This window comes from Barbus barbus, assembly GCF_936440315.1.
Source record: "Barbus barbus genome assembly, chromosome: 25".
Lineage (NCBI taxonomy): Eukaryota > Metazoa > Chordata > Actinopteri > Cypriniformes > Cyprinidae > Barbus > Barbus barbus.
Window position 1 is genome coordinate 25,320,333 of NC_136753.1, and position 288,358 is coordinate 25,608,690.

A 288,358-nucleotide genomic window follows, 5' to 3' on the forward strand; every position below is an offset into this window, starting at 1 on the left:
TGACGGTTAATCCTGCGTTATAGAGCCATGGAAAAATTTAATAACCTCGCAGCATCAGCCCAGCTTCAGTCAAAATCAGCTGAATGGAAACGGTGACGTTTCGTCGTAGCATCACATACTATATTGTTCTGCTTTCTTAAACATCGTCTTTGGAACAGTCAGCAGTTCTAATCAGTTTCTGAACAAATGAAGATGCTGTCTATACAAGAGCAGGAAACAAAACCCTCCAGGTTCTGCATTTAATTTTACATGTGTAGATTTCACATGCACATGCATGTCTATTTCAGTTGCTTTGTTTTCGTTGAAATAGCAGATGCAGTACTGTACAGTCAAACCATTGGTTGAGAGAATGAATTAAAAGAATAAATTCAACCAAAAATGACAATTCTGTTATAATTTACTCACCCTCATGATGTTCCAGACCTGTATGACTTACTTTCTTCCATGGAACAAGGAGAAGAGACTCTGAAGATGGTGCTGGTTGCTGGTTTCCATGCAATTCCTGAGGATTTCAGCCTTAAAAAGGACACAAAGCGTGTTAAAAAGTGTCACAAAAGCAGTCAATACAACTTCATATGACAACATTCATTTCTGAATGAACTAAATGCTTGAATTAAGCTTTCTTGACAAAAATAAATAAATACCAATAATCATATCAATAAATAAATAATAGTTGGCCAATCTATGATTAAAGCAGCCAATAAAGAATGTGAAAAGCTGTTCAGAGAAAGTGTGGCTACAAAAAGTTATTTTATTATAAATATTTTATTTTTGTCACTATATAATTCAATACTTTCATCAATAGTTTTGATGACTTAAGTTTAAATTTTGGTATAAAAGCAATATCTTAAATCTCATATATTTGCAAAATGGATGCACAACCATCTTTCATTGTTGTACACAAAGGTTGTCTAAGGCCACAGTCACACTTCTGAAAGTGAAAATGAGAACGCGAGAACAAAGGATGTAGAAATGCAAAACTTATAACCACCACAGGGGAAATGTGCAGCATGGTGTGTAATACAGTTGGTGTTAGACTACGCTGGCACTAACCGCCTGCTACTAGTGAAAGGTAGAATCACCTGCTGACAAATAACATTCACACTAGTAAGGGGAGGATTGGGTTTCCCTTTCAAGCACACAAACACACATCCAAAAACAAACTCAAAGCTCACTGAATGTCTGCAAGACGTCACATTCAGATCAGCGGCCAAGCAACTGAACAAAAAAGACCCAAAGAAGGCTTTGACAGCATTCAGTGAGTGTTAGTATTTGCTTACTGGTCCTTGCAGAAGCTTAGCGAGCGTGCCGTGAATGCTTTAATACTTTAATCGATCCCACTGTAACTGTGGAAACTGCATAGCCAGACAAACTCATCATCGGCCAGTTCATATTACATAAGTTTAGTCTCACTCTTTGTTTAGTAACACACCGTTTGCTTGTTTGTCAGTGGGTAAAATGTTGCAAAATCTGTTCTGTGGACTAACTGGCTCCACAGGTACAGCGGGATCTTTTTCTCACTAATGTCTGCCAGGTACTTTATTTATTCTCCATTTAGTAATTCAATTTGACTTTAAAAGTCAGGAAATCTTTTACTAAGTGTCACATAACAATAGTAAATCATTCAACAGAAATACAATTTTAAAACATTTAAATAAAAATAAAGCATTTCTCTCAAAATAAACTGCAGGATCTCATATAAAAAAAAAACATCTGCTGTAGGGATCAACACAAAAGGTCGGAATGTGGTTCAATGATCAATAATTTTCCTAGGAAATTTAAAAAAAAAAGTTCATTAGACTTTTTACATTTAAGAATAATACATAAATATAATGTAGCATAATAACTATTATTCTCAGGTCTAGTTTAAAAATAGATAAGATAATGTTGTTTTGGTCACTTTGTGTGATTGCTTTTGGTCAGTCTGCACTTGAAATAAACTTCTCATTGTGCCAGTAAGGCAGACACATCCATCTCTCATCCACGTGAACACCAAATCCCACGTGGAAACAGTCCTTCTAAGTCACCATCCAAAGAATCAAATAGGCTCTTTGAAGATCATTCAAGGGTCTTCACCGTCTTCTCACATCAGACTAAATATCCTGACTGCAAAGGTCACAAGTCAGTCACGTAACTAGACAAATAAACAAGTAACAATGAGAGAGGAATACTGACAACTACTATGTAAATATACAAGCTCAGTGACTAATCCAAATCAAAGCACCAGCCACACTTCCTTTGAGAGAGACATGTCTGAGAGAACGGAAGGAAAAATGATCTGAAATGCAATATTATATTATATGTGTTCAAGTGTAAATTAACTTTTACTGTAATTCTGGAACTAACTGCTGTATTTGAGATATGCATATGTTTTATATATAAAACATATGCATTTGTATGCACACACACACACAAATATGTACATGTCTATATATATATATATATATATATCTTCTTTACAGGGTTCATCTCAGTCGGCAGGAAGTGGTTAAGTCACTGACCTTAGATGAAAAGAAGGGGAGCGTTTCTTTTCAATTTGTGGTTAAATGTGACATTTTAAAGTGTTGCTCTGTTACATAGCGCACCTAGGCAGCAACACATGCACACAGATTGTCTTATTTTTTGCTGTTTTCATTTGTGTTCCATTAATGTTTGATTGTTTTACATTATTGTATAAATATTGTACACTATACTATCTAAAAATGCTATTGGTAAAAAGCAACAATATAAAAAAGATTAACTGGAATAGAGTTATAGCGTTATGCACAGCAATTGACAAAAGATCAAATGTTACCGAGTTTTTTTTTTTTCAGGCAATATTCAATTGCTTTTTTTGTAATATAGATGGTCAAGGTACAAACCGACTCAGAATTAAACTCGACCTGGGAAATATTCACTATCCACCACTATTATATCAGTTTTCTCTGCACAAAATGCTTACAGTTGATTTTCAGCATATTTCAGTTACTCTATGAAGTCTTGGTTGAGCATAAGAACTGAAAAGCACCCATGCAAGCTCCCTTGTGGAAGAATTAGTTTTTATTCCTTTTTAAACTATGCCTTATTCTGATGAACAGATGTCCCGATAAAAGGTTCAGATCTTCAGATTCTCACAAGCTCATGAGCCAGCTGCCTATTCATTTCTGACCCATGTCCTCACTAACCTCACATCTTTCCTCTGTTGTAGGTCTGGTATTTCGCACCAGACCATTAGAGGGCACAGGTGTGCCACAACCATCCCACAATTTTTTTACAGAAAACACATGCCCTGTATCAGAGACCTGTCACATGCAAGAATGGGAGAGAACCACATTTATCAATTAAAAATGTGTTTTAAAAAGGAAAACAAATGGTGCCCTGTACTATATGTAATATGGATCAAGTGAATCAGGTTAGTGGATTGTAAAAATATTGGTTGGGATGAATGCATGTCCAATCGAGACAGCAAAGCACAGTGGTTAAATTCACAAAGAGGGATGACAGGTGGCTACTAAACCACACTAAATCAATTACATAACTAACAGTCTGCCATGAATGCATTCAATCTGACTGAAATCAGCATTTGTCCTTGGTGATGAAGTCGATGGGATAATAAAGAATAGCTTTCACAATAACCACAAAAAAATCAAATGCTACTATTTTTCTTCCTTCCTTGTTTGAAAATATTACAATATACTATACAATATTTATAATCATTATACTGTTTAAAAAAAAAAAAAAAAAGCAGGCATATCAATATTCCAGCTAGCATTCTTATGACAAAAGTTCAAAATTCAAAATGTAAAACTAATTATGACCACTAGATGGCAGCCATAACATAGTTTAAGTGTTTCCTTACGCTGACCTACTTTTGATATCACACCAATCCACACGCCTCCATCCTTAATCAACATAAAGAAAAACCATACAAATTGAAAATAGCCTACCCTGTGGAAAAACTTTATGCTAAATAAATCGGCCTTTCATTCAAGATTATGAATGGCAGAACACTTCTGCTAGCTGGGATCTCATTTAATGGTACATTTCCTCTTTGCTTTGAGGTCAAATAAGGTGATAACATACCAACCTAATATTGAGAACACTTTATAGACCCTGCTTGCAAAGGTTCAACCAAACAGTATAAAATTACTCACTAATTTGGTTAACAAATTAAACCCTCAGTTCTCAATTAAAAGCCTATTGTTTTCCACACACGATCATACTGCGTAAAATACTCAGGGGACATCAGAGGAACCACTGCAGGTATTTCTCAGTGCTACAACAGGACATCAGCGGCACAGAGGGACTCCACATACATATTTCATCTTCTCGCTCATGAATTATGCATATTCTATTACACGCCCACATAATATGATGCTCATGTCAATTTGGAGGTCCATTGCTCTACAGGGTGACGGCTATGAAATCCACCTCTCAGGTGAAATGTGATATACTGCCGGATGCCTCTGCTTCTCCACAGTGGGGCTTATGGGAATTACTGTTTTACTGGAAAACAGGTTAAGGCAGTGGGTCACTGTGTCTGGAAGCGGAGTATCAGGGGAGCTGTTGGGGACCAGATAAATAAGTACCGGTCAAACCAGATAAGTCATATCGCAGATTAATTATTTAAGAATAATCTTTATGATGCATACAGAGATTTATGAATATCAGACATCTGATGCTAGATAGGGAGGTGTGTGAAATTAAAATACAGTGTAAAACATGATCTGTACCTAGCAATCATATTGCTGTGATATATAATACTGATTTGCAAGAGCATGATAAAAAGACCAGGCATGTAATACACAAACTCTTCACATTAGCTACAATCAATTCAATTTTATGTGAAATAAAATCTGCTCTGCCTTATGATAAATCATAACTGTTGAAAAATAAACAAGACTTCCAAATTTTCTTAAGAACATATAAACAGTGATTGTTGGTCCAAAACTCAACACCTTAAGGTACTAGGGTAGCAGTTGCTAAGGTTCAAAGCGGTTCTGATTTTTCTAGAAAAAAATAGAGTTAACAAACATATCAGGGTACACAAATGTATATTTTTTGGTTATAAAATATTGCAGCCTTGCATTTACAAATACATGGACATGCTAGACATATTCCAGCGGCTTCCACCTCCCCCCATGATGAGAAACAAACACATGACCACTGACATGAAGGCCAATCACCCTCTGGACCAATCAACGCACTCGGAATTCGCCTTTCAACCAATCAGCTTAACCCCAGGGCCTTGAGGACTGTGTTTTACTGTGATCTTAGTGCCCCATTATTTGAATATATTAGCATATATTGCAACCCCATTGCCTACACAGAATCCAGAAGCCCATAGGATGTTAGCATTGTCTCAAAACTGAGATAGAGGTTGAAGAAAATTACTTAAGATGATTCAATATCAAACATGGGATAAATGAAAAAGATTTTATTAACCCTTTAAAAAAAAGGTTCAATTTGTTAATAATAGATCATGCATTACGTACAAAGAACAGCTATTTTTTACAGTATTTATTAATCTTCTAAATAAATATTTATTAAATATTAATATTATTATGCATTATGTTCATTCATTATACACTAGCTTAGCTTATTTTACATAACTCAAAATGTTAATGCATTAGTATATACAAAATTAATATTAACCAAGAATAATAAATGCTTAAAATGTAACCAAACTGAATTATTATAAAGTGTAACCCTTATTTTTACATAGAAGTCAACAGCTACATTATATATTTGACAAATGGCTATGCTTTCACAGGTCAAACATTTAAACAATTAATGTGTAACAGATCATCATTGAAGGCATTAGTAAACTTTTCAGCATGCATTTCAAGCAAGCCGCCATGAAATCCGAAAGAGGAATTAAAGCCCTTTGTGTTGCCATGGTGCTGGTAGACTGACAGAACAAGAAGGAGGGGAGGGATTTAGGAAGAAGGGGGAGGGTCATGAAAGCATGCTGTCCTGTGATTGGCTGAGGCTGTCACATGTGACCTTTGGAATGCTATTCCAAAGCTTCTCCCCCTACTTTCTCTCTCTGCTCTGCGGTAAAGCTTACAGTACAAACACAACCCAGAAATGGTGTAGGATAGCAGGAAAGCAGAACATAATCCAATCCTAGGAAGGAAAGGCAAAGCAAAAGCGTAAGGTAGGCATTATTTATGTGCATGTTGTGAAATTCCTTCCTTCTGGTGGTTCTTAAACGAGGTGGAAGGATTTAGGCAGAGGGAATGTGTTTGTTTTCTTACTTCATGCTTCCAGACCTGTTTCAAAGCCAGTCAGCCCAGTTCTGACAGCTCGAGGGACAACAATGTGGATGTGAGGGCACTGGCCCGTGGTTGGCAAACCTGTATAGACAAAACACACTTTTAGTAAGACAATCCTATTTTGTATCACAAAACCTGCCATTCTTGTGTATAACGATAAGCTTGAATGCATAACACATTACTTACTTTAGATTCCTTCATGCCAAGTACAGTATACGCATGTGCATCTGAAAGAGTCGAGTCTGGGGTCAGGGCTGGGTCATTGTGCCCTTGGCATTCCATGTGACCCACATTAGGCCAGATTATATAGAATGGATACCATGTGAATGAGTGCTCCAGACCACAGTGCAATTGGATGATTGCGTGCATGTGCGCGTACGTTTAAACTGCTCTTCTCTTTAGTACTTCCAAGTTGGTGATTCAGCCAAATAACACAGCTGGATTAAAACGAGAGGCACAAATTGCTCCAAACCAGATCCTGTGACAAAAAAACTTCTGCATCGTATTAAATCCAAAACGTTCTGATCTGCAGATTCCCAAACATGCAAAATTCCATTCAGCCTCATGGACTTATAATGCTGCCACTTGGTTCAGGTTGATTGCCTTTATAATAAACACTCACATTATTTTGATTACCTTGTTGATAACTTATGGTAGGTGTGTTTGGGCCGTTTTGTTGTCGCAGTAAATGAACCAGTTTCACATGGTGCAAAGCAACTGCCTCAGCGTTTCCATCAATCTCTGACGGGACAGTTTTATTTAAGATGTAATTAGTTGTTGAGCCTAAAATCAGTGAGCGAGATTATAAAATCACATATACAGATTCAAAGCAACAATGAGACTTCAAAATACAACATCTTTTAGGCTAATATGACTTGAGTCATCTCATGAGTATACATCAATTATATGAAGACAAAGACAGTAAATTACTCCGTGCACCTATAATTTAAATGCTGAGGTGTTTATTAAGGAGATGATTAAACAAAGTAGGCTAGCCATATGACAGAATAAATCAATGACAACATCTCTATTCTGTTTTAACAATCCTTACAAGGTTTGCGGTTCCAGAGGACAGTGTTGTTTAATTTCTGACTGGTTGTTCTAAAGTGAATAAAATCACACTTACAGATTCAAAGCAATGAAATTAAACTAGCTATAGATTTTCGGAAGAAAAAAAAAAAGTGAGAGCTGATTTGCCATGCAAAACTCACCACTTTGTTGCTAGCGTGTTCTGGACTTTCACTAGGTGCATTTAAACTAGTTTTGCGATATTCCATGATATTCTAGTCTCTACATATGGCTCAAGTCCCTCTTTTAATGATTTTTCCACCCATTTTTTTTTTTGTCTGACAGATGTAAATCTTTAGTCTGACTGTTTAGGAAATAAATAGCAAACCTCTACTCAACAAGACACATGATTTGACATATCATTCACGTTCATAACACAACTACTATGAGTAATAATAGCTATGCTTGTCTAAGCAAATACAGTCTGTGTGAATGAATCTGTCTGTCTGCCCATCCACCCATACTTTAATCCAGAAGCTTTTTCTCAAGCTGTCTGTTAAAGTGCTTTTATTAAATAAACCATCTTCCCTCCTTTGTGCAGTGACCCAGAATTCTTGCGAGTGGGACTGAAGGTTAATTGCACTGGGAGCCTGATTGTGTGCGCTTACTCTAACGTGCCGATTACTTGAAGGAATTAGAGCTTTGAGTGTCTCAGTTTTAACCCAGAGTCAAAGATGGATCCCTCAGTGTGCATACAAACGTGCGTTTACCCGGCTTAAATTGTGGGTTTGCACAGTCCATGCTGTCCCCGTAGATATGATCGCCCAGCTTAATTAAAGGAGTCCTAATGTAACTTATGTGCTCTCGGATTCACTGACAAGACTAAGTGTCCACATGATGTTCAGCGTGTGCTGCGTCACTGACAGCGCAGTGCTGATGTCTACATTCTCCTGGATAGCCATAGAGGTGTTCTGCTTTGTAGCACTGTGACACTGAAGGCAATAATATTAAACAGAAAGAACATGAGCTGATTTTTCAAATACTTGCCCAAAATCTTTGAAAAAAAAAAAAAGTTTTTCCACAAACTACTTTTTTGGCAGGACGTTTTGAATTCAAAGGTATGAATATTGGCATGTAAAGTAGGACTTTTAAAAAGAGCTGCCTGGAGCAACATTTATTTATTTTTATAACTAAAAGTCAAATTTCTTACCATTGAAACTTGCATGTTCATGCAACATCAGGCAAAAGCAAAAATGTTCATTTACTATAGAAAGCCATTGCACAAATGTGCTATTTGCATGCACCATAATTAATTTACTAATAAAATGTCCAATACCAGGGAGTCACTAAGACAAAGTTAGTAGTATTCAGCTACTCATTTGATCTTATGTTGGTTCTCATGAGACTGAAAAATACAATAACATTTAATAAGCTAATATGACTGGAATCGTCCTCTAATGAGAGTATATATTATTTTAAACAAATGAGAAATATTTATGCAAAATTACTCAAGTGCACATATAATTAATTAATTACACTAGCTATATAAAAGAATAAATCAATGAATGCCTAACAACCAAGGCCAACATCATTATTCTTTTTTTTTTTTTTTTACAATCATAATAAGGTTTGTGGTTCCAGAGGTGCTCATTACTGACATTCATATCCTCCTTCCCATTAATAAGTATGAGGGGCCCCCTCTGTAGCCCATCTTAGTGGTCATCATCAGTGTACTATATTCACAGCCTTCTTAGGGAGAGTTAATCCATCTCCGCTGCATTGATGCTGCGGCTCTGCAGAGGGAAACAGAGTCACTTGGGAATGTATGTCTGGGGCCAGAGCGGCTCTACTGCCACAGAATGGGGTACTGAAGGGACACCAATTAACTGAGTCTCAGAGGAGAAAGAAAAGAGAGCTGGATGGAAAGAAGGTGAAAAAGGGTTATGGTTAGACTTTTCACTGTCGTGCGCTGCCATTAGTCAAGCGAAGCCCACCGGCAAGTGTTCTACGGCTGTGATTTGTTGTTCAGGCCATATAGTATGGCGTGCATATCTCAACTGCTTAATTGCTTGTATTACTGCATGCAAAATATATTCTAATCTGTTAAATGCGACTGTGTCATGGGTATGGATACGGGTAAATGGATATGTGTCACGGTGCACACAGCAAGGATGATACAGGAACACGCAGACGAGGAGTAAACTCAAAATAACAGTCTTTAATCAAATCCAAACAAGGCAGGGCAAGACAAGGCAAGGTAGCCACAGTCAGGAACACCGGGGAGTAACGAGTAGACCAGACGAAATCAAACTGAAGACAGAGACAGGACTATAAATACACAGGATAATCATAGATAATTAAAACAAACACAGCTGGACAAGAATTAACTAATAATCACATAAAACAAGGACAGGAAACAAACCAAAAGCAAATAAGGACACATGAGGAGGGAACACATGACGCACACGACAGAGGACTGACAATACTTTGTTTGTACTTTGTATATTTATTATGTAAACAAAAACTTTTATTTTGGATGCAATTAATCGCAATTTTGACAGCACAAATATAAATACAATAAAAATAAAACTATTATAAAATATAATAAAAATAAGCATACATGTAAAATATAAAAACAATAAAATATTAAAATAGTATAAAATAAAAATATACAAAAATATTTCTAAAATAAAAATCTAAAATTGAATACAATATAAAAATAAATTTAACAAAAAAAAACATTACCAAATGAGTAGAAAAATTAAAAACAAAAATAAAAAAAATCTGCAACGGTCAATGAACTCACTAATCAACACACAGGCTGATAAAACCCTTTAAGGGACAAAATAGGAAGAAAAAAAAAAAAAAAAGGAAGAGATGAGATGCACTGTTACCCACCTAACCAGACTAGTTACCACTGACAGACTGAGGTTTACTATGATTTTTACTGCAGTCGATTACAATGCGCTAAATGAGTCCAAATTTAGTGATGTGAGAGACCGTGAAATCAGCATTACTCCATCTCTTAAAGCTCTCGCATCTGTCCTCGCCCCCTCCACCGCTCCCGGTGGCTGCCCACCCCCGCCTCATTTCCCTGCCCCCCATTCATTTCATGCTGAGTGGATGAACGAGTAACTAATATGGATCAGACCCAGACCAGACAGACAGCAGCACCCCCATCCCATCTCATCCCATCCCAGTTTACTGCCTCTTCCTCATCTGTCCATCTTGATTTTCCTGTCTATATCTTTGCCTGTCTCATCACATATTCCCAGTTTATCTTTTTCTCTGTTCACTCTCATTCTTTCTATCCTCTGTCTTCTGAATGGATGAAGCACATGTGAAAATGACAGTGAAACAAGAGGGAGGTGTTGGACAACATAAAGAGAAGGAAAGCATTGAACAATCGTGCCAAAAAAAACAAAAAACAATGGAAATACAAATATATATTATTCACTGAAGTAATTATTTTTCTTTACTTATATCCCTTGTATATATAAAACAAAAGCAGAATCTTCCCATCTTGTTGTTTGCAGTCACCTTGCTCTGTCCGTTCCTTCTCTTCATGCAGTTTCCACCTTGCCTACCTTCTTTCATCCTCCTCATTCCTTCTCTAACCTTCCTTCTTCCACCTTAATTTATCCAGCCCCACCAGAAGCTAATCTATATGCTAATAAGCAGATGGCAATCAATGACGTCCATGCCCTTCTGTGTGCATTTAATATATTATATGAGAGAGTACATTTCAGAATAACACAGCCCAGAGGTGTTACACAATAAGTGCCTCAATTTACTTTTCAGGACAGTGTCGTTTTTATCTCCTCCTCCAAGGTCAGAAAGGCCCCCTTGTATGTATATTTTCAATTTAGTAGGTCCTCTTCAGAATGACCAGAATGGTCTTTTGTTGTGCCCTGATTTAAGCGGGTCCAAAAACCCTATTCATTTTCTGTAGCACACACAATCTGAATAACACATTGGCCGCATGCGGTCTGTTTTTCATGAGTGTGTGGTTTGATTGTGATTGTCACAGCGGTTGGGGGTTTATACCCTTTGCTAAGTGATGCTCTAATCACTGATTATTAGGAGGCAGCCTCATCAGCACAACGCTTCTTCAACCAACACTGTGAACTGCAGTCTTTTCTGACTCCACTGTGTCTGTGCTTGGTGTCTCTTCTTTGTCTTTGTTTTTAGCACTGCCATTAAAGGTGTATGTAATTTTTTGACTGTGCTAAAGCATAAAAATACCATAGTATGTTTGCAAATATTTAGGAAACAAGAAAGTTCACATATGCGTTTCTCTGAAAAACAATGCTACAGCCAGTTATTCTGTTTTGATACGTGTGTTCCGTGTCAGAATGTCTGTTTTTATTTTGGTCTGTTTGACTCCGCCCACTGCCCACAGGTTGCCAGCTGTCAGAAAACACAGCATATTGCTGCCATGGAAGCAAGCAAACAAACTGCACCAGAGATCGCAGATTGTACCAAGCATTCATCTAAAAAGAGCTGTGACCAGAGGTGCATTAAAACTATGTCATTGATTTATTCTTTCATATGGCATTAAAATTAATTTAACTCATCAACTTAGAGTGTTAAGCCCGTCGCCTTCTATTGTCAACTGCAATCATTCCTGTTGCATATCCTCAATCTGGCAACCCACGTGAGTGACGAGTCTGAGGGGGAGGGGCAGGAGAAACAACACCCTCCAATATTTCAAATATGGACTGCAGAACCCATTTCAACCACTAGCTGTCCATATTACATACTGCACCTTTAATTACGACTTATCTTTACTATATAGTAATATTAATAATATTACATTTGCTCAAAAAAAAAAAAAAGGAGTTGCTTCAGCAAAACTTGCTGCCGCAATGCCAGGGTGTTGCTAAATCAATAAGCCAAAATAAACTTATAAGGATGCTGGTGTGTTTTAGCATTGGATCTGATTGGATTTGAGATGCCAAATTTTAATACTCAGAATTGAGGTTTATTGAAGTATTATCAAAACCGCATTTCTAAGTACATTTTTTACAACACTAAATATAAATATGACTTCCATCAAAATCTCATTATCCGCGACAGGCCTTTTCCTCTGTTTTGGCAGGATGAGCATCACCAGTGAATATTCTGAAAGGGGGAGCCGGTGGTGCTTATAGAGGGGGATAAAAAATCATTACCATCATCCTCATTAGAGAAGAACCAATTGTCCAATCAGCACACAGCTCTGCAATAGGGCTCCAAAAGGCACCCCAGTTGGCTGTCGCTAGGAAACCACAGAACCGGGGGGGGGGGGGGGGGGGGGGGGGGCTTGTATGCATGTGTTAGATGGAGAGAAACAGGGAGAGAGAGAGAGAGTGTGTCTGTGCCTGGCGACTGGGACGGTGGATGCTAGCGGTGATCTGGCAGGATTGGGGTGCAGAACGCACACTAGACAAAGAAGCATTAGGGTCCTGAGGCATGGGGCTCACCACTGGGCCAAACGGTGCTCGTGCTGCCCCTCAGAAAAGGTAGGAGCTGGGTTTTTGTCTGGGAGGTGGGCCCTTGGCTAACCTGGATGTCTGTGAAATCTCTCAGTGCATGCATATTGATGCACGTCTGTCTTCCATTTCCATCCTCATCCTTCCATTTTACCTAACGTCCTTGTAACTTTTTTGGCTTTTTGGATTAACGGATTGTTAGTTTGTTCTGTGTTTTGGAATTACTGACAGACTTATTTTTAGCTCTACTAAAGGTGACAGTGCATTTAATAGTTGTTTAAACTGTATGCTGTAGAGAGCCTCTTATTGGCTGGATGCATATGGTTGGTTGGACCGGAAGCTTAGAGGGGCCCGGGACTTGGACTCAACATAAGAGCTTCCCTCTCATTAGCAGGCCCACTCAAGTGCTAAATATGAACCAAGCAGGCTTTAATCATGAGTGTATGGCATTTCATGATGCATTTCCACCATAGCACATTCTAGTGTTTACTAAGGAACACAGCTGGTAACATCTAAAAAGATTGTGATGGAGTACTACCATAGTACTGTGCGTACTATTTCTGAAGTATATAGTATGCATACTAAGTATGCAGTAAACTCTGAAAATGCATGATATACCTACATTCTTTCCAAAATTTCCCAATTTCACTTTCCAGTTCCAAATGATGAATTCACCAACATTTAACACATTATGTATGTGTATACTATATATGTATACTAATATATATATATATATATATATATATATATATATATATATATATATATATATATATATATATATATATATATATATATATATACACACACACACATATATACACATACAAAATTTAAAACGTAGGGTGGCCATGTGACATTTAGCATACTGTTTGAATCCTTTATTTTACTGTATACTTATATGAGCACAGTATGCAGTAAGGAGCATGCTAGTATGCCACTGCGAACACACTAAAGTAAACTTGTGCAAAACCCAGTGTCTTCGCGTTTGACCAATGTTTAATAATATTCTAATTCTGTAACCATGTTCCCAGATATCCCTATGGCCCTTCCATTAATGCATATTAATGAGGCTCAGGACTTATATTTAGATTATCTAATTACAATGCCCAACTCCATTAGTTCTTTAGAGCGCAGGAAATGGTTTAGGGGGAGGGCTCATTGATGTTACACCATTTCTTGGTGTAATAACAGACCTAGAAAGGGGGGAGGCATAATGGTTTGTTGTGGGTAAAGAGGGGGTGATTCGGGGTAGATCGGGAGGGGGTGAAGAGTGTGTGGGGTTAGTGGCTCTCAACCATGTGCGTGTGAGTAATTAAATGAGTATAATTGAAACCATGCCACACTTCCCCTCTAAAGTCTCCCCCCCACCCTGTCCCTGCACTCGTTCTCTTTCTGTCCCCCATCTCAATCCCATTACCACTTTCTGTCCCTGAATAACAAACCCCAGAAGACAGAGAGACAGAAAGGAAAGGAGAGAAGTCATTTAAACATTAGTGCCTATGGCGATTCTGGTGATGAGATTTAGATGGGTGAGCCCTCAGCCCAGACACCAATTTTTCATTCATTAGCCCAGATTACATGCTTCATGTTTATATGATGGGATGAACCGACATATGACTCTCTTGTGATACTTGTATCTATGTCTATGTCTGGTTTAAAGAATGATTCAGATTCAAAACAGAATCTGTGCAATTCTCTTGGCCCAATCAATAAGTGCATTAATGTAAATAGAATTAAAAGTTGAAATTGTGGTAATCAAGAGCATGCTGAAAAAGCTTGACCAATATAATTTATTTAATCCCTCTGTATAAAAGCAGACTGAACCAAAAGACCATGTTTTGTTGATGCAAGTATTGTTTGACAACCTTTAGCGTGGTTCTGTATCGCATATTGACATGGGAAACTGTTCTGACTGGATGTGTAATCTATCTTCCATGGCCGTTCATGTGCTGGTAACTGGAGACTGCTGAGAAAAAAGGTTTACTGAAACATAACACTCAAATTCAGTGTCCGGGATGAGCTCAAATGCAATTATAATGTCATTTCCAGAAAAGTATAGTATGCGAATGAAGTGATGTTTACATCATAGGCTAACAGCTCGGACCTTTATTTTGTATATTACTTGAAAAAAAAACTTAAAGTACTGTGATGGTATCAAATGGTAATACCATGATACTGAATGACAGCTGTATTTATAGATCATGATATTTACGAGACTTCAAAATATTTCAAAGAACACTCTTGTACTACCATTAGGGTTGTACGAGAAATTTAAATAAAACAGAAACCCTGATATGGACTATTGTGATTTTCAATGCCTTGATTTAATAATAAATTATCATTATATCATATTATCATTTTTACTATAGTAAAAAATAGTTATAATTTTTTACTATTATTATTAATTTTATAGCCATATTGATATATAACAACACAATTCTGGCATTTTCATTGCATTTTCAATTTCTATTGAATTTTTAAATCAACTTTTTTTTTTTTCCCAAATCATGCAGCCATAAGTGCCATGGTATATATCAAAAACATGGTATTACCTTGCCACTGTGTAAATAACATGATAGTACTATGGAACTCTTTTTGTTAACACATCAAATTTCATAACTACCGGCTAGAAAGTGTCTCAACGATCTCAACAATTTTAGTATTCTCTGTCTGTCTCAGCTTGCGTCGAGTGTGGCAGCGGGGCGGTCGTGGTTCAAAGGTGAGGCATCGGGGCGGCACAATGGAGGGCGAGCAGAGCACTCCTGCCTCCAGCACCAGCAGCAGTACAGGCACCAGTACCTCCATCACAAACTCCACAGGCACCACCAGTACCTCCACTGCCAACACTGTCAGCTCCAGCAGCAGCAGCAGCGTGAGCAGCGGAAGAGCAGCTGTGCCACAGATATCTGTATACAGCGGCATACCTGACCGACAGACTGTACAGGTGCGCCACACTCACCCTAAAACATTACCATCACTTCAAATATAGACAACTGAGCTCAGAAATGCATAGTAATTGTGTTGATAATATCTGCGTGCATGTTTGCGATTCATCACATCTCTGCTTGTCAAACTTTGTATAATCACTCACTGCATTGCACCACACATCACTTTTTTTTCCTTGCTTAGATGTTTAATTATTGGACTTTTAATCCATGCTGCCATCTGCTGGTGTGTTTATTACTGCAGTCAGAAGGGGAAAGAATGATTTCCATGCTTCATATTCCAATTTTTTCCTCGGTTGTGGAGTATTATTGTTTATTATTGACTCAAGGGTTGACCTTTGACCTCTCCCTAATAATAAATGAAGAGGCTGGGAATTAAAAACACGGTTGCTAGATTTCAGCCGAATGTAATATTAATAATCCTATTTAAACAGTAATAGTAGTACATTTATGAGTAATTCAATGATTTTTTTTCTTTTTTAAATAACAATAATATCAATATGAAGGGTCCTATACATTGTTGTTGTTGTTATTATTATATGTTGTTATATTAATATTGTTATGTAAAATGCTGCTCAAAGTGATTCCCATGACATGAGTTAATGGCATAAATGGCAACATCCAATCAATCCAAAGTAGTTAAATTATTTAAACTGCACTCCCCTATGTTCACTTAATTGTGTAACGAAACCTAACTTCACTTAATTGTGTAACGAAACCTAACTACATTTTTATCTTTAAAAATTGTGATACATACAGTATGACAGTGACATTAAAATATACTGGAAACAGGTAAGACCCAGCTGCTTCATTCAGCGTATTCTCAGATCTGTGCACGATCAGACACAAGCAGCACTGCTCATTAAACTCAGTTCAGGCTGCACTTTACTCACACCAAGACCAGGGGTCAGGATGCCTGTTGCCTAGCAACTGTGCTGTTGTGGGCAGTTCAGTGAGGACATAAAGGAACATATTATAGCTGGGAGAAAAAGATAGGAAGGTATCATTAGTGAAGAGAGCGATGCACTTATCTACACTGTCATCATATACAGAACATGTTTTCGGAACGTCTGCCTTGTTCAGGTATTTCGACATCTTGTTTTGATTGTGTTCTGAATGTTTTTGTCTTATTATGGGATGCTAGCTCAGGATCAGTACAGTAGTACAGAACAACTATTAATCTAGGAAGGTTCTCATTCATTGTCCACATGGTTTGCAATCTTTATTAAGTAACATCATTATTAGAGTATGACAATACAAAATATTTTTTTATATTGGATGTTTAAGTATCTATTTGGCTGTCATTAAACATAAATATCACAAATGTAACTGTTATCCTATACAATGTCAATGCGTTATTGTTGTTATTATTCGTTATTAGACTTGCTGTGGCATGTGCGCATAAAGAAGCCTTGTAATACAATGGCCAAAACAAAACCTTAGAATCTGGAGACTTCAGCTAAAGTCTCCATTTTCACTCCAACTAATCCCATTGCTCTCTATGTGACGCAATTAAGATATTATTGAGATCGAATCTGGTTTCTTACTCTTTCTCCATCTCATTTGAATGGTAGGTGATCCAGCAGGCTCTGCATAGGCAGCCCAACACAGCGGCGCAGTACCTGCAGCAGATGTATGCAGCTCAACAGCAGCATCTGATGCTGCAAACGGCAGCTCTACAGCAGCAGCACCTCAGCACAGCGCAGCTCCAGAGCCTCGCAGCAGTGCAGCAGGTCAGTTAGCATCCATGGTCTCATACAGCAAGCATAATACTCCCAAATACACTCTTACACTCTCTGTCATGGCTTCTCCCTCTCAGGCCAGTTTAGCAGCTGGCAGACAGACTTCAAACCAGAATGGGACCTCATCTACGCAAAGCGGGCCATCACAGACCACAGTAAGCTTTTGTTTGGATGCAGCCACTTAAAACAAGCACATTACAAGCACGTCAATATCTTTGTTTGCATGTGACATAACATTCAGGCTGCTCATGTCACAACTCTGTCTCTCAGATTAATTTAACCACTTCCCCTGCCACTGCTCATCTGATCAGTCGTGCCCAGAGTGTAAACTCCGCCCCCTCTGGCATCTCCCAGCAAGCTGTGTTGCTAGGCAACGCCTCAAGCTCCACCCTGACAGCCAGCCAAGCTCAAATGTACCTGCGAGCACAGATGGTGAGCACACCTGTATAGCCACAAACACAAGTCTTTCATGTTTGTGAGGTTGCTTTCCATAATTTATGTATATTTAAGGAGTGAAATGCTCATTTTAATCAGTCATTGCTTTTTTGCTAAATATCAGAAATAAGTAGGATGAATTCAGCTAAATTAGGCCACTGATAATTGGTGTGAACATCATTTTACTGTGTTTTTAAAATAACGTTAAATCTACTGTCTAGATAACTACTCCAAACTTGTTCAATGTACACAATAAAACAGTCTAAAATGAAAATACATTTGCAACTATTTTACATTTATTTCATAAATATAATGGCGTAAACAACAATAGTTGTGAAAATTATATGCATAATGCATGTTTTTACTGTTGTAGTCTAATGAACATAGTTATTACAGTGTCAAAAGGAAGAAATGATGCAACAATTAGAAATGGTTCTGCATATTGGTTAATCAAACATAACATTTGTATTACATCAGTCATAAAAAGACCATATCAGTCAATCTAGTGGCACTATTTAGTTGAATTCATCCAACTAAGAGGTTAAAATCAGGGGACAATAGCACTCCATATACCTTCTAACTGAACTATAATAATTTTGCTTTACTTAAAGCCTTTATGTTTAATGCATCATAAGAATAGAGAGATTTAATGTATTTATTATGCATTGTAATGCACCTTATAATGCATTGTATGATCTTAAAAATAATTATAATCACAGTTATAATACATTATAATCTATTAACTATTACACCTGTAGAAAGTATAATACATTAAAACTCATGTCAAACAAACCTTCAAACATTATAATGCGTTTTACCTTTGGTTGCTATTATTTTTATAAAGATATAATGCATTAAAATGTACATTATGAATACCTTTATAATGTGTTATACATAAAGGCTTTAAGTAAAGTGGTACCACAATTTTTCTAGGGATAAGCTGTTTGATCACTAATAATTATTCCAAATATTTTATGTTATAGCCAGTAACTGATGCTGGCCTATCAATTTATGCATCCAAATGTACTACAGAAAAGGGCTGATATTTAATACTTTGGTATTTTATTTCTTCTCGTATAATAGTTAATTTTTTTAAACTGGAAAAAGAATCCTAATATGCTTTGCTTTTATTATTAACCAGCAGATCCTGATAATTAAAACGGCTATACTTATGATGTTTGATGCTGCATGAGCATTCGTTGGCTCCTGTTAACACTCTCTATCATTCTAGATCAACCTGAATATGATGGAGAGTTTCCTGAGGACGTGGTGTTAATGAGTATCTTTATGTGTGAATATTTTAGGCTCAGCAGAGTAATCTTGTGCATGTAGCCAGGAGTCTGGGCCGAGCCGTCCCTCTGTCCTCTCAGCTGATTCTGGCTCCTACAGCTACAGTAACTGCTCTACAGTCTGACACTAATACACCCAATAACACACAGTCTGCCTCTGCACAGGTATACACACACACACACACATGCTGATATACACTACTGTAATACATGCACATTCAAACGTACCCACGATTTTACAAATATTTCTTATTCGCATTCATGAATATGCTGTGCTTAAAACAATTATCCTCATGAAACATTCATAAAATTGTGGATGTCTTGAATCACAGAAATCCTTAGGAACATTTACAGAATTACTAGGTATTTCAATTATAATATACTATAGATATATATCTATAGTACATGTACTGATTCAGCAGACTCTTTTATCCAGAAATACTAAAAGGAATTTTACACATTACCAATATAGCGACATTTTATGTTTGATCTTTTAGTTTGTCTCAGTAGGATGCTTCATCTGGGACATCAGAAGGAAGCCTGTAGCGCCCCTCTGTGGTGTCCAATGCAATACTCTTAATAATATTACTAATTACTAATAACACTAATTAAAAATAATGCCATAAATATTCTGCTATTTAAAAAAAAAAAAAAAAATTGTAATAATTTTAAAAATCAAGTTTATGCAGTAGGATCATAGTTCATTCATTAAAGATTCTTCTCTGATTACGACTGGCTCCGAATTATAATAACAATTCCAACAGCAATATTGTGCATATTACTTTAGGATATTTAGCCTAGGTGATTCTGCGCAAAATATAACTTTAAATACTACAGTTCAAATCTTTTGTTATATTTGTATTTAAAGATTTATTGACTGATTTATGACTGTCACAGGTGCAGAACCTTGCCCTGCGCAACCAGCAGGGGGCGTCTTCCACCTCTCAGTCCTCAGGTCTCCAGGCACTGAGTTTAAAGCAGACACCCGTCTCCATTCAGCCCACCCCACTCATCAAGACATCCAGCCAGAGTGCATCCAGCTCAGAAACTGGGAAAAGCAACATGAACGCTGCTTCCTCGGATGGAGTGAAGAAGGGAGAGGAAGGGCAAACAGAGCTGAAAGCAGTTAACATGAGTCGTAACGTGTCCTCGTCACATCCCTTAATCGCACCAGGTAAACTCAGACCTATATGGCCTATAGTGCTGCTAAAAATATAAATAGTAATAGTACACTATTCCACTTTGCTGAGGCATTTTTTGCAATGATTTTTAGTGGATTTAAGAAGTTAGAGTAACATCTCTCACTTTGGTTGACATTTGAGCCAGTAATGTTGCCATCAAGCACCTTTTGTCAGAAGTGGTCCACAAATTGTAGTGTGTGTGTGCACACATTTGGTCTTTAAACAAACTGAAAGGTTCAATTCACTTCAACAGAAATGCTTTCTGACATGTGCACTCTAATAAGATCCAGCTTCACTTGTCTATCCATCACATCACACACTAAGTACCAAAGAAAGGAGAAATGCACCCAAGGCTACATTTGTTCTACATGGCTTATGCTCAAGCGCATTAATGCATATGTGGCCTTTGAAGGACACACACTTTCTCAAATAAGTCTATCAGTGCCCGTCAACATCTGACATACACGCCATCCATCATTCCACTGGTCTCTAATCATAACAGCTCACACAGTGCAATTATCCTGCACATTTAGAAGCAGGTACTTGGGCATGTCGAGGCCGGTAGAGACTTTTCTATGTGTTTAGTTGTGCTTTTGGTCGAAGAATTAAAAAAGGCTTCAGATTTTTGTTTACAAAAAATAAAAGTATCTTTGGGTAGCTCCAGGGTCCGTTATTAGCATAAAGTGCCAAAAGAAGTAAAAATAGACTCTAGTGTGACCAAATTAAATCCAGGCCATAAAATTACTAATGCAAAATACATATTCACATCAGTTCCCAGAAAAAAAAGAGGGAAAGAAAAAAAAAAAAAAGCTTTCGCATTACAGAAAGAAAAATTCTGGAATCAAATTATTCATAAATATTGATGATTGATGGCTGTCACTAATGACTACTGTGGCTATTTAAAAGAGGTTCATATGTAATGAAACTGTGCTTGTCTTTACTGCAGCTACATTTGTGCATTTACATCAACTTTTCTCATTAGAGAGCTGCATTTCTTTCACATTATACTATGTCAGTGATCATTTGCAGGTGTAAGGTTTATGCCACTGTTTATGTATTAAAATAACCAGAATGAATGAAGATTAAACACGCTTCAACTTGACTGAACAAGTGTGTTTGAGAGGATCCAAGTGAGCCTCAGTGGAGAGGAAGGGTAAAAACCTGACGTGTGTTGGGATGTAGTTTCCATAGCAGTGTGCTCCAGAGAGTTGATGTGATGCATGGTTTTCCCCTTGTGCATTAACAATATTCACAGAAACTCATCCTGGATTATTCTCTTAGATGAATCGTTCAGTTTGCTCTCAAGAAATGTCCAAATGTTATAAAAATCTGAATATTAGATTAAAAAATCATGCGAATGTTGATACTGGAAAGAGACTGTCTGACTAATTGCTTATACATCTCTTGAGAATATGATTCCCATCTGACTGTCAGATTTCACTCCTCGCTTTTGTTTTGTAGGAACTGGCAAAGTCAAAACCAGTAAAAATAGCTTGTTTTGAAGTCGACTATTTTGATACTTTTGTTTGTATCAAATAAATGAAACTCTTCTATTGAATACAACCACGGGCTTGCTAAAAGAAAGTAGGAAAGAAAAGAGCCACAGATATTAACATACCGAATACTGTACTGCAATCAAACTACTAAAATGAAAATGACATTACTTATTGTAGAGAAAAATGCACCCACATAGGAAAATCTTGTTCAAAAATTGCTTCTCATGGCTTAGGAAACTAAGCACAATTTGAGACACTGATCTCTTCGTAAACCCTAGAGGAGACGCAGGTCTTTTATCTCAGGTCTTCATCCGGGATCTTTATCTCAGGAAAAGTGTGTCTCTATTCACAAGAAACATATGATGATATTTGGCCCAACATGTGAGAAAAATAGATATTGTGTGTCTTCAAGCATATGTGTCATTGTTTTAATGTGTTATGTGTTGTGGCTTTGCATAGCTGAACATTCGACAGGAAATTTCGGGGTTTTCCAGGGTTGCGCTCTGCAGGGAATAACTCAACTCCTTATTCTGAACATCCGGGAGAAAGAAAGAGTGAGAGAAAGTGAGCACAGAGGATTGAGTCATCAACACACCATCCCACACCATTCACATTAGACAGAAGAACATTCCCACACTGAACCTTTTCTGTTTGCTATTAAGAGTTTTAAAGAAAGACTGTATTTGTTCCTGACGTTTGCTTCACATATCCGGTGTGCATTTCATGTGACAGAACACACGTGACAGAACATACTGTATATATATAAACATAAAAACCACATGCTAGCTAACTTTCCAGCCAGCTGGAGTTCTTCAGATTCTTTTACCGCTCATAAACTTTTGAGGTTGTGATCTCAATGTGCCCAACTCTTAAGGTTTTGTGTTTGAATGTTCTCCTGCTGAGTTAATATTAAATTTGAACACTTTCCTGCAAGTGCTCCAGTCAAACACCTAATCATAGTTTTAAAACTCATCCAGTTTCCAATGTCGTAGTCCTGGATACAGAATTTGTACTGAAATACCCAAACACAGAGACGAATGTTATTAGATACAGCAAAAAGGACAAACTGAACAACTAAATAAAATAAACATAAAATTACATTTATTGAGATGTAATCAAGGTTCCCACACATTGGGCTCAAGGAATTGCGGTGACTTTTCCATGTACTTTCCAGATGTTTATGATTTGCTGGATAACTATTTTAAAGAATCATTTATATTCAGACTGATTCACTACTGAATCAATTGGATGGATTTGTGAACTGGTTCGAAATGGATTCATTGACTAAATGAATTTGCTTACCAATCAGAATTCACTAACGGCTTGCAAGTCAGTTTAACAAGCGCATTATTTAATTAAAAAACAAAACTGTAGAGCAGAGCATACTGATATAAAATTCCCATGACTGAGGGAAACCTGTGCAGTTCAGGAGCTTACCTTTGCCATCTTTAAAAAAAAAAACATTGTCCAAATGTATGAAATTCCATGTAAACCTTACTGTCATTTACAATTGGAACTGTCAATTTAATGTGTAATCATGTGAAACAGTGTGTGTGTAATAGTGAGTGTTTGTCTGTGGTTTCTCCTTCCAGCGTATGCCCAAATCCAGCCGCAGGCCCTGATTAAGCAGCAACCGCAACGGTTTGTCATTCAACCCCAAGCCCCACCCACCTCAAGAACCCAGCCTCAGTTACTGCAGACCGCCTCGGTCCAGCCCCACCAACAGACAGCCTCACTGGCCATCCAGAGCTCCGCCCAGACCTCATCGGTAGCAGGGATCATTCCGGTTTTGCCTAAACCAGCACTTCACAACCATGGATCGGCTCAAAATCAACAGGCAACCATCTTCCATTCAACCGTAAGCCACCATGCACTCAACCATCACGGCTCACACACAGGCCTGGCCCATGCTAAAGCTCAACCAGTCCAACTGACAGCCATCAATCTCCAAATCCAACCAGCACAAAGCCAGGTAAGGGACTCACTTACTAGAGCTGGATAATGGGCCTCATTCATGAAACAAGAGCAGAACAAATTGTGTAAATCATTCTGAAAGCCGCTCTGACATAAAATTTTGAATTCATGAAAATGTCTGTATTTTCAAAATGTTAGTTGGTACGAAAGAAATGTACACCTGCTACCTATGATGTGTAAATGGTGCGTGAAGCATTATGTGGTCATTTTAGCAAACTAATGACACTACATTGCTGTATTTTGATGCACCACCCTAATAATATTTCACAAGTTCATTTTTTTGTAGCTGAGAGTTGAAAACATAGCGCTCGTCACAGTCGTTTTTTACATAGCCGTCCAATCAATGTCGGAGGGGCGGGACAAACACTTCACCAACCAACGATCCTACTTGTACAACAACGACTGAACAATGCTGGTTACTGCATTTTTATATTCAGTAATATTCTTCAAAATTAGATCTTAGTAATACGTTACTGCTGTGGATATTCCAAATCATAGCAACCAAAGCAACTGGAAAAATGCTGCACCACCAAAGCGTTCTCAAACACCACCAACTGGCCATTTTCAGAAGAGCGCCAGGCTACAAATGTTTTAGGTGGACACATGTTAATTTAATATTTATTGTTAGGCATGTGGCCTATTAATCTTTTGTGAATTTATGCAATGTACAGGATCCAAACCTGAGAAGGGAGTCTCGAATATTCCACTGCATTCCTGGACATGTAATTTACATAGTTGTAATTCATAGGCGGGGATTATGCCATTGTGAATGAGTTTGCACGTGCGCCCTATTTACGAATGATTGGCACGTTTAGGGGAAAGGGAAGTGGTGTGTGGTGACCCATACTCGGAATTTGTGCTCTGCATTTAACCCATCCAAGTGTGCACACAGTAGTGAACAAACGATCAAATCTGACGTTTATGAATTTGGAGAATAGTTTTCAGGAAGGTCTGTTTTAAGGGCAAATTACTCCAAATTTACTCATATATTTACACCATGAATGAGGCCCAATGTATACACTTCAGAAGCAACTAACTTCTATAATATTTAGGCTTCAAGACTTGCTCAGGATGACAAGGAGAAGCCCACGTCTTTGGTGGTAAGAGAGATTTGTCCGCCAGTACAAATGCAGCCAACCACTACGACCCAAGGCACCGACCCCCCTGAACAATCCAAAATCAACACTGTTAATGCTACATCTCAAACTCAAGGTACAGTGACCAAAAAGAGTCTAAATATGCAAGTTTACAAGTATAGTTTAATAATCAAACAATGCAGTCATCAAGAATTTAAGATACAGAGATGATGATTAATTTGATGATTAATTAATAACGCTTAATTAATTTAGACTTCCGTGCTCATTACAAATGTACCCTACAAATATTTTTTATTATAATGTATATTTGAGCGATCAATAAAGACTGAGTGTAATGCACTAACCAGTAAAACAAAATACAGTTGGATTAAAAATGTATACATTTCAATGCATCAGATCAAGCAGCGTTTTGCTTGAAATGTGTGCGTGTGCTGCTATTTGACTTCAAACTGACTTTAGTGTGTTTTGTATTTTCTTATCTAATGCAATGACATTCATACATTGTGTGTATAACTTAAGTGTCCAAATATTTTCTGAGGGCACTGTATCAAGTACCAAGCAGCTTGCAGGCGTTTGAGGAATTAAAGAATCACAGCTGCGTTAAAATACAAAGCTTTCAACACCCACACGGTGAACCAGAATTGCCAAAAGAGAAGGCAGTAGGATGAGGGGTGGCATGCAATTCCCACGTACAGTAAAATGGACCAGAATTGACTCTGGGCCAGTCACGTGACTTCCTTGCCTGGCAAAAGGCACTAGCAGCCTTGCTGCCTAATCTGTCAGCAATTTAACAGACAAACTGGTTTTGGACCAGGGTGCTTTTGTACCTTCAGATAATGCCCAGTATAACCTGCCCAGCATAGACACATCTGCTGCCACCAGCCAGTGAAAGATTCACTGAACCTCTACAGAGTCATGTGACCTGCCGCTTGAGGCTGCTGCTGCCATCCAGGGAAGGAGTGAACCGCCTCTCTGGCAGAATGTGCATTGCTTGTGCGTGGGAGTGGAGCACTAGAAAAGGAGCAGCGCACACTGTATGTTGCGTAGTCTGGATATTCTGTCATTAATATAATCACAACAGGCGTGTGGGAATGAGGCTCCCCCCGTGTTTTGAGACGGAATTGAAGAGCGCCCCTGAGGAAAATGACTTTTTATTGCGCTTTGTCGGTAAGCTACAGTATGTCTTGTGTTTGGGAGCCAGTAGTTTTAGTTAGTGGGCTTAAAAGAAAAACGCAGAGGTCTAGAGGCGCGTTTCTTTGAACTGTGTAATTAGACTTGACGCTTTTAAAACGCGACGCAACTGACGCCAGTTTATATTCTATTTAAACAGCGCAGTAAACAAACACAGCGGGGGAGATGTATTCTCATTTCAGTGATTTTTAGAAGTTTTAGACGCCTAATGATAATGCAATGTTCATAAGATGAAATCATGTACTCACCCTCGTATCGTTCCAGCCTTATTTCCTTTCTTCGGTGAACTTCAGGAAGGTTATGCCATTTGACATCTTGATCTTGTCCATACAGTGACAGCGGATGGCATTACAAACCCTTCAAATAAGTAGTCCATACTTTGATATTTTAAGCATTCTGATGTTATATGATAGTTTTTGTGTGAGGAACGGAAAATTTTTGTCGTTATTGGCTGATAATCTTCCCCTCAGATTTGCTCAAATATCTTTGCGTCAAGATTAAAAATGGCGCGCCGCTCTAATTGGACGTCATTGAGCGTCACTTGATTAATTTTGACGCGATTTACGTTGTACTCTAGTACTGGCTGGTGAAAGAGATATTATTTTCCAAAAGCTTTATAAGTGCATTGTTTGAGTCTTATTTCCAGCAGCTGTTGATGTTTGTGCTGCTGATGTTGTTGTGGTTGCTATGGTGATGAGGCGACGCTTTGTTTCTGTGCCGCCAGGCTGTGTGGAGACAGCGCGAGACCCCACGGGAGCACCGGTGACACCGACCATGACCTCTGCAGCCCCAAGCGAGCCGCCTCCGGCAGCTGGGACGGGAAATGTGGCACAAAACGGCGAGAACAAGCCACCCCAAGCTATTGTGAAACCACACGTCCTCACGCATGTCATCGAGGGTTTTGTCATTCAGGAGGGCGCTGAGCCATTCCCTGTGAGTTGTAATAAAATTACTACTACTACCACCACTAATAATAATCATTTTAGAACAGTGGACAATTTTAGAATAATTTATAATAGTCATTTTAAGATAATAATAACAACAATAATAATAATTATTAATTCAGTTAATTATAGTTTAATTTGATCTAATAATAATACAATGTCAATGATGATAATTTATTATTATCATTTAATAATAAATTTAACATTTATTTTTTATAATAATAATAATTCGTTACATTTATATAGCGCTTTTCAAGGCACTCAAAGCGCTTTACATACAAGGGAGAATCTCCTCAACCACCACCTGGATGATGCGACAGCAGCCATAGTGCACCAGAACGCCCTCCACACACCAGCTTATTGGTGGAGAGGAGACAGAGTGATGAAGCCAATCAGTGTATGGGGATGATTAGATGGTCAGAGGCCAATGGGCAAATTTGGCCAGGATGCCGGAGTAACACCCCTACTCTTTTTCGAAGGACATCCTGGGAGAGTCCACAGAGAGTCAGGACCTCGGTTTAACGTCTCATCCGAAGGATTAATTAAGAAATTAATTATAAATGCTAATATAAATTTAAACAGGGAAATTCACTCAATAATAATAATACCTGGTATTATTGTTAATACAAATTATTGTTGCTGTTCTAAAATGATCATTATTCATAATCATTTTAATAATGCAACACAACAACAATAAAACTTGTATTATTATTCTTTCAAAGAATTTACAAATTTAAACAGAAAATTAATTCAGTGGTAATAATAACAATTGTTATTGTTGTTAATAATTATTGTTGTAGTTCCAAAATTGTTATTATTATTCACAATAATTTAATGCTACAAAATAATTATCTTCATCATTGTATTATTATTATTATTATTCATTTATTTATTAATTAATGACTTTATTTTATTTGTTTTGTACATCATGTATTTGATTGTATGTTAGTGAGTTGACATGATTTGCTACACTGAACATCAGACTAATCTGTAGAAAAAATATTGTCTGTTGATCTGCTTATTCCAACCTAACACAAGGCTCTGCAGTTTTCCAGTGATCAGCCTGACATCATTACATTTGCACACTGTATTGTCAGGTGGAGAGACCTCCGGTGCAGGCAGACAGCCCCAAGAAACCAGACACGCAGCTTCCCTCAGATCCAGAGAAAACGGCCAGCAGTAATTCCCTCAGTGCCACAAACTCAGACATGGAGGAGGCTGGACAACAAGGTAGACATTTCATTTAGCGGATTCAAACAAATACTGTTTTTCTAAGATGCATGACTTTTTTAAGTGTCAGGGTTTTTAGTTTGAAAGTTTGGATTATTTATAATAAATAAATAATACAATATTTAGCGGTTTTTAGTTTGGAAAGTTTGGAAACCTGCATTGTTTTGAACGAGGGAGCGTCAATTATGCATTAGTGATAAGACATGATAAGATATGGAATTTCCTGTTTGTGAACTTAACCATTGAAACTTTGTGTAATCAAGGTGCAGCACAATGCCTCACCATTCCAACGATTACACACAAACACTGTTTCAGCTAGTCATAAATAAAACGTAACTTCATATTTTACTGAATACTTAATATTTTATCATTTTTCATCAGACACAAGGACTCAGGAGGAACCGGAGGAGCCCAAGCTCACATGTGAGCTCTGTGGATGGGTCGATTTTGCCTACAAGTTCAAACGTTCAAAACGCTTCTGTTCCTTGGTCTGTGCTAAAAGGTTAGAGATTCCAAAACATTTTACAAATGAACATATCTAGAAATGAATGATTAAACAAAGCTGTGTGTGTGTATGTGTGTGTGTGTATGTGTATATATATATATATAATTTATTTATTTTTTTGTGACGTGCAATATTTTGTCTGTATGGTAATGTATAACACTCTTGAACAGATACAGTGTAAGTTGCACGAAGCGGGTTGGTCTGTTCCACCCCGACAGAACTAAAAAAAACAATCAGATAAATCAGTGGAGAAGGAGGTCTCATAGTCCCAGGGGCAGGGAGGCCAAAAAGCAGGTGAACAGCTACTTTAATACAATGTAGTAGTGGTTCATCCCACAATGTTTTTGTATAAATACAGTACATAAAGTAAATTATCTTTATATAATCTCTTGTTTTATCCCACAGCGGCTCTCTGTGTCTCAGCAATCTCAGGGAGAATCTATATCCTCACCGCTCCAATCTCAGCCTAGTCAAGGAGAGTCCAGCCCCTGCTCGGATATCTCCAGCTATGAGGAAGCAACTTCCCCGCTCTCTGCCACCAGTTCTGGCCCAATCGTTTCTCAAGGTGTGGTCGCTGCTAATGATCCCGAAGAGCTTCCTCTCCTCAGTCAGCACTTCCTGCCAATTGACCCCACCAAATGGAATGTGCAGGAGGTGTTTGAGTTCATTCACTCTTTGCCAGGTAAGTTGCTCGTATCATTTGGGTATATGTATATTTTGTACAGGGATACATTCAATTTATCAAAAGTGACAGTAAAAAAAGAAAATTTGTTTCAAATAAATGCTGATGTTTGGGTTTTTCATCAAAGAAAAAATGAAAAAAAAAAAGTGTCATAGTTTCCGTAAAAATATTAAGCAGCACAACTGTTTTCAACATTGATAATGATAGGAAATGTTTCTTGAGCAGCAAATCAGCATATTAGAATGATTTCTGAAGGATCATGTGACACTGAAGACTGGAGTAGTGATGCTATAAATTCAGCTTTGCATCACAGAAATAAATTACAATTTAAAATATATTAAAACAGAAAATAGTTATTTTAAACTGTAATAATATTTCATAATATTGGTGTTTTTACGGTATTTTTAATCAGATAAATGCAGCCCTGATGAGCATGAGAAACTCCTTATAAAAACTTATTATTTTTTAAAATCTTTGGAACAGTAGTGTATATACACATGCACGGACATGCACTTGATATGATATTCTGTCATTAAATATTACAATATAATATGGAGGGAAAAAAAAGAAATGGAAAGTTATGATGAAAATCAGGTGTTCTACAACAATAGATGACTTCAAATTTATTTAAAAGTATGCTGTTTAATGGTGCAAATTTTTGTGACACAATTAGGTTGCCAGGAGATTGCAGATGAGTTTCGTGCTCAGGAGATTGATGGACAGGCCATGCTGCTACTGAAGGAAGATCACCTAATGAGTGCCATGAATATTAAATTAGGACCCGCCCTCAAGATCTTCGCTCGCATAAACATGCTGAAAGATTCCAAGCCTTGAAAAGGCAGCAAGTGTGTGTGTGTGTGTGTGTCCTTTGATGTCACTGACCTTGACCTAGTGACTACAGCACCCCAACTGCACTACAACATTTAAAAAAATAATTAATATCTTTAAAAACTTATTGGGGCTAAAGCCCAAAACTGCACCTCCTCAAGAAAAGAACTGAAATAAATTCAGCTGGAACAGAAAATTACCCGACTACCTATGAAAAATCGCACAATAGTGACTTATACCAAATGGAAGGCATTATGAATCAGTGATTATGAATTCTGACTAGGACTCACAGATCACTGGATTTAACTAGTAGTATCGGTGCTCAGAAGAAATCTTTGGATAATGTACGTATCACAACAGTGCTGTCTAAACAGAACTAATATTTTCGTGTGGTTGTACAGTCCCACGTCTTGGCCCAGATGTCTCTGGATTGTACATTAGTTGTTTTCAGGATTATGATTTTGTCTTATTGTACATGTCAGATGCTTTTGTACAGTACAAATGTTTAAGTAAATTATTCTTAAATTTGTGTGTGAGAGAGTTGAATCACAACAAACTGGTGCTATTTCACTGTCATATTTACTTTGAGAAGACTTGAATAACAAAAGCACAGTAACAGAACATTCAACTTTAAACCTGAAAACCGATACAACCTGTAAGAAGGGATCCAGTATGAAAAATTCCTGTCAACAGCGCCTTATTCAATGTGTGTCCATACAGGTTTTAAGATGCACATTAAATTGTATTTGTCTTGGATATTGGGAATGACGCTATGTTTGGTTTTAATTGTGCCTAGGTTTGTCATTGTATGTTGCTAATCTAGTGTTTTTTGTACAATGCTTTGTGAAATGCCTGTATTTATCAGATGAATGAAATTTGTAATATAACATTTTTAATGAAGGATTTCAGCTTGTTTCATTTGTTGACCCTATATCACATTTTCCTCGCACAGCTTAATTTATTATTTTATTTATTCCACACTTAATTTTCCAATTACATCGATTAAATACCCAACCAAGCCTTTAAATAAATATATTGTTTTGCCATTTATAACCTAACACACTTATTTTTGTGAAACGTTCTGCTTTATTTTTCTTTAAATAAAATGCCACCCAGTTTGATATTTTGTTAAAGACATTTATCTATTTTAAACTCTGACATGATGAATGTTCAAATACGTTTTGGGGCTGCTCTTTTGTCTCCTTAGAATTACAATAGGACACCACTAGGTGGCACACGTGCATTTCGTCAAATTTAACTCACCCGTCTACATATTTTCAACATTTAGGATGAGTTTTAGAGTGCTTATCTATCTAACTCGACCTTGATAGCATAAAAACTTTGTTTTCAGAGAAACCCGTCCAAATATGTCGTGATTAAGACGTGTTGGGAGCTCATTACCGAAGAGTGCTTTATAGTGCCACCGATGCACAAAGAATCCCATTTTATAAACTTTTCCTGTTACGTCCCGCCTCCTGTCCCTGCGTCTCGTCTCTAATTGGTCTACTGAGCTAAAACGCTTACACCCCATTGGCTGTGTAAGATGTCTGCGTTCCTTCACACAGACGAACTTAAGTGAAGCCGATCTTCAACATCGGTGCTGCTCGATGAGCGATACTGGAAACTGATCAAACCCGGCATGGCACCCACAACGGTGAGAACATTATCTTTATTACATATCGCTTAATACTTTTAAAGAATAAGTGTGAAGAAAATGAGCACGAGAGCAGAAAAAGTTATTTTTCTTTCTAGGATTGTATGAATAGTTTGAATACTTAATGCTAATTAGTTTTAAATAGCCAACAGTTTTGACAGCAACTTAAGCCAGTACACAAGTCCTTCCTACACGGAGTTTGTTATATGAGAAGTATATGTAAAAAAAAAAAAAAAAAAAAACATCGAATTTTGCTTGTGAGGTCTGCATAAATGTAAAATTTTACCAGATAGCCAGATGTTGTGTCTCGAAACGTAGTGTGCTGCCTACCTAGATGGCATTTTTGCATCAATAGGCGTTCATCAAAAATACTGCACGGATATGATGCCCAGAACTGCAGTAACATTAGGTTTGGATGCATAACATCACAGAAAGTCAACGAAAAAAAAGAACTTTTCATTATATATTGTATTATATAATGTTATACTATATTATAACTAAATTAGGTCTCAGAAAATGGTCTCGTAATTTAATTTATTTCTTTGAACCTGAACATTTTTTGAAATATGCACAACTATACAACAAAATCTATTAGAATATTATTTTTAACTGCTTAAAGTATATTCCACTCTATGAAGTCTGTACAGCTGATCACATCAACAGGCAGTTGACATTGGGCCATCTGTTTTGTAGCTCACAAGCAGCTTGAGGATTAAATTAATTACCCTCTGACATGTCGGGTGAGCTTGGACTCAAACACTGACTGCTTCAGTCTAGCTCCAGGGAGAAATGCTGGGTAATTTAAGAAGCATTCAGGCCGATGTTGAATAGTGTAGCACCCTTTAATTCAGAAAGGCATGGGCACCATTAAAATGCCAAATTAGTCAACCATGAAGAACACTATCGGCTAATCCTCAAGTGCACATGAAAGAAAGGTTTTGTAGATGTATAATGATCTCTAAGAATGTTTCACTCTTTTTATAACCTTTTCCTATAATGTTTCATTCTAAATCACTTAGTAAAGAGACTCTTGCTTGCTAAAAAAGCAAGTATTTTTCACATGTGATCTATATAACTATTAGATAGTTGAAAGCACTTACTGATGCATGATATAATTTTCTTTGGGTTTTATAAAAGGCAAAGTGAAGTTGTGAAATTAGCGCGTCTATAAAGTATGGCTTTGCTTAGGAACACGCTTCAAATTAGCACTGTTTGAATGGTTAAACCACAACCCATGAAAGCTTTCTTGCATACTCACGGCCTCAGATCTAGTACGCCGTTCCCATCAGTGCACAATACATCAAAAGACACGTGACGGCTATTTACAAGCACAAATTCAACTAAAGGTTGCACAACACAGATGAAAAGGAGAATTTGTATTCATGCACTGCAAAGTACAGTATGCGATTTATGGCAGCTTTGACGTGGAAGTCAAGCTTCCAAATTTCAGCTGGAGCACAGTAGCTGGACGTCTTCCGTCTCTGGCATATTATGTAACACTCTGAGACTCCTTCGTGACTTCATGATGTGGAAACTGGCTAACCACACAAATCTCGACATGAAGCACCATTAAAAGCAAAGTGGGGTCAGAAGGAAGAAATCTAGACTGAGTTTCATAAGATTATTTCAGTTGAAGCTTGCAGCACAGGGTCAAAGCATTTATGGTGTGCGCAGCTATATGGGAAAGTGAAATTCGATACTTTGAAGGTTATTCATGCGCAATTACTGAGTATTTAGAAGCGAGAGCTCAGGAAGGAATTTCAGTCTTCCAACAAGAAGTTTCTTTCTCTAGCTTTCTATCAATAGAAAAGTCGTGGAATGCTGCTTTAGCTTTGATGTGTGACAGATGCTTTGACTCATAAGAGTAAAATGGAAAAAATTACCTGTTTTTTTCTTTTCCTGTGAACTGCACCGAAAGAAACACAACATGGGAATGGAAGTTTTTCGGAGATCACAGCTGTGATCTATAGCCATTATGTTCTTGGACAAGCTTGTTAACCCCTTGATTACTCCAGGAGGACTGGCTTAAAATAAATTGCTTTTGATGAAGCATAATGGCTGCTAACAAACTGCTCAAAGATAAAGAGACTGAAAATTGTGATGGGTTTAATTCAGTCTGTCCATTTAGTGCACTTAGTTATGAAAGAATAAAGCAAAAATGCATTTAATCATGGCCCGACTTGTATGTAATTTTTCATCTCTTGCAAGATATTCTTTTTTCAGTTTTTTCACAGAATTGCATGAAATGAAGTCAGAATTGCAAGATAAAAACACACAATTCTGACTTTTTTCTCACAAAAGTTTATACCTCGCAGCTCTGACACACTGTGTGTGTGTGTGTGTGTGTGTGTGTGTGAGTGTGAGTGTGAATGAAATATGCCTGCAAGTGGTATTGTTGTTTAATTGCATTGGAAAACATTTACATGCTGCATCCATACTGGAAACCTAAAGAAAAATTATATAGTTAATCTATTTACTGTGGGTTTGTATTGTTTATTTTAATATACCATGCACTGAATAAGCAGCACACTGTATAATAAAGACAAGCACATGGAGAAAACAACAGACTGCAGTCATTTGGTCTGCAGATGGAAAGGAAGGGAGAAGATTTGTAGACATGGAGATTGTTGCCTGACTGCATGTTTTCCAAACAATTTAGCATAGACTTTGTCCTAATGTAGTGTAGCGTTTTCTGAAAACAGTCGTTAGAATCTCTGATTGCATTTGAGTTATATTTCGTATTTAGTCACCCACTCATTTGCTCTGTTTTGTTGTCATTTAAGGAGTCGAGGCTGAAAGTGGAGGCTCTGAGTAAGAGAGATGTGCTGCTGCTCTTCAGTGTTCTTGAGGGAGAGCTGGAGGCCAGAGACTTTGTCATACAGGCACTCAAGGTTAGTCCAGACCTGTCAATGGATAAGAATGTTTTTATAGTTTCTTTTAAACCGCAGTCTATGACAATACGGGCAAATCGCGCTGCTCTTGGCTCTTAAAAGAACAGTTCACCAAAATGAAGGTTCTGTCATTATTTACACCGCCACATGTCATTCCAAACTCATATGGTGTTATTTTTTTCTGTGGAAGTTTTGGAGAATCTTCATACAGCCCTTAATTTGGATCAAAAACACTATAAATGAACCCTAAAAGTGCACTACAAATATCCTGTGCACTACATATCTAAGTCTTCTCAAGCTATATGGCCATGGTGGGCCAGTAGTGAACTTGACAAAAAAGAAAATCATTCCTGTGTCATGTACAATTTATTCAGGAGCATCTGGGCTAATTTATTCATTCAAGATGTGTAGATGTGCAGCTATGTACAGCACTGTTGCTGCATGTTTATCCGAGCAGCTGCGACCCAAGTCATACATCAATTTACACCATTAGGGAGGCAACTCTCTCTGTGATTGGCGGCTCTTATTATCTTGTGGTGTGTATTTTTTGGTATTCCTTGGAGATTCCTATCAGTCAAATATATAAACAAGCCCCGATTGTCCTGAATAAATTTTATAACATCCTAGATAGTTGAGATTGATAAAGTCACATTAGCTGATGAAAACTAATCTGCAATCAATTAGTATTGTTGTATTTAGTCCCTTTTTTTTTACAGAGTTTGATGTGTGTGTGTGTATATATATATATATATATATATATATATATATATCCCCTATTTAAAATATTAATTCATTCTATTCAATTGTAATTATTCTAATATTAATATAATTGATTTAAATCAATTTAATTTTCTGTCCATCTCTGGTTCTCATGATGGTTTTACTGGTGAGGTTTTGCTTGTTTATGAGAAATTATATCAATACAAAAAAAGTCAATACTTCAATTATAGTATACCTCAGTAATTGTGTATTGAAAGTCAGTAGTTTGCTAACACATTTTTGGAATAGCTGCCAAGAACCTACACTTAACTAAATACCAATGAAAAAACTTGGTTTGTTGTACTTCCTGTATTTTGCTATTTTCTATGTTCCCAGCTCAACTGCATTCTCGCGTTATTTTCAACAGCATTCATCAGGGTTAGGAGTTGATTGGATCTCATTTACTTTGCTTTTTCATCAAACTCTTTTCTGCTTAATTTTTATTTATTTATTTTTTCTGCGAGTCTCGTCTCCTACTACATTCCAGTGCTGTTGCTGGGCCTCATCCCACACTTCTGGTGGACACTAGGCTTCCAAACGCAGCCTCAGATCCAGCAGGCTGAACTAAACTCAGGATGATCAATCAAATCTTTTTTTTTTTTAAAGCACTTTAGTGAGTGAGAATAGTGAGTGAAGTGACGTACTGCCAAGTATGGTGACCCATACTCGGAATTCGTGCTCTGCATTTAACCCATCCAACGTGCACACACACAGCAGTGAACACACACACACACCGTGAACACACACCCGGAGCAGTGGGCAGCCATTTATGCTGCGGCGCCCGGGGAGCAGTTGGGGGTTCGGTGCCTTGCTCAAGGGCACCTCAGTCGTGGGAATTGAGGGTGGAGAGAGCGCTGGACATTCACTCCCCCCACCGACAATCCCTGCCGGCCCAAGACTCGAACCCGCAACCTTTGGATTACGAGTCCGACTCTCTAACCATTAGGCCACGACTCCCCCCCCCCCTTTAGAGTACTATGTAAACATATATCAATCATTCAGCACCATTATAATGGTGCAGTTCACAAAAAATCCTGTATATTTGAGTTTTCTTTCAATTTATATATAATTGCAGTTACTGAGATACTGATTTGGCAATGTAGGAATGACTCAGAATCAGCCAGACAGTGAGCAAGACAACTTCCCTTTTTGAGCATATGATTTGCGTCCGTACAGACACCAGTACTCTGGGCCCCTGATCAAGCCTTTGAATGTTGTTTGTTCTCTGCAAAGCCACACACAAACATGTCAAACATTATAATGCACATTTCCTTTTGTCTAGTATCAGCTTTAAACTTTATTGCAGTGCCGTCTGTTCATCTGATCATGTTAGCATGGTAATAAAATTCAGCATCTGTGCTCTCAGATCATGTTTTTTTGTGGTAAATCTCTATGGAAGGCTGAACAGATATTATCTGCTGCATTCCTGTTCTTGAAAGCATTGGACTGAGGCTATGTGAGCATCACAAACAGTACATTTGGGGTATTAACCATTCTTCTGAATCACTTTTAAGCAACTTCTTAAGCAGACAGCATATATTTAACACAACTGCATATTTCTTCTAAAACTCTCTGTGGTTTTTAGGGGCAATGTTCTGGCATGCTGGGATTACAATCTCTGTCACTCATTGCCTGCTTTGAATGAGGTCATTAAGGCATGACTTCTTTGCTTTGACTCTTTCACACACATACACATTACAAATTACCCTTATGCATTTGCTCAAACGTAAAGGGGAAAATCAACAAGGGGGCAGATGTCACATCACAACAGCTCCTAATCTCTGTATAACTTCATTAGCCATACTAATCGTACATACAAACACTATTCATTATTTGCTTGTGGTGCTTTCTCTGAAAAAAGAGGGGAACTAAATGGTATTTTGCTCAAATAATCATTCCCATGCTTATTTCTGCCCCTTAGCAGCTGTTGACTTTTGCGGGAAAACTTGAAAACATTTCATGACTAACAAGTAAATAGACTTTGAGTTCCAGGAAGAATGTCTTCCAGGTGTTCAGCGAGTAAATATATTATCAAAAATAGCTTTATATATTTTACTGTCAAATCCTAGTATGATTTTGAGAGTGCAGGTAGCAGATAACAACAGTATTTTATCCCTGGTCTCGCTAATGTTCTCAGTGAAGATACTCTTTATGGTATCTTTATCTCTCAGACAGACTAACACACACACACACACACATAGAGAGATTGTTTGAAGGCACCAGACTGGCTGACTTATCTTAAGTCATTAGTAAGGTTAATCTTCTCAAGGCCCCCATAATTGCTCAAGCTATTAGCCTAAACACACACACACACACACACACACACACAATTGAAAGCATCATAAATATAGAATGGAAAGCAGGCATCCATTAACTTGATAAACAAAAGGTTTTACATACAGTACATACAGCTGTTGTTTATTTGGGCTATTTGGAGCTTAAATGACAAAGTAATTAGCTTGAACACAACATTTTTAAGTCCTTTTCATTTAGTTTACATTTTGTGCCAAATGGAGAATGGAATAATATTAATTAGTAAACAATTACAAAAAATAACTGATATATTTATTATTTATTACATTTGATATAATATTACATCATTAAATCATTACATAATTACATTTTTAATCCTGTAGAAATATAATGCAGAAATGCAATAATGTGTATGTGTGTGTGTAATATATATATATACACACACACACACACACACACACACAGTGCCCTCCACTAATATTGGCACCATTGGTAAATATGAGCAAAGGCAGCTGTGAAAATAAATCTGCATTGTTTATCCTTTTGATCTTTCACTCAAATAATTCACAAAATTCGAACCTATTATTGAAGTCAAACAATTGAAAGTGGGGAGAAAATCTCATGATGAAATTAATATCTCCAGTGAATGTTGGCCACAATTATTGGCACCCCTAGAAATTCTTATGGGTAAAAGTATTTTCCCAGTAGCACACCAGGGTGACTAGGAGCATGAAATTGTCCAGCCATGACTTCCTGTTCCACAGGATTATAAATATGAGGAGCACAAAGGCCAGATTCCCTTAATCATCCATCACAAGGAGTAAGACCTAAGAATATAGTTCTGCAGAACAAGATTGTTGAGCATCACAAAACAGAAAGTGGCTGTAAGAAAAGAGTTAAAGCATTGAAAATACCCATTTCCATCATTCCAGTCAACTAAAGATGTTAAAAATCTGCCTGGAAGAGGACGTGTGTCTGTATCATCCTAATGCATGGCGAGGAGGAGAGTTTGAGTGGCCAAAGACTCTCCAAGGACCACAGCTGGAGAATTGTAGAGATTAGTTGAGTCTTGGGGACAGAAACCTAAAAAAAAATATCAAACATCCCCTACATCACCACATTGTTCGGGAGGGTTTCAAGGAAAATTCTCCTTACTCATCCAAAAACAAACTCCAGCAAATTCAGTTGTCAGACAAGACTGGAACTTCAAATGGCACTGGCTTCTATGGTCAGATGAAACTGAAAAAATAGCTTTTTGGCAGCAAACCCACCAGATGAGTTTAGTACAAACGGGGATAAAAAAAAGTACCCCATGTCCACAGTTAAACACACTGCTGGATCTTTAATGTTGTGGGCCTGTTTTCGGTCATGAACATGTTCTTCAGATGCATGGCATAATGGATTCTATCAAATACCAACAGATAAAAAATCTAAACCTGACTGCCTCTGTTAGAAATCTTATAATCGGCCATGTTTGGATCTTCCACCAGGACAACAATCCAAAACAAACATCAAAATAAACAAAAAATGGGTCACTGAGCACAAAATGAATCTTTTACCATGGCTGTCCCTGTTTTCTGACCTAAACCCTACAGAAAATGAGTGGGGTGAACTGAAGAGAAGAAGTACTAACATGGAGCTGTGAATCTGAAGGATTCGAATGAAGAAAATGGTCTCTGTCTCTGATCTCTTATCAGATGTTCTCCAAACTCTTCAGGCATTATAGGAGAAAACTCATAGCTGTTACCCTGGGAAAAGGACGTGCCAATAATTGTGGCCAACATGAACTAGAGAAAGCATTTATTTCACAATGAGACCCCCCCCCCCCCACCCCCCCCCCCCACCCACACACACACACACAACTTTCTATTGTTTTATTTCAATGATAGGTTTGAATTTTGTTAATTTTTTGAATGAAAGATAAAAAGGATAAACAATGCAGATTTATTTTCACAGCCACCTTTGCTCATATTTACCAAGGGTGCCGATATTAGTGGTGGGCACTATATATATATATATATATATATATATATATATAGTCTGACCTACCATGTTGTAACCCTATTTTACCCTTCTGTCCCCCACTTTTCTTTTCTGACTTAGTATAAATATAAATCAAAGAAGTTATATCATATAAAAAAGATTTTACTCAATATGTAACAGCTTCTAGATGCCTATCTTAAAGATGTATACTTCAGAAGTGCCTTACCCTAAATTTATATTTTTTTCCCATTGATATTTACCCCTTTTTTTTCGACATAATTCACAGGATGTTTCCCAGAACAAGGAATTTACCCAGTGAATGCTTATTTATGTTTATTTATTTCCAGTTTGTCATTGGATACATACCTTAGTGACAACTATGAAATCCCACAAATCCCAAGACATGCCTTTTTGTTACAGGTTGCATGCAACAACTTACATTCGTCTTTAAAGCTGCTGTGTGTCATTTTTACATTGTTTTTGAAAGCGCAAGCTTTCATTAAAGTGCTGGTGGTAATGTCACCCACCATCAACCTCAGATTCTTGTTAAGCACCTCCAGCAGGAGTTTACTCAAAAACACAGCTTTTACCCTCTTTCTTTCTCACCCCTTCTGCTTCAGAGACTATAAAACATTCATTCATTGTGTCACGTCTGCACAGAACGTATATCTGCTCGAGCATCAGTGCCACAGAGGTTCACAAACAGTCAAAGTGTACTGACTTACACTCATGTACCATATTCATTATGGCTAGTTCCTGGAGAAGCAGAGTCTTAGATCTACCTCAAATGGCAAGGTTTTATGTTGCTGAATAGAGTAATCCATTAAACAGCAAATACTCTCACACACAGTTACCAGATGGACATGCATGTTCCAACTTGAATCCGTCACTCTAAAGAGAACATGATCTGAGTGATTTGACAATGCAGTGGAGAACCTGTGGTGTATCAGTCATTCTATCAGGCATCTGTATTTAATTTAGAGCCATCTCTCTATTCTATCCACGTTTCTTTGACTTTTTCATTTCAACATAGTATATGTACATGGTATAAACTAGGGCTGCAGGATTTTGACACAAATTTCACGATTCAATTCAGACTCACAAGCTTGCGATTCGATTTCCAATTTGATTCGATTTTGATTATTTTGGATATTTATCAGGTACAGTATATGCCAAATTTTCTAAAGGAAAAAAAAATCTCTCAACTAATGTTGTAAAATAAACATGAGAGCCAGTTAGTACATTACTATTCTATTGAAGTTAAAATTAACTGATTTGTATACAAGCGCTTGAATTACACTCAATTAAGTTTTTATGATAATAAAGTTAAATAACAAAGTAAAAAAAAAAAAAAAAACATAGTAACAGCTCAAAGCTTAGTGCGATTTATCGAGTGGGAGGCACGCTACAATGTTCCGATCATTAACTGAAAACACTTACATTGTTTCTTAAAAATTATAATTAAAATGAGAGATCAATATTTTTTTTACCCAGCCCTAGTATATACTCGCGTTTTTGGGAGTTGTCTTAACAACATCAATGTGTATAGGGTAATATACAGTTTTGTGGCTGCTAATGATTATTTATGGTCAATACATTTTCATCCTCTATTGACAGGTGTGGCAAATGTTAATTTTGGCATGTGTTTTGATGTATGTCCATCTGTGTGTCTTTATCCTCCTCCTGACATTCATTTTCATACCTCTATTCCCTGTAGACTTCTAGTCATTTTTCAGAAGCTTAGTCTTACAGCTTTCAGCTGGACTCATAAAACCTGCCATCTCATTCCAAACAACCCTGTATGAGGTGGAGTGTTTCATCACGCTTTTCTCTTTAAGTTTAAGCTTCAACCTTTTTTGTTGCAACCAAGTACATTTGTTAGTTTAAGTAACCACCCACAACTCACACTGCTCAGAACACCCTAGTAACTCCTTAGCAACCACCCAGAATACCTTATGCAGCCATAACCTGGCAACCTGTGTGTGTAAAACTCTCTTTAGCTATCAGCTACTCTCTCTTCACTGTTCTACAGTTCCGTTTGGTTCCTTATCCTTGTGGGGTTTTTTTCTGGGTCAAATGAGCTCTTTTAGTTCAGTCATTTCAGGAGGTATTAAATTACTCCAGCTGGAACTTTTTTGGTGTCCCGTTCGCTGCATTGACCCTACCTGAACTGTAGCGATTGTTTCATCCCTATTTTATGCACCCCTTGCTTGACCTCTTACTTAAAACAACAAACACCGGGAGCTGAACGCACACACACACACACACAGACCCTAAGAGAATGGTTTATGTTGCTTTTGGCAGGGTCATATGCTCTGTATCATCTCATTTCCTGTTTAGAAAGCAAGTATGTACTGAGTGTGTCTGTGTGAAAGAGAAAAGCGGAGGCTGCTCTACAAGGCTTGCAGAGTTGTTTTGAATAGAAGCTACAAAAATGAGTAGCAAACTAACAAGACAACAAATCTTGGATAGCTGTTTCATATCAAAAGTAGTGCTGTCAATTGATAAAAAAAAAAAACTAATCACACATTTTTTTCTAAAATTAATCACGATTAATCACAGTTAATCCCAACTAACATTAATGTTTTTAAATATACTTTTATATTGCAATAATTTCACATTCAATCTTCAAATAAATGTAGAAACAACATAAAGACAGTATATGTTTAATGGCATTAAACGTTTTTATGACTGAAGGCCAGTATCACTGATACCAATACTACTGATGTCTCTAGGAAATTGTTCTTTTTTCCCCTAATATTTAACCATTGACTATAGCCATTCAACGTTACAGTATAGTTGTGAGCTATCAGTTTAAAAAATAATTAGACTTTAAAAAATAACTTCTCATTTAAGTGAATTTAAAACAATCTTCACATAAACCCATTATAATAAATGTCATATTTACCTTTGCCCTTCAGCAAGTAGGAAATATACAGAAATTGAATAAACTTTTTCAAACACTAAATTCTAAATTAAATATAGATGAATCCTTAAAGCTACAAAAGTTATTGATTTCCTCTTTTTTTTTTTCTGTGATTTACAGACATCACAGCAGCTGGTTATTAGCTTATTTGGCTGCTATTACTTTAAGAGCTGCCGCTGCTGAATGTGACGCATATCTGACACGCATGCCCGTATAATTTCACTCGCGCTTTAATATGAAATGATACAGGCTACAGTGAGCGCTGTCATTTAACTAGCGCCTGGCGCTGAGCCGAAGTGCGCGTCTGAAAAGAGGGAATTCTTGTCAAGAAAAAAGAGACAGAAGCAGCAGTTGTGAGTGGGGTGGCCAACCCTAGCTCCGTCCCTGGGTTAACGCACTCAAAATCAAAAGATTATAGAAAACTGGATTTTAAACACTAAATGTTTAAACTGAAATGTGTAGAAATCTATCTAAAATAATCCAATAAATCCCTATCTGTCTGTCTTGCTACAGGCCCAGCGTAGAGATTCCTACATGGGGGAGCGATATGGCAAATACAACCTGAGCGACCCATTCCTGGCCCTGCAGAGAGACAGTGAGGTCCTCCAGAGCTCCGGCCAGACGAGGGGTGACGGAGGAAGTTCCTCCCTGAGACGAGAGGGGGTCTGTGGGGCCACGGCTCGCTCGGATCCTTTGACGGTGCTGAAGCTGGTGGTTGGACACTGCAGAAGGATGCAGGAGAAGATGCTGAAACAGCTGGCAGATGCTGAGAACAGACACAGGACGGTGAGTTTATACTGCATAACGGCTGAAAGCCACTGACATCGATACTGATGTGAGCATCATATCATTTAAATTGGATTTACCAGGTCAAGGACAGCTTGGATTGGTTTATAGGCTAATCTTTATCTCATTCTGTCGCCCCTCTGTGGTGGTTTCAGGTCATTGCTGATTTGGAGGAGGAGAAGAGGAAGCATGCTGAGGATACTGCAGAAGGAGATGATGTCACTTATATTCTGGAGAAGGAGAGAGAGCGCCTCCTACAGCAGGTACAAAGAACTGAAAATATTATACTCTGGGGTACTACAGGGGAATGGGCTACAATTTTTATTATCTTAATCAAAATGAGTTTTTGCTCTGTTATTTTAACAAAGTAAACACTTATTTTGATTAGGATGAAAATTGTAGCCTGTTCCCCTACAGTACCTCAAATACATGAAAACTAATTTTACAAATTTAAATATGCAAATATAGACATCATCCTAAATATGCAAATTTTTGCATACTACAAAAAAAGTGATATACAGTTGATCCCACAGAAAATGTCACTGGTTAAAGTGTGTTTTATTTGACATTTAAATATTTAATAAAACATGCTCTTTAACATAAACATAACATAACATTAACATAAAATATCAAGGAAAAATATAAATATTTTCTAAAATCTTTCTGACAACTAGCAGTAATATAATTTAAGAAGAAAAAGTCTCAACCTGCATAAAACATAAGATAACAATTTTGAAAGTGACACTTTTGTGCAAAATTTTCACTTCATGAGCTTTGACCGATGCTAATATGAAAGGTTTATAACTGTTAAATATATTAAAACTGAAACAGGTATTTTAAATTGTAATAATATTTCACAATGTTACTATTTTACTCTATTGTTGAACAAATAAATGCATCCTTTGTGAACATAAAATTAAAGAACAACTCCAAACTTCCAAACCAAACATTTTAGAAATAAATTATCTAACAAAATTTATTTTTGCAAAACTATGAATCTATCATTGTATTTTCTACTAATTTGTGTATTTTATATACATGTGCTTAGTTGGAGTTTGAGAAGGCAAAGACGTCCCGAATGGAGAGGGAGAACAAACGACTGCATGATCAGTTAGAAGACCAGCGAGTCCAGCATAAACAGCTCATGACGGCGCTGAGTCGGGAATGCAAACGCTCCGGCACACGTGCACACGAGGAGTCCCAGCGTGCCAGCGAACTCAGCCATCGCCTCGATCGTGAACGAGTGGTCAATCAGGCTCTGAGAGCGGAGATCGAGGAGGAAAAGAAGCGGGCTATGCAAATGGAAGCGAGGCGAGAGGAGCTGCTGGCCGAGTTTGACACTGAACGGGAGCAGCTTGGGCTGAGATTACGAAAGGAGGAAGCGCGTTGTAGAGCATTACAGGAAGAACTAGAGAAACTGAGGAGAGAGATGAACAATGCAGAGGAGAACTCAAACAAGACCCGAATGAACGGACACCATGTTCCTGCAGAGGAAGATGGGAATGTTGAGAAGCAAGACATGTTAACCAATGGGAGTTCTCAGACCAATCCACAAGCTCACAGCCCTGTAAACAGCAATCATTCACTTGACATGCCCAGTATACAAGCGACATACCAGGCTGGCATCATCCAGCGCTTCCATGCAGCCCGTCACAAGTTCCAAGGCACCTTTGATCAAGATTCTCAGACCGTCTCTTCCCCTCCAAATTCTCCATGTGACCTCTCACCCTGTGCAGCCCATGTGGCTCTACCAGACAGCGTTTCTTCTAAACAAGTGGCCCGCAGCACTGTCACACAAGCCCTGAATCGCCTCAGCTCTCCGCAAAGTCCCAGCAAACCAACATCCCCCAACAGTTCCCCTTTCGGCACAGATTACCGCACACTGACCCACTCTGGGATGCTGTCTCCCACTATCAGGTCTCCAACTATTCCCAGAGTTGACAGAGGGAACCCACCTCCCATCCCACCCAAGAAACCAGGCCTCGCCGACACGCCGCCTTCACCGGCCACGCTCCGAGCTGCACGCTTGGCTCAAACGGTGGCCGGTTGCGGACGCAGCAGCAACTCAGACAACAGCAAAGAACCAGACCTGGTGCTGTCGTCTAGCGGCTAGCAATCACAAATAATGAACTTCATCGTGTCAAACACTGTTGATTTTTTTGAGAGGGACATTTCAGGTTTTTAAAATCATTTTAGAAGATCTGAAACAAATATTTGTAATTTAACAATGTTACCATATCTCGGTCAGATGCATGTTGATTGTGTGCATGAATACAATATGCATTCTGTATTTTACCATGAGAAAAATCACTTTTATCACTGACAATCACCAGCTTCTATAAATAGTTTTATATATTGTTATTCAGACAAATATAACATTTATATAAAAAGTACCATTCAAAAGTTTGGGGTCAGTACAGTTTTTTAAAATAAATTAATACTTTCAAATAGAATTCAGTTATTTTAAATTGTAAAAATATTTTACAATATTGCTGTTTTACTGTATTGTTGATAATATAATAAATGCAGCCATGGTGAGCATAAAAGACTTCTTTCAAAAACATTGAAAAAAATCGTACCAACCCCAAACTTTTGAACAATAGTGCACATGATTGTGTATCTGAACATTTTACCCTGTCATCTAGTTTTTACACTGAATTATATATTTAACAGATTGCATATGCAAACAATCCTTTGCTTTCTCACATAGCAGTTTGTTTTGTACATCTAAAGGTATTTGATATTTAGCCTAATATTTACATCTCGCTCAGAATCATGTTACAGATGTTTGCATCACATTATAATGTTTTGTTTATTTTTTAAGTTTGTATTCTTTTTGTGATCTGATATGAACGTTGTTTTTATAACCAATGTAATTTTTACATTTTTGTTTTTTACACTTGTATACATGGGTTGGAGCAAAAGATTTTAGATTTGTGCATTTGTACTGCCTAAATCTAGCCAGCAGAGGGCACAGTATCACCCATCCTCAGCCATTCATAGGCTATATTTGGAAAGGAATACTAGTACACTAGCTTACTGCACAGTATACTCTATATACTGCCTTCTGTATTTTAAAAATAGTATGTGAAATAAAGTTTTTCTGAGATTTAATCCATTTTGTTTATAAATGTGGTAGTCTTGTGATAGTCTGCTCAAATAATGGTGGTGATGTAAAAAAAATTGCAGATGATACCGATTTATTTGTCACACAAAAAATTGCATTATTGCATTGCAGTATTCATTTTAACATTAAACTGACCAATCAGAATCAAGTCTTCCAGAGAGCTGTCTAATAAGGAAAGTTATTATAAAGTTGTATCCTTTAGTGAACCGATAACATTAAACACTCACTACAAGCTCAAAACCACAGAAATGAGTCAACGTATGATTCTCATTTTGATGTTACAATGAAAGCACAACCGACCCTTAGATCTTAAAGCATCTGCTGTCTCAAACTCGGGGCAAAGCGTCTGAAAAATGTCTGAGCATCACAAGCATCCATGTGAGACTAACAGGAGCGGGGATCACAGTTTAACCAGCCAGGAGCCTCTCCCTAAATCTAAAATCCCCTCGTTATGTGTGTGTATATGTGTGTGGCCCGGGAAACAGAGAGGCAAACACGCATGAAGTATGTGCCACTCTGCCCCCCGGTCACAATGGTCTTACCAGGTTCCAATCAAGCGCAAACTCACAGCTTTTACAGTCTATAGCTGGGCTTAAGTTGAAAAATCGAATTAGAATCTATTAAAAATTTTATAATATAAATTAAATTAAAATAATATAACATTAAAAAACCAATTTAAATTAAAAATATATTTTTTACGTTTTTATAAAATAGAAAAAAATAAAATTCTGTGATTATTTACATGTACTGGAAAATCACAGCAAAGTATGATACAACAAAGGTAAATAAATTATATTTATTAACTTATAATAATATATTCATTAACTTAATTTTATTATTTATATATAATAATTATGTATTGTGTTATGTTTTGTGAACTACTCATTTAATGTCCCCTAAAATATCAGTGCTGCTATTTCTGCTGACTACACTGGTTTATCTGTAGATGTCCTGTGTGTCAGTGGATGGTCACCCCCTCTGGTGGATGCTGCTAATTAACATTCCTGTTTGGGACAGTAGGTCGAGGTTGCGAGGCCGACAGGGACGCATGCCTGGCCTGGTGAAATCTGTCTCCCACACACTGCTATAATCACCAGCTCCTCTAGATCAGGGGAGGGTAGGGCACTGACCTCTCAGTACAGAAAGGACACGTCACTAATTATTGGTGCACATCCTGAGTCCCAATGGGTTAAGTATTCTAGTCACTCACTGTTTAGAGACAACAAAAAGGTGATGCTCTCTTCTGTATGAGCCCAGTGGTGGATTTGGCATTTAATCGTATTTAGTAGTGGTTGCTAAGGCAAGCATCACTATTACTATAGGTCACACTTTATGCCAGTGTTAGTGATCTGAACTAACTTGTAAACCTATGTATTTGAAATATTAAGGCATAGAGAGAGAGAGAGAGGGGTAACACTTTAGTATAGGGACCAATTCTCACTATTAACTACTTGCTTACAAATTCTTACAAAACACATTCTGTTTGACCATATTCTACATCCCTAATCCTACCCAATGCCTAAATTTAACAACTACCTTACTAACTATTAATAAACATATTAATAAGCAGCATATTAGGAGTTTATTGTGGCAAAAGTCATAATGTATATATTTATTTTAATATATTAAGTATATATATTTAAGTGTCTATTTCCAAGACTTCAAATACATATTTATGTTCTTTCAATATGAGTAAACAAATGGCATGCAGACAAAGTGGATTCTACACCAACTTATCTCCTAATGCGCGTATTTCCTCCTTTAATGATCTTTGGCAGGAAGCTAAAGGACAGCGTGTGAGTCAAAGTGACCAGAAGCATTCTTTCTGGAGCTCTTTGTTGTTTACTTTGTATTAATGTGTGTAAAGCAGTCCCCCCTCCGTCTAATACCAGTGGTCTATTTTATGAGCAAGCTGGGGTGATTATGTACATTGACAATGTCACGTCCCAAAATATATGAGCAATGGCTACTATCTTTGTTTAGAAGGTATTCATTGAGTTATATATAGACTAGCATACCCCAGTCTGGCATGTTGATACCTAAACAAACACTGGACGTCTGGTCTGATGATAGATAGATAGATAGATAGATAGATAGATAGATAGATAGATAGATAGATAGATAGATAGATAGTTAGATAGATAGATAGATAGATAGATAGATAGATAGATAGATAGATAGATAGATACTTCTTGCCTCCATTTTAGCCTAGTATATCGTTTTATCATTTAAAACCTATCAAACTATCAATGTTTTACTTCAAAATTGTACTTGTGCTGTCTTTAAAATAAATGAAACCTAGTTTGATATTTGTTGTGAACGCAAAACTATTCAGACATTTTTAAAAATGTAACGTAAGTTAGCCTGTCGGAGGTAACGTTAACTTATAAACCACTGAATACCACGGTACAGCACTGTTACCTCATTAAAATAGACATTAAATTATATATATGTTTGATGTTAATCCAAGGTACTATAATAAACATGGTATTACCATCGTGGTAGTGTCCAAAAACGATGGTCTGCTTCTTTGTAATTAGTCAGAGAAACTCATCTAAACAGTGTGTTTAGAACAACAACATCTCGCGCTCCGCTCATTCATCTCCTCGTGCAGATATCAGCCAATGAGCGCGCAGACTCCCCACCAATCAGAGACCTGCCTCTGGATCTGATTCTGCGGGACAGATACTGTACCTCACTCACTGGACTATTAACAACCAGATTCAGATTCGACTCAAAGGAACTCAATTTGGATACGAATGAATGCTCAGTATATGGATGTTTCTGTTTTCATTCTGAGTAATTTGATCGATTATATCGTGGAAAGATACATTATTTGAATTATTAAGTGTAAAATATCTCAAGTGCTGTTATGAACCTCTGATTTTTTTTTGTTTGTTTGTTTTTGGATTTTTTTTATTTATTATTTTTTATTTGGAAGCATTTACAAACTGACTGTAAATCATGCGAGAGTTTGCTGGAGTTCCGAGCGGCTCCGCTCACAGGATTGACCTGCCCTTCATCTTACTGCTGCTCGTGTTCACTCCCACTGTGGACTCGTCTTGGTGGTAGGTGATCCTGGGTTTATTTAAAGTGGCACAAGAGCCACTCATTGGCACATATTCATATTCTTTTGGAAATCTATCGCTGTAAGGTACATACAGACCTAAATAAAACTAACAGAACTGTTTCCAATAACAAGGCTACGCACATTGAATGTATGTTACAATCTGGGACAAATAATAACAATAAATAGCCTAATCTGGAATCAAATAAAAACACACACACAAAAAAAAAAAAAAAAAAAATCCCAGGAATGGTTCCAAATTATGATAGAAATTACAAGATTAGTGCAAGGAAGCAGAACTGAAATGAAAATAAATTGCAATTCAGAGAAATTCTTATATGACTGTAAGAATTTAACTAGAAAAGCAATGTTTATCGGGACGAAACTATTGTAAAAAGAGTGTTTAAATTTGATTAAGTTTATATTTACATCATATTTAATGCATTCACTTTTGTACAAGGTGGGAAATACGTATTTTTCCTTTATGCAGTAACAGGCTGAATTCAGTAAACTAATTTCAACTTCTGTCCATCACTAGATATGACTCAGGTACCCTTAAATTATGTGATTATGATCATCTTTTTTATGATTCACCTGCCAGAAAAAAAATCACACATTTGAGCACCTAATTAGAGTACAAAATAAAAAAAAAAAGCATTTCAGATTACAGTAGAGAAATAATGGATTTAAAGTTTGAAAAAAGCCTATGTCCAAATAATAACATCATAAGTAATTTTGAGCGAATGTAAATATATATTTGAGAGTCTAAATTGACTTTAACATTATGGAAAAACTATATAACACACACACACACATATGCATATATATATATATATATATATATATATAAAACATTTATTTATATTATTATATTAACACTATTATATAAATCAGTCCTCTTTAAATTATTTTTTTTTTTCAGTCTAGACCGATTTGATCCAGAGCATGATAACAAAAGGAAGAGCTAATTTACAGTTAGTGATATATGTATGACACAAATGAAAAGTACTAAATTAGCAAATAAATAGTAATAAATAGCAAAAAGCTAAGTATAATCACACTAACATAAGTGAAAAAATTAGACAATCAGAAAAAAGAAATAGCTCTAGATGGCAGGTGATGGCAGAAATGCATATAGTACTGTGTTTAATCATTTCTCAGGGCAGTTGTTAGTAAAGAAAGAGGAGTCTGATGTCTTAAAGTGACATTGATCAACACATTCCAGACTGTACAATGACAGGTCTTGGCTGGATCAGCAGACCTACTTGTGGCTGAACGCTCCAGATAAACACACTTGCTAGGGTGATAGAGATTTGAAGTGACTTAGTTCTGAAGTTATTGCTTTTCATCTCCATTTCTTCACTGTATAACACCAGACACGATGACACAATGGCAGACTTCACCTTTAAAAACGTCTCTAATTGCAGCATTCATAAGTTCCCCATCATGTCTCAGAGGTAGCAATATCAACATAGTCAGCGCACTGCCTAGTGCCCCACAGCTGAGTAAACAACATAATCTCAGTCCATGCTATTTTTTGATACTTTCAATTAAAATGAATGCTGGGTTTCTCTCACGATAGACAATAATACCGTATTTCATGAATGGGAAAAGAAGGGTTATCGTTTGTATCATCTATGTTGAAATAACTATACGGATGGCCCCTTTTGCCCTCCATAAGGCAGCAGGGATTCGACGGCGTGAGTCCACAAGACAGCCGTGGCAGTGTGCCCAAAACCGTGTGAGCCAGTGGTGATAAATATCTCTCAGTTCCTACGGTAATTTATACAGTTATGGGGATTGTTGTCATCGTTGCAATCAATTCACGCGTAGCGGTTTTCTGGCTCACGTGCAGTGGCCTTTCCCAATCCCAGCCGCATACAGCTGATAAGTGTTCTGGAACAGAGACGGGGAGCGAGATTGTGTTTCTGTGTGTCAAGGATCAACAGGGCAACCGTGCAAAGCCGGCAACAGCAGGCCCTCCCATGGATGCTATAGCGAGAGGAATAAGTCTTTCGCTGGGCTGTATGTTTGCGCTAGTATGTCAGTGTGTGTGTGAGAGAGAGAGAGCAATAGAGACAGCCATAAGAGGAGTGGAAATTGTTCAGTAGGTTTGTACGGAGTGCTGTCGCACAAACCCAGACACGACTGACTGGATAATGAGATCCGGGAAGGAGACAAGGGCTTGTGAGCACAGCGTAAACCTCGCCGAGGGTGTCTGTGTGGTGTGCTTGAACAGACAGGGTCCATCAGGTATTTGTCAGGCTGTTTAACAAGAAACCTGCAACATAATGACAAATATTAATGCAAGATTGTCAATTGTTGCTGCACTCTTGCAGAGATTTGTCAACAGAGAAGCATGGGATATAATTGGGGTGTATCTAAATTATGGAGAAAGAAGTAGCTCTTAAAAGAATAGTTTGTCTCAAAATGAAAATTATGTCATCATTTACTCCCTTTCATAGTGTTCTAAGCCTGTCTGACTTTTTATTCATTTCTGGAACACAAAAACAACATTGGACCCCATTGACTTTCATTGCACGGAGAAAAAAAAAACACTCTTTTGAAAAATAATTTTTTCAAAATATCTTCTTTTGTGTTCTACAGCAGAAAGCAAGTCACACAGGTTTTGAACGGCCTGAGTTTGTGATGACAGAATTTTCCAATGCAATATCATGGAAAGTATTTTATGTTTGATAAATTTGTATAAACTGTTCATTCACATGTTTTTGCTCCACTGACAGTTTAATGAAATGGGGTTGGGGTGGAACTTGGTCTAAAAATCGTACACTTCTGCATGAATCATATCATACAAATTCATATGAAATGGCCATCTTGTAAAATTTTTAAGTTTTCTCATGAGATTGGGTTGGAAGTTTCATTTTTGTGTGAACTATGTATTTAAGACTCTGTGAACAGACAATTTTACGTTTTTGCAGACACAGTAAAGTATGATAGGGGTATCATTATTGCAAAAAATCTTAAATAAAGGGAGATGAAATATTGATTTAAGTTGAAATTATTTTATTATGTGTGAAGAAACAGACTGAAACATGAAAATTGCACAGCTATAGGAAATCAATTGGCTGGGAAAATGGGCAATTATTCAGTTTAGTGGTCATTATGAAAAAAATATTTGACCACAGAATTCCTTAAAACTGTGTATTAAAGTGTGGCTAACATGAACTTTGAAGGTTCAGTCTCTAAAAGAGATGGACCCAGAACAGCAGGCTGACTGAAACAACAATCCCAACTATAAAGCGGGTTTCTCATGTTCAGCGTGATTGATTCAATAATTATTAATTAAATTGATTTATATTGGGCAACTACTGCAATAGTAGCGTATATTTATACATTACATTTATTCATTTAGCAGATGCTAGGTCAACTAATGTGTTTCTTTGTCTCTACAGGTACATTGGTGCGTTAGGTGCACGGGTCATATGTGACAACATTCCAGGGCTGGTGAACAAGCAGAGGCAGCTCTGCCAAAGACACCCAGATCTCATGCAATCCATCGGAGAAGGAGCCAAAGAGTGGATCCGTGAATGCCAGCATCAGTTCCGACACCATCGCTGGAACTGCAGCACGTTGGAGCGAGACCATACTGTTTTCGGCCGGGTCATGTTGCGCAGTCAGTGTTTGTGTTACACTTTATTCCTAACAATGGCTGAGATCAGAGTCATACAGTAATAAGACACGACGTACATAAACCATGCAACCTTGTATCATGTATAAAAGCATCATATTCCATAAAGCATCAAGCTGAGATGCGAGTCTTACCAAACCTAGTATGTCAGAACCACCCCAAAATCAAAAGAAAGACACGAAAAGTATATATTTCACAAGGAAAAAGCCAATTTAAGGACAGCATTGCAACATAATTTTCATTTAAGCACATTTTTCCATTATGTAACTCTGTAATTACAACTATGTAATAATGTAATGCAAAACACTTAATTACCTAATTATACCTATTTTATATATATATATACAGTGGTGTGAAAAAGTGTTGGCCCCCTTCCTGATTTTTTTTTTTTTTGCATGTTTGTCACGCTTTAATGTTTTAGATCATCAAACAAATTTAAATATTAATCAGAGATAACACAAGTAAACACAACATGCAGTTTTTGAAAGAAGTTTTTTATTATGAAGGGAAAACAAAATCCAAACCCACATGGCCCTGTGTGAAAAAGTGCTTGCCCCCTAAACCTAATAACTTGTTGGGCCACCCTTAGCAGCAACAACTGCAATCAAGTGTTTGCGATAACTTGCAATGAGTCTGTTACAGCGCTGTGGAGGAATTTTGGCCCACTCATCTTGGCAGAATTGTTGTAATTCAAGCACATTGGAGGGTTTTCAAGCATGAACCGCCTTTTTAAGGTCATGCCACAGCATCTCAATAGGATTCAGGTCAGGACTTTGACTAGGCCACTCCAAAGTCTTCATTTTGTTTTTCTTCAGCCATTCAGAGGTGGATTTACTGGTGTGTTTTGGATCATTGTCCTGCTGCAGAACCCGAGTTCGCTTCAGTTTGAGGTCACGAACAGATGGCCAGACATTGTCCTTCAGGATTTTTTGGTGGACAGCTGAATTCATGGTTCCATTTATCACAGCAAGTCTTCCAGGTCCTGAAGCAGCAAAACAGCCCCAGACCATCACACTACCACCACCATATTTTACTGCTGGTATGATGTTCTTTTTCTGAAATGGTGTGTTACTTTTACGCCAGAAGTAATGGGACACACACCTTCCAAAAAGTTAAACTTTTGTCTCATCAGTCTCAACGTTTGTCTCGTTGTCTCGTCAAGTCTTGGGGATCGTCAAGATGTTTTCTAGCAAAACTGAGACGAGCCTTTGTTCTTTTTGCTCAGCAGCGGTTTTTGTGAAAACACTTTTTTCACACAGGGCCATGTGGGTTTGGATTTTGTTTTCCCTTCATAAAAAAAACCCTTCATTTAAAAACTGCATGTTGTGTTTACTTGTGTTATCTTTGATTAATATTTAAATTTGTTTGATGATCTGAAACATTAAAGTGTGACAAACATGCAAAAAAAATAAAAAATCAGGAAGGCGGCCAACACTTTTTCACACCACTGTATATATATATATAAACATTTTATAAATAATATAAAATGTTATATCATTAAATTATTGTATACATATATAATATTATACTAAAATTATATGAAATATATTATTTAAATTGTAAAATATTTTTACACTAGTACTGGAATGGTGAATATTGGTTGTTATGCAATGTTTTAAATATAAAAATATTTTATTGAAGTAATTTTTAAATGGGAATCCAAAGTGAACTACAATTGAGAATAATGGAAATTACGAAAAACAAAACAATCAAACAAACAAAATCTTAAAAGTAAAAAATAAATTATCTGAATTTTGACCTAAAATGTCCTAAAATAGCCTTTTTTATTCATGTGTTCACCCATGCATATTTGCCCATAAGCTTATGCTTTAGTCAATCAGCTTGAGGTGTCGGCATATAACTGTACAGTTAATGGAGCAACATTACAGTTTTACTTGCTCCAAGATGAAAATCTGTGTAAAGCATGAAGTCAAGACAACAATCCCATCAATGTGTCTGTTGGATAGATGTCGGGAAATAGGGCTTTAAAATCTCCACTTCCCAAGAATGGGCGAAAGTCTGACAGAGAGTGGATATTCTCCAAATACAAGTGGCTAGTCAGAGGGGGTTCTCTACAAGCTGATGTATAAACAGTAATAGGAGATGTAAATATTTGTGCAGATGACTCTGGCAGACAGACAAAGCTGCTCTTTTTGACATACCCTCTGTTCTGGCTCAGTGCGCGAGCTGGAGGAGGAATATGAGCAAAATAGGGGTCATTTTGCGCTACTTTGGCAAAAAAACACACCTCGAGGCTATGAGTGCAATCGACCAAAGAAACTAAAGGTGAAGGAGTGTCAGCCTGAATCAGTCGAATGTCTGAAAGCTCTAGGGTGGCCTCCCACACTTAGGCCAGCCAAGGGGCTTAAATCTAGGGATGATGTTAGAGAGTTGATATAACAAAAGCACAGTGGATTTAACACCATAGTAAGAGCCTTATGCCTCATCAACTTGCTTGGCTCTATTAAACTACTAAAAAGCGATGTTTTTAAAGTTAAAACACTTTCTGACAACTGTAAGTAAGCCATTCGTTGGCTGACACTAAAGTCAACATAAAATGCTGTGCGTAACCCAGAAATAATACACTAAACATATTCTTTTTGAAGATTACAGTAGAACTGTGCTGTATTTTTAACATGCTATTATGAGAAATCTCTCACTTTTCTTTCATCAGGTAGCCGTGAAGCAGCATTCGTTTATGCGATCTCCTCTGCCGGTGTGGTTTATGCCATCACCAGAGCATGCAGTCAAGGAGAGCTGAAGATCTGTGGCTGCGACACCAACAGGAGAGGCCGGGCGAGCGATGAAGGCGGCGACTTTGACTGGGGTGGCTGTAGCGACAACATCAACTACGGTATCAAGTTTGCCAAAGCTTTTGTGGACGCCAGAGAGAGGATGGTCAAAGATGCCAGAGCACTTATGAATCTGCACAACAACCGCTGTGGGAGAATGGTAAGGGTCAAGATGATCACATTTGATTGATTATCGTTGCAAAAAAAACAATACTTAAGCAGGTTATGATCCTGAAGGGGTTTATATAACATGTCCTAACATTAGAAAAGCTAATATAAAAACTCAAGCTTGTCTTTTAATCTGGGTCATTGAGTTCATAGGTCATGGGTTGAGTTCTGTTTTCTTTAGGCAGTAAAGCGTTTTATGAAGACTGAATGCAAGTGTCATGGAGTCAGTGGGTCATGTGCTCTCAGGACATGTTGGCTGGCTATGTCTGATTTCCGGCGAACGGGGGACTACTTGAGAAAAAAGTACAATACTGCTGTGGAGGTCACAATGAACCAGGATGGTTCAGGCTTCATGGTTGCTGATCGAGATTACAAGAGAACGACCAGAAATGATCTAGTATACATTGAGAACTCTCCAGACTATTGTCTGATGGACCGATCGGCAGGTAAGTAACAAAGAGCACACTAAATGCGTTTATACAGTGCTTCCAAATGATAGTTGGGTTATCAAAAAGTAATTGAGCAAAATTCAGCCATATTTCATATTTCACCCCAAAGTCCCAAGACAGAAATAAGAAATTGTATTTTTCATTTTAAAGAATAGAAAACTTTTTTATTTTTTATGATTTTGCATTGTTGTAGGTCATGAAAATTAAACACATTCCTCAAATAATTTATTACTACAACGCAGTGTAATGCAATGCAAGGCCAAACAATATGCATTCAATTCTAAAGTATTTATACATCATATTATTTGTTGCACTACCATTAATTGATGCCAATTTAGAGAAAAATAATTGCCTTTAAGCATATTTTTTGTAATACAGTAATAATTAAAACTATTACAATTATTATAGTAATGAGAACCACCAAAACCACCAGAATATTGAAATGACTAATAGAAAATTAAATATGAGAGATAAAGCACTTAGACACATTACAGTTATGACAACTACCCAAGAAAAATGTGCTTAATCATCATGAAAAAAACTGTTACAATAGTAAGTAAATATGTTTCATTTTATAAGCTTTTTACACTTTTATGTTTATAAAAAAAAAAAAAAAATTTATTTTATTATAATAAATTTTTTTGGTTTTGAGGTGAAAAACTATATGACCCAAACTGACCCAAAACCCAGTTACCCCATGGAAAAACTATAGTTACCATGTAATATTTTCCGAAAGAAAACAAATCTTGATCTGAATAAGTGAATGGCCTATTGAAAAATTTGAAAAATAATGACCCTCATTTATTCCATTTCTGCATCTATATTTCAGGTTCTCTGGGTACAGCAGGACGGGTGTGTAACAAGTCTTCCAGAGGCATGGACGGCTGCGAGGTCATGTGCTGCGGCCGCGGGTACGACACTATGCGTGTAAATCGTGTGAGCAAATGCGAGTGCAAGTTCAAATGGTGTTGCGCTGTGGAGTGCAGGGACTGTGAGGAAACTGTGGACGTCCACACCTGTAAACCACACAAGAAACCCGACTGGCTCGATTTAACCTGACTGCCATGACCATGACCAATCAGCAGCTACTGGTGCTTTTCTGTTCTCAGGTTTTTGTTTGGGCCACCGCATTGTGGAATGTGTAGTTTCTGACAATAACACTCTGATCTCCACTTGCAGAACCCTGAACTTTACCCTCCTTCAATGATGCAAGCGCAGAGATCACAGGCCAGTCTGGAGCACTGGTAGACGGTTGGTGTCATGGGAAATCATACAATGGGCATTGCCTGGTGTTTAATAGAATGAACTGTGATCAGGACACAATCCTTTCACTATTTTCAAACGGTAAACACCTTTTACTGATAATATCTGTGCCTATATACATCAAATTATGTTTTTGGACAGCTTTGATAAATGCATTGATGGGTTTTAGGGAAAGAACAATATACAGCATCAGTTCAAGATTCCCAAAGAACAAATCGCATTTCACGCTAAGAACAATTACACTTCATGGTCCAAAATAATACTTTGAAGGGTAAAAATGCTGTAAAAATGTTCAACAGTGTTAACTATGCTTCCTTTTATTTACTTCATGGACCATAATTTTGATACACAACTTACACACGGAAGAATTTGATCAATGGTCAATCTATTAGGCGCTTTCGCACCGGAGGAACCTTTTCATAGTTCCTAGAGCTACTGGCGGAAGCTCCTGGTTTTTGGCGTATTCACACCACAGGAACTAGGAACATATTTCGCTCTAGGAACTCTGTTTTTGGAAAACAAATAGCTCCTACTTCAGAGTAAGGACTAAATCTGTTCTATAGGAACTACCAGTGATGTAGTGATGGCCAAACACACAAAACATTTTTAAAAAGCCTTGAAAAATATTTACTACAGCCATAACGGCATTTACCTGTTGTCTGCAGCGTTGTGTTCTTTTCTCAGCCTCAATGATAACACTGCAAGTTGTCAAAAGCGACTTAATCAGATCATCTAACATTTTTAATTACATAAATTGTGCGTTTACATTCCATCCCCATTATCACAAAACCCACAACACAGCTCTGATCACATCGTCCTCCATTGACCGGTCGTCGAATGTCGATGTTTGTAAATTACCACAGATAAAGACGTCACTGTTGGCCGCTTCAGAATTCCTGTTGCCGGTGCGAATGCAACCAGGAAAATGGCCCGAGTGAGGAACAGGTTCTCTGGGAAACACCATGCTGGCTAGTTCCTAGAACTATGCGGCGCGAAAGAGCCTATTGTGACATCCCATTGTCAATGTATATCAGAAAAATATATCTTTCATGTTATCTTTTTAATATCTAAGCACTTAAACATCCCTTTGAATATGAGCACTTTTTTTTTGGTTTGGTAGAGTTTGGTTCCAAAAACTTGTCTACGATCAGTATCTCAATATTTTCCCTGATGGATTTTTCAGTGAAATGTGATGTTTATTGAAATAAAGAGTCCAAACCATCAGATACCATGACCACAGACTATTTGCACACAATTAGATGCATTTCGCACACAACATACAGAATCGCACACTAAAATCTGATAGATTCTGTGCAGTTTATGAGAATAAAACTTTGCTACAACAAGCTTGTTGAATTAACCCGTTTTCAATGTTTGTTGCATCAAACCTATAAACCAGGTATCCTCAAGATGCATTCAAAGAAATAACCTAACAGCTACTCAAAAAACAACAACATCAACTCTGAAGATAAATGGCCTCTCTGAATGTTTTACTGCTTGCTTCATATATATGTCCCCATGTAAAACCCACACTAAATGTCAAATCATTGCTAAAATAAGACAGCAGCTTACTGAGATTGAGCAGCAAAAATAGTCAGGTAAGCATGACTGGCATTCTTCGCTATTCATTTTGCTGCACTGAATGAATCACCTTGGTTTGACAACATGGATGTTTCTAAATTTGCTGTTAAGATGGATGAGTGAACGAAGCGCTTGGGTTGTCACGATGGTCAGTAATGCATGTCCAAAATGGTGGAACCATTAATCAAAAGCAACCTGAAACTTTGTCAGGTAAAGACTGTGGAAGTTAATTTTGTCATTGTACAAGTTGCCATTGACGAAAGAGGCCCAAACGGAAAGCTGTTGCTATACAAACAATATATATATATATATATATATATATATATATATATGAACTTCCAAAGAATTTTCAAAATCATAAGTTTGAACTGTATATTATTGATTGAAACTGAAGAAAAAAAATCACCCATAATCAAAATTCAGATGATCATTCTCACTATTAGATTTTAGCCATGTATTACGTTGCAGTTCCTAAAAAAATCCTAACTTGTTTAGATTTATTAATTCGCCAAAGCCAATGTTTACTCGTTTTTTTGCACTCGGCGAGTGTTAATTTTGGCCCCTGCACACAAGCGATTCTGATTTCGAGCCATTCTAATTTGTGTCTCGTCGTAAGACAGAGCTGCTTGTAGCTGTTTGACTGGATTCGATTTCGCCTCTGTAATTCTTATATCAAGACTGAAGTCTCAAAGGGCGCCAATAGCCCTCTATTGTTGCTTCATTTTCAGCAACTCATCCAAAGATACATTTTTCCAATTGTGGAATGTCAGAAATTTCCCACAGCTAGTCTGATTATGTTTTCCGTTGTTCAACAGCTCCACCTCACACCTCGTCTTTGCCAGAAAAACTTCTGTGTTGAGAAAGACTTGTGGAAAACATGTCAGAGTATGTTTACTTTTGAACATTGTAAAATTACCCCCTTGGCAGCGCGTAACCACTATGTGGTTAGTGTTGAAATTTATGTGTTCCTAAACAGAATCGGCTAATATTTTAATTAGCGCACTAATCCGTATAAGGATGTATTGATAGAGTCAAGGCGCTGAAAGCTAAAATAGCATTCAAAACTTTTGTTCTTTGGCGAAGACTTTGTGTATATTCGTTGAGTCACGTGATCATGTCCTCAGAGCCCAATATGTGTGTGGTCTTTACAACTGCATTCATTTTCAGTCAAGATACAGATCTTGTTATGCTGAAAACAAAACTAGCTGTTTCAAAGACAGAAAAATTTAAAAACGTGAACAACTAGATTTTAAAACGTTAATATTGAGGTTAAAAAGTCACTTAAAAATTCAATGAAGCAATATAGGCAAAGATTAGGGTAGCATAGAGTTTTTCAAACCCCATGTTACACTTTAGCGCATAACTGTTTGTGCTGCGGACCTGAATATCCCCAGTCACCGTAGCCACCCGATCCGGTCCATATCCAGCCCAGATGGTCACTGCAGTCACCAGATCTAGTCCGTATCCAGATCAGATGGTGGATCAGCACCCAGAGATGACCTCTACAGCCCTGAACGTCAGCGGAGACCAGGACGCCGAGATGACCGCCAGAGACAGATCCCCAGTGAGGACCACGCCACTTAGACAGCCATCGGGAAAGACCACTGGAACCAGTTGAGCCCTTACAATCTGACTTTGCTGCAGTAGGAACAAACTGCTGGTTTGTTTGGCCAGAGGAGAACTGGCCCCCCGACTGAGCCTGGTTTCTCCCAGGTTTTGTTTCTCCATTCTGTCACTGATGGAGTTTTGGTTCCTTGCTGCTGTCGCTTCTGGCTTGCTTAGTTGGGGACACTTCATTTCCAGCGATATCGTCGACCTGATTCCACAGACACTATTTAAACTGAACTGAGCTGGATGATGACATCACTGAATTCAATAATGAAATGCCTTTAACTGAAAATTGAGTGTTTAATCTTGTCATTTCACATTATTGACACACTATTTTCCTATTTTGATATTGTGCAGTTGCTTTGACACAATTTACTTTGTTAAAAGCGCTATATAAATAAAGGTGACTTGACTTGAATATTATGTTAAGGGACACCCCAGCTGAATAGGGTAAAATTAATTAACCAATAGATATCACCATATTCTCCAGTTGAGTGATTACATTAAGAATTGCAAACTTTTTTTTTTGCATTACATGTTTTCTGAAATGCTGTGTTTAAATATGCAAATTAGGTGTTATCTAATTAAATATGCTATCATCTGCATACATTTTTAGAACAAATGCCCCTGTAAGAACCTTAATAATATAGACAGGAATAAAACCGTAAAGTCTGGTGTATGTAAGTGCTGCTGAAGTGGAGATTTTTGGCTCAGTGCAGGAGAAAAATAACATTTTGAGAAAACAGACTGTAAAGATATGGATTTAGGGGTGGGTGATATACCAATAGACATGATTAACTGTTACTATTATTATTATTATTAACCGTCTTTATGGCGGTTACACGCTCACGTGATGTTGCTGTGCTACGTGGTCATGAAAAGTTTTCGTTTGCATGTGTTTTTATGTATTGTGTTTGTATTGTGTAAAACAAGTGATTTTAAGCCATGGAAATGAAATCAGCAGCAAAAGAGAACTTATTTTTCGCCATATGCGCACACAGAGGGACTGTTTCTGAGCGCTATCAGAGAGGTGTGCGCACGTGAAGATGGTGCTCAAAGTGCATATTGAACAGAGTTATTTTTGCTGCTTTATAGGCCTTGAACGGTTAAATACATACACTTGTATGTGTCAAAATGCTCATCTTTGCAAGTACCCTCATAAACAGCGATTTAGGCCCTAAGTGAAAACCAAACAACTGAGACAGAAAACACGTGTAACAGCATTGGATCCGTGACAGCTAAATCACTTTTGTAACTTTAATAAGAAGAATTTATATATAATTTATATGAGTGAAGTGACATACTGCCAAGTATGGTGACCCATACTCGGAATTCGTGCTCTACATTTAACCCATCCAACGTGCACACACACAGCAGTGAACACACACACACCGTGAACACACACCCGGAGCAGTTGGGGGTTCGGTGCCTTGCTCAAGGGCACCTCAGTCGTGGTATTGAGGGTGGAGAGAGCGCTGGACATTCACTCCCCCCACCTACAATCCCTGCCGGCCCGAGACTCGAACCCGCAACCTTTGGATTACGAGTCCGACTCTCTAACCATTAGGCCACGACTTCCCGTATTTGTATATAATATAAAATATAAAAACATGCAGTATTGTTATGCATTTGATTACTTTATATAATGTGTGTAGCATTTCTTATATATTTGTTCTCATTTTTTGACATTTTGCATGTAATTACTTTCTTATTTTTATTTAATTGCTGACTGTTTACTTGTCTGTTTTCTTTTTTTACATTTTGGCTGGAATTATTACTATTATTATTTTTTGTGGTATTGACACTGGTGTCAATAATTATGAAATCTATTTCAAAAATTCTATCAAGATATCATAAATACCTTATTTAAAGCAAAACAACTATATTGTGATTTATGTCATTACAGTGAAATAAAATTACTCATATCGTGATATAAGATTTTGGACTGTAACTGAAATCTACAGATGCAAATAGATAAAGTGCTATAAAAGAAACACTTAAAAGTGTGTTTTGGATTGTTTCTTTCCACAAGTCTGAAAAAATACTTCATGAAAATTCAGAAAGACTAATCTCAAAATTGGCAGATGCGTGAAAAAAAACCGGATGACTTGCCTTAAATCATGAATGTATTCTAGCGAGGCGTGCTATGACTTTTCTAAGCAATTTTAATTACGATTTTTGCATGGCAAATGATACCGAACGTGACATTCACTGGATTTTGCATAAGCAAATATTATTTTAGTCTCTTATCCTCATAATTCTCTAAACCAAGTACTGGTTACTACTACACCACTTGAAAATACTTTTGCATCCTTACGAATACTCTTGCTCCTACAGGAAAGCCACATTAGGAACGGTGTACTTCCCACTGCAGGCTTTAGCCCAAAGATCCACAGCAAGTGTTTGGTCTTGAGGGCAGATTTATAGGGTAGATAAGCGTTATATATACACGTGACCTTTGGGGACGAGTGTAGCTTGGCTCGCAGAAGCAGGCGGGTGCAAGCGTTAGCACGCTTGCTGTCAGACGGAGCTTACAGGCCGGCGGCGTTGGATTAACACATAAAAACTCTTATCTTGTGAGTCAGCTGGCAAGAATGTAGTAAACAGAGTCACAGCAGCACTACAGGGAGTAGAAACAGAGCTCTTTATTTTTTGTTAAAGACGTTTTGAGATGGAGATATGTGAAGACATATGAGAAACACCTTAGCAACTGCAAATACTCCAGTACTCTAGCAACCAGGCAGTGGTACGTTTCCCAAAAGGAACTATGGTCGCAAGTTCTGTCGTTATCAATAGAGTTCAATAGAACTAACGACCATAGTTAGCTAAATATGCTTTTGGAAAACGCACTCCAGAATAGCATGCGACAATAGCAACATTTTAGCAACTACCCAGACCTAGATACTAGGGTGTTGTGGGTGGTTGTCAGGGTGTTGCTATGCAGTTGCTAGATGACAAGCCCATCCATAGTGTCTACAATATTCTAGTCCCTAGATTTGAGAAAACATAACTACATAACTTTACACTTCAGCGAATTTGAATTTGTACAAAAATGCATGATATTTAGAAAAAAACAAAACAAAGATGCGACCCTAACCTCATTCCAAAACCTAACAGTCAATGGGGCTTAAGCAGATCATGTGAAAACATACAGTTGAGAACGTACTTGCCAACAATTTGATAAAACATAAAATAGTTTGGATTTGCCATGCAACTGCGCTTAAGAATCTTTTTGGTAACTTTGTAGTTTTACTGAGAATTAAAAATATTAGCAACTTTTACTCACTACTTTACTTCATTTGTTAATAAATATATGCACTCTTTACTCCAATACACTTGTGATGAGTAACATTTTACATGATGCCTAACTATTTCTGCAACAGTGTATTTCTGCTACAAAATAAGTGATATCGCCATCTATGGAGCATTGAAGGCATGACATCTTGTGTTTTGCCTTTGCTCACCCAAACTTGTCAACAAGGCTACTTTATGTGAATGCAAGTGCATTAGCAGGTAGTTGCTGAATCACATGTATTTTATACAGTATATGAGATGAGGACATGGCTGAGAGCTTTTTGAAGGATACTGATTTACTTACGCCCTTTTTAAAGGGGTCATCGGATGCCCATTTTACACAAGTTGATATGATACTTTAGGGTCTTAATGAAAAGTCCATAGCATACTTTGGTTAAAATTTCTCACTGGTAGCGTAAACCAACACCCTTTTTACCCTGTCAAAAACAGCTCTGTTCACAGCGAGCCATTTTGGTGCATGTGCCTTTAAATGCTAATGAATTCTGCTGACCCTGCCCTTTTCTTCCTTGGGGTGATGAGCCATTCTCATGAGACGGTAAACTTTAACCGCATTTGTCATGGAACTTGCTAACTAGCACTTTATTAGCAATGGTGATTTGCAAAGATTCATTCAAATGAACCTTATACTCACTGCTTTTGTAGGTGAAGCTGGATCACGAATGATTCGCATGAACATTTAGGTAGAACGGGGGGCGCTTCCCCCTCAAAAACAAAAGAAATCCACTGTGTCTTCAGTGGCTCAGATGTCGAGAGTAAATGACGACTGCTATGTTCATTATTACATCCAACAACAAAACACCTCAATCGCTTAGGAGACATTCTTGTCTACACCTGCTCCAGCGTCAAAACAATGGCAGACTGTTGACAGCTCACTCAGGGTGGGTCTATGTTTAAACGCCAGTGTCAGTCAACAATCGTGGGAGTGGCCTGGGTCTGTGTGATGTCACTCTGAATCTGTGAATAGCTTGATCTGAGACAGTGCTTATGATTTATTGGGATTTTTATAATTATATGGTGGTTGTGTACACACACAGCCAAAACACATTTCAGTTCAAACAACATATAAAAGTGATTTTTGCATCCGATGACTCCTTTAAGTACTTTCGCTTAACCGAGACTTCAGAGTTTAAGAAGCTGTTGTGTCGACCTTAATTTATTGCTTATTGATTTATTTTGAGGCGTTTGTGGACTACTGCATCGTTGAGCCTACATTTAGTACGAGTAAAATACTTAAGTACTGTTAAAATCAGATACCCTAAGGATTTTACTGGGAAAAAAACCTGTGGAAGTTTTTCCTTTGCGCTTTTGAAGATTTTCACATACAGATGGCAACACTGTCAAAACGATCCCCACAAAAACATCAAAAAATTCTGAAATTGGCAATGTCACTTTTTAAAGGAACATTTAATGCACATATGCATTCTTCAACTACTTGCACATACCTATAGACTGAACCGAACACACAATACACACATGCATGATGACACAGTTTTCACAAATTTGCTGATAATGGTATCATTTTCAAAAAGTTGCACTTTCAAACCAGTTTTCAGAAGTTTGCGCTTTCAGGCCTCCAAAATGCAGTTGTCATGTAAATGAATGGCTAAAACACAAGTTTTTCATTTTTAGTTGAAAACAGTGTCGTGCAAACACCCCTTTAGTAAGCACTAAGGCAATATAAGAGAGGCATGATGTGCTGTAATACAGACACAGCTTTAATTTAACACAGCAAAGACTTGCATAGGATCTCATGCGACAGTATCTGCTGCAAACACTATTTGCTTGGCTGTCACTAGCTTTTGTTACACTCGGAGGCCAAAGCCTGCAGTAAACTGCAAACCTGAACAAATCCAGACCCCTGGAGAGCGCCAGTTAAGACACCCCCAAATGTACTTCATCCAGCTGTAGGCCACCAGCTCTGTCAAGGCCTGCGATATCATCATGCCCTCATCCTTCACAAGCATTCGTCGGGTTGTTTTTCTGGGGCATTTACCTCTTTAAGCAGTGTTTGTTTGTAAATATATCACTGAACAAACATTATAAACACTGGATAATCATCACCAGTCTTTTGGCTCTTTTCTACTCTACATGCAGTACTTTATGGAGCTTTATACAGACCCTGCATAAACCCGTCTGACCGTTACATGGACGACTGCCAAAGAAAGCAGGTGGTAGCGGGACCTTTGATGATCAGACACTATGCACTCGTCTCATATGTAGCTGTGAACATCCACGTCCATGCCAAATATGTTGAGAGGAATAGCTGTGCTTTAAAGACACTGGAGTAAAACCTGGGAAAGAATTTTGAACAACACCGTGTAACTTCAAAAAAAAAAAAAAAAATGTAATAATATTAAAAATATGTTAAAACATTTAATAATATTAAACAATATTACAGTTTTACTCATTTTTTTTTTTATCAAATGAACCCTGCCTTGATGAACATGAGAGACTTCTTTTAAAGACATAAAAAAAATCTTACAGAACCCCAATTTTTGAACCCCAAAATGCCCACATCCGCCATTACGTTAAAAATGTGTATGATGAGACAAATGGCAACACCTTGCGTGCATAAATTACACATAAGTGTATTTAATTTAATGTTGTATACTGACCTGCCTTCTGCATCACATGCCTCCCACTCGCGACATACATTTCCCGCCTTGAAAACAAAGCCTGCCAATTGATAGTTTTCAGTCACGTGACCGGCTCGAAGACTTGGAGGGCAAAACATCTATAAAACTGCTGCACGTGTCAATTTTTCATGTTTCCCAGCCGCAAATATTTAGATCACCTCTCAAAAGAATAAAACAAAGGTATTTCTGAACAAAATGCAAGTTTTGGCCATTTGAAATCCATATTAAGCATCATAAACAGTGCGACAAAACGTTGTAAAAACACTTAAAGTGCCGTAATATATTTAAAACAGTAATATTAAAAGATCAAATTCAGTAATCTGTGAACAGTAACGTGCAACATGAATTCATCAATTATCTCCAGAACCATTGCCCATTAAAACCAAGAACTATAACGATACTGTTACTACATTAGCATCAACTTTAGTGCACAAGGTTTGTAGTCTGCCGCTTTAAATACCTGAGCTCTTTAAAGCAGGATGGATTATTAAAATCTTTCTAAAAGTCTTTCTAAAAGAATGTCCCATTTGTAGAATGACATACCACCATAAACCGATTGATATTCATGACCACAACCGCAATGCATGACAGTCTTTTCTAATGTAAAATTCTAAATTACAATGTCTTCAAGCCTTCATTCTAGAAGAAAGATGATAAAGACTATAATAGTATTGTATGAAAACACAGTTTCTGTGCAACCAACTCACCCTCATGCATGCTGTGGATCTGAACTTTTGTTTAGTGAGGTCCTCTAAAAACAGATACATGATTTACTGCCGAATCTTCAGGGTACACAAGGCCAGTCTTTTTCTTCAATGATTGCATCAGCGCTATATCACTGTGGCAACCTGCCCTGCGGCCATAGCAGGCATATTTAAGCGGAATTAGAGGCAGTCACGGCACAGAGGTTGAGAAACGGGCATTTAGTCAACATGTTCATATTGACTTCTGCTGTTCTACTCAACTATGTCAGAAGGCATTAAATACTACAGGAAAAGAGACGGCAAAGTGCGTCAAAGAGCCATAACATTTTTATTGTCAGTACAGGTGGCTAACGGGCACCTTACACATGTGTTACATGTACAGTAGTGTTTTCAAGTGCAAGTATGTGTGAGCTGTGTGTGTACTTCAGACGTTTGCTAGTTGATGCCACAGGCAGGAGGGCATAAAGCTCTCCATCTTGTCTGCAAAAAAGCCCAGTGGTGCAAAGAGGGTGCTGAAGAACTGCAGAGAGAGGAGAGAGAGAGAAAACAGTCAGATGGATCTGAATGAATAATCACACACATCTTAAATTCCATGCAAGATATTTACGAAACAGAGTTTTAAAAGATGCTCACATCTTTTATGTGAAATGTCTTATTCAGGTCAGTACTAAATAAACAATAGCATGCATTTTGTATGATCCCTCTTATTTTGGTAAAATAATCATTTTGCAGATTCTGCAAGGTGTATGTAAACTTTTGACTTCAACTGTACATTAAATGGGTACTTTGCCAAACTTAACCAAATTTTTGAGTGGAAAGCATAAATAGAAAGATGGAAAATTTACATTCAGCATTTATAAATATGTATGCAGTTCAAATTTACACATCCAGGATTTTACATTTATTTATTCAGACTGAACACTATGTTGTATAATTATATTATATAATTATTATATTATATATGTTATACAATTATATTATAATTATATAATGTAAAATCCTGAAAGAAATATATATGTATATATGTGTGTGTGTGAGATATACACACATATACAGAGAGAGATTAATTCACTAAAATATTTTCAGATTTACAACTATATTTTAGATCTATAACTGCATATACAGTGCCTTCCCAAAGTATTCATACCCCCCTTTTTTCATGTTTTATGTTGCAGCCTTATGTTAAACTGCTTTAAATTACTTTATTCCTCAATCTACACTCCGCACACCATACTGACAAAGCAAAAACAGAATTGTCTCAACTTCGTAAATTTATTAAAAATAAAAAAACTGAAATAAGTACATTGCATAAGTATTCATACCCTTAACTAAATATTTAGCTGAATCACCTTTACATCCTCAAGTCTTTTTTTTGTTAGATACGACAAGCTTTGCTCATCAGCATTTGGCAATTATCTGCCATTCTTCTCTTCACTTCTTTATCTCTCAAGTTCTGTCCGGTTGGATGGGGGCAGACGCACATTTTCAGGTTTCTCCAGAAATATTTGATTGGGTTCACGCTCAGTCTCTGGCTGGGCCACTCAAGGACATTCACAGAGTTGTCTTTAAACCACTCTTGCTGTGTTTAGGTTCATTGTCCTGTTTGAAGGTGCACCGTCTGCCCTGTCTGAGGTTCTAAATGCTCTGAACTAGGTTTTTATTATGGCTTATCTCAATATTTTGGAGCACTGAGCTTTTCTTCCACTCTGACGAGTCCCTCAGTCCCTGCTGCTGAAAAACAGCCCCACAGCATGAGGCTGCTACCAGCACACTTTACTTTTGGGATGGTACTCTGCAGGTGATGAGCAGAGCTGCTTCCCTTCAAATATGATGCTTAGAATTAAGAGAATATTGTTTCTCACAGTCTGAGCTCTGAGGGTACTTTAGGTGCTGTTTTGCAAATTGCAAAAAGTGTGTTTTCATGTGTCTTCACTGAAGAGAGGATTGAGTCTTGCCACACTGGCATAAAGCCCAGATCAATGGAGTGTTGCAGTGATGTTTGTCCTTCTATAGATTTCTCCTATCGCCACATATGATCATGGAGCTCAACTAGAGTGACCATCAGGTTCTTGGTCTTCTCAATCAATTGCTCATTTTGGCCAGGAGGCCAGCTCTAGGAAGAGTCCTGGTTGTTTCAAACATATTCCATTAAGGGTAACAGAGACTACATGCTTCTGTGACCCTTCAATGAAGCAGAATTATTTTCTGAACTCTCCCCCAGATGTGTGGCTTGACACTAACCTGTTTCTGACGCAGTTCTTTTGACCTCAGGGCTTGGTTTTTGCTCTGATATGCATTATCAGCTGTTAGGCCTTTTATTAAGACGTGTGTGCCTTTCCAAATCATATCCATTCAATTGAATTTGCCACAGGTTAACTTTAGTCGAAGTGTAGTAACATCTACAAGCAATATGAATGCTCCTGAGCTAAATTTCACTTAATTATATTAGACTTAGAATAATTAGATTTAAGTACATATTTGGATTTACAATTATACATTTAAAATTATAACTTTGTATTTGGATTTATTTAGAAATATTCCAATTTCATATAATTATTTCAAGTTTGCCCCCGATTACTGTCATTTATTGAAATCTAAAATAAACGTACATGTTCATTAATAAGAAAAACATACAGAACAAAATTATAGTTAATAATTAACACTGAATATTTAATTAATTAATAATTACTTTTGAGGTTTAATTTCCAATCTCTGGTAGTGACTGTACAGTAGTTTGGTGTTGTTGGACAATAAACACCTTTTTACCAGACAACAATTTTGTGAAATGAATGAATTTCAGCCCTAAACTGAAGTGTGACCATGGCCGCTGGGAGCTGATGTTGACATGAGGAAATCTATGAGAATTGCTGGTCCAACCTGAAGAAAAAATATGAAAGTAGTGCTTTTTCTGGTCTTGTCTACCTCATTCATAGACTACTCAGTGTGGCTGAACCACAAGCTGTCAGAAAGATGCCTTTAAAGTGCCTGAAGTGCTAGACATAAGTATGATAGAGTTTGTCCCTCTGGGATATTACATGGAGGTCCTGACAGACACAAACAAGAGGAGAAAAAAATCTCTGGATGGCAACCAACTTCAGGACTATAAAACTGGCGTGAAACCGTCCCTTTGAAAAACACTGAAACCTCTATGATTCAATCCACCATAAACAAGCCTCTAATGTGTTTATGAAGCGATACGTTTCACGGATGAACAGATGTTTATGACGGAATATGGGAAAGGAAGCCCGGGGCCGCGTGTCGGAGAGGGAGGAAAATGGGAAGAGAGGAGGCTGGAGAGGTATCATCCATTATAACCCAGATCCAGGAAATAGATAGTGCTAGCGTAAATACATGTTGTAACATGACATACGAGGTTGATAAAAAGATAAAGGCCAATGAGGCTGCATGTCCTCACATTTCAGGAGTTTATTGCAATTACAAATTAGGGTATTGTTCCCCAAGGAAAACAAGATGTTTGGAGTGGACAGGGAACAAAGCTTGTGTGTATGTGCGCAGGCAAGCGAGGGAGTGCAATGAAAAAAGAGTGACTTCGAATGCAAGTCAGAGGCAAGGCCCTTCCGTGGCGTCTAGTGCAACAACTCAAACTTGTTCTGAAATCAATCACTCGCTATTAATTCACCCAAATGTATGTAAACAACGATAAGAAAAGAACACACTGCCATGAAATGGGCATCCTGGCCTTCGGAGATGCTAAATGTTGTTGTACGAACAGTTCAAAGGCCTGCTTGGCTTGGCTTCACTTCTGCTCTTGAATTTCTCTTCTCCATTCTGCTACCTACCTCATTGACTAAGGACTGTAAATAAGTTACTGTGTAAAGTATTGTTAAGTCAATCTATATTATGGGTGTGCGATATTGACAAAAAAATAATCTCAATATTTTCTGGGATTTTATCGATAACGATAATTAGACAATATTTTGTGTTAATGTGCTGATATCTTAACCTGACTCCTAAAGATTTTGATATTCTTCATATTCTGTTCACACTGATAGAAATTAATCTTTTCCAACAAGTTTAAACTGATTTTTACATTTTATGGGCATTTTTACCTTCATAAAGCCATTTTTTCTAAAGGTGTTCATTATTTTTTGAGTCAAATTCTTACATTATCAGTGAATTAGAATAAGAAGATATGTGGGCTGTGAAACCAAGCAAATGAAATCAGTATCAACAAAATTCATCTTCGCAGAGGAAACACAGACGCTGCATCTGAAGTGGCATTTAGATGTATTTACACACTGTTTAATGCAGGACATGAATGCATTTAACCTGCAGTTTCAAATGCATAAATAATGTTAAGATATATTAATCATAAAAGGTTTGAAATTATTTAAATAATAAAAGATACTCTGAATGTGAAATTAAAACCGCCAGAAGGGAGCAGAAAGTCATTGTTAATACGCGAGTCATTGCGATTGAACTGAATCATTTAAACGGTTGATTCATTCAAGAACGAAACACCCTCATGTTGCTCAGAGACGCAAAACAGCGCTGTGGCTGTGTTTGGAATTATTTTTGTCGTCGAAATAGAACAAAAACAGGAAAAACAAGCTCACATTTGTAATCATGGTAATTTTTGTAGAAAAAAAACAGCACTCTTTGTTTGATATTGATCAACTATATGAAATGATAGAAATACACACTTTCTGTCCCCATATCTTGAACTTTGTTATTCTAAATGTTTTAAAAGACTGAATCATGCAGTGAAAGAACACACTCTAAATACGCACTTGCACTAATCTAGACTTCACGCAATTTTGAGCACTCTAGGGTGATTATGAACATGAAATTATCCAGCCATGGCTTCCTGTTCCACAGAAATATAAACAGGAGGAAAAATAAACCCCAAATTCCCTTAATCATCCATCACAATGAGAAAAACCACAGAATATATTTCTGATGTGCAGAAAAAGATAATCGAGCTTCACAAATTAGTGAAGTGGCTTTAAGAAAAGAGCTAGAGCAGTGAAAAGTCCCATTTCCACCATCAGGGCAATAATTAAGAATTCCAATCAACATGAAATGTTACGAAACTGCCTGGAAGAGGACGTGTCTATATTGTCCTAATGCATGGTGAGGAGGAGAGTTTGAGTGGCTAAAGACTCTCCAAGGACCACAGCTGGAGAATTGTAGAAAATAGTTGAGTCTCGGGGTCAGAAAACCTTAAAAAAAAAAAAAAATGGTCAAACAGCACCTACATCACCACATGTTGTTTGGGAGGGTTTCAAGAAAAATTCTCCTAGCTCATCCATAAACAAACTCCAGCATATTCATCAGACACGACTGGAACTTCAAATGGGACTGGATGGAGGTTTCAAAAAGTATTGAAAAAAAGGGTGCCGTTAATTGTGGCCAGTGTGTATTAGAGAAAAACATTGATTTCATAATGATAGTTCCCCCCATTTTAAATTCGTATTATCCACAGAAAGGTTAGATTTTTGTGAATTTTTTTAATAAAAAAATCAAAAGGATTAATAATGCATATTCATTTTCACAGCCGCCTTTGATCATATTTACCAAGGGTGCCTATATTTTTGGCGATGACTGTATATGGTCTCATAACAAGCCACAGTTTGTACCATCTAGAATGCCATTGACAGACTTCATTCTTATGTTGCAACACAAAGAAATGTTTATCTTGGGAGTTCAGTGATTGTGTACTTTCTCTTCTAAACAAAAAAAGAAATATATAAGGGCACAGAGGGACAAGAGAAAAACCCCCCACACTTTTGGGTTTGGTGTGTGCATGCAGATACTCACGGCTTTGACGAAGACCCCCATGAGCTCTGGAAACTGGTGTGTGAGCATGGCCAACATGGCACAGAAGGAGCACAGGCCTGCTGTGAAGAGGATGAAGAAAGGAAGCTCCTTCTTCGGATACACTGAGACCTCGTGAAATGCTGGAAGAAAAAGAAAAAGACAAAGACAGACAGATTTAAGATACTTATCTTAAAAACAGGTCAATAAATACCCTATTTTCCAAAAGGTATGGTCACATTTAGTGTTGCTCGGGGAAATTTCAGGGGCAAAATCCTGTCATTCCAATAAGAATCTACATAATCTGGAGTTTGCAAAACATGCAAAATAGTTCACCACACAGATTTCGCTCATGTTCAGGTTGTGAATTTGCCACACTGACCAACAGAAAGCTGCTTTGTTTGAAAGTGACGTCTGTGTGAGCAGTGCTTCATCTCAACACTATTGAGAATGGGCCTTTTTGTTTTTGCATGCACAATTTTTATTGAAATCACTCTAAAGTGACGGAACATTAACAATTTATACATAACAACGGATATATAGTGTATACTTATATAGTGTATACTTACAAGGCAGAAGCTCTCTGTCTGCAGTTTCTGTGCATCCTGGGTAAGGATAGAAGAGATGACCCTTTTCCAGGGGGTATGGAATAATCCGGAAAGCTACAAGAGTTAAAAGGTGTCAACTGATATCAAGTGAGATGAATTACATTTTGTTTTACAGTAAACAGCTTACAACAGAGTACATTTGTTGTTTTCAGATACTACATGATGATAATAGCATGCCAAGCTTTTTTTTAAGTATTAATGAAGTACCTTGTAATTTTCATGGTAAATGAGTATGGTAATCATCGTAGTCTATACATAAATGTGATAGTATGTAAAAACGAACAGATGTGCACTGTACATACTGCCTTCCCAGGTGCAGTGTAGCAGGTTGAGCGCCCCCTCAGCCCGTTTCCAGTGCTGCAGGTGAAAGAAAGCGTACGCCACCGCCTCACTGTCTCCCCTCTTCAAAATATGCTCAGGTGGCAAAATCAGACTCTTCATTTCTAATAAATACTGCAACGACACACAAAGCAAAACTATTTTAATTACATTAACTCAAGAAATCAAAAGAAATGAAAAGCAAATTAAGCATTCTCAATTCTTACTACCATAACGCAAAAAGGTATTATAGAAATAATTTTCATTATATAAATATATTATGTATAATATTACATTATTAATGTGGTAAAATATTTAAATACATACATACAAAAAAACCGAATGCATTCAGGCAATTATGGTCAAGGGCCAATTAAAAAGGCAACGATTTGTCATGAAAATAATGTTACAATGACAAAAATATTAATGGTCAGTTAAAAAATGCTAAATTATTCTTTATTTTCTTAATGCAAAATATAATGTATTGTTTTCCCCTTTAATATTGGGGTAAAATGTAATTCAAAATACTGGTATAATGTCGGTGCTGATATCTCAGTAGGCAAGTGCGCAGACATATAACGCCGTTACAGGCGTCTCGAGTTCGAATCCCGACTTGAGGACCTTTCCCGATCCCACCCCCCCTTCTCTCTCCCACTTCACTTCCTGTCTGCTTTTTATCATAGTAAAGGCAAAACACAGAAAATAAATCTTTTTAAAAAATACTGGCACAACACTTGTGAAAAAATCTATATGAAAAATTATTTCATAATAACAATGTATATTAGGCCATATTTTTAACGACCATTTCTTAAAGTGTACATATGAGAGCTTTATACTCATACTGAGAATTTAAGTAGTACTTAAATTCTCCCCTGCTCTGGGCCCCGGGGTGAATGTTGTGGAGGGCAATACAGCAGGATTAAATGGCATTATCCAGAGGATAACCTACCCAAATGCCCCTGGCTGTGATTATGGTACATTACAGCTCAATTCGACTGATTCCTACAACAATGTGTAAAGCACACCTTCTGAATTATGAACAAATATCCAAACATATCTTTCAGTAACAATCACCATGTTGGATATGTCAAATGCACGCAGACATGGGTAATTTAGCTTTATGATCATGCTGACATTCGACAGGCAGCTGTTCTACACAACATGCCCGCACACAAACACGGTCACCTCTTTTAATGGCGGATCAAGTGTCAGTGATGGGTCTCTTTTATGTGGAGGTTCCTCCTAAGCCCCTGCTGAACTCCCATAAGCCTATGTCTCAGTCTGTCTCATATCTCTTTTCACTTGACCGTGCAGACCCTGTACGATGACATCACACTGCGGTGGTCTTGGAGATGCAAAGGTGAGGTACAGGTTTAGACTGATGGATGACATCATGCATTATCATTTTTCTGGGATGTCAAAGTTAACCTTTAAAAGACTAATTCAATATTTAACAATAACTGAATGCATTTGCCAAATTATAGTACTTCGTTTTTTTTAACTATAAAATTAATATTACCACTATATATGCTAGATGTAGATATGCTACTGTTCAAAAGTTGGGGCAAATTTTTTTTTCCTTTTTAGATTTTATTCAGCAAGTACGCATTAAATTGATCAAAAGTGATTATATAATATATCTTTTTTATTTATTAAGCTGCACAAATTGACCAAATAAATGCAGCCTCGGTGAGCACAAGAGATTGGAATGAAACTGGAATGGTGGTGTATGATAAAAGTAAAAAGTAAAGTAAATTTGCCAGATAATATTTTAGTAATTTTAGTACAACAACAATGCATTTACAAAAAAACAATTTTAGAATATCAAACTTGTAAAGTTTGCTTTCCATCTGATTATATATTTTATCAAGGGGATAACATTTGGGGCAAATTCCCATCAAAAAGTTTGAAAACCACCCACATAAGTAAGGAGAGACCATGATATTTCACTTTTATGACCCTATTATACATACTAAAAATATAAAGGACACAAATTTTAATTCATACATTGTAAAGGGTCTCTTTTATCTTTTTTTATTCTGTAATAATACCATTAAAAATGCCTGCATTGCCCAATTTCTACAAGTCCACATCTTTAATACTAAATCTATAAAGCTGGTGGTATAACCTTAAGTCTCTGTCTGAAGTGATCACACAAATGCAATAGTAATACTACTGACATTCAACACCCTCTTTGCTCATTCTGGATCGTCCTTTTTGCTCTAGGGGCAGATTTGGCAAATGAAAGACCAGGTGTATGTGTGTGTGTGTGTGTGTGTGTGTGTGTGCGCGTTGATATTTGCTGCACATCTCAAACAGATGTACTTTGTAGTCTGATACAGCACGTCTGAGTTGCACGCATGTGCGTAAATACCCCTCAACTGAGACGGTGTGTTTGGGTGTGAAGAGGTTAAGCACTTTGAAGTCCGATCTAGTGTTTTGAGCGGCAAGTTGTAACCAGGTACAAAGAAAGAAATAGTGGATGAGGGTCTAAACATCTTTAAAAACCAAAAAGAAAATCAAAGGTGATACAACTTAAACCCTAAACATAGCTTACAAAAATCTATGCGCGGCAGTCTTGGGTCGACAAGCCCACCTGCAGTTATGTTCAATGTAAAACTGTGAACGATGCCCTCCTGATGTGAATATTAGAAAGGTTTCTGTTTAGTGCAGAAGACTGCAGTGTGCTTCAACAGCATCACCTCCTGGTCAAGACAATGAGTCTGCATTCATGAATAACAGTGAGATAAAGCTGATGTGTGGGCAAGTAACTTAAAAGAAAAACAACAAGGGCATTTTACATTATGATACCCCAGTAAAAAATAAATGCACTTAAATGCATTTCAAATATATTTATTTCATGCTAAGCATACTACAAATCTATTTATATATTTATGCACTTAATAAAAAAATCCTGCAATTGTACTATAAGTATACTAAACTGGTATGATTAAAATCTGCTAAACTGGAATTTTGTACTTTAATTGTGCAGAAGTGGTGCTGAAGTGGATATACTGAAGTACATTTGATTGTGCTAAAGTGGAATTGTTGCAAGTATGCTTCAGGTCCACTTTAAATATCTTGCATGTAAAGACTAATATTATTGAAAGATCATACAATCCTCATCAAGTGACATTAAAACACATTTTAAGCTTAATATGTGACCCTGGACCACAAAACCAGTCTTAAGTGTCAATTTTTCGAAACTGAGATTTATACATCATATGAAAGCTGAAAAAAATAAGCTTTCGATTGATGTATGGTTTGTTAGAACAGGACAATATTTGGCAGAGATACAGCTATTTGAAAATCTGGAATCTGAGGGCGCAAAAAAATCTAAATATTGACAAAATCGTCTTTAAAGTTGTCCAAATGAAGTTCTTAGCAATGCATATTACTAATCAAAAATGAAGTTTTGATATATTTACGGTAGGTTATCTTTACTTAATATCCTAATGATTTTTGGCATAAAAGAAAAATCGATAATTTTGTCTCACACAATGAATTTTTGGCTATTGCTACAAATATACCCGTGACTTAAGACTGGTTTTGTGGTCCAGGGTCACATATTAAGAAATGTGCATTGTGCACGACATGAGTAGTACTCCAATTAAAGTTGAATTAGAATATTTATATCAGTAAGTCTCAAGCGATATGTCAGTAAATATGCTAATAGGTTTGAACTATACTTAGTATGAAATAAACATGTTTTAAATATATTACTTTTTACTAGGGTAAGATCAACTGGTATTTTTTATTATTATTGGACGTTAGCAAAACCAATCAACATTTTGTATCAGAAATAGAGATAAAAAGTCAAAAGTTTTGTTTTGCTGTTGCAATTCTAGAACTCCATGTGGTGACACATTAATAGCGATTGCATAAACGGTACTGCAAATACACTATCTTTCAAAAGTTTTTTTTTTCCAGCAAGGCCACATTAAAGTTATTAAAATTGACAGTAAATACATTTAAAATGTTACAAACATTTGAATTTTAAATAACGGAGTGTCTATTTACACTAAGTGCAAATAGACCGCCTTGTTGGCAAAGGCTATTTACACTAACTCCGCCCACTAAGGTGTGATTGGGTTAGTCAATGAAAAAAGATGCTTGTTTCACATCAGTTTCAGTGACGCAGGTGGTAAGGCACATGGTTTTTGATGCGATTGACCAGAGTTCGAACCTGCCTTTTGCCGAACTTTTTTTGCTCCCTTTTCAAAACTCATATCGCATCGGAAAAGCATTTATTTTCAATAAAAAAGTATCGGGTAGGGTTAGGGTAGGTATATGGAGGGCTTTATTGTCCCAATAAGGTAGCATCCATTTAATAATTCTAATTAAAACAATAATTTACTATTACTGCATGCTGTTTTATAATGTACTACAATACTGAGATGCAGATAATTGCCACTATTTGCAATAAGTAGTATAAATAGCAGAACATCTTGCTATTTTAACAGTGTAAATAGAATCTATAGCTATTTGCGCTTAGTGTGAATAGCATATCGTTAAAAAATACTGCTTGGTGTAAATAGAATCCATTGTTAAAAAAAATATTAAAATGTATAAAATGTCTATTCATCAAAGAAAAAAAATAAATTTATCACGGTTTTCACATACATTAAGCAGCACAACTGTTTTCAACACTGATAATAATAAGAAATGTTTGTTAAGCAGCAAATCAGGATATTTTAAAATGATTTCTGAAGGTTCATGTGACACTGAAGACTAGAATAATGATAGGAATAAATTATATTTTAAAATATATTAAAACAGAAAACAGTTATTTTAAATTGTAATCATATTTCACTATATTACTGTTTTAATGAAAAAAAAAGCTTGCTTGGTAAGCACAAGAGACCTCCTTTACCAACCTTGTTACCAATAATTTTTTATCTCCTGGCCTTAAGTTATGCAAAATACAGTAATAAATCTGTAAATGTTTTCATTCACTGGTCATCACCATATGATGAGAATTTTGGACCCTTTAAAAAGATTCATTCGAACCTTTGGTACGTGTGGGTTGAACTCCACAGCTCTGTGTATGGCCTCTACTGCGTTCATCTCTGCTGTGCTGAGACCTCGTCTAGACGCTGCTTCGGGTGAAAACCTGCCATACAACACACATACAGATTCATTCAGCAAACTATCATCCATAAACATCACCTATAATATAGTAATATGCTATGTAATATTAGACATAACTGAAAAAAAAAAAAAAATAATTCCAGGATGCTGAAGACTTACTTATCTGACACTGCTCTGGCTTTCAGTAAGGCAGATGTGTAGCATATAGTAGCTGATTTTGGCAAGCTGATATCTGAGGGGGGAAAACATCAGACAGTTAATAAAAAGGATACTAGCATCTCTTACTGATCCTCTCTGAAATGTACAGCTGAATGAGCTTACCGTCATATTTTGCGAGGACTGCTTGTACATCAGCGTAGGCCTGCAGCTCTAATAACGCTTCTAAAAGGTTCTCGTGAATGTTTAACATTCCCAGTAAGGGGAATTCTTTCATTAACTGTACAAGGAAACAAGAAAATGACAATATTACACAACAGAACATAATTCAAGTGCAAGATACCACTAAAATGAAAGAAAATTAAATAAAATAATGAAATGTAAAATAAAATAAAATGTGTCCAGTAGTATGTTACATTTCAAGTAAAGGCTGAGCTCCAATGTATTCATAAAAAATTGTAAGTGTTCAATTATTATACCAGAAATTACTCTCTGATGATTACAGAACATTAATATTTTAAGTATAAAAAATGCTATATAAGACACCAGAATTTTACATTTTTAAATATAGTTGTAATTCAAAGTAAATTTTTTTTAATGTACAGAATCACAAAGAAAATATTAAGGTATGTTCAGGTAAATGTTGAATGTAAACTTGCCCTGAGGATATTCTAAAGATGCGGAGTGACGACGTGTTTTAGAGTCATGTGACTAGAGTTTTAAATTTTTTTGTAAAACTGAATACAGAAAGGCTGAAATATTTTTTATATCTGCACTAAAGTTACATAAATGTTCAATCAGGTTGTGGAAAACCACAGAAAATCATTTAGATCCTCAAAAAATAAAAAAACAAATTTACTGTAAAATAATTTCTATAAAAGTCTATGTGGCAAGGCATAAGCCCCATAAGATTATCACTAAAACACACTTTTTACAGCTACAACACCTAAACATCGTAAGTGGTATGTTGCTTCGCTCACATCTCTCATCATCTTTACAGCTTCTTTGATGCGACCCAGTTTCCTTGAACACATGGCCAGTCTGCGCTTGATGTAGACCACAAGATTGGTATCTTTACCGGCTGTGAAAGCAACGAGAATAAGCAGCAGTGTGATTTACTGTATGCTGGCTATATATGTGTGACAGTGTGAAAGTTTCATACCACTCTTAAGCGCTTGTTTGAAAAGCCGTTCAGCCTCTGTGATGGTTGTGGCTTCCTCCTCGGCCAGGAGCACATATGCCGCAGCACATCTGCAAATGAATGAGTCATACGCTTGAGAGTCAGAAAAAGTCCATTCGATGCAAACATTAGAGATGCACTGATGATAAAACTCCGGCCGACACAGAAAAGCCAGTAATTACTCCTGTGTTACGGTGAATAACAATACGTGGCTTATAATACAATAATATACTGTTATGTCTTAAAATAAAAATAAAAATAATTTAAATAGTAAAAACAGGCATCAATATCCTAATGCAGTGTGAAAAATTATTATATATGAATTTTGAAAATATTACATTTAATAGTGCTATTAAATTATTATTATATTTAAGATTATGTGATTATTATGTGATAAGATTAGCTTAAAGTGACAGAAAATGAGCATACATAATTAAATATCTAATACGATATGATAAAATAGATAGAATCAAAAAATAAAAAGAGAGTTAGAAAAACTATGTTCGCATCTAGCTGAAACAGAAAGACAGTAATTAAATAACGATACATGGCTTATATTACAACTTCATGCTGTTGTATATTTAAATAACTTAAAAATATAACGTTAAAAATTAAAATACAAAGTTACAAGTGAATTTAGTCATCATCTTTATTATGCACATTATAAAAAATAAGACTACATTTAAATGCGTTATGTTTTTAAATATTACTTTTAACTTAAAAAAAATAACACTAGCTTCTCTATTCTTTTCATATTCTATTTATTTATTATATAATTAACAAAAAGCAAAAAAGACCTCTAACACCAGCTTGCTCTATTCTTTTTCTATTCTATTCGTTTTGTTTTTATTTATTATATAATTTTTAAAAATGGCTGTTTATTAAATGGATCCTTTCAGCTGTAAAATCTGACTGGATGAGCCATGTCTGATGAAATCAGAAGGATGCGTGGAACTCACTCGCGGTTCAGCTCAATTGCCTGGTAAGCTGCTCGAATGCGTGCCTGCGGGTTCCTCTCCCTCCAGGCCTTCTGCATAACTGCAGAACAAACAAGAGAGATACCAATCATGATTAAACATCAATTCTGATCAAATTTAGGTATTTTATTCAAGTGGAAGAGCATGAGACTAACCAGAGTCTTCTGGTCTAAGTTGCTGAGTGTCTCCCAAGAAGAAGGTCTGATGATCTTGTGCAGATAAATTCATGTCGTAGTATGTCAGGGGCTCTTTTCCCGTCACCCAAGTGTACCTGGAATGAAAGGATCACGAATATGATTTTTACAATTCTGTCATATTTTAAAAATCAAATATTATTGAAATGAACTGAAACCTTAAAGAACCATCCAGCAATATACCTGCTGTACTCGGCACCTCTGAATAGGTTCAGTGGGTTCCTCCACACTTTACATTCTGAAAGAAAAAGAAAATAATATTACATTCATTTTATAATATTTAGAAAGAGAAACATGTAGTAGCGTTCAAAAACCTGCAACGTTGGTTCTCGGCTCGGTATCGCCGTTTACAGAGGAGAAGAGGCCCGTAGAGCTGCTGTTCTCCACTCCTCCGAGCAGAGGGCGCAAGTGACTGACAGACACCTGCTCTATGAAGGATGTGCCGTACTTCCTGAAGTACCACCACTCAAATATCTGAAGACAAACACAAAGAGTGGGATTTTTCACAGCTTTGAAACTGAAGCTAGTTCTTTAGTACAGTTATTACATATTTTATTAAGTTATTTGACAACCAATTGACCAAAGCCAAGAAAAAGACTCACCAATATAAGGCCCGAGATGAGCGAGGAGGTTCCAGTCAGCGCAACGTAGAATTTAGGCGTGAGAGTGTTTAAAAACACAGATGCTGTGGATGAATAACAATATAGTAAGACAAAGAAAGTCTAATCATTTTTACATACTCATATTAAGCAAAAACTGCAACACCTGTCAGTCTTGAAAAATGCTTAAAGTTGTCAAATGATTACATTTTTGTTTACATAATATATGTATGTGTACTGTGTGTATTTATTATGTGTATATATAAAAACACAAACATGCACGTATATATTTCAGTAAAATATGCTGTTTATATAATAAATATATTTATATATGTGACCCTGGACCACAAAACAAGTCGCTGGGGTATGTTTGTAGCAATAGCCAAAAATACATTGTATGGGTCAAAATTATCCATTTTTCTTTTATGCCAAAAATCATTAGGATATTAAGTAAAGATCATGTTCCATGAAGATATTTTGTAAATTTCCCACTGTAAATATATCCAAATTAAATTTTTGATTAGTAATATGCATTGCTAAGAACTTAATTTGATTCGATTTTCTCAATATTTAGATTTTTTTGCACCTTCAGATTCCAGATTTTCAAATAGTTGTATCTCGGCCAAATATTGTCCTGTTCTAACAAACCATACATCAATGGAAAGCTTATTTATTTAGCTTTCTGATGATGTATAAATCTCAGTTTTGAAAAATGTACCCTTATGACTGGTTTTATAGTCCAGGGTCACATATAATATAACTTATATGAATATAAATATATACACATGTAAGTATTTTCAAAATATATACTGTATGTGTGTATATTTATATATACATAATAAATATACACAGCACACACACAAATATTATGTAAATGAAAACTTTTATTTTGGATGCGATTAATCACGATTAATCGTTTCACAGCACTAGCTTAAAGCAGTGCAAAATAGCAATATATATAGAAAGAGAAAGAGAGGGGATGTATTTAGTAGATTTTAAATATATAATAATTAATTAAACTCATAAAAAATAGCCATAAATCACGATTATTACATTTTAAATATATATTAAAATTCACTTTAAAATTAACCGCTGAATAATGCTTCTACTCAAACATCACACGCACACTAAAACATTACATTTGATATATATTTTATATATTATATTTTAAACTTGAGTAATAGGAGTGATGCTGTTTGTGTGATGCTAGATTCAATAAGCATCATATACTGTTTTTGTTAAAAACAGTAACTGGAAAATAAAGTAGCTCATATATATAAATTCATATACAAGTTAGGCTACTTGATTATTTATGTAGTACTTTTTTAGTATAAAAAATAATGATAAAACCTAAACATATTTGTATTTGTTTACTGTGTCATATCACATTATCTTAGTATATCCTTCTGAATAATGCTAGTACACAAACATCACATGCACACTTCAGTATGGAAAAGTAAAAAATTAAATTAAATTTGTGGATACTGATACCATAACAAAATGTGACAATTATGAGACATAAGTGAACTGATTTCAGAATTATATTAATGTAAAAAACACAACATTTCCAAGACAAGCTGCTTGTATCTGAAGTAAACATCACTTTCAGTGATTCAGTAATGAGTTTAAATGCAGGTCTGTTTCTCTCACAGTGCTATAGTATGACTTCAAACAACTGCACGACTATATACTGCACGACTCGAGTGCTGTTATGATCATTAAAGGCAATTTAGAGTCATTTTGGGCACTTGACCTCTTCAGTCACCATTCATTGACATCGCATGGACTTCAAAATGTCTCCTTTCGTATTCCACAGAAAATTAAACTCGCATGGGTTTGCATAGAGACGAGAGAATTAGTGTATTTGTGTGAACTTTTCCTTCAATGAGCAGAAAGATATCCTGTGTTTAGCTGTAAACATCCACACAGCTGATTACAAACACACACCTGCGTTAACGGTCTCCTGCAGCTTCAGTGGGCTCCTCAGCACATAAACCATCGTTAAGACCATGGCGAACCAAAGCGCGCATATGTACGTCCACGACCAGCACAGCCATGATTTTAATTTCTCCGTGAAACCGGGTGATTGAGGATTACTGCCACTGCTGTCCGCCATCTTTCACCGACTAGCCGTAAACATTAGAATTGTGGGATAGTGGAGGAGAGTGTGCTGTACCGAGGCTCTCCATCAGAGGGCGCAGCTTCCGTTCATATATACTCGACGGAATTCCAGAATAGCATACTGCAGTATATACTGCATACTAGATTTAAGTGAAACTGATCAGCTCAGACTATCGTTCTAGCGTACTACTATTTTACTACACACACAAAAAAAACAATTCCCATATTTTAACATTTTCTGTTGTTAACCTAATTGATGGTTATATTAGAAAAAAATAATAATTAAATATATTAAATAGAAAAAAATATATAAATATTAAAAAATAAAATAAACAAAATCAATCCAGAGGAAAAAAAATACCACCAATTGCCAAATAAAAATTAATTGAAATTTATAAGTATAGCATATATTTTTAATCTTTTAAAATCCTTTTTATGGCAAGAACCAAACAAATATTCTAGCAATATAAGCAGGGGTGTGGAAATGCACCAATTTAACAATACAATTTTAATGCACCAGTTACAGAATTTATTATAATAATAATACACTAAAAAATACAAAATAAAAACACAGCTTAGTATTTAATAAACTAATGAAATTTAATGAACCACTTAGTAATTAATGAACGCATTAATGAACACCAAAACAACTAATGTTAAACTGATTTAGGGCCAAATTTTAGAATTCATAATGCATTACTAAATGAAAAAAAAACCAATGCAATTGACTTCAGAGCAAATTTAAACCCCTCATTTGAAGTATAATGTGATTTTAATATTATGACATTAAATGGTGCTGCAATACATTATAAATAATAGTAATGAGGTCAGTTTGGTGCAAATCATTTATTCCTCTGGGATCATATTTGTTCTTACATTTTGTAAAAAATAGTTAGCAATAAAAGCTAGGGTAGGAGGCTGAAGTGAGGGGTAACAAATATTTTGTGTAACTGCATACAGTATATATACCATTCTTAGACACCAGAGTACGACGATGGGACCATTTCCACACAGAACAGTAACCTGAAATGACTTACTGTACAAAAACAATGCTCACTTTGGCACAACCCTCTCTGTGATCAATTGACAGAACATTCAAATGATGGCACCTTACAACAATGCTTTAAAAAAAAAAGACCAATCGTTAGGTTGGAAAACAACACAATGATCATAAACTGGTGTCACGACATTATGACCAGACAGAGAGCTTTGATGGGCTACATATTGATACATTATATCTTATGACTCAACATGAAGTAAAACTTTGTTGAGTTGCTAAAAAAAGTAAACAAAGTGGACTCAATTGATCATATGGACTAAGTGCAATAAAAAGTTCAGTGTGTCAAGCATTGGGAGCGCTGATCTAGGGGAGGTGCAAGTGATATTAGGGGGGCCATTTATGACGCTGTACACTGGTGTCGTGGGAGGTATTTGTTCAACAGCAAAAACTTTTGCTAAACCCATTAAAATAAGCTTGCAGCCCTCCTACAATACAGAAAAGGAGGCAGTCTCTTCAGCTGAGGTCAAACCGTGGCTTTAGAAGAAAAAAAAAAAAAATTGACAGACATTTTTAACACACTTCTTGAAGGAGCTTCTTGCCTTGGCCCTGCCCTTGATTCAGGTATAGGTTCAGGTTTAGATATGGGCCCCTCGTAGCTTGTCTCTTTGCTTGTAATGCGAGCAGGAGCGGAGGCATGCCGTGTGTCTAAGCGTTTTGCATCTCTTTGCCGATCTTGTAGCTGAGGATCTTGTTCCAGTCGATCTTGGTACGGGTGACGGGAAGCTGTCGGCGTAAGGCCTTGAAGGTGGTGTCAGACATGGTCTGGTAGTTCTCACTGATGGCCGTCTGGAAGGCAAACGACAGGAAATCTCAATCTATGACTTTTCGCACATCATAGATATGATCAGGTGATATAAAATAATTCATTTCTTCCTCCAAGACTAACATGCAATTGCAATGCTGTAAAATAATGACTAACCAATCATAAATCAACAAACCTGATATTCATTCTCAGCGTTTTTAATGATTTTGACAAACTCATTGGCAGTCTGTACCTCATTCTGTTGAAAAAGAAGAGCAAAAATAATTACCAAAAGTGGCTAATTTGCACACTCATAATTACTTCCAAAAGAATTCCAGAAACAGTATGTGTTTCTTTTAGAGTTTAATTTGTCAGAATTAAATGGATTTGCAGGGCAATTTCATATTTCTTTTCTCTTAACAAAACAGCATATGGCGCTAGTACAACATAAAAGGAAAAGGAAGAACATCAGGGCTGCGTTCAGCCCCGAAAAAACGGTGCAAAACGTTTATTAAACGGAAACGGTGATGCTTTGAACACCCTGTTCTGATAACGCAAGTGTTGCAACAATGGCAGCTGAGAAGGCTGAGAAGCTGTGTGTTCTTTTTGAAGAATTTTCAGAGCCTGATAAAATCAGTATAAATACGTGTTTAATACTGCAAAATACGCTCAATGTTACAGTCACTGCCCTTGCCGTCCAGAATAAAAGAGAACATCCCTATATCAAGTGAACAGATTTGTGGAAACTGTGGTTAATTATTGTGATCCAACATTTCAGGATGAAAAGACAAAAAATTCAGGTGAAGGATGATCCACTTCTTACCTCCGAGACTGTTATGATCTATATGACCTTATTATTTTTATTGTGAGTATTAGGCTTATTATTATTGCTGATCACTGCTGTTGTGCTATGATATTGTAATATTTACCATTATATAATCAGAGGAGCATAGAAAAGTTTATGAAAGTGTCACTCCACAATACAATAGCAAAATATATAAATATGCATAGTATTTTTATGTTAAATGAATCAGTGTCTAGCACACCTTCCTGAGGAAAGGATATGGAGCAGAATACATAGCAATTATTACATATTTAGACAGACTTAAAGAAGTTCCAGATTTATACATGTGCTCTTATTATTTCAGTTATTTTGCCTTTAATGTAAATAAACATGTGCAAACAATATACTTGCTCTTGTGAATTTATTTAGATGTTAATTACATTTACTTACAAATTCACCGTCATCATCATCATCATGGTGATATGGTATGTTACTATAAAACTCTTATGACAAACATGTCTTCTAATATCTTCAATTGTTGCATATACCGAGCTGCAGCAGACACATTAAATGACTTCATTTGGACCCATTGTGCGAGCGGTCTCTTTAATACCGTGTGGTTTATATACATGTTGCTGCTGATTGGGCTGACATTTTTGACACGATGTATCTCAAACCCCGTTGCACACCGTTTACAGGAAACATGTCGTTCAACCTGGAAACCTTAGCAAAACGTTGGGCACCAGTGTGAACCTGAACGTGCCCCAGGTGTTTAACTGATGCTTTTTCTAATTTATCATTCTCATGCTGTCGTAAGTGAGCATTAGGATATTGGGAAAAGGGATTTGTTTGAGCCAGCAGGCTGACTAAACTACATTCACAAAGCTATTTTAATTAATACCACTTTGGAAAATCCATTCGAAATGCCATTAAAGAATTAGTTCACTTTCAAATTAAAATTTCCTAATAATTTACTCACCCCCATGTCATCCAAGATGTTTATGCATTTCTTCCTTCAGTCGAAAAGAAATTAAGGTTTTTGATGAAAACATTCCAGGAATTTTCTCCATATCGTTAGTTTCAATGGACTCCAAACGGTAGAAGGTTAAACTTACAGTTTCAGTGCAGCTTCAAAGGGCTATAAACGATACCAGACGATGAATAAGGTCTTATCTTGCGAAACGATCGGTCATTTAAAAAAAAAAAAATATGTATATGCTTTATAAACACAAACGCTCGCCTGTTCTGCGATGCGCATTCGTGACGTAATTACATTGAAAACGTCACGCTTGACATAGGCGAAAGTATCGAGTCGGTGTTTACAATTTGAACGTGCGAATACTAAGTCAAACGCCGTTTACAAAAAAAGGGAGTTACAACTCAACGAGTTTACAAGGTAAAACAATGATGTCGGACGGTTTTGAACTTGGAGGAAAAGATGAGATGGAGCCTACGGCAAGCGTGACCTTTGCAACGTATGTGACGTCATGAACGCGCATCGCAGAACAGGCGAGCATGTGTGTTTATAAAGCATACACTTTTTTTTAACATGACCGATCGTTTCGCTAGACCTTATTCATTGTCTGGTATCGTTTATAGCCCTTTGAAGCTGCACTGAAACCGTATTTTTGACCTTCTACCGTTTGGAGTCCATTGAAACTAACGATATGGAGAAAATTCCTGGAATGTTTTCATCAAAAACCTTAATTTCTTTTCGACTGAAGAAAGAAATGCATAAACATCTTGGATGACATGGGGGTGAGTAAATTATCAGGAAATTTTCATTTGAAAGTGAACTAATCCTTTAATATAAACTACTGTTTAAATGTTTGGGGTTTGATAAGATTTTTTTTGAAAGAAGCCTCTTTTTGCTCATCAAGCCTGCATTTATTTGGTCAAAAATACAGTAAAATCAGTAATATATTGAAATATTATTACAATTTTACATATCTGCTTCCTGTTTGAATATATTTTAAAGCTGAAATTTCGAGAAGGGTATAAGGGTATAACTGCAGCCTGGAGATCTCCAAATGGCACGTAGATACGGCCGCCATCTTGGAACGGTATTTTTGACGTCATTCACCATACTGTAGGATCGCAGAAATCCATTGAGCCGTTCTGTGCATGATTGTGGCATCTTTCGAATATTCAGTGATTACTATGGTGAATGAGGTCAAGTTCACCGCTCCAATATGGCGGATGGCTTATGTATAGCTGCCCATAGAAACAGTCGCTGTAATGAGGCATCTAGTATATCTATGATTACTCCAGTCTTGTAGATCCCTTATACATTTAATTACTGTTACTTTTGAACAATTTAATGCATTCTTGTTGAATAAAAGAGTTTCTTTAAAAAGAAACTTTTGAACGGTAGTCTAAACTTAACTAGTAAATATCACTCTGCCATTCCAGGCAGCAACAATTCAAAGTCCAGAAAACAGATCATGTGACATCATGTGCTTAATCTATCAAAACAGCACAACACCCACTGTCAGCAGACAAGTCATTCATAGGGCAGTCGGCTGTTCCTTTATCAGGCAGGTTGTTTGTGTTGTACTGACTCATTAACAGGAAGCATACTCGCTCAAAACCCAAGCAGCTCAGGCTCAAATAACTTACAGAGATGATGAGAGACTCTTGAACATCCTTGTGGCTGACCAGCTGCACGTTGCCATCCTCATAGTAATGAACCTGGATCTTCAGCACTCCCACCACCTGAGCAGTGGGCTGAGAAATGGTGAACTTCCATTCCGATCGGCAGCGGCCGTTCCTGTATGCAGACAAATGGAGGAAGTTTATCGGTAACTGGTCTTACAGACAAGAAGAACGAGACTGATTGCATTTCTAGTAGCTATATTGTACTACAAAAGCCAATGTTGCATGCAATCCGTCATAATTCCTACAGTATGCAAAAACTACTCACTGTTTAGTTCCTAGAAATACACATGACATCTCAGTGTTTGTGCACATTGCTTAAAGATGATGTTCGTTTGTGCTGTTAAGCCATGTGTTGTGATATCTTAACGTGTGAAAGAGCCAAACTAGATTGTCAGTACTATGAGTAGGCGACTTTTGCAGTCTAGTGCACCTGTTCTCCATTCAAAGACACATAATAGTCTCTAGATACAGTAGGGTTATGATCTGGGTGGGGGCAGAGCTCATTCCCCACATCTAAAGATCATATATCATACTTGGAACAAAGCCGGTAACTGTGTCAGGCATACAGCCTCACGCAAAGCAAAGAGTGAACAACTATTATCCTTGTTAACATGTTAAGAGTATTAGTCAAAAGTCTAGTAACACATAATTCTGTTATTCCAGTTTAGTACAAGAGGATTTCTTTTAAACAACTTCAACGGATCCTGGGAAATCATACAATAATGTGTCACTGCCAGGGTTTTATCTTTAAAACTAAAACAATAAAAAGAAGTGTTATATGAACGTTAACTTAATGTATATATAATGTATTTTACGTCAGATTGTTGCCAAGGTTACACTTCTCTTTCACCTGTTTTAAGTTGAAGTACTAAAATAACTAAAACTGAAATTAAAAAAATAATAATTAATTATATATATAAAAAATTTTATAAAATCATTTTACTAGCTGACCAAGCAGCTGCTTACCTGATGTAAATAAAAGGCTGCCTTAACTTATTTCTGCTAATTTCCACATTTTAAAAATGATATCCATTACCATTTGAAATGATAAAATTGTGACTGTTGTGTTGTGACTGAACATATGAGAAATGTGATTTCGGGTCTGTTATGCAGGCTGATTTTGGGCCGATTTCTCCCCTTCCGACAATCCTAAGTAATGTCCCGATTATCTTGGTGGTTCTAAAGATTATCTTATCAGATTTTCCTGTTGTGTGAGGTGTGTTAAGAGTGACTGAATCTGCTCGGAAGAACATCGGAGGCGCCCCGATCGCGAATCGTAATGTGTGGGTGGAACCGCGAGGACACCACACACTATAGGAGCAAAACGGTTAAATCTAGGATTTTTTTCCCCTCATGTTTGTGGTCTCTCACATTTTGAAGATCTTATAAGGTTTTAAAAATCTTTTAGTGTGTACCCAGCATTAGATCACAAAACTTGCTCCTCCATTGAAAATAAATCATCTAAACATATCAATTTTATCACTGAGGAGCCATGTAAATATATTTTAACCAATGTCTGCATGAGAAGCAACTCCTGTCTAAATAGGGCAGAATTTATATTTTTGGTTATTAAAAATGTATTAAAATGTGTCCAAATTTTTTATTTGAGGTGCATCCCAAATCGCATACTTATGCACTATTCTATGATGTTTCGTAGAATAAATTGTGCGAGTAGTGCATTCACACTGAAAATTTTAAAATGAAAAGTGCACTTTAAATACCCATATGATGCACTTAAATAACCTAAAAAAAACTAAGTGTGGAATGTTGAGCACTTCATGCACTCAACCATCGCAGCTTTAATTACAAGGGGGAGGGGCTATCAGACTCTGATTATTAATGACAAAATAACCTTATAAAATTCATACACTACATGGTTGAGTACATAGTGTATAGTGCATCATTTGGGACGCAGTTTAGGCGTATGTGCTTGCTATTATTTTTTTTTACTTTTGATCAGAAATATAAATGAGGGACAGGAAATTGTGGAGGTGAGGAATGATATTGGTAGATGTTGCAGGTCAGACTCAAACCTGAGTCACTTGGATGAGCACCACTACTCGAATATGTGATTCAAGTCATACCATTACACGGAGAAGGATAAAGAAATTACCAGAAATTTTTGGGCTGAAACTGATGACCCTCGATACAAGCAATGATAGTTTGCTGTCCATCGATGGTTTTCCCATAAACCTAAAAACAATACAAGAATCTGTCTGCAAAAACGTTGCAAAAAACACTAAGAACTCGCTTTATTAAATGAGCTGTTCCTTTAACAAATGAAAATGAGGTCTAGTGAACTCACAGTGCAGACTCCAGTGGGGTAATGATCTTTGACGTACGCACTCAGAGCTTCGTCACAAGCATCCCTCCACGGCCTGAGGGCCGCCTCACCCTCATGAGACTGTGGGTCAGTCGCCTCTTTCCTCAGGTGGTCAAACTTGAACGACTGTTTCTTACGAGGGTCAAAAAAACGTCCGTGGCCGAGGTCTCCATGCTCTGTGATCAAAACCTGGAAGCAGTTCAAGTACAATTTAATACGACTCTTCTTTCCTACTGTGGAAGCTGTAGTTGCATATTTGGCAACTGATTAACATTATTCCAGAGGGAGAACATGTTTTTGACAAGAAGGTTAACAGTTTCTTTGGAATAACGTGGTACATCATGCACAATATGACTATGTGAATGTATGTTAAGAAATTAATTAGGGTGTATTTTCAGTTCAAAAGTAATTGTTATATTCACCTGATCTTCACTTCCATCATGTTTAGCAGGTGTGAACTGATCCATGTTGTACTGGGCAAAGGCACTGTCACAAACAGAAAACAATGCGTTTAGTGTAAAATCTTCACAATTTGCAACATTATCATTATCATCACGGATTAATGAGTCACGAAATTTGATCTAATTTAAATAAAGGGCTTTTGATAAAGCCACAGAGCTAAATATACCACTTCTCCATAGATCTATTCATATTGTGAAGGGGAATCTAAACTGAAAGAGACACTGAAAACTGGTTGTGTACTCATGGCATATCTTGAAAATAATCTAGATTTATATATTTTGCTTGCAGAAAACAGGTTTATGTAATGATAGTAAAATAATATGCATTCATATACTGTAATAAATACAAGCTACTCACTGAGCCGCCCCTTCCCTGAGCAGATTGTCATTATTGAGCAGTAGCCGCACATCTGAAACCAAAGAAAAGACGTCATGTGATATCATGAGAACATCATGATGTCAGACAGCAAGTCATATTCTGGCATAAAAATATAATGAAATTCCAGCTAACATACAGTACTACTGTTAAAAAAACCTGTGGACTGTAAGATTTTTTTTGGTTATGAAAGAAAAAAAACTTTATTCAGTAGGATGCATTAAATTGATCAAAACTGACAATTTAGACATTCATACAGACTTTTTGAGAGAAAAAACGTATAATGTTTCCACAAAATTATGCAGCAGCACAACTCATCATTGATAATAATAATTTACAAAATTTGAGCAGCAAATCAGCATATTAGAATGATTTCTGGAGGATCAAGGATCAGAGTAATGATACTGAAAATTCAGCTTTGCTTCACAGGAATAAATTACACTAAAATATATTAAAACAGAAAACTGTTTAATTGTAATAATATTTCACAATATTTACTGTATTTTCAATCAAATAAATGCAACCTTGGGAGAGCATAGGAGAATTCTTACACAAACATTAAAAAAATCTTACCAAGCCCAAACTGTCTGAATTATTATTATTTATTTTTGTATGCCTGTATATATGATGAATTCATATTTTACCATTGAAGACTTCGTTGAACTCTCCAGGGGGAGCATGGATGACAAAATTTGCAGCAATGCGGACCTGAGGAAACACAAAAGCACTTATGAAGAAAACAAGAGCGGTGTTTGCATATGCACAACTCACAACCGAGGTGTCAGCGTTTACTCAAACTATGCAGAAAACATCTAACACCTCAAACATCCCCCCAAAAACGGTCTCGTTCAAGAATAGGCAGAGAGGTGGTGTGCACACATCCAAACGATTTTTATGAACTACAGCCTAATGCCACTGTCACACATTTCCAGACTCTAGGAGCCAAAAGCAACTTAAAGAACACATATCAATTATATATTTGCGCTTCCTTTGAAAACAGGTCAAATGCTGCCTGAGATGACACACTGAGCCACTCCTTAGAAGGCTGCAGAATTGCGGCTTTTCTTAGCAGTGCACATGTAAGCATTAAGGGCCGGTGACATTGAGTCCAGCTCTGGCTCCATGGATGTTTCCCATTCTGGACCCATTCCAGCACTTCTGAATGTGGAAACCTCTACAGGCTCTGTCTTCAGTGACAAAAACAGACTAACAACAAACAAATACTGTAAAGACCACCTGTAGAGCATTCTGTCCACAAACAACTATAGTCACGCTGTAAAAATAAATAAATCACACTGGAAATGCAACATAATTGTTTAAATCCCACTGTAAGATCTTAAGAAAATCTGCCACTACTTATACATCATATAACAACTTTTAATTCTGTGTTAAGTCTAGATGTTATCTAGGATTCTACAGTTTTATTTCTCCAAAGCATTCATTGCATCACAGCTAAAATGGGTGCAACAAAATCATACTATTCTGATTAGTGCCATTTCCTATATTATGCTGTTAGTGATTTGCCACATATATGTTTTTAAATAATTTTGTTATCACTAAGACAAAAAGTATAAAGCATTGATTAAATGTTTGAAGTCAGTATTTATTATGAGTGACACTGAAGTAATGATGCTGAAAATTCAGCTTTGTATCACAGGAATAAATTATTTTAAAATACATTACAAAACAAAACTGTTTTTTAAAATTCTAATAATATTTCACAATATGAAGTATTTACCTTAAATGCAGCCTTGGTGAGCATAAGAGACTCTTCAAAAAACATTAAGAATTTTACGAACCCAAAACTTTTCATCGGTAATGGAAAAAAATGTGTATAGTTTCTATAAATATAAAATACACCATTATATGAACAGTAAGAAATAGAAACGGCCAGTAAATGACACAGCATCTGTGTGAAAAAAGTTTTTGTAAGTTTTTCGATCGGTGCACATAAAACAAGATGACTAAAATAATTAGCTATTCTTGTTTTCCTTGTCTAATCACATGTTCAAACAACCCTGATTACTGATAGGCAGTGAGGGAAATCAATACCTGTGCCCTGAAGCACAAAACAAGTTTTTGTCTTTATCCCCCACTGGTGTGCTGAATAATATAACAGTGGAATCTAAATATCACATCTAGCCAATCTTGAGCAGTTTGCAGCTGCAACACGCTTTCCACATCTAAGCATTTCTGAAATGCTTCTTTAACTGGCCTCAACACGACTATTTCGATTTCTGCGGAGGGGCGAGTCCGCGCGTTAGAACAGCCCTTTCCTCGCATCGGCTCTGCAGCAGAGGGTGGGGGCCACAGACGGGAAGAGCCGCTCGCATGTAAGAGCATGCAGAAAGAGGGCTGGGTCTCCAACACTCAGCTGAGAATACAAACAAGACCAGGAGCTGAGGTTGGGCCCCTGTTTATAGTGCAAGAAAAACACTTCCCCTTGATCTCATTACATTAATCTAAAACGACAATTAAAGGTAGCCATTTATACATTGGATACTATTAGAAACAAATACATAGCAACACAGGAAAACTGATCTTAAGTTTTTGTATGAAAATTAACTGTACCAAGTAATGTAACAAATTATAAAAAAGTGCATGGTCGCAAATATATACGAAAATATTTTATAATGTTGTCTTAAGTGATTTTTCCTGATTTACATGCACCAGTCCGAGCCTCTTCTAATAGTCCGTAAACTCAGTAATACTTTCAATGTTGATGTGAAACCGCAAATATTATCTAATAGAATAAATTTTCCACATACAGTAGTTAAGTATTAATAATATGAATCTCTAATCTCAGTCACTATCTACACAGTTACACGTCTGAGGGAAGTGCGATCATGATTAGATCGAGTTTCAGTTAGCTTGCTAGCTTCCTTAGCACGCTGTTCATCGCGGATTTTATAAACTCTAAAACATCCAATGTGCGTAATAACATTTATGACATGTTCGTGACAATATATAAGTTGTACATATCCCAGTAACAGAGGAGGGAAGATAAATCAGGAAGCCTGAATCGATAATCACATACCTTCTCTTCGTCGGAAAGCTGTTCCTCAAAGTCCGCCATCTTGGCTCAACCGGACCTGCCCTATCGAACTGCATCACGGGAAAACCATCATCAACATGACAAATGAGTTCAAAATTCCATATTTACACACTTAACGTTATATTTAGCTACTGAAGTTCGGTTTTTACCACTTTGTATACCATATGAGATTTAATTTAAAAAAAAATATGTTGTATGTAACTTAAAAAGTTATTCATGTTTCAAAGTCTTTGTATGAAAATTTATAATCCTTTAGACGATTATACAGGCATATAATCTGTAGAAGTTTTGTTTTGTATCCTGTTTATGCTCTTGAATTTCTATTATATATTGTATGTTGCTCTCAATACAAAATGTTTTTAAAAAGCATCTCTATAAGTATGATATACCAAATATTTATGCAAGTTGCACTTGTTCATAATACTACTATTATAAACTAATTTACCTTGTTTTAACTGTTCATATTTAATGCCTAAATTTCCATTATATAATCTACTCAATAAATATTGAATCTGGCCATATTTGGTTATGACTACAAGTTTGTCTAATTTGACGGAAATAGAGATGTCTAGTTTCTAGTTTCTAGATTTACCAATGCTCACGGAGTTTTGAATTAAATAACCCCATCCAGATAATTAACTATCCATGAAAACTGTCTCTCCTCTATGGATCTTATGTAACGCAACAGATTTAGGGAGTATCGCTAAAGAGAGTTTCTAATTATAAACGTTTATGACTGGTAACTACGTAATGTTTGCAAAGCATTGACTCATTTTGATGCTTCTTTATGCATTGGCATTGTTGGAAGAATTCAGCATTTAAGAAGACAAGTAATTTAAGTAGTGAAGAAACTGCCAGAGCTCCTTCGTTTGAGACCCAATGCGACAATTCACTGATGTACCCTTGCTTGGTCACCGTTAGACTGCGTGCAGTCAGTTTCGATTCCGGAATCGCCTAGTCCGGATAACATCCCAAACTACTGACATATAAACAACAGCACAATGCCTTCTCTCAGAACATCATACGAAGTAGGGCTTGATTTCCTGGAGTTTCTGGGGCAGAGGATCTCGAAAACAGACAGAAACGAGCTTCAGGATATTTACAACTTTGAGTTTAAAAGGTTTGCCACAATGACTCAAGAGTCAGCTGCTCAGTATCTGGCATATCTGTTTTGCAAGATTCATTCATGTCAAGTTTTGCTTTATTTTATCTTTGTATCTACAAAGTTTGGAATAAAAAACATAGTGTGCCATTTGTAGACAAGTGTTGTGTGTGTGTGTGTGATATCACTGTCCAGGATCTGCACTGATGCAATAGCTTTGTTTTTCTAGGTTTAACTCAGTTGCATGTGATTGTTTCCCTTTTTTTTTCTTTTTCTTTTTTTTTTTCAGGGATGGAAGCAGAGAACCCAAATTTTCCAATGTGATCAGTGCCTTATCTTGTTTTAATAAAGCCAGTATAAGGCCTGGGAAAGTTATTTTTCACTGGAAACCAAAGGTGAAATCAAATGAACATGTATTGTGTCTTTAAGTCCATTTGTCAAGAAACTCATATTGCATATTTTCATTTCATCATTCCCCTCCTCTGACAGGTGCGTGTGTACTACTGCGATCAGTGGAAGTCTTTCACACAGCAGAAAACCAGCACATCGGCCCCAGCATCCTCTTCCCCCAAACCTGTCCTGACCCCGAAGAGGAAGCTCGCTTCAGAAATCCTCAACAAACTCAGAGTGAAACGGTGATCATCATCAGAGATATAATCTGCCTGTTTGAACAAAATCGCCTTTAAATACATGATGCATGTGTGAAAGATTAATAATATGAATGTTATCACAGGTATCACATCTTATCGGCACATTTTACTTTTGAAACTCATTGTTACGTGTGTTTCTCTTTCAGAGCTGAACTCATCAAGGACAAAGGAGGTGTTGAAATAACCTCTGACCCCAATGCCACCAAAGGGAAGGTTACGTTCATCATCAAGGAGCAGGGGAAGCTGTTTGTGGTGAAGTTTCACATCGTAAACCGTGGCGAGAACTGTGTGTACTTCACATACTACACGGCTCTGCACAAGATGCGCTGCTTCACTCTCATAGATGAGAGGAGAGTGAACCGTGTTTCTCCTCTTCTCCTCTGTCCAGGTAAAAAAAAGAGACCATCATCTAACGCAGGGTTCCTCAAATCTTACCCTGGAGGTCCAATCTGCTGCAGAGTTTAGCTCCAACCCTGTTCAAACTCACCTACCTGTGATTTTCTAATGATCTTGAAGACTCTGATTAGCAGCTCAGGTGTGTTTGATTAGGGTTAGAGCTAAACTCTGCAGGAATGGTCCAGATTTGAGGATCCCTGATCTAACAGATAGATAGAAAGATAGATAGATAGATAGATAGATAGATAGATAGATGTTCAAATTAATTTAAGATGCTCACAAAAATGTCAAATTGATGTCTCTCTGCTAGGTGAGAGTTATGCCGTTGAAGTGCATTACAAAGTCCACCACCATGGGCACTTTCCAGCCACCATGTACTTTGAGTTCTGTCCAGAGGCAGATCCTCCAGGTTCCGCTAAGCCCTTCTGTGTAGTCCGAGAACTGGAGGCAGTGGTTCAGACTGGACTAGCTGAGACACTGGGCCCAGAGAGTCCATATAACCCCAAAAAGAACAGGCGACTCCGACCGGAGAAAAGGATTGTGGAAGAAGGGGTACCACCTGAGAGGTTAGATCTATCTATCTATCTATCTATCTATCTATCTATCTATCTATCTATCTATCTATCTATCTATCTATCTATCTATCTATCTATCTATCTATCTATCTATCTATTAAGGGGTGGCACGATACATGTATTTGTACCGAACTGTCACGGTACAGGCATCTCGGTTCGGTGCATGAGGCCTTACAACGAATACAGGCAATTCACCCTCAATCCAGAAGGGGGGCCGCAATAATGCAATGCTGTTTGATAACCACCAGCAGAAGAACAGCGAATGCCGTGAGTTGTGCACTTGAAAACAAAGCCCCCTAGACAGTGACCATGTGCTGAATCTGAACGTGTCTCTCACATAGACTGACAAAGGAGTATACTTTAAAGGCTTGTGCACTCAACTGTTTGCAAAATGGAGAATTGTGCTCGTGTATTCTACTTCTCTCATTCGACACAAATCCAAATATTCCATAATATATCCATATTTGCGATGTAACTTATCTGAATGCTTAACTATTATTTATTATGTAAATTATAGGCTTTGTACTTCAGTCGCATTCCAACGGTGACACAGAGGCGAGTGCGCTGATGTTTGTATTTTATTTTGATAAAGTACCAACTTTAGCAATGCTGGAATGGATGTGTTTTGTGTGTGTGTGACGCTGTTTCTTTATACCAGCAGAATCAACTATAAACACTTATCGTCTTAATAATGCATCGCTGTATAAAGGTCTGCTTTTATTTGTGTACACTCACAATGAAAACAAAACATTGTGCTTTTATAAAATAAAGAAAACAAACAGGATGTTGCTTTCTGCCATTTGAGTTTCCTTTCTGTGAACAAATTAAGCCTGTCTCAAAAATGAACTGAAACTCGGCATATATAGGCTATTACCTGTCGCACTATCTATCTATCTATCTATCTATCTATCTATCTATCTATCTATCTATCTATCTATCTATCTATCTATCTATCTATCTATCTATCTATCTATCTATCTATCTATCTATCTATCTATCTATCTATCTATCTATCTATCTATCTATCTGTCTGTCTGTCTGTCTGTCTGTCTGTCTGTCTGTCTATATAGTATCTGTCTGTCTGTCTATCTATCCATCTATCATCTATCTGTCTGTCTGTCTATCTATCAATCTGTCTATCTATCAATCTGTCTATCTATCCATCTGTCTATCTATCTGTCTGTCTGTCTACATAGTATCTGTCTGTCTGTCAATCTATCCATCTATCATCTATCCATCTATCCGTCTATCCATCTGTCTGTCTATCTATCTGTCTGTCTGTCTGTCCATCTGTCTATCTGTTGTGTTCAATATTGTTGAATCACTCTTTCTCCCATTGTATTTTTCATAGTTCCATCACACATACTCTGAGGATTATGGCGAAGTTGAATCAATATAAGTACCCATTCTACTTGAAAGAGTTGGCCAAACACAAGCTGGAGGACTCTGAGCGCCTTTCACCCCCAGCACGACAGCAACTTCCCAGAGTGAGGCAAGCAAGCATGGACTCTTTTAGAGCAAGGAAATTGTGTTGAACTGATGTACTGAAGTTTAAAGTTAGCTACCCAGCTCTCTCTCTGAGTATGCATCTGTATGTTCTCAGGCGAGTGCTGGACAGTCAGCTATGCATGAATAACTACACTGAGCGCTTTCACCTCCTCCTACACCTGGAAGAGATTCAGATGGAGGTGGACATCAAGAAGTACGATCTCTACGGCAAGACCATGACCCTCGATAAATCAAACAAAAAGTTGCTCATTCTCAAAGTGAGTGAAAAGTACAATTATCTAACACCAGATGTGTTCTTATTCATGCCAAATGGATTTAATTTTTTAACTACTTTGTCTCTGTCTTTTACTCAGGTACCAGGGGTGGCAGAGAACAGACCGTCTGTACTACGAGGAGATAAACTGAATGTCTGTCTATCGGAGGACAGGAGCCAGCCCATTACTGTCTATGAAGGCTATGTCCATCGTGTAGAACTTGACAGAGTTAAACTCGGCTTCTCCAAGAAGTAAGAAATTTGAAATATTACAAACAGTGATAACATGATACGTAGCTTTCTTGGATAGTAACCACACTGTAACATGTTTTTGACATGTTTTTGTATTAAATACCTCATTTTATATATATACACTACTGTTCAAAAGTTTGGGGTCAGTGAGATTTTTATTTATTTATTAATTTTAAAGACATAAGTGACTGTAAAGACTTTAATAAGGTTACAAAAGATTTCTATTTCAAACAACGTTGTTCTTTTTAACATTCTATACATTAAAGAATCACTGTTTCCACAAAAATATTAAGAAACAACTATTTTCCATATTGGTAATAATAGGAAATGTTTCTTGTGCATCAAATCATTAGATTAGAATGATTTCTAAAGGATCATGTGACACTGAAGACTAGGGCTGGGCGATATAACGCATGCGCAACTCGTCAGTACTGCGGCTCCGTGTATTAAATGCCGCTCCATTTGAAAACAGGTGATGGGGATTTAGCAAATTGTAGTCCAAATGCCTGAAAAATAATTTAAAACTACTAGTAATAAGATTGAATGGCTTTTCACTTTTGACCAACAGGTGGCACCTTTATCGTTATGGTATGTTCTGTGTGAGGTGACAATGGTACACACAAAGTTTGGCGTCAATATCCCAAAGCATTGCAGAGATACAGCCTTAAGTGTCATTTTGGCATCATGCCTCAAATTCGTTGTTGTGGTATGCAAAAGCGGTTTTGTCTATTAACACGAAATCCGTAACTTTTGGTCAGCATGGTCTGAAGAGGATATGATTCGATTTTGGTGAAAATTGGACCAACGGTCTAGGAGTTCGAAAAAGTAGGTTTTTAAAGAAAATCAAAAGGGCAGAGAGGAAGTTTGGCTGACTATGGCAACATTGGTATCACTGTTCTCAGCATGACCCAAGAAATCTATTAATACCAGTCTCATTACAATAGGCAAAATTCACAGAAAGCTATTAGCATTTATTTGACCTCTCATTGTAACTTTTGACCACAAGGTGGAACTGTCTACTTTCAGGTCATGGTCTCCATGGTACACATAAAGTTTCGTAATGGTACACCAATGCATTCGTAAAATATAGCATTTTACATCATAATGCTCTATTATAGTCAATGGCAATTTCATGTTTTGTTCAATTATAGCGCCACCAAGAGGCACAATCCCGCCAGATTTTTTTATGTATATGCCCATACATATTTGTGTCAAATTTGGAGAAAATATCTCATTTGATTTAGAGCTATAGACATATTTGTATATGAGTAAGATTACTGACTGTTGACTTTGTTTGCATTTTTGTTCAAGATTTCAAGATTTTTATTTGTCACATACACACTTATACAGGGTATAACCAGCAGTGAAATGTTGTGCCACTTACTATCAAAATTTTGGCAATTGGGCATTAGCATGTAGCCGGCACGCTATGTTTTCAAATTTCCTACAGTGGTTTCGTGTCAATCAGAGTAACGGTTTCTAAGATATTGGCAAATGTTTTTTAAGCGCTAAAATGCAACGTAGCACAAACCATAAGCCAAAATCTGGCAAGTTTGGTATCGTTGGACTCGGCAAGGATTCAGGAGTCTAAAAAGGTAACACCCGTAAAAAAAGGGTCAACCCCACCCAAAGTTATAAGAATGTGAATATTTGATTTTACCACTAGGTGGCGCTGCTTTGAAATATCTCAGGCTGATGACCCATACAAAGTTTCGTAAAGATACGTCAATGCGTTCATAAAATATAGCATTTTACTACAAAATTCAAAATGGCTGACTCGCAAAATGGCTGACATGGGAAAATTATGGTTTGACTCGGCATGATGCACCGAATCTAAAGATAGAAAGTTTTGTGAATATTTTGGCCAAACCATTCACAAGTTATCAGCAAAAATAGCCATTTTTCATATCTCCTTACCACTAGGTGGCACAGCGCCGAAACACTGCAGGTAGCATCAGGTCATGCTTGTTATAACACACACCAAATTTGGTCTCAATACGCCAAACCCTTGCGGAGATATAGCCTCAGATCCATTTTTGCGTCCTTTTCGGCGAATTCGTTAGTGTGCTATCTGAGAACGCTTGGACGAATCGACTTGAATTCCATCACTTTTTGCCAGCATGGTCTGAAGATGATCTGAGCCAATTTTGGTAAAAATCGAGTTTGAAAAAGTAGGTTTTACAATTAAAAATAGCAAAAAAAACTAAACCTTACGATTTTTTTAATTTTGGTGTCAATTCGACTCGGCATGAGCCAAGGATTCAGAGGAAAAAAAAATAATTTTGTAGCTTACGGTTCAAAAGTTATTAGCCTAAAATTTTTGAAACTTTGGACAAGTGGTGGCGCTAGAGAGTTTGAGTTAGAGACTCCAAACTTGCTATGGTTAATGTTGGCACTGTCCTCTATCAGTGTGCCAAATTTGACAACTTTCCCGCAAGGGGTGCTATGGGCTGCCATAGACGCAATGGCAGAAGAAGAATCCTAACGGTTTCAATAGGTGCCTGCGGTGCTTGGCCCCTAATAATACTTCTTAATAATAATTATAGGCCTATAATAATTATAAAACTTTTTTAAGAACATGAACTAACGTCTTTGGCTCTGTGTGTAGGCTTCTCCAGAAGTTTGTCAGCAACATGAAGTTCGATGTGGAGTTCAACATCAATCGCTTCCCCATAAGGCTTCAGCACAGGGCAGTGGAGCTCGCTGGCCAGCATGGACTGGGAGATGTGCTGTTCCCCTCTGATAAGGACACTGGACACACAGCACTACCACACCTCAGGTCTGCATGCACACACACTCACACACATCTGTTTATGGACAGCTACAGTACATGCGCACATGCACATATGTTAGGAATTTCCTCTGAGATGATGATTAGGAATACAAAGTAACCTCACAAGTACAAACTGTAACCTTAGCTGTGTGTTTCCCTCAGTAAAATAAGAAAATAAATAGTGGACTTGGATTTGGCCCTCACTCTGTGTGTTTTTGTCAAACCCGTGTTTGTTCTGTAGCATGTTCAATAAAGATTTAGAGAACAACCCTGAGCAGAAGGCGGCAGTGCAGCACATCGTGTCGGGCACATCCAAACCAGCACCTTACCTGATCTTTGGACCCCCTGGCACAGGCAAAACTGTCACAGTGGTGGAAGCCATAAAGCAGGTAAAGGCAATCATAAGGACTACTTCAATCATGTGTTTATTACAGCCTTAAACAACCATGTGACACATGACTTTGTGTTTGTTTATTGCTTCCAGGTGAATAAATCCAAGGCTACAACTCATATCCTGGCCTGTGCTCCCTCAAACAGTGCCTGTGACCTCCTGTGTGAGAGGTTATTAGGATATGTGGACGGCCATCGCCTCTACCGACTCTGTGCCCCCAGTAGAGACCCACGCACTTTACCGCAGAAACTGCTGGTAAGACATACACATGGGCAGTGTCTGGAATGACATACTACCATTAATCGTATTTATTGTATGTAGTATAGATCGTGCACAAAAGGATGCATGGAATATGCAGATGGTAACACCAGCACACTGCACAGAATACTCTACCCCAATGACTCAACTTTTCGCCTTTTGTTTGAATATTATATAAATTATAATGTATTACTAATATTTACATATATAATACAAAATGTGTTATAATTTATATTATATATGTAAATATTATGAATACATTATAATAAATATATATATATATATATATATATATATATATATATATATATATATATGTAATGTTATTTTTTTTAATATGTATCTATCTATCTATGTTCAATAAATTCACTCAAATGAACCAAAAAGGTGTATACCTAAATATAGTATATTAATATTATTTATATACTACAATGTAAAAATTCAGTCACATTTATCAGAGATGTACTGCTAAAATATCTCAAAATAATTGTCATGCAAATAACATGTTATATATTTCCATCATATACATATATTCTTGTATCTGTTCCTTACAGAAACACAGTAACTGGAATGAGGCTGAGGACAGCTTCCTGCTCCCATCTATACAAGCTCTGATGGACTACAGTGTCATTGTTGTTACTCTGGTCACCGCTGGAAGGTACAGCATTGGTAACATTAATATAGCACCTGAAACTCGGTCCATTCTGGTTGTGTGCAGTACCATAATAGTCCTGTCATATTCTCTCAATTTACTTTGTGCTAGCTGGGATGTTCTGCTCTGCTGGCTAAAAATGAATATCTATTTGTGTGTTCTTCAGGCTCGTGACAGGAGGTGTTGGTAAGGGTCACTTCACACACATCTTCATAGATGAGGCCGGACAAGCCATGGAGCCTGAGTGTATCATCGGGATTGCGGGTAAATGAGGAAAGGTTGGGAGAGGAGATTGAGAACCTGAATTAGATGAACAGATTGTACATTTCTACACTGCGCTTTCTCTCTCTGCCCAAGGTTTGCTCGACCCTGAGAAAGGCCAGCTGGTTTTGGCCGGAGACCCGAAGCAGTTGGGCCCCATTCTGAGATCTCCACTGGCACAACTTCACGGAATGGGTACTCAAAGATGTTTCATGACTTCCATTATATTTTGCATTTATTTCTTCTTCTTAAACTTAGCTATAGTTCAGTCCGAAAATGATATTTCTGTCCGGACCACTATCATCAAAGATGATTGATAATTAGCATATAGTTTGGATTGTCGGAATGGTTCTGTTCTGGACAAGAACTCCCTGCGCATCCTTGCAGCCTAGCATGGATGAGAGCAGGGAGAGCAGCGATAACCCCCAAGGGTAAACAGAACAGAACCAACAAAAGTATTGCAGATTTGTTAAAAAGTTCAGTAATTTTATGTACACATTTTTGAATTTGTCTGATTCAAAAGAGAATCAGAAGGCTGGATGCTGACTGACAGAGGAGGAGATGGGGATGGAGGAGGGTAATTTGCTATTGAGCAATGCGAAGACTGCTGATAATACTGACGACCTTATATACGGATGCTTAGATAGGTGTCGTATTCCTATAGGTAGATGGGGATCAGCTGAGAGTCAGCTGACGCGAGCTTGACTAACGTGACCTGCCAGAATTAACGCTACGCTCGATTTTTCTTACCATTTAATATGAAACAGGTCAGTCCCTCCTGGAGAGGCTGATGAAACAGAACCCTCTCTATCAGAAGAGCCAGGATGGTCATTCTGGATTTGACACCCGCTTCGTCACCAAACTTCTGCGCAACTACAGGTTCTAATCTTATCTTTCATCAATTTTTAATGTCAAAAGTGATGACGGATCACTTATTGTCAAGTTCGTCTCGCCCCATCCCAGATCTCATCCCGCCATCCTCATGATCCCCAACGAGCTCTTCTATGAGAATGAACTGCAGGTGTTTGCAAACGAGATGGAGCGGGAGGCCTTCTGTCGCTGGGAGCATCTCCTTAAGAAGGTACCAGACCACTACACCACAACTTTTTTGTTTGATAAAGATGTAGGAAGCAAAAACATGTGCTGGTTTTGTAGATAATTGGATGTCCAAACAGAATCAGAACGAAAATATACTGAACACACTGAAATATGTAAATCAGCGTGATCCTGTTTCTACATTCTTAAAAATAAAGGTTTCATTTTTGGTTCCTTAAGGAACATTTTAGTGAACAGTTCTTAAAAGAACAATTTTAAATCTAAAGAACCATTTTTTATTATTAGGAACCTTGAAAGTTTCCATGGATGTTTTTCATGGAATCATAGATGCCAATAAAGAACTAAGAGTGTAGTTGAGTTATCCCTGTTTTTATATGTGTCACTTTTCAGTAGAAAGCTGCAAATGTTGTACAATGAATGAATAAAGCACTTTTCTTGTTTCTGTAATGAACAGGGATTTCCTGTCGTGTTTCATGGAGTGATGGGGAAAGATGAAAGGGAGGCCAACAGTCCTTCATTCTTCAACGTGACTGAGATCGAGGTCATCGTCAGCTACCTCAACAAGATCATTCAAACGCAGGGCAAGAAGGGCCTGCCAAAACTCAGCACCAGTGACATTGGCATTATCACTCCTTACAGGAAACAGGCAAGACTGAGAATGGATCTTTTTACTTTGAGTTGTAAAAATTAGCTTATAATGAGGAATTAATAAAATGTATAATTTTAATCCTATTGGATTAACATTTGATTAAACACTTTTTATAGCTATTTTATGCAGAAAGAAAAAGTAAAAAATATATATTATAGAAATAAATACCCCTCTATACTCTTTAACAAAATGTTTTATTTATTTAGGTGGAAAAAATTCGGAAAGCTCTGAACACTGTGGCAGAGTTGAACAAGTGGAAAGACATCAAGGTTGGCCTGTGATTTTGATTTATTTATTCATTTTTTTCTCCATCTCCGAGCTCATTTATGAGTCATTTGTGCTGTTCCTTATTTGGTTCTTGTAGGTGGGTTCAGTGGAAGAGTTTCAGGGGCAAGAGAGAAAAGTAATCATCGTTTCTACCGTCCGTAGTAGCGTCAACTATGTCAAGATGGACCAAGACTTCAACATTGGCTTCCTCTCAAATGAGAAGGTCTGTAGTTCATTTCTATTGAATAAGTTGGTTTATATACATATATATGTACACTACTGCTCAAAAGTTTGGAAAGGTTTTTAAAGGCTGTATTTATTTGATTAAAAATTCAGTAAACAGTAATATTGTGAAATATTATTACAATTTAAAATGGATGTTTTATATTTTAAATCTAATTTATTCTTGTGAAGCAAAGCTGAATTTTCTAAATCATTACTCCAGTCCTCAGTGTCACATGATCCTTCGGAAATCATAATATGATGATTTGATGCTAAAGAAACATTTCTTTTTATTATTATTATCAGTGTTGAAAACAGTTGTGCTGCTCAATATTTTTGTAGAAACCGTGATACATTTTTTCAGGATTCGTTGATGAACAGATATAATATTACTGTCACTTTTGATCAATTTAATCCATCCTTGCTGAATAAACTAATACATTTTGTTTAAAATAATCACACTGACCCCAAACATTTGGTCATAAGTTTATAAAGTCTGAACTAGAGCGACTAGTTGGCATTTGTGGAATTGAATAGCGGTTGTTTTAGCTACAAGAATAAAAGTTGAAAAGTTTATCACAGAAGCTCATAATCAGAGCAGTAGAGGTCAAACACATGTTTCTGACCATCTGTTTGGATGCCATCCTGTAGTAAAGCCCTTTTGTTGCCCACAGAGGTTTAATGTGGCCATGACCAGAGCCAAAGCCTTGCTCATCGTGGTGGGAAACCCAGTCATCCTAAGCAAGGATCCTACTTGGCAGAGGTAATGTATGTTCCTCTAAGCTTAACCTGCCACCAACCCAATGGCAAATAGTCTTAACGCCTACAGGCCACTTACAAACCATTTTAAATTTGCAAAACCATTTCACCACAAAACCACCACTTACAAAACCATTTTGAACTTCAAAACCATCTGATTGGCTGCCAACGTCTTTTATAACATACCAAATTAGTATTTCTTATGCAAAACAATGACCTCGCTTTACACTGGCCACATGCCCAAGAGAAAAATCTCCCTGTTTTTCTTCCAGAAGCACTACACGCCGGTTGTGGACTGTGATTGATACTTGATTGTTTATTTGTGGATTTGAAAGTGAAACGAGTTCTGTTTCATTTCAGGAAATGGTTGCAAAATGTCACACTGATATCTGTATGGAGTAGTTCATTAACGTGTATTTGTTTGTGTAGGTTTATCCGGTACTGTGAGCTCGAGCAGGGCTACACTGGCTTCGACTACAAGGATGCAGAAGGAGAGGAGGATGTGGTCAGCCGACTGGCGTCTTTAAAAATCAGCTCTGATGGTACGCAGCCTTATGTAACACTTTCAGACCTGAAGTGTAACTATATTATGTGCTCGTATGACTCATTGCGTGTTTGTGTCTAGATATAGACGAGAGCCCCCTACAGCAGCATATGCATCCGGAGTGGAGATCTGAGCAGTGAGGACCAGATTTACAACAATCAAATGAGACCAGAACAAATGGGAATTTGATTTATTTTTAATCGGTAAAGCAGTATTGACAAACTCATTTTATTGCTGATTTCTGCCTGTAAAACAATGCAGATGAATGATTCAATTGGTAATTCAGCAAAACAGTCCGTTTATACACTACTGAGTTAATACTGGACAGATTGTAGCACTTGTGCAATCTGATGTAGATTAAAGATCAGTCGCATCATCGCTTACACTAGTCAACACAGTATTTTTAGTAATGCTTCATTTATTACATAAATTAGTTTTATTTTTCTTTATCACTGAAAATGCAGATTTGCGTATTTCAAATGCTTTTTAGCACTTTACTGTAGCTCTTTAATTAAAAATGTTTCTAGCAAATAAAGGGTCTTTTTTATTTTAAATGACTATTAAAATATAATAAAAATACTGTCGTAGTCATTAAAAAAAGTCAATGCAAATCATGCCAGTATATATATATTTAGCTTTTTTATTTTTATATTATGGCGTTATGTTTAGAATATTGTATGGAATGCGTGGTATGGTGGTATTGTTTTGTATGTTGTACTTAAAAATTAGGGAGAAAAGACTTAAGCAAAATAATAATTTTTCAACATTAAATGATCCAGCATTTGTAGAATGGATGATTTTTCATCGCATTTAATTTCACGCAAAAGGGAAAAAGTGCAACATTGTTTTGTTTCGAAAAAATTGTTTATTAACATAGGTTGGTTTCACTTCATTCAAACAATTACTACTAGTCCCGTTTACAAAGCATTGTTACTATGAGCGCTCATAAAAATCTGGATTAATAAGTCATATTTAATACTTCCAGAAAAAAGGAAGAGACCATATGAACACACAGCAGATTGATCTCAGAGTTAAAGAGGAGCTCTGTATGCAAAGACTGGTCGCTGCAGTAATTTGCTCATGCAGATGATGACTTCACAACGGTCATGGGTCTGTTCTCACATCTGCATTGAGGATTTCACAAATCAGTACATTGAAGAAGAAAAAAAAAAAATCTAAAACCTCTTTTATTAGCAGGTAGTATGTAGTTTGTACTTGGTTTAATGGGATGTTCCTTGGGCACAGTCAGTGTTTTAATAATGCCCAGTTTAATAACTTAGAAATCATTTCCATAGGTGTTCACGAATTATACAGATGGTTAGTTTCACGTTCTGTGTGCTTCTGATGGACCAAAACAAGGAAGATTTGATAGTTTCTCAAAGTGTTTGGAAGAACCTAAATATGAGGGCATCCTGGGTCATATTTTACCTCGAGGAAAACAAAAAAAAACAACTATAAAAGGTACGTGTTTATGTATACACACATCAGAGTGCTATATATATATATTTGATTATTTTTGTATAAAATTTGCACACATCTTCCACACAAATCTATTTTCTTAATGCAAACCATATTCTTTTTTTCATTTTTGGGTTGAAATATGACCCAGGACAACTTGACATTTTATTTGTGTGCTTTTCACACTCTAATTTCACAATAGCAGACGAGGGAAACTGAGCTACACATGCTAATGAATTCAGCACTGGTTCAAACAGTCAACAGACAGGAAACACGGGGGTGGATTTATGTAGCCTTGCTAATTTACCTCATGTCAGGCATCTCATAGCACCAGCAGGGGACAGCAGCGGAAGTGGCATCACTATATGGATTCTACACCAGCGAATAAAAGCTACAGATCTTTTTCTAGAAGCACAACTCTGTATAATTAGCTACGGTTATTCTCAAAACCCAGATGGCCCAAACAACTCATGATTTACTGGCATGCAACATTACAACACTGATTGGGACAAAACATGTGCATGCACATAAACGTTCATCTCAAACCAAACGCATTAAAGACCGCAAACTAAAGGCACACAATTCAGTGGGAAAGGCACCCAAGGCCTCTTCTAACTAATACGCATTTGCTAGCAATCAAAGGTGTATTTATTTGACGTTTTACAGCACTAGAAACCTAGTAAGTGATGACAACTTAAATGTAAAGTGTGCATCAACAATACTCAACGGGCTAACGTGAGGAAAGTACAGTCAGATTATGTGACCGCATGAGCTCAGCCCAGATAGTCAAGGCAGGTTCAACCAGTTTAGAGCTTCATGTGCACACACGTACATTTATGCATGTGTGGAGGACAAATAGGATAATACAAATGAAATGCGTCACATTCCTAATTGGCAGTTTAGGTCTGACTGAGTCTTCAAAGTACATGTAATTACCATTTATTTGGGGATTGAAAGATATAAACATACTCAATATTACTGGAGATTTTGAAACATTTAAATACGTAGTTTCTCACTACTAGAAAAGTGTGTAAAGTCACAGAGGAGCACAAAACTAGCACTTTACCAGAGTACATTCAAATTGTGGAGGGAATGGTGATGAAGGCACTGACTTTATTACCAAATTCTGTGCTATTAAGATATTTCTACATGGTTATATTATTTTCGATTACAATTATATGAAAACCAGACTTATCTATAATAGTCTATTGATAAATGTGCAAAAAAAAACAATACCGTTACGACCGACATTATCCTTACAGTACAAACTGAAGAAAAAGAGAAAAAAGTGTATATTCTGAAAAACATCGTGCCATAAGGAAAACTAAATCAAGACATATATACTGATCTAACCTGCCTTTCTGCTCAGCCTCTGTTCATTTAATGCATATTTTATTCACATTCCTCCATTTCCCACATGTTGGTTTGCATGAAATGTGACACACAGTCCAGTGTATTTATGTTGTTTGGTCAAAAACTTATTTTTTTTTTCCTGGTCATTATGGAGATCATTCTGGAAAAGACCGGAAAGTTCTCTCACAACAGCAAACACCCGCTCCTCTTCTTCCTCTTGCGGACTTGCAGCGCCGCCCTGGTGGCCATTTCGAATACTTCCCTCACGCCATCCTTAGTCTTAGCGGAGCATTCCAGGTAGCCAAAGGCGCTAATGCGGTTGGCCATGTCCCTGCCCTCCTCCGGTTTAACTGGCTCCTGCAAAACAGCGGAGTTGGAACTGAATCATTACATGCAACGAGATTTAAAACCGAATTACCGTTACTGAATGATGGATGTCAATTGCATAGCACTGTCTGTCTGACTTATGACATACGACGTTAATACTGCTTACTAAATGGATCGATTTAACGAAGGCCGTCTGACCGAACACTATCGCTGATGCATCTTATGGGTGGCATCAGTCATTGGTTATTAGAGGTTGGACTGATTGTGCGATGAGTTTGACAAATGATAACGATCAGGCCTTCTAGAGAGGCAGTAATGCTGGCTGCTAAGAGCTTTTTAATGGGACTCCCCATAGTGGAGGTGCAGCCGGCCCCGGGAACACACCTGCTTCATCTTAGTCAGCTCTCTCCGTGTGTGCTCATCATTCCGCAGATCCTTTTTATTGCCCACGAGGATTATGGGAACGTTGGGGCAGAAGTGCTTCACCTCCGGCGTCCACTTTTCTGGGATGTTCTCTGAGAGATCACACACACACAGGTTTATTAAATAAGAATAAAAACATAAGATGGTGTTTCCAAACTTGTAAATATACATGAAAATATTTTAAATAATCATAAAATATACACACACACGTATATAGAAAATGTACATGGTATTTAGTATACTTTAGTATTAGTATAGTACTTAGTATTAGTAAATGTACATTAGTGTTAAAAAACAGTGGATTATTGATCAAATGTACATGAAATAAAATAAAAAATTAAAATTATAATGCAATACAATAAGGGGAAATGTATCCAAAATTTTAATATTTTAATAGTGTGTATATGTATAATATATATATATATATACACATACATACACACACACACTTCAAAACGTTCATATAAGCATGAATATTAATGATTAATATATTCCATATTTTATATAACCTTTTTCAAATATGTATTAAAATGTGTGTATGTATAATTTTTATTCAGTTATATTTGAAAAAGAAAATTATATTTATAAAATTTTATATAAATATAATTAATATATGTAGTATTATAAAATAAATTGTATAAAAATGATAAGAAAGAAGTCTTATAGAACGTTGTTTTATAATGTGACCCAAATGAAGTATGAGTGAAATAAAGAGATTTGTCCCAACAAATCCAATCCTATTATTCAGAGGTAATTCATGTTTAGAGTTTCGGAAGAATAATGGTGGTTCCATTCCAACACTCATTTCACTGCTGGATGAATTATATGACTGATATTTTTATGTAATATTGATCTTATGAACTCTGCTGAATCATGCGGCTGAATTCTGACAAATAATCTCAGAACTGTCTGCGATGACCTTTTTACAATGCTAGCATGAGCAGAATTTGTTCAAGCTTCCCAACACTTATTGTAACAGAAGAAAACCAGGATGTTCCTTCGGGAAGCTGGTGGAGATAAAGGACAGTGACGTCATGGACGCAAGAGTTATCATGATGCGCCTCGGCTCTTAGACAAAACACAGGAACTTCCTGCATACAGTGATGACTCAGTGAATCGTTTCTTTCCAGTAAGAAAGGCCTTGACCTAAATAAGGATGAGCCAAAATAAAAGATATGAACAAGATTTCTGGGTTTTGGGGAAATGGGATTACCTAAACTGTCGGGACTGTCTATGGAGAAACACATGAGGATGACATCTGTGTCTGGGTAAGACAGAGGCCTCAGACGATCGTAGTCTTCCTGTCCTGCTGTGTCCCACAATGCCAGCTCCACCTGTGGATCATAATTGGACCGAATGAGTCAAAGCTCAGTTGTGACAACTAGACAAAGCCTTTTATGATCAGTACAGCATGCTGGACTTCACATGACGACTCATTTGCAATCAAATATGTTACACAAAAGCAGAAGTGCGCTTAATATATATTTTAAGACCATATTAACCTTGTCTCAATAAGCATCCCCTTATGAGTGTACAACCCAAGAAATGAGGCAAAAAACAAGCATTACACATTCCTAATAGGAGTTCTGGCTTAAGATGGCTAATAGTAAACATGTGAGTACATGTGCAATGTACATGTACACAGGCCCTATCTATTTAGACATATACTGACCAGATATATTCAGGATACTAAGCAATGCAAATGTATTTTTGCCTCTCTATGCTACAGACGCACAAATATAGAATACCGATTATACCAACAACTTTTATGCTACAGCCAATAAACTAAATGTCTGACATTTAAAACATTTTAAAATAAGTGTAATAAAATCATATAATTTTAAAATAATTATTTAAATAAAATAATTTTAAATAAATTAGTTTTTATTCCCAAGGTAAAATGATAATTTATTCTATTTGTATTTAACATTATTTAATTTTTTTAGATTATTTGTTATAAAAAAAAAAAAAAAAAAAAAAAAAAAAAATAATATATATATATATATATATATATATATATATATATATATATATATATATTATTTTTTTTTTTTTTTATAACAAATAATCAAAAAAAATTAAATAATGTTAAATACAAATAGAATAAATTATCATTTTACCTTGGGAATAAAAACTATAATTTATTTAAAATTATTTTATTTAAATAATTATTTTAAAATTATATGATTTTATTACACTTATTTTAAAATGTTTTAAATGTCAGACATTTAGTTTATTAAATATATATATAATTGATGATGTTTTTAAAGACTGACAAAGAGTCATGAGGAGTCTGGTATATAATTTCCTGTTTTATCATTTTTCTGTCACATGACAAAAATAGCTGCATGTTGGCTATTCTATATTGGTTTATTAAGCAATTGAAAAAATATATTGAAATACAATATTGAAATATATAAAAGCAAAATTTAAAATATTTTTTATATTTAAATTTCAAGTATTAAAATGATCTTAAAACTAAGCTTTAAGAATAAATCATTTACAAAACAATTTCAAATATATATTTTTAATATTTTCATTTCAAATATCAATGATATTTTAAAACAAAAAATATTATTAATAATATTTTATAAATAAATACATATACAAAAAAACACTAAACAAACAAACAAAAAAAAAAACTTTTTTTTTTTTTTTTTACCTATCATAGAAAACCTTGATCTGCTTTCAATGTCAGATTAATGCTGATAATCTAAAATAATACATTTATCAACCAGCAGTGATATGGTCTCAGATATACTGTAGATCCTTAAGGAAAATGCAAATGAACTTCGAAGTATCAATCCTTTGCATACGTCACTCTTCCCTCACATATCTGTACAGGGCCACAGCATGGCTTGGCGTATCCAATCACAGCAAGCCTAATAAATTTAATCAGTTGAACGGCTGATCAGAGGGAATCAAACTCCATCCCTTCTGCTCTCCTGTAGGACTGAAGCTCAGCAATGAGGCTTCATAGCGTCGCTGAGTCATACGCCCAGCCTGATGCCACATCATTACACAATCTTTCCTCAATTCACTCAGAGACCAGACTATTTTTTCCATCTGTGCACACACTGATCTGAAGCTCTACAGCATAATAATCTGTTCAGGTGCAGAATAAACAAGCCCATAATGCTTTGGATGGCTCATAGTTTTTCAAAGCGTGTACATGCGTTGCATCAGCCAAAAATGAACATAATATCGGTTGCAGACCACATTTTGGAGAAAGATTAAGGATGGAAAGATGCTCAATCGCCACTGGGAAGCTTCTATATTTTGACAAACTAAGCAGCGTAACACTGCTGAGAGAGCAAGGGGGTTTAAAAGAGATGCCATCTGCTCCTTAACTTTAACATTTCTTGTGCTGGAGACACAGTATGAGCCCACCTTCCCAAAAAACCCTTCTTCTCACAGGAAATGAAGTGGTCTGTTTAATCATGCTATATAGGGTTGGTGAGTCACAGCGACAGGGGGCGGGATATCTTGAGTCCAGTCAGGAAACCAGAGAGAACAGCCATTTCCTGTTTTGCTGAGTCCCCTTTAGATTTCAGAGTGGTCAGAGCTGTAAAACATCAGGACTATGGGCTAATAATTTTTATTTTGGTATTATTTATATACTATTAAAGTATTTATTAACTATTTATTAGAGTATTTCTTAATTTGAGATGTGTGTGTGTGAGTGTATATATATATTTTAATAGTTTTAGTTCACAATAACAACACTGTTCCTATATTTAGTTCACAATAACAACACTGTTCACGTTTATTATTTTACACTTACTGGCTCGATTGTGTGAATAAACATCTGGATAAATGTATCTATAGAGGATATACGGTCATAAAATAACAACAATGTTGACAGATTCAACGTTGGTTTCAGAATAAACAAGCCGGCAAAAATGACTAAGGAAAATAAACTGGGAAAAAAAACAACCTCACAACACGTTCTGGTTTACTGACAGATCTCAGCTTGGCTTTCACAATCAGAGATTTTCAAAACCAACCCAAACCTCAAGGACTGGAAATATTGTTTAGAAGAGTTGTACAAAAACAGGCTGTGGGGGTTTGGAGGCGGCCAAGAATCAATATCTACCTGTTTGCTGTCGACTTCGATGTCTGCAATGTAGTTCTCGAACACAGTAGGCACATAGACTTCTGGAAACTGGTCTTTGCTGAACACTATGAGGAGACAGGTCTTCCCACACGCTCCATCTCCCACGATCACCAGCTTTTTCCTGATAGCCGCCATACCTGGGAGGGAAAAATAAGATTCGCTATAACAACAAACGGCTCCATATCATGAAATTTTTATCTTTGGAAAATATGAGTTCAATGTAATATATAAACAAGTTGGGTTCCAGTCCAAAAAGACCAAATTGTTCTTTTGATTCGGATCGTTCCAAGAATCAGTTCACAAAACCGGCCTAAATTTGTCTAAATTCATCACTCATGAAAGAAGATCAAGAAATTTCCATCTGTTAGTCACATCACAATCTAATACATTCAGAAGTCATATTTGGATCACTTTTTGATACATTTATAATATTTTCCTAGGAACAGCTTCATAGATTCACTTTCGTTATTTATAAGAGTGTCCAGGAAATTCTTCATAAATTCAACACAAAACTACAACAGCTCTTGATTGATCCTCCAATGCAACACCAAAATAACTTGTGTTGCTCTTTTTCAAATTGTAGCCAAATGTTTTCTTTATCATTCAGCCATATGTTGTGCACCATAACAGAAAACAGACCTGAAGGCACATGAATGCTGCTGAATCAAAAGCAGATGAGGAAAACATATGTAAACATGATATGAACATCTGTTTAACATGAACCTGATACCAAACTCACCCTGCGGACACCATCCTCATGGGCTACAATACACTCAAGGCTTCTGAACCCAACCAAACCTGTCAACATCTTTTATTTTAATCGCATACAATGTTCTTACAGTTTGATTTCAACCTTGTAGTATGTCGCATTTACTCAGCAATCCCAATTTTAGTCACATCTGCCATTTGATGAGTGTTCAAGTTTGGACAGTTCAAATCAAGTTGCGCTATAAACTGCAAGTTGTCAGTTTGGCGGAAGAGGAAAGCATTTACTCATAATCAACTTCTCTGAGATCTCTGAGGACCAGCTATTATCGCATTGATCTGTCATGCATTTGATCGCCAACATCAATTTCCACACTAAAACTCGCTTGCTTATAGGAGCTTGTGGTAGTGTGATAATTCTGGGGGAAGAAGTGAGAGAGGTCGTGCTTGGGTCTTTATGTGGGTGATGAGGGAGATTTGTCCCGCATCCATGATGAATGTGTGCCACTAGGAATGCACAGCTGTGCATATCCTTCCAAGCCGCCCAACACTCATCTATCCTTCCTTGGTAATCTCACTCTTCTCCACTGTCTGGGCGTATGTTAACACAACCACTTATCAACAGGCCTCCATCAGATTGTGCTTAGGAGCAGAAAGAACTTTATTTTTAGTACGGCCTGGGTTTCTGTCTCTCTCACATGAAGTTTCATCCACCCACAGGAAACACAGGGGTTTAGTTTCTACTAAAAGACAGGGAGCACAGGGAAGCCTTCAGAAATTACTGGAGAAAAGAACTTGACTAAATCATACGAGTTTGTTGCTCTAATGTGATACTATACAGAACATTTTTGGAGTACTATATTATTGTAGAAAATCAAAGTTCAATAAAACTAGAAATCTTTTTAAAAGACTGAATGAAGCAATCATATAAAATTTAAAATGTTAAATCATATTTAATTATCACAACAAGTCAACATGGTAACTTTGACAACCAAACACCACTAATAATCCTAACTTTCATAACTAACCTTTCTCTTTCTGACAAGAGAAAGTTTTGTTATTTTAAATGTTACACAACACAGCTTAAAAAAGTGTGTGATCTGTTTTATTACAGAATTCCCTTTTCAAAACCATTTCTGAGTTATCAAAAGAGAAACTAAGCTTCGTTGATGATCAGGGAGCACATTTATTTGAACGAAAGAGAATGAAAAAAATATGCAACAGATCAGGAAGACTTCCTTTTAAGCATTGCTTACGAAGCGGAGTCTGAAACGCATGGAATTCCCTGCTGTTTTCCATCTTCCCGTAAATAGGCCTTTAACTACTGTAGTGTTTCATGCGTTCAAAACACTAACATGAGTCATCTGAAAAATGCTTTTACAATTATTTACAAAAGATAAGCACACAAATACAGGTAATTCAGGTTACAGACGCAAACTGAAGGAACTTTAAACACCTTGAACTATTGTTAAAGACTCTCAGAATAAGAGAGAAACTCAATTCCATGCAAACAGCGCCGGCTTAAATATGCTTCCTGTGACACATCTGGACAAGTCTCAAAGTTCTTCTAAACAAACATCATTTTTAGTAACAAAACTAGAACAAGTTGCTATTGAGGATGAGAGGACTGTCCAACTAATCCCAAACACATCTATTTTTCCATTCTAACGACAAATACTCCCCATGGCCTAAAGTAAGGTTATAAGGTTACACAACCAGAGCAAACTCAAATGCAAACTCCAACACTTGAAATGTCTCCAAAAAACTGTTTGTAGGAGCTTACTGATCAAAGTCCAAAATTAATGTGTGAATGGATAAAACTAAAGTACTGTACTTCATAGTTTCAGTTGAACTGTAAGAATGACTCTTACTGACGTAAAATGACGAGTTAAATGAACAAAAACTCCTCAAGAAAGCATCTGTCACAACTTACATTTAACTTAAAGGGATAGTTCACCCAAAAATGAAATTAATTTGTCATTAATTACTCACCCTCGTGTCATTCCAAACCCGTAAGACCTTCGTTCATCTTCAGAACACAAATTAAGATATTTTTAATGAAATCCGAGAGCTTTCTGACTCTGCATAGTTAATTGCGCACAAAAAGTATTCTTGTAGCTTCATAAAATTATGGTTTAACTACTGAAGTCGCATGGAATATTTTAATAATATCCTTCCTATGTTTCTGGGCCTAGAACGTGTCAGTTGCGTTGCTGTCTATGAAGGGTCAAAGAGCTCTCGGATTTCATCAAAAATATCTTAATTTGTGTCTTACGGATTTGGAATGATATGAGGGTGAGTAGTTAATGACAGAATTATTATTTTGGGGTGAACTATCCCTTGAACAACAGAACTTTACATTAAAAATGGCATAAAACCACCAAAACAAAAATATGATGAATGAAATCATGTTTTTTTAATGGCACGAGGGACAGATGGCCTATATATAGCACTGCGAGTAACACAACGACCTCACAAACACCTCATCAATGCTGAAGATGATAAACTGAAGAGATCTGGTTTAGGTAAACACTGATAACATTTTTCCTGGTTTGCCTTCCTTGTATCCATCCGAGTGTGTAGGAGAAACTCTCTCCTAATTTACTGCTAGACTTTCTCATGCAATTCAACTATATTTTGATTCAGTTTGGGGCTGCTGTGGGATATGGACTAACTAGTGTCTTATCTCAGAAAGCTTTGACAGTGTGTCCGGTGACTCGAAGACACCACATGGTCACTCAAAAATGAAATGGTGTATGTGCCTTAGAGGTTGTGGACCTGAAAATGCATTTCTGCTCCAGGAAAATATTTGAAAAGTGTGGCAAAGTTCACCAGATGGCAGGTTGACAAAGGCAGCCAGAAGCTTAATGCAACAGGAAGCAAGCTGAGGATTCTGGGAGCAGTTCGTAATGCGGAGCTGGTCTAAAAGCAGTCAATGAGGCATTTTCAGCAAACCTACAATCCATATTAGCTCATTTATCTCAGTCTGGGGTCAGACTCCAAGTGTTGTTAATGCACCATAGGCATAATATATTTATGCCATGACTCTAAACTTATTAGACCATGAGCAGACTTTTTCAAAGTTTTCATGTTTTGCATAAAACAGCAACAAGAGTTTTATCATCAAACTTTTATACATATATAAATCTCAGTCATTTAGTCTTCAGTCATTAGATCAGCAGCATGATGAATTGTCTTGACACCAACTTCGTCTCGCTTCCAATTTAAATGCATTAAATAATCAGAAAAACAATGAACAAACAGAAGGTGCAAACCAACAGTTAATAAGCTTTGGATTTAGGCAAGCGCTCAGTCCTTGTCATTTCCCGACAAGCCTTGTTAATAGCCTTTTAATTCTACTTGTGGCAGACATTATGTCGTACATATCTGTCCTATATGTCAAAGTATTTTAAACTACATTTTGAGGGACTTATTCAGCTTAGTTTGTAGTCATAAACCCTGGATGAGAATTAGGCTTTTTTGATCCACGTGTTCTTGTTTTTTGAATAGCATTTTTAATTTATTTCTAATTTAAGGTGTTGATAAGACTTTTTATCCTACAACATTAATTACAAAAAGTCAAACCATAAACATCAATTTTGAAGCAATTAATTTTTTGAGTTGCAAACAAGTTAATTAAAGACCATAACACAAGGATGGGGGTTTACATGCTTGACTCTGAGAATCATTTCAGATAGCAACTTGTTAGCAACTTAAACTGAAAAACAAAAACAAAAAAACTATGTGATTCTTGTATGGAACAACACCTAAAAGTCTCTTCGGGTAATGTAAACCCCAGGTTTTTGAATTTTGAAAAACATTGAATTTCCCCAAGAAACCCATATTAAAATGGGCCCAAAACATAGTATTCTTTGTGTTAACGGAGTTGCTTCTGGGTACGCAAACTGGATTTTATGCATTATAAAAAAATTAAATACAATAAAAAAAATTAAAATGAATAGTAAAAATGATGACCAGTACAGAATCTAAAAATATAAAATCATATAACTTTGAGCAAAAACGTCCTGATGTTGAAACAAGAGTTCATTCCCATGTTACCCATTATAAATATCGTATTATTCACAAAGTGAGATTATAACCCTCTCTATCAGATCAAAGCCTTTTCCAGTTGGGATGACTGCATAAGGATTAAAATCATTTTATAGAGATTCAAATCTGAAGAGAAGCAAAAACATTTTACAGTCAAAGAAACAGAGCATAACTAGGAAAAATGATTGACTATTAGAAATCTCCATATTCTTTTACAATTTTATTAAATTTCCATGATAAATCTCCCAGGCCTGGAAAAATCTAACTTTTGACTTTCCCTGACATTTCTAGGTTTTCCAGAACCACTGTGCAGACAACAGTTTCCCCTTATATCATATAAAATACTGAAATCTGTGTATGGAGTGTCGCTCAAAGCTATCTGAATGAGCATAAAATGGCCTACAACACCTCAAGGATTAAAGATCAGGCCTATCGAAGTATTTTGTTGCCACAGAACAGCCTTTGGCCTAAGGCACATTTTGAGACAAGCCGACATGTCCTCTTGACAGACTCCTCGGTGGAACAACAGGTTAGTTAGTCGCTCGGCTGGGTTTAGAGGAAAAGTTTTGCACACAACTCCGACTACAACGCCCTTGTATGACTGAAGGAAACTGATTTAGAAACGGCACGTCGAACAGCGAGCAAACAATTAATTAGTTCGCAGTATATCGAAGAATAACCAAACCTCGCGCGGAGCTTTATGATTCGCAAATGTCTTTTGTATCATTTTTAATACCTCTATAACTCACTACAGAACTGTGAATGTTGTCACACTGCCTAGTCGGGTTAAACTACAAATATGACATAATTCCCACAAAACGCGAGCTATTAAAAACAATAACGAGCTCGTTTAAGAAGTATCGCGTCTCCCAGCCACCACCTACTTTCCCCGCACCGCCTTAGCAAACTTGTTTTCTACCAACATTCCTGAAGTCCGTCAAATAAGATGTCATGCACGCAAATGGAAACACAAGTACCTTATTTCGTCGCGGGGTTCAAATTCCCTGTCGATCTCGTGTCCAAGTTTTAGGCGCAATGTGGAGAAATTTCACGCGATTATTGCTAGGCTCGACTCGCAGAAGACCCGCCCGCTGTAATGGGACTCGCAGTCGCCCGCTGCGCTGCTGGATGTTGGCCGGTGGAGGAAGAGGCGGTTCACCGCTGAGGAGGAGCACTGCGGTCCCTCCCTCCGCCACCGATAATAATGACATCATTCTGATCGCTGTGGAGAGCCATACACCACACACACCACTAAAACACACTCTTTAGCCTGGTCCCTATTCTAATATGTGACCCTGGACCACAAAACCAATCATAAGGGTCAATTTATTTGAAATCGAGATTTATTCATAATCTGAAAACTGAATAAATAAGCTTCCCATTGATGTATGGATTGATGTTAGGAATCATAGGACAATATTTGGCCGAGAACAACTATTTGAAAATCTGGAATCTGAGGGTGCAAAATAATAATAATAAAAAAAAAAATATTGAGAAAATCGGCTTTAAAGTTGTCCAAATTAAGTTCTTAGCAATGCATATTACTAATCAAAAAATAGTTTTGATATAAAATACAAAATATATTCATGGAACATGATCTTTACTTAATATTCTAATGGCATAAAAGAAAAATCGATCATTTTGACCCATACCATGTATTTTTGGCTATTGCTATACATATAACCGTGCTACTTATGACATATCTTTTTGTAATAAAATCCAGCTGTCATGCATTCAGACAAGGTCTATACAAGTAGGATAAAATGTTGTCTTTTTATCAATATTTTACATAAAAGAAAAGGGAAGTTGTTACGTGTTTTAAATGCATGCATTTAATATTATTATTATTGAAACATTTCTTGGTCAAAACTTGGTTTAATAATTTCATGTATGTTATGTATGCTCAGCTGTTTTATTGGATTAATTGTAAGTTTCATAATTGTTTCACTGTTTAAATTGTGCACAAAAGTTTATAATAGGCTACTATTCAAAAGTTTGGGGTTAGTAAGATTTGTTTGAGGAAATATTTTTATTCAGCAAGGATGCATTAGATTGATCAAAGGTGACAGAAAAGACTGATATAATGTTACAAAATACTTCTATTTAATAATACTTATATACCTCAATTCGGCTTTGCCATCACAGTAATAAATTACATTTTAAAATATACATTTTAAATAGAAAACTTATTTGAACTTGTAATAACATTTCACATGACCTTTTTTCACTGTAAAATATGCGTCATTAGCCTTCAGTAGGTTTCAATGATTTAATATCTGTTTTTACTTTGTATTTTTGATGAATATGAAGCTACACTAGACAAAAGGTACAAAAGCTGTCACTGCGGCAGTATCTTTTCAAAAGGTAGGCTACATTTTGTAACTTATTTAGTGCTAAACCTTGCATATTAGTACATTAAAGATACATATTAGTACCTAAAGTGTACATAATAGTACCTAAATAATACATATAAGTACCTTTTCAAAGGGTACCATCCCAGCTTTATTTTAATTTTATTTTTTTCTGAGAGTGTGACTGGTCACTATACTGAACAGCATATATCATAATCCTTATTATAGTCTTTATAAGCATCTATTAATTGCTTCTAAATACAAGTTACTGTGTACAAAAATTAATGCACCAGAAACCAACAACACCAATAACACTCATTTCTCATGCACAATAGAGCAAACTAATGTAGCACAAAAATAACATAGTCATTATAAAAAGGATAGATTTATTTAGAATTAGTCACATAATTTGCAAAGCGTAATCCTTTGACAATGAATCATCGTTTGAAAGGCAGAAATCAATATATATTTACTACTTCACAGACACAACACTGACATCAAGTAAAGGAAATCAGGTACATTCGAGGTGTACAAAAAAACTGATGAACGATGAAACTAATTCCAGGTTTCTCAGTTTCAGATTTGGAGCTAAATGATAGTTGGATTTGAGATTCTTTACGGACACGGTTTCAGACCAAATTAGGTTTTATCTACAGCAAAATAAACAGGTCATTCAGCTACGATGTTCTACAGCAGTTCAAGCAATCAGTTTGGCTGTGAATGGAAAGCCTGGTGCACGTCAATGATTTACGCTGTACTAGATGTTTTGGGTTATTTGTACATGGCTTTTTGAAGGTCTAGGGAAAATGAGCCTAGTTCTACAGAACTATATTTAATACCAGTTCCAGAATATAGACATTTGCCATTTGCCTTGCTTCCATGTAAAAGGATGCTGTTTGAACCCCAAACAGCTGAAATGAACAAAAAATTCTGCATTTACAGGAAATGCCCATCATTTTTGTTGTTGATTGCATCTTGCTATAGAAAACCTTCAACTCAGTCGAAAGAAACACTCTTTGGAGACAGTCAGTGAGCAGATTGGAAATATAACCAGCAGTTTAAATTACAGCTCAAATGGATTCTGCTATATATAAAGTGCTTCGGTTTTTATTTCTCTTGCCATCTGGACTTTGATTTTTTAGCAGTATTGGCTTATTCCTTTTGCCACACTGAGACTGAGATTAAAACGGCCCACCGATGTTAAAGAATACTCAAGGGTTACAAGCCCTACTGTCCCGTACTGACTTGCAGAGGTGCGTTCGACAAATCAGAAAGGAAAAGGAGAGCGAGAGGAATGGCACTTGATGATGTCACCTCACACATGACATGGACTTGACGATATTCATGGTACGACTCGGAGAGGAAGAAGGAGGACAAGGGGAAGTTGCATTTAACGTCTCTCGTATCCGAGCCATCTGACGGATTGAAAATGGATTTCTTGGTTTTCCTAGCCCTTTCTCTGGGATGGAGCCAGGGACGTGTCCTGGTGTGCTTGTCCAGTGAAGGTGGACCAACCTGGTCATGTTTCTAACTCTGCCCCGGCCAATGGAATGACAAACACGGTGATGTCATCACCGGAGCCAAGTCTCTCATTGGGCAGCCGCCAGCCTCGCTCCTTCAGGACTCCACGTGAGCGCATCAGGAGGTCTTGTGCTGCTAAAGTGTACCTTTATAAACATGAAATGACAAACACGCCATCAGCATTTGAACATTAACGTAAATGAAAAATAACAATAGAGGGCCTTGATGATGACAAGCTGTACACTGACATCTACTGGTCTAACTACTACAACACACCCGAATCAGCCAATTATCAACTCATTTATTTAGCTATCCTAACTATGCATAATTATATAAACTAACATTCAAAAGTTTTTTTTAAAGAAATGAATACTTTTATTCAGCAAGGATGCAGTGATGACAAAAAAGACATTTATAATGTAACACAAGATTCCTATTTCAAATAAAGAAAACTATGTATGGTATGTATATAGGCTTTATATTTATATTTAATTATATTGTATCTTATTATATTTTGTATTATATAATCAAATTGTATCTAATAATATTTGAAATTATATAAAAAATAAATATATAGTTGAAATCATATATATAAAACAATTAAGAATAAATAAATAAATTAAATTGTATTCATCCAAAAATTCAGGAAAAAAATGATCATGGTTTCCACAAAAATATTAAGCAGCACAACAGCATTGATAATAATTGTGCACAAATCAGCGTAATAGATTGATTTCTAAATGATTGTGTGAAACTGATGAAAATTCTTTGCCATAACTTTAAATTACTTTTTAAAAATCTTAAATCTTAAAATATTGAATGTTATTTTAGACTGCAATAACATTTATAGACAAAACAAATCTCTTTTGAATGGTAGTTAGTGTTTTATTATTTGCATTTAGAACATTTTCGTGAATATGTGGGGGAAATGTGTACTGTCCATTATGTGATCAGGCCAGTTATGATGGAAAAATCCAGCACTTACCTCAAGGGATCATTGGGCTCACGACCAGACAAGAAAGTCGATACTGCGTCAGAAACATCTCTGTCAGTTGTAACGTCCCATAGTCCATCACTACCCATGACCAGGACATCATCAGACCCATGTTTGTGCTCAGAGATGTTGTACACCTTGACCTAGATATGGGCGTGATATTATATTATTATTATGGTGCTGTTATGCTTCGTATGCCATATATTTTGAATTTACACAAAAGCAGGTTTAAAATAACATGTAATGAAACATTTTGGGTAACCTGTCTATTTCAATCAAGAAGTGATTTAATAACTAGTAGAGTAAATAAATGGCCTTGCATATAAATATCCAATAATATACTCACTTCTGGGCAGCAGGATAGGAAAGGTTTGATATGAATGTTGGAGTTGTACACTTTCAAGTCGTGATCCCCTAAACCACGCGTTACTCCAATAGTAGCCATGACTCGAGCCTAAGAGCACACAAACACACACACACTCACAGCTGGAGATTCATGTGCCATTAGTGCAAAAAGGTTCCTTTATATTCATGCAAACTTTATCAAACGAGACATTATTCTGGCCTACAACTGGCAGAACATTTTAGCAATTCCCATTTGCAACAGCTCACTACTCCTGCTTTGTAACAAATAGCTGTGAAAACTGGGCAGAAAAAAGCTTCAGACACCTTCATTAGATTATATGTTAGGTCTGTAACAAATGTTACCGCTATGCAGCTTTAAATATAATCCATTTATAATCCATTTGAAGTAGAATTTTCCGCTTACCTTTTTCCCCTCCCCATAAATCAGCGGGAACTTGAGATCATCTTCTACAATTATCTTATATGCCCTGAAATAATAACAGGTAATGGTTATGTTTTATATACTGTATATACATACAATTAAGCCTGTTTAAGTTCATCCCATTTAGAATTACCAGCCAGTCATTGTGTGGTCTCTAAAAAGCATCTTCTTGCCGAGTTCATTGTGTTGTATACGTCTGGGGAATTCAATAGGTGTAAACTCATTCCCAAGCAGCTCTGGTTTGAGGAAGCCCTAGACAAAAACAGCACAAACGCGATGGAAGGGTTACAGAATATCCAATAAAAATGGAGCAGACACAGTAAATGAATGAACAGGATTTAGAATGAAGCTAGAAATGGAACGGGAATTATATTAGGACAATAACACCAGATGACTCACCAGGTACTGTAGCCGCTGTCTTTCACTTTCTGGTGTGAATTCATTGGACATTGGGATGACCTCATTGTTTCGGACAATTATAGCTCTGTGGGAAAATTACACTGGCTGTTTATAAGCAGTTTATAAAAGACTGGACGATATTGTCAATAGCAAGTTATATATGCTATTTACAATTCCATACAGTACCTACTGCAGTTATTTTCTTGCTAAAATCCCCAAGATTATCATCATGGGTAACTGCCACAGTAATGGAGTCATTTGGCCAACAAAACTAACATGGAATGTACTGTTGTAATAACAGTAAAGCAGAAGACACATTGTCTCCTTAGAGACATATTTATGTCATCTTTTCATTTCAGGCAACAACAATTTCCTCCATATTTCATTAGACAGACATTTCAGTGGCAAATATAATACAATGTCCTTTTGTAACAAAAATACATCACACTCTTATGATATACAAGTTCACAGTTAGAATTTGCATCTTGGCAAGATTAGGGTCGACATTCAACCTCATTTATTTTGTATACTAAGCTTTTTAACTAAAATAGACCTTTTGAATTGCTAATATAACATGCACATTTAATCGCTGTATCTTTTAAGTCCTCCTACCTGCTGTCTCCAGCATTTGCTACATAGAGTTTCCCCAACAAGTGAATAGCAATCAAGGCACAACAGCCGCCAGAGATGCTGTAAGATTCTTTCTCCTTCTCTATCCTGTCGTCCTATAGAGTGGGACACACAGACACAGACTCAGTTTTCTCCTCTGTTTGCTCACATCTACACAACATAACAAAATTTCGAGATGAATTCTATGTTAAAAGCCCAGTCTTAACATTTAAACATCTGTGCCAAAAAATTGTTGCACTTTAAAATTATATCAGTTTATCTAATAAAATTTAAACATGAATTAAATGAATTATTTCAAATGTCAATTTGAAAAATTATTAATTTATTTATTTACATATATATTTTTGAATTAATAGATAATTTATTTATTTAATTTTGAATTGGTACACCTAGTCCTCCATAAAAACATCCACAGGCTTATCTTATCTTTTACAGTTCTCACCATCTCTCTGAAGGCGGTCTCTATGATCCCCATCACCAGGCTCTCCACACTGATGTCTTTCTCCATGTGGAACCGCGGCTCATCCAGGAGCCCATCCTGCTCCTCTCCATCTAGGCAGGCCCCTTTCTTCGCCTCAGCCTGGAAGGGACTGCCGTTCTTAGCCAGACAGATAGGCGGAGAGTTGTTTTGATTTTCAAGAAGATGAGCCACATCACAAAGTCGCTCGCGGATGATACAATGGAGAATTTTGGATGCCATGAGAGCAGCACCAGAGCCGGCGTGTCCATCAAACACTCCCCAGAAGTACATGGGAATGCCTGTGGTGTCCTGAAGGGATGAGAAAGAGGACAAGGTGTGTCATTTCTGCACCATTAGCGGCATGAAACAGAATTGAAAAAACAATAACTTTTTTTCATTTTTTTCATTGTTCAAATAAACAGGAAACTTGTCTTATGCGCTTGGGTATATTATTATATTACAACCTGTATTCTGGAAATGTTGGGAAAATGAAAACCAAAAGAATTTCAAATCACATGAGCCAATATTTTATCTTCAAAGAAGATAGATAACATAACAAATTAAAAAACAAACAAAAAAAAACGTTGCAACGTTTCCTGAATTTGGGTTATAAAGATTTAATAATAATAATAATATAACAAATATAACAACAACAATAATCTAAAACATGTATATATAATTTAATATAATACATCTAATTTGGTAAGTTTGGGACTGGCCTACCTGATTGATTGATTGTTAGTTATTAGTTATTATTGATTATTAGTAACAATTTATATAATCTATATAAAAATATAATATATATACATTTTAATGAAGTTATATAAATAAATGTATGTAAATAAAAAAAATACATACAATTAATTTAGTCAGAATAAGTAAATGAGGTAGCCTATCCCAAACTTATATGAAATATTTGATTATTTATCTAGAATTAATTAATTAATTAAGTTATTTATTTGACTGTTTGTTTATAGAATTGATTATTATTAGTAATGATTTATCATTACTTTTATAAAATATATCAAATATATCAAATATAATATATATAATTTAATACATAAACATACAATATATATCAAATATTATATAATATAAAGCAATATATGCAAGTTAAAAATATTATATATATTTATTATTATTATTATTTAGTCAGAATTACTTTTGAAAAGATGCATTTTATTTTTATGCGTTTTAAGATGCTTCATAATGTTGTAGTAACAATTTCTACCAGTAGGGGGCTAATTGGCTCATGCTAACTAGCTGAATCGTGACCTCTTGCTTCAAACAAACAGTGCAATGTTTTGAATGAACCACAATGTTTGCACTCTTTAGGGGTTCAAAATACCAGTGGTTTACTTATAGCTGTTCTACAGCTGGAATAGGAGAAGGTATTCTAAAAAAAAAAAAAAAAAGACACGCTTCCCCTTTAATAATTTTCCATAGCAAAAGCTAGAAGTTTTGAATAAACCAATCAAGCTAGCAGATTAATATGGGACTTATATCAGTTATACAATTTAGAAAATATTCGACAAAAAAAAATTGATACAATAGACTAATCAGTATCAAAAAGCAATGCAAGATGGCACAAAAACATGTAAAGCCTTTTGAAAACCACAGGGGGGCATCTGGACCCCTTCCATAGCTTTTCTAGAAACACTCTCCAATCTCAATTTCCTGTCATTACCTGTTGACAAGATTAACTCGGACAGTTTACACTCGCTCAGTCATGTAAGATCAGCAGCCAGCTGGCAAGGCCTGTGGCAGCAGCAAACGTTTGTGGCTGGATCTCTGATTCTAAAGAGCAAGAGGTCCAAGTCAAGTGAATACGTGGCCTTGCTATCCTTTTTTTTGGCCTGTTTGTCTGTATATATACTCTTGCAGACAGGCAGCGCAGCAGATGATAGGATGATATAATTGATTTAGAGGAGTTGAGAGGGGTATTAAGTGGGGGAGGGCAACGTCACGTGATGCAAGCAGAAGCGAAGGGAAGAGAGGAGAGAGGTCAGTGTCCTGGTTAACAACCTCGCGCGAGTAAACACTGCTGGAGATTACCAGGCCATTTCTGATTGTTGGAAACTACCGGCGATTCTGTGAGTAAGATCTTGTCAATGAACTCAACTGTTTCTCCCACACATTAATGAAATTAAACAGAGAGCAAATGTCATCGTAACATAACGCAAAATGATAATAAATCTCCCTGGCAATCATACAGCATCATGCTCAGAACACCAAAAACCTAGTTCTATACCTTTTACTGTCAACAAAACCAAATACAGATCAACCTTTTAACTTCTAACATGTCTAACCTGATATTAGATAGATTAGTATATTAGATACTTGAACATAAGTGAGAAAGGCCAAAGTGGTCCTATTACTTGATTTAGTTTTTGGGGTGTATTAGAATAGGTTTTCATGCTCAATTGTTCCATAAACACATTATTTTTCATTTGTTTTACATTATTGCAGCACCTCTTTTCCCAGTCTGTATCAAACACACCAATTACTTCCTGATTTGATGAAGCCCCTCCCTCCGAAATTCGTTAGCTGGCCCAGTGCATTGTGATTGGCTAACCGCTTAGAGTGATTTCTGTAAATGTCGCACCCTTACGGAGCCACACACATGACATGCAGGGGGAAAAAAGTCAATCATGCGCACAATTTGCTAATTCGTTCCCTCGATTTACTAAAACGTGCACACAATTTATTAATTTGTTTTCCTTGTTTTAAGTAAATTGTGCCCACAAAATAATAATTTGTGCCCTTGTTTTAAATAAACTGTGTGGCCGATATAATTTGTTCTCTCATTGTAAGTAAATTGCGTGCACAAAAAAAGAATTTGTTTCTACTTCCTGTCTGCATTCTCATAAACCCATGTAGACACCTCTCACTTAAAATTATTCCATGCAATTATGCAGTTCCAACAAATTATTTTGTGCACATGATTTACTTAAAATGTGGAAACAAATTACGATATCGAGTGCACAATCTACTTAAAATGAGGGAACGAATTAGTAAACTAAATAATCAAATTACACTTTAAAGGCAGGGTAAGAGATTTCTGGAAGCCAATGTTGATATTTGAAATCACCAAAATAAACACGCCCCTACCCCAAAAGGGTCTCTCCCCTATTTTGATAGATCCGCCCCACATATAGGTAGCCTACGCAACCCAGGCAACGATTAGTTCTGTGAAACATAAGCCGCTTTTCCACCGAAATTACCTGGAACAATATGTCCCAGGAACTTTTTCCCCCCAGACCTGTTGCTGTCTGCGTTTTCATCGCAGTCTAAACTAACGAGAAGATTAGGCAAATAGTATGGTGACTTAACGTTAGGTCTGTGCATGTTTCTCAATACCAAGTACGCAAATTTCAGACTTGCATCCTCGGTAGTTCGGACTTAACGAGTTAGACTCGGGAGTGTGAACTCCCGCGGAGGAACGATGCAAGTCCGGTAATTCTAAGTAGGGCTCGCTGCAGTCCACACGATCCCAATCTTGCGTAGCCAGACCTTCAGACTGACGGCTGAAGGTCTGGAATCTATGGCAGGTTTCATTGGTCAAGGCTCGCCCATGAAGCCATTTGACCGACATGTCAAACAACCAATCAGTTAGTTTCGTTTAGCGTCATGTTTCGGGGCGTGGAAATGTCGCCACAATAACAGACCGGTGTGTAAAACTCTTGGATGTATTTTAAAGATTCTATGCCGCAAACTTTAAATATTTCACATACTTTTGAAAATCCAGTGTTTAGTTGACCCTGATAAGCATTCGTCGTCACAATTGTAAACACGACAGCTTTCTTCTTTCGTGAGGGGGTTTGGCGCCACGGCATGTTTGTTTCCCGGCCGACCGAAAATAAACGCGACACTCGCGTCTCCCGGAAATCCAGTTTAATTCAACCAGTCAGATGACGACTTTGACATTCCTGAAGTGTTTCCAGAAAAGTGTGCCATATGCATCAGACGCTTAGCCAACGGTCCGTGGGCGTCACGTCTGAGGCTGAGACTAACAAGATCCAGGAGGCGTGGTTGGATCCACATCTAGGGGGTGGAGATTGGTAGGTTTAGGGGTGGAGATGGGGTGGGTTTAGGGATCAGGGGGTGGAGATGGGTAGGTTTAGGTATATGTAAGGTAGGAGGAGTTGGATCTGGATCCAACCACACCCCCTGGATCTTGTGGGCTGCAGCGAGACGCTCCTCTGTAATTCTGCAAAGAGCAGCGTACTTGATAACGTCAGTCAGCTCGCCTTGGCTGCTGCAATCTTCCTCACTGTATTTACATATGAAATATATCAAACATCACTGCCTCTTTTCGTTTTCATTTAAACATATTAATAGCCGCAGAAATGTAGATCGGGGAATGTACATGCATTACAATGAAACTAAATATTATATCAAACATTGCCTGTTTTCATTTTCATTTTAACATATTAAAGGGGTCATATGATGCTTTTTTTAAAGATCATTATTTTGTGTATTTGGTGTAACAGAATATGCTGACATGCTTTATTGTTCAAGAAACACATTATTTTTCAAATACTGTTCATAATTGTAGGTCCTCTATGCCCCGCCTCTCTCAAACGCTTCGTTTTCTACAAAGTCCCTCCTTCCGACAAGCGCAGTCTGCTCTGATTGGCCAGCTGGCACAGGGCATTGTGATTGGCCGAACACCACAAGCTGCGTTGGAAATGTAACGCCCCTTTCCATAATCGCGAGCTTCATCTTTCAAACTAAAAGTAAAGACAGTTAATAATGTCCTTAGTTTTACCATCAGTTCAAGCCCTAAAGGGAAACAGAGTCGTGTGACAGACACAGTGATGATGCTCGTATGTGTTTCCACACAAGCCGCGATTAAGATTCCACTGTGACCCTCTCTCGCGCGCGCGCACACGACGCGCAAAACTCCGCATTTGAACAGTCAATAGCAAATACTGATTCAGAAGCAGCAGATTGTCATAGCAAAGTCAGAATTACCTCCTCTCCTAGGTTCACGAAACGGTCGTCCATAAAATGTGTTGTGATAACATCTGGGCTGTGCTGTTCTGTTGTAAGTAATCTTAATGATTCCTAAATGCATCTACTTTCGGAAGGCCAAATAAAGTGATTTTGCTTTCAAATAGAAACACACAGCGTCTCCCTGACTTGGCTGCTTCAACACTACTGCGGTTACTGAAACCACGCTTTCTTTTTTTGCATGAATATTTGGGCGGCTATACGCAAATATTTCCACATCGTGACGTAGACATGTGGGGGCGTGTTTGAATGAGCCATTTTAGGGGGGCGTGGCAGGGTCTTAACTTTGATAAAGAATATCTCTCTGGTTTTGAGACTTTAGTCTTTGCAACTTCAGGGATCTTATCTATGCACAAACAGCTTGTAACACTCCAAAGAGAAAGGAAAACTTGAAATCGCATCATATGACCATCTTTAATAGAACAATAGAATAAAGACCAAAGATTACCTGTTAGATTTACCCAAAACAAATTATAGCTTATGTTTAACCACTACAGAGACATCAGAGCCCACGGCAAATGTCAGAAGGACTAGCCTAGGTTATGCACCTCTCTTCGGGATACATGAGCACTGAGCACCCGGTGATCGCGTGAAGCTCACGTCTCCGAAATCGGCGAAGCACATTTTTCAAATAGGCGCTGTTTTTATAAATAAATTGCAGATTTGAGTTTTAAACAACTCCATTCTCGTCTGAAATACACGCGTCCAGTGTAGGCAGGCTTTAGCTGTTGCGGCACGGCATGTCCGGTGTAGACACGGTGTTACTCACCTATCGAGAAGAAACAAAGCAACCTCGCGTCCGATCGCAGGCCTTCCGCTCCTCGAGTTCTCTCCAGTGCTGGAAAGCTGATCCAATATTTACACGGGTCCTACTTCTTGCCTTATCGTTCCGCAGACATTTTCCTCTTTTGTTTTTTATCTGCCATCTCTCTTTCTGTCACTCGACTCGGCTGTTCACTGAACGCTCTCTCTTCCATATCATGAGTAGACCAGCCTTTTACTGCTGATTGGCTACAAGTTTGTTTTGGTACTCGGCCCCGACTCAGTTTTCTAAAATGTTTTTGAAAAATCACTTACCCTGCCTTTAATGAAATTTTTCCCAAAGACTCTTCTGAAAAGTTGCGATTTTCTAGGACAATATGGCTAGGAACTATACTCTCATTCTGGCGTAATAATCAAGGAACTTTGCTGCCGTACCATGGGTGCAGCAGACACAATGATATTACGCGGCGCCTGAAAATAGTCCCCACCTAGCTGGAGAGTATATTTCCTAGCCATATCAGCCTAGAAAATCTCAACTTTTCATTTTCCGTCAGTCTTAGTATTTCATTTTCTGTCACTCCACTTACCGTAGTAAAATAGTGGAGTGTTCCTTTAAAGAGAATATCTCTTAGAATGGACTTTGAGCTTTGTAACATTGCAGATCTTTTTTTATTCTCAAACGGCAACATTACACACTAGCTAACTAAAGTTTTAAAAAAGAGAAAACGCATAATAGGACCCTTTTAAGAGAGAGGTGTGTAAAAGGGAGGATTTCGTCAGATCGCACAATACCAAAGACTCTAAACAGACACCACAATCCTCCTTATTCAATTGTCAATGCAATATTATCTAAGAGGATGTTTTCCATTTTGCATTGGATTACATGTTATTATGGGGTAAGACGGACGTAAGGGTCAGACTGCGGATGAGGATCAGAGAGATCAGTGTTATGCCCGCATACAAACACAAAAACACTTTGAAGGTCTTAAGTCCAGGATTGGTGAAAACACTGCCTAGACCACATCACATGATCAAAACTTTCACAAGGAAAAAAAGAAGTTTCACTTCCTTTAGGCCTTTTGAATGTCAGCTCGTATTGGAAACTTCAGCTTCATTTTATCATTCTAGATCAGCAATTATGCAATGAAGCACGAGATGCTGGTCTATATTTTGATGTAGTTTTGAATAATTGAGTTTCCCATGATAGCTATGAGCAGGGTACTGACCAATCAGCAACTAGAACCAGAACTGTACATTTTATAACCTATTAAAGCACAAAAGACAAACTCCACTTATGCAACTGAGTTAGCTGACGTTTACTGGTGGATTGGTGCATTTCTATGGAAGCCCGTTTCTGCCACTGAATAAAAAATACAGCAATGTAATTGCAACTTTTTACCTCACAATTCTGAATTTTTTTCAAAATGCAGAAATGCATGATGTAAATATAAACTTGCTGAAGTCAGAATTGCTAGATATAAACTCGCAAGTTTACCATTTTTCTTGCAATTGTGAGTATACATTTCGCAATTCTGATTTCTTTTCTCAGAACTGTGAGATATAAACTCGCAATTATGAGTTATAAAGTCCAATTCTGAGGGAAAAAAGGACTATTTTCTTACAAATGCTAGTTTATATCATGCAATTCTGACTTTATAAGTCACAATTATGAGTTTATATCACTCAATTCTGAGAAAAAGTCAATTGTGAATTTGCAATTGTGAGAATAAAAGTTTGAATTGTCAGTATGCTTGTTGAAGGCTAGGGGTTCAGTTCAGAAATGAACTTTGGTCAATTTCAAGAACTTTAGTGTTCTGTAACGTAGTTTCAAAATGCCAGGCCTTCCAAGCATATCTGGATTTTCTTTAAATTTAGATTAGGTTTCTGCAACAGATGCCTGAGCTCAATGGGAACTCCAGAATCAGTGAGTTCAGTGCTCTGTCAGCAAGCTAAATCTTTCATCATCTTACCTGAGACCAGTTTTGCCCAGTTCAATTGGTCCACAATAGTTCCATTAAAAAGTAGATTAGGAATCTTCTTTATAGATGTTTCAGTGGATTCATAAATATTGATACCAAGAATTGAAGCGCAGTGAAAACTTGCATTACCATTGATTTCAATAGAATTTGGCGTTAGCAATATTTTCATGCAAACAACAGTCTACATCCTGCATTGGTCTTTTCAGGATATAGTGTCTAAGACTTACTTACCCCACTGTCTTCCGGTGACGCAGAGGAGCGCTGCTGCTTGCTACTCATCTTCCTGATATACAGCAGTTCACAGGACGCCTGGTCTTCATTCAGCATGCTCTTCCCAGCATTTATCACCCTGAAAGAGAGACCAAATCACTTAATCATTTATTAAAAACAGTAATACTGTGAAATATTATTACAATTTAAAGTAACTACTTTGAGTATATTTCAAAATATAAAGCAAAGCAGAGTTTTCAGCATCATTACTCCTGTCTTCGGTCTCACACGATCCTTCAGAAATCAGTCTAATATGCTGCTCAAGAAACATTTCTTATTATTATCAGTGTTGAAAACAGTTGTGCTGGTTATTTTTTTTTCTTTTTTGCGAAACCATACTTTTTTCAGGATTCTTTGATGAATAGAATGTTTAAAAAAAAAACTATTTATTTAAATATATTATTTTCCATTATAATGAGTTGGAAAAAGTTATCTTTAAACGGTCTAAATAATGCTACCGTATGGAGCTTTAAAATGTAAGCATTTCATTTACCACAGAAGAGAGGGAAAAGAGTATCCCAGAACGACACAGTAATCTGACCCACCAGGCAGATCTGACCTGGGCTAGCAAACCTGATCCATATATGAGGGCATAAAGTGGGAGATTAATGGATTTTATATGAGAATGTAAAAGAACAAGGTGTCAGAGGGTTCGTGATCAGTGCTACACTGCAAATCTGCACAGTATAGTCTCATAAATTGTAGCATAAAGATGGTATGTTCTGTAATGATGAGAAAACATGTAAAGTTTGCTTCATCAGCTGCAAGCATGCAAAAAAATGATGGTTTCACATACAGACCAGGTAATGTATGATGCAGTGAGAGACACAATGACCTTCGCTGTTTGCTGCAACCATGCGTCAAAAATAAACAGCTAAACAATTCCATTGTCATAAGGACACAAATATATGTGACCCTGGACCACAAAACCAGTCTTAAGTCGCTGGGGTATATTTGTAGCAATAGCCAAAAATACATTGCATGGGTCAAAATTATATTTTCTTTTATGCCAAAAATCATTAGGATATTAAGTAGAGATATTTTGTAAATTTCTTACCGTAAATATATCAAAACTTGATTTTTGATTAGTAATATGCATTGCTAAGGACTTCATTTGGACAACTTTAAAGGCGATTTTTAGGCGAATATTTTTATTTTTTTGCACCCTCAGATTCCAGATTTTCGAATAGTTGTATCTCGGTCAAATATTGTGTGATCCTAACAAAAACCATACATCAATGGAAAGCTTATTTATTCAGCTTTTAGATGTATAAATCTCAAGTTTGAAAAAAAATGATGACCCTTATGACTGTATATCAATATATATATATATATATATATATATATATATATATATATATACATATATCAATATATCTTGAATAGTCTAACAGATCCAAAGCAGAAACATTTGTTGGAAATTACTAAACAATAAGCCCTTGTCCCTATTTGTGCAACTACTTGTTTAATAACGTTCAGATTTGAGAATACCTATTATGCAGCTAAATATCACTTCTAGTATGACAACAGTCTAGCATGAAGAGAAACATCAAGCCATTATTTGCCAAATCTGGATTATAAAAAGCCATTCTCTTCCTAATCTGCTGAGAGCAGTAAGATGCTTCAGGCCACAGTCATGATGAGCCAGCAGACCTGACGAGATATTTAGAAATGTTAGGGGTCTTTTCTTCAAAAGTTTGTGACTATTATTCAATATTTCTTCTACAAATGGAACCACTAAGCAGTTCAAAAGTCCAACTGATTATTTAAGTTCTGACAATAGAAAATAATCAAAAGCATTACCAGAAAGCAGGCCAGTCTTAGATATACAACAGTACTTTTATCAAACTGTCTTTACCTTTATCAAAAGTTGACACATCATCTAAATAAAAATGCTAATGAATATAAAACAATATAGCCACAATATTGCATTAATTGTAATATATCAATATTGGTTTTCTGTAAAGCTGCTTAGAAACACTATGTCTCGTGAAAAGCACAATACAAATACATGTAAACTGAATTCTGCAACATGTGGTTTTTCATTTAGATTCAGATGATAAAGTCCCACTTTAAGCTCCTTTCAAAAGAGGAAGTGTCTCCTTGCAGCAAGTTCCTTCTTCTGAAGTCACTTCACTTCTGCCACATTAGGTTTCAAAACAGTACAATTTCTTTAAATGAAAGTAACACTTAAAATGGAAAATTGTGATTTTCAAGAGAAGCACAACCATACGTGTACTGTAAAGGAAGCAGAACTAAAGTCACTGTCAGTGGAAAATACAGAGTAGAGCAATGAGCTAAAGCCACAAACTGAACCGTTTATTAGCAAGGCTTTAACACCAGACAAAAGAGACACAGCTAGCATTTCTGGTAACTTTGGTTAACTGACAATGGTTTTCTTTCTTGAAAGAGCAGTCAGTATTCCTCGTGCTAAGTCTTCTGAGGGATCCCCATTTCTAACATTAGAAAGGGGCTGAAGTTCATTTTTATGAACATGTCAGCGTGAACATTTAGTACAAATTGATTTGTGAAACCATCAAAAAAAAAAAAAATCAAGGTTTGGCTGGTTAGCATGGGCCTGCAGATGGAATAGTAGAACTACAGTAAAAAGCATTTCTCTCCATTGACGGCTATTAAAAAATTAGTTGTATAACATTGCATATTTTGGTAGATTTTTTCGCTAGTGTATATATTATGATTTTATCCTTCCCCATGCGATAAAAACGACTGTAGAGTATTCTTAATCAAACCCAATAACCACTTTCTGTGTCTTTTTAAAGGAAGATTACTATGTGCATTATATAATTGTGTATAGTTGTATCTTCACATAGCTGTGAGCTCAGGAGAGAGATACAGCTTCAATATCGAAAAACCTGATGAGTAATTCTTCACCTCCACCCACTGTGTTTAAGAATAGAGAATAAATGAAATCCTTTTTATGGCGCCGTGTATCTTGACTTGTGCCTGTTGACTTAGTCAGTTGTCAAGCAGTTTAAGAAATCTAAAAAGCAGAGAAACGAAAGTATATCCCATTATTTGGATAATTAATATTGTTGCGCTGACCCCTCCATTAATAGCTGCACAGAAATGTGTCACATAAACTGTCAAACTGAAATGATTTTTGAATGGGATTCTTCAATGCAAAAGTGCATGTTTTCAAAACTGACTAGGTTTTACCATACAAATTAAACAAAGAGCAGTGTGTCAACATGTTAATGAAAGAACTGTTGCTTAAGATATCAAAACTGAAACTCGAAAGGGAAAAAATCTAGATAATCAAGTCTAACTCACTAATTGACTAGTTGGATGTTGGGCGACTGAATGACTAGTATCAACCCATCCCTACAGAAAACCAAACGTTATAATTCACTTGCAGTCATACATTTTTTGACAGGAACTCATGTATTGTGGCGTGGGTGCTTGCTGCAGCATGAATCTGTTTTAACTTTGCCAGCTTGGCAACACAATGTTCATAGAAAGCCAATCTTCTTGATCCACAGTGAATGACTCAGCAATATCTTATAGATAATAAGTAAGTAAGTGTGTGTGAGTGTGTGAGAGAGAGATTAAGAGTAAAAGAGTCTACAGTGCAGCCATTAATCTAAACTCTTAAGACTGTCAGAATTTAAAAGGAACTTTTCACTCTCATATTGCTACAAACCTGTATGAATTTAATTATTTTCGGGAACAGCAAAGGAAAGATTCGGAAGAACTGTGCTGGCTGCAAATACAATGGAACTTCAAAAAGAGTGCAAAAACACTATAAAGGTATTATAACCTATTATTTTGTGCTGTAGTCTTATGAAGCCTTACAATAGCATGTATGAGAAACACATACAGTGGGGAAATGTTTTTTTGATCACCTGCTGATTTTGCACGTTTGCCCACTGACAAAGAAATTATCTATAATTTTAATGTTAGGTTTATTTGAACAGTGAGAGACAGAGTAACAACAAAAAAATCCAGAAAAATGCAAGTTATAAATTGATTTGCATTTTAATGTGTCAAATAGGTATTGATCCCCTACCAATCAGCAAGATTTCTGGCTCTACTGCTCCTAATCTCAGCGTGTTACCTGTATAAAAGACACCTGTCCGCAGAAGCAATCAATCAATCAGATTCCAAACTCTCCACCATGGCCAAGACCAAAGCGCTGTCCAAGGATGTCAGGGACAAGATTGTAGACCTACACAAGGCTGGGATGGGCTACAAGACCATCGCCAAGCAGCTTGGTGAGAAGGTGACAACAGTTGGCGCGATTATTCACAAATGGAAGAAACAAAAAATAACTGTCAAGTCTTCCTCGGACTGGGGCTCCATGCAAGATCTCACCTCGTGGAGTTTCAATGATCATGAGAACGGTGAGGAATCAGCCCAGAACTACACTTGTCAATGATCTTGTCAATGATCTCAAGGCAGCTGCGACCATAGTCACCAAGAAAACAATTGGTAACACACTACGCCGTGAAGGACTGAAATCCTGCAGCGCCTGCTCAAGAAAGCACATGTACACGCCTGTCTGAAGTTTGCCAATGATTCAGAGGAGAACTGGGTGAAAGTGTTGTGGTCAGATGAGACCAAAATCCAGCTCTTTGGCATCAACTCAGCTCGCAGTGTTTGGAGGAGGAGTTTGGATAATGCTGCCTATGACCCCAAGAACACCATCCCCACCTTCAAACGTGTAGGTGGAAATTTTCTGCTTTGGGGGTGTTTTTCTGCTAAGGGGACAGGACAACTGCACCGCATCAAAGGAACGATAGACTTGTACCGTCAGGGCCAGGGCATTGAAGCAAGCCAGGGCATTGATAATGGGTTGTGGATGGGTATTCCAGCATGAGAATGACCCAAAACACACGGCGAAGGTAAAAAAGGAGTGGTTCAAGAAGAAACACATTAAGGTCATGGAGTGACCTAGCCAGTCTCCAGACCTTAATCCCATAGAAAATCTGTGGAGGGAGCTGAAGGTTCGAGTTGCCAAACGTCAGCCTTGAAACCTTAACGATTTGGAGAGGATCTGCAAAGAGGAGTGGGACAAAATACCTCCTGAGATGTGAGCAAACCTGGTGGCCAACTACAAGAAACGTCTGACCTCTGTGATTGCCAACAAGGGTTTTGCCACCAAGTACTAAAGTCATGTTTTGTTTCAAATAAACCTACCATTAAAATTATAGACTGATCATTTATTTGTCAGTGGGCAAACGTACAAAATCAGCAGGGGATCAAATAATGTTTTTCACCACTGTATTTAAACCTTATACAGTATAAAGTATATTTTACAAAACTATTTTGAATGATTAATTTATTAATCTAATTGTTCTGACTCTCAACCCCCTGCTTCAATGATCTGGTTAACAGTTAATCTCAGGATAAGTTATCAATACACTTTAGTCAGGATAGAGCCATATTTCATTTTTCACAGGAATGAAAACGAGGCTGTGAGTAACAGAAGTCTAGTGCATTGAATGGATACTGTTATTTAACAACATAATGATGATTGTTCATGTCTTTCAGAAAAAGCTTTCAGTAAACAAATACTCCAACTATTTTGGGAGTTAGAATTACATGATCTAGGACCTTTATATAGTGCGTGCCATTGTAAAAATGGCCTCATAGCCTCATTTTCATTCATGTTAAATTCGATAAGGCATCTAACCTGATCACGATCTATGAAGCTTGTATTTTGGTGTATTTAGGCTGTCTTCAAAACATATCACAGAAGATATATAGAACACTTGTATAATACTTTTATGGTGCTTTTGCATCTTTACAGCTTCAGTTCTCAATTAATTGAAACTGCATGGAAAACAGCTATTATACAGTCTTCTTGTGTTTTTCTAGTTGCATATTTTATTCTGAAATACATCACATTAGAACTAAAAGTGAACTTGCTGCTGAAAATGATCACTATCAATGTTTGCTAAAACCTTTTGTATTTACCTTTACCTTTGTTTGTTAGCGTGTCTGTGAGCACATGCTAAAGCGACCAGCTAGAAAGTCTGTTTGTTTCGCCACTTGAGAGAATGCACTCAGTTTCAAATGCTGTCATCACACGGCCTCAAACAAAGTTCTCCTCTTGTACAGTAGTTAATAATAGATTAAATAACCAGAGGCTAACAGGACTTTTTTCAGTATCAGCGCCTGTTCTCTCTCAGTCTCTCTTCCTTCAGATAGCTCCTCCACACACTGGGCTCAGAGAAGGTCTATGTTACATAAACATATTTTTTTTCCAAACAACTTAACATTATATTCATTAATTTGATGGTGTGACTCAAAGACTGCATCATCATCCTGGCTTTAATCTTGGCCACCGTTTGCATGTACGGCCTTGATCTTCAACAGAACACGCCTGATGAAAGTCAAGGTTCCCATCCCTTTTGACCATGACTTTTCAGGCTTAATACTTTTCTAGGACTTAAATAACACACACACAAAAAGAAAAATCACAAAATAAAATGCATTGCAGTTTTTAAAAATGTATCCACTGATAAAGCAGGTATAATTTTGCTAAAAATGAATGCTAAAAAGTCCTTTATCACCCATTAATTATATTCACCTACAGTATATCAACGCGTGACATTACTGTAACTTTTTTGCTCATGTCTTAAATAAATTGTATTATTTTTCATCTTTAATAATTAATATTTAAATGTTTTATTATAAAATTATTATATTATAAAAAAAATCAACAATTATAAATACTAAAATGTATTAAAAATCATAAAAAAAAAAAAAATTACTAGAAAATCTTATAAGTTGATCATTTAGTAAATGCGTAATTGCTTTATAGCATTTATAACATAAGCATACTTTACAGTTAACATTCACAGTTACTTATTTTTAACCAATAGCCTACCAGTTTGCTACCACATAAATTTTTTACTTTTCTAGGAAAGTTGTAAGACCTAAGATTTCCCTTTTAATTACAACCGTGATAAGTGCACTTATGACTAGAAATGCAGCAATATCATATAGGTCCTTAGCGTCCCAATGCATCACTGGAACCTGGGACGATGCTCCCAGGTGTCTCTCTCTGCTCTGACAACAGCCCTGAAGCTGAGCATAACCAGAATAATGCACGACTAAAGAAATCCAAGATTTACTATTAGGCCTGGAATCAGGCTTTTGCAGGTTTTCTCAGCTGCACATGCAGTGGGAATGCAATTGCAATGTACTGTGGTACACTCTCCTTCCTGTACTGTGGTAAAGATGCATTCAATGAGTACTACAGTATCCTATGGATAGAAGCTACGCATATAACCCGACATATGCAGCGTTTTCATGTTTAAATGTAATGATTAGTTCAGGAAACTGTAAGCTACGTCATCAGTGCAGGTATAAGGAATTAAATATTTGAAAACATTCCAACATTCCAGCTGACTCTAGAACGCTGGGAGGATGAGGAGGATGAGCCATTGCCCTTGGTTAGGCTTGACATATAACCTTCCTGGGCAATGACGTCACTCCAGCTTTCTCGTTTTTAACCCACAATCGATTTATTATGCGCGTCTTAGACAAAAAACGCACGACTCACTCCGCGTATCCAGTTCGCCAGGGCAGCCTGCTGTCTCTCTTGAGCGCGATGACCGGTCTGGTCGCGTGCTCGGTGGAGTACTGCAGCAGCTCCGGTGTCAGGTCCAGAAACTCGGGTCTGTTGTAGGGGAAGCGCGGCGGCAGTCCGTCAGTGCCGCCGTTCTGCGCGGATCCGTGCTGCTGCTGCTGATGGTGGTGGTGGTGGCCGTGCGGGATCATTCCGCCCACCAGCGAGGACATGGCATTTTTAACTTTGCTTATCATCGCAGTAAAATATGTGACATCAGCGGCGCGCGAGGGACGGTAATCTTAACGATGCGACGCTATACGAGTCCAGCAGCAAAAACAAAACGCACAAACGCGTACAGTGGTTCAGTCGCGATGCAGGAAGCGGTTGACCCCATGTGACATTTGACAGAGAATGTTCCTCATCTAAAAAATCCTCTCCCTGCAGAGTGCGTATCATCACCCGAGAGTCTTATATCCGCCTATAGCACGGAAGATGCTGTATGCTGTAGCACTCTCAGCCGACCAGCCAGTGAAGGTACACAGAGACCACTCGGTTATACCATGACTTTCATGGGGGGGGGACTATTTTACAATAAAAAAGTCGTTTTAATTAATTTTATAATAGTAATAATAATAGTTAATCTACCAATTGTCATTAGCGCAATATAAATTAATAATAATTTTAAACATGAATAAAACGCAGTTTTTTTCATTAATAACAACATTTCATTAATAAAAAGCATGCGAACATATTTTTGTTCTCTTAATATATAAAATAAAATATAATAGCAAAAATGTTTTAGGCTACATGTTTTCATTAATATTTACATTATTAATATTTTGAAGTCAATTAATGATTTTTAATTGTTTTTGTCTTTTCAAGGATGATGATAATAATAATAAAATGTAAATTTAAGGTTAATTTCAGGTTGAAATCTGTCAAGGTTCTCACAATTGTCATTAGCACATTATAAATGTATAATTTTTTAAAATTAATAAAAAACATTTTTTCATGAATGGAATGCAGTTGTCATTAAAAATATGTAAACACATTGTTATTGTAATATATATGGAACTTTGAAATAAGTTTTCTTTTATTTTTTTAGTGAACTATCCCTTTAAGGCCGAATGCACTATACACTCTCTGTTATGGCAGTAACAGGCTATAAAACTTATAGGGACTGGATTTAAGTTATCCAGTTTAATTTTAGACAGACACACAGATAGATAGATAGATAGATAGATAGATAGATAGATAGATAGATAGATAGATAGATAGATAGATAGATAGATAGATAGATAGATAAAATGAAAATGTAAAATAAAAAAATGAAAGGCTTGTAATGATGCCTACAATGAAAGCAGAGTAATCGATGACAGATTTTTTTGTTTGCTTGTTTTTTTTAGTATACTGTCCCTTTAAGACAAAATACAGGATACAGTCCCTTGGATGTGTATAGCAAATGTGACACATTAACACATGATTGTGCATTATTAAAACATCTTTGTAGAATCAAAGGTGTCTTTGACAAGCTCTCTGGGATTGCAGTGTTTCCCATGAGATGCCTTGAAAAGAAATGATGCACTAATAAATATATTTGAAACCCCAATGGCTTTGTTTTCTCAGTAACACAGTCAGAAATATGCTAAATCAAAGTTGCCTTCAGATGCTCGCTATTCTCTCAGAGCCCTGATGTGCTTCTTCTGAAGGATTCTCTCTGCTCTTCTCTGTGTTCTGAGAACATGAAGCATCCATGACTCAGACAGACAGCCTCGGCCTGCCCTGCTGTTTAATGTGACCCTGATAAACATTTCAAATACCATATCTGATACTATTATCATGAAAACCTGTCAGGGTTTGCCACAATGGTTCTCTTTCATTTCAGCTTGATAGAGGCTAAACCAACCTATGGCATAAACCACAGATAGTAATAGATAAATAGATAGATAAATATTTTCTAGTTTAATAATAATAATAAATATTTTAATAATAATAATAACACTATTTAAAAGTATGAGCCTGGTGTTTTTCAGTATGATTCATTTGTTGCTTTCTCTCCATTCATTCTCTTTCCCTTTTTTTTTGCTCTTTCTCATGTTCTCTTAACATACAAAACGAAGCAGCTACTTGAAAACAATCATCTTTGAGTGTTATCATCAGTATTATCATTGCATTGATTGCCCATAAGAGTAATTTACATTTAGTTGCCTAGCAGGCATCTTAATTAAGGCTGACTATGCAGAGAGCAGCTCAAACCTCTTCACAGTCATATCACATGCACTTATATCTCTGAGTTCATTCATCATATTAGTTTTGGCTAAGTAAATGCTGCATAGGATGCAAAATGAATGTGGATATCGAAGGAATAGTTACTGCTAAAACATTCCTGCGGTGCATTTTGAGACAAAATAAAGGTATTGATATATTTTAAGATCAGCCAGAGCAAGTTTCTTTCATTTGAAACAGCTCAGACTTAGATTTTAGTCTGGGACTAGGCTTAAGCCTTCTCTGTGAAACCGGGGGTAAGAGTCTTACTCATGCAATTGATTTTACTACTTTTATGGTGTTGTTTAATAGTTTGGTGCTTTATAAGAAATCTAGGACTTAATCTAGGTCATGCATAAAGTTTATAATATGTCATAAACATTGTAGGCCTCTAATCATCAACTTTTTTTGGGTTACATTTTCACTAAAGGATTATGTCTTGCTTATTTTATGTATGATCAGTTTTTGAGTTAATCTATTTTTAAACCGCAGCATGATTTTGAATACATGCTGATCTATTTATTATGAAATATGCTGAGGATAAGTTGGACTGTAACTACAAAAACTACTTTTCCTTGACTTTTTTATTTTGAACATCCACTTTTTCAAATGTGCTCTCTTTCTCATTCTAAGATAAATACTGACATCTTCTGGCTCTTACATGAAATTGCAAGTTACTTGCCCATGCAAGCAAACCAGCAATACAGTATTAGACTATAAACCTTTTTGTGTCATTGTACTGATAATCGTGATTCTTTTCCATTCTGTTAAAACCTTAATTATGAAACCTATCATTTTACCAACTAAAATATTTCTATTTTCTTTTCCACAGGAAAAACATTCAAATGTGAGGAACTGGATTAACCATACTGACCGGCTGCAAATACCAGGTTTTATTATGAGAATCTATTGATTATAGTGTAAATGAGCACACAGTAATGTGTACTTATGTCTCAGTGCTCAGTGTGCTGTGAACCTGTTGCATTATGTTGGCAATAACAGGAAATCACACTGAATTATTGATTCACTGCTGCTTTCCCCTGAAACCATTACTTCCTCATTCTCTCTCTACATTACCTTTCGGTTTTTTATTTTAAAAGCACATGACAAGCTGGACTCGTCGTATTCACAGACAAGTCTTTGTGAGTTCAAACGAAGGACATTGGAGTTGTGTTCAAGCTTTCTTATTTCAGACTCATTGAATATAGCTGTGCCCTGTTAGACTACAGTACGCTTCAGTCTGCCTGGATGTGAGGATGTGTGAAATCTTTCAAAAATAAAAGCCTATGGGTTTTGTGCTTACTGCCTGTTCTAAAAGGCAGTGAATGATGGATGAAATTAATGAAAGGAGCTGCTTCAGAAAATGTTGAATGACCACCTCAAGTAGGTTAAATTAAATATCATATAAACTCAATTCATTTTCCATGAAGTATGCAATATCTGAAATCCTGTTTCCATGATTTGGGATATGTATAAATACAATTTAAAACCAATAGTTATGTGATTGCATTGCATAAAATAAAAATAATAACTGGAATGTTTCATTAAATGCAATTAAAATAGATTTTCTACAAAAGTTAAATACAGCTTAATATAGACCTTAATTTATAGACCTCTGAGATGGGACATTCAAGATGGGCTTGAAGTATACATTTTACATCTGATAATAGTTTTTCAAACAGTTCTCACTCCAGAAATGAATGAAAAATGTTGTTTCAGCAAGTGTATAAAGGTTAATGACTCCTGTGAAAAAATTTAAATAATATGCTTTAAAAGAATATACTAAATGTAACGTATTCAGACACTTAATTGCATGTAATTTACAATTAAATATAAATGTGTAATTTAAATTTATATTAAATGCAGTTCAATTTCAATTTAAGAGCACTTTTTGACCCTGTTTAATAGGACTTAAATACATCTTTATATATAATTTCATAATTCCAATGACTTTGACATATAATAATTGCACTGACAATCATGCCTGGTAAACTAAAATATACTTAATATAATTTCTATTGATCATTTCTGTATGTATTTGTACACATTTATAATGATGAAGTTGCAATTATATATTAGATATAATTATATAATATGTTAATATCAAAGGGATTTTTACAGGGTATAATCAAGTACTTTACATGTGCTTTAGTATGTTAATCAACACATCAAAATAGGCTTACTTTTTAAATCTTGACAAAAGATTAATAAAACATAATGATTTAAAAAGTGTGTTAGTCATGGAAGTGTATCTCTTTTTATTACATCGTCTGCAAATACAGTTTTTTTTTTTAAATATACACTTTGCAGATTTAAAGTACACATTCAATAGCACTCAGAATACTACTGCATTCACCAGTCAGCCTTCAACACAGTTGACGTTTATAATGTGTGTGCTTTAACCTTTAAAAAAGCAAAGCAGTGTCATTGACTGCTTGGTCTTGAAACAATAAAGGTATCTCAGGAAACATATAACATACGTTTCATCTTACAGGCTTGAGTTGCACCCTTAAGCAAACGACTAAATGAGATACACAAGTGCTGGCTCCCAATAAATAAGAACAAATGTGAGCAGTCCTTATCCTCAGCATAATGCAGGTGTGATTCTTTAGTATGCGAGCCACTTGTCACTAGTTCTCATGTGCCTTTCACGAACAGTTTTGTGACCCATTTGAATTCAGTATTTGTGCAAATGACCCAGAGATTGACATCTGTTATTTCACAATCGTGTCATGCATTGCACTAACCTGGATATAGCGGTGCTCTGCTTCAATTTTGTTTTGATGCATTGCCATCAGTTCTTTGGGAATATTACACGGCCAGTGAAGATGAAGCACCGTCAGTGCAAAGGTTATATAACGCAGTCCCACAGACATGCATCCATCACGGATAATGAGGACAGATTACTCCACAATTCAGCTCCGTCATGTTCTTCATCTTCTATGTGCTACACCACCACATCTGAGGATGCTTATATTGGATAAACTGCATTTCTGTTTACTAGTTTTCTATTGGTTTTGATCTTTAATTTCATATAGCACATATAGCATAAAACATTAGTTTTGTTCATCTGAGCATAAGGGCTGTAAATGTTGAAAGTTTTCGAAATCACATCATCATTTTATATAGCAAGAAAAGAATCCTGTCAAGAACATGTCTTGTTTATAAATTATGACAGTATATAGCATATTCTTCCCTCATATTCCTCTATTCCCCAATTCTGATTATTGCAATACAATAATAAATAATTGCAATGCAATGTAATGCAATGCAAAAAAAAAATATATATATATATAGTCTATTTATTCTGTGAAGTATTTAAGCAATTTAAGTCATAATAAAAATATATAGCATATTACTCCCTCATATCCACCACTCTCCTCCCTCATTACGGTAATGCAAAAAATACATTAACATTATAAAAAAATTATAATAAAAAAATAGATATATAATCATATAATAAAATTGGACTTGAACATGTTTTTTAAAGAATTATCCATTGGATGGATACTTCATGTTAGCCTGCATTAGGACCATGATTGCATTCTGATTGATTCATCTGTTTTAAAAATTTATAATTTGAAAAGTTTTTAAAATGGACCAACATTACAAAAGGCAACAACAACAGCAAAAAACATTGATCGGTTTGTGCAGGGCACTGCCCATCAGCGGGAGGGTTTGTTTATGATGCTAGTAGAGTGTCTGTGGTCATTAAAGGTGAGCACTAATGTACTGTGCATCATCCCTGAGCCAAAGCAATCACTGACCTCATTGATTATTCTTCCCATCTGCTTCTTATGGAAGTGGGAAGCCAGAGCAATCTGATGAACTCATAATAGTACTGGAATTACCATATGGAGCCATTTTATGAGTGAGACTTAACAAGAGATTAAGAAAGAAGCAAAAACCTACATGTGCAAAGATGAACATTTTGCTTTGTGGCATCTTTGCAAGTTTCATGTAATATCAAACTTAGTCACAATAAAGCTTCTCAGTGCAAATCATGTTGGAATTGATTGAACAAAGTCAATTAGGAATGATTAGTGATTGAAGTTCTGTGCAATCTGGGGTTCATTAACTAATGTGTTTTCAATTACTCAGTGCCATTACATTTGATTCAAAAAGTGTTTGGGATTTTAAGCAGCACACTTAAAATGTCTTCATGTCATTGCATTACACACAAAATACCACATAAAGTGGCAACTTTAAACAAATCATGCTAGATTTTTCACATAACCACTTCTGAATAATTTATGTAATGACTTTTCCCATTTTTTTTCCCCTCAATGTGATTTTATGTATGAAAATTTTCTCACTGATCACTTTCTCTCAGGTTGTTAAAATACCTTAAAATCACTGCATTATATGCAAAATATCAAATAATTTCTTAACCATTTTTAAAAAGAATTATTTTAACCATTTTTATTATTATTTGTACCTCTAAGATAAAAGATAAAAAAATTAAATATGTATAGGCTATATTTAATATTTGTCATTCCTGTTATTCAGTGGTCTTCTGTCGCTTACTAAAAAAAATTATATGATTTTGATTTATTTTGGAATTATTAATTATAATAATAACAATTTATCATTTTAATTATAATAATCTTTATAATATAATATTTTTTGTTTTCCCTCCTCCTACTACAACTAATAAACAAAAAAGTATTGTTATTATTATTATTATTATTATTATTATTATTTTTAGTAAGATAAACCAAATCGAACCTCTAAGATAGCACATAAGTTAAATAAATGTGTACAATATGTAAATATTATTTGTCATTTTTGTTATTCAGTAGTCTTTTGTCTTTTACTTTAAAAAAAATTATGTCTGCTTTCTTTTGAAATCATTTAATAATAATGATAATAATAATAAAAAACACATACATAAGTATTATTATTATTATTGAGTAAGATAAACCAAATCGTACCTCTAAGATGACATATGTTAAATATATAAATATTTATAATTTAAAATATTAAATGACTTTATTTTTTTTAATATGCTTGTGTTTTTCACTGTAACGCAATGGCATTCATTAATCACGTACAGCGAGTCAGCAGCCAGCAGGGGGCGCCATTGAACCACAGCGCAGCGCGCGCGGAGAGCTCCCATGGGTTCCGAGCGGATGCTTGAAGTGCTGAACACTTGAGAGGCGAGTCGAGCTCCTCACCATCCTCTCCACACAACACAGCGAGCAGCCATCCTGAACACAGGACTGCAGCAGCCAAAAGCCCTCACTCCAGAAGCGCATGACAAGCCTATGATGGATAAAGGGATTTTGCAGACTCGAACCCTTCGTTATAATAAATGCAACTAAAGATCTCATCACACGCTCATTCAGATCCGTTCCAGCGCGCAAAGTTCAGACGCATCTGAAGGAACTTTGGAGAGTGGGAGTTTGGAGGACTCATTTCAGACTTTCTGAACTGGTGCAGGAATCGGTTTCATTTCATTTGAATCTTTGTTTGAATCTGTAGGTGATGCTTTTCCTGGGATCGTTTTTGCGCGAAGGGAAATTATCAGTCTTTGGCTCTGCTGGGGTTTTACTTCTGACAATGAAAAGCAAATGAGAGCTTTATCCCTTCACTTTTACTGACAGCTCAACGACAGGTAAATCCTGGATTATTTCATATCATAAATTAGCTTTGGTTTTCTTAAAAAAATAAGAAATGCTTTGTACTTCTTGTGTTATTCTAATACATATTTTAAACTGATTGAATTGTCAGAATTTTAGTTCCAAATTTAGAACGCACAAAATAAATAAAAAAATTACATGTAGCCTGTATATAAATGTAATTAGTATTAATATATATGATATATATTTAGCAGTTTACTAGTCATAATCATAGGAAATACCTTGAACATAATTGACTGCTGTTCTACCTTTGCTTGATTTAAAGTGCATCAATTTTATTTCATAATTATGAACTATGGGAAATATTGGTTACAAAAAGATGATCTAGAGCTGGTATTATGAAGATGAAGATGGTAGTGATCCTACCGGATCTGATGGTGATGGTGATGGATTGGGTGGTTAATAGAAAGATGATGCCCACTAAAGTTGGCCATTGCCTAATATGGTGGAACACATGAGGAACATCCAGGCGACTGATGCAAAATCTTCAGCGTTGGTGAGTTTGAAAGGAAAATCAGCTTGTTTGAATCTGAATCATTGCTGATTGTTGTTGGGGTTGCAGATCAATGTCACATTATCTATAATTACCAAACATGTATTATTATAGTCAGTCAGCATCTGTGCTGCAGGCCACAGTACACACAAGTGTGCACCTTTGTGAATGAATTCAACGTCTCTGTCCAAAATCTTCAAAATAATGCCTTATCCATATAGGGATGCATGTTGGAATCCGATGTTTGTGTAAAGTTTCGTCTGACATTCCTTCACTCCTTCCCCTAAAAACCAAACAGATATAGCTTTTCACAATTCGATCAATTCCCAAAATTACATCCCTCCCCCTTTTCTCAGTAAATATCCTGTTTAACCCGGAAGTACATCACATTACAGAAGTTGAATGCATTTCGAACATTGTTTCGTGTTTATTGTAACATCAAATCTTCAGATATTGCCCCATCTAGTGGTTATTAAAGGCATTATCTATTTATCCCTCTCTGACAATGAATGCCACAATTCTGTCGGTGTAGTTAAGCAGTTGGTTTAAAGCATAAAAATGGCATCTGACGTAACAGTTGAAAGTAAATCAATTAATAAATTCAATTTTTCCCCTTTCATCTGGAATTGTATTCCTTCTAAGCATTGCGATTATTAAATAGTCACTTGGTTGTCTAAAGCTCATTTACATTTGTTCTAGATCATCAGAATCCAAAGCCTTCTAAGGAATGTTGAGTTTTGAAGTCGTAATTATGATATGATGATTCACGAGTGATTTGGTGAATCATTGGAGGGATTTTGTTTGGAAGTAAATGGACATAGTTAGGCACTTTCATACAACTTTCATATTCTGACAAAGTCAAGCTTTTTAGCTCTATTGCAACAAAGTGGACAGCAAAGGTTGCACAACGGGAGCATAACTGATGTTTATCTGTGGATTTTATCATTCACATGCTGCCAATAGAGAATGATGGGAAATTAAGTTTAGTCTCAAACACCTGTAGCCTCATAAACCATATAAATAAGTAATATTTTCTGGCATGGTTTTCACTATTTTTCATCTACATTACCCCAAATGCCTACAAATTTAAACAGCATAGTCAATATTTCCAAATTACAACTTCACCCTACTGTATCATATTAGATACATTCATTTCTAAGCCATTTGCATTATCATTACAATAAAAACTCTTGCCTTCTGATTTATAATTATACTTTAGTAAAAGACCTTTCAGCATGTTTTTTTTAAATGAAAAATTTTTCATTAATATTTATACTAAAGTGATGAACATTTACTGAAGTTTTTTTTGATTATCTATACATCCATAAAGTCATTATTATATTGCAATGCATTATATGTTTTGCCCAGAGATTTGATCATAAAAATAAGCATTTAAATATCATCTCACTAAGACACATATAGAGTGGCAACTGATATTTATATGCATTTTATATAAGTAGTCTGCTATACTGTTATAAAAAATCGAATTGATTTACATTACAAGCTATCAAAATGTCATCTTTTTGATAATAAACATCTGCACTGCATATTTTTGCTCATTTTGGGTCTAAGCAAAACTGAAGTGTTTTCCCTCCTCAAGTGTTAGCTCCATATTCTCGCTGCATATTCAATTTTTAGCTCACTCAAAAATGAAAATTCTGTCATCATTTACTCACCCGTGTGTCACTCCAAACCTGCATGGTTTTACTTCTTCTGCAAAACAGATATTCTGACTTTGCAATGAAAGTCAATGGGGTCCAAAACAACCCTTTAAGAGGTGTCGTCAAATTAACAATGCTATCTGTTTAATTAGGCGAGCAGGCTGCGTTTTGGTTCGAGAACAACCTATGTATTAGTAATCAAGACTGATAGCATATTCACTTATAGCCTGTAATGAATCCTAAGTGTAAAAATGAACAAGTATAAGAAGTACAGCAGTAGAAATGAAAGCGAACACCCCGGCTTATCTTGTCAGCAGGGTCGGCCCTGACTTCACCAACTCGCACACAACTTCTCCTCCTTTCACATCCCCCTCTTTTGTCTCCATCCTTTTCATCTGCCCTTCATCTTGCTTTTGGCGTCTCGTGTGCGGTCAGCTGTTTTTTGCAATTAGCACTATCATCGCATTTCATCCAGCAGAACAGTGGCTGTAATAACCTTACAGCTTTTGTTGCATGCTGATACTATTCGTCCTTGATTAATTGCGCTCCCAGGAGAGCGACTGGAGAGCCGCTGTAGATCTTCCCTTTCACGCCCCATGACAAGTCGCCCATTACTGTGCTTTATAGATCGCCGTCAGCAGCCTTTGAAAACGCCTGTGGGCCTGTTGGGCGATGATTTTATTGTGCCGTGTTATTTGTGGGAATTGCTGACAGACAGACAAAAGGGCAGCTGCAGATTTTTTTTGGGTTTCACTGAAACGCGGCGCTGCTCTGTTAGTTTAAGTCAGTGTGTCTGCTGGGCAACTTAAATTGGTTATGCTCTCCGGGTCACGCAAACAAAGGTCACAGCATCACAATCTGTCTCACGTCTCAGAGCATCATTTGACAGTCTGATGACTGATCACAGTGCATTACTGAATCAGACGCTCGGTTTCACTCACATATTGGCATTTCAGATCATTTTCTGCAGCACCACTGAAAGATTTTGTTATTTTTCTCATTAAAGGAATAGTTCACCCATAAGCTCTAATTCTGAAATTCCAAACTCATATATATGTTCAAAAACTTATTACACATACATATACATATTTGTATGGCTATATGTTAATATATGAAATTGTTACAGTTTCTAATTGGATTCATATATGTTTTTACTTTAATATGTGGAAATGTAATTTGTTTTTAATATGCACATATATTACATTTGCATATAAAAATGATTGCAGCATTACAATAATAAGTAACAATGTTTGAGCTGTTTGTGATTGACTTAAAATTTTAAGTTTAGTTAACTTTAGTTAAGTTGGATATTTAAGTTATCTCAACAAATTTTAAGTCGCTATAACTAATTACAGTATATGGGTCTTAGCTGCTCATTTTTATATATTTTAACTCAGATAAAATGTACAAATAACTACAAAGAAACTGAATTAAATGTACATTTTTACATAGACTGAAGTAGTTTTTTCTTGTAAGACATACTCCTATAATCATTAAATCTTATATATAAGCTATATGATGATGCAAATACCAACATTAAAGCTATTATTCACTGAAATCTTTTTCAGTCCTGCATACATGCATTTCTAAAATATCAAGACATGTTGAAGTTTTTAGGTGAACTATTCCTTTAACTAGAGGTTGCAGCAAAACTCTGCTTTCATATATTTCAGAACATTGTTCTTGACAAGATCCTTCCTCCTGCGCAGAGCAATGTTTTTTTCCTCTAATCTTACACTGAAAATGACACCATTTTAACGAAGAGTGCTTTTTCAAGCGGTTCACCTGACAATATAGTGAAAGCCAGTTAGATAGGAACAGATGTTTCTCATTTGTAGCCGTGGTCAAGCTCAGGTACTATCCGTTTGAGAGCGTGTGACCTTCTGATCTGTGAGATATAGATAGATGGCGGTCTGGCACGTAGGAGGAGCTCTCAGACTTCCTCTTGAAGGCAGGTCAATGCAGCAATCGTTAGAGGTAATAGGATGACAAGATACTTTTTTACAGACGTTTGCGCTAGCAATTATACAGGACTTAACATTTGCTTTTAAGGTCAGGACCATTAGAACAAGACTAATGGATCGGTGAACTACACATGAAGCATATCTTTATCACATTTAGTTTTTGTCTGCAAGTATAAGCCTTAAATATGTGTAAGAAGCAGGTGCATGAATCACTTATACTATTGCACAATGGTTTCAGGAAAGGAAGTTTCCGGTAAGCAGGTGGTGTCTAGCAGCCTTTTTGTTTTCTACGCCAGTGGTTCTCAACTGGCGTAGAAATGAGTTGCAAGTCTCTTCTGCACGTAAAAAAAACAATTCTAAATGCAAGTTTCAACAAGTTACAGTTAAAACAGTTATATTACAGAGTTATTAACAGCCATATAAAATAATTCCACAAAATATACTGTATGTAAAATATAATTACAACATAATATAATATAATAAAATATATTAAAAGTAATACATTAATTGGCATATATATAATGTATATATATAAACATTTTGTGTGCTTTTTTAATTTGGAACAAAAATTATAATTATAATATGTATGTATGTGCACTATATAATAAATACACCAAGTATATACACACACACACACACACACACACACACACACACTGTTTGTGTACAACATAATATACATAATATTAAAAAGTAATAAATTTATATATTATATATGCACTATATAATAAATAAAATATACTAAATTGTAGATATTATATATTTATATGTAGTATAATTAATATAATAATTTATATTACATTATATTTTAATTAACTAATTATTTCTTATCTATTTTATCTAAATAATATAAAAATCATATAAAAATCATATTTGTTAAAAAAAATAAAAAATGACATTTATTTTGTATATTATATAATATAATATTTTAAATGTTTAGTGATGAATAAATGCTTTAGCTATATAAATAAAGACAATGTCCACACACACACATATAGCTGTTATATAAAACGAGGTGAGAGCCACTGCTCTGCATCTCTCATAACGGTCCAACTTATACTTCTAGACACGCCGACCAATCATAGATCATCACTCGGGCAGATTTGGTTCGGAGGGAGGGGTGTTTAAGATCACTATACATGCATGAGATGGCAGGTGATTTATTGCGGAGGCGAGGCAGAGGCCCGTCCAACCTGTTTTGTTTCCTGAGGAACAGAGCGCTCTAGTCGTGTCCTCGGCCTTTAGCCTGTCGAATTCCAGAGGCTGTAATTTGGAGATATTGCTTTGCATGCTTGCAAGAGGGAACTGCAATCGATGCGAGATGGATTTGCCATTGTCTTCCTGCCTCAGAAATGAGGCTCTGCTCGGTGCAATCACACCGTTGCTGTGTCAAATTATAATCATTCAGCCAGTCTGGCCTCTGTTAGCAAGAAAGTGATGAAACACAGGCAGGTTGTCACAAACGCTTGGGAACTATGAGGTTTTCGGTCAAAAGACCAATGTTTTATATGTTACTGTTTACATTTCATGAATTGTTTAGCGTCTCATAAATGTTTCACTCTCTAAATTGAACCTATAATAGTCTGTTTAATAGCAGATTCCATTGTGACAACTTACCCCATGTAGTGTGACAACATGCCCAAAGCTTTTTTTTGAGCAACAACTAGCCCCAATCTTCCTATTTACAATCTTCGCTTAATGTGTTTATTTCATTTTAGCACATCCACCTGGTTTGTACATTCTTACAGAGCTAGCATGGATAATGAAGCAGTGCTGGGGATTTCTCCTCCTTCGAATCCTAATCTTTGGGTTTGTAATTAAAAGTACTAAAGCAGTCTCAAAACAGCATGCTTGAATTACCAATTCAGAGCCACTACAGAGCATTGAATCTGCAAATATAGCAGCTACAGCACACATTGAGATGGATGTCACACTCTACGTAATGTGTCCAAAGCTCAGTTGCGTAGCCAATTGAGAAAGCTGTGATGGCTCATAGGAGCCGCGACTTATCTTACTGTGTGTGTGCAAGAACAATGACAAAGCCTCAACAAAATAACAACAAATAGTCAAGTATCAGCATAGATAGAGAGGTAGAGAAGACTTTCAAAAGTGAAAGTAAAGACGTTTATACAATTTCACAAAAGATTTCTATTTCAAATAAATGCTGTTCTTTTGAACTTTCTAGTCATCAAAGAATCCTGAACAAATGCATCATAGTTTCCACAACAATATTAAACAGTGCAACTTTTTTCAAAAGTATAAGAAGAAATATTAGAATGATTTCTGAAGAATCATGTGACACTGAAGACTGCTGGAATTTAGCTTTGCCATCACAGGAATATATTTTAGTATATTTTGTATATGAAACAATACATTTTATTTTTTAAATACATTAAAGTTGAAAACAGTCTTTTTAAATGTTATTAATATTTCAGTAAATACTTTATAGTCTATTTTTAATAAAAAAAAATGCAGCCTTGGTGAGCATAAGAAACTTCTTTGAAAAACTTACTGTCCCCAAACTTTTGAACAGTATGTTGTTTCATTAATTTAATCCTAAATGTATGTTTAAGACAACAAAATTGCTATAGCTGGTAGCAGATTAACATTAATATTTCTAAAAATAAATATGAATTAATATTTCTTATCATATTTTTCTGCAAGCACATCCTTGTTGAAACACTAATGCTACACTGTAAAAACAAACAAACAAAAAAACGGCAGCTGCGGTTGCCAGAATTTTACTGTAAAAAATACGGTAGCAAAATTGGAGGTTTTACGGTTTTAACTTAAATTTACAGTTAAATACCATAATTTAATTAACTGATATAATGTTAATATACCAACCTATTGAAGTACTGAAATCTGTTTTGTACCTTTGTAATACACTTATAACCACCAGGTGGTGATGAGAAAGTCACATGATGAACCAAAGCCTATCCCAAGCAGCTTTAAATATTAGCATATAGAAGGTGTACAGTGTCATTCACACAAACATTAAACGCCATCATGGTACATGAAAACACACGTGAAACTGAAATAATATAATAAACATTAATTTAACAACATTAGGTGTAACATATACAGTACAACCCTAATGTGCAAAACTGATAAGAAAAAACTAAGATGAAACATAGTTATTAAAAAAAAAAAAACATCAAATTTGAAATGTAACACAGGGAATTTCGGGAATGTCAATTTATTTACGTTACTGTCAGGGAACTGTTGTGTGTCTGTCATGTGTTCCTGCCCCTTGTGCCCATATTTGGTTTGTTTCCTGTCCTTGTTAAGCGTAATCATTAGTTAATTCTTGTCTAGCCGTGTTCGTCTCGTTAGCTATGATTTACCTGTGTATATTAGTCCTGTCTGTTTAGTTAGATTTCGTCTGGTCTACTCGTTACTCCCCGGTGTTCCTGTCTGTGTTTTGGTCCTGCCTTGTCTTGCCCTGCCTTGATGTTCTTCAGTAAAGTGTTATTTGAGTTTATATCCTCGTCTGCGTGTTCCTGGTTCCTCCCTCGTGTGTGCACCGTGACAGAAGACCAGACCTAAACAGTAAGCGGCGCCCCTTCACCTCATTTTGTTTTCCGTTTTTTAAAAGTCTTTTGTTTGTTCCTGTTTTGTTTGTCCCTCGCGGCATGGAAGTCGCCACTCGACATCCCGCTTTAGCCCACTGCAAGTCGGCGTGGGAGTTCGGCAGGATTACCGCGAGTGCCGCGAGTCCGCTGGCCGCGAGCCCTGCAGTCTGACGATCGCGGGAGAAGTTCGCCGTTGTCCGCGGCTCATCCAACCCGCCGATCGCGGGAGATATCCGCCGCTGTCCGCGGCTCCCAACCTCGCCGCTCACACCGAGCCCGCCGTTCGCGGGAGTTCACGCCGCCGTCCGCGGCACACCGAGCCCGCCGTTCGCGGGAGTTCACGCCGCCACCTGCGGTTCACCCAAGTCCGCCGTCCGTGGGGAAAGCCAACCCACCGTCGGCGGCTTCACCGTGCCCGCCGTTCGCGGGAGATCAACGCTGCCGTCCGCGGGGAAAGCCAACCCGCCGTCGGCGGCTCCCCCTGTTCACGCCGCCGTCCGCGGCTCCCCTGTGCACGCCGCCGGTCCGCCTCTGACTCAATGCCCGCCGGTCCGCCTCTGACTCAATGCCCGCCGGTCCGCCTCTGACTCAAGCCCACCGGATTGCCGCTGACTCAAGCCCACCGGATTGCCGCTGACTCAAGCCCACCGGATTGCCGCTGACTCAAGCCTGCCGGTCGCCCATACCCTCTCCGTGGATCAAGTCCACATGTCACGGCCAGGAGAGCCGTGTTTGTGTTCGTTGTGCCCACAGGAACATTTTAAACTTACCTTGTCGTGTCATGTCTTGTCCATGGAGACTCGTCTGGGGCAGGCGGCTCCTTGAGTTGTGGCCATGGAGGCCAGTCGCAGCCGCTTGCCCCCCCTGTCGCAGAAGTGGAGGAGGTCGCTGAGGGACCCTGTGAGGGCCCCTGACTCCTCGTCATGCCCAGAGGAAGACTCAGCTTCCTAGCCAGCCCAGGAGGGCTTCTGGTTCCTGTGGGATGTCCTGTCGTGTTTGTCTGACCCTGGAGGGTTTCTGTCGTGTCTTGTACTGTTTTGTCTGTCTAGCCCCGGAGGGCTCCTGATACCCCCTGGATTCCCCATGGAAATTTTGGGGGGGGGTAGTAGAGCTCTGGGTGGAGTGGGTGGGCCGAAGAAGGATGCCATGGCCACAGTTACCACCTGCCATGGCCTCCTGAGCTCCCTGCTCCGCCATGGGTCCTGTCTGTCTGTTCCGCTCTGGAGGTCCCCGTCCTGTGGTCCGTGTCTGTCCTGAGAGGCCTCCAGAGCGCCCACCCCCCCTCCCCGATGGAACTGTTAAGGCTCGGGACGAGCCTTTCGGGAGGGGGGAGTTATGTCAGGGAACTGTTGTGTGTCTGTCATGTGTTCCTGCCCCTTGTGCCCATATTTGGTTTGTTTCCTGTCCTTGTTAAGCGTAATCATTAGTTAATTCTTGTCTAGCCGTGTTCGTCTCGTTAGCTATGATTTACCTGTGTATATTAGTCCTGTCTGTTTAGTTAGATTTCGTCTGGTCTACTCGTTACTCCCCGGTGTTCCTGTCTGTGTTTTGGTCCTGCCTTGTCTTGCCCTGCCTTGATGTTCTTCAGTAAAGTGTTATTTGAGTTTATATCCTCGTCTGCGTGTTCCTGGTTCCTCCCTCGTGTGTGCACCGTGACAGTTACGGCTATTCACTGTAAATTATATGTTGTTTTTCCACTACCAAAAACGGTATACTACTGTAAATATGGCCAATACAGTTGCATATAATAGGGGAACTTACCTTTAACCATTTAACAGGTTTTTACTGTAGCATTTTTACAGTCTTTTACCGTTAAATTCACAGTCATTTTTTACAGTGTAACTAACCCTAATTTATTTATTTTTTACTGAAAATGCAATTAAAATGCAATTAATCCCAGAATTAAACTTTCAATTTAAAAGTTATAAATTAATCTTAATTCTAGAAAAAACTAATTGTAATAGTACTTATTTTGCTTCGTTTCATTTCTATACCTATATTGTGAAATTAAATGTGGTTTAATACTTTTTTCTCTGTTAAAATATTTTCTCCTATTCCAGTTTAATATGCAGAGACTATAAGTAAAATAATCATAGGTTGATTCTCCTGAAAAGTATGAGGCTTTCGCAACATTATACCATTTGCAGCCAGACATCCGCTGATCCAATAATGTGAGTCTGGGGGCAGGGCTTTTTGTTTTTTCAACCAATGACAAGCAGGTACACTCTAAAAAATGCTGGGTTAAATACAACCCAGCACTGAGTAAAATATGGACGAACCCAGCGATTGGGTTGTTTAGACCCAGCGGTTGGGTTACTGCCCAGAAGGTTGGGTTAAACATTTAACTGAACTGTTGGTTGAAAACAACCCAGCAAATGTTCTGTCCAATATTTACCCAGCACTGGGTTGTATTTAACCCAGCATTTTTTAGAGTGTAGCGTGATCTAGAAACCTGCTTGAAAACAGTCATTATTTTGACCCCAGTGGTGCAGAAGTCACTTCAACTTTAAAATGTTTTAGGCAGAAAGATCCACAAAACTGAATTTTATTGTTCATACATAAAGAGCTAGTTGGATATCATTACGCTAAACTCTCGTCACCTTGATTATACAACAGTGTAACCTTGCGGATATTTTGCAAGCGATTATTCCCTGTGCCGATGTGCTCTGTCGAATGCAGCTCTGTGTGTGATTGGATTTAGCTGAGAGCAGGGCGGCTTTGTGAGCGCAGAGAATGTGAGTGGGCATCCTGGAAGCTTCTGTGCCGCCACATAATGCTTGACTGATGTGAGGAGTGAGAGACAAAAAGAGAGAAAGAACCAGTTACAGAAAGAAACAGAGGGAGGGAAGGAGAGGGAAGGGATAAAGGGATGGAGAAAGAAAGGGGGATACAAAAACGAGAGAGGGATGAGGAAGACGGGCGAAAGAGGCTGCATGTTTTATAGATGCCATTTAAAAGAGCGTGCTGGAGTGGAGGCAGACTGCAATGAACTGTAACCGCGACAAAACACCAAGACAATAAACAAACAAATTGGTTGCCTAGGAGTCGTCACTGTGCCATCGCCGCCTCCCACCAGAGCGAGAACATCCCCTCATCCTGCACGGTGTGTTCCTTTGAGATTAAAACAGGAAATACATCTCTCGCAGACTCATTCTTTCTCTCTTGGCCACCGGGTCTGGATTGGGCTCATTTTTTTCTTCTCTATCGCTCTCTACCAACTTTTGTCCCCAAAGGAAAATGTTATTGCTCAGTGATTGCTTTTTCATGGCTCATGAGATGAACTTGGTCTCAAATGTTTCCTCTTGACTTCCAAAGTTGCTGAAAGCCTATATACATTTATTTGATCAACAAATACAGTAAAAATAGCAATATTGTGAAATATTATTCCAATTTAAAATAACTGTTTTTATATACATTTTAAATTTATTCCTGTAATGCAAACCTGAGTTTTCAGCATCATTACTCAAGTCTTGCAGTGTCACATGATCCTTCAGAAATCATTCTAATATACAGTACTGATTTCTTCTTATTAAAAACAGTTTTGAATTTTTTTCTCATGATTCTTTTATAAATAGAAAGTTCAAAAGAACAGCATTTAGCATTGAAATAAATATTTTCATGACATTGTTATAAATTCATTTAAAAAAAATGCAAAATCAGTTTAACGCATCTTTGCTGGGTAAAAGTATTACTTTTAAAAAAATTCTAACGGTATTATAATGTAATGTATGATTTTTTTCCTAAGAAAAGACCCCAGTAAACTCATTTTAAAGATATATTAAAATTAATAATTCTACATTACCTTTTTAAAAAAGTGAGATAATAAAAAGTTTAAATGTAGGAATTTTGTTTTCATGTGTGCTTATATCTCTAAAGGGAATTTTTATTGCTCAGAAGAAGCCCTTCTCAGATGTTTTGGTAACACTTTAGTATAGTGACCGATTCTCACGATTATGTAGTTGCTTATTAGCATGCATATTACTAACATATTGGCTATTTATTAACACTTATAAAGCACATATTTTGCATGACCATATTCTACATCCCTAATCCTACCCAATACATAAACCTAACAACTACCTTACTAACTATTAATAATCAGCAAATTAGGAGTTTGTTGAGGCAAAAGTCATAGTTAATGGTTTGTTAATAGCATGAATTGAACCTTAAAATACTCTTTTTCCTAAAGAAATAAAACAGACATAAAAACGACTCAAATGAGACAGTTTTTGGCTTACGGTACGGGTAGAGAGCTATACAATGAATTCAATTTAATTCCACAATTTGATGAGAAATATTTGAGTTCAAACTAAGATCTCCTTTTGATTGCACACTTTTGTATTTTAGCAAATCTAAGCAGTTTGACTTTTTTTTTCTCTCTCTTGAAACTCTAGTCTAGAGGAGACACGTAAGCTTACCGGAGTCTTTTTTCTCAGTGGATGGTTCTCCATTAATCTCATTGATCTGATCTCATAAGCAGATCTCAGTTGAAATGTTGTTTTCCTATGTATCTACATTGTTCTATCTCCACCTCCCGTTTTTGTTCCTACACACAAATGCAATCTTGTATGTGCTATAGTAGTTGTGTTTTACTGCAATAACGTGTATTGCTCTCTCTATCTTGAATGTAATTCTTACAGTCTGCTCGCCGGTCTCTGTATGTCCACCGGTTGCCCTGGGCTCCATCAGGCTGAGTTTATGTGGCAGTCTTGTTGTGAAGCGCTGTGTAAACACAGTGAAATTGCTCAGGGCCGGATTCCTCTCTCCACACTCTCTTTTCGATCCCACCGGACTTATTTTCAATATGCCACTCTCAAAGCAAACCATATTACCATAAGCTCTCTCAATATAGCAGGGTTGTGCAGGAAAATATCGTCCCAGGCTGAAATTTTGATGATCAGCTTAGCGTGACTTTTTCAATTTTCCTTCCTACCTGATTTCAGATCGCACACTCATTTACTTTCGCTTACATGTTCGGAAAGCACGGATGGACAAATTGAGATGCGGCTGGCATTTAAGTGGCAATGATGTTTCTGGTACAGCTGTGTTGTTTCAATCACTGGGTCTAACAGCAGTGTGACTTTGGCTTATTATTATTCTCAAAGGCAGGATGAGAACCGGTTTTGTTAATTAAACTGAAGACGCTAGATTAGGTTGCAAGATCTATTTACATCAAGAGCAAAGCAAAAATGCATTTCGGTCATTACAAATTAACCCTTGTGACAAGAGATTGACGATTCTGAACACACAATGCTAAAGCTTATATATTATTGGCGTGTGTTTGAGGGTGTGATTTCTGCCCGACAGAGGAAAAAAAAAAAAAAGTCTTGTTCTGTTGCCAGGCAAATTTAATCACCAGAAATTATCTACATTATTAGAACATAGGCATTGAAACACAATTCTCTAAGATATAAAACAATTTTGGTTAATTTTCCAGCACACATAAGTATATATACACTATCATTCAAATGTTTGGGGTTAGTATGATTTGTTATGTTTATGAAAAAGTATTTTATGCTCATCAAGGCTGCAGTTATTTGATAAAAAATACAGTAAAAAAACATGAAATTTATTGCAATTTAAAATTAACTTTTATATTTAAATATATTTTAATATGTATTTTGTTTCTGTGATGCAAAGCTGAATTTTCAGCATCATTACTCCAGTCTTCAGTGTCACATGATCCTTCAGAAATCATTCTAATATGTGGATTTGCTGCTCTAGAAACATTTATTAAATTTATTTTTTTTGCCTGATGAGGTCATCATAATTACCATTAGGATAGTATATGACAAGAAAATCTAGTTTGCATGAGAAATGTGTCCTTAAACTACCTGTAGAAGAACTGATTTACTGCTGCTCTCATTTAATGCAATTACACAGAACATATTATAATGATCATCTTATTTGTTTACAACGAGCACAACATATAATTGAGACATGAGGTGTTTGCAAATGGAGACCATACGCTGTAGAGTTCTGCTCCACCATTACAAGTCACGGATGTACCGCCCACGTTGCTGACAGCATAATCATGGAAGGGCTGGAACCGGCCTCGGAGGCTGCCATCTAAGCTGGAGTCGTCCCACTTGCCCTCCCCTTCTGTGGTTTCCCGCTCCTGCCAAACACCCATGCCACGCTTGTTGTAGCGTGTCGCCGTTTGGCAGCCCTTTATTCCTTCCCCTTTCTGTTTTCCCGAATCTCCATTATCTCCAATGCCGCAGAACGTCCTGAGGCCTTTACTGTCAGCTCTCGACACAGTGCTGAACGTTCGGTTGGGTTTGAGTTTTCAGATAAAGCGGGTGTTGCTCTTGCGTTCTGTGATGGAACAGAAGTTGTTGTAATTGGGTGTTTCTTCAACTATGGCCACTTTTGCCCCGTGGAAAATTAATTTCCTCAAAACACTGTTCAAATTCTCTACTAAGTTTGTTTACTAGCAGTGTCCAGCAGTGTACACACATGCATCACAGGAGAATTTCCTCCACATCTCAGATCACCATTATTTCTGGAAATCACAGCAAGGGAAATGGCATTTTATACATTTTTGGAATAAAATTGGTCTTGCTATGGCTAATTTAATAACTATCATTTTATGAGTCCTAAATACATATAAATATGGATTATAATATTTTTTCACACTGACAAAATTGCAGCTCAAGCAAATGACACACAGTAATTAATATTTTACTTTTTATTTTAAAATAATATCCATCCATCCATCTCAAGGATGCCCTGGACTCATACTTTTGTCTCACCAAGAACACCAACTTTTGAAAAAAACTTTATTATTGGCACAATTGTTGATAGTGATGGAACTGATGAAATATGACTTTGTTTAGATTGCAGTATAAATTGTATAATTATGTTGCTTGTGTGTGTGTGTGTGTGTGTGTGTGATACAGTTTATATAGATGTATAAAACAAAACAGGAGAATAAAGAATGAAGGCATGAAAAATATTCCCAAGAAATGTATGCTTACATTTCATAACAAAACAAAAAAAACAAAACAACAACAGCCCCGAAATCCATACAATAAAATATGCCTATAGCTGAAGAAACTGCACTTACTATCTCAGCTCCTTCTCTCTCGCGCTCAGGCAGCATTCATGCATCCCAGCAATCTCTGCCAGGTCCGCCCCACGCCTGTAATCATTAGGCTGCAATTTGGGGCTGAAAATCGCAATTATAGGCTATGGCAATCGGTTGTTGTTTTTTTCTCTGATGCTTATTATTTCTTTGTCGGGGCAGAAACGACCCCTCTCTGATTGTAATTAGGGGAATATGAGACAAAACGCACAATTATTTGAAAGGTTTCCACGTTTTGCGCTTGTCAGGCAGGGCTGGGGGCGGGAGTCCCCGGGTGCAAACCGCAGCAGTGAAGAGTTGACAGATTGAAATGGGTGCCCCTGGCAGTTTTTGACCCTCTCATGTCTAATAAATAAGCTGGCAGAGCAGAGATCGAAAGAGGAAAGATTTCATTCTCTTTTTCACCACCTGCTAGGGCACTTTCTTCTGACCTAACATAGAAAGTCTTCAAGTTACTCATCGTCAGACAATTCTTTGAAAGAACAGTGAGAACTTCAAAGGAGGTCTCCGATCATAAATTCATTCCACGCCGCCTTGTCTTGGCCTTGATCTGTGACAAAGAATATGAAACAGATATCGGAATATTCGCTTTTGTTATCCCCCCCCCCCCACCCTAAACGCCACCCACAACTTGGACTTGGCTCAAGGGCAGCTTTGGGCACATGGCCTTTTGATCAAGTCGTTTTCTCTCATATGTATATGTGAACACGCTATAGCTACATGCAGAGATAAGACTAGATTTGAGGATCGAAGTAATTCGTCAGTTAAAATGGAGCCGTTTGAAACCTAACGAGCGATCACAAAAGACTCCATATCGCTGGCACGTTTTGCGGTGGAGGAAAGTCAAATCCTTCACGGTCCAATCGAGCCTGTCAGTTTTAGCAGTCAAACACAATATGGGCTTGTTTTTGGTGTTCTTACGACCATCATAGCAGTCTGACACTGTGCTGAGATTTACAGGTCTTCATTTACTCATCTTTTTTTTTTTTTGCTTGGGTGATAAAATGGAACAAATATGCTTTGGAGCACAATCGGTAAATAGTTTCACCATGTCAGGACGTTATTAAAACTCGTAAGTCATTGGCCTAGGCTGTTGCTGTTGTATTTCTCGAAACGTCAAGCCTGGAAAGTCGAGCCAAAGTGGGTTTATGTTAACAAAATGGAGGATTATTAATACATCTGCTTTGATGCAGAGATCTGATTTTTTTATGCTTAAACACTATTTCTTATGGAGTCCCTAAAGGGATGTGGTGATGGGAAAAAAAAAAAATATTAGATTGAAGGAAAAATTGTATTTAAATGCTTTTGCAATCTCGTGTATACTTTTGCGTTCTCCTGAGAAACTTTGCGTTCGCTCTCAAAACTTTTGTGATGGAATAATATGAGTTGGGAGGCATAACATACTATAATGCTTTTTGCAAAAAAAGTTTTATTAGTGGATGTAAAGTCAATAGGACAATTCAAAATGTTTTTAAATGCTCTCGGCATTTCCATCCCAAGCCCATGTTGGCGATATTGTTATGTAATTGCTTATGTTATTTTCCCTCAATGATTAAAAAAAAAAGGAGAAAGAAATAACACTTGCAAAATGTCTCATAATACTCAAAAAGACATTCGCTTGTTGCCATCTACTGGTGAAATCATGTAACAACACTTGCTAGTCGCCATCTGCTGGTGCATTGATGTAACCAACACTCGCTACTGGTAAATTGCAGCATTGGTTTATGTCGCTGACAGTAATGGCACTATTTTAGCCAAAGTCTGGATGTGGTGCATACTTAAAATTCATGGAGATTTGAGAATTAGTTTTATGACTTTTAAAACATTCTGACAGTGTCTCCTTATTATCTTTTATATCATAGTACAAGAATGCAAGGCAGTGGAAGGACATTTTGTGCCCTTTGCATATCTAATTTAAATGTCTGAGTTAAAATGAGGTTTTCTGGAAATGAGCCTGAAGGAATTTTACACGTTTTAACCTGAAAGTTAAAATCACACATTCATCTCATTGATTTAGATTGTCTATGGAACCAAGAAGCTTATAGAACAGCATCAGCCAACAAACTCTCAAAACACTCGCGCACACACACACACACACACACACCTTGTCCCTGGAACAGTACTCTCAAAGGGACATCATTGTACATTATTTTCCCCTAAAAAGGTTTATAGCAGTACTTTAAGGGTGCATATTACCACTCAGGGCACTAATATCCTCCTTGCAGCGGTAGATAAGATACAGAGTTGTACCCCTAAAGTTTTTGCCCTTTTTGCATTATTTTCTGACAGGGATGAAATCTACATATTACTTATTGAGAAAAGGTATTATAGGGCTATTACTTTTAAAGCAATTGAACTCTTGTTCATCCTGCGGTGGAAACACTGGTAAAAAAATCCCAATAGACACCATTCAGAACAGCCATATAGCAATGTACTAAAAACACTCATAACACCATAGTAACCCCTGACAACCACATAAAGTATCTTAACATCATGAAGTCGAGTTTTGCGATATGAATACCAGAAATAACTAGTTCTGTCACATGTTTTCATTTTATCACATGCTCTCTGCTCTCTATAAATCACGGTCTTGCTGCATGCACAAAATTGTTTGGATTCTTAATTTTTGGACACTCATTGATAGATCACCTAGGAAACCAAAAATGCTGCTCTTTACAAATTAGGCCCATTAGGCACATACGGTTGGACATCTTGAATATTTATGTCACTCTGTGCGAAAAAAAAAAAACTTTACAGCCATTACATTCTCAGGGTTTGCCTCAAGAACACTAAGAACAGTCTCACAGGTTTTGCGGTGCGTTGGATTTCGAAGCAACATTTTGAGACAGTGTCAGGAATTATTATATAAGAAGAGAGAAGACAATGGCTTATCTGCAGTGCCTCTGCATCTGTGGAGGTGACTAATTTCTCTGAGCTACGGAGCCATCACTTAGAGTTCAGCGGAGAAAAAAATGATAACGTGTGAGAGAAAGAGGCAAAGCCAAGATTGGATGAGCTCTGCTCTACTTTTCACAGGAAGGAAGAGAGCTGCCCACGTCGCTGGAACCTGACATGCCTCTTTTCCCACTCTATGGCCTCCTGTCTGTTTGACAGCCTGATCCGTGTTTACTTCCTCTCAAAAAATACGGACAAATCATAGACGGCCATGAATGCCCCCTCTTCCTCTCCCTCAATCTTTTCTCTGCGTGCGAGTGTGTGTTTGAAATGCCAACCCTGATGTTCCCTCTCTCCCTGCTGGTATTTCCACTTTCTCAATGCATGTCAGCCAAGTGGAAAAGACCTGTCAGTCAAATAAAGCATGCACACACACCAGTGTTTCCTGCAGAATTAGTTTCTTTGCAAAAACCTGTGCAACCCCTTTTTAATTGATCCTAACCACGTACATTTATTTATAAGTACAATTAATTTTAACTCAGTTTGGTTGCATTAAATATTAAAAAGCCTTTATATAAAAAAAAAAAAAAAAAAAAAAAAAAAAAAAGCACCATGGTGAGTATGTGCAATGCCATAAGGAATTTTTCTACCATCAGAGCAATTTGATTTCATGTTTGATTCATTAAAAGATTGCTCTCATAAGAGGAATCTGCAGGTTTTTTGTTGTCGTTGCATGCAGCCAGTGAAGCAAATGCAATAGAGAGATGTGTTGTCTACAGTATTTTTTTTTCTATGCCATCACATTCAATGCAGACTGCAAACTTACAATTTGGGTAAAAAATTATTTTGTAATGGCGCTGTGCTGGAAACACTGGCATACACACAATTAAACGTCAAAGAACACATGCAGATCTTGCAGTAAAAGTAACTCTACACTTCCAAAATAATTCAGAAATTTGACAACAGACAGATGTTGCTATTGATTCATGTCCTCAACTGAACGTGTTCTCCTGAACTGACATAAAACTCATTAAAAAAAAACTTTCTAGATGATGTCTTTCCAGGAGGATCACAATTAAATGTCAAATAATTGTACATTACCATTTAGAAGTTTAGGGTTTGTATTTTATACTCGCTAAGGCTACATTTATTTAATACAGTAAAAACAGTAAAATTGTGAAATATTACAGTTTAAAATAAGTTAAGAGCTTTCTATTTAAATACCTTTTAAAATATAATTTATTCCTGATAAAATCGGCATCATTATTCCAGTCTTCAGTGTCACATGATCCTTAAGAAATCATTCTAATATTCTGATTTTCTGCTCAAGAAACATTTTTAATTATTAATCAATGTAGAAAACAGTTGTGCTGCTTAATATATTTGTGGAAAGTGATATATATATATTTTTCTGGATTCTTTGATGATATAATAAAATAACTTTTGTAACATTATAAATGTCTTTACTGTCACTTTTAATCTCCAAACTTTTGAACAATAGTGTGTAATGATCCATAAATCACAATGAAAACCGTATGGCTTTTATGTTAAATTGAATGTTTTATCTGATTTTATGGAACATTAAAAATACACAGATAAAATCTTGTCTTTAATGACCACAGTGATGAATGAGTCTCACAGAAATCTGGCCATAAAGTTGTACGATCCGCATAAATGGGCACTTAGAGGGTTTTTAGTGAGGAAAATCTTTCTGGGGCTAAATTAACTTTTAAACAGGGTTCTGACCTACAACCCACATCTGCATATCCACTGACATCACTGAAATAATTTTGAAAGGATGCTTGGTTTCCAAACCAACTTGGTGTCCAAAGGCTTGGTGTTTTGTTTTTTTTACTTGAACAAAGCATTCTCACTCACTTCCATGCACTATATTTCATTCATTGAACTCGGTCTCTTGTGAAGCACAGGGCTGTTTTGGCCTTTTATCACTTCAAAGACTGACTGTAGCACATTATGGTTGGGGCTGTGAAGGAGCAGAACATTGGTTGGACATACTGAATGTGCCATATATACACTGAACGAGTTGGTGTTTTGCGGCAAGGTGTTTTTCTTTGGTCAAGAAAAACTCTGAATGTGACTTGACAAAGTCTTGACTGAAATTCAAAACATTTTTATTAAAGCCTTTACATTTGAAGGTTATACAGACCCTACAGCCTGCAAGACAGACATGCCTAGGCTAAATAGATAGTGTGTTACGGATGGATTGAAAGACAGGGCCCCATTAAAGCGCAGTCTTAAGCTCAAGGCCCTCAGGCTGAGGGAGTGTTCTAGTACTGGAGAAAAGTTTGAATTATTTTAATATATTGCTTTAAAAACTTTAATAATAGTAAAAAAAAACTACTTTTTTTATATAAGTTTTTCTTGCTACAACATTATTTTGCCTGCCGATATTTTGCAGTTTAGAACCATCTTTCGGATCGTTCGCTCACGCGCTGAATCTTTTCCAGTTTCTCATTCCATAAAACAACCCGCAATTGATTAAGCATCAGAGATTAAACGAGCAAAGTGAATATTTACTTATATTCTTTATCTTATATAGTGTAATAACAACATCTTATAACATACAGTATTATATGGTATACCCAATATTTCCAACCAAAAGAGGATCAAGAAAAACGTAAACATTACACAAAATAATTTACCATGATATTGTAGCGTTGTTTGCTGTTGAGCGCCAGCTGCTTAGAATCAGAACGAGAGATTTATAATTCGTAACCGAATAATTATTTTGAGCCCGTTCTTTTCAATGACTCGACCAAATGGGAATCGGGTCATGATTCAGTTCGAATTCTAGCTCTCTGACATGCCAAAAGTCATTCGAGGCGGTTTGTCATTCCATAAAACATAAGAAACGTTTTGAACTCATGGAGCAAAAATAGCGCAGGATTAAGTAGATGACTACAATCCACGGAAACTAAACCTGGAAATAACGTTAACGTATTGTTTACCAACGATGAAGAAGGTTCAACACCTGCATGCGCCACTCAAAACAGTGTGCGAAATACCTAATGTATGATGGCATTACCATGTTTTTCAGACATGTACTGTGGTTCTTCATAGTGCCTTAAACTTAGAGTACCATGTAAATATTAGAGAACATTAGGCGTATAAATGGTAATCATTCTTTTCCATAGTACATAGACAAACATGGTGTTACCATTTAAGGCAATCACTGTGCAGTGATTTTGAAGGGTATTTTGAGAAACAGTATCATGTGAATAAGAAGATTTGTCTTTGACTGTGTTCACCTTGCATCTGGCTTGTTTGTTAACCACTCCTCACTTTCTCTCCTCATTAACACACCAGCTGGCAATACAGGTTTACTGGTGTAGCTTACTTTTAGAGATGCTTTGTTTTCTAACAACCAGTAGTTACTTTTTGTTATATATTTGTAAGTACCCTATGAGTTCTTAAATGTAGTTCAGCTTATAGTTTGCAGTATAAGATAAGAATGAATCTTCTGGTGAACAGATTCGAAAAATACAAATCTGGAAATGCCCAGCACTAGCTCCTGCATATGCATCCACGCACACCCACATCTGTGAATTCATTTAAAAACACTATTCTCCATTATTTAAGGCCTTGTATCGCAGGCTTACAATTCAGACAATAGAAGAGTGGATGCTTGTGTGTGTTGATGAAGGCAAGAGTGCATGTGGATGGACATGTCATTTTGGCCCCTCATTAATGGCAGCGAGAGAGCATGAGTCCTCTCTAATGCATTCTCCTACCTTGTTCTTTCTCTTCCGTAAGCGGCCTTTGCCTTCCCCTGACAGGACAGAGCTGGTTCTCAACACAGGTGTGATGTTCGACAGACAATTTCCCAGGCTTTTTTTCCTTCACCCTCCTTTTTTACCTTCATTCTCTCGGGTCCAAGGGAGCACCGCCCCTGTGAGATGGAGGGATGAAGTGGGAAGAGCAGGGACGAGAGTGGGCAGGCGAGTGGATAAAAAGGCTTCTGTTCTTTTTCATTTGTGCATTTTTTTTTCTCCCTCTCGTTTTCCCTCTTCTCTCAGCCAGCTTTTTGTCTGGCTGTCCTGGTTTCTGGTTCTCCAGGGCCAGGGCCTATATTCGGCCGCCATCGGTGTGGGCTGAGGTTTCTCTCCGATTCTTTGGTTTAATCAACATTCAGCAGGCTGATAAAACAGAAAAATTCAAAGTGGAAATCCAGCTTTAGTTGCTGACTTGTAGTGATGGACTGATATGGTTCTCAATGGCTGATTCTAGTATCTAGCGCACATGGTGGCCTATTGCTGATATACCAATATATGAATATATTTGCAACTGGGCTGAGCCTGTATCAAATATTTATCATGTAGTTGTGATGATTTTGATGGCAAAGTAAAATTATGCAACGCCATGAATACTGTAGTGATCTTAATGCACTTTTTATTTGGTTGTTAAGTTTCTTAAAGGAACACTCCACTTTTTTTGGAAATAGGCTCATTTTACAACTCCCCTAGAGATAAACAGTTGAGTTTTACCGTTTTTGAATCCATTCAGCTGATCTCTGGGTCTGGCGGTAGCACTTTTAGCAGAGCTTAGCATAGATCATTGAATCGGATTAGACCATTAGCATTTGGTCATCAGTAATGACTAAAGAGTTTTGATAATTTTCCTATTTAAAACCTGACTCTTCTATAGTTACATCGTGCACTAAGACCGATGGAAAATGAAAAGTTGTGATTTTCTAGGCTGATATGGCTAGGAACTATACTCTCATCAAGGAAATTTGCTGCCGTACCATGAGTGCAGCAGACTCAATGATATTACGCAGCGCCTGAAAGCAGTCCCCGGCTATATCATAACCAGTTACCTAGCTGGGGATTACTTTCAGGTGCTGCGTCATTCATATATATATATATATATGTGTGTGTGTGTGTGTGTGTGTGTGTGTGTGTGTGTGTGTGTATAATTGCATATGTGTGTGTATATAATATATACACATATACATATATTATACACACACATACACATGCAATTATACACACATATATATTATATACACGCACATCGTTCACCTTGCTTCATGGGATTATAGTTAATTCATAAAATAGTTTAGTATCTTTGTTTGGTTTTCATTCCTCTTTTCCAACTTCAGATCAAAGATTGAATTGTGACCCATCTCTTAGCTGTTTGGTTTGGTTTATGTTTTTAATTAGAGTCTCTGTTCAAGATGACTTTAAAGACCACTAAAAACGTGGGTGAGTACTGTTAATAAACAACCTCCCGATTCAAAATGAGCCATCAGGGATCATGTGATCATAAACCGCACAATTACTTCCTTGAAGTGACCGTTGTATGTACATTTCGCTAATGGCCTTCAAATAACATTTCCTTCCTGCAGCAATTCCAAAACTGCCACTTATAATTCGCACCATACATCTGAAATGAGCTAGAATAAATGTGAATTGCAAGTAATATAGATTACTGTTTACACTAGGTTGCAAATAGCATCTGCCAAACTTCATTCATGGGGTTTCATCTAAGGTTTTGTATTAAGAGCTGCATTATAACATCTGTATCTGTAACCAGGTATAATGTACAGTGCCATAGTTCACTCACAACGCGTCTGTTCTCTTAGCCACAATTATTTGCTAAATGACAATAAACAAACACAAGAGCAAAATGATCTCTCTTGCCGCCTGGTTCTCTTCCAATCAGGCCACTGTAATGAGACCTAGACTTGCGTAAGCCTTGCTAAATACCTGCAAGTATGTAAATGGCATAAAACGAGGGCTAGTGCACAATGGCTGTCAGCAGACTCTGCAGTGAGAACTGTATTAAACTTGCACGAGAAAATCAATTCGGAAAATATAGAGGCAATTATTTTGTCTCCCACACAGCCTGACAAAATAACTGCCAAGTGAAGCTGGGAGGAGAAATAAATAATGAAAGAGAGAGAATGAGAGCAAGCAGTGAGGAGACGCGAGTACACAAGACACATTAAGAATCTCACAGCCACCCGCAGCCGCACAAACATAAAACAGATGCTGGAACACATCTATAGACATGTGAATGGCATTGTGGAAAGTTACCTTTAAAACGTAATGTATTGCATTATTGTTTATCCTGCTAAATAAAACTATGTTGTATAATTACTTATGGAAAGTGATGTTATTTTAGCATTACTTGCCTTTGTCTGAGGGTTGTGTTTTATAACTTAGTGATATTTTCCTTACCCTGTGACTATATTTTAGGGAAAAAATTTTTGATTATGCATCAATGCAAAATCAAACTTGATCCTATTTAGTGTCTTTAAAGATGGTGTTTGCCTTTGTAATAATATAAATTGAGAAATATTTGAAATGATTGAAAAATAATAAAAAGATACTTTTAAGTGTGAAATTAAAACCGCCAGTAGGTGGCAGCAAGTCACTGTTAATAAGTGAGTCATTGCGATTGAACTGAATAATTTAAACGGTTAATTAATTCAGTAACGAAATGCCCTCATGTTGCTCAGAGACGCAAAAAAAAAAGCGTTGTGGCTATGTGTTTAGAATTATTTTCATTGGCGAAATAGCACTAAAGCAGGCAATATGTCTAAAACGTAAGTCTCTTAATTAACTTGTTTATTGAAGTGTTGTGATAGTTTTTTTTTTTTACATTTGTAATCATGGTACTTTTTGGAGAAAACACGGCACTCTTCGTGTGAAATCAACTATATGAAGTGTTACCACTATAAACGTATACATTTTCTGCCCCCATGTCTTGAATTTGTGATCATTATAAATGTATTTTAATAAACTGAATCATGCAGTGAAAGAACGCACTCTACACGTGCACTAATTTAGACCTCACATAATGCATGCATGCATGTAGGTGTGTTTTGAATGGTTTTTGCGAAATACTCGATAATGTCAAATCGCACATCGTTAAAACAACAATTACATTATTAATCGCAGACGATATATAAATCGCACACCCCTAGAGGACAGCATACTCTAAACAAGAGGAAATGATCTGGCAATTTCATTGTGTAAGTGAAAGCATTTTTGCAGTGGTTATAGTGGATTTTAAAATGTCCCTACCGATCTTAAAACAGAACCTACGTCCTTGGAATGAATTATGCTGTTTCTGTAGAATTTCATTTTGACGGCATTGGCAATTATCAGCGAGCTTAAAAGCATTTTGTTATGTGCACTTTTGGTAGAGCTGATGGAAATTATTTTGGGCTGTCGTGTTGGATGGACAACGAGCCAGGATCCATCAAGATAAACTCATTAACTTGTGCTCTACGGAGAGCTGATGAGTGGATGGAATGCATGATTTTTGAGGTGTGTCTAATAGACAGGCTCCTCCCATTTTCACAGGGTCAGTCTAGCTGTCTGTCTGAAGCTCACTCGCTCTCTTTTTCCCTTTCTGCCTCCGTTTCTGGCCCTTTGGGTTGGCTGATGTAACCGTGTGACAGAATCGTGCAAATAGAGGAAAGAAAGAAGAGGATGGAGGGATGAATTTGTCAAAGAACGAGTGGGGAGTTTGTGAGGACAGAAAGACACCAAGTGGGAAGATCAGGTGATCTGATTAGACCAGGAAAGCACTAGTTCTCAAGGGCTTGACTGTGTTCTCAGGGGGTTGGTTATTTTTGTCTACATTTCAATTTGACCTCAGTGGTTATACATGACTGGTGAACCGTTCATGCAGTCAAAGACAGTAAGGAGGACTGACTAAAGTGACAGTGGTAACTTTAAAAAACAGCTTTTTTTGTTCGCTAACCATCCGCAATTCTACTTAACCAGTAAATTCGTCAGTCAATAAGGTAATAAATCAAAGCAGATAGTGTGTGCAAGCAGAACGGGGATATTCATTCATGGTTAATTTTCACCAAAGTCAACATTTTGTCCTCCCACATCTGCGGTAGGGGTTTTATTTTGAGTGATTCAGGGGTGAATTTTGAGTGAGGTCTCTTTAAACTCAAATCATATGGTGTGTGTGTTTGTGAAGGTTGTTATTTGATTTAATAGCCAGTATGTCAGTGAGCTTTGAAATATTCATATTTTTGGTTATGACAGCTCAGAGTGCTGGAATATGGGTATGTGTGCATTCATGACAGCTGACGCAGAGATAATGATAAAGTTGACAGAAAGAGAGGCTAAGTCGGTCAGTTTTGTGCCATTGAGTGACTCTTTTATTGACTTACTGCGGTTTTTGAATGTAACTGCTGTAGAATACAATTTGATAAGCGAGTTAGAGTACCACTTACAATAGATACTAGAGCTGAGCAGTAAAGCTAAACTGATCTCAGTATTTCCCAGCCGTCGCAAGATATTTGGTTTATAATTTCAAGATGTTTATCTTGATATTTTATTTATTTCAAATCAATATTTGTTATTTATTTAAAGTTCTGGAGAGGTAGAATTTATTTACTTAGGAAGGTAGACTCTCCTAATAATTTAGTGATGAATGAGATTTTCAGAATTGATTCATTTTTCCAACTCTAGCATCGTTTTTGCTGTTGAGCAAGGAAGAATCATGAAGCTAATCTAAAGAGATGTCTTTTGTAAACTTACTAGCCAAATTAATTCAATAAAATCATTACGATATTTAGAAAGTTGTTTAATTTTATATGAACATATTATCATTATATTAAATATCATTATATTCACTATATTATGTCATCCAGCCCTTGTAAATAAAATAATTTTATAGAAATGTAAATTTGGCTGTTAGACATGAACGTACAGTCTTTTCCTTTTAATTTGAGGAAATCTCCTGGAAAAATTTATTTTCAATGTTCTTGAACATATACAACTATACAGTACATTTATACCTCACAGCCTTGTTTAACATGGCATCTTTTGTGTCTAAGGCCTATGGCTTGTTGAATGAATGGCTGTGAGGAGAGAGATGTGTGAAAGCATGATGTAATGAACAAATGCTCTGTTGTCTGTCAGTAGACGCTATACTTTCTACCACTCATCTTTGCAGACTCGATTATGTAGACGGGAACATGTTTGTGGCTTATACATTTGAAACCGCAAACAGAAACTTGTCATGATAAATATATTATGTCCATTTAAACCAAAATACTGTCATGTCTTATGAATTATTTAGGGAATATGTAATAGAGCAGTGTTCACTAAATAAACAAATATTCTTAGCACTTAGTAGTGAGCAGCATTTGATTAGCATGCCACAACAAATATTGAATCGGCTAATCCACACCTCCAATAAAATAATAATACTCATACTCTATGGGGGTTTGCAGGGCTGTCATAAATGCATTATATATATTAATATTTTGTACAAAGTGGAAAGTATACTGTGACAGTCAACAGCACATTTTAGACTTGTTTTTACTTTGCATTACATTTTCTTTTCGTTTAATAGAATGAGTATTACACATACTTTAGATGTTCAAAGTGTACTAAAACTTCAACATTACATTTAACAGTGAAGACCCTTAATTTAACTTCTGTTTAATTAGCACTAGTGATTACCCTGTGAATTCTGGCATTTTTTGGCATTATTAGCAGGCATTGCCAGAATCCACACAACGTGTGCTGAGAACTGAGATGATTCTGCATCAAATACTGTTGATCACCTCGTCTAAAAATACTAGTAATCTACTGAGAAGTCATTTGCGTTGTGTGGATTTGCACAGTAACATTTCTTTATTTCATTGGTTTCATTTCCTCCGTTGTTTTTCTTATATTTTAGGATTGTCTAGGGACTTGATTTGATCTTAATGATGTGGCATCAGATTGTATAATGATGTGTTCATTCCTCCGAGCCACTTTCTTGTTTTTCTTCCTGTACTGTAGAAGCTGGAGAGGCCACCCGGTAAACAAGGCTAAAAATAATGACTCCTTAGCAAGGTTTGATTCGGCCGGCTCTGTCTTTTCCCACAGGAATTACTCTGAATGCACACAGCACCAGCTTTCCTTATATTTTTTTCCATTTTCTATTCCTTAGAAACATACAAATGCCCATTCAATGGCTTTTGTTTACTGAGCTAAGCAGTGGCTCGAAAGTCCTCCTGCACTTGGCTATATGGTTCCTCTCTGTGTGTGAAAAATCAATTTAGTGGCAAAGCAAAGGCCTTGTAGAGATGAAGATGCAATATAGTAGGGGTTTGCGTTATGGTGGTTTACCATATGATTCAAATAGTACATTTAACAGTGCTATTTATATCGCAGTGTTCATACCTGTCACGGTCACCAGGAGTAAGGAGATAACTCAGGAGATAACGTCACAACTTCTTTTAATCGAAACCAAATGCCAAGGAACATGGAGATCGCAGGAGAATTGATGCACACAAAGACAATTAACAGCCGACATAAAGACAGGGAAACACAGGGCGTATAAACAGAAGCTAATCTATATAAATAATAACACAGGGCTGGAACTAATGAACTAATAAGCAAAACGAGGACAGGAACAGGAACTAACCAAATATGGGCACGAGAGGAGGGGAAACACAAGACACAGAGAGACAAAGTCTGACACTACCATTCAGAAATTTGGGGGTTGGTAAGATTTTTTTTTAATGCTCCTCAAGGCTGGATTTTTAAAATTTTTCTGATATGCTGATTTAGTGTCCAAGAAACAATTATTATTGTCAGTATTGAACACAATGTTCTGCTTCATTTATTAATTTTTTTCAGGATTCTTTGAGGTTTAGATCTTTTTAATCGAAATATAAACCTTTCGTAACAGTGTAAATTTCTTTACTGTCACTTTTGAACAATTTAAAATATTCTTAATGAGAAAAAAACCTTTTAAATAATTTAATTATAATTTTTTTTAATACTGACCCCAAATCCTCACGTATTTTATTTGTTTTACTATCCCAGGTAAAAAAAAAAAGTACACTTTCATAATGTACTTAAAGTGCTCTATTTTTGTGCACTAATTTTGTACTTAATATACTAAAAAGGATTCTATAGTACTTCTTAAGATAAACTTAAGATCAACTAAGTGTTCTCAACTGTGCTCTTTTGGGACACCATGAATATGAACTAAAATGCACTTTTACCATACTATCTCTGTATTTAAAAGATGTATTTAGTTACCACTTGATCTTAGTTGATCACTTAGTTGATCGTAAGTTTCTTAAATGAGTACTAAACAATTATTTTTAGTATATAAAGTAAAAAATTAGCTCGCGAAAATAGAGCATTTTAAGTACATTATGTAAGGTAATGTACTTAAAGTGGTACACTTTGTAATTCAGCCATAGTATTAGTTCCTAGGTCAAGTAATGAACACCCTTGGGCGACTGATGAAATGAAACTAGTACAGTACATTTTTAAGTGGCAACTAAATAATATAAGTGTTGAGTTTGGCATTTCATTTGGATAATGTAGCAGAATGTACTGCAGGTACATATTATATAAATGCACCAGACAGACCAGATGTTTGTACAAATTGATTTTACTTTTGTTGTTGGAATTGATTTTTAGATCAATTACAGACTGAAATGTCAAATTCAGTAAATACATTAAAGGAACAGTGCACCCAAAATGAACATTGTCCTCATTTATAATCAGATATTCTGAAAAATGGCTAGCTTTTTTTTTTTTTTTTTGGCCATACAAAGTCAAATGTTGTTTGGTTACCATTACCAACATTCTTCAAAATATCTCTGAAGAAAGAAATGCAAATGCTTTTGGAGTGACATGAGGGTGAGTAAATGTACTCACAAAGTAACGATATCATAACATGCTAAATGCTGGAACTATAAAACAGCAGCAATATCTCTGCTAGCAAACTGCAGACGGGCTCTATTACAGGAACACCCTGGGTAGTGACATTTAGAATTATGAATCATAAGTGAGTACTACACACAAGTGTATGGCTTTACTTTGATAACTGTAGCTTTTGACTCGAGCTTTTAAGGGCCTTTTAAGTTTCAAGACTTCCCAGAATTCTCACGGTAGACTGGCTAAAGTATTTCCTGTGATGTAAAAATGGAGCTGTAGGATGACAGAGTTTGCTTTTGTTGAGATGACGCTCACCTCCCTGTAGGTTTGATCCATTTGAGAGCCTGTCTCGCTCATGTTCTCCGCCGTCGAATTGAAACGCCGTCATTTCCCCAAAGCTGAGACATCCGCAGATCAAGCCATCTCGGCTGCATCTCCCCTGCCGGGCCTGGGCTCTTTCACAGCTCCGGCTGAGGACTTGACAATGGCGCGATGATGTTCGCCTACCTGTCGTGTCAAGAGATAAAAGCCTCTCGCCTTTGTGGCGTCTGACTACAGATTGTGGTGCGGTGACACTCTCCGTTCTCTGACCCCCTGCCCAGGCATCTGGCGTGTTTTTGCGTTAATGAATTGCCTTTTCGTAATTAGAAATGTCACGTTATTCTCGTAGACAGATAAGCCAAAATGACAGCTAATAAATAAAAACCGGAGAAACAGAAAAAGCGCAGGGTCTTCTGGATTAGAGAACAGATGCTAGGACTGCTTGTGTCATGCTGTATTTTTCCCGCGCTTGGCGGAAGCCCGCGAGGAATCTTGCCAACTGATTAACAGCTTCGTTTGGCAGATTCGTTGTTTCCGCACCCTCTAATGTGAAACAAAAAGGAAGTATGACATCACAGAAAGCTTGACAGGAACATGCAGAAACTGTGGCTGAAGGCTGGTTCTGCCTGCTTTATTCGTGAGTTGCCCTCCCCAGCTTTGTGCCGTCTAATCTTCGCCCAAACTTTTGAGAAGAATGTCAAAGTTCATTGATCTCATATCCGAGTACAGCAGCGCCTTGAAAGAGGAATCTGATCATTAAAGGTCATTGATCCTTTTCTAACTTGAGAAAGACAAGAGGTGAGCTCAGAGCTCACCTCCAAACCTCTTCAAACCTCTGGCATCATCTGGACTAGCTCTCCTTCACCACATCACTGGTTAACATTCAGCTCACCGTCAGTTCCAGCCTGACAGGTCACAGCCTAACTGAGAATTAAAGATTTGTTTCCCTGCAAGGATGGAGTATCTGCTTTCAAGCTAATGAGAGGGGCTCAGGGCATTCCTGTCCTGCAGAAACATCTTCAGCATACTCATCCAGAGGGCCAGCAGTGCCTGCGGTGTAAACCTCGATGAACCCTTCGTGAACTTCAAGGCTGTCATAAGCTAGCCTTGAGAAAGGCCTTTCTTCAGCAGGGGATGAAGAATCATGATACTGCTGGATCATATTTTTGGATCCATTCACTAAAGAGTTGCTCCATGCTATTTCAGTGCAAAACTTGTGGCTTATTTACTTGAACTACTTCTAGTTTAACCCTAGTATTTAGTTGCATTCCTTTATATTACCGTTATTTTATTTTCCATCCATCCATCCATTCTCTAAACCATTGCTGTGTGCTGGACATTTTATTTTATTTGTTATCTTTTAATTTTCCTTCTTCTGAGGAAAGATAATTATAATCTTATTTTATTATATAATATATTATCGGGTTGAGTGAATTCAATACAACTGCAGCTGACTTGCGGTAATACTTTTTTTTTTTTGTAGTAAACTGGGGCAGTTCTAAGAAAGTAATACAGGTTTAAGTGGAGAACAAATTATATTTAATTTTGGCTAAACAACAGGTATTCCTCTGAGGAATCTTCTTTTTTGTTCTCAAATGCAATCACTGTAATCATTTTTGGGGTGTATCAGCGGACACAGTGCATTCATGGTGAATAAACCAAGAATAGATGCACATCTTTGTATAATGTCCTGTAAGTTCAAATCAAATGTGATAATTGCTGATGAATTGGTTGCTCAAAATGACAAATGTGCAGATTTTTCTCTGAACAGCAGTGCTGCAAAATACAAGTGAGATACTAATTATGCTAAAAATGAACCCATGGCACATAAACTGTTCACGGCGGGAGAATGCTAAATTTGCTGCAGTCTTTTGTTTATTTGATCCGTCAGTTTCCCCTGTTGTTTGCAGATGCAGTTCTGGAGGAAAAAAAACCCTCCAAAATAGGTTGGGAATTTTTCTGCTGTGCAAAGCAACATAATGTTCTGCCTCCAATTCCAAAGAGTTAGATGTAATGCCTGATACATTCTAATGCTAGTATGCTAATATGCTTCAGGTTTGTTGCTGTCAGGAAATGAAAAACGGTTGGTCACACATTGAACTGTTTCCCTCACCTTATCTTTGAGCCCGGCTACAATACAGTAATGAAAACTGCAGGCTGTTCCTTTCAGAGCTCAGCTTTCTTACGGTGATAAGGTAGATGTGAATACAATGTGAAAGGCTAATGGATGAAGATGTCCAACAGGTTCATGCTGTCATGCGACTGAATTAAATAATGCCACCATAAATCAAGGAACGCTGCTATAAAACTATAAGTCTTTGTCATTGCTCTGACACATACAACAGAAGACTATGCAGGCTTTTTGTGTATTACGTCTTCTCTGTAATCATTACCGTGATGAATCATCTTCTTGATGAAAAAGCACAAGATGCTCCTAAAAATTGTATTATTTTTAGTGAATCTTGCTGAGAATGTTATATTTTTGTTTTGTGCTACAGACATGAATGATACCGTAATTTTTTATGCTTTTACTCTACTTGAAGTGATCAGACTGGGTTTTCTCATGACTGACATTAAAATGTTAAATCCTATAGATTTACATCAATAAACCCATATTTTTGGAACATAATATCTTCTGTACTAGCAACAACCCACATGATTTTAGTGTCTTGTTAGCAGATTTATCATGTGCAATCGCTATTTTCATTTTCTAGTTGAAATAATTTTATTTTATTTTATTAATTTTTTTTACTTTTAGCTTAGAATCTGTTCAGCTGATAGTTTAAAAGTTTGCCAATATCCACACAAATGTATTTCTTAGCTTGAACTATGGAAAGTATTTATGTTATGGAAAGTATTGTCTAAAGATCTTATATAAGTAATAAAACAACATGATTCAATTTGTTGCATGCATTAAAAAATAGGACTTTATCTAAAGAATATTTGCCTGCTGTTATTGCATTATAGACACAGCTGTGTCCTTGCATGACACAACATAACTCAATGCGATCGAGGTAATGTGAGTTCATGTAAATTGGCTTAGGGTTAGTCTAATTCTTGCATTTGTAATACTAGTACAAAAGTTAAATAAAGGGAGGGTTTGGGGGTTTTACTCATTGGTTTTGTTTTGTTTTCAGGCACTGCCTATCAGGGATTATGGATCTTAACTAGGTTTTTACTTTGTCAATAAGAATGATCTTGTGCTATTTTGAGCGTTTGCTTGAAAAATTATTCGGGCATTCAATGAAATTCATTTACTTTATCTTTTGGATGGAAGGGCTTATCATCTTCACATTAAATGTAAAATCAGATAAGCCGTCTGGAAATAAATCTGTAGAGAGCACATTATATATATGGATTTTCAAAATACAATTTTATAGCTTCTGCCAGCACCGAGAGGAATTTACTTCAGTATTTATTGTAGTAAATATTTGTCTGTACTGTTTCATAGCAAGAGATCTGATGGATATAAAATGACTTGCCGTTTGCATTTCTTTAGGCCTGAAATTTACTCTTTGTGAAGTCAAGCACTTCTAGATGCATAAGATTGATTAAATACAAAGGTGTTATTCATAGCACAATTCCAAGCTGCTCTTTTCCACACAATGAAAGTGACTGGTGGTGACTGTGGATTTTCAGCGAACAGTGACTTAAATGTTAGCCTGTTCTTTATGCACAGCTCTTATATCCCTTCAAAAGTCTTGAAATATAGTGCATAAGTCACAGTGTTTATTTAGCTTCTATGGTGCATTTTTTGCCCCATTTCCATCGACTTTCATTGTAAAGAGCAGCGTGAACATTCTTCACAACATCTCTTTTTGTGCTCCACAGAAGAAATAAATTCAAACAGGTTTGGAATGACCTTAGAGTAGGTAAATGATGCCAGATTTAATTTTGGGGTGAGCTAATACTTTATTGGCACTGACATTTAAAGGTAACTTTAGTGCTCCCTCAAGTAATGAGGTTTGTTACCACCACATGGATTAAGCCTTTGTATCTTTGTCTGCATACTTGTGTTCAGGCCTTATGTTACTTTCTTACTAAATCCGCTTTTGAAGATGCATTACCCATATAACTTGGATTTAAGGGCAATGCAAGACATCTAAGTCTTGAACCTCAGTGTCCTGATATATTAGAAAACTCCTAAGGGCTGTCTGTGCACAGGCCAAATTTCAATGCCACTATGTTAGAGTCCGTGTGATATTGAAAAAGATGTCAAAGCTGCCTTGGAGGGAAGAGGAAAGGAACGGAGGACGTGAGGAACATGTTTCAGGACCACGGACAGCAACCCAGATATTAGCTAGTGCTTAACGTCTAGACTCCACTCGTTCCCCAGAATTATAGAATTGTGTGCAAATGGTTTATACTTTTTTTAGTGTTCTTCAGTCTGCCGGTGGCACTTGTGTTTAGTGCAGTAATGAGGCCCTGTTGACAGGACCTTGTAGTCGAGCTAATAGAGCGTGGGATATATTTGACCAGCTCATCTCATTAATTGTGGCTGCGGTAGACACAAATGTGTGACATACTATTACCACCTCGACCCAGATTAAATGGACTATATTTTAACATTCAGAGGTCAGCGGTACTCGCTCGCTTTCAGATTGTCCCGGTCACTGTGACTTTTTAAAGTCAATGTGAAACGTGTTTGCATTCCATTTTGCTCGCTTAATATGACATGTTTCTAAGTGAAAAAGGAAATTTAATGAGGAGAAAATGTAGGTTGAAGTTGTTTTTATCATTTGGATCATGACTGGTGGTCAGAGTGTAGAGACTATAATGAATAATTATAAAATTACATGATTACAAAATAATGAAAGATTATGATTATTCTTTGAAATACTGGTGAATCGTTCAGGTATTCGTGTGGAGCAAATAAATAGGGACAGTTTTGATATTTAAATCTGTGTCTCTCTCTGTTTTTGGCATGATCTAGTGCCCCATTTTTGCATCTGGAGTGCTGAAAGTATTCCAGCCGCAATATTGCCTTGAAGAGATAATTTATGTAGAGACAATTATGCAAATCAGTGTTTTGCATACACATATTAATAATTGTTCTATATTCAATTTAAAAGAATGTTCGGGGTTCAAAATAAGTTCTATCAGTAGCATTACCACAGATCATTTTGTCCTTTTGTTTGTTAAATGCACTTACAATGGAAATCAAAGGGACGGGATGTTCTGAAATGGTTAGAAACAGTGTTTGCATTAGCATAATATTTTTACAGGAATGTTCTGGGTTTCTGCTTGTGTAAAAGCACCTATTTTAATTATTTTATGTAAGTGGTATAAATCATTCTTTAGTTGAATTACTGTTCTAGACAAAATAATACTGACTTAAATCATCAATTTAAATCCTGTGGGTGGATATTCTCACCCTCAAATGGATTTGGAATGACATGAGGGCGAGTTAATGATGACAGAATTTTCATATTATGGGTAACAAATTCTTCAACTTGAATCCAGAAACAGTTTTTTTTTTTCATTATAAACTAGTTCAGTCATTTATATATATCCTTGCTTGGAAAAGTTACAAAGATATAGAGAGTGAGAGTTTGAAATTGAGCAAATAAGAGGGGACTGACAAGTGGAAAAATAATGAGGGAAAAAAGCATAAATAGAAATAAATAGACGTTTTGCCCTCACCTGGGTGGCCCCTGGGCTACGCCCCTTAACTCTGCGCTCTTTGGAACTGCAATTGTGGAGGCAGTGCCCTGCCCCAGGCTACCTGCAAGGGGTTAACTGGCAATTATGTCTGTTTAATGCAATGTCAAGAGCATCTATTCACAAGCAATGAGAACGCTGTTCCCCTCCCAGCTCTTCCCTCTGTTCATTTTACACATAAGCAAGCACAGGCTCATGCAGATGGCTTGCCGACAGCACAATCGTTCCCGGATTCCCTCAGTTGTTCTCTGATATTCAAAAGGAATACATTTGTTAAAGGAGTATTAGCATTTTGAAGTCCATCAAAGTGCAGTTTGTTAGTAAAAAATGAACTGTGATGCTTTTTGTGTGACTTCTGTTGGTATCTGCAAACAAGTAAATTGATGATTTTTTTTTTTTAAATATCCATATTGACTAAATAGTTATTTTACAGAATATAAACTACAGTGGCATTTTTGGGCAAATAGCTCACTCGTTGTTTTACTTACTTGTTCCTGTATGTACCTGTGCGACTTCATTTCTTATTTTAACTCATGACTCATACGTGATATTCCAGGTTTTCAGAAACCATTGCAATAGCTTTTGTGCAGAAAAACATATCAATTAAAGTAATTTTATCAATCATCTTTTTCAGCGCTGCTTATTTGCATATATTCAAATGTGGTATGTTAAAATGTGTCAAATGTCATTGATTCTTATAAGTTTCATAACCAATCAAAATGTGGAAAACTTGAATATGTGCATATTATATGTACATATATATTTTCAGGAACGAGAGATATGATAGGGAAACTTTTTATTGAAAAATTATTTAAATTACAGTCTCTCCCAACACAAAGCTACTGTAATATTGTGCACAAGTCATATGGATTTAAGGTGAATTTTTAGTCCCCTATTCATCTTATTTTATATTCGATACTAGACAGAAACGCAAACAGATTTGTAACAACATAAGGGTGCGTAAATGATGCCAGAATTTTCATTTGTGGCTATACTATTACGCTGTACGTTCAAACATATATTTTTGCATATCTGCTACATATACTTTTATCTTTATTTAGCGCGTGGCTTCCTCGCAGCTGAAATAAAGCCTTACGGTCTTAATTAAAATTATGAATAATATATGGAAAGAGTGTTTATTTCTCTAGTAATGTGTTTCGGAATCATGTTGATAACAGCAAAACATTTTGTGTGTCATAAAAGCAACTACCGATCTAGTGAAGCCCTGGTAAACATAGCTTTATGTAACACGTTCATTTATGATGATATTCAGTAATTTTTTTCATAATGCTGCAGGGGAGTGTAAATGTGCAGCAAGACAGCTATAGGCAAAATAAATATTAAACCCTATGCATAGCATCAAATTCAGGGCTATATGCATAAATGAAGGTGGAAAACTTGAGCGCAAAAGACTTTAAATAAAAATATAGACCCAAAATCTTTACAAAGGGTCTTTAGAAAGAGGAAACGATGCAGTTAGGAAGTCAAACATGCTGTTTCTTTCTCTGTCAACTCTGAAAAAAAATGCATTCACACATAATAAAGGTTCTTTATTGGCATCTGTGTTTCCATTAAGAACCTTTCACATTCATGGAAACTTTTCATTGCACAAAAGCTTCTTTATAATTGAAAAAGGTTCTTTAAATTTTTAAAATTTGTCTTTACACTAAGATGAAATGGTTCTTTTAAGAATTGTTCACTGAAAAGTTTGAGGAACCCCAAATATACTCTTAAAAACAAAGGTGCTTAAAAGGCTCTTCACAGCGATGCCAGAAGAACCATTCAGTCAAAGTTTCTTTAAAGAACCATCTCTTTCTTACCTTTTTATAATCTGAAGAACCTTCTTTCACCACAAAGAACCTTTTATGAAACAGAAAGGTTCTTCAGATGTTAAAGGTTCTTTATGGAACCATATAGACAAAAAGGTTCTTCTATGGCATCATGAAGCACCTTTATTTCTAAGAGTGTAGTTCTTTTATGGCATCACTGTGAACTTTTGGTACCTTTATTTTTAAGGGTGTACAGTTAATGCCTTAAATACACTCTTTTGTATTCTGTTGCTGTTTTGGGTAAATGATTGTATTTGTATCTGGCTTCATTCTTGTGCTGGTCTGGCTGAGGAGCTGATCTGTAGGCATCAGGAGTGGCCTGTAAAAAACTGCGTACTATTTTAAAGAATTCAAGATTGTGGAACGTTAACAACTGAAATAAAGGAATAAAGGCTCAAAATTGCTCTGAGAATTAGCCTGTCTAAACATGCCAGAGAACTCAATTACTTATCTAATTAATGTCAGCAGCGTCTCACAAGGCTAAGAGCTGGAGCGGTTTTTATTAGCTGCCCTTGAAAGGAATTTCACATTTTGCGAACAAGCAAATATGTTGTGCCGATTCAGTACAAATGAATGTCATCTGCGAGGCTTTGAAAATTAGTGTTGCTTGCTAAGGAACATATCATGATTACTATTGCTCATTTCTTTAAAAAGAAAAAAAAGGAAAGAAACACTAGTCTCACTCAAGTAATGAAAGTGTAACTCCTCCTGCACCATTTGTACTCCAGACATGAATAACACCTCAATTCATGTGGCATGTTGAGTAGAGTGCAGATGTGCTATTATAAGTGGTCAGACTTACAATTTTCACCTGGCAGATGACAAAATGGGCTAAAAAAAATCCTCACAGGCTTAGAATGAAGGAGGGATTCGAACCATATCTGGAGACTTGGGATTGTGTTCTTTTGACTTGAATTAAGCAACCACCCAGAACACCATAGCGACCATTTCGGGTAACTACATAGCAATACCCTGGCTATGTATGTAGATTTGATTTCAACATGCTCTCATGAAGTCTTCATACTTTTAAATTTTTGAATAAAAAAAATTAAATGCTAGAAATATTGGTATTAAAGAAGCCTATTCTGTCATGATACTGTACAGATGAGGAAGCAAGTTGCAGGTAAAGAAATGATTTATTGTCCAGAAACTGAATATACCGACACAGGATGGAATGATGATCGGTGACGCAGGAATGGATGGGCTGCACGGCCGGTGAGGTGAAGAGTGTCCAAGGTGGTGTGGGAATCCAGTACAGGAACGACGAACACACGACTACACGGACAGACCTTGACACCGGGAACCAGAACTGACGAGAACACACGGGAACTGGAGACAGAACAGCACGGGAAGACATCCAAAACGATCTGACAATGAGAAGAGAATCTGGTGATTATTTATGTGTGCGGGACATGGGCTGCAGCTGCCGCTGCTGATGAGGCACAGCTGAGAGGAGTGAGTGGTGAATGCTCGGCCACGCCCACACACGTACGGCACGCACACACATGACAGTACACGGGACAAAGAGGACACAATGGATGCGCGAACCGTGACAGTACCCTTCCCCTAAGAACGCCTCCTGGCGTTCCCAGGTTTCCCTACCTGTCGATTGTAGTCATCGATAAGGGAGTGATCCAGTATGTCTCTCGCAGGTACCCAACTTCTCTCCTCCGGACCGTAACCCTCCCAGTCCACCAAGTACTGAAATCCGCGTCCCCTCCGTCTAGAGTCCAGTATACGGTTTACCGAAAATGTGGGTTCCCCGTCTACGAGTCGCGGCGGGGGGGGAACCGGGGCTGGCGGATTAATGGGAGAATGAAACACGGGTTTAATTTTGGATACGTGAAAGACGGGGTGAATCCTCCTGTACACCGGAGGAAGGTTGAGGCGGACTGCCACCGGACTAATGATCTTGGTGACAGTGAACGGGCCAATAAATTTGGGAGCGAGCTTATTAGAAACGGAGCGGAGAGGAATGTTCTTGGTTGAAAGCCACACTTTTTGACCAACGACGTAAACGGGGGGCTTAGACCGGTGGCGATCGGCTTTAGCCTTGGTGCGCGCCCCCACTTGGAGTAGAGTCTCACGGGCTCTAGTCCATGTGCGGTGACACCTCTGGACAAAGGCGTGAGCGGAGGGGACCGCGACTTCGGATTCCAGACTGGGAAAAACTGGTGGCTGGTAACCTAAACTACATTCAAACGGAGATAGGCCCGTGGACGACACTGGCAACGCATTGTGGGCGTACTCCACCATAGAGAGTTGTTGGCTCCAAGAGGAAGGATTCTTGGAGACCAGACATCGCAACACCCTCTCCAAATCTTGGTTGGCTCTCTCGGTTTGGCCATTCTAATGTATTCTAGATTCCTATGATCGGTCCAGACGATAAAAGGTACCCCTGACCCTTCCAACCAGTGACGCCATTCCTCCAACGCTAACTTGACTGCCAACAACTCTCGGTTACCAATGTCGTAATTACGCTCGGCTGGGGATAAACGATGGGACAAAAACGCGCAGGGATGCATCTTGCCGTCCGCGGAAGAGCGCTGGGACAACACTGCGCCTACCCCCACCTCTGACGCGTCGACCTCCACCACAAACTGACGTGAGGGATCAGGGGCTATGAGAATGGGGGCCGAAACAAAGCGGTCCTTGAGTTTGGCAAACACAGCCTCGGCTGTGTTAGACCACCTGAACGCAGTCCTGGGGGAGGTCAAGGCAGTCAGAGGCGCGGCTAGTTGGCTGAAGTTGCGAATAAAACGCCGGTAGAAGTTGGCGAAGCCCAGAAACCTCTGCAGGGCCTTACGGGAATCAGGACTTGGCCACTCCACCACAGCCTTAACCTTCTCAGGGTCCATGCGCATTCCCTCGGACGACACAATGTACCCTAGGAAAGGAACTGACTGTGCATGAAAAGCGCATTTCTCCGCCTTGACAAAAAGCCCATTCTCTAACAACCTCTGAAGCACTCGCCGGACGTGCTGCACATGTTCCTGGAGAGACGAAGAAAAAATCAGTATGTCATCCAGGTAGACATATATGAACTGATCTACCATATCTCGCAGCACGTCATTGACGAGTGCCTGGAAGACTGCTGGGGAGTTGGACAGCCCGAAGGGCATGACCAAGTATTCAAAGTGCCCCCTAGGGGTGTTAAAAGCAGTCTTCCACTCATCCCCCTTCCTTATGCGGACCAAATGATAGGCATTGCGCAAATCCAATTTTGTGAAAATGGACGCTCCCTGCAACCTCTCGAAGGCTGAAGACATCAACGGCAAAGGATACGTATTCTTTACCGTGATGTTGTTCAACCCTCGGTAATCAATACAAGGACGCAGGGACCCGTCCTTCTTCCCCACAAAAAAGAACCCCGCCCCCGCCGGAGAAGAGGAAGGGCGGATGAACCCAGAAGCTAGAGAATCAGAAATATATTTCTCCATAGCCTCCCTTTCTGGAACAGAAAGTGAATATAACTTGCCCTTAGGCGGAGACGTACCTGGCAGTAAATCTATGGCACAGTCGTAAGGACGATGGGGAGGGAGAGAAGCAGCTCGAGACTTACTGAACACTTCCTTCAGGTCCTGATACTCCGCGGGCACGTTAGACAGATCCATCGCCTCCTCCTGAAACACAGAAACAGAAACCAACGGACAGGCAGACACAAGACAGGACTCATGACAGTTATTGCTCCAAGCTATGACGGATTTATGATGCCAGTCTATTTTAGGGTTGTGATTGATGAGCCAGGGGTGGCCGAGCACGACCGGTGCGAAGGGGGTGTCCATGATCAAAAAGGATATAGTCTCTGTGTGGTTGCCTGACGTGGTGAGAGTGATGGGCTCGGTGGTGAAGGCAATGGGGGGTAGCTGGTGACCGTTCAGGGCATGGACAGAGATCTTGTGCGTGAGAGGTTTGATGGGGATGTGATACTTGTGAGCAAACGAAAAGTCCAAAAAATTACCCTCTGCACCAGAATCCAGTAACGCCTGACAGGTGATGGCACGTGTAGCCCATCTCAGTTTCACCGGGAGGAGGGTCGATGATGTAGATGAGGTCTTCTCTGCGGAGATCCCACCCGATAGTAGCCTCAAGTTTACTACCGGGCATCTCGAGACTGAGTGTCCTGCCCCTCCGCAGTAAAGGCAGAGCCCCTGGGATCTCCGCCTCTCCTTCTCCTCCCGGGAAAGCCGAGCTCGCCCTACCTGCATGGGTTCGAGATCGTTGACGGAGCTGACCACGTTCACGTCGTTGGTACGGTGACTCTCAAACCCACCAGGGACTCGGCTGGCCTGGACGCGTCGCTCCGCTCTAGTGAGCCGTGCGTCCACCCTGAGGGCCAGGTCAATCAGTCCGTTGAGTGTGGTGGGGAGGTCCAGGACGTAGATCTCCTTCTGGACGTGGTCAGCTAGCCCATGCAGGAACATGTCCCACTGCGCCTCCTCGTTCCAGCGACATTCCGCCGCCAGGGTCCGGAACTCGATGGAATAGTCCGATACAGATCTTTCACCCTGGCGGAGATCGGCGAGTATTCTGGCCGCCTCTCTTCCGGCGACGGCTCGATCGAATACTCGCTTCATTTCTTCGGATAAAGTCAGGAACGAGGTGCAGCATGGATCTTGATTCTCCCACACCGCTGTTCCCCATAGTGCCGCCCTTCCAGTCAGCAACGTGAGAACAAAAGCCACCTTGCTCTGTTCTGAAAAAAAGGTTCTGGGTTGCAGGGCAAAATGCATAGAGCATTGCGTCAGGAATGCCCTGCAAAATTGTGGCTCACCTGAGTATGGCTCAGGAACGGGTAGCCGCGGTTCCAACTGGAAGGGGGGTCCCGATGGAGTGGGGGGAGCTGGCGGTGTGGGTGGCGCAATGGGAACTCGTAGTTGTTGGAGCTGTTGGGTGAGCTCGGATACCTGCGTCACCAGAGCCTGAATAACCCGACCAGTGGTATTCAGGCTCGCCTCTTGAGAGTTCATGCGTTCAATGCTTTGGGTGATGAAATCCTCCAGAGATGTGGCTGAGGCGCCCGCTGCTTCCATGGGATGGTCAGATCGTTCTGTCATGATACTGTACAGATGAGGAAGCAAGTTGCAGGTAAAGAAATGATTTATTGTCCAGAAACTGAATATACCGACACAGGATGGAATGATGATCGGTGACGCAGGAATGGATGGGCTGCACGGCCGGTGAGGTGAAGAGTGTCCAAGGTGGTGTGGGAATCCAGTACAGGAACGACGAACACACGACTACACGGACAGACCTTGACACCGGGAACCAGAACTGACGAGAACACACGGGAACTGGAGACAGAACAGCACGGGAAGACATCCAAAACGATCTGACAATGAGAAGAGAATCTGGTGATTATTTATGTGTGCGGGACATGGGCTGCAGCTGCCGCTGCTGATGAGGCACAGCTGAGAGGAGTGAGTGGTGAATGCTCGGCCACGCCCACACACGTACGGCACGCACACACATGACAGTACACGGGACAAAGAGGACACAATGGATGCGCGAACCGTGACATATTCAAGTTTTTTTTTTTTATGTGGCTTGATGCATGAAACAACAACAACACAGTAAACGCTGTAATATCTTGAAATATTTTAAAATAACTGTTTTCAGTTTTAATATTTTGATTAATTATAATTCATATATTTTGAAATTTAATTTCCACAAAATTATTAAAAACATTAAGCAGCAAAAACTGTTTTTAACATTGATATTAATGATTGATCAAAAATAATTGATTGTCAATAGTAACTGATGATAATTGAACCCTAAAATTAAAATATATTTAAATAGGAAAACCATTTTACAATTTTGCAATGTTTTTACAGTTTTTAATAAAATACTGTAAATGTAGCCTTGGTGAGCATAAGAGACTTCTTTCTAAAACATTAATATATTTTAATTATATTAAATGATTTTGGACTGGTATAGTATTGAATAGGGATTTGGTGGGGCAAAAATAAAATCCAGTAATGTGCATTTTTTTTTTTTTTTTTGGTAATTGACAAGATAACACATGCAACATATAACTGGAAAACATAAAAACATATTTTAATGCAGAAAACATACATCTCACTGAAAGGTGGTGGTTTTTTCACCTGGTAGATGAAAAAAAACAATGTTGTTGATTTTGACTTGAGTGGTCATGGATTGCATATACGACTTTAAAAAATGTGATTATTTTTAGTTAAAAATAAGGGCACTTTGATTGCACTCTATTTAGTGATTTCGCTGGAACAGAGAGTGGGCTGCAGTGCAGAGCGAGGTGGGTTGAGTGTACTGATCTAGAAAACCATGCCAGTTGAATATGTTTGAGTCCATAAACCAGCTTAGGGTATCAAAAAAAACTTGAACAGGACAAACACAATAAGAAAATCCTTTCCCACTTAAATTGTTAGTGTATAATAACTTGCTGATGCCAGAAATGGAATAATCTTAACGAGGTGGCAAAAGTGTAGGCCTTGGTAATTCTTCTGCTTTATTTGTCGTTCTATTATTCCTTCTGCTTACTCATCAAGTGGTGTTTTTTCCCATGGTAGAATGGTGCAAACAGCACCTCTTTAAACTCAGATTATCCTGCTGACCCTTTTGTGGACTCTCCTGCTCTCTCTCTCTCTCTCTCTCTCTCTCTCTCTCTCTCTCTCTCTCCTTCGCCTGCTTCCCCTTTCCAAGCTGCATTGGTCAATAATGTAAGACTGCATGCTCGCTGCTTCTTGACAGCAGGGCAGCAAATAGAGCAGCGAAACCTGTCTGCTGGTACTGTGAATAATGCAAGGAGGCTGTTCACCAGGCAGAGCTGGTCCAGGGGCACACCGTCTTCTCTCCGCTTGCTGACTAAAACTAATGCGAAGAGAGAAAGATTCCTGATCCTAGATCAGCATTCTGGCTCTGCAGACCTTCACAGCAGGTGAAAAGAGACCTATTAACACAGCCCAAGCAGGGCTGAGAGTTCGTGGTTTGCCTTCCCCTCTTTTGCTTAGATTCAATTCTGCTGCTCGCAACCCATTAACGTGAATCAATTGTTTACTTACTAAAAGCTTAGTGCTTAATAAAACACAAGCTGATAGTAACAGTCCACCAATTTCTGGAGAACAAGGTTACCGTTGTAATGCTTATAAGTATGCATGCTTCAGTCCTGCTGTGCGCTACATGTGCATGTTCCTGTCTTAATAGCAATTGGGTAATTCATTGTAAAGATAATTTTTAAAGGTCAAATAATCTTAGGCAAGGCGAATTTATTTATTGCACATCACACTATGGCAATTCAAAGTGCTTCACATAAATATTATACATCAAAAGTGAAAAATAAAAATGTTTTTGTAAATTAATATTGATTTACAACCAGTGTGATAGTGCTAGTTTTTATTACTATTTTGAATCAATTTATTTTTATACTTTGTTTTCATTTAAATTATGAAGTTTTAGTCATTTTGTTGTATTTTTACATAATTTTTTTAACTTTTTGCTTTTTGTATATGTAGTTTTCAAGCAACGAAAATGTTTATTTTTATGGTTTTAGTTATAATAACCCTGGTTATAACAAGTAAATAATTGCACTACTTAAGTTTGATTTTCAAGTTAAGTTAATTTTAGTGCTATGGACTGAGCTATGCATTAAATTGATGGTTCTATTCTATTCTATTCTATTCTATTCTATTCTATTCTATTCTATTCTATTCTATTCATTTTTCCATTGTGTAAATAATCAAGTTAAAATGAAGCAAATCAAGTAAAAAGGAAGTTTGTTTCTGAAAGTCTGATGTGCTCTATTTAGTTCAGTTTGATCCGTATGATGCAATTGAATTAATTTTGCTTCCTCAGAGAAAACAGGAAAAAGTGTTGCAGAAAACAGAAACCTGGTTGCAGATACATTGTCTGTGTTTCAGACAACGTATGTCATTTATTGCATCATTCTTTCATCTGTGGCTTACAGTAAAAATGTCTTGCTGTTATTGTCTGTACAGATGACAAGTGCAAACACAAAATCTTCGAAAACACAATTATCGATCAAACTCGCAGTCATAGAGAAAATATCACAGTACATCATTCTGTTCTGGGCATTTCTCCGATACAAACTCTGCAGTGTCCAACGTTTCATGGTGGTCTGCTTGTTATGGGAGAGCATAGTGGTCTGATGTTAATTGACAGTAAAAAGTGTTTCCTGTTTGAGTCCATGAGAGAGCCGTGAGGTGATTGACACTTGCTGACATGTGCTGCTCAGTTACTTACTGCAAAATCAACTGCTAATCATACACAAGTGTTATTGAACATGTAAAGCTATAAGAAAGTGTTTTCTTTTCATTGAATAGTCCTTGTAAGGGTGCATTTTGAGTTGGCCCTCTCCCCATTGCTAAATGTTCCCTGTCGAAAATTAGTTTTGCACCATTTATGGTTTTGAATATATGTTAATTTGGCCTTTTTTCAAATGTTTGAAGTAGGGCTGCCACTAACGACTAGTTTTATTTCGATTAATCTAACGACTAATTTTTCGATTAATCGATTAATCTAAACGACTAATTTCCTGCAAAAAAAATCAACAATTTTACTTAAAAATATTTTATTAAACCAAATGAAATCTAAATTTCTATGAAATCCTTTTTTAAAGCAAAAGTGAAGTGCAACATAGAGTGCAAGAAGCAAGTGTCCATCTCACAGTCCAAATCACTGAAATCACAGTTCAGTATTATAGTGCAAGAATGACAACATATCCACATGTTCTAGTCGACTAATAATACAATTAAAATCAAAAAACACTTTTTAAAGAAGTATTTACCAGAAATATTATTTTCCAGAATTTATTTAGGTGAAAAATGTAAATGTTTTTTTTTTTTAATATAAAATCAATTAATTGGATATGCTTTTTATTATTAAAATTTAATGGAACAATTAAAATGGAATCCAGAAAACAATGCAAAACAGAATTTGGTACAGATAAAACTTTTTGATTAATAAAATTTAACAAAACTGAATTTGGAAATAAAACGGATTTCATAGGGCCCTATAATTATAATATTTTTTTTTTGTGGTAATAAAAATGGATTTAAGTGAACAATAGCTTTTAAAATGACTTAAAGTACATATATAATAGCAATGATGCAATAATAATTAGTTCAAATAGAGTATCGAAAGCAAGAAATCATATGGTTTTATTGAACAAAACTGTTACAATACGTATTATAAACAATAGAGCTAATGTAGATTTTGTATATTTGTAAAATAAGTGCAGCCAAATTAAGTATAAGAGACATCCTACAAAAAAACATTCAAAAAATCTGACCGACTTCTGAACTGTAATACAAGTACTCCATTTACTTTATACTGTATATAGTGAACACCCGCAGACACAGTTTGAGAATGAATGCTGGTCCATCAAACATAGTTGATGACCGCAGCAACTACATCGCTAAAGTCTCCATCCAGGACACGGTGTCTGGGAGAAAGCTTACGGCAGTCCGGTCATGGTGTGGTGAAGCAGCCAGTCACGTATCACCATCAAACACCCACAAAAATCTTTTGAATTAAATCCAAGAATGTCCATTTTATGGCTGTATAGACTATCAGAGAGAAAACTGCTAAATAAAAGGATCCCAAGCCCACTTGGATGAGTCACTTGGCATCTTTATAATGCCAAGATGTTTAACTCATTGCATTTTTCTTTAAATAATAGTATGCAAACGGGAATGCAATTCATCACACAGGTTTTTTTCCCTTCATACACAACACTCTACTGCAAATCTTTACTTTGTGCAGAGATTTCAATTCAAGACTTCTTTTAATGCCTCTAAGCTGGTATTTATTTCAACTCTTAACTCTGTCTCATGCCAGTTTATAGGTTTCTGTCATCAGCATTAGAGCTTTCAGACTCCAGGGTTCACAGCTAGAAGGAGGAGTATTTTATTATGACTGACAAAAACAGAAGCATAATTTTCTGCTCAGTGTCAGCTGAAAAGCACAAGGGGAAGCCTGGAGATCCACTCAGCATGCCTTTGATCGCATTGCGGCTCTTCTGGCCTTCAATATGCTTTCAATTTGTGTCAGATTTCCCCCTCGTGCTTTAGCATTAGCATTTAGCAATCATCTGCTTGAGTGAAATCTCGGTCGGCGGAGGAGAGAGCGGTCGGGCTTTGATGAGGGAAAAAATACTGGTAGTTTGCAAACAGGGAAAGTGGGAAGGTTTTTAAAATAAGCCAGAGCCAAATTTTCAGATCAAAGAAACAGTTAAAAGCAGCCTGGGTCGCATACTGATTGCTCTGCTTATTCAGAATGCACTTCGCTGAGGTCCTAGAGACTTTGGCTCGGAAAATGCACTAGATGAGAGATCCTAGCTGAATTTACATGTTTAATGGCGTGTCGCTTTTCAATGTTGAATATTTTTTCTTATCCTATATGTTCATGTGCAGAGACCGCTGTTAAGTAGGCCATTTGTAGGTTGATTTTTTTTTTTTTTTTTTCCCTTTAAAATGTTTCTCTTGGTCTGACATAGCCACAGGCGTTTTTTAATTCCACAAATAGTGTAGAAATGACATTGGCTTTAAAATCAAATGGAATAGCATTACTGTAACAAAACGTCCTAATGAAACATGACATGATAAAGCATTAAGAAATAAACAGATATTCATGTTAAACAGTGTTTTTATTCTAACAAACCGAGTTAGTCCCTCCTACACTGAAATCTCATTGGATCAGCGTACCGCTTGTCAAGTATATTAATCATATAAATATGGGTGTAATTGTTGATTGTTGCTGTAATCTGGTTAGGACACAGTTATAAGCTGTTGTAAGAGAATGTGCCTGCACTTGTGGTGTTAAACAAGTGTTTTGAGCTTTTATAAGTGTGATTTATTTATTTATTTTTGTTTGGTTATTTTTTTCCGTTTCCATGGTACATTTTTATGAACATGTGATGATAAGGTCAGTTGTTAAACTGGTAAATGCAAAATCTAATAAAACAATGGGGGGATACATAATTTAAATAATAGGATTAAACTCTATAATTAACTGCTAACTTAATGTAATATTTGGTTTCAAATAAAATCAGGTCGGAACATAATAAAAGGGTTATTTTCTTAATCCATCTACCATTTTCATTTTGCAGCATTTAAAAAAAGTAATTAAAATATAATTCAGAGTATGTAATCTGAATGAACAATTTTGTTATTGAAAAGGTTAACCTAATTATAGCTCTCCGCTGTAAAAAAAAAAAAAAAAAAACTTTTTTTTGTACTGTATTTTTCACCCGTAGCAAAATATATCCCCTGATATGACATCATATTTGACATATTCCTCTTGTATTCTCTTTGGAGTTGTATGCTAGTCCAAAATCCAAAATCTTTGACCTTTGTTCTTCAGCGGGACCTCTGAGGAGAGGCCTGGAAAATAAGAGACACTTGCAGAATGAGTCAGACGAATCCACAATGCAGTCTGACACAAATGTGTGTGTGTGTGTGCATGCATGTAAACCTTTTCACTGTAATTTGAATTTGAGACCCTTCCTATAATTCTACTGAGCCTAGGTTTAGTTATATTGGCTTATGAAGATAAGGCAACTCGATGCTAACATGTCTTTAGTTTCACCGCTGCATACCAACAGGACCACATCACCTTTGCAAATCATTCCATTGCTCGTTCCAACAGACATTTACAGGTAGACTAAAGACAGATATCCAGTGGCTCAGTGAAGAATCATTCATCTGGAAATGAAGAGTACGGGAGTATTTGTGAGGAGTTTCTGCTGTGCCACGAAGTGGAAAGATTACCCAGAAAAACAAAGAAACCCTTTGTATTCTCAGCTTGGTGCAATGCAAGCAATCATTCTGCAGTTGGACTTATACAGATGAGATATGCAAGACTTCTACTAGCTTTCCCTGTATTTTAACAACCACTTCTTGAAAAGCCTGTCTTGAAGCTGCCAGGAAAATGATGTTCAGCTCTCACATTCATACAGGTGTGTAATCATGCAGAATTCTTTTCCTTGTATCTATATTGCATTCTATATCCTTTTTTCTCATCTTTTTTTTTTTATATTTTAACAACAAATTGTTCCAGAGTATGGCATACCTGGCTGTCAGTAAAGCACTCCGCATCAGATATTGTCCTTTGAGTCAGAACCAGAGTGCAAACTAGGACAGTTTTCAACGAGAACAATCTTAGTTTTCTGCATATCATGCATTTCATGTGAAAACAGAGGTCGGGTCATCTATAGGTTTTTATATTAGATGTTTAGCTAACTGCACATTTAAGCTGAACAGATTGCACCATTCCTTTATAACTTTGACAACTGAAAGCCATTGTTTTGCATACAAATGCAGTCGAATCCATTTGTAAAAATGGAAAATTGCGATTGATTTCACCAACTGCCATCAAACGCTGAGCTTTGAAGTTTCCATATTGGCTGGTAGATGTTTTCACAGCGACTGAACCAAAAGGCTTGTTTTACATGTTTGACAGTGTCAGAAAAAGCGTTCTGCCCACCATATGTTGTCCTATTAACTTCAAGACAAACACATTTTTGATGGTGTTTCTGATTCAAAAATGACTTGTATTGTTGAGTCAAGGATAACAATACTGTCTGACATTGCTTCGTGGATAAATAGATTTGTGTATTGTCCACATTCATTTACTTGTTCTTTGTTTGGAGCATCAAGAAACAAAAGATATAGTATTTAAAAATAGTTTGTTGTCGAAATCCTTTAAAGATAATAGAACATTTGGTTCACAATAGACTAGCTCCTATGAAGTGAACGCTTAATCATGCTATCCATTCTGTTATATATAGTCCATTTAAAGGCATAGTCCACCAACAATTTAAAAATGTCATCAGTTACTCTTCATCATGTTGTTCCAACCCAGTATGACTTACTTTCTTGTATGGAACATAAAAGGAGATATTTTGAAGAATGTTGGTAACTAGAAAATTTTAGAATCCCTTTGACTTCCATAGGATGAAATATAAAATGGAATTCAAAGGGAACAGAAACTGTTTTGGGGTGGACTATCCCTTTAATTATATTTAAATGTTCTAAATTTAGCAACCAGCTAATAGGGTCACAGTAAAACATCTAATATAATATTTATTTGATGAACAGCATGTTTTGAAGGTTTTGAGTGAGCATTTGTAGGAAAGGGAAACTAATACAGTATTTCAGACTCATTTTGAATACTATTTGTGGAAATTGCCTAGCGCCCAAACATCTGTTTTCCCCTCCTGGCTCTTGCTTGTCAAGGCCCATCAATGCTGCTGTGGACCCATAACTACACCTGAGGCCCTCCTTTCTTCCTCTGTACACTTCTATCCCTCTCTTTCCTTTCAGACCTTCTCCATCTTTGATTCCCCACTTCACCCAGCAGATGTCTAGATCTTAAGTTGCACTCCTGCGGTTGGCGAGCTGGCAGACGTGAGCCTCGCGTGCCCGCTTCCTTCGAGCCCTGTGGGGAAACGCGCCTACCTGTGCCTCTCTGTAATTTTGTTTTCTCTTCGCTTCTTTCATATGAGCGCACTTACATCCACGCAGCAAGGTCAAGCGAGTCTGGAGAACTTGTATGACTCTACATATGCAGGATTAAATGCATTTACCGCCTCCGTTCAGACGAAGAGGGTGAGTTTGAGAAGTGGAGAAAAGAGAGATTTGACGTGAAGGACCAAAATAAATATGTCAGACATCTTGCCATCTGCACGAGGGCCATTCCAAAGGGACTAATTAGCCAGCCGTGGTGGGCTGGATTGCTCGTTTGAAAGTGATTCGCTCTTCTTGGGGAAAACAGGTGGAGGAGTTTTTTTTCCCTTCACTTACTTTATTGCGTTTGAGTGGTTTGGCAATTGCACTTTTACACTTAATGCTTGTTCTTCTTTGAATATTTTATAAAATGCCTTCATTGGTGTCTTTAATGCTGTCAATCAGCTGCTGTTGTTGGTGTCCCTTAGGTGTATAGTGTTTTACACATATTGGAGCGAGATGATGAGTCAGTGGAGAAGCTGCTTAATAACTTGTTGGTTCTTTCCTCCCTCTGGTTTATGTGTTTATATGCTTTAAAAGTGAGTCATGCTGCCTTAGAGGTAACAGAGAATTGTTGGTCCACAAAGGAAAGATGGGTTTTGGATCATTTGCAAAGTATACTATGCTTATTTCCTCAGTATTTTAGTCTGTGCAGTATATTATTATTATAATTTAAAATAGCTATTTTCTATTTGAATATATTTTAGAATGTAATGCATGTGATGCAAAGCTGAATTTTCAGCATCATTACTCCATTCTTCGGTGTCACGTGATCCTTCATAAATCATTCTGATATGCTGATTTGCTGCTCAAGAAATATTTTGTATTATATCAATGTTGAAAACAGTTGCGCAGCTTTATATTTTTGTGTAATCTTTGATTACAAGTAATCTTAGCATTTGTCTTAGCTGTCACTTTTGATCAGTTTAATGCATCCTTGCTAATAAAAGTTTGAATTTCTTAGAGAAAAATCTTACCGACCCCAAATATTATATACATTTACTCTTTATGCATTGTATATTATGTATACTATGCACAGTATGCAAATTATTGCACTACTGTATTAAACACTGTTGCATAATGTATACAGCGTCACATATTTATAAATTTTTTACCGTACAGCATATAATGCATAGTATTTTATTTGAACATAGCCGTAATGACCAAATAAGACCATGTGTTTTGAAGCAAAGGATTTGATTGGACGACATGAGGGCTTGTCAAAGACTACATTTTTTGTTTCTTAACACGTTAAAATGCAATTGAAGGTTTGCTCTGCCCTTAAACCAAAACATGTCCACTCAGGAAAGGGCTGTTGCACACTTGGGTTTGTTATATATAAAAAAAAACATTCTGACCTCTTTGGCTCCTATTTACCCATGTCTCTCTTCAATCAATACGCGCAAGCCCTTTGGGTGCATGCAGGGCGACGTCAGCTATTTACAGTGTGTGTGTTTTCAATACCTCAACTCCAGTGACTTGTCAACAACCTCATAAGCTTGTGAACCTCATCGGCTTTGTGCGGTTATTGCGGGCAGGGAGGCTAATTGTGTGTATGGGTGGGAGGAAAAAATCACGAGGGAAAAAGAGAAAGAAAAGACGTCGGCTTGATGAATGATGCTTATGAGGCTTGCATTTTCTAATCAATTTGAAAAAAGCGCAGATTTCGTTTTTGTGTGTGTGTTCTTCATTGTTTCTCTTAGGAGTTAGGAATATATTGTAGTTTTGTTATAGACATGAATGTAACCTCAGATTGTGTGGCTTGTTAAGGAGAGCTGTTCTGTTACTCAGACTTGACAGATTTCACGTGGCGAACGATTAATAGCATTCTAAAAGAAATCTGCCTTATCAACTGCATAACAACACCCTAGCAACCACCCAGAACACCCTACATTGTGGCAGTCAGTTTTGCATGTGTAAGGACCTCTGTAGAAATCTAATTCTACTATATATGTATATTTTATATTGATGTAGTGTGCATTAACATGTTTAAAGTCTTTTTTGGCTTGCAAAATGCAACACAGATTTCCTCAAATCCAATATTACTGATTCATAAAACACCTGCCTCAATCAAATCCTCAAATTGGGTTATTCACGTACTTCTGCTGCGGCCACAAAAACCAAACCAGTGTTCTTTTAGCGTAGAGTAATGAAGAACAAAGAAACCTCCAGAGTCAGACTGACTACTGAGCATATGCATGAAAGCCTCACAGTCTCTGCCAAACACGCCTGCTCACAGCCCCTCATATGAAGCCCGCATTTGCGGTAATTTGAGGAGGGATGCTGGCAAAAGACACGAAAAGATGGCTGTGATACTGCTGTTGTCCTCCCTCCACAAGTAGAACACAAGCTTGGCGTGGCAGTGCGATGATTGCTTTTGTGTGTTCTGGTCTCTCCGGACCCCTCAAAGACAGAGAGGGAATTACTGGCCTGCAGCCTCTGATAATATATCAAGATTACTATGTTTTCCAGACAAGAGCGGACCACCGCCAAAGAGCGAGATTGTGTCACTCGCTAACGCATTTGAAGAATGGCTGATATTTGAGGAAATTAATGGTTGTTTGGAATCGTGTCTGCAGTGTTCTAAACGATCTCGCTTTTTGAGGATTTATGGATCATGTTGTGTTTCGGAGTCATTCGTATGACTGACTGTGCTGACTGTATTTCAGAATAAAATGGGATATTTGGCCTGACATTTACATGGTAAATGGGCTATTTTCTGGGTGTTTGAGCCAATTAGAGGAAACTATAAATTGTTTTGTTTGGCAAATAGCGTAAAATGAGAATGTTTCCCTTCAGAAAAGTGGCATGGCGTTACAATAAAGTGAACAAGAAATCAAAATTGCCGTTTCATGACCTTTTCTTACAACATGCCCTGATAATTTACACAATATGAGGTAAGTTGTCACAATGACAGGTTAACAGGTTTTTCAGCTCAATTTTGGACTGTAAAACAATTGATGAAACAATGAAAATGTAAAAGTTTTTTTTTTTTCTTTTTTTTTTTTTTGCATATCCAGATGGGTTTTTCAAAGTCTGGACAGACAAAAAAAATTAGATTTTTTTTCAAATTTGATTCGAACTACATTTGGATTTAAATCAGAATTTTACAGATGTGTCTCATTCTAGATGCTCTGACAGCTCAAATTTCAAGTCGTCTTTTGCGTCACTCTTAACGCAACACACAATGATAACATCAAAACCAGTGATGGAAATGCCAGAAGTATTCATAGAATAAGAATTCAAACGAAGCCGGAGTCAGAACATTACAATATATACCAGTCTCCTCCGTAAAAAAAATAAAAAATAAAAATTTGCCTGCAGTCTGAATACAGCCTATGTGACAACTAGCCCCAGTTTCCATCATATCAAGTACTATAGTATTACCATTTGATAGGATAGGATTACTAAACCATAGTACTTATTTCCATGTGTTTGATAGTGTATTTAAGATAAATTAGCCGTTTACTGACAGTTATTTCCCATACGCCATTGAATCATATGTTAATTTCTTTGCTTAAGTATAAACACGTATGGTGTGTGTGTGTGTGTTTGTAGGATGCGGGAGCGAGAGCTGCAGCGTGTGGGCAGGAGATTGCTGCTGTTGGGCATCTGTCTGCTGTCTCTCTGGGGTCAGCTGAGTCTGGCCTCAACACATCGCAGCCATATTGGTGAGTTGCATGCAAACATATACACATTAACTTTAATGGGAGGCATTAGCGGAAACAGACTATCAGCTGAGATTTTGCCCTCTCGGCTGCTGTGTTTGGCATTGAATGAGCTTGACCTCTTGTTTCTGAAGTACATTTTTCCTTTAAATTCTTAGACAGTATTTTCTGTTTGTTGTACTAGGGGTTTAACAACCTTGTGCTACTCATTTTCAAAATGACCCACTTGACCTTGTGAATAAATGATGTTCCAATTGGATTTACCTCGAATAAAAGCAAACTAAAAGATCTGCGCTTGTTTTCTCAAGTTGGAAGAATCTGCTGAATATCCATATGCTGCTCTTTTTAAGCTCCAGAGACTTATTCGAGGTCTCGATTATGGATCTTACTTTCAGTTTTCTTAAGGAGAGTTAAAAAGAGACAAATTGTTGGCAAAGCAAAAATATAAAACTATACAATGAAGGTGGATAAGAGTTTAATTTGACATTTGTGTTAACCAAACTTTTTTTTTTTCCTCTAAATCGTGCAGCCTTAACAATGTAACAAACATTGTTAGTAAGGCCTGCATAATTTAGAGAAAAAAAATCGAATAGCAATTGTCATTGCAATTTAAAATAAAATAAAAAATCATTAAAATAAAAAACCTTTTCTTCACAGGTTTTCTGTGCTTGTTTGTATGGATGCACAATATCAATACTATTATACAATAACAACAACAATAACTAACAAACAGCTATTATTATTATTATTACTAAAATTAATAAATGAAATAAGACTTATTACTATTGTAATATGAATATATGTATATATAATATTTAATATGAATCAATTAACATTTTAATTTACAGTTCAACTTTAAAATGACAATACTAATATTTAATATTATATCTTTTTCAAACCATAAACACATCATGTTTTTAATTTTGCAGAAAGCCACAGGGAGCCCTTAAAGCTTCTCTATACAGAATATGTGTTTATTTAATTAAATCACAACATTTGTGATTTGATCATTGCCATATCACAATTATGGATTTTGATTAATCATGCAACCCTAATTATATTATATCTGTTCTTCAATTGATCTCCTTTTAAATCTCATCCCTCCTGTCTTGGAGAAACCATTGAGGTATAAAAGCACTGTAGAAAGTACTGTTAAAATACTTTTTGTGAGTTTTCTTTCTGAAGTCTCTTGTCTTGATGGGAGGGCAACGTTAGGTCAGCGAAGCCTAGTTTCAGGCCAGCAGGGACGCCAGGAGGAGAAGGTGTTAGGCTTGTCACAGAAATCTCATTGTAAGGAGAAAGCAGCAAAGTGAAAGAGAAGGAGAACCCTGGGCAAAAGGTGGAAGATGTGAATACACATCGCAATAATGAGACCCCGTCCACAGGGGCCGAGTGGCAAACAGTAGCGGACCAGGAGCGAAAAAGGGAAATCATGTTTGTGCACATACACACACAGACCTGAGTATATCCTTTCTCTGTGTGCCGAAAGCCACAAAGACCCATTGGGGACAAAGCGAAGCAACAGCAACAATTAATCTCCTGTTATCGAGTCAAAGGCCGACTCTAAATAAAATCATGCAGCTTTTCAGGCACAGCGACAAAGATAGCAACAAGTTTAGAAGGCCCCATCCTTCTCCCGGTGGATGTGTATACGTGCGGTATGTCGAAGGTAGAAAGGGTGATTGATTACAGCGCGAGTTGCCCAATCATTCACCCTGTGGTGGGGAGAGAGTGGCTTTCCACCCGATGCCGGTTCTTCGGCTTCAGGCTAGCGCAGAACTAATCACAGAGTAACTCCCAGCGGCTCGGGGAGGTCAGGCCAAGGTGTTACCCAGTAAACAAACCTCTTTAGCCCTGCTGTTTAAGAGAAGTGTGGGCCTCCTGCTGCTTTAGAGAGTCAACCTCTCAGCACACCCTTAAGAGAGCACAGATCAGCCCAATAACACCACAGGGACAACAGCAATGCCAGGACTCATTAGTTAGTCATGGGAGAGAGAGAGAGAGAGAGAGAGAGAGAGAGAGAGAGAGAGAGAGAGAGAGAGAGAGAGACTGGGTAAGGTTGGGAGAGAGCGAGAGAGAGAGAGAGAGACTGGGTAAGGTTGAGAGAGGGAGAGAGAGAGAGAGAGAGAGAGAGAGAGAGAGAGAGAGAGAGACTGGGTAAGGTTGGAAGAGGGAGCGATATGGCAGCAGATGAAAATCTGGCAACTTTCAGAAAAAAAAAAAAATACCCTAGCAGAAATGCCGTGAAGTTCTAGTTGTTTTGGGGGTCTTGTTAATAAACATGGCTAATTTAATTGTGATATTTTTTTTCCCTAGAGAAAATGTTGATCTTTTCATTGTTGTTGTTTTTTTTTTTATAAAGCTTAGGAAATATTTGAGATCAAACTTTGTTTCAAATATTTATTGTGGATGCTACTTTACTGCAAAGTAATATTCTTAATTTTCTTAATTGAGTTAGTAAAATATATTAATTTAAAAACAAAATCACTTGAGAAACACAAATAAACAAATACTGTACATAAAATGTTATGTTATTTTTCACACAATATGACTTGAGTTTTCTTACCCATTGTCTTTTTTATAATTTTTTTTTCAAGCATGAATCTAACAAAATTTAGTGAGGTTTATTTTCAGATCAAGATAAAAACAAAAACAAATATGTTCAATGCACTTGACTAGTGGCAAAAATGCTAGTTGAGTAATTATTTAAAATTTAGTTGAGCAACTGTTATAATATTGAAAACTGTTATTAATTGAGTGTGGTTGTTAATTGTGCTACTTGTCAGACTTGTCACTATTTCCTTTCCTTACAAATGAGACTTTTGTTGTACAGTAAGACCTGTGAAATTGGCATTTATGTCATTAATAGCTCCAATAATTGACAACTTAGTCTTGGAAGAATATGTTGTGAAATATTTTGTTGGTATGTGTATATATATATACACATACAGCATTGGGTGGATATTTAAATTTCAATATATATATATATATATATATATATATATTGAAATTTAAATATCTCAGAAATTTCAATATAAACTATATATATATATATATATATAGTTTATATTGACATTTCTGACATTTGATTATAGATTTATAGATTATAAATTTGAGCTCACTTTGAGAAACTCAGTTTAGATTACCAGCATTTATTTCTCACAAGATATATACATTTCTCCATTTCATCATCAATTAAACTCAGTGCTGTCTAGAAGAAACAATTGAGATAATATTTATTTGTCATGTTTTTGTCCTATGTGGGTGATCTTGAAGGAGCCGTTGCATCAGTGTAAAATCTCTTTCTATAAATGTATAAAGCCATAAGATCATCTCTTACTGTTGATTAGATGGAATGTTTCCCCCATCTTCTCCTTAAATACATGCGTCTCCATATTAATACACAGCAATCAAACACTTTCTGATTTGTTAGTCAGTAGCTGCAGGGGGAGATTCTGCAACGCATGCTGGAATAATGGAGGCGTGAAAACCACATTGCAAGAGCTGATTATCAGATTTAATCTGACAGCTGGTCTCTTTTCTTCAGATACAGGGCGTGAAGTGATACACTATGCAGGTCATAAAGTTAGAGATGTAACTGGTTCTGGAAGAATGTTCTGTTGATGTTAAGATGAAATATGGCCCCAAACTGAATTGAATTATAAAGACTATGAGGTCTTCAGAATATTTCTCTCTGCAAGGTTAAATCACACATACCCACCTACACTTTAATGCTTGCATTTGTTTAATTACGTTCTTTGTCCAGATAAATAATAGTTGACATCAAGTTGTCAAGGCTTTGCTCTGAGCATGGTGCAATTAGCCCCTGCTGGTAGATTTCATAACTACACCATTGATACTGTACCTCTCTGCAGGTATTATAGCTCTTCTTGGTTGATATAGTAAATTACATAAGGTTTCTTGCTAGAATTGTTCAGTTAAATTTAACTTTAAAGGTTTTTATAATTATCTTTAAGGTAATTTCCATATTGACTTGACATGTTGCCTGGCTTGACACTGACTGCTGAATTTCAGCCTAGAGTGGGCTCATGTGTCTACAAGCGAAATCATTCATGCCTCAGTGCTATAGCTTGTAATAGAGAAAGAGAGGAGGAAGACATCTCGACATTCGGACTGTGACATTTTGGTGTCTGCAGGGCAGGTCAGCGTTTCCTCTGGGACACCGGACCACATGGAACACATTTCACAGCACACTGGGCTAAAATCATGATGTAATGCTTGAGGAGGTGGTCAAGATGATAGATAGATAGATAGATAGATAGATAGATAGATAGATAGATAGATAGATAGATAGATAGATAGATAGATAGATAGATAGATAGATAGATAGATAGATAGATAGATAGATAGATAGATAGATAATATATGATGCGATAGATACTATATAATGCAATATGCACTATATGATGCAATAGATGATAAATAATTCTATATTTGATAGATAGATAGATAGATAGATAGATAGATAGATAGATAGATAGATAGATAGATAATATACGATGCAATAGATATAATGCAATATACACTATATGATGCAATAATTATAAATTATGCTATATTTGATAGATAGATAGATCGATAGTGTAAGTAAGCTTGTGTTCCTCCAGCACTAGTTTCTTATCATTATAGCTCATCTGACTTTTCATACAGTAATCCCCGCTAATATAAGGCTTCACCCATGAGTAGCATCTCATTAGTAGCCATTGAGACTTCCTGACGGTCAGTCTGTGACTCCGAGCAACATTAATTTTTTTCTATTTTGGGCCGGAATAAAAGGGGATCATAATGATTTTAACTGATGGAGGCAATTAGCAGAGAAGTGCTGACAGCAGTCTAGCGGGCAGTGCTGAGAACATCGTGTTAACATCGCCATCATGAAGCTTATAAAATTACTCACTGTAGTTTTTTTAAAAGGCTCACATTTATATGTTCTAGGACCCTGCAATTTTGGCCATCAATTTTGAGATGATAAGTGTGACAGGTGGGGTTTGTTCAGTCTCTGGCTGAATTAAATAACTGAGCTTTGGATTTTTTGGGGCTGAATTTCATGCAAGATTGACTTATGCATTTCTGCTTAAAGGTGAAGACCCAACTCTGTGTATGCTTTGCAAGACCCACTTTGCATGCAGCATATTTTATTGGACTGTCCAGCTTTTATTGCTAGTAGACAATGTATTTATATAGAAAGCTCACTTAAGGACTTTTTCCAGAAATTTTTTTTTATCATATGTAAATGTAAAACATATTGTATATTATTAATTGTTGTCTTTGTCTTTTTGTTTGGTTTTTATGTTTAAGTGGGCTTAAGCTTTCTTTTCTTTATTGAAGAGTGCTTGTAATATACCTTTAATTTTAGTATACCATTTGAAATATAGCTTGTCAGTTATTATTACTAGATGTCAGAAATATTGATTATATTGAAAGCAATATTGCATAGTAAGGCTAAACAAGGAAACAAGCGCTGTAATTGATTTAGAATGCACACATATACCTTTTCATGGTGACATTCAATCAGAGTTTTGGGTTTCACTCTGTCAACTGCGGCACTGATAATGCAGACTATTTTTTTCTCACGGTTCGTTTGCACATCTCCAGTAGAGTCGCATTTCATGGTTTGAGCATGGTTATATTTTCACCCAGCTGAGGATATGTCAGGAAACTCAATATTTCTCTCTCAACTCTAATAAGGAATTCCTTGCTGTTATTACTAGAAAAGATTGATGGCCCCAGATCGTAAATTAAAGATATTTGCTTTAATAACTGTCCCTTTGAAACTACCCACTCAATAAGTGCAAGTAATAATACGATATCAATCCTGGAAGACATTTACGAGCAGGCATCCTTCGCTAAAGGAGACGAGGCGAGAGATCTAATGTGAGAGATGCTCCGAAGGGTTTGTGGATTTCTCGGGTTGTTGGTTCCTTCCCTCTCTATATTAGTTTCCACTACACCTCACCCCAAAAGTTCTGCTAGTTACCCACGATAGGTAGTTGGGCCCAAGTGAAATTGAATGTTTTACTTTTTACTTCCGCAGTTTTTTTATGAATTCTATCAGTCAACCATGTAGGCAGTTTATAGCATGCAATGCCTTATTGTACATAATTCATATAATAAACTTTCAAAGAAGATATGTTTCTTGTTTTTATTAAGTAAAACCAATATATTTTATTATTAATTTTATTTTCTGGTGCACTCTGGAAATGTTGCATTGGAATGTTGACTTAAATTTAGGCAACAGAATTCAGAAAGCAGTTTTCAACCATAATATTAGCACCAAATTTAGCAACCAGTGTGACACCACAATAAAAATAAATTTGTCTTATTTTCAGTGTTAATTCTACATAATATATCAATATTGAGTCCTGTATTTGTGAAGTCAAATTTCTACGCATATGCCTTAAAGGGTTGTAACCCCTGGATGCAGAATCTTACACCATAAGCCTCTCAGTTTGCTTAGAGAACATCTGTATGCTAGTGTACTCCTAAAATAGAGTAGATATACAGTACTGGTTTAAATATTAAATGTCTTTCTCTTCCCAGAAAATTAACCAAAAATACTGATGACTCATCTTGTACACTGCAATTACATTTTACCCAGCATATGGGGGCCTTTTGGTTCGGAGTTGCTTAGAAATGTTAATTACCATGAATCTACATAATAGCACATGTTAGACTAACATGTTAGAGTCTCTCTGACTCTGTGTATAATTGGTTTTCATCTTACCTTCTCTGGGAGAACTGAGCATTGGGTGAGGCTAAATCATTGACTCACAATGTCACCTGTGGTGTCCCTCAAGGCTCAGTGCTCGGCCCCATCCTGTTTATCCTCTACATGCTTCCCCTCGGTCATGCCATCAGCCGGCATGGAATTTATTTTCATTGCTACGCTGATGACATTCAACTCTGCATCAGGACTAACTCAACTCTGTGTCTCTGTCATGCCGTCTTCCATTTTGACTACCTGCCTGTAGGAGATAAAGGCGTGGATGAAGCAAAATGTCTTGCAGCTAAACAGCTCCAAGACTGAAGCCATCCTAATCGGCACTCCAAACCAGGTCCGAACATCTGTCATTAACAGCATTACCTTCTCTGGCCAGGATATTTCACTTTCAACATCAGTCACCAAACTGGGTGTTAAAATGGACTTGCATCTGACCTTTGAGGATCACATCAAACATCTGTGTAAGACCTCTTTTTTCCATCTGAGGAACATCGCCAAACTTCGCCGTATGCTCACTTTTGGAGATGCAGAAAAGCTTGTCCGCGCCTTTGTCTCCTCCAGGCTGGACTATTGTAATGCGCTTCTCATCGGGATCCCTGGCAAAAGCCTCCAGAAGCTGCAATACATTCAGAACAGTGCTGCTAGGATCCTGATGAGGGTACGCAAATATGATCATATCACCATACTTACATCGCTCCATTGGCTCCCTGTTTCATGCAGGATTGAGTATAAGGTGTCCCTCCTCACCCACTAGTGTATCCATGGTGAGGCCCCCACCTACCTCAAAGAACTTCTCTCTCCACAATGCTCTACACATACCCTCCTCTCTGTTTCAGCACATCTCCTGAAAAAACCCCTAGGATCAAGCTCCGTACTATGGGAGATCAGGCTTTCTGCTCAGCCGCTCCCAGTCTGTGGAATGCTCTCCCGGACCATCTGAGGTCACCACAGTCGGTGGATGCTTTTAAATGTGGCCTTAAAACCCACCTTTTTAGCAGAGCTTTCCATTGATTTAAAAAAAAAAAAAATTCTCTGTGTTTTTATATTGTAGCACTTTGGGATTTTGTTGAAATATAAAGTGCGTTACAAATAAAATGTATTATTATTATTATTATTATTAACAGTATTGCCTCACAGTTTGTCCCAACAAGAGTCTGAACAATTTCTTGTTGAATAGTGCTACTGATTGGTTAAAGGTCTGAAAACTCCCAGCATGCATTACTGCACATAGTTACTGTTGTAAGATTATTGTTGTGCTGTTTGCTTGAATTTTTTTCCACCTTGCTGCAGTCTTGGTGTCCCTGAGTGAGACAATAGTTGAGTATGAGACTAAAATTTCAACTCCTGCTTCTCTCTCAATTGGACACTCATAAGTTCTGCAGTGATTAATTTAGCATTCATATCTTACATGCAGTCTAATCCCTGTCTGGTGACCCACAGTGACCAGTGATACTACTAGAAAAGTGATACTGGTTAAATTATGCAAAACAAAATGTTCAGTGTCAGGGAGCGATGCGGTGTTCTCAAATGTGAATTAATTATGACCAACAGCTACCATTCTATGGTTAATGACTCTTGAACAGACCTCAGTTAAAGTAATTTAGACTATTAAGAATTCATAATTGTAATATTTCACCTCTGGCTGGCGGCAGTTTTGCTCAACACTCATTGTAATTTGGCCGATTAACAATTAGTACTTGCAATATTTCACCTTGACCCGAAATGTCGTATAGTTGAATGAGTCAGAGCAAGTCATGGAAGGTTTTATGATGGTTTTGGCTGGCAATCTAATCTGGACCTTGGAAAAGTAAGACCATATGTGTTTGTTATTGGTGATTTAATCATTATAGTTTTATTTTTTTATGAACCACCCTAAAATATCGCCTTTGGAGATGTAGATCCTTCAAATGAAAAGTTGCGTTTGAAAACTTAATAAATAAAGGACCATTTAATACAGGCCAAGTAATGTTGTATTTGGATCATGCACTATATTTTATGTCATTCTGGATGAGAGCGAGCTTGTTTATTTCAGTTCATGGGCTGTTTCCTTTCCGCTTCAGTCTGTAGACGACAGCACAGGAAGCTGATTGGTGTTGTTTGTTACCACGGCAGCATGTGTGTGTGATGACATCTCCCCTGTCAGTCATGTTTTTCAGGCTCAGAGGAGAGTGTATGTGTTTGTGTGTGTACGTGTGCATATGTGAGATATAAAACACTACTGACACTTTGAGGGTGGGGACAGCATGCTATTTAGAGCAAACATGACTGTAGAGAGCCAGGATGCATTCAGAATGAACGAACAAACATGTGGGAAAACCAACACTCATTTCTCTGCTCATGTAGGTATTAGGCTGTTTAAACGACAAAAAGCACTATAAAAGTAGTAAATTTAAGTAGTATTTGTGCATATATGTTTCCTTCTATATTATATCATAATTTCATTTATTTTATCAGCTTTGGGACTTTTGGACTGGCTATAATCCACCATACTGTAATATTAAACCTCAGCCTTTATAAAGAACGTGTATGTTTCACACTGTACATTTTTTTTTCTCCCATTATTTTCCAATACTGTCAGGTGATATGATGCGAATGCTATTCAGGAAAGCTTCTGACCTTGGATGCTCCTCTAATGGATGGGGAAAGTAACTAAATATTAAAGCTATCGTCTTGAAAGCAGTACAAAACAAGAACACCCAGACAGGCAGGTGTAATAAAAGTCTCAGAAGTGACAAAAGTAGAATTCTCCATGAATAAACTACGGAGCAGCCAGGGCTGCTATATATATATTTGAAAATTTATATTTAATCACTAATGATAAAGAGTAAACAGTGTGCCTATGGACTTTGTATTATAGCACCTCTCATAACTCGCAACTTACTGCCACCTTAGGATGAAAATACTTTATTTTGTGTAAAACTATCTTCTAAATAAATAAATGGTAATATGCCTAATATAATTGCCAGCATTTGGCCATTTTGAAATTATTGGTCAATAGCTATGCCTACTTGGGTGATAAACAGAAATATTAGCTCGCCATTGTGTTAGTTTCAGATCCTTCCAACATCCTTTTTAAAATATTTTAATAAATCATTTTATTTATTTAGTATATGTTATAAGTATAAGTTCAGCATGCAGTATGTTTATTTAAGGAAATATTACTTTAATTTAAGTTCAGCATACTATATGTGATTGTTGTAAATATACAACATATATACAACAAATATACAGATATAATGATAAATATAATTAATTATAACAATGTTTAATTTTTTTTATCCTGCATACAGTGTTCCCACAGACACTTTATACAACACTTTATACTTATTTAATGTCTTTGTATTATATAACAAACCAAGTGACATTTATCTTAAAAAATATAAATAAATAAGTCAATAAAAAAATGTACACTTGGTTTGATATCTTATTTAGTCCAAGGAAATTCATACATTTCAATTTTTAATTGTATAAATTGAAATTATAGTGGCCATTGTTCACTTTGCTAGATTACTATTTATTTGGCATTGAAAAGTCCAGATAAAATAGCTGCTAGTTTATAATTAAACATAATCAATTTGCTAAATTATTATAAATTCAAAATTGCACCTATGAAATCAAACTGCATGCAACTGATGGATTGAAAGTTGCATACTCCCAACTCTTTCTGTCTCTCTCCAGACTTAGTGCCATTTCTGAAATGCTGTAATAGCAGTATTCCTCACCTTTACTTTCATCCACCATTTGCCAAGTGCATGTCAAAAGGTGACAGCGACTCTATTAGTTTCATGTTGTTGCTCTTTTTCACAACAACTGAAATGTAATAACATTCAGAGACCATTGAATGAGATAGGTGCATGATTCCTCAAGGGAGGACCATTGATCAGGGGCAGCCTTTAATGGTGCAGTGTAGAGATGGATGGTGTTGGACAGAGGTTCATTTGAGCCCTTGGCCGATGTGTTCTGAATCTGTCAGCTACAGCAATCTGTCACCAAACCTTTGGCTTGACCACTATGTGCACCCTGGTGTCTGGGAAAGGATACAGCAGGGAAAGGAAAGAGAGCCAGGGAGATCTTTCAAATGGATACCGCTATGATGAATGATATTTACAGAGGGAGAATGGTAAGCAATGATCTGTGGAGTATTTTGGAATCACTATCCCTGCCTCATTTAGCGGTGCTGTTACGTGTTGACCCAGACTGCGAATCAACGAATGTAATATTTCTCAAACTGTTTAAGCATTCATGTAAATACAGATTTATTGAATATCGCATTATGGTGATCTCGCATATTAGGAAAAGATCACTAATTTGTTTTTAAAGAGAAACAATGCCAACGGAAAACTCTGGTTGTGTTAAATGATAATGATGCCACTGGTGATGTCTCGGCATCATCAGCGAAAATGGATTTATTAATAATGTTGACTTGTGCTTAAAGGGGTGTAATGTTTATTTGCAGAAGACTGTCTGATACATGAAAGGACTGTACCTTGAATTTGTAATCAGCACAAATATTAAGAATATGTGTTGGCACAGTAGAGCAGGGGTTTTCAACCTTTTAGGACATGCGCCACCCCAAGTTTGTCTAATTTCACTCGTGCCCCCCCCCCCCACGCGAGCCCAAAGTGCACGAACATCATTCACATATTGTTTGCTGCATTTCCAGTGCGTAGCATTAAGAAACATACACATATAACCAGCTTACCTGATTCAGTGTGTGATGGCTGAGTCCGTTTCTGAGATAACAACATGCCAATGGTTGGATTTCTGACATGACTAACCGTAAATTATTTTACACCATTCTCACTGTCGCCTAACAGCGGGAGTCTGATTGCCCCCTAGCGGATGGCTGAAGATTTGAAAGCTCGTACTCGTAAATCTTCAAGGCAATGTCTCTGAATTAAATGATGCTCGCGCCCCCCTTGACAGGTGCGCCCCACAGGTTGAAAACCCCTGCAGTAGAGGGTCACTTGAAGACCAGGAAAAAAGAAGAAAAACAGGGAAATTGACCAATTTTGTAATGTAGATTTTAGTCTGTCAATTCTACAATTTTGTGTTACATTTTTATATTATTTAAAAAATGCTAAATGAAAGCATTTGCAGTACTTATGGACATTTTGACCTTACTGTGTGTTGTGAACATTCATATAGTGAAATCCATTAATTAATATATTATTATATTTTAATAATTTAGTATTATTAGATATTTTTTCCCTCACAGGTGAGATTTTCTATGATTAAAAAAAAAAAGAAAAGATTTTTTAATTAAAAATTATGGCACTCTATGTATATAATATAGTTACATTTATGAATTAAATAACATGTTGTATATTAAATAATGAATGGCAATTCATATAGTGAAATCCATAATTTAAAATATTATAATAATTTAACAATTTATTATTAGTTTTTATAAATGTATTATTCTTTCACCTCAGGTGAGATTTTCTATGATTTAAAAAAAATAATAATAATAAAAAATTGTGACATTATCTAATTTTATTATGCATTTTATTTTTATATGCCTATTTTATATTAATATTTTTTTATTATTTTATAAATGTATTATACATTTACATTATAACATTTACATGTTATACATTAAATAATGAATCATATATTAAATAATACTAATAAAGTATTAAATTATAATATATTAAATCTCATCTGTGAGGGCGAAAAAATTTTTTTTTGAAAGACTTTCAGACTAGACAGCTAATATACAATACACTACAGTTCCTACCATCAAAAGCAAACGGTTATCATTTTCAGGTACTCATGCATGTTTCTATTGTGTGCTTTTCAATTTCTGTTTACACCAGCATGAGGTTTTGGACCTCTGCCCAGACACACTCCTGTTTTGGGAGTGTTGACTTCATATTAGCCTTCGCTAACCACAGAGGTGCTTTAGCTGTGTTTGTGTGTTGCTGTTGTTTTTCAGCAGAACCTGAACGGCCGTATCTTACAGGCGCAAATTTGCTGTCATCGCCCCAGCCCGGGCTTTCCACGGCTCGCTGGTTATCAGAGTGCGTCTTGTGTCAGGGAAAAACACAGTGTATTTGTGTCAAAGATCTGACCCGGTAAAGAACATTTGATGTGACATCTATTCATTTAGACTTTTAGAGACCCTCCCTGCACCCAAACACCTCTGATCAGGTAAGCAGTGCGGCATCGAGACGGAGCGTTTCATCTTCCATTTCTGCAGCCTGCAGATGGCTAGCTCTCCTATCGCCTCATAACAATTTCATAAGTGACTTGCTGTAAATTGCCATGGCGATGGTATGGTAATTGGGTTGCCACTCTGCTTCACTTTCTCTCTCTGTTCAAAGAAAAAAAGGGGGAGAAGCATTTCTCTTTCTTTTCGCTGCAGTCACACTGAGTAATAAGTGTTAGGACAGAGGAAGTGAAAGTGAGCTTGATCACAGGGTCGAGGAAAAAGAGTGCACTCATTTCCTGCTGCGCATCTTGGAGAATGTGCTAGTAATATGCTACTCCGTGCAGTTTACTGAGCAGTGTTTTTTGGTGCTGCCTCGACTGACCACCCATACTCATCTACAAATGTAGCTTGACTTATTTTTATCAGTTGTTGAAGTTTGATGCTTTGATGGATCTTCGCACTGAAATGAAATCTACAGGCATCAGTTAGATGCATGGAATTTTTTTTCTCAAAAAACATTTCTTATTTTTATCAATGTTAAAAACAGTGTTATTCTTATATTTGTGGAAACCATGATGCATATTTTTTCAGAATTCTTTGAATTGAATGTTCAAAAGAACAGCATTTATTTTAAATAGATTTTTTTAAGTAACAATGTAAACCTAATTTAATGCAACCCATTTAGTTTAATTAATTTAGTTGAATAAAAGTATTTCTTTCTTTCCAAAGGAAAAAAAAAAAAAAAAAAAAAATATATATACACACACACACACACACACACACACACACATATATATATATATATATATATATATATATACATTATATATCATTAATGTGTGTTATCATTATTTATTTGTGTTATCTATATTTATTTATGTATGTTCAACAAGAAATAGCCGTGTTCACAGCAAAATAAACTAACATGCTTATTGTTTACTTAAATTACTTAAAAATGCATATAGTTACCAGTTAAAGCTCAAAAACATAAATATCTTTTTAAAAAGAAAATTGCGACCATTTATTCTATACATGATGATTATTGTTATTATACAGTAATTAATAATAATAATAATAATAATACATATTATTTTCTTTTTAGTTAATTACTATTTCAGTCTTATATTTGTGTACCAATACTTTGATTTTCATTATTGTGATGCAGCTCTAGGTCTTTACAGCTAAGTGCAGTTGACACGTGAAAAGTGTGACTTCTGTGTTCTTTTTAGATTTTTTTTCTTTTTTTAAGCTAAGGTGTTCTGTGGATGTGCCTGTGTGCTCTGGTCAGTGCACCATTAATGAATACTTCATGATGTTATTTAACTCTCGGATGACTAAATCAATATTACCCTTCCTTCTTCATTGAGCATAGAACATTCATGGAGGAACAGATGGTTCTTTACAGCCGTGAAGAGTCAGTCCGTCTTGGACATATCAGACTCTGTACATCATGCAATGCACACACACACACACACACACACACCATCCCTGCTCCATTGAACCGGTGAGGCTGATATTGTCTGCCAAGCGCCTTGGGTTGGAGAGACTACCAAGACTCTGGTGATGAATGTGTGCTTGGCTCCAGAATGAACCTACCGACTTCATGAATGCTTTAATGAATGCTGTTAGGTATGTTGCGTTAGGCATGTTTCAGGACAGGTTTAAACCTGCATCTTCCAAGTCAGGATTTGGATGCTTCAACCTTACTTCAAAATATCAGTACATTTGGAAGAAGTTTCTTCTTCTGCCTTCTTTTTTAATGCAATGACATTTAATATTTTTACATGGTTTAATACTTTGTTGTGAGACAGGATCAAATCAGGTCTCCAATGGTTTATTTTTGCTCTTGGTTAAACAGACACTGTCACTGTAGTTATTAGCTTTGAGGCTGCAAACAGAGCTTTGCATTGAAACGTATGAGAGGAGTTAACAGATATGAAGAGGCTTTGTTATTGCTCATGAGTAATTGTCGCCTGTCACATGAAACAAAAGCAGACTGTACCGTTAAGGACATCCCTTTATGCTTTTGTTTATCATGGCAACATAATAGCTGTTTTGATGTGTCCTCGGCTAATGACGATTTAATCATTTGTTTACTACGAGGTATATGGTGATATTTAGTCATCCTTTGCTTTAACGGTTAAGCACCTCGCACATATTTTTTCATCTAACGTCTCCATCACAGTGTTTCTGGGTGGAAAAACAACCTTTGAATAGCAATTTTGTGAACACAAAGTCTGTCATCTCTCTCTCTTGCACCAAAGCAGAGGGTGGCTGTGTTATGCTAATTCAATAGGAGCTTAGTAGGAACATTTTATATGTTTTCTCTCCTTTTTTTGTTATTCGTCAATATGTTCGCTGACTATTTGTGGAAAAAAAGCAGCTCGGCTCCAAAAAAGCCCATCAATGACAGACTGAAAAAGCACAGAAGTAAGGCATAAAGGGGAAAAATGCCTGCTTAATGCTCACACTTGCATCTGAGGCAGCAATCTGTTCTGTTTTATTTTTAAAATGGCCTTTACCCTTGTGGAGAATGTCACACATCCCAATGTTAGATGATTTTACCCTTCAACTCACATTAATGAGAAACTGCATGGAGACTCTTAGATCCTAAGCACATCTGACAAGTGCCAGCAACATTTGCAAATCCTGTGAAATAACCATATGTTTGTCATTGCTTGAAAGACTTTTTGGGCTGTTGGAAAAACCATATGTTTGTTTTTTTAGCTTTATTATTTGATATTTCTAAGCAAAAGTATCTAGACAATTTTCCACGCTTAAAATATTATGGGTATCAATGCATTAGATAAAATAAAAGTTACTTTTTAAAGGGTCATGAAACCTGGTTTGAGCACCTGTTTGTTTTCACCACATTTTTTAAAAATGCTAAAAAAAGTGAGTGTGGTGCATTGTGAAGTGGAGGGGGAAGAGGGGAGACAGACAACACACAACTTTGTGTTCAGACAGTTTCATTTCACTCCCATTGAGTTAAACACACAAATAAATGCACAACCATTTGCATCTGCATGGAAAATATATGAACGTTGAACCTCAAATACCTTTTAAGACTTATTTAGCCTTTTATGGTATATAAGCCTTTTGATTGGTTGATCTATATATAACTTTGATGAACATTATTGATCACTTCAAATGTTGACTTCTGTATATCAAATAAACTCCTTTTATTTTGCCTTCTGTCATGTAGCTAACCCCAAACTATAGTTTTGATGCGTTTATCATCCATCTAGTTCATCCATATCCTCACAGTCGTCATTGGGATGATGGTGCTTGTCAATGTGGGATCAATGGATGTGATTGTGGTGTTGAAAGCAGTGCCTATGAGCCGTGCCAGCTCGCATTACTGTTAGCGCCCGGATCTCGCCCCCTCCTGCTGCTGAGGCAGACGTTCCCTGACTCTGCCAGATGACCAGCCTGCACACCTTAAGTGAAACATATCGCAGCTATTGCAAGTTCATGGAAATTTTGCACAGATGTCCAGAGAAAGACACAACACCTTCTTATAAAAGGTCTCACATCAGTCGAGTATACAGAGCCAAGAAGTAACTGTTTAATTCTCTTTGTTGGTCCTCGGGCACCTTGCTCAACACTGCCCACTTAATCTTCACAGGAGCCGATCGCTCACGTACACACACACACATACTGCCTATAGATTTGGTTGGCTTGTTTATGACCTTGGTGAAAGGGTTATGGTTTAATCAGTAGTTCGCACTGTTTCTCCAGGCCTTTCCAACCTATTGTTGCAGCGTAATGAAGGCTGCTACCCTGAGAGAAGCTTTACCACAGCAGGTCGAGGGCTGATCTGGGATCAGGTGCTCCTGTGTTGGTGCTGATCTCTGTGGCTGTGCCAAAAACATTCTGTTCCAGGAACACGACACTTTCTTTGTTTCACGAATTTGATTCGATTTCAGCGTGACCTCTAGTGAAGGAACAGATTTTGATCAGTGCCAAACATAGACACTTTTAATTTTCACTGCAAAAATTAAAAGCTTTTGAGTTTTCACAGAAACTCTTTAGAGCATAGATAATATAATTTACATTTATTCACTTGGCAGACACTTTTAACCCAAGCAACTTGTACTTCACTCGAGGTACATAAGCATGTGTGTTCTTAGTAATTGAATCCATGACATTGGCATTGCTAGAGTGTTTTTCTTCTTCTTAAAACCTTGCTGTACCCATTATTTACAACAGTTTGATTTATTAATTTTAGGATTTTTATTTCTTATTTTTAAGAAATTACTTTCTTTTTCTACTTATTTCTAATGATTTATTAATTGGTGAAAAATACTAAAATGACAAAAACTAAAAACTAATAATTACAGAATTTTTTTCCCACAAATTCAATGTGTTTTTGTATTTATTCATTTTTTAATTATGTAAATATAGAAACATTCAAAATAAATATTAATTTCATTTCAGCAGTTGTTGCATGTGCTTTTACTTACTCTTAAATTCAATTGTGTGATATTTATATGTATTGGCTTTATATCGGCCACCCTGCTCAGATATCGGCATGAGCATCAAAAAATCACTAGTTAAGAAGAAATTTATTGTTAAAAAGTTTTGTGAATCCAACCCCAGGTTTGTATTGGTTTAGGTTTTGTGTCAATATTTGGTTTTAAGTGTATCCATCCAGGAGCAGTGAATGGTTCTGTGTTTTCTACTTTTCTGTCAACTCTGAGAGAATTAAATCAATATTAATCAATCTGCATATTTTTCAACATATTCATAATCGATATATCACAGCAGTAAATGTATGCAAATGTTATTTAGCATTGTTTATCTAGACTTTTTAATGCTCAAACCATTTTTCACATCGCTGCTCTACCAGTGAAGCCAAACACAATGTTAAACTCCAGCTTGTGGAGTAACCCATCCCAGTTTGTGTCTCTGATAGATTTTTACAAGCACTGTGCGGTTGGAAGGTACACAAATAAAGGCGGTAATGCACATTGAATGAGTCAAAGCAATCATTTTCTATAAGCTGTTGGAACAAACTCCACCATTGAATATTCAATTTGCATCCGCTCAAACTTTTTGAAATTAACTTTAGCCTGCAGTGTGTTGGGGCTGAGAGATAATCACACAAAGGGGGTTCGGCCCTTCACCCGCCGGCGTTTGCATCGGTAAATCTCTGTTTTTCTTTCCCAAGCCCACAATCGGCCTGCCGCTCGACAGAGCCTTTTGTGCGCACGTTAAAGGCTCTTTATTGATTGGAGGCAAAATGTTTTTAATGTTGTTGATGAGATTTTGAGATTGGCCAGCTAATGGGAAAATAGAGGCCCCTTTTTCAATCAATTTTTAACTCAAGTCTTAAATTGAAAATCTTTACCAATGCAATTAAGGCTTATTTGAAAGGTACACTAAAACTTTCTAAATGTTTTTATACTCTTTTTCTTTTTTTAAACACTTCAATTTAAAGCTTCAAAATGATGTGTGAATACATGCTTTTAAATGCTAAGTAACGTCTCTCCCCGCTGTTTTTCAGTCATGGGTGAAGGATAAACAAACAAAATAAAAGAGAATAAATAATTTGCCTGAAAGACCCTTCTAGATGCATAAAGGTCCATGATTATCAATTAACCGTTTTACTTGTAATTACTAAAGTTATTCATTAAACCCAACCTGCTGATCACAGGGAACGTTTTCTTCTGATTTCTGACCTGAGACAAATCAAACTGCTTGCATTAGCATTAATTAAATTGTACACTGCCTCCATGTCAACAAATTCATTTCCATTGCAGCCACCGGCAGCAACAGAATATGCATTAGTGTCTCATCGTTTCCTTCGTCGGCGAGGAGAGTTTGAAACAGCTGGCTGATTTTAATAGACTCGGTGTCCTTGTTGTTTTTCCTCAGTGCACGTCAAAGCGGGAACCTGTGAGGTCATTGCAGCCCACCGTTGCTGTAACAAGAACAAAATCGAGGAGCGCTCCCAAACTGTCAAGTGTTCTTGCTTCCCTGGGCAAGTTGCTGGGACAACAAGAGCGGCTCCTTCCTGTGTGGACGGTAAGACGTTTGTTTGTGTGTGTGTGGTTTCTGCTGTTTGATTCTGTTTAGCAAAGTAGCTTATTATTTATGCTATACTTGATAGATAGATAAAATGTTAGACTTTTATATTATATTTTCAGTGTAACATTCATTTAAAGTGTCAAAAATGTGTTTTTAGCATGAAAAATCACTCACACAAGTATAAGATATCATGTAAAAGAACAAATATTTCTAGGTTGCTAATTATAGACAATATATAGATTAATATAGCTATCTGTCTGTCTGTCTATAGTAATTAGGATAATATTAATATATTCTATTTTGTTCTTGGATATCACAAATAATTGTATTATTTAATAGATATGTGGTGGTACGGTGATGTTTTCAATAAACATGAAGGAATACAATGCTACTGTAGAAAAAACATGGCACAATTTACAGTAGAACACAGTAGAAAATACACAGGAAGTAACTTGTTGCTTTTGCCTTTTTTATTATTTTAAGGATTAATGCTCTTAAATGAAACCATAATTTTAAAGTCTAGCCGCCCCTCTTTATCTCAGTCTCATCTCTCTGGGCTGTCACTTCTGAGTCAGGGCCCGTTTGAGTGTGACACCGTCATCCTGCTGTTCGCTCGAGTGCAGCGTGGGCTGCTTGTCTAATAACATGTCAGCGGCCCCCTCACTGGACAGGTCAATCGATCTTGATCTTCTTTTCTGCCCCCTAATGCATCTGACAGGTGCTGCCACCCCCTGCTGAGCACTGAGACCACAGCACATGATTCTACCTGCTGCATGAGGACAAAAGCCACTACACTTAAGACTGAAAGTCACTTGACCTCTCTACACTGTTTTTATGCGGTAGATTGTGTTTACATACTGTGGGTTGTGAAAGTCTGACACAACATTGGAAATCTGGGATTTTTTGTTGATAATGTAAGTTGTATTGAAACAAAAATTCACTAGTGGTCTGGTCTCAGACTTTTGGACCCCAAAAACACAATCCAAATTGTCAAAGAAGCACGTGTAGAAAATCGAGAAAAATCTAGAAAACTGCAAAACTAACCATGTTTATTATAGTTGCTTGCTATTAAATACACTTGTTATTACTTTAAAATTATAATAAAGTAATAGTATGAGAAAATCAGTGGTGGCCAATTACCATGGTTTAATCATAGTAAAAATAACTGTAGCAACTCTTTTGGTAGTTTTGTGATGTGTATACATATTGTATACATATACCTGTATGTCGAAATTTCAAAAACATCACAAAATAGTTTTGAGGATCACAGTGTTCTTTATCCGTGTTTCCTTGCAATTGAAACAGAAAGTCGGGATGGAAGATTAAAGTTTAAAGGGCTCATTCTTGTTTTTAACATCTCTGGTAGTCTTTTAACTTGCATCAAAACTTGCTAATCGCTAATTGCAAATGTTTTTTTGTTATTTTGGAAGAGAGGACATTCTCATTTTACAAAGCATTTTATTGGCCACAAAATTTTTTATTTTTGTGGTCTGTTTTCCTAAATGTATATTTGGTCAAAGTTTCACCCATGATCATTAAAATAGTGTGCCTGTGGTGATATTTCTGCAGAATTAAATTATGTCTCTGCTTGCATGTTTTGTTGCACTTTAAATGTACCAGAGGGCTCCACATCAAAAGTGCAAAGCTGTACCAGGTGTGCTACTGAGCAAGTTTACTACATCAGAAAAGCCATACATATGAACCTTGTAATGTTATGCAAACCTAAAAAGTATTAGTTTACAAATCATGAAGTATGGTGCACTATTTTGAGGTCATAATATTGTGCAAGGAATCATGCAAATAACCTATTAAATCTATATAATACTAAATAAACTTATTAAACTGTAATCTGCCTCTGTAATCATCATTTGTGTGAAAAGGAATAAAAGTTGTTGGTGTTTTAATGTCACAAGTGTTCATTTTAGCTGGAAGCTGCAGTGAATTTGATGTATAGGTGCCTTTTTTGGAAATTTGTAGGTAGAGGTAGAGGTTCCATTCAGCCTAAAAGTTTATTTTATCATATAGTTGGATTCAGCTGATAGATATGGACCTAAATCCACAAACTTCGATTTTGATATCCTGCGATCTTAAAAAGTTTATAGCTCCTTCCTCTCTGCCTCATATTAAAAGTTGAGGCCTCAAGCTTGACAATGTCTTCCTCCTGCTTCTCAATTCCCCTTAACCCTCAACATTGTGCCAATCCCCCAGACCGCAACTCTTGTCATCTTGACATGAAGGAAGAACTTTATCCCGAAAGACATACAGTGAGCGTTGAGTCCACATCGGATTGATGGATTCAAACCGTCAGCTTTGAATCAAAGACCTCCTCTCTGACTAGCCTCATTGTTTTCGGGAGAAAGAGATGCAGACATAGTTTCATTTCTTCTGACAGTGGACGTGAGCGAGATCTTCTGAGGTTTTCTCCTTCTCTCAATCTTCATTGCTGCATCCTTCAAAATCTTGGATGCGTGGTGATTTGGGCATGTTTCTCTCCCGTTTTGGCAGTTCCCACAGAGTGAGCGGAGTGTTGAGATTCTCTCTTCTTTCTGCCTTTCTCTCTGTCGGCGCAGCTTCTATAGTAGCACAGAAGTGGTGGTGTCAGATGCAGCCATGTATGGAGGGCGAGGAGTGTAAGGTGTTGCCGGATCTTAAAGGTTGGAGCTGCAGCACGGGAAACAAAGTCAAGACGACCAAGGTGAGAAGGAACCCATCCAATTACAGCACAGTTGTACAGCCATCATAATAATGTAAATTCCAGCTTGAGAAATGTTCCAGAATATCTGTAACAACAGTCAGACTGTACAACAATAATTAAAAAAAAAAAGTGGGCAAATGCATATATATATATATATATATATATATATATATATATATATATATGGGCTAGGTTATAAACTTAGTCATTATTATTAATTACGGTACTGAGAATAAATATTTTTAAATATAATAATTTAAAATGAATAATTTATCATTTAAACTATATAAATATAAAAATATTTATTAATAACAAAAATAATACAAAAATAAAATATATGTTAATTATAAAATATATGTTATAAAAATATATATTAATTATATTTAAATATTCATAATATACAGTATGAATATAAAATATTAATTAAAATATCAGTTAATATACTGGTCATTTTAAACTGGACAAATAACATCTGAACAGCATTCTGTATTATAATATTATAACAGTATTATAACATATACCTCACATTTATAAAACTAAATACTAAAAACATTTTAATTTACATTTTGAAATCATAAAAAATGTTTATCCTAATAATTATAAATATACTGTACAATAAATATACTGATCATTTTAAATTTGATAAAATGTGACCATGGACCACAAAACCAGTCATAAGGCTAATTTTTTTTTTTTTAATTGAGATTTACACATAATCTGAAAGCTGAATAAGCTTTCCATTGATGTATGGTTTGTTAGGATCGGACAATATTTGGCCGAGATACTGTACAACTATTTGAAAATCTGGAATCTGAGGGTGCAAAAAAATCTGAATATTGAGAAACTGTTGTCCAAAAGTTGCCCAAATGAAGTTCTTAGCAATGCACATTACTAATCAAAATTATGTTTTATTTAGAAACATATATTTAAGAATATAAATATATATTATATATATATTTATGGGACCATATATTTATAGTAGGAAATTTACAAAATATCGTAATGGAACACAATCTTAATGTTCTACTTAATATCCTATGTAATACATAATATATTAATGTTTTTTCGCATAAAAGAAAAATCAATAATTTTGACCCATACAATGTATGATTGGCTATTGCTACAAATATACCTGTGCTAATTATGACTGGTTTTGATATCATTTGATATCTGAAATGAAAAGCCTTTTGCTAACTAGTGTTAGCCGTTGCTTTCATTCTTCCACAGAATGCACAAGCTTTCTGCTTTCTTCAACTGTCATGCTTTCAGCTTGTTAGTGGTCCTTGCATTTGACACTACATTTGTCTTTAAATAAAACACAATCTGGAACCTTAGACAAATTTTATTGTGCAACAAAAGCCTAGACAAAAGAAACACAATGTGGCATTTAGGAAAGTCTGCAGGGCAATGATGCGCTTCCGCAGGTTAATGTGAGTTATTGTTTTTATGTTTGCCGCCGCATGTTTGCGAGCCGCTGTGTATGTTTGGTTGACATGCAGGGCTTGTAGCCATCCATCAGACTGAGAAGTTTGACTCACCAAATGCCTGCGCTTCAGTCGAGTCCTCCATTATTCATGGGGCAGAGGGGCCTGCGTGAGGCAGACCTTTTTTTTTACTTTAGCCCTGTTAATAATTCATGCGGCTGCACTCACGTCAACAGCAGGCAGACCTCGGAGGTGTTGGGAGCTACTCTCAAACCTGGGCTTGATTTTTGGGGCCCTCCAGGCCACCGTCCATGGATGTGGACATGCAATATAACTGCAAGAAAAGATCCCAGAAATGATGAGGGCATGATGGGATTGTTTAATCTGAGGTCTGATCTCTCTGATCATTACTTTTGAACTTTGCACCACATCCCTTGATTGAATTAAATTGTGAATACATTTTTTTGTGATGTTCTGAAGTGCTAATTATGATTTATCTTTTTAAAATTCTCAAAATTATAAATTGTGGTTGACAGTGGTTTGTTCTGGAAAAAAAAAAAGCGAAGACGATTGTTGTATAACAATAAAAATGAAATTTCAGATTCTTAAAACCACAGCAAAGAATTAAGATACAAATTAATTTGTAAATGGGTGGGGGGGGGGGGAGGGAAAAAAGTTATCAAATATAACATGCACTACCATAGTTTTGGGGCCGGTGCAATTTTTAAGAAGTTTATATTTTAATTAAGCAAGGATGCATTACATTTATCAAAAATGACAGTAAAGACACTATATTGCAAACGTTTTTGATTTCAAATAAATCATGTTCATTGAGATTTCTAATCTTTATAATGTATCACAGTTTTAATTAAGCAGAACAACTGTTTCTAATATTGATGATAAGAAATTATTTTTGAGCCTGAAATCAGCATATTAGAATGATTTCTGAAGGATCATGTGACACTGAAGACTGGAGTAATGATGCTGCAAATTCAGCTTTGCATCACAGAAATTAATAATATTTTAAAATATATTCAAATAGAAAACAGTTATTGTATTGTATTGTAATAATATTTCACAATATTACTGTATTTTTGTTTAAATAAATGCAGCCTTGTTATAACATTATAACATAAGACACTTCTTTCAAAAACATAAAAAATTGTACCCACCCTAAACTTACCCTGAATCCTAAACAGTAGTGTAATACATTTACATTACATTTAGACATTAATACGTTTGATATTATTGTATTATATTAACAAGTGCCAGCATTTAATACAATATTGTGTATGTTGCTGAAAATAACACAAAGTTTTGTGCCATATGACAAATTGTAATATTTATAATATTATAATATTATATATAATATTTAATATTTTAATATACACTTAAATATCCTGACCTCTTTGCTTTATATTCTCAGTAGCTCAGTCTGAACTTGTTTCTGTTGAATTGATGGTCTAGTGAGTCCATGTCTGAACCAGAGACGGAGGTAGGAAGTGAAGGAGACGGTAGCCAGGACACCTTCCACTTCCTCTGTGTGTCCTCCAGCTGCCTGCTGGCAATGACCTGAAGGTGTAGATTACACTGGGCTTCCCTTAGCAGCCTGCCAGTCTGGCCTCATCCAGAACTATAGAGACCTGCCCTATCCTGGCCTCTGAACCCAGAGCCTTGCTTTTGTGTTTCAGAGCTGGAACAGGACCAGACTTGCATGCTAAACCCTCCCAGGTCCAGAGGAGCTAGCGGTTCCGGTCCCTCAGTGTGCTGCTCTCTATTTCGGGCCGCTACCACTGAGCTCATGCTGGTGGTGTGGTTAATGACACTTATAGGTGACAATACAATGTGCCTGTGTGAGCATGTGTCAGTCCCCGTGCTAACACCTCATGCCTTAGAGGAAACTTCAAATAGAAGACTTTTTCATTTTTATAGCGCTGAAGGCCCTCTAATGATCAAGAGATAATTACTTAACACTCTGTGATTGTTGTTGTTGTGTTATGATGATATATGCTAAAGTGTTGTAATGTTTAGTCTACAGCGATGACACCTCACATTAACATTTAAGTGGGCGGTATGAAATCACTGTAGAAATGGCACAAACAAACAAATAAATAAATAAAAAAAGTATGGCTGCCCTCTAATAGTCGACTAACAGAAGAGGTTTAGTCGACTACATTTTTTTTTAGTCGCTTAGTCACAGGACTTAGTCGCAGAATGGTTAGAGAGTCGGACTCATAATCCAAAGGTTGCGGGTTCGAGTCTCGGGCTGGCAGGGATTGTAGGTGGGGGGAGTGAATGTCAAGCGCTCTCTCCACCCTCAATACCACGACTGAGGTGCCCTTGAGCAAGGCACCGAACCCCCAACTGCTCCCCGGGCGCCGCAGCATAATTGGCTGCCCACTGCTCCGGGTGTGTGTTCACGGTGTGTGTGTTCACTGCTGTGTGTGTGTTCACTGCTGTGTGTGTGCACGTTGGATGGGTTAAATGCAGAGCACGAATTCCGAGTATGGGTCACCATACTTGGCCATATGTCACTTCACTTCATAAATCAATGTATAACTGTAATGTAATGTATACTCTAAATCCACTGATTTTTATCCAGTCCAGCTATGCTGAAATCACATGCAGACATGAGATGATAACTTGGACTCCTCTTTTTCAGGTCACACGATAGTCTGGGACCAATATACATTTGGGACTAGCAGCTTTTTTTTTTTTTTTATCAAAGCAATGGAAATGAAGATACATAGACTTCAAACTACTTCACAACTATTGGGATCAAGTTGTTGGACCTCAGTTGAATACTAATGTCACTTGGAATGGACCATTTAAACACATGGAATTTTCCTCTCTTTTTTCACCCTCTCTTCTATTTTTGCTCTGCCAAACTCCTGTCTTTGCTTTCTAACAGTGTCAAACAAGATCATTCACCATATAAAGTAAATATTCCATAAAAATCAACATGTGGACTAGTTCAGAGACAATTCTGCGATTTCAGAACAATGGATTACATTTCCTTTTTGAAGCGAAAGTGGACTTGAAAGGTTGGCTTATTACTTGAATCATATGTTCCAGAGGCACTAATATTCAGTCCCCTATCCTTTGGTGCCAATATTTTCTTTCTTCTACTATGAGCAGACTTTTTGATCAATGTGAAGTGTATGATTTTTGGGTATGGTTTTGGGGGCACTAAGCTCCATTTTGAAACAGACTTGTGCAAGAGCAAGAGGCAAGTATGATGCTAAGAATTACTGGTATTAATAATGGATGAAAAAAGTTGAAGTGGTCTATGGGAGCAGTGAAAAAGAAGATAGCAAAAAGATTTATTGTTTGTTTTTAAAAGCCTCGGTGGCCAATATTGCGTCCAAGTGTCAGTATTATCTCAAATAAAAGTATCTCTATGGAAAAATCTCATCCAATTGTAACTTTGAAGCATGATTACTCTGCCATGCCATCATAAAAGAGAAAGCTCATTTAAACGTAGCATCCTCCCACCAACAGAACAAAAAGAATAAACAATCAGACATCTTTCATTAACCATCTGTCACGACGCATTCTCCAGCTTTGATAAAATCTTCAAGAGCATCAAGATGTCACATGACTATGCTAATGTTCGCATTGAAATTGACATGTAGCCTCTGTCTTTGATATACAGTTTTATGTGCAGACGCCACATTATTAGCATTCAGTCAGTGAGTCACGTAGTGCTTTTGCAGCTGTCACAGAACACTTCAGACTGACTTGCACAGGGCAGGGCTAATGCTATTAGCATAATACCATTTGCCAGCGATTTTGTCTGGCTAATTTACCATTAGCAATATCAACAGCAGAACAAGGAGGGGCAATGTGAGGTTAGTCAAGATGTCATTTACTTTGAGAAGTAAGTCACACAAAGGCTTGCTCCGAACATGTCATAAACATAATGTTCAGACACTGGAGCGTTCATAATGATGGACTAATGTACTAATGTGTTTAGCTAATTGCAGACAGTGAGCAAGCTTTCAACTGAAAGAATATGTCATTAGCCAAGACTAGGAGATAAAAGCATTTAGGCTTGTGTGTGTGTGTGTGTGTGTGTGTATGTGTGTTGAGGCAGTTTTGAGTGCTTTGACTGTGTTTTCAAGACATTGTGCTACAGGTCATGGCATTGGGACAAAGGGTCGGTCTTCTGAAACGGAGAACTCAAAGACCTTTCTTGCCCTTGAATCACGGTAGGTGTTTGAAGTGTTCATAACAGTGTTGTGGAGTGAATAACACAGTGACACTTGAAACGTAACTACATGTTTAGTAGTGCACCATTAAGAAAGTGCTTTTCTAAAAGATTCACAAGTATGTTTCTTTTTAGTGATTCAGCTCATTTGATCATTTAATTCAGGCGCAACATTTTATGTCTTTTTATTAATAGTTGAACTTTGCAATTTGTCACTCTTTTTGTTTTTTCATTTAGGTTGTATTTATACAAAAAACAAACAAAAAAACTCATGAACTGTTCTTTTGAAGAATTTTTTTTCAGTGAATCAGGACTGGATGATTCATTCTCAAATTGACCTACACAAATATGTGACCCTGGACCATAAAACCATAAGCTGAATAAATAAGCTTTCCATTGATGTATGGTTTGTTAGGATCGGACAATATTTGGCTGAGATACAACTATTTGAAAATCTGGAATCTGAGGGTGCCAAAAAATCTAAATACTGAGAAAATCGCCTTTAAAGTTGTCAAAATGAAGTTCTTAGCTATGCATATTACTGATCAAAACTTAAGTTTGGATATATTTATGGTAGGAAATTCACTAAATATGTTCATGGAACATGACCTTTAATCATATCCTAATGATTTTTGGCATAAAAGAAAAATGGATAATTTTGACCCTTTCAATGTGTTTTTGGCTTTTGCTACAAATATACCCCAGCGACTTAAGACTGGTTTTGTGGTCCAGGGTCACATATGTGTATTTTGTCACTTTCTGTGTGTGTTGAGTCAGTAAGTTAGATGATTCTGTCCAATTTTTGAATGAATAACTGAGTCAGTTTGTTTATTTAATTAGAGATTGCTGCTATTTTTTGTTCCTTATATACTTTGATTGTCAAAATTACGCTCTGTCAGTGATATACTTGGACGTTTGGCCCATTCAATCCATCTTGTGAATGAATTGTTCAGTCCTGATTCATTGAAATGATCCAAATCAACAGTACAATTTGTTAACGAGTTGGAGATCACTACTATTGTTTCTGATATACACTGATTGCAAAAATACATTTTTTAGTAATAACATTTGGAAGTTTGGCCCATTCAGTTAATCTTGTGACTGAATCGTTCAGTCCTGATTCACTGAAATGTTTCAAATCAAAACAAATTTTTTTTCGTGAGTCAGAAATAACAAGCATTTTTTGTTCCTGATGTACACTGATTTTAAAAATAAATACTTCCTCACAGTGATAAATTGATAAATCACATAAAACGTCTTTCATATAGCTGTTTTTTGTTAGTAGTTTATAGCTAACTTTCTGAAAAAGATTCCTTGACTTTAATTTAACTTAAGTGAGGTATGAATAGTTTGGGAAGCTTCAATTGTACAAATCTACAGTTAATATTTTTAACACTTTAGCATTTTTTTGTTTCAGGCTTTCTTGATGCTTTATCTCAAAACTCTTGCATTTAGAAAACTGTATGTACATTGCTTGTTTCATATATTGTATACATACAGTATGCAGAGAGCGTAGTTAAAAGTGCCATGAATATAATCCCAGCTGTGGAGTCTAATGAGTGGTATCAGACTGAGGACAATACCAGATATGGGACAGCGATGATACCTCATAGGGCGACCAGGATTAACCAGACTTCTCCATGCTGGGTCTCTCAGCCGTTAATCCGTCGGGCCAAGGGCAGTCGCAGCAGCCCTGAAATTCTCAAGGCTTTCCAGAAGGTCCCCGAATGAACCCTTATGAATTATCACGCATAGCATCCTTATCTACATGCAGAGCGCGCTCCGGCCTCTATGGAGGAAGCTGTGAGGGGGATTGAGTCCACGGGCGTCCGGGCTCATTAGGGTGCATGGAAGACACAGGTAGGAATCGGTTTGTTTGCTTCATGTCGCATCACCCAGCACCTACCACTGCTTTCATCAGCATCACCCGCATCTGAATGGTAATGGGGACATTAGGAATACAGTCACAATACAAAAGGTCGGAGGGATGCCAGAGCGTGTGCTGTAAGAGTTCAAAAATGCAGAGTTTTTTTGTGATTCATTTTAAATATTTGTTATTCTAAGAATTTCAAGTAATTGAGACAAGGATTTGCATAATGTTCAACAACCTCAATGAGGTTAATTTATGGTGTGGAAAGGGCAGAAATGTAAGGACACTTGCTGTATTTTTTTCTGCTTGTCCCTTCTGTATGATTCCAGATGAGAGGGATGAATGTGAAACTGGAGAGAAAAAGATTTATGTAAATTAAGATTATCATATTCCATGTTTATAAAGTAGCATCCAGACTGTCCCATCAGTTTCCGAAATCCTGGAAAAGGATTGCATTCATGTGCATTGTGTGGCTTAAGTGTGGGATTTTGGCACTAACTGCACATGGATTTGGTATGTCGCATGCATCGATGCCTGTTGTTCATCAAACATGATGGCCAGATGGTACATGGAAGATTTTAAACGAGTAATCCTCCCAAAAAATTAACATACCATTATTATTTAGTGATGCTAATGTCATTCTAAACTTGTATGACAATTCATAGTGATCACATCCAATCAAAAAACACCAAAGAAGTGGTTTGTACAATTAAAACTAATGGCTTTTTGTCTCAAGGACATCAAACCAGATGTTCCAAAAAAATTCAGAGTTTTATTGCACTGAAAAACAACATTCACTATTTTCACAGAAATTGCTAGCAAATTTTACAATTCACTCTCAGAAGTAAAGGTACGAAACCTGTCACTGGAGCGGTACCTTTTCAAAATCTATACTTTTGTACCTTTTAGGTACTAATATGTACACTTTCAGTACTGTTGTGTAGGTACAAATGTACTACCCCAGCGAAAGCTTTTCTACAGTACTTTTTTTTGTACAGTTCTTGTACAGAGCAAGCAGTGGCGTAGCAAGTCAGCCCTGGGCCCACATGCAAAAAACATTTTGTATGGGCCCCCCCAAATGATATGGGATTTTTTTTTTTTTTTTTTTACGTAAATACCATTACTTGACTATTCACAAGCTGTTTTAACCACGGTATAAATGCTTGGAAATAATTTTTTATATTTTCAAGTCCATTCATTACTCACAAGCCACCCAATAATCGCAATAAGCTTTGTGTTTTTTATTATGACACAAAGTCTCATCTTTCTGTAAATTTTAAGATCAAATACAAACAATAAATGTGTTTTGCGCTCTTTTATTTGTAATGAGGTAACTACATTCGCCTCTGTTCAAGCTGCATTTGAATCAATAATATTTTCCTCTTTAATATTTGCATCACGAAATAAACATGAATAAATATTTGAATACATATAAAAAAAAATCAGAACAATATATACAAATGAATGTGTCATGAAATCGATCAGTTAGTTTCAAAAATATCTCTAAGCCTACGTGTTATTGCTGTTTTTCGTGTTAATAACAACAGGTTGGATGCCACAGACTTCTTATAAAGGAAAAAATGCAAGTGATCTCGCTAGCGCCTCCATGTCCTTCAAAGCGTGCTTTCAGCTTCCACTTCTAGCACAAACGATTTTATATTTATCACACATTTATCTTAAATTTTTTAATTTATATTGTGAAATGCATGAAGTTATGTCTTAAATTGTGTTTATTTGTGAAGGCTAAACTGATCAATCATAATGCTTAACTTAATAACGAAACAAAATATAACCACTTTTCCATTAAGAACCAAAACTGAGCTTTTTTAATGGCTGCAACAGCAAAGGGGAAGAGAGGGAAAGAGAGAGAGAGAAAAGACACGGGCTCGGGTCGGACTCGGACGGAGAATTGGAGAATTCTGATAAGCTGTCAGACAAGGGCCGGGCTCGTGCAAGGCTCTATATTCGTTCCCTTGTTTCAATTAAAAGTTCCCTCTCGGCTCGGTGTCTCGGCCCCCAATCTGCCCAAACCATAGACTGTAAAAAAAGATGGACGACGCGTCTCCCCTTCCTTACATTATAGAAAAGTGAAGCCAAAACATCTCAGTATGGCCGCTGCCATCGTGAGTAAATGACGTCATTTGGAGCCCGAGTCTGCGGCTTAGGCTTGTTCGAGATGAACTATACTAGCCTGTCACCGGCTGGCGAGAGTAGCCGCTTGCAGTCGGGTGGGAATTAAAAGTGGAGACGTCAAATCAAGACACTTTCTGCACTTATCACAAATAAAGTGTATTAAATACAATATATGTGAAATACACAGAAACGTTTGAACAACACAAACACTTTTTATATACTGCTTAATACAGCGCAATCTGTTGAAGAATAAAGTTCAGCATAAACATATATGCTACTAAATGCCAATAAAGTGTGGGTAAATATGCTTTTATCAGGGTTTTTGATAAAAAATGACTCAAGATAACAGTGCGATTACACTAAATAAGCTTTACTGTTATAAAACACAGATTTGTGAGCATTATTGGAAATTGTTAGAATTAACACACACAACACACCTCGTGCTTGTCATCACAGAATCTAACCAATGAGAATAAAGTGTGTCGTCATCAAGGCTTTCGCAGCCGATTTTGAGCAACTGCAGCGCCTGACCTCAGCGGCTGGTCTCTTTGACTGGCGGTACTTTGACGGCACATGTGATCGTAAGGCGGCTGCAGCGCCGGTCATAGTCGGACAAATGTCCTAACCAGAATGCATTGCTTTTGTCAGGCGGCAGCCGATTCTTGCAGAGCTTCGCAGACCGATCGGCAGCTGACTTCAAGCAGTGCATGCTGGTTAGAAAATTTGTCTGACTTGAACCGGCTCTGACGCTACGTCACTATCACGTGGCATCAAAGTACCGCGAGAGCGTTTCGAGAGCAGCCGGCGCAGTTTCTGCAGAGCAACTGATGATGACACAGCTGTTTCACGATTGGCCAAATTCACCACATGACAACAAATACTATGGAAGCCCGTTCCCGCCACCTTAAGAAAAAATATAATTCTGTAAGTCATAATAATGAGATACTTTCTCATAATTATGACTTAGTATCTCGTAATAATGAGAAAATTTCTCGTAATAATGAGATACTTTCTCATAATAATGACTTAGTTTCTCGTAATAATGACTTATTTTCTCGTAATACTGAGAAACTTTCTAGAAATAATGACTTACTCCGCGCATGCGCAATGCATGAGTGGCGGCACGCTAGCAACATCTGCTGGTCAAAGCCATGCAGGAACACCGCAAACGTGTTTTATTTTTGTAAAATCGATTATTTTCTCATCCAATTTTGAGGAGATGAGACACTGCCCTTGCCTCCTCGGAGGAAACGCCCCTGATACACACATATATATATATATATATATATATATATATATATATATATATATATACATACAGTGGGTACGGAAAGTATTCAGACCCCCTTAAATTTTTCAATCTTTGTTATATTGCACCCATTTGCTAAAATAATTTAAGTTCATTTTTTCCTCATTAATGTACACACAGCACCTCATATTGACAGAAAAACACAGAATTGTTGACATTTTTGCAGATTTATTAAAAAAGAAAAACTGAAATATCACATGGTCCTAAGTATTCAGACCCTTTCTCAGTATTTAGTAGAAGCACCCTTTTGATCTAATACAGCCATGAGTCTTTTTGGGAAAGTTGCAACAAGTTTTTCACACCTGGATTTGGGGATCCTCTGCCATTCCTCCTTGCAGATCCTCTCCAGTTCTGTCAGGTTGGATGGTAAACGTTGGTGGACAGACATTTTTAGGTCTCTCCAGAGATGCTCAATTGGGTTTAAGTCAGGGCTCTGGCTGGGCCATTCAAGAACAGTCACGGAGTTGTTGTGAAGCCACTCCTTCGTTATTTTAGCTGTGTGCTTAGGGTCATTGTCTTGTTGGAAGGTAAACCTTCGGCCCAGTCTGAGGTCCTGAGCACTCTGGAGAAGGTTTTCGTCCAGGATATCCCTGTACTTGGCCGCATTAATCTTTCCTTCGATTGCAACCAGTTGTCCTGTCCCTGCAGCTGAAAAACACCCCCACAGCATGATGCTGCCACCACCATGCTTCACTGTTGGGACTGTATTGGACAGGTGATGAGCAGTGCCTGGTTTTCTCCACACATACCGCTTAGGATTAAGGCCAAAAAGTTCTATCTTGGTCTCATCAGACCAGAGAATCTTCAGGTGTTTTTTAGCAAACTCCATGCGGGCCTTCATGTGTCTTGCACTGAGGAGAGGCTTCCGTCGGGCCACTCTGCCATAAAGCCCCGACTGGTGGAGGGCTGCAGTGATGGTTGACTTTCTACAACTTTCTCCCATCTCCCGACTGCATCTCTGGAGCTCAGCCACAGTGATCTTTGGGTTCTTCTTTACCTCTCTCACCAAGGCTCTTCTCCCCCGATAGCTCAGTTTGGCCAGACGGCAAGCTCTAGGAAGGGTTCTGGTCGTCCCAAACGTCTTCCATTTAAGGATTATGGAGGCCACTGTGCTCTTAGGAACCTTAAGTGCAGCAGAAATGTTTTTGTAACCTTGGCTAGATCTGTGCCTTGCCACAATTCTGTCTCTGAGCTCTTCAGGCAGTTCCTTTGACCTCATGATTCTCATTTTTTTTATGTGTGCATGTATAAGTTGCTAGTGCATACACAAATTCTTATATGCTCATGAATGTTTAAAGTTGGTGTTTTTTTTTTTTAATACACCTGTAAGTGTAATTTTTAGGGCTCTATATAATTTCATGTGGCAGCCAATTTTTTTCTTTGCCATTTTGCTAAGTCCATCTAGCATGCGTCATATTTACTTATTGGTGTCAGTTGGCGCATTGGTAGATCCATAATCAAGGGTGAAGAAAGCAAACAACATGCGCGTCATCTGCACCCTGAGCGGTCACACATATGGCGCATAAGGGCCACAGCAAGGTTCTCCAAAAAACCATTAGATTAAGGAGACTCTGTAGTGGCATGAGTGTTGCAATATGACTTTAATATGAACGCTGTCTGTTGGCATTTCCTTCTGAGCATGACAGCGCATTGATAAGCATATCGGCATTATGCTTTGAATATGAAATCACGCATTAGAATGAATGCTACACGCTGGATGTTTCATAATCCTTGGACATCCTGATTGAAATGCACAAGCTGTCATTTGAAGGATACATGAAGAGGCAGCTAATATAATCTATTGGAGCTGTCATCTCGCTGTAGTTTTATAGTCCAAATTAACCCGTCCTCATCTATAACATTTCTGCCCACATGCAAATTGTTATCCAAATCCCCTCATAATCCTTAGATTTGTGCCTTATATCACGTTTATGGAGATAAGTAGTGTTTCTGGCGCCTTTTGATGGGTGCTTTGAAGTGAATCGTGTATGCAATTATATGTAAAAGCGTCAATAATGTTTCTCTTATCAATGGAATGACTCACGCTCAGTAAAGCGCAGCTCTCAATTAGGCCCTGTGCTGAAACAGTTCAATGTGCGGAAGAGTTCTTCACAGAGTGATAAATAGATACTTGAGCTCACTAGGTTAACAGCAAACTCCCAGAATCTCTAGCAGAGCGTTCGTCAAGGCCTTTTTGTATTGTTATGTCAGTTTTCCCATCGTAATTGAAACCGCGCTCCCACCACAGGGTAGTCGTGATAACGAACATAATTAATTAAGTAGAAATTAAGGAGACATACTTCCAAAGATCAGACCCTTGAGACGCCAGGGAGGAGGGGTCGGGTTACGCTTAGTAATCTAGACTGCAGTCTTGTTTGGTTTAAAGTCATTAAATTACAGTAATGACTAATTTCTTATTGGTGCATGCATCCCGCCAGAGACCGCCGTGAGTTTTTAATAAAGGAACACTACTGAATGAGAAACATTGCGCTGTGTGCGAGAGAGAAGGAGAGGGAGCTTTGTAATTGTGCGAAGTAATTCAAAAGCGCATTAATAAAACAATACAGAAACATTCTGAAATCGCTTGAGATAAAGCACATTTGCATAATTCATTAAGATTAATCAGACCACAATATTCAGCTGCTTCGTGGTGGAGAGGGCAAACATGAGAGGACCGTTCCCTGAAAAGCCCTCTTTAATCTACAAACAATGATGTAAATCTAGGCTTGGATTCTGGAATTAACCTCTCTGCACTTTCTAACCCCATTAGTACTAAAACAAACCTTTTGTGGTTCACTTTACTTCTATAATAATGCATTAATACACTTTATTCTAACACCATGTTATCTTATGTTCTTTGTAGTTGAAAGAAGTAAATTAAGACCATATTAGATATCTGCTGATATGGGTATTTGACATTGTCTTATCAGTTAAGTTGACTGTTCATGATATGTTCTTTATGGTCTATTTGACTGCTGCATGATGGATTTTTATTTCTTCATTTTTGTTTGCATGGTATTTCAACACAAAAACTTAACTAACCAGCCTTCATGCGGCTTATGTGCTTTTTTCAAACCTCAATGCTATTTACAACGAATGCTGAAAAATGTATCAATAAGCGATTGTGTCAGTATAATTTTTTTTATTATATACGTATATACTCTTATAGTACATATTTTGAATTTGCTTTTTTAATGTTTTCAGTTTTCTATATGAATTAGTTTTCTATTAGTTTTTGTTCAGAAAACTAATATATATATATATATATATATATATTATTTTACTCTTCTTTTATTATTTCTATAAAGCTTTAATTATTATTATTTTATTTTATTTAAATTTTAGTACTTCAACTAATTTCATTTAGTTGCCATGGCTATTTCTAATTTTTGGTTTGTCATCTGTTTTATTTTATTTTATGTTATTTTCCAGCAAATTTTAATTGTTTGCTAACATTAACAACACTGGTTTGTGAACATTTTCTAGTGATCATGGCTGGAATAATTTATAAAATGATGATCAGTGCATGGAAAAGAGAGTTATAACAGGCATATGGACAATAAAACAGCTGAAAAAAAAATCCCATAGACTGCCATTGAAGAAGGGAACTGGGTCATATCTAGGGAGCTTCACAGAAATTTGAGTGGGCTCTTTTGACCTGAGCCAGTAAGTAACTACCCAGTTAATAACCTAGCAACCATCTAGAACACCTTAGCAACTACTAACAACACTTTACCCATGACTTTTGGACAGACATGCACCAATCCCCTTTGCTGCCATAGCTTCACTACTGTACCACTCTATCTCACAAACCTTCTCTTTCAGTTTTAAAAATAGTACATGGTGTATTATGAGATCTCTAGAACAATTCAACTACACTTATATTTGTTCCCTTCCAGGAACTGGAGCTGCGTCGAAAACGCTAGGGGAACGCCTTCAGCGTGACCGCGCTCTGAATCACATGTGTAATCTGTCCAATGGAAGGGCAAGACGTCACGGGCGGGTGACGTAATCGACCAGGAAGCATAAAAGCACATGCGGTGGAACCGGCATCAGCTTTTGTCATTCAGCAACCGCTACTCTGTGTGTGTGTCTGTCAATCTGTGTTGTGAATCTTATTTAGTGTTGTTTGTCCCTTACAACCACTTGAAATAAGCTCCACAATGTGCGCAAGAAGCACTTGGGCGAGAGCAGATCGCATTACAGGCTGTATGTTCCTCCCTGAAAACGTTACATCACTGCTGGGGATACACACAGTCCGTGTGGTCTGCTTGAGAGTAGAGCACGCAGAGTCAGTTCTCGAGGGAGCTGACTGCCCGCTTTGTGAGTGTTTGTCACTGCGTATGCTTGCTCTCGGAAGGCTATCTTTGAGGAGTGAGCTTTCACTAGCGTTCCTTGTGGTGCCGGTCCCGCTTCTGCCGAAGAAAAAGAAAAAAAGGCAGAGCGCTCGTGGGAATCACAGATGGATCAGGTGGAGGGAATGAAGATGGGCGAGCCCCTATCTTCTTCCTTTCCCATCAGATCCAGCGCCCGCTCTCTGGGATCGGAAGCCCGCCCCGCGGTTGATGAATGACGACATTATTATATTTGCGCCGTCAGCTCTAAGAAATGGGGCTGATTGTGCTTCTCCCCGCCGTACGATCTCAAAGTCCCGCCGCCGTACCTCAGAGTGAGTGAGATCGCGGGGATCGCAACATGGATCTGGCGGACGGGTTGGAGACGGGTTCGCCCGATCTCCTGACTGAGAGCTCGCTGTTGTAGCGCGTGTTGCCGAGGCGAGGCGTTGTACGCGGCTGCACACCATGTCGGTGTTACAGGCGTACCAAGCCAACGTACCTGCTTAAAGAGCTAGATGAGGGATAGAAGCTCAAATCTGCTATTTCTGAGCTCCGTAGAATCGCTGGCCTCTGTGGTTTCCCTATTTGACATGAAGGAGAACGCCCCGCTTGTGCCTTCTGGCCTGTTCGGCGATGCCGTCAATTCCGTCATCGACAGGTACCAGGAGGCCCGTATACAAGCGGCGGTGTTCCAGCGGTTCCTCCCTCGCCGATCTCTTGCTCTAGGGGCTGCTGGGCGGGAGCAGCCCTTGCCGCGTGCCAGCTCCTCTTACAGAGAGGCACAAAACAGAGCATTGCTACTCGCGCACCCCCGCGGCTGGGCCGAGGTGGCAAACACTCTGGGTCAGGGACCTCTAAGACTAAGCCAGATCTGCGGACCGTACTTCAGTCTATGAGATCCTCGGCCAAGAAGCCCTGACGAGCGTGGCCCAGGGCTTACGAGGGCAGGCCCCTCTGGGGACGAGCGGGTTACACCTCATCATACAGTGTCCGTCTCCCCCCAGTGCCCTCGGGAGACCAGTCTGCCAACCCTGCCAGAGTTCCAGGGCGCAGCTGGCTCCAGCGAGCGCATTCTCTCAATTATTTCCACCCGGAAACATAGCGTAGCTGAGAAACATAGCGTAACTTTTACGAAGTGTGTGGATGCTGCTCTGGCTCCCTTGCGACTCCAGGGCATCCGCATACTCAACTATATCGACGATTGGTTGATCTTAGCTCAATCAGAGAAAGTGGCGATTCGACACCGAGATGTCATTCTCGCGCACATGAAAGTGCTGGGGTTGAGACTGAACGCCAAGAAAAGTGTGCTGTCTCCAGTACAGAGAACCACTTATCTAGGTGTGGTGTGGGATCCGACCACGATGCAGGCATGCATGTCCCCTGCTCGGTTTGAGTCGATCCTCACGTCAGTCAAAAGAGTGAGAGAAGGCCAGTCACTCACTGTCAATTAGTTTCAAAAACTGCTGGGTCTGATTGCAGCTGCGTCCAGCGTGATATCTATTGGCCTGCTGCACATGAGACCCCTACAGTGGTGGCTCAAAACCAAGGGTTTCTCCCCGAGGGGAAACCCACTTCGCATCTAAGGTCACACAGCGATGCCTATGTGCCTTAGACATGTGGAGACGTTCTTGGTTCTCATCTCAGGGCCCCGTGCTGGGAGCTCCTTGACGCCGCGTAATGCTAGCGATGGACGCATCCCTCACCGGTTGGGGAGCGGTCATGAGTGGCCACCCTGCCTGTGGTCTGTGGAGTGGTCGCCATCTCACATGGCACATCAACTGCCTGGAGATGCTGGCCATGCTTCGAGCACTCAAACACTTTCTCCCAGACCTAAGAGATCACCATGTGTTGGTGCGCACCGACAACACAGCGGTGGTCTCTTACATCAACCACCAGGGAGGTCTGTGTTCGTGCCCCTTGTAAAAGCTGGCGCACCAGATCCTTGTGTGGTCCCATCTCCTCTCACATGCAGGGGTCTTTCACCCCCGCTCAGAGTTATGGAAGCTGTGGGTGTGGCCTCTGAGGAGGCACAGCTCATAGCTTCCGGTCTCTCAACTGAGGTTGCTGAGACCATCCTGCAATCCATAGCTCCCTCTACGAGGAAACTGTATGCCCTGAAGTGGAAACTTTTCCCTTCATGGTGCGGAGACTGCCACCTCGACCCAGTTAACTGCCTGATTGGTACAGTGCTGGAGTTCCTGCAGGCCCGTTTCTCCGTAGGGGTAACCCACTCCACCCTGAAGGTTTACGTGGTGGCTTTATCTGCCTACCGCGAGGTATGTATCTGCCTATGTAACTCTGGTTCACTGAAGGGAACGAGATGCTGCGTCTCTAGGCCATACTTCCAGCATCCCTGCGAGCGGTTGCTTCATTCCTAGAAGCTGACGTCGGTTCCACCGCACGTGCTTTTATGCTTCCTGGTCAATTACGTCACCCGCCCGTGACGTCTCGCCCTTCCATTGGACAGATTACACATGTGATTCAGAGCGCAGTCACGACTATAGGACTGCTTTTTTTTTGTTTTGTAGGTAATGGCGCCCTTTAAGAACCTGGTGGGCAAGTAGCAGGGTTTCGTCTTACGCAAACACCATCTGGTGGGCTTGTCGAGCCTGCACCTTGACAAGATGAATTAGTTTGAAATACTGTCAGATACACAAAACCAAATTAGATTTTCCAGTTAGTAATGAAACCTGACAGAGCTTAATAAAAAAGCATTGGATCCGGAAAATGCTCCAGTCAAATTGGGTAAAAAGTCGGACCCGGGAACTTTGGCGACAGATTGATCTAATTGCTCAATATCTGGATGGCTTTCATCTTCAGATTGTATGTTGTAACTTGGTTAAGGGTGAATTTATTCTTGAGTGTTGTTTTTGGTTGCATGTCTCTGCCTGAGCTGCTTGTCGTGAAGAGGCTGTTTTGAGGGCTACTTTGCCATGACTTCGAGCAAAATGGGATTCTCTGGAGAGAGACTAAAAGTTTTTGTCTCCACCTGAAACCTCATCCAACTCCTCTGCATGTTATTTTGCAGTGACTCAGAGAGGTGTGTTAGACTATAATAAACTCAGAGTTCTCTTAAGTCTGTTAAACCAAGTGCAACATGCTATTGTTTACACCCTTTAGAAAATCTAGCAAAGGAATTATTGCCTTTGTTGGGGGAAAAAAACCCAGAAAGGTTTTTGTCACTTCTCTCGCGTTTGTGATTTGTGATGTGCTGTGTTGACTGAAAGTTATAAGGTTGCTCAGGTCAGCCTTGGGGAGCAGCTGATTAAAACGATAAAGGTTAACTTAGTTGTCATTCAGTATTTATACAGATGTACAGGGGAGAACCAAATATAGTTTCACCAGCACACTGGAACACAGAATAGGACAATCATTTGAATAATAGTGTTTTTATAAACACTACTTTTCAAAAGTTTGGGGTTGGTAAGATTTTATCATGTTTTAAAAGAAGTCTCTTATGCTTAAAATATAATTTATTCCTGTGATAGACAGTTGAATTTTTAGCATCATTGCTCCAGTCTTCAGATCCTTCAGAAATCATTTTAATATGCTTTTGGAAACTCTAAATTTTGAGAGAATTTCCAGATTCTTGGATGAATAGAAGGTTCAAAAGAACAGCATTTATTTGAAATAGAAATATTTCGTAACATTATAAATGTCTTTACTGTCATTTTTGATCAATTTATTCCATTCTTGCTGAATAAAAGTATTAATTTCTGGTTACTGACTCCAAACTGTTTAACAGTAGTATATATATTAATTTAAGAGATGGTAGTCAAATATGACTAAGAAAACAAATATACATAAGTAGTTGTGATTCAAGCAGATACTCTATGAACTTCTGCATTTTTAGAAGCTTTGTTTTTAATTTTTTATTGTATTTTTATTTTTAGTAATATCATATTTTAGCCGTGTACCACAGATTTAATTGATCAGAATAATTTTTTAATTTTTAATTTATTTTTTTACAATTTTTAGCTTACTTATTCAGAATTCTTTGCAGGTCATTTAGTTTGTTTTTATAGAGCCACACTACTATTATTTATCCTTTATTCAGTGTACCTTCAGCTTTACAATAATTTGAAAGTGTTCAGCTATTTTAGTGAGCTTGTAGACTAGACTGTGTGAAGTTTAACTGCTTTAATTCAGCATTTCCCCAGTGTGTGTGTATGTATTTATTATTTATTTTGTTATTTGTACTGTTTATATATGTTTAAAATTTAGATTATTGGTACATTTAAGTGCATTACTGTTCCAGCTATATTCAACTGGTTTCTCATTTATTCAAATAATTTACTCACTCCCATGCTGTTCCAAACCTGTATAGCTTTCTATGGTTGGAACACAAAAGAAGATATTTTTAATGATTCTGATTTGTTTTTGTCCTCACACTGAAAGTCAGTAGGGTTTAAAACAGCACTGGGCACCACTGACTTTCATTGTATGGACAAATACCAAAAGGAATATTTCAAAATATGTTCCAGAGAAGGTGTGAAATGACAAGAATTTTCATTTTTAGTAAACTATACCTTTAAGTGCCCACAAAATTTCTGTTTTTGCAATGTTTTTTCTCAACTCTAAGGGCCAGCATTTACATGGATTAGCCCACAATCAGTTTAGGGCTTATGAAAGGGGTCTCGTTTTAAAGCATTTCAGATACTGTGCTTTAAATGAGTAGCAGCTTGAAGTTTGGCGAACAGCATTGCATTGGTTCCCATCCGGTGTGCGGGTTTAGCGTCCTCCGAGCCTGTAGCCAATCTCTGATCAGATGTAAATTTTTGCCCCATTTATGCGCACCCCACACCAGCTGTCACATACTGTTTGAGAACATAACCCTCGCATGCCTCCGAATACTCTTCCTCCTCGATTCTTTCCTATCAGCCTTATTTCCTCGGGTAATGAATGCAGTGTTTTGTGAGGTTTCCGCCGGCCACCGTGCTTGAGGAAGTTATCCTCAGAACCTCATTCTCCGCTCTCTCTCTGCATTGCCTCAATGCCCAGGGGTCAGCTGAAGGGGCCGAAGTAATTTGAAAAGGAAATTATCTTTTGTGATTCTTACCATAAGAGATGGAAAGCGGGACCGCGAATGAGGAGGAGAGACGGAGCTACTGTGAAGGGGGAGAAAAAAAAACTCCTCCTTTCTTTTGCAACCTGTGAACAGGTTAATGGGAGCTAGTGCTGGAACGAGTTGATACCTATCTACTCAGAGAGAGAGGGAGAGATACACGTAGAATGACTATTTGATGGCTTCCTAACAGCTTCTTTCTCCTTGGCCCCATTTCTCGATGTGTGCGCATTTATTTATTTATTTATTTCTTCTGCTGTGGTAAATAGCTTCTTGGAGAGAGAGCCAATTTTGCCTAATGGGCAAGTTTCCATAAGGTGGGTCAGAACATTGATAGCAAGGCTGATGAGTTGGCAGGAAAGGTGAGTGCTCTCATTCGACAAGCCTCTCATTATAAGGCTCCCTCAAGAGAGGAAGTTGATGCTTCTTGTGAGGAAGGACGAAATGTTGACTGTCAGAGTTTACATTATCCTTAATGACACATGTCTCTGCATCTTATTTGTCAAGATATACATATAAATATATGTTGTGTTTGATGTGTCTTTGAGCTTCTGCTTTGTCATCACATTATACCAATGGAACGACCCTCGGAGAAAGTATTAGTTTCTTTTGTGGAACACAAAGGGAGTGGAGGAATGTGCAGCATTCCAAATTGAACTGAAATTGCCTTTTTAAATTCCAGATCAGGTTTTGGATTTCAATTGTGGTAGCAAACATGATGCAGGACTGCAATTTGAATTTGAATGTAAGAAAATAGAATTAAAATAAGTAGATTCAGAATTCTTCAAGACAAACTTGGAATGATGGCTTGAAAAGGGCTGGTTTGAAAAGACTTGAGCTTTGAAAGATTATAGGCCTTAGAGAGAGGTACTAAGAAATTTAGTCAGATTTAGCAACAATATCTGCTTTATTATTTACTGTATGTGGTATATGGTATTTTATATAAAAAAATGTCACTCTTAAAACACAATTATTCTAATACATAAATACTACTTTAAAGATGTTTTAGCCTTAATACATAAATTGGTCAAATTGTTTATCTATATGTAAATCTTAATGTGCAATAATTTTATACCTAAATAAATCGTATGATGGATGGATGGATAGATAGATTGTGTTGAAAGTTAGTGAATTGCAGATCAGTAAATTACAAAAGTTGAGTTACTGATAGCCCCCCCCCACCAAAAAACTCCTATCTATCATAAAACATTTAAATTGTTTCTTATACAGTATTTCTGTCTGACTGCTTTGTTTGATGAACAGATTGAAATTTAAGTGATTTACTCTCAAATAACTTCATGACATTTTGCCACAAGATACATGAGAAATAATGGTGAAATTATATGATATTATTTTTAGACCTTTACCTGTAATGACTTCAAATTGTATATCTTAAAAATAAAGGTTCCTTACTGGCATTGATGGCTCCATGAAGAACTTTTAACATCCACAGAACCTTTTCATTCCATAAAAGATTCTTTATATTGGTAAATGTTTTTTAGATTTTAACATGTTCTTCACACTAAGAAAAAAAATAGTTCTTTGAAAGGTTCTTTGAGGAACCTAAAATGTTTTTTCTGTGGCATCACTGCAAAAACCTCCTTATTTATAAGAGTGTACTTGCTTTAGCTCATTTATATCTACAGTTGTACTGTTAAATCTGCTGAGATGCACAACAGACCCAACAAGGACACCGAATCAAACCCCTTCATTCGTGCCCCACTTCCTCTCTGCATAACGCTAGTGTTGCAACACACCGCAGAGCGTACTTGATCTGTATTCATTACCATAATCACCGTCAAGTCCCTCAACAGGCAATACACCGCAATTTATCATCCAAAGCAATAAAGGATATACGGCACCCACCGAAGGCCAGAGGCTTATTCAAGCTCTCTGAGCCCTCTGAGTTTGGAGGAACCTTCTAGAACAGATGCTCCTCACTAATTATGTGTTGTAGTGCAGTACCCAAATGCCCACTGCTGCCTTCTTGCAAGAGACCTGGTCATCCATGTCTCATATGCTGTCTCCAGTTACTGGAGGGCACTCCCCTCCATCTGTGTGGGACCAGACGAGTGCCAGCGGAGGTGCTGAGCCCTGCCCAACCAGTGCAGTCTGGGTTTCTCTTTAAGCCCAGGGCCCTCGGTGCAGGGAAGGGGATGGCTGTTAACATTCATGGATAATTAGCAGATGAGATTCCCATGCCTGGAGCGGCAAACACTGCTGGCACCTCCTCCTCATCAACAACATGTTTTTCTTGTTGTGACATTGGGTTAGTGTCATTACAGAATTTTTCCTCCGCCATCTACTCCAAGAATACATAGTGTGATACACTAGTGTAGCCAGAAATGGGAAAAAGTGGGTGGGCCTACATAAAACTGGGTGGGCCTAGTGTATAGCATATGAAAACTGCATGTCAAATTGCCAAAAAAAAATATTTAAATACAGCACCAAGGTTCATTACACATTACTTCTAAAGCATGCATTAACATTAATAATTTGTTATGTTAATGTTCATTTCAAAATTTAGGACATTATTAAAATTAAAAGTTGTATCTGTTCAAATTTGCCTGAGCTGGTTAACAAAAATGAATAAACATGGTAACAAATGTATTTCTAATGTTAGTTAATGCATTAACTAACGTTAACTAGAGGAAGTTTATTGTAAAGCATTGTGTGAAACAACGGGGCTTCGCTGATGATTTCATAATCAAACATCTCTGTCAGTTCACCCACATCAAGGACCGCAGAAATGTGTGCAGCTGCAAATTATGCAGTTTGTTGTGACGATTAGGATCTAGCACAAAGTTTATGTGTTTCTTTCCACAAAGAACACTGTACCTATGCTAATATGATGTTTCAAACACACTTGGTTCAGAAGTTTCCGATCGATAAATCCAGCAACCGCAGGTGGTCTGTCGGGTTTCATTTCATTTATTGCTAAGACTTTTACTTTTTAAATAATTGATCTGATTTATGTTTACTTAACCAGTGTTGGGGAGTAACTAGTTACATGTAACGAGATTACATAATTTAATTACAAAATAAAAGTCATTGTAATTGGTTACAGTTACTAAGAAAAAATGTGTAATTAAATTACCGTTACTTTTGAAAATGTTAAAGATTACAAAGAGGGTTACATCTGATTTTTTTCACACACACTCCCACATACAGATTTAATTGATTTCTGCAGTGACTGCTCTAAAATATGAAACACCAATGTTTCAGAAGTTTATACTGTAACATGCTTATCCGATAACTCTTATATTTCCTATATGAGTATATGCTTTATTTTGTTTAAGATTAAGGTTTTTTTTCTAAGGCAATGTTAGATTCCAGTGTTTCCCCATAGCTATGCAAAGATTTGATTTCAAAAACAGTATCATAGCTATTAAACTATATCTTGTTATGATTTTAAATCTGTATTTAACCTCAGAATGATTTTAAAGTAAGTCTGATTTTGTGGTGGCTGATGTGCTTCAAAGGGGACACCGGATGCCCATTTTCCATAAGTTGGTATGATTCTTTAGGGTCTTCTCGAAATGGTCTCAGTGGTCATGAAAAACAACACCCTTACCTTGTCAAAAACAGCTCTGTTCACATCAACTTGTTTCGCTGCATATCTCTTTACATGCTAATGAGCTCTGCTCACACCGCCCCTCTCTTCCGTGGAAGAGCAAAGGCGATTCGCAAATAATCATAAAAAATATTAAGTGTGAGACTTCTTCTGGAGGAGCAGAAGTAATTATTATTAACCTTTATTATTAACCATTTTTATGTAAGTTATATTTTATAGCCTACATTTTTGCTTTAACAGCTATAAATCTTTCAGCAATTTTAATATTTATGTAAATGCATATATTAATGTGCAATTATTTTCCCTCAGTTTTTAATACATAGAAAAATACTACTTTTTAAAATGGTTTAAAATCGTATCAATCCAGTTGCGTATTTAGGCACCACGCAATTGCGTGAGGCCCCTGCTGAATGCAATTTCTGAGATGAGAATCCTGCTGCTAAATCCTACAAAACTGGACTTTTTATTACTATATTTTGTATATTAGCAGTTACATTTTATGTTATAGCAAATCGATAGGTGCCACTGCCGTCAGGAAGAAAATGTACCGTGTTTTGACAGATCTCCCTCTGTGTGTGCTTTACTTACAGAAAAATATTTATACACGATTATTTAAATGGAAACACAAGATTCCAATTTGGCAACAAAGCAGAAGTCACACGCGAGCATCACAATGACAACTGTAGATGCCACTGACATGGCTTTGTCAGTTTGTGGCTGCCTGCAAAATTAAAGGAACTAAACGTGCTCATAGCGTGGTCCCAGAGCTCTCTAAGAATAGACATCTGAATTTAAACCTAACACCAGCTTTTTCTGCTCTTAACACTGCACTCTCTGCTGAGGTTGTTAGCTCATTTAGGGATGTGAATAATTCAAGAAAAAAAAATTACATCCCCAGCAGCTAGTGGGCTCATATGCATATGTGTGTTTAACTAAAAAAAAAGATAATAAGAGAAACAGGGGGTGAGAGGAGGTTGATATGGAAAAACTGTGGACGATGTGTTTGCTGGTCTGTGTGTTCATGCATGTGTGCAAGCCCAAAGCTAACGCACATGCTATCCAAAACCTCTGAAGGCACGGGTTAAATAAGGGTGGGAGGAATTCACAATGCCAGACCTAAAGCTGCTTACTGTAAAATGCCAGTGGAAACTTAGTGGACACAATGCCAGATGTTGTCCTTTTACGTGTGAAGCAGTAATATAGCGGTCAGAGGTGGTGAGAGAGCCAGCTGACAAGCTATTTTGATGACGTTAGGAGAAATGTTGGACCTTCTAGCTGTCTAGTGTCTGTGGTTTGTGTGTGTGCGTTTAGAACTTTTACAGGGTACAATCTTGAAGACTTTTGTTAAATTTTTAGCAGCTGTTCAGTGAAAGAAAATGTTTTAACTATGATAAAATGTTGTTTGACCAGTTTTGGAGGTCAAACTAAATATTACAATAACAAGTATTGTATTCTTTCTATTTTCTATTCTTTTTCTATAACTTGTGCTGTTTGCAATGTTGCTAGTCTTTTTTGCACCATTCAAATATTTGGGGTTAGTAAGGTTTTCTTTTTTTTTTTTAGGAAATTCATTATTTTATTCACCAAGGACAAATATTAGATTGATTAAAAGTGACAGTGAAGACATTTATGATGAATTCCTATTTTAAATAAATGCTATTATTTTGAACTTTCTATTCATCAAAGAATATTGAGGAAAGTGTACTCATGCTTTCCACAAAAATATTGAACCATTTTCAGCAATGCTTCTTTTGAAATTTTGAAATGCATCTTAAAGGGATCGTTCACCTTCAGTTGCTGGTCCCCACTGACTTGCATAATGTTTTTTTTTTTTTCATACTTTGGAAGTCAATGGGAACCGGCAACTGAAGATGAACTATCCCTTTAAGCAGCAAATCAGCATGTTAGAATGATTTCTGGAGGATCATATGACATTGAAGACTAGAGTAAAGATTCAGAAAATTCTGCTTTTAACCCTCTAAAAAATCACACACACACACACACACACACACACGTTGTTTTTTGTGGTTTATGGGGACTCTCCATAGGCGTAATGGTTTTTATACTGAACAAACTGTGTGTGCTATTGCCCTACACACCAACCCTACACCTAAACTTAGCCCTCAAAGGAAACTTTGTGCATTTTTAGATTTTCAAAAAAACACCATTTAGTATGTTTTTTAAGCCTTTTGAATAGGCAGTGTCCTCATAAACCACCTCACCAACTATTGTAATACCTCTGTCATACCCATGTCATTATACAAATTTGTGTCCTCATAAACCAGATAAACACACACACACACGCACACACACACAAACAAACAAACAAAAAAATTGGTACAAATGTACTAAAATAAAATAAAAATTGCTCACAGAAATTGCTAGGAAATTTCTTAATTACAAAGAAATGGCAAAACTGAATTAAATGAATGAAATTTTGAAATAATAAAAACAAAAACAGTGAATCTTTATCTACAACTTGATTTTTTTTTTTTTTTACAGTGTACTTGCTTTTCTTTCTTTTTCTCAGTGTGTGTATGAGAGAGAAAAAGAGAAGCAGCAAATGAGAGAATGGCTGCCTTATTTTTGCCTCGGCTCACATTGCCTCAATTGAGCCTCGAACACATTCAGCATGACCGTGTCCTTATACTGTCAGTTGTTAGTGAGGAATCCAGAGCAGACAGGATGTCCTGCAATTCACAATGCAAAATCGCAGGTAAACATGTTACGTGACACAGCTACATCTGGCTGGCTGCCGTTTTGTAGAGTACCTATTACAAAAAGTCAATTTTCATATGTGCTATTCTTCTTATTCATGACCGCCCTGACTCCTAGAAGCCCCCTCATCCTTCTTTTCTTTTCTATAATGACCCGATCACTCATTAAATCAGATATTTGATCATAATGTCAAATATCAACGTGATCCAAATGATGATTACTAGTATATTTAGACCGTGTTTTCACGGTACACGTGTGACATTCAGTTTATCAGGCTGAAACATATGACAGGAGCTCTATAATGAGTGGAGGCCAGGTCTGTGGAGGCCTGCAGGAAAAATGATATATGTGCCTTCAAAGTCTCAAATCTATGTGACCAGACTGGGATCCCACACTGCCGAATGGCTGCTGCTGTATCTAATCACATCCTGTGGGACAACATAGACAGAAGAAAAGAGTAAGTGTGTGTATGTGTGTGTGAGAGGAGATAGAGGGAGGAAGAGCGAGGTGTTTTTTACTATGTGTGTGTGTGTGTGGGTGTGTTTGTGTCTTTGAGATTTTCTCAAAATGGCTGTGGCAGCAGCCTCACTCTTGCTTGGCACGATTCAGTATCGGTAACCATTTTTAATTTCCCATTAGACCCTTTGCGGAGATCGATTTGTGCTCGCTACGTAAGTCATTAATTAGCTGTGATGCATTTGTGACTATGAGGAAAGGCCAAATGGTGGTTTGCACAAATGTATGTATATTCACAGCAGAACAGATGGTCACATGAAGAGAGGGAAAAAAAAAACTTTTTTTATATCTGAGGTAGAGTGGGTGTGTGTATGCCAATGGTGACCGGGACACTGAGGTACACCTTGCATCATATTATGCATATCAAGACTAATTCTATGCGAAGGAATCAGTTACAAAAGTATAAATGACATATTATATATTTTGTAAAAAATACAATTGGGAGTATATAGTTTTATATGAACTGTATATTGAGCTAGCTAAAAAATATATACATAAACTATGTATAAAATATATTAACTCTTTACATGTCTATGCCAATTATATTTGCATATTTAAAGCAACGGCACAGGTCATTGTGTCGCTTATTGCGCCATATAGCTACTAACCAGACTCTTGGCATAATATAGTAATTAAAACGCCACCTGTCACAACACATCTAAACCAGCGCTTCTCAACTAGGCACCTCTCAAGACTTGTTGATAATATCAAAGTTAGTGTATTAATATATATTATATATTAGTATATAATAGTTTAACACACACACACACACACACATTAGGTGTGGGCGATATATCGGTGGCATGATTAACCGGTAGAAATTTGTGTATTATTCTCGTAAACACAGTAATTTAGGTCTTAAGTGAAAACAAACAGCTGAGAAAGAAAACACATGTATAGCTGTATATTGGATCTGGGCAGTTCTTAAAGTGACAGCAGTCTAATATTTCTGCTGTCTGTCGTTCATGTTAATCAAACAACAAAAGATATAACTCATAATTTGATATACATGCATTGTTTAAATCACAGTTTTTGAGAATGCCATTCATTTTAGATTTGAATCTTTCTTACATTTTTGCACCTAAAAAGGGAAGACAAATTTTTGACGAGTAAAAAAATGTATCTGTCCACACTGTAAGCAAAACAAAGCTGAATGATGGAACACAATCCACAGACAATCAGTAACTGATGTTTTACAGTTGTCTGGAGTAGAATTTTGAACCAGTGAACCAAAGGCTATTTTCAATAACTCTGCCCACCATGGCTCAGATATTTTACATTCGGTATAAATAGCATATTATTTTTGTTCACACTTTGTGTGATTAGCATCTATCAGTGTTTACACTTAATGTAAACAATACGCTATTTGTTGCACTTATGCTTAGTGCAAACAGTACCTACCACAATTTTTTTTTACACTGTGTAAGTGTTACAGGTGTAAATAGCTGCTGCTGAAATAGAAATCATGTGACGAAATGACATCATTGGTTGTGCTTACAGCAGGCTAGGACAAAAATTCAGGTTTATGTTGGATAAAAATATTTTATTGCTTGTTGCATATCTTACTGCTTTAAGATGTAGTGTTAAATTATGCATTATGCTGCAAATTTGTAATATTTTTTTCTCACTATTAGCACCTAATTGTTAATTATGGATCTTCCTTGTGCATTTATATACAGGACCCCTCACAGTTTTGTTTCAAAATCTAGCACAACTTCACCTGAATGGAGAGTCGCAAGATGAGCTGCATGCATTACAAACCAGACCTCTTCAATGTGAGGCTCAACACCACTAACAATTATGTTGACTATTGACTTTTCTCTCCGAAGGTGTGATCAATTGCCGTGAAAGTAATGACATCGCTTGTTGTTGAGACCCGTTCAGTGAGCAGGCAATTTATTTTTGGTGACAGAGGACTCATGAGAGACGACAGGTCGTCAGAGGTTTGGCAGCGATCAGAGAACAGAGAAATCTCTCGGGCCGAGCGACGAGGCGCACCTATTAGACGCAATTACTTCTTCTGATTGACTTGCTGAAGTACGCTCTTCCAAGCACAGCCATTAAATGCAAGACTATTCACATATCTGTGTGAATGGACAGTCTGAATGGCTCTGCACCACAAGAGCGGTATGAAAGCATCGCTTTTTATTGTCGCTAACAGAGTCTAGAAGCAAAATGCCTAGAAACCCATATGTATCCTTTGGAATGTCAATTTAACATGTTTTTTGTGTGTGTCTGTGTAATTGATTATAGAAAAAAATAATGCAGTAAAAATGCATGCACCCTAAACATTAAAGGAAAAGTTCATGCCAAAATGAGAATCTACTCACTCTCAGCCAAGATGTAGATGACTTCATGGGAACAGATTTGGAGAAATGTAGCATTACATCACTTGCTCACCAGTGGCTCCTCTGCAGTGAATGGATGCCATCAGAATGAGAGTCCAAACAGCTGATAAAAATATCACAATAATCTACATTTAATCCACACAACTCCAGACCATCAGGTGCCATCTAAGAAGTGAAAAGCTGTGTTTTAACTTTAAACTGTCACTTCTGGCCAAAATAGCATTCTGTAAAGGTATTCGTCCATGCTTCTTCCAGTGAAAAGGTCCATCCAATGTTTTCCGCTCACATCAAAATCCAATTGTTTAGTACTGTTTTGGTCTGTTTTTGTTTGTAAATGGTGTTTGATCTGTGCATATTTCTCGTCTGATTCAGATGAGACAACTTTTTCACTGGAGAAAGCAATATTATGGCTATAGAGGACTTGTATTTTGGCCAGAGCAACAGTTTCAAGTTAAAATACAATAATGATGGATTTGTTTTTTATAAGCACACAGATTTTAACTTCACAAGACATTAATTGATGGACTGGAGTGGTGTGGATTATTTGTGAATTATTGTAAGGTTTTTATCAGCTGTTTGGACTCTCATTCTGACGGCACCCATTCACTGCAAATGTAGCACGCTCCCACTGTCCAGTTGGCAGTACTGCAGTTAAATCTATTTTACAAATAATGAGATACAAACAACTCATAATTTGATAATTCGAGCCCCCAAAGTCTGTAGCACGCCCACTGTCCAGTTGGCAGTACTGCAGTTAAATCTATTTGACAAATAATGAGACGGACAAAGTTGAGTTGTTATTCAAAGTTGAGCCGCTCTAATAATGACAGTCTCTCGCAGCTCACTGTTACCATAGCAACCCTGGACCACGCACCGTCTCCCCCAAACTGTCCACTAGGATGTTTCATCTAACAAGTTAGTTGTAGCGATCATAAAGAAAATCATAAGCAAAGATAGATAGATATAACATGCATAAATACATTAATATAATCAATTGAAAGGAATAAACATACACATCCAACATATATACATATAAATACATGTGATCAAACTTTCAGGGTGTCACACTCTCCCCAACAAAAGAAATTGCACCAGACATCACTGTCCCTTTAACTCTCACAAAAATTAACTTTTTTCACATTTCAGCAGATTTCAAGATTTGTGTGTAAGTTTACTATAGGTAAGTCTCTACATTCATGTCTTTCTGTACATATTCCAAATTTACAACTCTAGCATGTATTATTCTGAGATATCAATCAATAGGTCGACTAGGGTGATAATGCAGAATAAGACCCTATCTGGTAGGGGAGTACTGCTGGGGCATAAGCATATATCATATAAACTGGTCCCTGCACCCGATGAGGATAATATGACAGTCTCTGACCCGGCATCACCTGTACTGCACTTATTTCAGTAGGCGGTTCATAACTGGGTTGACCCAAGGAAGAATAGGTCAAGAACCTGGGAGGATTTCTTTCTCTTTTAGATCTCCTCACAATTTCACTTTCAGTACTCTCTTCTCTTCGACTAATCATCTTTCTTTTTCTCTACACAGGCACGGTCTCTTCCAGCTCTCCATCCATTCCTTCTAGTTCCAGCATAGCAGGAAAGTCATCAGATGGCTGAGGCTCCATGGACACAGGTAATTATTCTCTTGGTGCTTGGGATTCAACGGACACAGGTAAATATTCTCTTGGTGCTTGGGATTCAACGGACACAGGTAAGTATTCTTTTGTGGCTCTTTTGTTCCTTACAGGTTTATTAGGACTGTTCCTCTGTCCCCTGCCGTCTCTCCTGTAGTCTTCAGGTACAGATCCTCTCCTCATTAACCCCTTTTGTAAAGGTGACCGCAACCAGTAGTAAGTTTGTGGAGTGTCACTGTCTTCTGGACATGTATCATTTGAACTTGCTCCCTTCGGCTCTTCTGCTGGCTTCACCCGTCTCTGTTTTAATCTTTTAGGTCTGTGCAACTCATTGGCTTCTGGAGGTGGCGGGTCTACAGGTAGGTCATTAACCAGATGAAGAAGGTTCAAATACAAGGTACGTATCATCGCCGGATTTTGGCCTCCGCTAGATTCAGGATACACTTGATAGACTGGACCATCTCCTACTCTTTCTCTAACAACGTGCACTGTTGTTTCCCAGTATGATCTTAACTTGTCAGGCCCACCTCGTTCACTCAGGTTCCGAACCAGAACTCGGTCTCCTGGCTGTAAAACAACACCTCGCAGATGCTGGTCATAGTACTTCTTATTTCTTGCGCTTGCTTGTTTACTGTTTGATGCAAGTTTATATGCAGCAGTCATTCTTTGTGCCCATTTCTCTGCATAATCTCGAGGTGAGTACTGGTCATCCTCCGATCTCAGACCAAACAACAGATCGACTGGTAAGCGAGGATGATGTCCATACAGCAAGAAGAATGGAGAGAATCCTGTCGCCTCATGTTTGGTGAAGTTATACGCATGCACTACTTTTTGGAGGGTCTTTTTCTGTCTCTTCCAAGATTTTCAGCATTTGCAGCAGTGTTCGATTAAAGCGTTCTGCAGTATTAGCTTGGGGGTGATAGGGTGTTGTTCTTGAGTTGCCGACACCTGTCAGCCGCTGCAAAGCTGCAAAGAGCTGGTTCTCAAACTCACGGCCTTGGTCATGATGGAGTTTGCCAGGGTAGCCAAATCTTGGGATATAATCATTGAATATTCTTTCAGCAGCCGTTCGTCCAGACTTGTCCCTCGTTTGATACGCTTGGGCAAATCTGGTAAAGTGGTCTACTAGCAGTCAGGTGTCGGGACCCTTCGGCCATAAATCCCTGATGGTAGGCTTTCCCCTGGTCTAGGATTGAAAACCACCGGTAGCCCCCCAGACTGTCAATGAGGTCCTGGATCCGGGGAAGTGGGTGCTTATCTGGAACTGTCTTTTGATTCAACAACCTGTAGTCGATAAACAGTCTCAGGGTACCATCTTTCTTTCGAACACACACCACAGGGGCTGCATAAGGAGACTTTGACTTGACCACCCACCCCTGAGCCAGCAAGTCCTGGATGTATTCCTTCACCTCTTTTTACAGGGGTTTTGGGATGGAAGCATATGCTCTTTGAACGGGAATGTTGTCCTTCAAACTGATCGACATCTGTAAGCTTGGAATACACCCAATATAATCATCTCCCTGTGCAAAGGCATTTGACTCTTCGAAGAGCATTTCTCTGACTAGTTTCTGCTGTTCTTCTTCTAGATGGCTTATGTCAACAGGCGGGTGCCACAGATTGCCTGCCCTGGTGTTTTCTTTCCCTTCTTGAGGGACTGCCCCTTCCGTCTGCCTCATTGGTATATCAACGCCACTCTCCATGTTTTGTTGGATGACGTGAACGATGGGTTGGATCCTCCCCAGAGGCGTATGTCGACGAATGGTGACTTCACTTGCGGTAAGATTACTCAAAGGGACCTTGACATAGGGCCGGTCATTCCCTTCTATCTCCATCAGCCCTTCTCCAGTGTCTAGTTGAGTCAGTGATGTACTCTCATCACCGGATTCAAACAACACTACTGGCTCTGAGAAGTTCAGGCCATCAGGGACTTTGCACTTAACATGAGTCAGCCTGCCAGGTGGTACAATTACATATTTTGGGCCAACTGTAACAACAACCTCATGGCTCATGAGGGAATGTCCCTGAATGAAGCTCACCATTGAATTGGCCTGTTCATCTCTAATATCCAGAGCCATCTTCAGGAGTTCTGCAAATGCTCGTAAGCCCTGTTCTGTGTCCATCTTTCCCCGTATTAGCTCTTCAATGGCATTAAACCCCAGTAATGGCCTCTCTAATGACTACTTTCATAGTTAAATTTGGATCATCATTTCCCAGCAGGTTCACTGTCAGCTCCATCCATCCCTCGAAAGGGAGTACAAGTAGGTGGCGCTAGATCCCAGACGAGCCCCCAAAGTCTGTAGCACGCCCACTGTCCAGTTGGCAGTACTGCAGTTAAATCTATTTGACAAATAATGAGACGGACAAAGTTGAGTTGTTATTCAAAGTTGAGCCGCTCTAATAATGAAAGTCTCTTGCAGCTCACCGTTACCATAGCAACCCTGGACCACGCACCGTCTCCCCCAAACTGTCCACTAGGATGTTTCATCTAACAAGTTAGTTGTAGCGATCATAAAGAAAATCATAAGCAAAGATAGATAGATATAACATGCATAAATACATTAATATAATCAATTGCAAGGAATAAACATACACATCCAACATATATACATATAAATACATGTGATCAAACTTTCAGGGTGTCACACAAACGATCCACTGGTGAGCAAGTAATGTAAAGTAAAATTTTTCCAAATGTGTTCTGATGAAGAAACTAACTAAACTACAAAAAAAAAAAACATCTTCAATGGCCTGCGGGTGAGTAAATATTCGGCCAATTTTAATTTTTAGTGAACTTTTCCTTTAAATGCAAAAACAATAAATAAAATCCATTCAAATTTACCGCAAGCAGTCGATAACAAAAATGAGAGAACATAAGAGAGATAAAAGGGACTCGTACGGCAACACGGCCTTCATGCGTGACAAGGAAAAGGTTGAGTGGGCGAAAAAGACATTTTTTGTTATTTCATCAGGAGATTGTATTTCTCCGATAACCGGCTTGGAGTAAGCGGGATAATAGATTAGATTGATGAGCACTGAGATACATAGTTTCCTTGCTGAGAGCCACTTTAAAATGAACTCTTCTCTCTCCTTTCCCCTCTCACATCTGCGTTGGGCTGTGACACAGATGAATAGGCCGGTTGAGGACAGGGGAAAAAAGTCTCCCTTAGTTCTCATGCAGCTCTGGAGAACAGAAAACAATCCATCTCCGTTCCCACTCCCACCGTCCCCTTTGCTCAGACAACCACTTGATTCCTTCATTTTCTGTCTTTTTACTCCTTTTACTCCTTTTCCCTGTTGCCATTAGCACACTTGCGCAGTGGAAGCAACTTTTAGAACTTTCTATTGTGATTGTGCAGTGATGTGACACTACACCGTATCAGCGTCAATGCGAATCACCTTAGATAAATGTCTGTGGCTCCATCCCAGTTTGCATACTATGCACTTTGAGTCAACAGAAGTGACATTCATAAGCCATTTTAATTCATGTTGACTTTAAAGTATAAATTTATATTTATCTCTATTAAAACACAGTTAAAAAAAAAAAAAAAAAAAAAAAATTTAGCAGCAACAGTGAAAAATATAGCTGCGAGCAGCGATGACGGGCCCAAGCCGTCAGCATACGCCACCCCGGTGGCATCGATAAAACGGTGCCCAGCGAGCAAAAGCATCACAGTAACCCTCTGGCAGTTTGGTTTATCCAAACCATCAACTCTGTGAAACACACACACACAGAACAACATATAAAACTTTAAATTCTGTGAAAATATATTTTTCATTGGTAGTTGATGTTAGTTAATGCATTTACTAATGCTAACAAATGAGAAATTATTATAGTTACCAAAGGTTTTAATGATTTATTTTTCCATTAACTAACATGAATAATTTTTTCTAACACAAATGAATAAAGTAAAAAATATATTGTTAATATTTAATGTTATTTGTGAATTAACCAATGTTAAAAAACAACATTATTTAACTGTTGTTAGTTAACATCATTAATAAATATATACCATTTAATGTTTATCAAAATCAATTCCAAAATGTGTTAATATATTATTACATTTTAAAGTTTTATCTTTTGAACATGACTATTTTTCTAATATTAAAAATATTTTGTTCATTGTTAGTTCATTGTAAGTTCATACTATCAATGAAGAGTTAACATGCTGTAAAAAATATATTTTTCATTGTTAGTTCATGTTAATTAATGCATTCCCTACTGTTAACAAATGAGACTTAATTATAAAGTGTTATCAAAACCTTTAATGCTTTATAAGCATTTTTTAAGGATTTTATTGAGAAGTTTAAACAGACCCTCTCTCTCTCTCTCTCTTTCTCTCTCTCTCTCTCTCTCTCTCCCCCTCCACACTCACTGAACTCACACAGTCAGTCACCCACCGCACACATTAGGAGCGCAGTGACAGCAGATCTCTGATAGTTTTAATTTTCTGCTCTCCATAGTGTATTGTAAATTCATGAAATTAATCACATATCCTCAGACGGTCTTGTTCTGTGTATGTAATTTTTTATGAAGTGTTTGGAAGCTGCTCTTTAAAGATAAAAAAAAAAAAGTGTTCTTTTTTACTGTAACTTTAATAAATTGCCATTAAATCACCGTTCAAGATATCCTAAATCGGTCCGCAATGAAGCATCTTCAGTATCTTGGAAGCATGTGAAAAAATGTTTGGTGTGAATTTTTGGTTTCTGCTTGAAGGAGTATGAATTTGTTTACAGCCCGTTTAAAAAAAAAAAAAACGCATTAAAAAAAAATAGCCGATTTCCTGTTGGTCGTAGCTAATGACTGTAAATTAGAAAGTTGTCCGGATTAATAAGAACAATTTATGTACCGAGTTTGGTGTCTGTAGCTATCATTATATATATATATAATCATTAATAATTATATACCATTTAATGTTGATCAATATTAATCCAAAATGTGTTTATATATTATTAAATTTTAAAGTTTATCTTTTGAACATGACTATTTTTCTAACATTAAAAAGATTAATAAATGCTTTAAAAAAATTGTTCTTTGTTAGTTCATACTATCATGGAAGAATTAACATGCTGTAAAAATATATTTTTCATTGTTAGTTCACGTTAATTAATGCATTTCCTAATGTTAAGAATTGAGACCTTATTATAAAGTGTTATCAAAATCTTTAATGATTTATAAGCATTTTTTAAAGATTTTAAAAAACAGACCCTCTCTCTCTTTCTCTCTCTCACCCACTGCCTCAATCCACACAGTCACTCACACAGTCACTCACACCCCACCCCCACCCCTCACTCAGCTGCAGGCTGACAGGACCTCTCACTCAGAGGCAGGCTGGCAGGGAGCTCCAACTCAAAAGCAGCTCTGATAGTTTTTTAATTTTCTCCTCTGCATAGTGTATTGTAAATTCATGAAATTAATCACATATCCTCAGACTGTATTGTTCTGAGTATGTAATTTTTTATGAAGTGTTTGGAAGCTGCTCTTAAAAGATTAAAAAAAAAAAAAATTATCTTTTTTACTGTAACTTTAATAAATTGCCATTAAATCATCGTTCAAGATATCCTAAATCCGTCCGCAATTTAGCATCTTCAGTATTTTGGCATCATGATAAAAAATGTTTGGTGTGATTTCCGTGTTTCTGTTTGGAGGAGTATTAATTTGTTTACAGCCCGTTTTTAAAAAAAACCCACATTAAAATAAATATAGCCGACATCCTGTTGGTCGTAGCTAATGACTGTAAATTAAAAAGTTGTCCGGATTAATTAGAACAATTTATGTACCGAGTTTGGTGTCTGTAGCTAAAACTAACCCCCTCATTTTTGACAAAAGGTGGCGCTATAGAGTGTCTCTTCCACGCCCGTTTATGAGCTTTTTCCAGTGTCTAACTATCATTAATACTCATATGTGTGTTGAGTTTCATGACATTCTAAACATGTTATCTGCCTCAAAATCACCAGAAACGAATTTTCAACTTTGTCACGTTGCCATGGCAACATAATTTTAGATATCAATATTCCCTTTACAGTTTTACATCGGCCGTGTTTTGACATTATTCTGGTGAAGTTTGAAGCAAATCGAGGTAAAAGAAGATGCTGAATTCAAAGCATTTTGAAAACGACACACTTCCTGCAGCCAGTTGGTGGCGCTATAACTTTCAGTCATAATAGTCACATCTATCCGATCGGCATCATACAACGAACAAATCACTGAAGTTTGATCTACATCATACAATGTATGTGGACGTTATTAGGCATTTCCTGGGTCTCATTTTTCGCCATAAATTCATCGCCTCGCCACGGGCAAACCGTTCGACATATCAAAAATATCTTCGCAATTTAGCGTCCCCAATGTCTTGAGATCATGTTCACCTAGTTTGGTGGCAATCGTATGGAAATCCTCAGAGGAGTATATCAAATTCCAGAGCATGCGCTTTTTAAACAGCCCTGAATAGCCGACTTCCTGTTGGGCGGAGCCTAAGACATGCTGCACGGAAGTTGTTCAGCTCAATGAGTTCTATATGTGTACCGAGTTTCATATGAATACGTGCAAGTATGTGTGAGCTATACATCAAGTTTTCTGACAATTTTCCAGGGGGCGCCGTAGAGCCCCTGTACCACGCCCGGGTCCCAGCCTCAGCGGCGTCCTAATGGCCGCAGGTTCCAATGTGCGTGCCGATTTTCGAGAGTTTTCGGGCACGTTAAGGCCCCCAAAAGTGCCCGGATGATTGAAATAAAAAAAAAAAAAAAAAAAAAAATATAGCTGCGAGCAGCGATGACGGGCCCAAGCCGTCAGCATACGCCACCCCGGTGGCATCGATAAAACGGTGCCCAGCGAGCACAAGCATCACAGTAACCCTCTGGCAGTTTGGTTTTAAGGGATACGGCAATTAAAGGGTTAATCCAAACCATCAACTCTGTGAAACACACACACACACAGAACATATAAAACTTTAAATTCTGTGAAAATTTATTTTTCATTGGTAGTTGATGTTAGTTAATGCATTTACTAATGCTAACAAATGAGAAATTATTATAGTTACCAAAGCTTTTAATGATTTATAAGCATTTTTTAATGATTTATTTTTCCATTAACTAACATGAATAATTTTTTCTAACACAAATTAATAAAGTAAAAAATATATTGTTAATATTTAATGTTATTTGTGAATTAACCAATGTTAAAAAACAACATTATTTAACTGTTGTTAATTTACATCATTAATAAATATATACCATTTAATGTTGATCAAAATCAATTCCAAAATGTGTTAATATATTATTAAATTTTAAAGTTTTATCTTTTGAACATGACTATTTTTCTAATATAAAAAATATTTTGTTCATTGTTAGTTCATTGTAAGTTCATACTATCAATGAAGAATTAACATACTGTAAAATATATATTTCATTGTTAGTTCATGTTAATTAATGCATTCCCTACTGTTAACAAATGAGACTTAATTATAAAGTGTTATCAAAACCTTTAATGCTTTATAAGCATTTTTTAAGGATTTTATTGAGATGTTTAAACAGACCCTCTCTCTCTCTCCCTCTCTCTCTCCCCCTCCACACTCACTGAACTCACACAGTCAGTCACCCACCCAGTCACCTACCGCAAACATTAGAAGCACAGAGACAGGAGAACTCTGATAGTTTTTAAATTTTCTCCTCCGCATAGTGTATTGTAAATTCATGAAATTAATCACATATCCTCAGACTGTATTGTTCTGAGTATGTAATTTTTTATGAAGTGTTTGGAAGCTGCTCTTAAAAGAAAAAAAGAAAAGAAAAGTTTTCTCTTTTTTTCTGTAACTTTAATAAATTGCCATTAAATCATCGTTCAAGATATCCTAAATCCGTCCGCAATTTAGCATCTTCAGTATTTTGGCATCATAAGAAAAAATGTTTGGTGTGATTTACGTGTTTCTGTTTGGAGGAGTATGAATTTGTTTACAGCCTGTTTAAAAACAAAACCCACATTAAAATAAAAATAGCCGATTTCCTGTTGGTCGTAGCTAATGACTGTAAATTAGAAAGTTGTCCGGATTAATAAGAACAATTTATGTACCGAGTTTGGTGTCTGTAGCTATCATTATATATATATAAACATTAATAATTATATACCATTTAATGTTGATCAATATTAATTCCAAAATGTGTTAATATATTATTACATTTTAAAGTTTATCTTTTGAACATGACTATTTTTCTAACATTAAAAAGATTAATAAATGCTTTAAAAAAATTGTTCTTTGTTAGTTCATACTATCATGGAAGAATTAACATGCTGTAAAAATATATTTTTCATTGTTAGTTCACGTTAATTAATGCATTTCCTAATGTTAAGAATTGAGACCTTATTTAATGATTTATAAGCATTTTTTAAAGATTTTAAAAAACAGACCCTCTCTCTCTTTCTCTCTCTCACCCAGCTCCTCAATCCACACAGTCACTCACACAGTCACTCACACCCCACCCCACCCCCACCCCTCACTCAGATGCAGGCTGGCAGGGAGCTCTCACTCAGCAGTCTAAGAGCTCTCTGATAGTTTTTAAATTTTCTCCTAAGCATAGTGTATTGTAAATTCATGAAATTAATCACATATCCTCAGACTGTATTGTTCTGTGTATGTAATTTTTTATGAAGTGTTTGGAAGCTGCTCTTAAAAGATAAAAAAAAAAAAAAATTATCTTTTTTACTGTAACTTTAATAAATTGCCATTAAATCATCGTTCAAGATATCCTAAATCCGTCCGCAATTTAGCATCTTCAGTATTTTGGCATCATGAGAAAAAATGTTTGGTGTGATTTCCGTGTTTCTGTTTGGAGGAGTATGAATTTGTTTACAGCTCGTTTTTTAAAAAAAACCACATTAAAATAAATATAGCCGACTTCCTGTTGGTCGTAGCTAATGACTGTAAATTAGAAAGTTGTCCGGATTAATAAGAACAATTTATGTACCGAGTTTGGTGTCTGTAGCTATCATTATATATATATATATATATATATATATATATATATATAATCATTAATAATTATATACCATTTAATGTTGATCAATATTAATTCCAAAATGTGTTAATATATTATTAAATTTTAAAGTTTATCTTTTGAACATGACTATTTTTCTAACATTAAAAAGATTAATAAATGCTTTTAAAAAAAATGTTCTTTGTTAGTTCATACTATCATGGAAGAATTAACATGCTGTAAAAATATATTTTTCATTGTTAGTTCATGTTAAATAATGCATTTCCTAATGTTAAGAAATGAGACCTTATTATAAAGTGTTATCAAAATCTTTAATGATTTATAAGCATTTTTTTAAGATTTTAAAAAACAGACCCTCTCTCTCTCTTTCTCTCTCTCACCCACTGGCTCAATCCACACAGTCACTCACACAGTCACTGACAGCCCACCCCACCCCCACCCCTCACTCAGTAGCAGTGACAGGGAGCTCTCACTCAGAAGCAGCTCTGATAGTTTTAAAATTTTCTCCTCTGCATAGTGTATTGTAAATTCATGAAATTAATCACATATCGTCAGACTGTATTGTTCTGTGTATGTAATTTTTTATGAAGTGTTTGAAAGCTGCTCTTAAAAAAAAAAAAAAAAAAAGAATTCTCTTTTTTACTGTAACTTTAATAAATTGCCATTAAATCATCGTTCAAGATATCCTAAATCCGTCCGCAATTTAGCATCTTCAGTATTTTGGCATCATGAGAAAAAATGTTTGGTGTGATTTCCGTGTTTCTGTTTGGAGGAGTATGAATTTGTTTACAGCCTGTTTTTAAAAAAAACCCACATTAAAATAAATATAGCCGACTTCCTGTTGGTCGTAGCTAATGACTGTAAATTAGAAAGTTGTCCGGATTAATAAGAACAATTTATGTACCGAGTTTGGTGTCTGTAGCTAAAACTAACCCCCCCATTTTTGACAAAAGGTGGCGCTATAGAGTGCCTCTTCCACGCCCGTTTATGAGCTTTTTCCAGTGTCTAACTATCATTAATACTCATATGTGTGTTGAGTTTCATGACATTCTAAACATGTTATCTGCCTCAAAACCACCAGAAACGAATTTTCAACTTTGACACGTTGCCATGGCAACATAATTTTAGATATCAATATTCCCTTCACAGTTTTACATCGGCCGTGTTTTGACATTATTCTGGTGAAGTTTGAAGCAAATCGAGTAAAAAGAAGATGCTGAATTCAAAGCATTTTGAAAACGACACACTTCCTGCAGCCAGTTGGTGGCGCTATAACTTTCAGTCATAATAGTCACATCTATCCGATCGGCATCATACAACGAACAAATCACTGAAGTTTGATCTACATCATACAATGTATGTGGACGTTATTAGGCATTTCCTGGGTCTCATTTTTCGCCATAACTTCATCGCCTCGCCACGGGCAAACCGTTCGACATATCAAAAATATCTTCGCAATTTAGCGTCCCCAATGTCTTGAGATCATGTTCACCGAGTTTGGTGGCAATCGTATGGAAATCCTCAGAGGAGTATATCAAATTCCAGAGCATGCGCTTTTTAAACAGCCCTGAATAGCCGACTTCCTGTTGGGCGGAGCCTAAGACATGCTGCGCGGAAGTTGTTCGGCTCAATGAGTTCTATATGTGTACCGAGTTTCATATGAATACGTGCAAGTATGTGTGAGCTATACATCGTGTTTTCTGACAATTTTCCAGGGGGCGCCGTAGAGCCCCTGTGCCACGCCCGGGTCCCAGCCTCAGCGGCGTCCTAATGGCCGCAGGTTCCAATGTGCGTGCCGATTTTCGAGAGTTTTCGGGCACGTTAAGGCCCCCAAAAGTGCCCGGATGATTGAAATAAAAAAAAAAAAAAAAAAAAAAAAAAAAATATAGCTGCGAGCAGCGATGACGGGCCCAAGCCGTCAGCATACGCCACCCCGGTGGCATCGATTAAAACGGTGCCCGGCGAGCACACGCATCACAGTAACCCTCTGGCAGTTTGGTTTTAAGGGATACGGCAATTAAAGAGTTAATCCAAACCATCAACTCTGTGAAACACACACACACACAGAACAACATATAAAACTTTAAATTCTGTGAAAATATATTTTTCATTGGTAGTTCATGTTAGTTAATGCATTTACTAATGCTAACAAATGAGAAATTATTATAGTTACCAAAAGGTTTTAATGATTTCTAAGCATTTTTTAATGATTTATTTTTCCATTAACTAACATGAATATTTTTTTCTAACACAAATGAATAAAGTAAAAAATATATTGTTAATATTTAATGTTATTTGTGAATTAACCAATGTTAAAAAACATTATTTAACTGTTGTTAGTTAACATCATTAATAAATATATACCATTTAATGTTGATCAAAATCAATTCCAAAATGTGTTAATATATTTTTAAATTTTAAAGTTTTATTTTTTGAACATGACTATTTTTCTAATATTAAAAATATTTTGTTCATTATCTAGTTCATTGTAAGTTCATACTATCAATGAAGAATTAACATGCTGTAAAAATATATTTTTCATTGTTAGTTCACGTTAATTAATGCATTTCCTAATGTTAAGAAATGAGACCTTATTATAAAGTGTTATCAAAATCTTTAATGATTTATAAGCATTTTTTAAAGATTTTAAAAAACAGACCCTCTCTCTCTTTCTCTCTCTCACCCACTGCCTCAATCCACACAGTCACTCACACAGTCACTCACAGCCCACCCCACCCCACCCCTCACTCAGCTGCAGGCTGACAGGGAGCTCTCACTCAGAAGCAGTATATCAACTCTCTGATAGTTTTTAAATTTTCTCCTCTGCATAGTGTATTGTAAATTCATGAAATTAATCACATATCCTCAGACTGTATTGTTCTGTGTATGTAATTTTTTATGAAGTGGTTGGAAGCTGCTCTTAAAAGATAAAAAAAAAAAAAGTTTTCTCTTTTTTACTGTAACTTTAATAAATTGCCATTAAATCATCGTTCACGATAACCTAAATCTGTCCGCAATTTAGCATCTTCAGTATTTTGGCATCATGAGAAAAAATGTTTGGTGTGAATTTTTGGTTTCTGCTTGAAGGAGTATGAATTTGTTTACAGCCCGTTTAAAAAAAAAAAAAACGCATTAAAAAAAAATAGCCGATTTCCTGTTGGTCGTAGCTAATGACTGTAAATTAGAAAGTTGTCCGGATTAATAAGAACAATTTATGTACCGAGTTTGGTGTCTGTAGCTATCATTATATATATATATAATCATTAATAATTATATACCATTTAATGTTGATCAATATTAATCCAAAATGTGTTTATATATTATTAAATTTTAAAGTTTATCTTTTGAACATGACTATTTTTCTAACATTAAAAAGATTAATAAATGCTTTAAAAAAATTGTTCTTTGTTAGTTCATACTATCATGGAAGAATTAACATGCTGTAAAAATATATTTTTCATTGTTAGTTCACGTTAATTAATGCATTTCCTAATGTTAAGAATTGAGACCTTATTATAAAGTGTTATCAAAATCTTTAATGATTTATAAGCATTTTTTAAAGATTTTAAAAAACAGACCCTCTCTCTCTTTCTCTCTCTCACCCACTGCCTCAATCCACACAGTCACTCACACAGTCACTCACACCCCACCCCCACCCCTCACTCAGCTGCAGGCTGACAGGACCTCTCACTCAGAGGCAGGCTGGCAGGGAGCTCTAACTCAAAAGCAGCTCTGATAGTTTTTTAATTTTCTCCTCTGCATAGTGTATTGTAAATTCATGAAATTAATCACATATCCTCAGACTGTATTGTTCTGTGTATGTAATTTTTTATGAAGTGTTTGGAAGCTGCTCTTAAAAGATAAAAAAAAAAAAAATTATCTTTTTTACTGTAACTTTAATAAATTGCCATTAAATCATCGTTCAAGATATCCTAAATCCGTCCGCAATTTAGCATCTTCAGTATTTTGGCATCATGATAAAAAATGTTTGGTGTGATTTCCGTGTTTCTGCTTGGAGGAGTATTAATTTGTTTACAGCCCGTTTTTAAAAAAAACCCACATTAAAATAAATATAGCCGACTTCCTGTTGGTCGTAGCTAATGACTGTAAATTAGAAAGTTGTCCGGATTAATTAGAACAATTTATGTACCGAGTTTGGGGTCTGTAGCTAAAACTAACCCCCTCATTTTTGACAAAAGGTGGCGCTATAGAGTGCCTCTTCCACGCCCGTTTATGAGCTTTTTCCAGTGTCTAACTATCATTAATACTCATATGTGTGTTGAGTTTCATGACATTCTAAACATGTTATCTGCCTCAAAATCACCAGAAACGAATTTTCAACTTTGACACGTTGCCATGGCAACATAATTTTAGATATCAATATTCCCTTCACAGTTTTACATCGGCCGTGTTTTGACATTATTCTGGTGAAGTTTGAAGCAAATCGAGTAAAAATAAGATGCTGAATTCAAAGCATTTTGAAAACGACACACTTCCTGCAGCCAGTTGGTGGCGCTATAACTTTCAGTCATAATAGTCACATCTATCCGATCGGCATCATACAACGAACAAATCACTGGAGTTTGATCTACATCATACAATGTATGTGGACGTTATTAGGCATTTCCTGGGTCTCATTTTTCGCCATAACTTCATCGCCTCGCCACGGGCAAACCGTTCGACATATCAAAAATATCTTCGCAATTTAGCATCCCCAATGTCTTGAGATCATGTTCACCGAGTTTGGTGGCAATCGTATGGAAATCCTCAGAGGAGTATATCAAATTCCAGAGCATGCGCTTTTTAAACAGCCCTGAATAGCCGACTTCCTGTTGGGCGGAGCCTAAGACATGCTGCACGGAAGTTGTTCGGCTCAATGAGTTCTATATGTGTACCGAGTTTCATATGAATACGTGCAAGTATGTGTGAGCTATACATCAAGCTTTCTGACAATTTTCCAGGGGGCGCCGTAGAGCCCCTGTGCCCCGCCCGGGTCCCAGCCTCAGCCGCGTCCTAATGGCCGCAGGTTCCAACGTGCGTGCCAATTTTCAAGAGTTTTCGGGCACGTTAAGGCCCCCAAAAGTACCCGGATAGTCGAAATAAAAAATAATAAAAAAAAAAATAATAATCCTTAGAAGAACAATAGGGCCCTGCGCCTTACTGGCTTGGGCCCTAATAATCCTTAGAAGAACAATAGGGCCCTGCGCCTTACTGGCTTGGGCCCTAATAAAGATTCTTGTGCACCAAATCAGCTTTACAGCATAAAACAGTGTGATACTGAAGGCTGGCGTAATGGCTCATGAAATTAAGCTTTACATCACAGGAATAAATTTATACATATGCAAATAAATATATATGTAAATTTAAATGTATTTATATATTTATTTATCAAATAAATGCAGCCTTGGTGAACACACAGTGTAGTGTACATACATTTATTTATTATTATTTATTAATAAAATTTTGACCATATAGTTTCCAAATCCCCTTTTTCAGAAGGATTTTCCCCCCTAACAAAACGGTGGAAAACACTTCCATATCTTTTAGTTAATGTCAAATTTCCTTGTATCCATTCCAAATATTTTGGTGGAAATTCATCTGTCATTTTGTAAATGCTGGCCAACTTAGGTAGATGCCAACATGGACAGGTTGCATAACATCCTTAAACCATGAACAAAAAGCAGAGAGAAATGTGTTTATGCGATAAGTTGTTGGCTTTCGAGAGTGTGAAATGAAGCATTGAGAAACCAATCACTCAAACTAAAATGTTGGGCTTGTGCAGTTTCAGTGTTTGATTTTAAGTACATTTTTGTTTACCTTCAAACATGAATACCAAATTGATACTGTGTTGTCTTCATGACAAAACCAGCTACTGAAAATGACAATTTTAAGACAGATGTCAGTTTCAGGATCAAAAGAGTGATCATTACAAAAGTAATAACACTCTATTAGCACAATCTTGAGTGATTTTTCATGTAGCGTTTTGATCCGTATAACATAATGCCGTGCTCTCATCATCAGCTATTGTAAGTAACGCAGGAAAGAGTGAAGTCTCACCATATGGTGTTTTTGTTTTAATTAGATATCAGGAAGGCACAATACGTGAGATGGAAGAGGACGAAAGATGGGGGCTGGCGTTCAGAAAGTGTAAAGGGGCGAAAAAAAGGAGGTTTTGTTAATTCCATCGCTGTCTGCTTACATTTTTATCCTCATTACTCTGTGTGAGAATACGTGAGTGCGCACCCTGTTGTGTTCACGAGCTGACAGGGAATGTTTCGGGTGAGAACGCAATGGTTTGTGTGGCACTGCAGAAATTGCAGATGCTGTGGTGGTGGGTGAGAGAACGAGAGAGAGAAGAGGAGAGCGCCTCGCTCCTGGAATGCTAACGACACCTCGCCTCACCCTCCGAACGAATGTTACAAAACAAAAAAGAGGAGTATGCGGCACTTTGGAACACTAGCAAAGGAATTGAAATGAATGGTTTGCCCCAGAGCTCTTAAGCTTGTGACCTTCAGTGTTCTGTCATGTATTTTTCACATGAGATAGGCTTTTGAATCCTAATATTTGAGAATAAAGTATTGCTCTTTCTGAATAAAAATTAGGATGGGGGGGGGGGATATGGAGCGGATGGTTTATTTAATTTTTTTTTTTAAAGAGGTTGTCTGACCTTGTTGTACTGGTGAAAAGGTATTTCTGAAAACTGTGGTGTAGATTTTATACTCTTAGTTGCAGGACGCTGTATCCACAAACACAGGAATCCTGATCCCAGTCGTAAAATTGAACATTAGTAATAGTTCTCCTAAATTTGAAAATCCCCCCAATGTTCTTTAATAATTTTGAATGATAGGCATCTTTTTTCTCTCTCTCTATGCAGTGACATTTAATTGTGACCATGGCTGTCAAGCTCCAAAAAGGGTATAAAATCCCCATAAAATGTATATAATCATAGTTAATTCAACACAACTACATTACAAGTTTGCTGAAGTCATGCATCAGCTTTATAGGAGAAACAGACCAGAACTGAGATTGTTATTCTGACTAGAACAATTGCTTTTTGACAGCATTTGATGCTAAACCTGTTTGATTTTTATGGCTAAACATCAGTGGTGCCATGTTTTAATGCATGTTTTAATTTTTTGGGGGGAATAGTATTGTGTAAAATGTTTATTACTAAGTTTTGTTTTGTCTCCATTTGATTTATTATAATCAATTATATATCAAAAGTATAAAAAACTGGGATTAAAAAAAGTTATGAAATAATATTTGAGAAGTCTCCAATAGTCACCAAAACAACATTTAATTGATCAAAATCACAGTAAAACAGGAATATTCTGAAAGATTATTACAACCCTAAATAAATGTTTTATATTTGAATATATTTTAAAAATTTTAATGTAATTTATTATGTAATTTATTCCAAAAATGAATTTTCAATTAATATATATATATATATTTTTTTTTTTTTTTTTTTTTTTTTTTTTTTGTGGAAACAATTATATATACAATATATATATGTGTATACACACTTAAGATGCTTGTGATATGTATATATAAGTCTTTACTGTCACTTAAATTTAATGTGTCAATTTAATATATTTTTAATACTGAACTCGATGGCAGTGTCTTCATAGCACTTAGTGGACAAATTTTTGTGTGTTTTTCTTAGGAATTTTGAAGCTTGACAGACTTTTTATATGGAAAAAGTGTCCACTGGATTCTTCAGTCTTCCAAACAAGAACTAAAAAGTCCTATGGATTTGGAACGACACGTGTGTGAGTAAATGATTGCATACCTTCACCATTTGACCACCTGATCGGCCCACACAAAAGCAGTCCCACCGCAGGATGCCACAGGCTCTACCTGCCAAGGGACGAGCCGATCTACAGGTCCTCAAGCTGTCAACGCAGCAGCGCACAATAAAGTCACAGAAAGCATCTACCTCCTGAAGAACTGTCGATACATCACGCACACATGCCCAGACGCACCCTGCCCAAGGGGATGGCCACAGTGCCGGACCCAGCTGTCACCTCTCCACCATTAATCCACTGCTCCGGCCGACAAAATCCATCTCCCTCTAGCAGGGGTTTGACAGAGGGTAAAAGCGCCGCTGAGATAGCCAGGATCGGATCAATCGCTTCGATCCCAGCTCCTATGCCAAGACCCATTCATCAGCCTCTGGTTGTTATTGTTTGTTTCTTGCTTTCCTCAACAACCCGTCTCTGGAGTTTAAGAAGCAGCAGGTTCGGGGTAGGGAGCAGAAATGTGAAAAACTGTGGCATGAAGTCAAGAACTCAAGCCCTTGAGCTTTCACTTAATTTGCTGTCTTTTAAGAGATGTCTGAGAGATGAGAGAGAAGGGAATTACCAGGGTTGTGTATAGCAGTTGACAGATATGGGTTTGTCAATGGCTGATGCTGATATCTAGAGAGCAGTGTGGTGCATATGTGTTTCTTTGAATAGTGATCTAGGAAAAAGGTGCAGAACATATATCTGTTTTATTTTATAACTCCTCTTTTCAAAATATTGAAACTTGCTGATTGTTTCCAGGCTTACAATAAAATTGTGTGTGTGTGTGTGTGTGTGCATATTGGTTATATAAAATATATGTACATAAAACTGGTTAAATTAAGTGGTTTTAGAAAGAAAGAAAGTAAAGGTTGAGGTATTTACATTTATTTGAAAAGAAGTTAAAAAGTAATGTTTTCTATATTTAAAAAAAATAACACAATTTAATGCATTTTAAAATGATAATTAAAATAGATATATATTGCAATTTATTTCTGTGATGTCAAAGTGTTAAACAATCTTTAAGAAATAATTCTAATATGATCATCTATTAAAACTCTGGCAATTAAAACCCTGTTAATATATAAACTACTGTCCCAATGCTTTGGGTTAATAAGATATTTATGTATTTGAAAGTAGTTTCTTATGCTCACAAAGTCTGATATATATATACACTATATTGCCAAAAGTATTGGGTCGCCCCCTTCTAATGAACATGTTTGACTACCTTAGTAATTTCTATGAGTACAAATCTTAATGTTAAAGTATGATATAAAGATGATATTCTAGGGAATTGTGTGCTTCTAATTTTATAGCAACAGTTTGGACAGGACCCTTTTCTATTCTAACATGACAGTGTCTCTGTGTATAAGGCAAGGTTCAAAAACACATGATTGATTGAGTCAGTGTGGAAGAACTTGACTGGTCTGCAGAAAGCCAAATCCTGATCTCAGCTGAACTCCTCTGGTATGACTTTAAATGCAGACCTTGAGCCAAAAACTCATCACCAAACACCAATGACTTGTACATAAGGGTACTGTCATTTTAGACACGTCCAAAACAGAGCAAACAGAGATGGAAATAGAATTTTTAAATACATGAATTATGTTTCCATCTTTGTTGCCACAGTTTTATTAGTGCCTTTTTCTGTTCTAAAGAAGGGGGTGTACCATCACTTTTGTCCTTTTAGCGTCTATACATCATTGGTGTTTGGTGATGAGTTTTTGGCTCAAGGTCTGCATATAAAGTCACACCAGAGGTGTTTAGCTGGGAATAGGATTTGACTTTCTGCAGACCAGTCAAGTTCTTCCACACTGACTCAATCAATCATGTATTTTTGAACCATGCCTTATACACAGAGACACTGTCATGTTAGAATAGAAAAGGGTCCTGTCCAAACTGTTGGTATAAAATTAGAAGCACACAATTCCCTAGAATATCATTATATGCTTTAACATTAAGATTTGTACTCATGGAAATTACTAAAGTAGTCAAACCTGTTCATTAGAAGGGGGTGACCCAATACTTTTGGCAATATATTGTATATATACACACACACAGTCATGGCCAAAAATATCGGCACCCTTGGTAAATATGATCAAAGGACGCTGTGAAAATGAATCCGCATTGTTAATCCTTTTGATCTTTTATTTTAAAAATTCACAAAAATCTAACCTTTCATTGGATAATAAGAATTTAAAATGGGGGAAAATATCATTATCAAAAATAAATGTTTTTCTCTAATACACATTGGCCACAATTAACGGCACCCTTTTATTCAACACTTTTCTTAAAGCCACTTCACTAATTTGTGAAGCTCAATTATCTTTTGCTGCACATCAGAAATATATTCTTTGGTTTTTCTCATTGTGATGGATGATTAAGGGAATTTGGGCTTTGTTTTCCCTCCTATTTATATTTCTTTGAAACAGGAAGCCATGGCCTTAAAATATACTTCAGAGATATTTTACTCATAAGAATTTCTAGGGGTGCCAATAATTGTGTGCCAATAAACGTGTATTTGAGAAAAACATTTATTTCATAATGATATTTCCCCCCATTTTAAATTCTTATTATCCAATGAAAGGTTCGATTTTTGTGATTTTTTTTTCTTAAATAAAAGATCAAAAGGATTAACAATGCAGATTAATTTTCACAGCCTTCTTTGATCATATTTACAAAGGGTGCCAATATTTTTGGCCAAGACTGTACACACACACACACACTAAAATATACATACATAGTTATGTTTGACAGAGGGTGTTTAAAAATTTTATTTATTCCTATGATGGCAAAGCTAAATTTGTTGTGCTGCATAATGTTTTTGGATACTTTCTTTGATGAATGGAAGGGTCAAAAAATAGCTTTTAATTTGAAATATGAATAATTTGTGTTACAAATGTATAATAAATAAATAACATTATAAAAGTCTATACTGTTACTTTTGATACATTTAAAAAAAATCTCCTTGACCCCAAAGTTTTGAATGGCAGTGTGTATATTTCAGAAATTGAAACTAATACCAGAGGGAACTTTGGCAGAGAAAAAGATCAAAACCCCTCAGTCTTGCCCTGAAGAATCTGTTAGTTTGATCTCACAGCTGAACCCTTACATCTACTGTATTATCTCTACAGATGAATGTTTGGTTGCGTTTGTGTGGACTGTTGTGTGGGCTTCAACAGGATCATTCTTTGCTGTTTTCCTCTTCCTGATCTGAGCTCCTTGTGTGCTGCAGTCTTGGCAATTGGAAGCAGAGCTGATGAGAGCTGAAGTCTTGGCGGAAGTCTTTGGCAGCGGATTGTATGTTGGGATCATCCTGACGTGCCAATTCAGTTCTGAACAATGAACTAGCGTAGCCACTGTGAACAAGGTGAACATTACTTAAGGTTAATGAGGAATTCAAAAACAACTGCTGCACAAATAGTGATATTGCAAGTCTGTTCAGAGTTTAGCAAACTTAAAAAACGTCTTAAGTGTTTGAGAATGCTTAAAGAGGGCTGATTTCTCCCAGGATATACTGTTGAAGTCACTTGTAGATAATAATGGGGTTGTAAAATAGGGTTGTAAATTAGTTTTTTTTTGTTTTTGATAAATTTAAAACCAGATTCCATTTGTGAACATTAGTTAATGCAATAGGTATCACTGTGTAAGTGGTAATGAACACCCCAAAAATTTTATTTACTGAAAATTTACCCACCCTTAGGCTATGTAGATCAGTTTGTTTTTTCATCAGAAAAGCTGCTTGTTTGTAAGAAACAAATCCATCATTAAAGAAGTTTTTACCCCCAAATTGTTGCTTCTTGCCAAAATATGAGCCCATAATAACGCTTCCTCCAGTGAAAAAGCCTTGAGGCTTTTTTATGATTTGTCATCTTACCTGTTGTCCTCTCACATTAAAATCCACCAACATATTTGTTTAGTACTCTTTTGGACTGTTTATGCTTGATCTGTGCATATTTCGCTCCTGATTCACTGATTTCACTGGAGAAAGCAATACGGATAGGGGACACACAAACAATGGTTTGCAATGAAAAATGTCTTAATGAATTTGTGTATTACAAACACAGATTTTTGCCTGACAAGGTCATTGTGGTTTTTTGGGATGTTTTTATCAGCTGTTTGGACTCTCATTCTGACGGCACCCATTCACTGCTGAGGATCCATTGGTGACATACAGTGCCCCTCCATAAGTATTGGAACAGTAAAGACAAAATTGCTCTGTTGGCTGTGGAGTCAAGACATTTGCAAATATGATTAAAAGATGAATATGAGACAAAACTACAGAATGTCACATTTTATTATTAGCCGTTTCAACACATATATGTTTAACCAGCTAAGAATTTCAGCACTTTTAGAGTTCATCCCACTCATTGATGTGAGCATAAGTATTGGGACAGTTGAACATAAGGCAGATATAAAAGATTAAAAGCTATTATTTAGTTGCAGATCCCTTGCACACAATCACAGAAGTGAGTCTGTGACCCATAGACATCACCAGACTCTTGGTCTCATCTTTTGAAATACTTTTCCCAGCCTTTAATGCAGCCAATTCCAATTGTTGCTTGTTTTGGGGCGTTTCTGCCTTTACTCTCCTCTTCAGCTGGTGAAATTCATGTTCAATCAGATTTAAATCTGGAGATTGACTTGGGCAATCTAAGACTTTCCATTTCTTTGCCCTTATAAATTCCTTGACTGAACTGGCAGAGTGTTTTGGGTCACTGTCCTGATGCAATATGAAGCACTTCCCAATGAATCTGGTGGCATTTTCTTGAATATTAGTAGGCAAGATGGATTTGTACCCTTCCAAATTCATTCTGCTACTGTCATCATACATTAAGTCATCAGTAAAGTTGAGAGGGCCTGTTCCAGAGGCAGCTATGCATGCCCATGCCATGACACCACCTCCACCATGCTTTACAGATGAGGCTGTATGCTTGGGATCATTTGTAGTTCCCCTTTTTTCTCCAAATTTTTGCTTTCCCATCACTTAGATAAAGGTTCATCTTTGTCTCATCGGTCCACAAACACAGTTCCAAAACTCTTCTGGCTCACCTTTGTGCTTTTTTGCAAACTCTAATCTTGCCTTTCTATTTTTGGTGCTGGTCAGAGGTTTGCATCTTGCTGTGTAGCATCTGTAATTCTGTGTCAAAGTCTCCTGAGGACAGTAGATTGTCAGAGCATCACCCCAGCTTTCTGGAAGTTGTTGGTGATTTTACAGACACGTCTTTTAGGGTTCATTTTCACAGCTTTTATGATTTGTCATCAACTACTGTTGTTTTCTCAGCTGATCAGGTTGTTGTTGGTTGCTGGTGTCGCTGGTGGTTTCCAAACTCTTGTTTTCTCCATGACCTTTGTTTTTGCTATAGCTCTAATTGATTTCTCTTTTCTTTTAGCATCAAAATTGCACATCAAAGTCAGCTCCCTCGTCTTCATCCTGGTTTGTGTGTCATCATCGAATGCAAGATTCAGAATACAGAAGTAATGGATATAACTGATACGACACATTCCCTGCTTTTAATATCTGAAGAATCAATGCAACAGGACACAGCTGATCACTTAGAAAGACCTGTGAGGCAACTGTTCCTATACTTATGCTCACATCAGATAGAGGGATGAAACTCTAAATGTGCTGAACTTCTTAGCTGGTAAAACATCTATGTGTTGAATCCCCCAATAATAAAATGTGACATTCAGTAGTTTTGTCTCATCATATTTGTAAATGTCTTGACTCCACAGCCAACAGAGCAATTTTGTCTTTACTGTTCCAATACTTTTGGAGGGCACTGTATATGTTATGCTTAATTTCTCAAAATCTGTTCTTTGTTAGTTGCTGATTTAACATAATCTAATGCATTAAAACATTTTAACAAATTGAACATTATTGTATACTAATATATTTTTTATTTAATTGCATTATTTTTTTTATTTTTTTTAATCATTTTAAGTTGATAGTCTTAGGAAAGACACAAAGATCTAGATCTTGAAACAAGTAAAATTTACCAAACCATAACAGTTTCAAAAATCACTAACGTCAGAAGACATTTGTTAGCCAAGACTATCTGTCTGTGTGTGATTTTAAACTGTAACTTTTCTAAACCTCATTCAAACACCAGAAAAGAGAATATTACAGATAAGAAAAGAAAATAGAGAGTATATGTTCTAGATAAGAGTGATGATAAGGCTTTGATGTGAATGTGGGTGCTGGTGATAAGTGAACAATGAAGTCTGGTCACACAGGCCAGAGGAAATACTGTCAGGCAGTAGGATGCACAAGTTGTAGAGAAGTTTCCTTTTCTCCCAATCATTTATATGCTAAGTGTGTTCCCGAGGGCTTCCGTCTCCCCTTTTTAATTTTACTTATCTTTTTTTTAATCAATTTTTTTTTTATCTCAGAAGTTATTTGAATGCTGCTATGTCTTATTTCTTCCTCTGCATGGGATATCAATTATTCAATGGCGGCAGAGAGCAGCAAAATATGCTTTGCACCTTGGAGTACTATTGTAGAACGGCTGAGGTTCCCTGTCTGCGTTTATCGCTCTGTTCCAAAACCTGAGCTACCTAGATGGCTTTTAAAGGAATTGTTCAGCCAAAAAAAGAGAGAGAAAATTCTATCCTTTATTTACTCCTACCTGCTGTTACCCTTTTTTCCCCATGAGCACTGCTAAATATTTCTCCAAGTAAGTTTATAATTAGTCCAGACAAGTAAACAGTCAATAATGAAATGAAGAATGAAGAAAATTAAATAAAACAAGCATGTTTTCAGTCAACAGACGTATCAAGTATTCAAGTTAAACATTCAGAAATAAAAAAGTCATGATGATAAAATTATTAGGATAATCTTTAATGCATGATACCACATAATAATCTTTAATGCATGCTTTGCCTTTTTATGCCTATTAGAATCAGTGTTGTTGTTAACTAAATTCAAATTGTTTTTGAAATAAATCTGAAATAAAATATAAATATTACATAAAAATGTACACCTTATTTAAATGAAAATTAGAAATGATGCCTTGGAACCTAACTGAAAAAAAAAAATCTTGAGTTTACTGTACATCTAAGTCTTGTTTTCATCTTTTGTTTTCCCCTTTGCTATTTAATTAAATCGCTCTTTATGTGGAAAGTCTATAAAACGATTTTTAAAAACCTTTTCTAGTAAACAAAACCAAAATTCATTCATTGTTGAAAATCTGTGGGAACCTTGGTTTAAAGACAGTTAAAGTAAGACTGCAATGGCGGCCTTCTTTTATGTTTTAATCTGTCAAGAAAGACATTAGCCCTTTGAAGTCTGCTCCACAATTAGTCTCATATTATGAGACTTTATTGGTTCTTTTCTCCGTTTGTTTGATGGAAGTTTGCGGAGGTCTAATCACACTTAATGGCACTACACAGGGGGCTAATACTGCAATGCTTCTCCAGAAAGCTCTCATCAGCCTATAGGCTAACTCTCCTTTTTTGTTCGCTCTCTTTTTCTCTTTCTCTGGACATCTCCCCAATCAACATTATTTATTTAGCTCATTTCATTTCATTTATTTATCATAACATATGCTCACCCCTGCAGCAATGGAATCAGTTTCATTAATAATCCTGTCCTTCCTGTTTTTGCCTGTCTCTCAAAGCTGAGTTTATATATGCACACACCTCATGCGGCCATTAGACGTGTCATGTTGCCACAGTGACAGCAGCTTCCTGTGCTGGGATATGCTATACTTCATCTCAAGCTTCTTATTATGCATGCGGTTTTATGAACACATATTAATTGAGAGACTACATTAAATATTTGTACTTTCAAAATAATAATAATAATAATTTGTTCACTTAAAAATATAAACTGCCCTTTTAACTTTAAATGGGTCAGCTTAAGAAAAGATTTTTAGATGTTCTTAAGCGTGTTACTTATTTGTGAAAGACTTACTTCAATGGAGATAAAGTGTTATAAACGGTTGCTAGTGTGTTCTGAGTGTTTGCGAGGAGTTAAATGGTTGCTAGGGTGTTACTAGGGTGGTTATTGGTCACTTGAGTGTACTACATGTTTGCTGTTCTACGTGGTTGCTCAGGTGTTGCTATGTTGTTCTAAATAGCTCTAAATGGCTGCTAGGGTGTTACTAGGATGTTCTAAATGGTTGCTAGGGTATTACTAGGATGTTCTGAATGGTTGCTAGGGTGTTCTTAGAAGTTTCAAGTGTGTTATAAGTGGCTGCTAAGGTGTTGCTAGATTATTCTAAATGGTTGCTAGGTTGTTCGTTGTTCACTAGGGTGAACTACATGTTTGCTGTTCTAAGTGGTTGTAAGGGTGATGTAAGTGGCTACTCAGGTGTAAATGGACAGTTGTGGCCTAATGGTTAGAGAGTCGGACTTGTAACCCAAAGGTTGCAGGTTCGAGTCTCAGGTCCGGCAGGGATTGTTGGTGGGGGGAGTGAATGTCTAGGTTCTCTCCACACTCAATACCACGACTGAGGTGAGACCCTTGAGCAAGATAACGAACCCCCAACTGCTCCCCGGGCACCGCAGCATTGGCTGCCCACTGCTTTGTGTGTTTGTTCACTTCTCATTGCTGTGTGTGTGCACTTGGATGGGTTAAATGCAGAGCACAAATTCCAAGTATGGGTCACCATACTTGGCCACACATCATGTCCTTTCCATTCCTAAGGTGTTGCTAGGTTATTCTAAATGATTGCTGAGGTTTTACTAGAATATGTTCTAAGTGGTGGTTCAGGTGTTTTGAGTAGCTGTTGGTGTTGTTAAATGTTTACTGGCATACATTTTTTTTTTCGATTTCCTTGATGAGGCTTGGTTCCATCCTTCAGTACAAGTTTTTTTTTTTTTAAAGACATGTATTGTCCTATAATCTCAGCACAATTTGGACAGTCCAACTGTCCCTGCATGCAGATATAAAGAAAGAGTTACATTAGACCAGTGCACTCAAAGTGATTTCTAGCCAGACAGGGTTTGAACCGCATGCTTCATTAGAGCTACACTGACAAACAGCTCTGTCTGTCAAAGCTCTGAGCAAGCTTATTAAAGTGAGAGAGTCTTGCAATGACAATCAGAATGAAGTGTATAAAAACTCTAATGACTCTGATATGACAGCTGAGCTTGTGAATAAGATTCAATTGGGTGTTCGTAACAACTGCACTTGACTTCTTACAACAGCGGTTCACAGTACGACTCAAATTAAGACAGGCCTAGAGCTGTGAAATGGAGAGCTCACTCAAACACAAGGATCCCACACACAGGGTTTCGTTATGCAGTGATGGAAGGGATGGAGTGATCTCACTGACCCCAGAGCAGTTGCCTACTACAGGAAGGAGACTAACACTTCCTCTGAGGTGAATACAGATCAGGCCGTCATGAATCCAGGGCCTGTCTACAAATACAAAACCAGACAACCTCACTCTGACTTGGGACGTGTCGCAATCTTTTTCACTCAATTTCATCTCTCTACGAATACTTATTTGTTTTTATCATTTCCATGTAAATAGATTAAAATCACTGTCAATACATAGTGACAGCATCTTTTTATTATCTTTTAAGTTTTTCTGTGTTTGGGATCAAGTGAACCACCCTCTGCTGACTGTATATATCCATACATAACTGGAAATAATACAGTATGGTATTACATTCCAACTAATATATGTACAAAGAGGAAATGTTAACATTATGTACAATTCCAAGAGATGAAAATGAAACAGATGATAAATATCAATACTATTAAACATTTTGTATACACATTTTATTGGTCCGATTGAATTTCCTAGTTGAATTTGAATTGAAATCCCTATATATTTTTGTCAGGCAGTACTTGTTTTCCACTTGTCTGATTCTTGCAGTGCTGATGGAAAGAGTGATGTTATCATTGATGTTATTTTGGGCAATTTAGCTTTCCATCTATTTCTTCTCTATGTTTTACCTTCGCTTTGATAGTCTCTTTTCATTTTTCTGTAGTCTGACATTTAGAAAGTTTAAATGTGGCAGGTTCTACAGTAGGCTATAGCCTGAAGGCGAGATATTTAAATTCACCATGAAACAGTGTTTGCAACCAATTTTACTATGGTAAATGGGAAATATTTTTGTGTCAGGCAATTGAAGGGCAAAGATTTAACAGTAATATATTGGATTACAATACTGTGTGAAAGTATATTCAGCAAGGATGCATTAAATTGATAAAAAAAAAGTGACCGTAAAGATATTTATAATGTTACAAAAGATTTACATGTGACCCTGGACCACAAAACCAGTCTTAAGTCGCTGGGGTATATTTGTAGCAATAGCCAAAAATACATTGCATGGGTCAAAATGATACATTTTTCTTTTATGCCAAAAGAAATCCATGAAGATGTTTAGTAAATTTCCTACTTTAAATATATCAAAACTTAATTTTTGATTAGTAATATGCATTGCTAAGAACTTCATTTGGACAACTTTAAAGGTGATTTTCTCAATATTTCGATTTTTTTTGTACCCTCAGATTCCAGATTTTCAAATAGTTGTATCTCGGCCAAATATTATCATATCCTAACAAACCATACATCAATGGAAAGCCTATTTATTCAGCTTTCATATGATGTATAAATCTCAATTTAAAAAATCGACCCTTATGACTGGTTTTGTGGTCCAGGGTCACATATTTTAAATAAATGCTCTTTTCTATTCATCAAATAATACTGAAAAAGTATCACTGTTTCCACAAAAATATCAAGCAGCATTGTTTTCATAACTAAAAAAAAACGATAATAATAATAATACAAAATGTTTCTTGAGCACCAAATCCCCATATTAAATCAGCATGTAAAGACTGCTGAAAATTTAGCTTTACAATGACAGGAATAAATTACCATTAAAATATTCAAATAGAAAATAGTTAAATTGTACTGTAAAATATTCACAATGTAACTGTTTTTACAGTATTTTATATAATAAAGCACAGTTCTGTTGGACATAAAGTATATTACATTACATTATATTATATTATATTAAACTGGGTAAATACTTGTAGGGTAAATTTTTATGTTATCTTGACTTTATATTTTGGACCATTAAACATCTGATAGTCACCTAAATGAAAGGGAAGCATGTTTCATTCTAACGTCTCAAGAAACGAAGACAGACAGACAAACTACACCATAATTTCATCAGAATGCAGTGACCCATATGCCAATGTCTCTTTTGTGTTCTCTCTGAATACCTGACTTATACTGTATACAACAGTAGCATTTATTATTACAGTGAACACATCTCTGTGTGTGTATGTGTGGATAAAGCCAGCACCTGACCCCAAATACAGAACAACTTCAAAATAAAACATGCTGTCACTATGAATGGAGAGGGATTGTAATAGATTTTTATGGAAATGATAGAAACAAATATGCAGACAGAGGAGGAGACAGAGAGATGGAGAGCAACAAAAAGCAGGTACACTTTATGAATTATGCATTTCGTTGGTAGAATGCCAACCTCCTTGAAATTCAAAAGTGGGGCAAAAATGAGTGATTTTGGTAAGTGCTTTTGGTTTTTTAATTATCCAATGCTAACTGGACTTAATCATGTTTAGGGTTTGACAATAATATTAGGGAGACCCTGGAGCTGGTTTAGTTTCCCCAAAATGCATTAAGAAGCCAATCTTACAAATATATTCAGGTCATGAATTAGTAATCAAAATATTAAACCAAATGGCATTACACGCTGTCACGTTCCCTCTCGGGACACAAGGAGCGAGGAGACGTAGGGTTCCAATAATCACATTTATTAGGAGAGACACACAAGGAGACGAGGAGCTTGGGGAGAGACGAACATCAACGACGTTTAAGACCGGACACAGGGGCTAGGAAACACAGGGATTATAAACACTGGGAAATTATCAAGGAAGAACAGAAACAGGTGTGGGGCAATCACATGCAGGGCTGGGGACACATTAACTACTAATTAAAGGGACGAGGATGGCCAAATAGGGACACGAGAGGAAGGGAAACACAAGACAAGGACTGACATTACGCCCCCCTCCGGAAGGCGTGTCCTCACGCCTAACACCATCCAATGGGGAGGGGGGGTGGGCGCTCTGGAGGCCTCCAGGGCGGTGCCCGTTCCAGGGGCCATGGCGGGTCAAGGGACTCGGGAGGCCATGGCGGGTCAGGAGACTCGGGAGGCCAGGGCGGATCTGGAGACTCGGGAGGCCAGGGCGGATCTGGAGACTCGGGAGGCCAGGGCGGATCTGGAGACTCGGGAGGCCAGGGCGGATCTGGAGACTCGGGAGGCCACGGCCTATTTTTTTCGGGTCGTGTGGCCTTGGCCCTTGGCCCGGCCACACAGGCTGTGACCCTCTTACCCCCCCCCAAAATTTTCTTGGGGAGGCTCCCCCCTGGGAGCCACAGAGGAGCGGACTCTGACGGGCGCTCTTGCAGCGCGGACTCTGACGGGCGCTCTTGCAGCGCGGACTCTGACGGGCGCTCTTGCAGCGCGGGGCTGGACGGGACCAGCGGGAACTCAGGAGGGCTGGACGGGACCAGCG

The 288,358-nt window shown here is 37.1% G+C and overlaps 8 protein-coding genes and 1 pseudogene across 11 annotated transcripts; 5 read left to right on the plus strand and 4 right to left on the minus strand.

Annotated features, from left to right (window-relative positions):
- Positions 1-6,047: 6,047 nt before the first annotated feature.
- On the plus strand, positions 6,048-31,194 carry LOC306845104 (polyhomeotic-like protein 2). The gene is made up of 15 exons (XM_079377682.1): positions 6,048-6,139; positions 15,422-15,686; positions 17,262-17,420; positions 17,507-17,584; positions 17,700-17,861; positions 19,169-19,318; positions 20,051-20,327; positions 23,423-23,802; positions 24,857-25,016; positions 26,817-27,025; positions 28,134-28,266; positions 28,648-28,768; positions 28,942-29,065; positions 29,177-29,453; positions 30,127-31,194. Exons 2-15 carry the CDS (start codon positions 15,483-15,485, stop codon positions 30,285-30,287), a joined length of 2,595 nt encoding a protein of 864 aa, XP_079233808.1. The 5' UTR covers positions 6,048-6,139; positions 15,422-15,482; the 3' UTR covers positions 30,288-31,194.
- A 327-nt stretch (positions 31,195-31,521) lies between these two features.
- Positions 31,522-46,903, plus strand: LOC306845001 (CTTNBP2 N-terminal-like protein). 2 transcript variants are annotated; one of them, XM_079377480.1, is made up of 5 exons: positions 31,522-31,935; positions 34,719-34,826; positions 43,261-43,533; positions 43,689-43,796; positions 44,582-46,903. In XM_079377480.1, exons 1-5 carry the CDS (start codon positions 31,921-31,923, stop codon positions 45,644-45,646), a joined length of 1,569 nt encoding a protein of 522 aa, XP_079233606.1. In that variant the 5' UTR covers positions 31,522-31,920; the 3' UTR covers positions 45,647-46,903. The 2 variants fall into 2 exon arrangements, with proteins under 2 accessions (XP_079233606.1, XP_079233607.1); XM_079377481.1 differs by lacking the exon at positions 34,719-34,826 and having other exon boundaries at positions 31,833-31,935; positions 44,582-46,794.
- A 2,454-nt stretch (positions 46,904-49,357) lies between these two features.
- On the plus strand, positions 49,358-59,406 carry LOC306844473 (protein Wnt-2b-like). Its single transcript, XM_079376630.1, has 5 exons — positions 49,358-49,728; positions 53,141-53,361; positions 56,051-56,328; positions 56,518-56,782; positions 57,615-59,406. Exons 1-5 carry the CDS (start codon positions 49,625-49,627, stop codon positions 57,842-57,844), a joined length of 1,098 nt encoding a protein of 365 aa, XP_079232756.1. The 5' UTR covers positions 49,358-49,624; the 3' UTR covers positions 57,845-59,406.
- An 8,796-nt stretch (positions 59,407-68,202) lies between these two features.
- LOC306844951 (suppressor of tumorigenicity 7 protein-like) lies at positions 68,203-84,927 on the minus strand (annotated as a pseudogene). The gene is made up of 14 exons (XR_013785998.1): positions 84,741-84,927; positions 82,797-82,879; positions 82,509-82,668; positions 82,378-82,432; positions 82,156-82,271; positions 81,983-82,061; positions 80,824-81,094; positions 80,009-80,123; positions 79,847-79,919; positions 79,607-79,709; positions 74,581-74,731; positions 74,240-74,332; positions 73,674-73,813; positions 68,203-68,412 (listed from the first exon to the last, which is right to left on the minus strand). The product of XR_013785998.1 is annotated as a suppressor of tumorigenicity 7 protein-like (transcript).
- A 381-nt stretch (positions 84,928-85,308) lies between these two features.
- On the minus strand, positions 85,309-96,423 carry LOC306845247 (F-actin-capping protein subunit alpha-1). Its single transcript, XM_079377935.1, has 9 exons — positions 96,356-96,423; positions 93,963-94,026; positions 93,301-93,352; positions 92,904-92,967; positions 92,464-92,670; positions 92,272-92,351; positions 90,120-90,270; positions 86,913-86,975; positions 85,309-86,760 (listed from the first exon to the last, which is right to left on the minus strand). The coding sequence occupies exons 1-9, from the start codon at positions 96,392-96,394 to the stop codon at positions 86,620-86,622; spliced, it is 861 nt and encodes a 286-aa protein (XP_079234061.1). The 5' UTR covers positions 96,395-96,423; the 3' UTR covers positions 85,309-86,619.
- Positions 96,424-97,292: 869 nt separating this feature from the next.
- mov10a (Mov10 RNA helicase a) lies at positions 97,293-109,514 on the plus strand. The gene is made up of 22 exons (XM_079377934.1): positions 97,293-97,493; positions 97,765-97,870; positions 97,965-98,110; positions 98,272-98,513; positions 98,832-99,087; positions 100,448-100,588; positions 100,700-100,862; positions 100,959-101,110; positions 103,719-103,889; positions 104,125-104,272; positions 104,368-104,529; positions 105,087-105,190; positions 105,351-105,448; positions 105,542-105,640; positions 106,213-106,324; positions 106,409-106,526; positions 106,956-107,147; positions 107,357-107,419; positions 107,515-107,640; positions 108,314-108,402; positions 108,828-108,940; positions 109,024-109,514. Exons 1-22 carry the CDS (start codon positions 97,375-97,377, stop codon positions 109,080-109,082), a joined length of 2,979 nt encoding a protein of 992 aa, XP_079234060.1. The 5' UTR covers positions 97,293-97,374; the 3' UTR covers positions 109,083-109,514.
- An 83-nt stretch (positions 109,515-109,597) lies between these two features.
- LOC306845248 (rho-related GTP-binding protein RhoA-D) lies at positions 109,598-122,635 on the minus strand. The gene is made up of 5 exons (XM_079377936.1): positions 122,353-122,635; positions 116,600-116,757; positions 113,717-113,837; positions 112,465-112,595; positions 109,598-112,110 (listed from the first exon to the last, which is right to left on the minus strand). The coding sequence occupies exons 2-5, from the start codon at positions 116,753-116,755 to the stop codon at positions 111,937-111,939; spliced, it is 582 nt and encodes a 193-aa protein (XP_079234062.1). The 5' UTR covers positions 116,756-116,757; positions 122,353-122,635; the 3' UTR covers positions 109,598-111,936.
- Positions 122,636-124,093: 1,458 nt separating this feature from the next.
- Positions 124,094-144,614, minus strand: LOC306845115 (protein phosphatase 1H-like). 2 transcript variants are annotated; one of them, XM_079377705.1, is made up of 10 exons: positions 144,076-144,614; positions 136,506-136,623; positions 128,500-128,826; positions 128,040-128,152; positions 127,428-127,512; positions 127,162-127,280; positions 127,011-127,074; positions 126,588-126,695; positions 126,233-126,384; positions 124,094-125,393 (listed from the first exon to the last, which is right to left on the minus strand). In XM_079377705.1, exons 1-10 carry the CDS (start codon positions 144,336-144,338, stop codon positions 125,246-125,248), a joined length of 1,497 nt encoding a protein of 498 aa, XP_079233831.1. In that variant the 5' UTR covers positions 144,339-144,614; the 3' UTR covers positions 124,094-125,245. The 2 variants fall into 2 exon arrangements, with proteins under 2 accessions (XP_079233831.1, XP_079233832.1); XM_079377706.1 differs by lacking the exon at positions 144,076-144,614 and adding an exon at positions 140,620-140,758.
- A 6,873-nt stretch (positions 144,615-151,487) lies between these two features.
- On the plus strand, positions 151,488-232,859 carry LOC306844659 (chemokine-like protein TAFA-2). Its single transcript, XM_079376957.1, has 5 exons — positions 151,488-151,966; positions 206,201-206,313; positions 225,087-225,236; positions 227,810-227,934; positions 232,021-232,859. Exons 2-5 carry the CDS (start codon positions 206,202-206,204, stop codon positions 232,030-232,032), a joined length of 399 nt encoding a protein of 132 aa, XP_079233083.1. The 5' UTR covers positions 151,488-151,966; position 206,201; the 3' UTR covers positions 232,033-232,859.
- Positions 232,860-288,358: the final 55,499 nt, after the last annotated feature.

Coding starts and splice junctions, on each gene's coding strand:
- LOC306844659 (XM_079376957.1), top strand. CDS start 206,202: ATGCGGGAGCGAGAGCTGCAGCGTGTGGGCAGGAGATTGCTGCTGTTG. Junction 206,314..225,086: donor AACACATCGCAGCCATATTG/GTGAGTTGCATG, acceptor GTTTTTCCTCAG/TGCACGTCAAAGCGGGAACC. Junction 225,237..227,809: donor GGCTCCTTCCTGTGTGGACG/GTAAGACGTTTG, acceptor CTGTCGGCGCAG/CTTCTATAGTAGCACAGAAG.
- LOC306845001 (XM_079377480.1), top strand. Junction 34,827..43,260: donor TTGTCATACAGGCACTCAAG/GTTAGTCCAGAC, acceptor GTCTTGCTACAG/GCCCAGCGTAGAGATTCCTA. Junction 43,797..44,581: donor GAGAGCGCCTCCTACAGCAG/GTACAAAGAACT, acceptor ACATGTGCTTAG/TTGGAGTTTGAGAAGGCAAA.
- LOC306845247 (XM_079377935.1), bottom strand. CDS start 96,394: ATGGCGGACTTTGAGGAACAGCTTTCCGACGAAGAGAAG. Junction 92,671..92,903: donor ATGATGGAAGTGAAGATCAG/GTGAATATAACA, acceptor AACTGCTTCCAG/GTTTTGATCACAGAGCATGG. Junction 86,976..90,119: donor AAGAGTCTCTCATCATCTCT/GTAAGTTATTTG, acceptor CTTTTTCAACAG/AATGAGGTACAGACTGCCAA.
- LOC306845115 (XM_079377705.1), bottom strand. CDS start 144,338: ATGATAAGCAAAGTTAAAAATGCCATGTCCTCGCTGGTGGGCGGAATG. Junction 128,827..136,505: donor CGTCACCGGAAGACAGTGGG/GTAAGTAAGTCT, acceptor TCATCCCTTCAG/GACACCACAGGCATTCCCAT. Junction 126,696..127,010: donor TTTATGGGGAGGGGAAAAAG/GTAAGCGGAAAA, acceptor GTGTGCTCTTAG/GCTCGAGTCATGGCTACTAT.
- LOC306845248 (XM_079377936.1), bottom strand. CDS start 116,755: ATGGCGGCTATCAGGAAAAAGCTGGTGATCGTGGGAGATGGAGCGTGT. Junction 113,838..116,599: donor TCGAAGTCGACAGCAAACAG/GTAGATATTGAT, acceptor TATGATCCACAG/GTGGAGCTGGCATTGTGGGA. Junction 112,596..113,716: donor AGACAGTCCCGACAGTTTAG/GTAATCCCATTT, acceptor GTGATCTCTCAG/AGAACATCCCAGAAAAGTGG.
- LOC306844473 (XM_079376630.1), top strand. CDS start 49,625: ATGCGAGAGTTTGCTGGAGTTCCGAGCGGCTCCGCTCACAGGATTGAC. Junction 56,329..56,517: donor ACAACCGCTGTGGGAGAATG/GTAAGGGTCAAG, acceptor TGTTTTCTTTAG/GCAGTAAAGCGTTTTATGAA. Junction 56,783..57,614: donor TCTGATGGACCGATCGGCAG/GTAAGTAACAAA, acceptor TCTATATTTCAG/GTTCTCTGGGTACAGCAGGA.
- LOC306845104 (XM_079377682.1), top strand. CDS start 15,483: ATGGAGGGCGAGCAGAGCACTCCTGCCTCCAGCACCAGCAGCAGTACA. Junction 28,769..28,941: donor TCCTTGGTCTGTGCTAAAAG/GTTAGAGATTCC, acceptor ACTCTTGAACAG/ATACAGTGTAAGTTGCACGA. Junction 29,454..30,126: donor GTTCATTCACTCTTTGCCAG/GTAAGTTGCTCG, acceptor TGACACAATTAG/GTTGCCAGGAGATTGCAGAT.
- mov10a (XM_079377934.1), top strand. CDS start 97,375: ATGCCTTCTCTCAGAACATCATACGAAGTAGGGCTTGATTTCCTGGAG. Junction 105,191..105,350: donor ACTCTGGTCACCGCTGGAAG/GTACAGCATTGG, acceptor TGTGTTCTTCAG/GCTCGTGACAGGAGGTGTTG. Junction 105,449..105,541: donor GTGTATCATCGGGATTGCGG/GTAAATGAGGAA, acceptor TCTCTGCCCAAG/GTTTGCTCGACCCTGAGAAA.